General features: G+C 30.7%; 3 protein-coding genes across 5 annotated transcripts; 2 read left to right on the forward strand and 1 right to left on the reverse strand.

Annotated features, from left to right (window-relative positions):
* The first annotated feature begins 3,435 nt into the window (after window positions 1-3,435).
* On the forward strand, window positions 3,436-204,296 carry qua (villin like protein quail). Of its 2 annotated transcripts, none has more exons than XM_075357331.1 (15): window positions 3,436-3,501; window positions 152,753-152,866; window positions 157,259-157,372; window positions 159,358-159,554; window positions 161,467-161,692; window positions 166,497-166,781; window positions 169,092-169,329; window positions 172,643-172,893; window positions 175,272-175,514; window positions 176,128-176,293; window positions 190,381-190,515; window positions 194,255-194,410; window positions 197,039-197,145; window positions 200,711-200,893; window positions 204,077-204,296. In XM_075357331.1, exons 2-15 carry the CDS (start codon window positions 152,765-152,767, stop codon window positions 204,188-204,190), a joined length of 2,517 nt encoding a protein of 838 aa, XP_075213446.1. In that variant the 5' UTR covers window positions 3,436-3,501; window positions 152,753-152,764; the 3' UTR covers window positions 204,191-204,296. The 2 variants fall into 2 exon arrangements, with proteins under 2 accessions (XP_075213446.1, XP_075213444.1); XM_075357329.1 differs by lacking the exon at window positions 3,436-3,501 and adding an exon at window positions 88,557-88,682.
* Window positions 204,297-213,563: 9,267 nt separating this feature from the next.
* Window positions 213,564-214,789, reverse strand: Vps29 (vacuolar protein sorting 29). Its single transcript, XM_075357334.1, has one exon. It carries the CDS (start codon window positions 214,674-214,676, stop codon window positions 214,128-214,130), a length of 549 nt encoding a protein of 182 aa, XP_075213449.1. The 5' UTR covers window positions 214,677-214,789; the 3' UTR covers window positions 213,564-214,127.
* Window positions 214,790-214,890: 101 nt separating this feature from the next.
* Window positions 214,891-276,224, forward strand: EndoB (SH3 domain containing GRB2 like, endophilin-B). 2 transcript variants are annotated; one of them, XM_075357332.1, is made up of 8 exons: window positions 214,891-215,148; window positions 216,720-216,861; window positions 219,613-219,741; window positions 224,368-224,530; window positions 233,502-233,568; window positions 248,859-249,049; window positions 271,239-271,410; window positions 275,958-276,224. In XM_075357332.1, exons 1-8 carry the CDS (start codon window positions 215,077-215,079, stop codon window positions 276,060-276,062), a joined length of 1,041 nt encoding a protein of 346 aa, XP_075213447.1. In that variant the 5' UTR covers window positions 214,891-215,076; the 3' UTR covers window positions 276,063-276,224. The 2 variants fall into 2 exon arrangements, with proteins under 2 accessions (XP_075213447.1, XP_075213448.1); XM_075357333.1 differs by lacking the exons at window positions 271,239-271,410; window positions 275,958-276,224 and adding an exon at window positions 262,650-262,852.
* The last annotated feature ends 12,134 nt before the right edge of the window (window positions 276,225-288,358 follow it).

The raw sequence follows: 288,358 nt of genomic DNA on the forward strand, positions 1-288,358 counted from the left end.
TTAAAAAAATTTTCTATTTATGCACGACTAAAAAGAAAAGCATGGGGCACGCTCTCATATACAACTTTATAATTAGAGCGCATAAGTAATTTTCTTGAAAGCAATTTTTTTAAAGTAATTTTCTTTTTTAGAAAATATTTAAAAAAATTTTTTTTTTAGAAAGTTACTTTCCAATTTGTACAATTATACTTTACAATTCGTACAAAATTTATTACAAATTTTTTTTTGCTTTTATTATCTATTTTTTCTTTTTGAAGAAAAGCATGTTTTTAAAAATTAAAAAAAGTTTCCTTTATCTTTACATCGCAATCTAGCGAACAATTAGCACCCCCACCCCATAGCCACATAAAATAAGGATGTTTTATGTGATGTCTAAATGAGGTATAGTCTTGTATACTCTCAAGCTGATCATTCGTGAGACATGTGGTTAATTTAATCCCAAACACCAAAGTACACAGGTATCTTTGGTAAGATTCAAATACCTTTGACTTCATAAAACCAGCCCTGTGGGCGCATGTAATTTAAGCATGATAGTTTTTTACACTAGTACAGATCAGAAAGTCAAAAAAAGTTTTGAAACTTCTTTTGCATTAAGATTTACATAAATAAGAACATAAAATTTAGAAATACTAATGATGTTGAAGATGTTTCACGATAGATAGGACTAGAAAATAGCTGTATTTCAAAAAACTAAACAATTTTTGCAGAGACATCAGTAGTATGCCCTCTAAACGTCAACCAGAAAACACTGGCGTTTGATTGGAAATATCTACAATAAGTTTAAAACAGCTTCTAAAGGAAATAAAACTTAATTATTATCAGTCAAGATCACTTCATGCATTTAATGAGGATGATTTTGGCAGAAGGGTGGAATTTTGTGAACAATTTACTTTTCATTGTGAGACAGATCGTCATCCTCTAGTTAATGATGCAGTCTGACTAACCACGTTTCAAGATTGAATAGTTTGTATGTGAAAATCCTCGCATAATTATGTTGAAGGTACTTAATTTTTTACCTGGAGTTTTTGTTTATCGAAAATGTTTTGTTATCAAGGGACGGCTAGCGAAAAATTTCGTCTGGATTTCAGTTCCCTGGTGAAATAAGGTCATACTGAAATTTTTAAGGCATTACATTAATAGTTTACATCAATAGATGGTTCCTTATGTTTTTTGATCTGAAAAATCGAATAAACTAGGTCCCAGAACTGTATCTCCTGTAGTTTTCATGATATCCAACGTAAAAAAAATATTCGAGACTAAAAACGTTTTTTTTTAGGTTTTAAGTACAATAACTTTGTTAATGACTAATATATGCGTAAATTTTATTATCAAAACTTGTAGAAAATTTAATTCTGCGGAAATTCATATGGTAAAGATGAATTAACTTTTATTGTTAAAAATATATAGCACAAAACTTCAGAAAAATGTAATGAATTTGTAAAAATTAAAAACTACTGTTTTTAGTACAATAAATTTATAACATTAAAATTTAATTCTTTATTTATTTATTTGTATGTATTTATTTTATGTATTTTGTAAATTTTTTTAATAATCTTCGTGAGGTTACAGTTTCCAACGCTCATGTTTCACCTGAATATCAACTGGTACCTGATGAGAGGGGAAGTCATGTGGTGACCACATAAGATTTTATTATAAAAAATTGTGGAGAATTTAATACTAAAAATACATTCCATACGACTGCAGTTTTATCAATGGGTAAATAATAATTATCACATTCCGTTCATTCTATTTTCGGATGAAGCTGGTTTTACCCGTAATGACATAAACAACGCACGGAATTCGAACGGACGGTCTGAAGAAAGCTCACATTCTGTAGTTGAATCGCAACTGAACCAAATGCTACAGTTGAAATTTCCAGCAACGATTTTTGGTGAACATTTGGTGTGGTATGATCGACAACAAATTAATAGGCTCTTTCATACTAGAACAACGAGTTCGAAATAATTATCTGAAATTTTTAATCGATGAATTTCTTTCAGCGCTTGAAAATTTCTCATTGGCGAAACAAATTGAAATGAACTATCAACTTGATGGAGCACGTTTTACGAATGAATTACAATTGAATTACGACGAGTTGAAAAGAGAATCAGTGGTGGAATTTTCGAACATTTATTGTAAATGAATGCAGTATAAACCACATTGAATAATTTTTTAAAGTAAATTAAAAGAATTTTAATTTTTCAAAAATCTAAATTTATTGCACCAAAAACAACCCTTTAATTTTTTAAATTTTGTTCTGTTTTCAACAATAAAAGTTGTTGGAAATTAAAATTAAATTTCAGGATTAAAATTCTCTACAAATTACGATAAAAAAATCTGATGTGGACACCACATGACTTCCTTCTACGCCTATTAAATTACAATTACTCTTACAACACATTTTTATAAAATGAAAAGTACATAAAATTTTATTTAATTAATAACTTTTCATTTTTTTTTTTTTTATTGTCATTGAATTATTTATCGTAATTTTTTTTTTTAAATCGGAGGTTAATAAATTAATAAATGAATATATTTAAACTAAAAACAAAAAAAAAAATAAAAAAGTAATGGTGTCTGATTCGAACCAATGTTCGTTCCTCTTGTTACATCCAAATATTTCATTAATTAAAATTGAATTTGTCTATAACTCTGGAACCAATGAAAATAAGTACCACTTATGATATACCGTTAAAAAGCTCTAAATGAAGGCTTATTACTACAGTTAAGAAAAAATCCAAGTTTACTGCTAATATAAGACGTTAAAAATTTCAGTATGATCTCATTTCAACGGAGAAACTGAAATCGTGCGAAAGTTTTTGCTAGCTGTAATTCAATAACAAAGCATTTTCGCCATATAATTGTATGAACGTTTTTCTTACTTCAAGCTCTAGAATCAGTTCCCCATTGAAAATTATTCCCATTTCCTCCAGAATCTCTCAACGTATATTACTTGATTTTTAAACGATTTAAAAATTTTCTATTGGCTAATATCAAAGCAGGCCTATTAAGCATTACCTAGTATTTACCTACCACACCGGTTAACTACGTTCCTGAAGTCTCATCATTAAATCTTTGTGCGCAACCCAAAATGCCACGTCTAGAGCCGTATCATTAAAAAAAAATTTTTTACAATAAAAAAGTACCTTTTATCAAAATATTTCTGTTTAATTCTTAATTAAATATATCTAGAATTCAAATAAAAATAAATATTACTCAAAACAAATTGTAGTTTTAATTTTATTATGTTATAATAAAGGAAATGTTTAGTTTTTTTTTAAATTAATTATAAACAACAAAACCTTTAAAAAATAAATTGATGAATAACAGAAAAAATATCACGTGTATATTTCCCTAATGGGAATGTATGTACCTAAGACATAAGTGGGGGAAACAACTGAACTAATCCGTGGACTGCATATCAACAACCAGTCTAGCAAGTTGTGCCTGCGAACAAGTTCATAATAGCTTATAGCATCTTCTGAAGGTTATCAGAATAAGGTAATTTTTTTTTTTTACATAATAAATTCTTCTTCAATTTTTACTATTTTATAACATTTCTTAAAGTATATTTACTTTATCCATAAACTATATAATCCATATTATAAGTCCATAATATAATCCATATTATTCTATAATAATAGATGAAAATTAAAAATAACAGTTATTTGTTGGAAAACATCAATTTAATCATAACTTTATGACACGCATTATCTTAAATAAAACAATAATTAAGGTTATTTAATAACGTATAAGTATAAAATAATTTTTCCTATCTACCTTTTCCTTAACGCCAACCTCTGATTGCTTTATGAACGATGTAAAGAGTTAAAAAAGTATAATAGTAACATAAAATCTTTTTCGGTGAGTTTGAAAAGCTTAATAACTCTCTTCATAATAAAGGGAAATTTTTGAGAATACTATTAATTTATTCCACATTCATTTTTCTTCTTATCTATGCAATTTTATTCCAGTTTTATTTTTCCCTAACGTGTACGTTGCAATCTTTTAATTCAAATTCAAATTCTTTTATTTCTATCACTCTTACAAAATTAATAATTAATGGAGTAATCCTAATACTAATTATAATTGTACTTAACTTATTCATACTTAATTTAACATTGTTTTATAATACAATTTAATATTTATTACTTAACTTAACTTAATTATACTTAATTTATATTATTTGTAAAAGATGAAAGATAATTTATCTGTTCAACGAGATAATAATAAACAACCCCACTTCGGCTCAGTGTGACGAGGATGGTATGTATGTCATGTAAACGAGGTGTAGTCCTGTGCAGACTCAGGAGAGTGTATTTAAAAGAACCGCAATCACTAAAATACACTGGTATCCACTGTCTAGTATCCAAAGCTAGCTTTTACTAGGATTTAAACTTTAAAAACTTAGGGAAAATCTTTTAAACTTATTTTAACCGTTAACTGATATTATTTAGCAAATTAAAAATTTTTTGTAAATAAGAAAAAGTAATTTCGTGTAAGCAGCGACGATGTACACTATAACATCCGTTTTCTTCCATTTAACATCCATTTTATAAGTAGTTTCTATAGTCTATATTATTAGGTGATCATAACTGTATTAACTCTCCGTAGTAATTAACGCATTACTTACTTTAAAAAAATTTTTTTTACAAATCATTTCTTCGTGTTAAAATAATAGTCATTTTTAATTACTCCTCTTTCATTTTTTATTCAGCTTATTAAAACAAACATACACTTTTTACTTCCTTATACGAAGTAAACGAAGTATTCTGATCGCGAAAAATTTCGGGTTTCTGATTTCAACGGAAATATTTATTTTGACCATCTCTGGATCCACTTTGACTAATTTCGGCATTATGTATGTACCTCGTACGTAATTCATTACGCATTACGCATTACGTATGTAACTCAAAAACGATTAGCCGTAAGATGTTGAAATTTTGGATTTAGGACTGTTATATCATCTATCTAGGTGTGTACCTCCCCTTTTGATTTCAATCGATTGAACCAAAAGTGTCCAAAAAATCCCAAATTCCAAAACAATTTGGATTTTGGTCTTTTTCTTAACTGCAGTAAGTCTTCATTGACAGCTTTTCAACGATATATCATAAGCGGTACTTATTTTCATTGGTTCCAGAGTTATAGTGAAATAAAATCTTACAAGAGGAAAGCACATCGGTTGGAATCAGACTTCATCTCCTTTTTTTAACTTTTTTTTATTATATATATTGATTTATTAATAGTTATTAACTTCTGATTGTAAATAAAAATTTACGATAAATAATAATTCAATAACAATAAAAAAATATTTATATGTAAAAAATATCAGAAGTAATTAATGAAATAAAATTTCATGTACTTTTAAAAAAGTGATTATTAAATTTAATAAGCGTACAAGGAAGTTATGTGGCGTCCATTCTGATTTTTTTTTAATTTGAAAACAATTGAAGAGCACTCAGACTACGAGGCAAGGTCAATGAGAAAACCCAACGAGTCGGTCTAGTGGTGAACTCGTCATCGCAAATCAGCTGATTTCGAAGTCGAGAGTTTTAATGTTCAAATGCTAGTAAAGGCAGTTACTTTTATACGAATTTGACTGTATAAGACTACATTTCATTTACATTAATACATTATCCTCATTCATCCTCTGAAGTACCTTACGATGGTTCCGGAAGCTAAACAGAAAAAAGAGAGATCAATGAGGAATGCTTAGTTATTAGGTAATTAACAGTATGTATTTTTAAAATATTTTGTTCGTACGTATGTAAATTTAAGAAATCAAAAAAGAATATCTTTGATAAGTTTTCCTTTTTTTCGAGAAAAATTCCAGTTATGGTAATTTTTATTTTATGTATTAATAGAAAACTGAATGAGGTGATACAATCGACAAAGTTACTACTTATTTCGATTAATTTTTTTTTAACTCTATAATCGTCTTAAACATTTTAGTTGCAATATTTTAGTTAACATTTTAGTTTTAATATTTTAAAGAAGACTAATTTTTTTTTAAAAATACTTAACTTTTGAAAAAAAAATTGTTAACTCCTTTGAAGAGACTTTGAACAGTGACCAAAATGTACTGTCATCAAACAATAATTGAATCTTACTACGTAAAAAGGGGTGAAAAGAAACGTCGATAAAATATTTGTTTTGGGATATAATTTAAAAACCCAGATAGGGATGTTTTTTTTTATTAAGGGCTGAAGAGTTCACGAAAAAAGTAGTTTTTTTCGTGGATAAATCGCATTTAGTTTATATACTTTTTTCTAAAAACTATATCAGATTCCTGATAATACCTCTTTTGAGGAACTGCGTACGACCAAAACTTACCGCCCTTTAAAGTATTACACCTTCTCAATCCTTTCAAAAAAAAAATCACATTTTCCGGCTCACTTTTGAGAAATAATATTTTAGTTGTATAAAATAAAATTCCAGTTACCAACAGTTTTAAAAGTATATATCCGAGTACTTTCGGAGCCGTTACTCCATCGCCAAGGATTTCCCAAAAAATATTAATTCAAACTCAAATGTATAATTTTATTTAAATTAATTGTTACGTTCATAATAACCGGTCGTCAAGAAATAAAATTAAATTGTACGTCAATAAGACCGTAACGTCATGTTTGTACTTCTTCTGTATAATATCAACTAGAAAAAATTAATAAACATAACCTCAAAAATTTATTTTTTTTCGAAAAATTGTATTTTTACTTCCATACAAAGTAAAGGAAGTATTGTGATCTCGCGAACAATTTCGGTTTTCAGATTTCTACGTAAATATCCATTTTGACCGTCTCTGAATTCATTTTTCCTAATTTCGAGGATTTAGCACTGCAGTAACATCTAGTCGTGCACCTTCCCTTTTGATTGCAATCGACTGAACCAAAACTGTTCAAAAAAGCCCAAAATCAAAAAATATTTTGATTTTGTACTTTATCTTAACTGCAGTAATAAGCTCTAATTGAGAGTTTATCAACAATGTATCATAAGCGATACTTGTTTTTATTGGTTCCAGAGTTATAGCCAAATGAAATGTTAATTAATGAAATATTTGACTGTTATAAGGAGAAGGTACATCGGTTCCAATCAGACTTCATTCCCTTTTTTAACTTTTTTTTTAATTTATATATATTGATTTATTAATAATTATTAACCTCTGCAAAAAAACTTTTTACAATAAATAATAAATAAATAATGACAATGAAAAACAAAAATAAAAAAATATCAGAAGTTAATGAAATAAAATTTTATGTACTTTTCATTTTAAAAAAAAATGTTTATATGTAATTTAATAGGCATAGAAGGATGTCATGTGGTTTCACATGAGAGTTTTTTCAATATTTTTTTTTTTTAATTAATTTTATATATTTTTAATAATATTTATAATTAGTACATTTTTCAAAATGTGATTCCCAAAATGTAGAAAAAAACGTTATCACAAAAAATGTTTTATCCTTTATATATGTATAGACAAGCACTACAAATGGTATTTTTTTAATAATAATTTTTCAGTCAAATGGTTTCGCATAAAAAAATTCGCAGTAACATGTCCTTAATTAGTTTTTTATTAAAAGTTTATTTCTATAGTAGTAAAATTTGATATAATTGCATTAATACGGGTTTTCTTTTTTATTAATTACCTAAAATTAATCTTCTGATAATTAATTTTAAAACAATATGAAACAGTGTACATTTTTTAAATTTAAGTAAAAATGGCATAATTTATAGACCAATTATATTACCATATAAATTGCATTAAATTATCTGTTATTAACCAAATTACAGGGTAGTTTACATGTAGTTTCGCACGAGTCTTCTAAAAGAAGATATATGAATTCGGTAGTTTTTTTTTTAAGATATTAGTAAAAAACTTTCAAACGTCTATCAGAACGGCGAAGGGAATCGTAGAGAAAGAGAAGGGATTTATAAAATTTGACCTCTTGACAGTTTACATTTGATAACGTATCTTGTTTTTAGGTGTAAATAACTTTCAAAAAAGTATAGCAAAACGGATTTAAATTGTACGTCAATAAGACCGTAACGTCATGTTTGTACTTCTTCTGTATAATATCAACTAGAAAAAATTAATAAACATAACCTCAAAAACTTTCAATTTTTTTCGAAAAATTGTATTTTGACTTCCTTATACGAAGTAAAGGAAGTACTGTGATCGCGAAAAATTTCGGTTTTCAGATATTGTCTCAACAAATTATATTTCCAATTAAAATTTGGTGGTTCTATTGTTTTTGTCTGAATTCAATATTTTTATAAGTAAACTTATAAAGTAATCCAGGGAACTTTAAAGAACCATCAATAGAATCATTAAACGAATAAAGAATCAAAAGGAAAGAAGGAAATTCATTTTTTTAATTTGTAACATAAATGAAAATATTCTATTTGATATTTAACTACGTTTTAAAATATATTACCACCGGGTAAGAACTGCTTTAAAACCATTCAGTAAAAATCATGTTTCAACAAAAAAAAAAAAAACTTATTTGCTATTTTTGTAGCCTTGTAAATAAGATATTATATTTGACATAAGTTGCTCCAAAATACGGAAAAAAATAAAAAGTCTAAATAATTACGAAGAGGAAATTACGTTTTTGTGCAAAAAAGCGGTTTTTTCAAAACCATGTAGCTAATGAACGAAAAAATATAGAAATATGATTGTACTTTCATAAAAAAAACATTTATTTCTCTATTCGTTAGCGCTACCAAATGAATAATAGAACTAAATAAAATAAAACGGCGCATGCGCAGAGGTAAGTAAGAGTTGGGATAAAACCACGTTTTAAACCGATGTAGTAGAAGTGTGCTGATTTTATATTTTGAACACTGATCTCTATATAAATTTTCTACAACTCTCCGTAAATTTCTGCTTCTGTTGCGAAAATGACCGTTCTTTTGGTTTTCTGACTTTTTTATTTTTCCTGTTTAGCCTCTAGAAGTTACCGTTCAGGTATTACTTCAGAGAATGAATGAGGATGATATATATGAGTGTAAATGAAGTGTAGTCTTGTACAGTCACAAATCGACCATTCCTGAAATGTGTGGTTAATTGAAACCCAACCACCAAAGAACACCGGTATCCACGATCTAGTATTCAAATCCGTATAAAAGTAACTGCCTTTACTAGGTCTTGAACGCTGGAACTCTTGACTTCCAAATCAGCTGATTTGGGAAAACCTGTTCATCACTAGACCAACCCGTTGGGTCTTTGTTTTTTTTTTCTTTTCCTGTTTAGCCTCCGGTAACTACCGTTTAGATAATTCTTCAGAGGATGAATGAGGATGATATGTATGAGTGTAAATGAAGTGTAGTCTTGTAGATTCTCAGAGTTCGACCATTCCTGAGATGTGTGGTTAATTGAAACCCAACCACCAAAGAACACCGGTATCCACGATCTAGTATTCAAATCCATGTAAAAATAATTGGCTTTACTAGGACTTGAACGCTGTAACTCTCAACTTCCAAATCAGCTGATTTTGGAAGACGCGTTAACCACTAGACCAACCCGGTGGGTTGGGTCTTTGTTACCGGACTTTAGTAAATTAACATTTCTACCATCACGATTACAGTAGCACAATCGTATAATGGTTTTATTTAGTTCCCAGCATCTCATTCTGCGGCGCTGGAGTATGTTTCAATATTGAACACTTAATTGTATTTTCCGCCATAAGGATCCCCTATCCAGTTATATAGAGTTCAGTATTTGGATGTCATATAGTCATCAGTTGTACTGTTGTGTCGAATGCTCAATTCAGGCGGTTTTTTAATATTGGGAGCAATATATTACGAGTTATAGGTAAAGAAATGGTAGAAATGTCAAATTATTCAGAAAATCTAGCTCTATAATATGTTGCATGACCATTAACACATACGGTGTTCATAATTTTTTATAACGTACTGTTTAAAAAATATTATTTTTATTTATTTTTTTAATTTTTGCATGCAGCATATAAAAAGCAAAACAAATCTATGGCAAACAATGCTAAGGATCATAGATTATAATTTTCTTTTTAATTTGAAATTAATTTCAAAGCAATAGGGTTTGTTTCCGTTACAAATAACGGAAATATACAGTCCTCAGTAAAACTCAGTATTTTAACCCCCACCCCCTTTTTAAGGGATGCAATTTAAATTTGGTGAAAAGATTTATGAAAGTGTCTTACAAAATTGTACATAAAAAACTGAACTTTTAATTCAAAAGTGGTAGGAAATTATTTTTTGGGTATCTTCCCCCCATTTTTGGTATTGCAATTGTAGGATCTACCAGAGAGTTACGTTAATGAGCTGAACAATTTGTTTAACTTCTGTGTCTATTAAACAATTTAAAAAACGTCTTTCCTATGTTATATCTGTTAAGTTTTACAATAAAACAGATTCATATAACAGTTGTACATTTACGAGTATTAAGTTTTATGCTGGATTGACTTTTCTCTTTGCGGTTTAATGAATGGTGGTACTGATAGAATTCAAAGCGGATGAAAGTAAATATTGTTTTAGCTTCGATATTTACTTCGTGGTTCTGCGTCCTTACTTAATATTTCCAATTTCCAATATAATACTATACAATGAATAACTAGTACGGAATTATCAGCCCAAACAATTCCCACAGATAAATGATGACGTGGCATTTAAAAATTGAATTAACCGTAACTCCTTAACTGTACTTCCGATCGATGATTTTGAATTATATAATAATTATTTACGTTTTTTAAAATCCAGACTAGTTTTAATACTACAGATAATAAAACAAATTTTCTTATAGCTTACTAGCAGGTACTCTCTTTTCACTAATTGTATTGTTCTCAAGCGGGTAGTTTACATGCAGTTTCACACGCTCTTCTACAAAAAGACATATGAATTAGATAGTTTTTTGTTTTAATTTTCAGGCTATAGTTCTATTGCTGCTGCTAAGCACAGCTGTATAGAGAAAGTTCAGTCAAAACGAAAGAAAGATCAGCTAAAATCTTGTGTAAAGAGGGTTTTTCAAGGTTGACGTTTCAAGAACAGTCCAAAAAAGAGATAGAAAAACAGTTATAGAAATTTCCAGAAAATGCATGTACGTACATTTATTGGCATGTATTTTGATTAATATCTTCGAACTGGTTCAATATAAATTCTTTAAAAATGGCTCAAAAAATCTCTGTTATCGAGCAAACCGGAAAAGTTATTCAACCATTTTTGTTTTTACAAAATTAGCCGAAGAGTATTATAAAGTAAAAATTTATATATACAATTTTATTTGAATGCTATAAAGAAAATTGTTTATTAATTACAGAATAATAATATTAATAATATAATTAATCAAAAGTGAAATTGTAAGGGAAACTTTCAGAACCATTCGAAATTAAAACTGATGAAGATGAGATGGTCTGTCTTCGATCCACTGGACTCTTGAAAAAGTTATAAGAGAATGGGAGAAAGAACTTAAAAAGTTAAACTTGTACACGAAATCATAAAAATAGGCACAAAAACTAAATTCATAAATAACAAACATTCTGGTCTTCGCAGAATATGTTGCAATTTTTGCAAGAAATATATATGATGCTAAAATCAAAATTCAAAAAATAAGCGAATGTGCAAGCAAAATTGGTCTCCAAATTTCTTACGAAAAAACTAACTGGTTTTCTAATAACATAAAGAACAGTGCTGAAACCCTTAAAATTTCCGATAACACAAACACGTAAAGTCAAAAAATTAAAATGTTTGGGAGAAATCATAACACCGAATATAATTTTTAAAAATGGGATGAAGAATAGAGACGAAAAATGGAAACTGCCTAATAAAATATCCCTTTCATATGACACCAAATTGAGACACTGTAAAACTGTAATCCTACCAGAAGCACTGTATGGGGTAGAACACAACAAATAGCAAAAGTAGAAAAAGGATTTTAAGAAAAATTCATGTACCAAAATAATGATGAAATTTACAACGTGAAAAGTAAAATAAAAAATTACAAACATACAGGACTTAATCAGGAAAAGAAGATTACAGTTTTATGGATATTTAAGCAGAATGAACAACAAAAGATTGACAAAACAAATATTTAATTTCAGCATAAAGAGTCATAGAGCCACAGATCCAAAAAATTAAACATTTTTAAGGATCTGTCTAAAGACAGAGATAAATTTAGTAAAGCGATTCCAGAATCTAAGTTTCCAGAGAGAAATAAAAAGAAGGATATAAATCTGAATAGATGGGCGGAAGGAAAGGCAGGCGACAACAGAGAAAAAGAATGAAAATCTTTTGGGAAAAGAAAAAGAAGTCACAAAACTATGTATACGTGATCAGTAGTGGTCGGTCGGAACGAAATGAAATTTGTTGTGGACAACACATGACTTCCTTGTACGCCTATTAAATTACATTTACCAATTTTTTTTTTAATGAAAAGTACGTTTTTCATATTTTTTTCATATTTAATTTCTTTTATTGAATTATTATCTAATGTAAAACTCTTTTTACAATCAGAGATTAATAATTATTAATAAATCAATATATTTAAATTAAAAAAAAAAAGTTAAAAAAAAGGAGATGAAGTCTGATTCTAACCGATGTGCCTTCCCTTGTAAGATCCAAATATTTCATTAATTAAACTTTTATTTAGCTATAACTCTGGAACCATTGAAAATAAGTACCACTTATGATATATCGTTGAAAAGCTCTCAATAAGGACTTATTACTGTAGTTAAGAAAAAGACAAAAATCCAAATTGTTTTGGGATTTTTGGCTTTTTTGGACACTTTTGGTTCAGTCGATTGCAACCAAAATGGGAGGTACACAACTAGATGATATAACAGTCCTAAATTCAAAATTTCAACGTCCTACGGCTAATCGTTTTTTAGTTATGCGAGGTATATACGTACATACGTCACGCCGAAATTAGTTAAAATGAATTCAGAGATGGTCAAAATGGGTATTTCCGTTGAAATTTTTTAAAACCGAAATTTATCGCAATGACAATACTTCCTTTACTTCGTACAAGGAAGTAAAAAAATTATTAATCTAATAATGATTAGTATTCTTTTATTATATAAATCAGACTATTTTTTTTACACTGCCACTTTATTTATTTACCTTTAGGGATAACTTTAGACATTTATCTATATTAATAATGGTATATGTATGACCATTAAGACTTAAAAAAGAATCTGTCGTATTTTATCGCGTCATTTTTTATGTAATAGTATTAAGAGTCGCTGACAAAATTATCTTATTTAAGATTTATAGCTAAGTGGTTATCACCGATGAAATTAGAAAATAAACCGAATTCTATTTTTAAATTCATTTATACAAAACTTTTCACTTAATGCAAAAATAAACAAAAACTCCCATTTGTGATCATTACCTCGAATTGTGTATTTTTTGTATTACGCATGAAAGGTAAAAATCTTCTTGAAACTTATAACTTATTTTACCCAAATATAGTTCTTCGCTATATCTTCAGTTGAATTATTTAACAATGGACCTTTCCTTAATGAAAATACAGAGTGATTTTTTAATCCTATTACCAAATTTTAAATGTAATTTAAGAAAGGGAAATTTAGATGGAATAAAAAATGTATTTGTTACTACAAAAAAGATTTAATAAAAAGCTATTATTTACATAATTTTTAAATAATATGCTCGAAATGCCCACCCCTTGCGGTTACACTCGCACGGACTCTTTTCAGCATATTAGCAGAAACCTTTTTAAGAGCTGCATTAGAAATATTCGTGATTAAGTCCGTAATATTGACTTTAAGTTCATCAATAGTGTGAGGTTGTTTTTGAAGGCCTCGGACTTAATAGAGCCCCACAAAAAGTAGTCAGGAGATGTGAGGTCTGGGGACCTTGGAGTCCATAAGCCCTTGCTTATTATTCGATCATCAAAGAACTCTTTCAGAAAATCCACGGTTTCTCGAGACGTGTGGCATGTAGCGCCGTCTTGCTGAAACCAGCAATATCGTTCTTGAGATCCCAGGAGGGACACAAATTGGCGCACAATATTCCTGTATACTTCATTTACTGTCTATTCGAAGAATATGGGTTCAAATATACGATGACGAGATATCGCACACCACACACAATTTTTTTCAGGATGCAAAGATTTGTCTTGTAAAGCGTTAGGATTTTCAACCGCCCAAATTCGACAGTTTTGACTGTTCACTAAACCGTCGAGATGGATACAAGCTTCATCGCTAAAGAACACTGTGTTTAAAAATTCGATTCCGTTATCGTTTACGAGAGACCTTAACCGACGGCAATATTGCAATCGCTTGTTTAAATCTGGAGGCTGAAGCTTTTGGACTAATCGTTCACGATACGGGTACAATTTCAATTTTTTAGCCGCTTTCTGAACACTCTAATATGACAAACCGACTTGCATGGAAAGTTTTCGTAAACTTTTCCGTGGAGAATTGAACGATCTTGTTTTCACATTCTGTAAAACGTCATCTGTCAAGCGAGTTAGTCGACCGCTACGTTTTCTGTCGCAAATACTACCTGTCTCTCGAAATCGGTTTGCTAGCCTAGAAATTGACATTTTTTCTATTTGAAATGATTCTTTTACACTCGCGTACGATTTCGTAGCAAAATATTGTTCAAAAATGAAAACTAGTTGTTTAGTGGTAAAAGACATTCTGTTCGTTAACACGACCGGAAACGGCACAAAAGTTTACACAGCTCAAGAAGAATGAACTCACGCTGCCGTATCTATACCGGTTGAGTAGCGCTACCAAATTCGTGTCACAAAACAAAGTTTCCCTTACTTAGAAAAAAATTACTAGAAATTAACAATTGGGTAACAGGACTAAAAATTCCCCCGTAGATTTAGCATATATTCATATTTGTGTCATTTAATAAAGAGAATTAATTAGACAAAAACATTTAATTTGCTCTCGTTTTATATACTTCTAAAAATTAATATAATATACAGTTGTTAATAAAATAATACTATTTAAAACTTTCCTTGAACATTCATTCAAATTTGGAAGAAGAGTTCCACACTTCTTTTGACAACGATTTACTAGCTGAGCGTGAGACGCATTTCCAGCGATGAAAATTAAAGTAAAAAAAATTAAATCACTTTCATAGGAAATGGTAGAAAGTAGAAAGCTTTATATTATTTAATCGACGAGTATATATTTAAGTAATGCCGCTGTTGTAGATATTTGCAAGCTAGAAAAACCTGTCATTAGAAAAAATAATTTTCCATTTCCGCTTAATGTTTCTTCGTAACTTCAAGGTGTACAAGGCCTATTCCTACATAATTAATTCTCTTTCCAACGTTTCAGTGTCTTACCAGACTTTTTCGCCCGAATTTTTTATATGTTAAAAATTTGTTTCACAACGCGACTGCCATTCGTCCTTTCTAAGCGTTAATTCAATCTCTGTTTATTTGTATAAATTGTATCCTGAATTTTAATTGAATTTTAGTAATTTTCAAATCGACTCTTTTGTTTTAAAAATCAATTTTAATACACAATTTGACCGCTAAAAACCACATTTCTCTGCTATCTCTAATTTGGCACCTTCATTTCCTTATAACAGTGTAGTAACAACCATGACTACTATACAGTTTTAGTTGGGTTTATCCCCTGATTTTGTTCCTGTGAGTTGTTTTCGTTGTTCGATAAACGTTTTGAAATCTGCTCAGCTTCTTAAAATATCTGATACTCCATTTACACTGAATCTCAAATAATCAACCGTATTAAACTGTTTTTTATAATCATTCCATTCAACACAATCTTTGATCTGACAAAATATTTCCCCCAAGAAAGGTTGTACTTTTGTTTTACCTGCTGATGTTTTGTGTTTGTGTGTGTGTGTGTGTGTGTGTGTGTGCGACATACAATCTGAAGTTGATAAACAGAGATTTAAAAAGTCCACACTTCAATCATCTACAAATAAAACTGTCTTATAATATTTTTTCAATTTTTATTCCTTTTGTTGCCTTATTTTCCCAGTGTTTACGAATCCCAAGATATAAATTGAACGAACTCGTAAAAAAATACAGCCTTGTTCAACTTCCTCGATGAGTTTATTTTAATAATGATGGATTTAGATTATTTTATTTAAGATATCATAATAAACCTTTTACTTAGCTCGCAATAAATATTTAATTTACTTGCAAGTCTGATTTTTTAAAAAATTTAAATATGATGGCATTCAAGTGTTGCAGACCTAAGTGTACCCTTTATCTTAAGTAAAAAAATAGAATATATCTGATTATCAGACATATGTAATTCTTTTTGACTCATTTCAATGATTCTTTTAATTATGTACAAGAGGTTCCTCTGGTAGTCTCGTTATAAATACATAAATTACATTTCCCAGACTTTCTTTTCCCGAAGTTATTTAGAGATTTAAAAAAATTACATTACCTGGTAAGGCGATTCAAAGATATTCAAAAATTATTTTTTGAAGACATTATTGCTTAGAATTGGATTATTGTAGTTTCACATATAGCTTCAATTATTCATATCTTTATATTAATGTAATAAAGAATTTTTATGAGAAGAAATCCAAGAAAGTTTATACAAAAACTTACAATAGAATTCATACAATAATATGAATTCTTGCTGATGTTCAATGGTAATCATTTTATATCATTTCTGTGCATTCCTTTTACTTCCTTGTACGAAGTAAAGAAAAGTAAAAAGTAAAGAAAGTATTGTGATCGCGAAAAATTTCAGTTTTCATATTTCAACGGAAATATCCATGATGAATGACCATCCCTGAATCCATTTTCAACAAGTTTCGGCGTGACGTTTGTACGTACGTGATTCGCATTAACTCAAAAACGGTTAGCAGTAGAATTGTGTAAGGAACCGTCTGTATAAACTACTCTTCAGTGGACGAAGATTCACTTCAAACGATGAGGTCAAAGTTGAAAAATTCCGTTTATTTTGTAAAGGGGACAGATCTCATTACACCGTGGTGGGAGGGTATTAAAAAGTCGTTGGTCTTAATGTATCGAATTGCAAGGTGATTGACTACGTTGAAAAATAAATAAAAAATAATTTCTTAAACATCTTGGGTTCTTTATCGGGCCGAGAACTTTTTGAACATCCCTCGTATTTTAATTTTATATGAATTTACCGCTCGTGTGAAATGCACAAAAAAATTCAAAAATATTCTTTATAAACTGCCAACAACTATTTTTTTGTAATTTTCGAATTAATAAACTTTTGTTGTTTATCAAAAAATAACTTTCCAATTATTAATCTGCTTTCAAGAAGCTATTTTTAAAATCTATTTTAATCCTGAATCGTTATTTAAAAAAATTTTAAATACTGGTATGTTTGATTTATAAGCCAAGCGAGATAATATGAAAAATAATTAAAACCAACCGTTATCAAATACATATAAATTATATTTATAAATACGTAAAATAATTTGATTAAATATTTCACGCCATTACGGGCGCTGTATAGCAACTCGCACGAGAAAAATTAATAGTTGGAAAATTGTCTTATAAGTAGCGGTTTGTTGTGTGAGTAGTTATTACGTAATTACTTTCTCTGTCTCCAGTTCTGTTAGTGTAACAGTAATTTAAAAAAAAAAAGGTTTGTTATTTAGTTATAAGATCATTTCCGGTTATTTTTAGTAAATATATACTTTTTACTTTCCCGTCTTGGTAGCGCTGTAAGGGAAAGTATTGTAATCATTCCAAATTGGGCATATACGGTAATCACTGGATCTTGACGTTTTGACACCTAAGGAACACAAAAAAAAAACACAAAAACTGGATGGAAATTTTCCGGATGTTAATGTTCGTATCTACGGTGTGTGTGTGTGTGTGTGTGTGTGTGTGTGTGTGTGTGTGTGTGTGTGTGTGTGTGTGTGTGTTTTTGGTGTTGCCTCTAACTCATTTTATATCTCCAGAGCTACTGGGCCGATTTTGACCAAACTTTATCAGATTACATTCTATAATTGGGGCATTGATGCTATTATATTTCCAATTTAAAATATCAAGAGTGTGAGGCTGTAGAGCAAGTTAACCCCCCTTAGTACCTCGTGATTTCGCCTAATTAAGGTAATATATTTCTTAGGCTCACTTGTCAACAATTTAAAAATAACAATATTTGCCAAAAAAAATTTCACAAAATCGCAACCCCCCCCCCACAAAATTCTCTAAATTTTGAAGCTTTGTTGTGATCGCTATTATGATTGTTTTTCATTGTGGTTTCCTCTATTGTCGTCTAATTGCGCATATAAATTAATCTTTTCTGAATTAGAAGTCGCAAACCCCACCAAGAGGCAGGACCCGATCTGAAGTTATTCATTTTTTAAACATTTTTCTTTGGCATTCGCGCAAAAAAGTAACAAACATGACTTGTGCGGTATCAATTTATACATTCTCAAGAGCGCTGATAACGATTTTAATATTTAAAATTGTTCAAATAGAAGCCTTTTTTAGTAATACCAGATTTGAAATTTTCGATTTTAATCTCAAACCAATATTATTTACCTTGTAATTATAACGTGGGATTTTTTCAATACGTCATTAATATATTAATTATATTTCATTTATAAATAGCCGGGTAACGGGAATGTCATAAAACTGTGTTGTCAGGGTTTTTAAAATTAGCTTATCAAAACAAACGTATTAGTTTATTTCTTTTTCAATTTTAAAACTAAGCATTCATGATAAATAGCTATTATTTGGAAAATGCTATATAACTTTATATGTAAAAACATGTGAAAAAACTCACAAGTGAAAACAATGAGAAAATATTTACTATTTTAGGTAATTAACAGTATACACGTTCAAAATCAGAATATTATTGCGTAAATCATTTTTGTGAAAAGTGAAGTTAATTTAAAAATTAAGACAATTTTTTTCTTTAGTTTCCTTCATTTTTGAAGAAAATCATTAGTAACAAAATGAAATTGTATTACTTAACAGAAAACTAAGTGTAGTAAATTAAGATCTCCAGTATAATTTCATCTATTATGAAGCTAATTATTAAGCCTCAAACTAATCGATAAAGATATTCAGTTGTTGTTATTACAGTGTACATAAAATTTCACAAAATAACTTTTGTAATAATAAAATAATAATTTAACTGAAATGACTTCGGACCAAATGAAAATGAAATAACCGAACTGAATTATTAGTTGAATTGATTTCATGTTTCTTTGCAGAAAATTAAATAAAAATAGAAAGATCCTTTTTATTCCTTAAATAATTCCTCAAGTAATTTAATAATATAGTAATAGATTCCTGACCGACTTTATTGTAATCACTGTTGTGTTCTAAATAATATAATTTCAGTAAGAGCTACTTCGATCAAGTTCTATATGAAATGAAGTTAAGCTAAGTTACCAGTTATTACTGGATCGACTAAAAATAGTCGGACATTCAAATTAAACATAATCAAACTTGTTTGAAGTTAAAGTAAGGTCTCAAGATTAATATCTTTAATAATATTGAGTTTGATACAATTGTGTGAGGTTTGTAATGAAAAGTATGTTTCAAAATTACTTCATTGCATCAACTTATTGTTTCTTGGTTTAATTTGGTTGATTATTAAACAACCAAAACTTTCACGTCAAAGCTTGTGCTTCGTGAAACAATAAAATGGAAACTTTTTAGCGTACGAAAAATGCCTGACCAGGATGATTCGCATCTGATATCTTTCGAATGAAAGAGCTGAAATGTTACTTTCTGCTGACCTCCATGGTGGCGAAATGGTAGCAATAGTTTGTCGTTTCCTGTTAAATTGTTAACAGATTTTATGTGTGTTAAACCTAGTAATTTACGGATTTCTAGTTTTATTTTTTAATTCTTTATTGTATATATCAAATCCACTCAATTAATACTAAGATTTTACATTAAAATAAATAATCATATGAATATTTTTAAATACAAGTGATAATAAATTTAATTTTCTTTTTTAATTATATTAATACCAAAGTTGGATAAATAGCATAAATTACATTTTCAAAACGGAAAAATAAATTGTTAGCCAATTTCTTGCCTACGTGTTTAAGTGTTTACTAATAAACCTGCATTTGTAATAGGTATAAGAAGTAGATAGGATACAGAATGAAACAGATATAGGATGTCCCATATAAAACGCAACCCATCAATTACTCATTCATGAAATTTCAAAAGTCAAGCCTACTCCCCTACTCGTTACTGAAATGGACTCGTCCAACATCAGAACGTCGCTGCGACGCAGTAGAACACTACCGATAGTAACAACAATGCAATCATAACGTTCAGTGTATCGCAAGAGACAAGATGGTGTTTTCGCTAGACGAACGTGTTTTCATTGTCGAGTCGTACTTCAGTACGAAATCAGTGGTTGCAGTGCAAGGTTTGTTTCGCCATAAGTACCCAGATAAACCAGCTTCTAACAAAATATCAGTTTTAAGGTTGGTTGCAAAATTTAGAGAGACCGGTTAGGTTAATAACAAGGAACACAAAAGATCTGCATCAGTGTTGAATACAGATACAGTCACTGAAATCAAAGACCGATTTAATCGCCTCGCCAAATAAATCGATCAGACGTTTGTCTGCTGAAATTAATTTGTCTAAATCAACAGTTCATCGGGCGACCAAACAATTACAATTACGACCTTATCGCATTCAAACGGTTCACATCGACTTCTTGAGCCTGACAAAGAAAAACGGCTACAATATTGTCAACGGTTCCGTCGATTTCTGCGCGAGGAAATTAATGTTATGGATTCGTTATTTTTCACAGATGAAGCACGGTTTCATTTGGATGGCTACGTAAACAGCCAAAACAGTAGAATTTGGAGTGCTGAAAATCCCCACGTTTATCACGAAAAACAATTACACCCGCAGAAGTTGGGCGTGTGGTGCGCGATATCGCGGAAGAAAATAATACCAATATAAGGTTGGGTTGCGTTTTATATGGGACACCCTGTAGAATGTAACCTAGGGAGGGAAATTATTTTAATTTATTAAAATTAAAATAATTACCCTGTTTTAACATCGAATTTGGGAAAAATCCGTCAAATTTTATTTCAATATTAATACAGGTTACAGTCAAGTGTTCCATTTATTTATTTACGAGTTTTATCAACTACAAACTAATCACCCAATTACAGTTATAAATGAAAAATGAATTTTGTAGCGTATAAATATGCCAAGACTGATCGGGATTCAGAAGCAGAAATTTTCAGTTGATAGCTAGAGACATTAATAAAAGTGGCATTTTTTATTTACTCTTGCAGAAAACTGTATTAAAAAATATTTTTTTTAAAATTGTTTTTTATTTTTATTTTTTTTATTTCGATTTATTTATGCGCTTTTAGTATTACTAAATACAGTAGCGTGGAAATTAATCTGAATATAGGGAATTTTTTGTTTATTTCTATGTTGTGGCTACACTGCTTGAGCAAACCCATTCTTTAAGTTATCTGCATAATAAGAGGTTATTGTTCTTTGTTTAGTTAGCAATTTTCGTGTTGTAAATAGTATTATGTGAGTTTATTTCATTTTTTATTACAAAATCATATTTTTATATTTCTTGTTCTGAATTTGTAATAATGGATACATAACTCAAAGAAAGCGTTTAAAAATTGTTTCTCTATTTGAGTATAACAGTATGACACAGTGCTTCCGAGTGTTATGCTGGACTAGAGACAGTGAATGATGTTTTAAAACGGTTTAAAAAACCGATTCCTTTTCAGTGAAAAAAAGAACTACTCCAGCACAGGATCGGTTTTATTAGTAAGAAAAAGTAAACTTGATCAAAAATTGTCTGCCGTAGACTTAAATCGAGAAGTAGCAGCCAGTGGAATAGATTTACACGTGACAACTGTTAGACGTAAACTTCTTGCAGCTGGACTGAAAGTTCGTCGGGTACCGGACGCGTACCCAACAGTTAGTTAAAATCCCAAGAAAAAATGTTTTGGGGTTGTTTCAAATACGAAACCCCTTGGTTCATTACTTCCAGTAGATGGAGTATGTTGAAAAGTGATTGATATATCAAGATTCTGAAGGAAAGGGTTGTGACAACTTCAAAACAATTCCTACAAGGCAACGTTATGTTCAAACCAGATTTGGCCCTATGCCATACTGCCAAAAAAGTGGAAAATTGTTTTCGAAGAACGAAACAAAGTGCTATTGTGGGCAGACAACAATCCAGACTTAAACCACGACACCGGGTTGTTCTAGTGGTGAACTCGTTATCGCAAATTAACTGACTTCAAATTCGAAAGTTCTAAGGTTCAAATGATAGTAAAGACAGATACTTTTATATGGATTTGAATACTAGATAGTGGATACCGGTGTTTTTTGGTGGTTAGGTTTCAATAAACCTATACTTATCATAAACGGTCGACCTGAAACTGTAAAAGACTACACTTCATTTACATTCATAGATATCATTCTCGTTCATCCTCTGAAGTAATACCTTACGGTGGTTCCGGAGGCTGAACAGAAAAAGAAAAAAAGAGACTCAATTGAACATCTTGGGCTTTAGTTAAAAAAAGACTCTCAAAAATGAATTGTACCAAAAAATTGACCTCATTAAAGGAATAATAACGGTATCATTCTCATGATGAATAAATAAAAGGAAACGTGTAGTACACTTATTTAATCGATGCCAAATCACGTATGTGAAGTGATTAAGAATAAAGGAGGACTCATTAATTACTAGATATTCAGAATTGTAAAAGTGTGATTTTTTTTCTAAATAAAGTTACTTTTTATTAAATAACATCTGTGTTCGGATTAATTTGCACGATAAAAGAAGAGAGTTTTGTTAAACGATAGGTTATTACTGTACGAGTATTTTTAGATGCAATTTGTTACTTAACGTTTTGTAATCAGGAGACTGATTTAAACATCAACAAGTGAAATATATATTCTACTAAATGGACATGAATAAATTTTTATTTCAATGATCCTCTGTTTTTCAAACAGTAACTTATTTCTATGACAAAAAAATTGGAATATTGCAATCTTTTAATAATTAATATATTCCTTGTGTATTATGTAGAATAGCGATTAAATATTTATACAATATTTAGTTACTGCATTTAAAAGGTTAAAAAAAAAAAAATGGTTTTTATATACTTCTACCAGGGTTGGACAGTTTTTGAGAAAATTGATTTCATATCTTAATAAAATCATAAGCTTGGGGGTTATTATTTAGTATATCTTATGCCTACTTTTCCCTGTGGAACTGAAGCATTGTATAATAACGCATTTTTCATAACAGAAAGATGAATATATTAATCTGTTAATTTATACATCTGTCGCAGTCTTTCTTATGGTTGTGACGCAAGTAAAGCACCTGAAGTCCAAAAGGCCCAAATCAGAGTTCCTTTTTCTGATAGTAATGATGTTAACTATAGAGCAATTTCTTACAATGGTGGAGATATTTATAACAAGGCTGAAATGTCACAAACATTTGGATTAGTCTATATATACGATTCACAGAATACAACGGGAAATCACTTCACTTCTTATTACTTTGGCAAGAGTTGCTTATTATTCTTGAAAATGTCCTTATTACTGGTAATGATAAGGACATTATCAGCTGGTAGTTCCGGATATGACTCATGTCAGTTACTAACTACACTACGGTTATGGTATACATATATGTCTACGTATACTGTTACCCAGAACATAATTTTACTTTCCCGTTTAGTGCTATAGCTCCAGAAGCGAAAGTATTGTAATCAGTCCAGTTTGAGCATATGCGGTTTTACGTCTCGAAACCTAAGGAACCCAAAAAACCCGGATGGAAATTTTCCGGATGTTCGTATGTACACAAGTGTTTTGTCAGATTACTTCTATATATGGGGCATTGATGCCGTTAAATTTTCAACTTAAAAGGTCAAGGGGATGAGGCTATAGAGCAAGGTCACCCTCATTATCTCGAAATTTCACCTAATTAAGGTCATATTTTTCTTAGGTACAATTAAAAAATAATAATATTTGCAAAAAAAAATTGAAAAGTTGCACCCCCATCACAAAACATGATGCATACTGCATACTGATGCAGTATTCTAGTGAGCATACTGCATCAGTAGTACTCCTCACCACAAGGAGCGCTAGTGTAGCACTGACGTACAGTTGCTGCCGTCGCTTGTTATGTTTTTACGTCTCAGATGAGCGGTAACATAAATTAATATTATTTTAAGTGTAACAAAGTAACTCGTTTGGTTACATCTCGAACTCTATCGCTCGGTTGACTCTGTATCTGGAGTATTAGCCTTGCGGCTGCACCTGTCTGCCGATCGCACAAGCGAAATTTATTCTATGTAAGTTGTAAAGTTACATTAATTTAGTTAGGACCGACCGTCATCGCACAAAATTTTTACTGCCATACCCCCACAAAATTAAATACGGAAAGCGCGCGCGCTTTTGTAAGAATCGTTGAATTTAAATAAACGAAAAAAATATTATATTTATTTAAAATTATAAATATTCTAAATTAAGTCGTGTGTGTAAGCCGTGCATCAGAAACAACCCACATTGCATGATTTTTCCGAAAAACGGCTTTAGCCGCGTAATGGGGAAATCCTACAACTGTGTTAGCTTATTTTTAGGGTTTTTTTTAATTTCAACAAAAAAATGATAATAAAAATGGGCTGTCAGATCATGGTTATAAGCTAAACAGAAAAAAGAAAATTGAAATTATTAACTGTTAAAAATTTGAACTCTTCCATATTTGGAGTTTATGCTTTCTGTTTAAAAAGTTTTTCTTTTAAAGATTTTCTTTTTAATTTTGTCGCGAAGTTTTTAAATCATGTTCATTTGAAAATAAAATTATAAATTTTCTCCATTTCGTTTAATTGCATAATATTTACTTTAAACGAGTGCTCAATTAGCTTTTATTAACGCTTTCTTAATTGTTATTTTTTTTGTATTTAATTTATTTAACCTATACATATTTGCTTTACTATCTTATTTTAGTATCATTTCAAGCAGCGTATTTATTATTTTTAAGAAGTTGTATAGACTTTATCAACATAACAGTTTATTTTATGACTTTATTTTATGATTCCCTTGATCTGACCGATAAAATAAAGAGGCTATTAGTATTTTTAGCTGTAGGGTAGCAAATCTATGCATATCTGACGTAATCTATACTTTAGATACAAAAAATATTGTATAATATTTTTTGTCTTCATTCATTTAACTGGTTTGATGCAGCTCTCCAAGATTCCCTATCTATTGGCAGTCGTTTCATTTCGGTATACCTCCTACATCCTACAGCCCTCAAAATTTATTTTACATATTCCAAACTTCTTCTTTCTTTCCTGTTTAGCCTCCGGTAATTACCGTTCAGATAATACTTCAGAGGATGAATGAGGATGATATGTATGAGTGTAAATGAAGTGTAGTTTTGTACATTCTCAGTTCGACCAATCCTCATATGTGTGGTTAATTGAAACCCAACCACCAAAGAACACCGGTATCCACGATCTAGTATTCAAATCCGTGTAAAAATAACTGGCTTTACTAGGACTTGAACGCTGGAACTCTCGACTTCCAAATCAGCTGATTTGGGAAGAGGCGTTCACCACTAGACCAACCCGGTGGGTCTACATATTCCAAACTTAAAAGAAGAATAGCGCTGGCAAAATGAGCTTTCCGGGATAAAAAGAATATACTGACTGATAATCATTTGAGTATGCAAATAAGGAAACAGTTCGCTAAAATTTATGTCTGGACTGTTCTAACTTATGGGTGTGAATCATGTACGCTTAGGAAAGCAGAAAGAAGAAGACTGGAAGCAATGGAAATGTGGATTTGGAGGAGAATAACAAGAACAAGCTGGGTGGATAGGAAAAGAAATGATCAAGTGTTAGCAGAAGTGAGTGAGTGACAGGAGGTCCTTGCTAAAGGTTATACAAAGAAGAAGAGCGAAATTGATAGCATATAATAATACGACATGACCAGTTCTTGACGAATATATTTGAGGTTTTGGGTAAAAAACCTAGAAGTTTTGGTTGCGAGAGCAACCATCATCAATAAAGAAGAGATGGAGAACTTGGTTCATATAACGACTTGAAGAGAGAGGCGGGGATGAGAGTGACGTTACTAAATCGACAATGATGATTACAAACTTTGCCTGCCTGCACAATTTTTCCCGTCTACCTGTCCCTCCAGTATTACAGCAACTATTCCAGGATGCCTTAAGAAGTGGCCTATAAGTCTGTCTCTTCTTTTAACTATATTTTTCTAAATGTTTCTTTCTTTATCAATTTGCCGCAACACCTCTTCATTTGCCACTTTATCCACCCACTGATTTTTAAAATTCGCCTATAGCACCACATTTCAAAAGCTTCTAATCCTTTCTTCTCAGGCACTCCGATCGTCCAAGTTTCACTTCCAAATAAAGTTACGCTCCAAACATATACTTTCAAAAATCTTTTCCTGACATTTAAATTAATTTTTGATGTAAACAAATTATATTTCTTACTGAAGGCTCGTTTAGCTTGTGCTCTTCGGCATTTTATATCGCTCCTGCTTCGTCCATCTTTAGTAATTTTACTTTCTAAATAAAAAAAATCTTGTACCTACATAGTCTTTTCTCGTCCAATTTTTATACTCAGTGATCCATCTACCTTATTTCTACTGTATTTCATTACCTTCGTAATGAAAATGAACAAGAACAAACGAAGGTAATGAAATCTTGTTCATTTTTATGTGGTAGTTCTTGCGTAGGAGTTCATCCATGCCATTCATTGTATTCTTTAAATCTTTTTTACTGTGAGCTAGAATTACTATATCTTCAGCAAATCGTAGCATCTTTATCTTTGCACCTTGCACTTCTTACTTCGGTTCTAAACTGTTATTAACACATCATTAACTGCTAGTTCTTTGTGAAGATTAAAACGGGTATAGGGAGCATTCTTGTCTGACTCCTTTTTTTATTACTGTTTCTTTCTGCATAAGAAAGAAACAATGTATAATTATGTAACCTTTTAAATTATTTATTTATTTACTAATGCTTTATCTGGGTCTGGACTTGCTGTAACCTAATACTATGGGTTTTATAGTAGAATTTAGAAATTATAATTAATTTTTAAAATTGTGGGGAAAACTATACTTTGTTGTCAGTAACATATGAAAATGATTTTCATAATTATTTTTACTTAAAAAAAGAAAAATAATATGTACAGTTTTAATACTCTTACACATATTTTAATTTCAGTGATTTAAAAGATCATTAACAAATGCTTCCTTTACCGGATCAGGTGTTGCTGTTTGATTTCTCTAATTGAAATGCTAATTTCCTGTAAAAGGATGGATCAATTTAATTAATTTATTAAAACAATTTAATTCAGTATAAATATGTTCTTCACAACATTAACTACGCTGATTTATTGCTGCCACTACTTTCTATTTTCAATGCAACTCTCACCAAATATAAAATTGTACAGGAAAGAAAAATTTTAAGAAAGTACTGCTGAACAATACCGATAATAAAATTAATCGTTATAAACTTCCGTGAAATCTTCTTTCAATTTAATTATTTATTTCCTTTAATCTTTAACTGTCCAAAGTAAGTTTTTAGTCAATTATTGATAATTCTTATACAAACTGTACGTTAACTGTACGTTGTTAATATCAACAATAATTTAATAAAATTTTTTCTCTAATTCCCTAATTTTCAGATTAGTTTCATCCTGTAAACTCATTTCGGTAACTCAAATTTTACCCATTTGGGCATAAATTTGTATTAATTATTTTCATATAATTAATGTTTCAAAGAAACAAATTTTCTATATATATATATATATATATATATATATATATATATATAGAAAAAACATATAATAGTTATAAAATGAAACTCACTGTAAAGTCAAAATATTTAGGATTTCAGATAAACTGGCTGAAAGGAACATGCAACATCAAATGGTACAACAGAAAAGAGCTATAAATAAATTAAATTTCTTACTTTGATCTAAGAATATTCGTATAAATGTTTACAATTTATAAAATTATTTTCATGCCAATTGCTACATCATACAATACTGAATATTGGGGCTAATTAAGAATACTGGGGAAATCTTACTTCAGAGACTGATTTTGTAAGGCAATCTTAAGGTATTTTTAGGAGGGATGTGATTACAAGTAAATGGTGTAAATGACAAATTAAAATGGGCCAACTCACCGAGTATACATAAAGAATGCGTAACGACAAGAGAATACAAAAACCAAGCCCGGTGAATAGAAGGAAAAGAGGACGACAGTGTGTAACATGCAGTGGCGGCACGCGTATAGATACTTTGGAACTGCAGTTCCCCTCTCCTATTTCCACTTGATATTATCGATAGCATTTAATACAATGAGTCCTTTTTTCTTTAATTCTTTCTTTGTACTTGTACAATATATAATCCTTAAGCTTATAATGTCAGAAGCCAGCCCGAGGTTTATGAAAAAAATACAAAAATCTATGTACGAAACTGTGCGCTTCACAGTGTTTGGCTGTTGTGCGCATGCGCACATAGGAGGCTGCACGCGAGGCTGCAAGGGAGAGAGAGCACTGTCGCTCCCGTAATGCTAACCTTGGCTTGCTGGTGGAAGGAAGTTTTTTCTCCGCGTGTGTATAGAACGTTCCTTGTTCCTTCCCTTTTCTATTTTAGTCGGTGGAAGGAATATGAAAGCGGTTTAGTTGTTTTTTCAGTAGTGATCAGAAGATGGCGGAAAGCAAGGGTTCTCTGATTGCCAAATCTATGCAAAAACACGCTGGAAGGGCCAAAAAGAAAATAATTAGTAAATTACGTATTTGTTTCTGTGACAATAGAAATTTAAATTAAACACCATTGGACTATAGTGTTTTAAGCGGACATTTTATTAAGTTATTTTCTAATAATACTAAAAAATATTTTCTGTATTGACATTTATTATTTACTGGGTTAAACCGAATACGGTTTTTAAGCGTAATGTGCTTAAAAACCGTGTACCTTATTCTTGAATGTGATAAAGTGTAGAATTAGATTATTGTCCTGCTTCCAGCTATTCTGTTTTATTCATTTTTTTTTCGGTTTATTTTATTTTATTTTACAGAAAACTTTAACCACGGCCTTGAAAAGGCCCAGAAAAGAATTTGATGGAGCAGCACCTCCACTAATTTTAACTACGAGCCGCCACTCGTAACGTGAAAGCTAAGGATTGAAACTGGGCAGTTGCCAATTCTACATCTGCGACAGGGTTGCGTGATGCTGCTGTAGCTGTAAGAACCCCATTATAAAAAAAATTGAATTTTGTTCAAAATAAAATTAATCGGAAATCATATAATTCAAAAAACTTGAAAAGTTGGAAAACGAACTTCAAAAGTTTGATACTCTAATATTTGCTGTTTGCTAATTCTGTTTTTTATCCTCAAAAACGTTTTGGTTTAATTAAATTTTTCATATTTCATGATGATATTATTACGCTACCGAGAAGAACGTTGAAAGAGGAAAATACGATTTATAAAGATTAAATTTTACATTATTACAAACTAACATGGAAAATTCATAAAAATCTTTCTGAGACGGAACTAACGTATTATTTCTTTTAGGTTGTGAAACGTATGTTTCTATACGGTTAACAAAATGATCCACATCCTAGAACATACAGTATTCCATTATAAAAAAAAAATCTTCCTTCAATCGCAACAGTGACATAAATGTCTTAACAAATAAATACGATATTATTATTTTTAGTGCAATTGCTAGCTGGTATAACTAAGGTCTACGTTTTTATTCATATGAGAATGAACTAAAGAAAAATTTCCTTCATCTGTTTTTTCCGATAGAATGTAACCGAAATTCAAAAAATAAAAAAAATGTTTTCAAAGAAATTATTTAATTTAAAGTCATTTTATTCATCGAATGAACCTATTTGGAATAGGTTATTCCTATTTTAATAGGGTATAATAAATGAACGGTTTTGGAATATTTTATTCCTAGACTGCGATCTTGTAAAGATTAGATTATAAATCTAATCAAAATGTTTGTTATAAATTTATTTTGCCGATTAAATCCACTGGGGTTACTGCTGTTTCAAAGTGCCCGCCATATCAATTTTTGTGTTCAAAGGTACGGTGTAATATATCTTACTAGTTTTAATTTGCAATGGTTTTTTTTTAAAACGTCCTGATAAGTAATGCGAAATTTTTCAGTGAAGAAATTGTATACCAAGTGAAGGAATTGTATACAGTCTTTGAGAATTATTATATGCACAAATCAAACCGGTAAATAAAATAATGTTACCTTCGATTAATTTTGTCATTATGAGTCGGAAAGGAAATTAAACAGTACCACTCGAGAAAGTAATCCTTAACAGAACTAGTGCTGCTTCCTGGTCTGGATATTTAATAGTTATATGCTTACCGCCAAAATAATATTTTCATGGAAAAAATCTAAATCTAAAATGTCGGATGATAATTTTGTTATACGAACCTGGTTTTCTGTTGCTACCGTAACCAATAAAATCAAATTTATATTAAGATTTACTGACGTTACAAAACAATTATTAATAGCCGATCTGATATCTTGTTAACATTATAACGAAATATAATAATAACTATAACAATATATGTATTAATTGGGAGTCCGAGAATTATCTGAACAACTGGACTGGACATCATATGACTTCCTTGTACGCCTATTATATTACATATACATATATTTTTAAAATTATAAGTACATAAAATTTTATTTAATTAATAACTTATTATTGAATTATCATTTATAGTAGACATTTTTTTACAGAGGTTAATAATTATCAATAAATTAATATAAATAAAAAAAAAAGTTAATATTTCATTAATTAAAATTTCATTTGACTATAACTCTGGAACCATTGAAAATAAGTTCCACTTATGATCGTTAAAAAACTTTCAATGAGAGCTTATTACTGCAGTTAAGAAAAAGTCCAAAATCTAAGTATTTTGGGAAGTTTTAGACACTTTTGGTCGAGTCGATTGCAATAAAAAGGGGAGATGCATGTTACAATAGTCCTAAATCCAAAATTTCAATATCCTAAGGTTAATCGTTTTTAAATTATGCGAGGTACATACGTACTACAGACGTCACGCCGAAACTAGTCAAACTGGATTCAGGGATGGTCAAAATGGACATTTCCGTTGAAATCTGAAAACCGAAATTTTTCGCGATCACAATACATCCTTTACTTCGTACAAGCAAGTAAAAAGGAAAAGGTAGTTTAAACAGCCGGTCTGGAATCTGAACGAACGGCCGACCTTCTTAATGATAACGTCATAATTAAGTTACTTCGCTGGTTTTAATTATAAGAAAATAATGGAATTGTTGCTAATTATTATTTTTTAATTATTAATTAAAAAAATAAATAAATTTAAATAATGTTTCCGCTTAGTATGCCATTCAATAAAAGGATTGATACAGTTTAACTGAGTTACATTTCCTTACATTAAAAGTTTTGTTCAAGACAGTTTAAAAACAATATCAACTTATTTATATGAAAATTAGGGTAAATAAAAATAAAACTGAAATTGAATTAATTTACTTGTTCTGTTTTTATCTTAACACATATATTTTTTATGATCATCACCATGATAAGATGAATGATAAACATTCTTAACTTAACTGGAAATCGAACTCAGTACCAGCTGATTTAGTTCAGCGTATGAAATGTTAATTACATCAACTGATCGATTTGAAAACTTGACATTATTTAATCATTTATGATAGTAGTGATATTATTATAGTCTGTCGAAAAGTGTTATACCGTTGAAAGATAGGTTAATTAAAACTTTTTATAATTAAATATTATTATGTATTCTTTTTAAACATCTATATTTTACATTTTCATTTTTGAAAAGTTTTAATTTAAAATATACTGTCGTTTTTTACTTTCCCGTCTAGATAGTTCTAGAAGGGAAAGTATTGTAATCGGTCCAATTTGTGCATATTTGGTTTTCACCGGATCTTGGTGTTTTAACACCTAAGAAACCCCAAAAAACCAGATGGAAATTTTCCGAATATTAATGTTCGTATGTACATGTGTGTTCGGTGTAGGCTCCAAATCACCTTATATTTCCAAAACTACTGAACCGATTTTGACCAAACTTGGTCAGATATTACTTCTATATATGGGGCATTGATGCCATTAAATTTTCAACTTAAAAGGTCCAAGGGGTGAGGCTGTAGAGCAAGGTCACTCTCAGTATCTCGAGATTTCGTCTAATTAAGGTCATATTTTCCTGGGCACATTTTTTAACAAATAAAAAATAGTAATATTTGCGAAAAAAAGTTTTGCAGAATCGCACCCCCACCCCAAAAAATGCTGTTGTAGTCATCTGCTATATTGCGACATCACAGGTGAGTGGTAGAATTAAATAAATGAATAATATTTAAAGCGTAAAAAAGTAACTCTGTCTGGCTGGGTCTTGAACTCGATCGCCTGGTAACCGCAAAGACTGGTTAAAAAACCTCGCGGCTACACCAGTCTGCTGATCGAACTTGTGAAATTTTTCTGTGTAAGTTGTAAAATGACATTAGTTTAGTTAGTGCCGACCGTCGCCGCTAGTACCGCCACACGCGCACGAATTAAATACTGTATGCACGCGCGCTTTAGTTAGGATCATTGAATTAAGTAAACTAAAAAAAATATTATGTTTAAATAAAATTATAAATATTTTGTTTTAAGTTGTATGTGTATGTGTGAGTAAGTTGTGCATCAGGAAAAAACCGCAGTTCGTGTTTTTAAACAAAATAAAACACATATTTTAAACAAGTCCAACTCTGTTGTCAGCTTTTTTATCAGACTTTTAATTGAGGATGAGGTATATCGTTTGTAGCGTATACAAAGTGCGAGTCTTGCCTAGACCAAAAATTCATGGATTATTCAATAAGTCAATAACTCACTTCTACAGGAGCCTGATTCTTGTGCTAATATGTTAGGTAATTTTCGAACTTTCGAGAATCGAGGTAATGTAGACTTTGGCACTTATCTTCCCGCACCTAAGGTTGATTGCACACGACTTGTTCGAGCCAAATAGCGTTATATTTTAACGCTTTCTGTTGTAGGGTTGTAATAAATAAAAACTATGACTTGGTAATCCAGGAACAAGGAATATTGCTGTTTATTAAGCTAATAAACAATCAGTCAAACTTTTCAACTACAAAACAAGCAAAATAAGAACGCGGGAAATCCCAGACGGCACCCTAAATGCCCTCGGAAATCCTTTTCCAAAAGGCGAATAAAATTCGCAACTGTTATCCATTCGGCCTGGTTTCACCAGTTGACACGAAGATCCAGCGCCAACCCGATAATATCGAGCTGACAGATAGTCTCCGTGCGTATAAACTCATACTTTGAACAAAACAAATGTGTCAAACATGATGTATATATTGTCCAATTGTTCGCATTGCGGACACATTCCTGAGTTCACCAGGTCGAAACTCTGCAGCCTGAGCATGTCGCGGAAAGCGCCATGCTCTGAAAACTATTGCGTCACGTACTTATTTGGGTCTACCCAAGAGGCGCCCTGCTCTAAATGACATCAGGAAAGAGACCATGCGTATAATGTCCGCCCTCTGCATCATCCGATCTGGCCTGCCACAAAACATTACCGTGTTGTTCAATTTCCCAAATTTTGTCAGAAGTTAATTCACCTAACTTCTTGGCGACATAACGCTGTTGCCGCTCTAACCCGATCAAGTCTATCGGTTTCAAGCCTACAATCATCAAAATCGCCTCCCGTGAATTCATTACGGTAGCCACCCGCTACCATTAAAAGAATAAGTCGTTGAGCCCTCAACAATATGTCCCGATAGCTTTTAAAATTTAGCCTATCCGCCGAAACAGGCGCTGCAAATAGCATAATTGTGTCATTTATTAACTTCAGCCTCTTCCGTCCTCTTCTTTTTAAACTTTCCTCTTCTTTTTTCACCTTCAACGGAGCCTTTTTTTCCCTTTCTTTCCCTAATTATATGCCCAGTTTCCTTTCCTCTTTCTGATACTTTTATCTTCATTTAGTATTCTTAATATTTCTACGTTACATACTCTGTCCGCCCGTTTTATCTTCTGCATCCTCCTCCAGACCTACATCTTAAGAACCTCCATCTTATCTTTTACCCTTTTCCCCAATGTCCATTTTGTACTACCGTACAAAAGTATACACCAAACATAGCAATTTCCCAATCTCTTCATGGATCTGGTTTCAGATCCATGTTGCTGCAGATTACGTTTTTCTTTTCAAAAAAAGGTTCTTCCTTTGCCACTCCAGTTCTCGTCTTTACTCCTGCAGTCTTCAGTTAGTATTGTCCCGAGATATCTATTTCTCGGGACAGATATCTTCAATACATTTAATCATCCAAGTCGTGGCTAAGACTATAACAAAAAACATTGGATCAAATTTAGGATTTCCCCTTTGTTGATATATGAAAAAATATTTTTGTTTCTGTTTAGGATGAGGAAGAAGTCTCATATCATCTCACAGATACGGATTATCTATAATGAATCTCTCTATCTTCAGGTTCAAAGAAGATTTACACTGGTCCGCAAATTAAATATTATTAAAGTTTTAAATTTAATCAAGTCATTTATATGAGGGTTATTTTTTTTCAAGTTCCGATCGGTCACGAAATTAAAACCACAGTGAAAATAAAAAAAAATTATTTGTAACAAGTACTTACATAGTTAAGCTATTTCTCTACATAGTCGCCACTCCGATTTAGACATTTGTCGTAGCGTGGTACCAACTTTCCAATACCCTCGTCGGGATATTTAGAACGGAGCCGCTTGTGTTTTCACCCGTGTTTCTACGCTGGTCTTAAGATCGATGTCTGTGCCAAAATGATATCCTCCTAGCCAGCGTTTCATGTGAGCAAAGATGTGAAAATCAGATGGAGCTAAGTCCGGGCTGGATGATGGGTGATCAAACACTTCCCAACGAAAACACTGCAGGAGCTTCTTTGTTACAGCGAGTAGTCCAAGAGGACTACTCTTCCTCTTGGCAAACGTTTCTGCATGAGCAGTTTCATGGCAACACAGTATCTTTGATAGAAACATACTCACGAAATTTGTTATAAATAACAGTCCAGTCAGCTTGCCCCTTCGCATGAATAGTGTGTTTTACGCAAAGTCAAATGTAATCAGATGCGGTGAAGGACGGTAGACTACATGTGTCTTTAACAGTGTAATATGCTCGTTCATTACCTGGAATTCCGACGTGGCTAGGGATCTAGCAGAAACCTACGTGTGTGTTTCGGTGGTTCAACTCTGTGATTGCATTATAGATCTCAATAACGAGAGAATGTTTAGATATAAATCTTCTAAAGCTTGGAAAGAACTGCATGAGTCACTGCAGATAAGGATATGGCACTATTTTGAATTAACGATATTAAAAACCTTATTGATAGCTTACAGTTCAGCAGAAATACTTGATAATATTAGGTAATCCAAACTCATAGGATTTGCCATTAACAACAAATGCGCATCCAACGGTATCATTCAGTTTCGATACTTCTGTGTACACTATTGCGTCTGGGTTTATCTTAGAGAGAATATGAAAAAATATTTTCTGAAAGACGATAGGTCGTATTGATTCTTTATTGTGTATCCTAAGGTCAAACAAAAAATTCATGAGGTTGATTCTCCACGCAAAATGATGACACTCTTAATAATCTAGTTTAAACTTAAGCCGCATTGTCGCACAATGTAATCAAACAGAATGTTACTCATTATTGTATATCGGGTATCTAAGGAGCATATTGGAGCGTAAGGTACCCGTAAGTTAACCTTGTGCGCTTCAAATATAAACGACAAATGACAACATTTTCATGGCGACTATTTCACACTGTAAACTTCTACGACAGTAGACTGTCAACCAATCTATCTTCAGCCGACGTTTAACAAGAAGATATAGTCAGAGTGAATCCTCAGAAATCGGCTGGACCCAACCTTCGTTAGTGGCTAGATCAAGAATTCGTTCATCGCCTGGACCATGAAACCAGCAAACTCTGATACATGTATTACGGTGAGACTAACAAAAGATGGTATAAATTAATTGTCATGTATCAGCCATTAATAAAAAAATGCTCGCAACACAGTTGTGAGACTTTCCCGTCACGCGGCTATTTATAAATAAAATATAATTAATACGTATATTAATGATATGCTGAAAGAAATCCCACGTTGTAATTACAAGATAATAAATAATATTGCTTGACGTTACAACCGCAAATTTAAAATCTGGTATTACTAAAAAAAGTTTTTATTTCAGCAACTTTAAATGTTAAAATCGTTTTCAGCGCCCTTGAAAATGTATAAATTAACACCTCACACGACCGTATTTGTTACTTTTTGCGCGAACCCCAAAGTGGGAGTCAAAATTTAATTTTATAATTTTTTTTTTTTAAAGCAGTCCTGATTACAACAAAGAATGTGAAAGAAGAAAAATGTTTAAAAAATGCGTGACTTTTGGCCGGGTTCGGCCGCTTGGTGGGGTTTAGGGCTCCCAATTTAGTAACGATTAATTTTATAAGCGTAATTAGACGACAATAGAAGAAATCACAACGGAAAATATCATCATACTTTGTTGTGATGCTAATCACAGCATCACATCAAAGCTTCACAGTTTAGAGATTTTTTTGTGGTGGGGGTACGATTTTGCAAAAAAAATATTTTTGGCAAATATTGTTATTTTTTAATTTTTAACAAATGTATCTAACAAAAATATGGCCTTAATTAGACGAAATCTCGAGATATTGAGGACGACCTTGCTCTACAGCCTTCCCCCCTTCACCTTGATAATTTAATGGCATCAAAATTTCAGTTTAAATTTAAAGGCATCACTGACCCATATATATAGAAGTAATATGACAATCGGATCAGTAGTTCTAGAGATAAATGTGATTTAGAAGCCAACACCGAACACACTCACTCACATGCATACTAACATTAACATCCGGAAAAATTTCCATCTGGTTTTTTGGGTTCCTTAGGTGTCAAAATGTCAAGATCTGATGAAAACCGCATATGCCCAAATTGGACCGTTTACAATACTTTCCCTTCTACAGCTATAGCTTTACTATATCGCTATCTAGACGGGAAAGTAATGTTGCGAATCTAAATAAATAAAGTAGAGAATATAATTTTACGTTAAAATTACTATTTCAGTTTGAAAAATAATTATAATTTTTGCCGACCTTCAATGATAATTATTATATGGAAAATTTTTAATGAATTAAAAAATAAACCTAATGAAATTAGTAAATTAAATACGAGTAAAACTAGTTTATGATAATTAATAATTTTAGAATTATGTATTAACTACTTTGACCTGGGATAAAAACAGTTAAATAGATTTATATTAATGGAAATTTAGCAAGCAGGTAACCTCTCATCGTGACAGTTCCAAGTACACCAATGAATATACGTTAAAAAGGTATGTCACATAACGTATAAGAGTAATGAAAGTAATAATTTATCTCTTAAAAAATGTTATCTGAATCATAAGAGGATAATTTTTATTAACGCTCAATAAATTTAAACATTTCTTAAATTGCTGTGATTTGTTCAATTTTTTGTTTGTTTAGCTAATTGTATTCTGATATAAATGGCTTATAAATAGCTAAACCCCATAATTGCAGGTGAACGAATAAAAAAATTAACGTCATCATTAAAGTAATGATTTTTTACTTCCTTGTATGCAGCAAAGGAAGTATTGTGATCGCGAAAAATTTCGATTTTCAGATTTCAATGGAAATATCCATTTTGACCATCCCTGAATTCATTTTGACCAATTTCGGCGTGACGTCTATATGTACGTATGTATCTCGCATAAGTCAAAAACTATTATCCGTAGGATGTTGAGAAATTTTGGATTTAGATTGTTGTTACATCTAGTTTTGCACCTCCCCTTTTGATTGCAATCGATTTGACCAAAAATGTCCAAAAAGGCCCAAAATTCAAAACATTTGGATTTTGGACTTTTTCTTAACTGCAGTAGAAAGCCCTCATTGAGAGCTTCTCAACGATGTATCATAAGTGGTACTTATTTTCATTGGTTTCAGAGTTATAGCCAAATAAAATTTTAATTAATAAAATATTTGGATCTAACAAGGGGAAGGGGCACATCATTTCGAATTCGACTTAATTTCCTTTCTTTTTAACTCTTTTTTTAATTTAAATATATTGATTTATTAATAATTATTAAGCTGCGATTGTAAAAACAATTTTACAATAAATAATAATTCAATAATAAAAACAAACAAAAAAAAATCAGAAGTTATTAGTGAAATAAAATTTTACGTACTTTTAAAAATGTGTAATGTAATTTATTAAGGAAGTATTCTTTTTGTACAAGGAAGTCAGATGGTGTCCACATGAAATTTTCTTATTAAAGGCTGTTAACGATGAAGGTGTTTTTTTTTCTTTCATTAAATCGATTAGTTGTGCTAAAATTGTGTACTCGATATTGAATAATTGTGTAGTTATTAACAGAAAAAAGTATTTCCCTTCCATCACTATCATCTGGTATTCTGCCTGATGGCAGGTTCCTTACTCCACCTCTGTCTCCATCCATTTCTGTCCGAGGCCTTAACTTCGTTATTCTTCTTCCTCGCTTCCTTTTTTCTTCTATCGATCCTTCCGATGTAGTTGTCGAGATTCCACTTCCTCTACCCACATGTCCTAGTCGATTTCCTTACCGGTTTCCTTTTATTTTGTGTACTTCCCGCAAGAGTGCTCTTTCTTCTTTAATATGTCCATTACTTCTTCATTTTTCACTTTATCCGTCCATCTTACCTTCATCATTCTTCTCCTTCCAAACCCGCATCGCAAAAGCTTCAATCCAGTTCCTCTCCTTCTTCCTCATCGTCCGTGTTTCACTTCCGTGCCTAGCGTTTACCTAACCTCTCCCTTAACTCTTTGTCCAGACTTTTACTAAATACTAATCACCTCTTCTACTGAAGGCTTCCTTTGTCATCCTTCCTTTTATTTCCATTGCTCTGTCCAGTCCTCTGTCACTATAGTACCCAAATAACTGTAATTTTTTCCTCTTTCTATTCTTCCGTTACATGTCCTTACTAATAAATCCTTTTTGTTGTTTACTTCCGTTGATTTAATTTTTCCTTTATTTATTTTACTTTCTTACTTTTCAATCATTCCTCCAGGACTGTTAATCTTTGAAACGCGAGTGCCATCACCTAGAATTACCACTTCATCACAAACAATCTACATCTTATTTTCCGTCCTTCTATTCTTTCTTGTCTTTTTCCAGTCACGCCGAAAGTAGTCAAAATGGATTCAGGGATGGTCAAAATGGATATTTCCGTTGAGATTTGTTAACCAAAATTTTTCGCCATCACAATACTTCCTTTACTTCGTAAAAGGAAGTAAGAGAAAATCATAAAAATACTTTAAATATTGTGCTGAACAGTTTGGCAACGTTGCCCAAAAACAAATTGGTATTACCAAATTCAAAGAGAGCACAATAGAAGAAATATTTTTTCAAAAAAAACATCTAAACGTATTGACAATAAATATTCAAATATTTCATTGAGAGAGGAAGAGCTAAATCTCAGAAAAAAAACTACAATTAAAACACCAAGTGTATTTGTCGGGGGGGGGGGGGGGGGGAAATATAAAAAATTGTAATACTATCAGCTTGTATGTAGTTTATCCAAAGATAGTAAATTATAGTAATAATAATAAATAATATTATTAAACAGTGTAAATAATAGTGAAATAGAAGTAAAATAGTAAAAAATTGAGTTGAGAATAAATAAAAGTTGAGAAATCGGTACATCAACTGCATCAAAAACGGTTATTAGTACACCGGACAAATATATATTACTGTAATAATTGTTACTAATAAATATTTTTAAAATTTTACTAAATTAGGTAATGCAGTAGCCGAATTTACGTAATTCGGCTTCAGCTGTTGTAGTGCGTACTTCAAAATGTTAAAAACTTAAAAATGTGAAATCCATTCTTAGCTGACGACCAGTACAAAAAAAGGCGTGGCTGGCTTAATTTAGCTCGCGGGTTGTGGTTTGTCGATCCCTATCTAACATCGTGCATACCCTGTTACTCTGACGAATATCGGTTCGATACATAAAATTACAAGCAAGTGGTGTTTTATTGATGAATTAGAGTGAAATTAAATTTTTTCTATCAATTTTTTTAACAAAAGCAGCAAAATCATCCTTATTCAAAGTTATTCGACGCTTAGTATAATATAAAACAAACAGTAATAGAGAAATCCATCAAAACGGTCGACTAACCGATCAAAGATAAATAAAAATAAAAACTGCTTTACTACTCTAGACATATTTAAATAAATCTTAGATGTAAAATATTATTTTTTATATTTACGAAATGACTGTATTTTCTTTCTCTACGCCGATGCAGCATAAATTAAAATTTTTTTAAGTAGATTTTTGGTTTCATTAATTTTAATGTCTTCAAAAAAAAAACCGTTCAAATGAAATTTTAAATCTCTGTTATAAAAGTATTATATTAGTCATACAATTATTTCGATACAATAACTGGAGATGTAGATAACATTTTTTTTTTTTTTGCAAAAGTTCACATTGTCGACTAAGTAATCACCGAAATGGCTTGAAATTTCATGAAAGTAAAAGTAAATGAATATTTTATAACATATGTATTACCTATATATGTATATTAATTTATTGTCAAAAATTTTTTAACTTTTCTGACGTATTAGAAAAAATTTAGAAATTAAATTAATATGTATATGTATAGCTTTAAAAATAAAAATCTTTTAATAAATATAAAACAGGCTTTAATTTAGTTTATAGCTATTTTTCTTCTTTTTTACCATTATTTAAATAACACCTAAAACACATTTTCGTTAGTCAGGTTATATTTATTTTCGCATTATGTAAAAAAACAAATTAAGTGTTCCGAATTTAACATAAAATCAATAAAATTCTAGTACAGTGTAAATGAGCATATTTCTAGAGTTCTACATAAATATATATTTTTCATTAAATATAAAAATAAAAGAAATATTAATAGACATAATTCAGGTGAAAACCATTTTTTGTGTTTTACGGATCATATGAAATAAAATTAATATTTTACTATTTCCAAGTTTTTTTTTGGGACCTTACATTACTTCCTGCAAAACACTGGAAAACGGAAGTTAAAAAAAAAAACAGATAGTTTTTTAATCGCAAAAACATTAGAAAACAAGTTCACAGTTTCACATTCAAGTCAGTTATGTTTTTCTTTTACAGTTAAATAGAAAGTGATAACATTATTTGCGGTGTAACTTGAATAGGTGCATATTATTATTGGTGTTGGTGTGTCTGGAAAATACTAAAAACCAAGTATAATTTTTTTTTTGACGCGAGATTCTCAGTAATATATATCAGGAAGCAATAAAGGTTACGTAAAATATTTCACTGAATTTCAAATAATATCAGCTGATGTTAGATCGTCTAATAATAAACCAAAATTTCTTTCTTTTCTAACTAGTAAAATTAAACGCAATTATATAATAATGCGTTAAAATGTAAATTTTACTAAAAAATTTACTTTAAATATTAGATATTTTTCTTATAATTCATTATAAGAATAAACCATTCATTAGACCCACTGTACCAGATATTGTGTTTGATCTGCATCATTCAATATATAACGTGTATTACATTTAAAATAATGTTTAGTAAACCTAAAAAGAAATATGTCGGAGAAAGTTTAAACTCTCCTCGTGAATATGAAATCGTTAAAAAAACATTTTTTCATTACAGTAAAACCTATTGTTAGTATAAAAATAAATATCTTCAAAGAAACACATATATTTCTTTATCGCAAGAAATTTTCTAGCAAACTACATTACCGCAACAAGAGTACAAATTACTGAAACATTAAAAAATTATTTCTTAAAAGCATAATATTTTTCAAATTTAATTCTAACTGTAGTTTTTAAACACCAAATATAGTTGATTTTTTTTTTATTGGTAGGTTAATTTACTTTAAAACTTGTAATCTAATTTTTGATTTATTTATTTTTTTTTTTTTTGAAAAGTTAATCTTATTTCATTTTTTTTTTTAAATTTATAATATTTTTCTGCCACGTTTTATTGAAATTTTAACAAAATAAATTTACGCCTAACCAGCAATTTTTTATTATTTTTTTTTGTGATTTTTCAAGCATTTTCTAGAAAACTTTGTCAGGTCAAAAAAACAAAAAAAACAAACAAATTTTGCCCTATAATTTATATCCAAAAAATTTCAGTACAGCCTCATTTTACGGTTAGATGGGAATCAGAGCGAGATTTTTAGTCGTCCAAAACCAAATGTTATGAAATTGCTTAGTTCTTTTTATTTATCCTGACACTATTACGTTTTTTTATAATATACAACTTCAGACAGCATGTCTGATAAAGATTCTCTCATAATTCAATATTTTCTTTTTCATATCTATTTCACTAATTTCTAAGATATTAGTTTCTCATTCAAACTACCCATATTTCTTTTCTATTAATGCTGCAGAATCCCTCCCTAAAAATTGACAAATAGAATATGAAGATCATTATCAAGCTTCTAAAGATTTTCTGCAATTTTCTTTAAATATTCTACTAAGGTTCAAACCCTATTAAGACAGTTACTTTTATACGGATTTGAATACTAGATCGCGGATACCGGTGTTCTTTGGTGGTCGGGTTTCAATTAACCACACATCTCAGGAATAGTTGACCTGAGACTGTACAGGACTACATCATTTACATTCATACATACAATCTTCATTCATCCTCTAAAGTAATACCTTACGGTGGTTGAGAGGCTAAACAAGAAAACAGGAAAAAGGGTCGTTCGGAAGTTTTCGGTATGACACAAAGAGGGCGAAAGAATGACTAAGAGATATTTAAAATGGTATTATTAAATATAATCCTTGAGAAGTTTAATACTCGTGCGTTCAGTTGCTTGTTTTTGGCGATCAAGTTTTAATATTTTTTGAAAAATGGATAAAATTGACGTTAAGAGATATTATGAAGTACTTTGTTTTAAAATTTTAACCTCTATGAACATACGAAAATAGTTAGGTTCCACTTTAAAGAATCTTCCTCTTGTTTTTCCACCAAAAAGTATGGGTTGCTAAATTTGAACGTGGTCGTACAGCCATTTAAGATGATGAACACTAGGGACGTTCAAAAATCGCTACAACCGACTAAATCGTCACAAAAATCAATAATTCTATATTAAATCACAGATTCAAGTTACACGAGCTTGCTGTCATAGCAAATATTTCGGTAGAACGTGTCCACTAAATTTTTTACGATGTTTTGGGAATGAAAAAGCTTTTCGCTCGATGGGCGCCTCGTTTATTAACAATCAACCAAACCATATTCGACATTTTTCTAGGATGTTTATGTTTATTTAAACGCGACTCCACTGAGTATTTTTTTAAAAATAGATGAAACACGGATTCGCTATTATACGCCAGACCAAATAGTGAATGGAAGAAGGTGAAAGTTCTCCAAATAAAATGAAAACATTTCCATCTGCAGAATGGTCATGACTAAGATTTTTTTGAGATTCTCGTGGTATGGACCTGGTAAAAAAACATAATTTGTGGGGGGTTATTACGCCTCACTACTGGACAGATTGCTAATCGTCCACATTTTGTCAAAAAGAAAGTACTCTTTCACAACGATAATGCTTCTGCACACACATCTCGGGCTGTTACAACAAAATTCCATAACCTATGCTTCGGAGTACTTAAATTTGCATCGTATTAGCCGGATTTAAAAGTATTGGCCAGAAATTACTTCCTCTTCCCAAACTCGAAAGCTTGATGTAGATGGTGAAAGATTCACTTCAAATTATGAGTTGTTTTTTTTAATTTTCTGAGCGAAAAACGCTTTCGTGTTATCCGAACACCATATATTTGTTGTAAAAATTAAATATTAAAAAAAATGAAAAATTAATTAAACTAAAAACCCAGGAACGCAAAGATACATCTTCAAAGTAAAGAGTCTGTAACTCATGCTAAAAACAAAATAAAAACACTAAAAGATAAATCACATTATACAACTGAAAATAATAAAATTACACCTGCATAACGGCAAATGGCATGAATAGTTGAATCACATGCTGCAGTAGTTTATATATTTGAATATATACGGATGGCTCTTTGAAATCGTAAAATGTAAGATAACATTTCATTATCCCCTAGAATATTTCGCATGGTAGTCCCTAGTTTAAACTTGCGGCGCATTACCGCATAACAGATACAATCCATAAGGATGTTATGGACTGTTAGTTGACAGTCGCAGCGAGCACAAACTGTTGCATCTGTTTGAGTCATCAAATATCAATGAGTGGAGCTTAGTTTGCCCTATTCGCAAGCGGCAGATAACGACCCCTCCTTTTGACGGCTATTTCTGCACGAGGAGCTCCACAGTGACACAGTTTTTTTAACTGGGTGAAGTTTATTGTTAATAATAACATTCCATTACCTTTTTCACTCATTATGAACCACCCTCAGGAAATAGATTGTTAATAACAGCATTCCATTCAATTTGGCACTAATCATAAACCATCCTCTTCAGGAAACAGACAAATTCGTTCGAAGCGACGCGACTGGTGAAATAAGGCTGAAAACAAGCCTTCTTTGTCGCAGTATCAGCGCGATCATTGCATGAAATCATAATATTGCTGGGGATCCAGCAGAAGCGCATAGTTGTATTACGGTGTTTCATTTGAAAAATACACTGAATCTCACGGACAATACGAGTGTCTGGAGTACACGACACAATTGACTGTAAGGAACTTATGGAATCAGATTAAATTTCGAAATAATAGGCTAATTATATTTAAGATCATTTTAATAGCAAAGAGCTCGGCGGTGAAAATTCTGGCGATGCGGACAACCGCTTATTTTTAGAATTGGACAAATCGCGTTATACTAAGGGTGTTCAGAAGTAGGAAAATCGTTGGTCTAAATGTGTCAGATTGCAACATGACTATATTGAAAGATAAAAAGAAAACTTTCTGAAAAATATTGTATTTTCTTTGTCAGGCCGAGAAATTTCCGAACGACGCTCAAATTTAGGAGAAAATCAAAATCTTAGGAAATATTTATTACGCTATATCCAACTTAAAAGAAAGAGCAAAAATTTAGTATCATAAGTCAAGTGTTAAAATATGATGGTGTTATTCTCGTAAATAAATATTTTAACTGTTTCAAGAAGTAGTGTAATTAAAATGTAGGTGTTTCCCATGAAACACGAGCAATGGAATACCGCCCTGTTTTAAATTAAGAATAAAAAAGTAGAATTTTGGGTTTAGTGAAGAAGTGTAAATAATTAAATGGTCGGGTCCCCTTCCTTATCACCACTTACGAAAAAACCTTTTGTAGCTATAAAAATAAAACTCAGTCTCTAAGAAAATAAAATAAAATAGGATTTAATCCTAAAAAACAAATAATTAAATATACGAATTACCAATGACGGAGTATGAAACCCTACATATAAAAATAAAAAAAATTAAAGCATAACAGATTGCAAAAATATTTTAAGACAATTTTAAATATATGATCGATCACTTAATATTACGAAAATTCTTGTATTAATTTAAAACTATGACGCAATATGTAGCAAAACAAAAAAATAAAATAAAATTGAATGGTCCCACAGTTAATGCGATATTTATTTATGATTCTCCAGATGACATTAGGAATTAATACCTTAACCTATCAGACGCAGACGAAAGAGTAAAATGCCGGAAGTCACGTTAACGGGTTCCCGTATATCACGAATTTATTGTAATTTATTAGATACCGATGGGATTCTTCAGAGGCTAACAACCGTACCAAAATTATTGTTACTTAAACTAATAAAAAATAAATTAATTATTTTGATCACCTTTAAATAACAAAGAGAAGCGAGATAAAATTGTAATAATTAACAATCTGATTTATATTTTCACTGCATTGTTTTTTTTCTAAAATAAAAGAAGTTTGAGAATTTTTATGAAATCGATTCAGGCGTTCAGAAATATAGAGGTTAAGATAACAAAATCGCAAATAAACATTTAATGTATAATCACTATAGAGTACAGCAATCGATTAAAAAAAATCACATTTTTATTATTTTATTTTTAGTATACAGTTAGTAAAATAGATGATAAAATAAACTTACGATTATTATGAAAGAAGTTTTTTTTTTTTGGTAAAAATAACCTTTTCTTTGAAACTGAACTTGAACTGCTAACGGTATATATATTTAATATATTATAATAATATTTAAGCCTATTTAAATAATACTTCAAAATAACATAACTCAAAAACATAACGTCTATTGTAGGTCATCGTGTATTGCCAAAACTACAAAAAATTTATTTATTTTCAGTCTGTTAACATGTAATTTATATTTGTTACTTTTCTTTCCAGTGTAGATTTAATTGTAAAGAAATCAACTGTTTGAATGATATGAAAATAAAATAAATAAATAAATAATATTACCGTTTAAAGAAAAAAAAGAAGTCTAGTATAAAAAAGAAGAAATTAAATTGTTTTTATTATAATACAAATGAAATTACAGTAGTACGAATTTTACAACACATTTTATCACAAAAACACGATACATTTTAAAAATTGATAGTATAATTAAATAAAATATCATTTAATCACACAAAATAATCATGAAGAACATATCAAAATAATTTTAAATTAAAAAAATTTCATAAATTCTAATTAACAAAAATATAATGTCGAATTAAAAATTAACCTTTTTTCGTAAAAGAAAAATGTTTTCATAACAACAGTTGAATTAAAAAGGTAATTTACTTGAAGCGATACGAATGAATTTTTATTTAGTGTCGTTATAAGATCATCCTAATTTACGTTATGATCATTGAGGACTGCAATTTATCTTTTCAGGTAAAATCTTATAAAAGATCACACGACCGTATAAAATATAAGTAAATATAATATACAAATAAGTGTTATCAGGTGAAGTAAAACGATTTATTCGCTTTTCAGTCTGTTTAATGATCTATTGAATGCGTCACGGTGGCTTTGTGAGATTTCTTTTTACTATCGAGCTAATCGTGATGCCCAACTTGCAAAAATATCTTACAGTACTTGTTATTTGTCTTTTTACACTCATCATTCAATCTTAAGTTCCGTGTGAATATATTTAATTTTTAGGATTCTTTGTTACAAAATAAATCATTTTAGGCAAAAACTTAACTTTCGTCATAATATTGGTTTAATTATTTTTTTAAAATTATTCATTCCTACTTTTTCCGATATGTCTGTGTCTGAATTCTTAATATTAAGTAAAAATTAAAACGATATAAAATTATTTTTTGTAAACTTTTAATTCAAATTTTAATATGCCTAATTTTTTAGTAATCTCCCAACAAAATACATTTTATTAGGTAACCTAAAATGACGTAACCTTGTAATTAAGGTTTTTGAACGATTCTACTCCCTCTATTACCCTACGTGAGATTACGTCAGCTTTTATGAGATCCTTTCCCCCATATTTCTTGTCTAATATTTAGATAAGATTAAACATTAAATAACAAAGATTTTTTTGTAAAAGATTTGAATTTTTTTTAAATTTTCTATTTTCATTAATATTTTTTTTTTTTGTCTTCAGTCATTTGACTGGTTTGATGCAGCTCTCCAAGATTTCCTATCTAGTGCTAGTCGTTTCATTTCAGTATACCCTCTACATCCTACATCCCTAACAATTTGTTTTACATATTCCAAACGTGGCCTGCCTACACAATTTTTTCCTTCTACCTGTCCTTCCAATCATTAATATTTAAGTATTAAATAGCTATTACGATTCTATTAAAATTTTCTATAATTTAATTTTTTGTCAACTATTTATGAAAACAAAATGCATAATAAAATGTAATAAATAATTAAAATTTAAATAATCCTTAAGTAAAATTTAATAAAAAAATAAAATTTCTTTCTTCATTTAAATAAAGATAAAAAATATGCACAATAAAGTAATCTGGTCTTTTCTATTTCTCCACCATAACGGTTTTAACTCGCACAGATAAAAAACAAACATTTTTTTATTAGTGATGTACTCCTTTCTGTTCCGTAATAGTAATAGTTATTAATTTTCATTTCTCTCTCTCTTCCCAAAAGTCACTTGGAAATAACTAAAAATATCGGAAAACATTGATATACCCAGTTTGGAGAAATAACCCAATAAACCGACAACACACTAACATGGTGTTTTATACCGGCCATTTTAAACATTCCCCATATTAAAATGTTTTACATATCAAAAATATAAGCATTATTACTTATAATTATAAATTATAAATATAATCTAACCATACTAAACTTACACTTGCTTCGCTCGCTAACCTCGACTAATTAACAGTAATGTTCTGATTATTTAAATAATAATAATAAGTTTGGTTATATTATATTTATAAAATAAATAAATATTTTTATTTTTTTTATCTTCAGTCATTTGACTGTTTGATGAAGTTCTCCAAGATTCCCTATCTAGTGCCAGTCATTTCATTTCGGTGTAGCCCCTACATGCTACATCCCTATGAATTTGTTTTACATATTCTAAACGTTGCCTGCCTGCACAATTTTTCCCTTGTACCTGTCCCTCCAATATCAAAACGACTATTCCAGGATGCCTTAATATGTGGCCTATATGTATGTCTTCAACTATATTTTTCCAAATGCTTCTTTCTTCATCAATTTACCGCAACATCTCTTCATTTTTCACTTTATCCGACCATCTGATTTTTAACATTCTCCTATATCAAATCATTTCCTATATCATTCACCGCATTTCTAAAGTTTCTAATCTTTTCTTCTCAGGTACTCCGATCGTCCAACTTTCACTGCCGTATAAAGCTACGTTCCAAACATATACTAACTGCTATTTTGAGTTATTTTCAGGTGTAAAACTTGCAAACTTTTGGGGGGAGAAACGAAAAAGTACCCAATTTTCTATTAGTGCCGCACTCCTTTCTGTTCTGTAAATTATTGTTATTAATAAGTTGTATATAATCTGTATATTTAACGTTAATTTGACGAGGTTAGGCTATGTTTGGTTAGTTTATGTTGATATATGTGTGATTCGTCATTACACAGAATCAACATAATCTAATCAAACATAACCTACGCTCGCTTCGCTCGCTAACCTATATTACATTGCAGTTTAAATATGACCAATTAGTTTAAACATAAGCAATTTCTAATATTTACATATTTCTAATGACTGCATATTTACTTCTGTTAAAGAAGTGCATATGTCGTCTTTTATATAAATTTTATATACTTGGTAGAAGTTTATTATATACTTGGTTTTATTTATTTTTATATACGTGGCTTTTAAATAAATTTATGCTAATTTGAACCGTCTTATTCGAAGTCTGCAAGGCAACCCATGGAGGCAACACAAAAACGTCTGAATTGTGAAAATACTACTTTAAAAATTAGCTGTTAAAAATATTAATATGACAATATTAATTGATTAATATTGTCATTGCCTAACGTAATTTACCTCAAACTTTTGTTTTTCAAGGCCCTTTAAAATGATACATCACAACTCATTAAAATGTTTGAGTTGCCTTTTCCCCTCTGAATTCCCTTGGGAAGGCTTGAGATATTGTGGTCTCATACCCAAAAATGGTTTTGAAATTGGTTCATTTGCAAAAATTTATTTTTTTATGTTTACTGTTACCCAGTTTTTAAGGCTTATATATATTTATTACTTTCCTGGCATTATAGTTTTATGCTGCAGAAAGGAAAGTACGTAATCAGTCAAAAAATGAGTATGGTTTTTTAAAATTTTTCAACGTTTCATGAACCAAGGACCTTAAAAAATAAAAGAAAAGTAAGAGGTAATGTGTTCGTACGCACTTATGTACATGTGTTGACGTGTTTAAGGCTCAATAACGTTTTGTGTTGCCGTGGCACTTAATAACCTTATGGTACCCCTGAAAAGGGCTGTTTTTGTCGTCGATTGGATTCGACGGCTCGTAATTCATAACCTTGCTGTGGTCTTGAAAAGGGCCGTTTTTTGCGTTAGCTCTGAGAAGAGCTGTTGGGTCCGGAAGCTGGTCTTCGGCGAAATCGGGCAGTTGCGACTCGTCCATTGAAGTCAGACTGGGCTTCTCAGCAGCAGCAATTGGGTCCCCAATACAGCGTGTAGTAGTGGTGGCCCCGCAGTGTCGGGTCGGCGTCGGTCGAGGCGGTTCTCCCCAAGCGATCCCACGCCGGCCAGGGCGATTGAAGCCCGGCGAGCTGGAGCAGGAAGGTAGCCTCCGCGTCTAGCGGCTCCCTCGGGGGCCGGCCAGGCCTGCTGCTCCGACGGGAATGTTGGCATCCGCCGGGAAGTCCCTCATTGAGGCGGCCAGGGAGCTTCTTGTGTCTTCTTCCATCTTCTTCTTCTCCAGATGGTGGTCGACGATGAATTGAAAATTCATTCTCGTGCACGCTCTTTAATTGGAGCTTGAGAGTGGTGGGCCGCAGCACCGCTATGGTGGAAGAACTGCGCGGTCATCTGCGCGGCGGGAGTGATGCTGTACCAACGCGTACGTGTACTGTGCTTCAGCTCACATCTGAGTTGCTACCGTGTTCGTCCGCCGATATTAAATTAAGCATATATGTGGTAACAATGTATATACGGCAATTTGTTGGTAAAATTTTGGGTCAATATCTGTAAGGGAGTGGGGTAGATAATTTTTTGGAATCAATTTTCTCAAAATTTTGCAAACATAACCCCACTTTATATTAAGCTCAGTACATATTTGCATCTAACCATTTTACCATAAGTTTTAAAAAATTTACTCCAAAACTCTCTGTTCCCCAAAAAGCTATATTTTTATAAAATACTTGGAGGCAATATGTAAAGGAGCTGATTAAAGTTAAAAATACAAATTTTTAAAATTAAATTTTTTTTATTTATTTTCATAAATAATTATTTTTCCACTACATAAGATTAAATAACCAATGCCAGGAAGGTTTTATATGTATATTGTTGTTGCGTGTTAGCGATTCGACAAGCATATTGAGAGACTAACAAACGTAAAAATTTCTTATAGATACAATTTATTACACTAAAAATATATAAGATAAAATAAATAATAATAAATATAGATAACATACAAATTAGTAATTCAAATAGAGGAATTATAATTTAATGACAAATTAAATATGGTTCAATTTATGTTATAATTACTGATAAAACTAATATTGCATTATCAACAAGATAACAACAGAACAACAATCTAAAATTCATACAACTCAATTTTTGCAATTTACTGTTTTGTAAAACATTATAAAAGAACTACCCTACACTTTAATGAATGAATTTAATAGATTACTATCACTTGACTCCTAATTACAAATAACTTGCCTAACGGCTTACTGATCTCAATCACTCCATAAATGAAATATTCGTGACGCACTCTTTGGTCGTTGTTACCTCACGCTTAACTGTTATTGCTGTTGTCATAAGCTGCGCTGAACTCGGCCTTGCAAAACTAAAGACTCTGTCCACTGGTTCCAGGCAGTATTTATAACTCCTGGCCCGCAGAACCGAATTTGATTGTCCTTTTTATTGTTCAAGCGTAATAATTTTCATTGTTCATGCTCTTAACGAGGTATTGGAGAAGTGACATACCTTTTAATATGGTATTTCTATCAAAGCTATGATAATAAACCTTCTCTATACCATTCAAAACCTTACAGTACCAGTATTTAAATTTTTTTAAATATGGTTTTAATCTAAATTGTCTATGTATATATATATATATATACATATATACGTTCTGATGAAGAGATATTTGCGAAAGCTCTATCCGTAAAGGAAAAAAGAAATAATAAAAATGTATTTATGAATATTATATTCTGCTGCTATGAGGCAATTTGCTGGACTCTATTGTATTACACAGATGAATTTTTCCTTACATTACTTTGTTGTTTTATACAATCTACCTGTTATGGTTGTGTGATGCATTTAAATCACTTGAATTACAAATTTCACTTGTGTTAATTGCTTTCTCTTACAGTAATGATGTTTATTCCATAGCTAGTAATGTATAAAGTGTAGGTGTGACTTATACAGTTGAACTTTCCTTGAATTTCAGTGCATTTGGCTTGGCGATTTCATATTTATTTAATGAAAAAGTTAAGGAAGATCATTTTACTCCTCACTTTCCTTTGCAAGCCTGCCTCGCGTAGGACTTATTTTTTCAGAATAACCTTTACGAGTTTAGAAGTGATTTATATTTCATACTAAATCAACTACGTCGTTTATTTTACATGAAACGTAAAACTAATTTTAAGTTTTAACCATTCAGATTGTCCAGGCTAAAGATAGGCTATTCAAAAGTAACTGCTTATATAGAGAACAGTAAATATAATGTAATAATTTTTATTTTTAAAATACCTTAGTAAAGTTCAAAGTGTACAACTTATGTAGCTCGGCAGACGTCTAGATGATAATCGAATCCTTGCCAGATGTTTAGAAGCATCTGCGGCGTTATTAGACAACATCTTCGACAATTACTTTTTTAAATCGTCCAAATATCCTAAATTTCTTTGGTATTCACAACTTCTAATAAATTCCCAAGCAAAAATGTTCAAAGGAGTGATATCCAGAGATCTAGCTGGCCATGCCGTTGCACTTTCTCGTCCGATCCAACATTCGGAACAAAATGTTCTTCAAGAATATGGTAGGTAGCATCTCAATGAAAGTGTGGTGGAGCACCGTATTGTTAGAAAATTGGAGCCTGCAGGAATCTGAGGAACAGTAAAGTTCTCAAGCAGGTCAAGGTACGAGTGTTCTGTCACAGTGGGCTCCATGAAAAAAACGAACCAAAAACGGCGATTTTTGTTCATTCCTAACCAGGCTTTCGGTGAGTCCCTTTCATTTTCGATTATTGTATGATTGATTTCAGTACCACACATTTGACAATTTAACAGTGTCTGTTAACATTTTTACACATATAAAAGATTGCATCATCACTAAATAACAACGCGTCAAGATAATTAGGATTATTTTCGACACTGTGCATTACCTCTCCAGTAAATATATCGTAGGAGGCGTTCATTTGATTTAATGTGACTGAGTTGTATATTGTACGCTTGCAAATACAGCCGCTACGAACAATATCGTGTGAGCAGTGGAACGAGGAATTTTCAGTTCGTAACTAGTCCGCCTAATTAACTTTCCAGGACTTGCAGTGAATGCGTCATGTCCACAGTTCACAGTTTGTCACAGACTAAAACCTTTGATTACCAGATTGTGAAACCAATCTTCCACTCTCTCTTAAATTCGTATTCCACGAACAAATAGACTTTGATATAAAAGGATCGATATTCCATTCGGTTCGTATACGCCGTTGAACACGTGTAATCGATTGAAACTCCGCTAACCAAAGCACGCTCTGAACCTTTTGTTGTGGGATCCACGTCTCTATTAACTGCGCATGCGTATTCCGTTAACATTGAAAGTATATAGAACAAATTTTTAAAATATTTTCTGTCGATTGAGCCTACGTTTAAGAGATTACGACGACTGATTTTCTAAATATAGGTTCTTCTGGATACCTTTAGCCCAAAACCCACCGGTTGGTGTAGTGGTGAACTCGTCATCGCAAATTAGCTGATTTCGAAGTAGAGAGTTTTAAGGTTCAAATCCTAGTAAAGGCAGTTGTTACTTTTATACGGAGCTAGATTTTGGATATCTGTATTCTTTGGTGGTTGGATTTCAATTAACCGCACATCTCAGGAATGCTCGGCCTGAGGCTGTAAAAGACTACACTTCATTTAGTCATACGTATATCCTCCGAAGTAATCCTTTACGGTGGTTACGAAGACTAAAACAGTAAAAGAAAGAGGATACCTTTAGCCCTAAATTACGTCCGGGCGTATAGATATAGGCGTAACAGATAAAGATATTTATCATCCATTATTTTAAAAGTGAAATATTCTATAAATGTTTTATGTCGTTTTATTTTGATTCGATCTTTACCTACAAAACACAATCTAGGAATTGTCTTAATAATATACAGTATTACTATTAGCTTCAATTTTTGCATACATTCATTACTTAAGATTTACGATTATTTACATATAAATTTTGCACGGTTTTGTTTCATGACATGAAATTAGATTATTTTTCTTATTTACTAATAATTGTTTCAAAATTCTTTCAAGTAACAAGAATAGTAGTATGTGAAAAAATAACAGTAAACCCTTTTCCAAGATTGATAATAATTACTACATTAGTCGGACTATATCATTGCCAATAGTTTAAATCGTAAACTCGAGTCATAATTATGGTAAAAGAAATCATGAATAGCCTTATTTTATTCCGAAATCACTTTTCTGTTTACTGTTAACAATAATATCATTTCATTTGTGTAATTTATTTTTTTTTAAAACTAAAGAAAAATACATTTTATTGATTTATTTTTAATCTTAGCTGACTTGGTAGCCGTTTGAAATTCGAAAAAATAATTGTACACAGATGTCTTAATAACCAACTAATAAATAATACAACTCTAATCTCACATAATTTCTAGTACTCATTAATTTTCTATTTTTTTCCGTATTTGAAGGACGACCTCCTGTTGTTCGTATCTTTCTTTCTTTTTCCTGTTTAGCCTCCGGTAACTACCGTTTAGATAATTCTTCAGAGGATGAATGAGGATGATATGTATGAGTGTAGTCTTGTACATTCTCAGTTCGACCATTCCTGAGATGTGTGGTTAATTGAAACCCAACCACCAAAGAACACCGGTATCCACGATCTAGTATTCAAATCCATGTAAAAAATCTGTTGTACATACCAGGTATCCGAAAAATAACTCCGGGGATTCAAGAACGAATGTAGTTTTTATTTTACAATATTCAATAGTGCATTATGAGTAATCCTAAAGCGAAAATAATTAATTAAGCTTACACTTTCTCCGTCAGAAAGCAGCTGTTGCATAGCCCTGTTGCCCAGTTGCCCAGTTGTGTTACACTAGTCTGGGCTGTTGTAAGCTGTTAAAAGCTGGATTTCAGTATCATGGCGTCGTCACAAGAAAGCGTAAATTGCGTGTACTGGATCGTAGAAACAGAATTGGAGACCGACAAAGATATTATACAACGAGTCTATCGTACAAATCTCAAAGTGAAAAAAACATACTAAAGTAATGTGAACAGTTGTAATGTAAAACAGTAATGGAAACCAGAAGCGTTTTGAACCTACACTCACCAAGTAGACTTAAAACATTGAAAAATTTCGACTGTCTTTCAAACGAAGTCCAGACGTATTCATTTCGTAAAGTTAATTGTCGATTAAACAATATTTCCACGATATTCGCCGGCGATTGCACTTATAAACTGCAGCATAGCTTTGTGGCTTATCCGACGATAAGCCACAAAGAGTTTAATTTGTAACTTCCATGTTAACATACTTTCTGCTGATGAAAACTACTTGCAGCGCATTTTATTTACTGATGAATTAACATTTAATGTTCGTGGTGTCGTGAAACGCCATAATTATCTAGTATGGCTCAGAAAATTCACACTGATCGGTGGAATTCGTCCGAAATTATTTGAAAGTGAATGTTTAGCATGGTATCATACATAATCGAATTTTTCGGAAATTTTTTTTCCCACAACCGTAGCATTACAGGCATAGTGTACTCTGACATGTTAACAGAACTCTGCGTTTCCACAGTTTGAAGAAAATGGAGAGGCCTAATTTTCCAATAGGATGCAACTTTTCATATCCTACAGAAGTTGTGCGGACTTCGCTCAAACAGATAGGTTTCCCAGAAGGCCGATTAGGCAGAGATACTCGCATCGCTTAGCTATCTCAAAGTCCCGGATTTAAGTGCAATGGATTTCTTCTTTTAAAACACGAACCAGTTCCACATGTGCCAAAGAATAGCAGACGTGGAAACGATTCCTGAATATTCTCACCAGAGTGTGGAACGAGATTGATTATCGGTTTGACGACTGCAGAGCTGTAATTAGTGCTCATATTGGGTTACATCAAGAAGTAAAAAAAAATCTACTTTTTATTTTTATGTAAAAAAAAAACAAATTTATTTGTAATTCTACGAGTAAATTCTCGTAATTTAATAAAGTAAATTTAATTTAAATCCGCGGAATTCGTTTTCTGACACCCGGGTGTTTTAAGGTTTATTCTTGCTACCATTTTTCGGTTAGTCGAAAATGGATCTTGCAAATATCTCCTTTTTTTCCTGGTTTTGGTTTATTTTCCTTTTCTCCCAATATTCTTTCACTCTTTCCGCGTCTTATTCTTTCCCTTTTCTGACCATTTTACTTTGGTCTGATTTTTTCCTTTCTCACCGTTAAATATATTTTTGTCTGAATAGCTTTTTATCTTGCATTTCCTAATTTTGGATTCCTAGGTTTTGTATGCTTTCTTCGTTTGTTGTAGGTACCCATGATTGCTCTTTTATTCCCAGAGTTTAATGAATGTCTCTGTTTCAACATTCTGTAGGCCCAAGAGTTTGTCTCTTTCTTCTTATAGCTTTTTCCATATCTTCTATTTCTTCATAGAGTTCTCGGCTGGATTTTAGTTAGTGTTCTTCCATCGTTTACTTAGAGCCTAGGATCGTTTTCGTTGTTCTCTTTATTTTCTTTTACGGTTTCAGGTTGATCAGTTGTAAAGTTTTACTTCTGTATAGTACAGAGTGAGCAACATAAAACCGAACCCGTAACGTAACCGCTGCAGAGTCGGTAGGGTATGTTAGAATGAAATTTTATGAATGACACGGATAAATTAAATAATAAAAATGTAAAACGTAATTTAAATGTTGAATTGATTTACCTTAATGTTATAAAAGATTTCAAAATGACCACCCTGGGTATCTGTGCACTTTTGTGCCCGACTGATCATACTGAGAATCGTCTGACACAAAACGTTGTTGTCAATTGCGTTGATTTCTTGTTAAATGTTCACCTTCAATTCATCAATATTTTTTTTGGGGGGGGGGGTTAGATTCATAAACTCTCTCCTTTAAGTAGCCCCAGAAGAAAAAATCGCAAGTAAACAACTCCAGGGAATGTGGAGACCACCGTCCGCTGCTGACAGTTCATTCATTTGTGAAAGCTCCATGAACGCGATTCAGTGAAACATTTGATGTGTGACATGTTGCTCCGTCTTTTTGGAAGAAGCTGTACTCTTTTTCATTATCAGTTAATTGCGCATAGAATTAGTCAAAAATTGTGAGGTAATCTTTTGTATTGTCAGTCCGGTCAAAAAATATCGGTCCCACTATACGATTACCGGAAACTGTACACCGAACAACAATTTTCTAATCGTGAAGTAGACGCTTGAATATCTCGTGAGGATTCCTCGCCATCAAATTAAAATTTTATATTTATTTCTTTGTTTTTATTATTTGTTTCGTTTTAAATTTATTTCCCTTGTTATTATTCAGATTGTTTCTTGGTCAAGTTGTAAGTTTTTTGTGGTATTTTGTTTTAGTTATAATTTTTGGTTTTTGCTTTTAAATATTGTAGTTTTTTTTAAAATGTGTTTCAGCTTTTTAATGCGTTTTAATTTTTGTTATTTTAATGTTATTTTAGCTGTTTGTTTACTTTTTAATTTTTTTATCATGTAGTTTTTATCTGTTATTCCTTTTTATTTCCCTTATACTTATTGTACTCCGGGCGCTGATAAAGCGCAAGCATTTTTCGCCCAAAAAAAAGAAGAAATTATTCAGCTTATCAAACGATTGTTTTTAAAAAGGTTTGAAAAATTTTAAATTCTTAAATGAAATAAGTACTAACTCCAAATTGGCTAATAACTGATCTAAATTTGGTCGAAATTCGACCAAACCAGGCAAGAACAATGAGAAAATATTGAGTTAGGCTGTTAATTTCTTCTTACACACAAGGTTTAGGCTAATGCCTGTTGCGAACTCGCAATGACTCTTGCAATATCTCTCCATCTGCGTGGCCGATAATTTTATACTTGCATGTGAATCCTATTATCAGATATTCTCTCCAGGTGTTGTTTCCCATCGATTGCGGTAATCTAACATTCTTTATAAACTACAAATATAAAATTCGTTTCTGCAAATCATATAGTAATCCATTAAGTCTTTAGTTCCTATCAATTGCTTTTTTGTTTCTTAATCACCTTAATTAGTACGTCATTCTTGTCTGATAATCCGCCTACATTCAAAGTGGTGGCTAAATTTAAGAAATCTGTAATTCTAAATTTTTGTGATATCTTTGACTTTACGATTTTGTTGAATACCAATAAACTCGAAATAAACTTATTTCGTTAAAATAGGGGTAGGTGAACTCCGATTGTACGAGCTCATGTCAAACGTTACTGTCCACGTTTTACGGACACTATGTTTTCTCATTAGACTACAAGCTATTGCTAAATTTATCAAGACTTCCTTATGATTTTTCCTGAACTGCTTGAAAATACACATGTTTGAGGATTAGTGGGAGATTCTAGGTTTCTCTTTGTATTGATAAAAAAGACAGATTTTCAGAAAGTTTTATTTAAAAACATGTATAAATGTAACAACAGTGATATTGAGAAGATGATTTGAAAGTACAGGAGGGCGCTACATTACCCACATAAAATATTGTTACCTGCAAAAATTAAAATATACACAGTACTAAATTACGGCAGTTTAAATGCGTTCACTTCAAATTCACGCAATACGACAATGGTATCATACGTAAACAAGTTTCACACGTTTAACATACGGGAAACCTCTTCTTCTTACAATTCCAACAATATTTTGGTCATATCAAAAATCGTTTCAGTCCAAATTTTTAGATAATAGAGAACTAACGACCACTTATTCGATCGTATAATGGAACAATGATTTTTTCCCCATGAAACCACATTTTTTCCACCCCTTGGCTCTTACCCAAAGAATAGTAGGAACATTAAACGAATTCGATATTTTACTAAATAATTTATAGCGATATTTTTTTAGGCGTGTCATCCCTTGCCGTAAGGGTTAATCATACAAAAACATTGTTTCATTTAAAATTTTTAGGTAATGTTTACAGGACTAACGACCACTTTAAACCGATTCAGTAATGTGCCTATTAAGAGAGATATGGTATTTTTTGTCTACGAAACACATTTTTTCCATCCCGTGGCCAATGGTTGGCGATATCAAAAAAACTTTATTTAAGTTTTAGGCCCTTATTCAAAGAGTATTAGAAACTTTAAACAAATTTGATATTTTACTTAGTAAAAACCTTATAGCGAAATTATTTTTTTCAGAAGAGCCCTCCCCCCCCCCCCCATTACCACACCACAATTGTCCGATTTTCCCATTAACAAACTCGAGCGAGATTTTTGGTCGTTATACTTTATGTATAAATTTGAAAGTGATTAGCTCAAAATTACGGCAGTTGTTGTCCATAAGAATGTGAAATATATATATAAATTTAAATTAAAATAACGGTGGTTTTGGGGTCTGGGGGATGTGAAACGCTGAGATATGTCGAAATTTTCCGGAAGTAGGATCACGGTACCCATTACAACAGCTTTCTTAAGAAATATACCTAAAAGGGTACTTTTGAAGTCTTTCAATTTCGATGATGAGCTGAAATTGAAAAGTTGTACTGACTGGAAAATTAAAAAATGATTATTTGTGTTTGTTTCTACTAATTATAATCGATCTGTTATAAGCTAGAGGTTCAAACTCTACAGAAAATATGTAGTCCGATTAGTGCAATACTTTCACTTCCAAAATTACATAAAATTTAATAGCGAATGTGTAAATATAATATTTTATTTATTTTTAATTCATTATTTTTGTTTTTTTATCATTAACAATATAAATAATTTCAACGTACTGTTTTTAGATATATAAAATAAATTTCACGAAAAGGATCTATGGGTTGTTGAAAAGGTAATATGATTATAACTGACGCCCAAGAAGATATCTTAGTAATTTTCTTAACATTACTATTAAGCGCAATTCTCATTAGAAAGAAGCTGTTTACTAAATGTCTAGCAAACATCCGTTTTTATGCGATTTGCCTTCAAATGGTACGTTTTATATTTTCAATTTATTTTCACTTAGAATTATTAGAAAAACAATATTGTAGTTTTAAATATTTGGAATGAATTTTTTTTTGTAAACACTTGAAAGAAGTTGCTTAGTAAAATAAAAAAAAATAAAAATATTTTAAGCACGTATTAACGAAAATCTTCTGTGAAGCGTACGTTGTCGTGCGTGTGTAATCGATTTACAAAGCATTCGATTCAAGGAGGCATCTCAGAAAAAGTATTTGATTTTCGTATATTTCTGAAGGTTCATTAAAAATATATATATAAACTTTTCTGGTACCCCATCCAATTTTTCAATGTGGTGGCAAATATTAAATGTTAAAACTATTTTGTCATTTTTTAATAAAAAAATATTTTTTTAAAACCTAAATTTTTTTTAAACCTCGACTTTAAAGCTTTACAGACAATTAAAAAAAAATAGATGATATCTGCCATTTTGAAAATATAATTTAATTTAAATGCTTGTTTTTTTTTAATCTGATGTTTGGATAGAACAACCGTTTTAGAACTATTTTATTTTGTTTACTACGAATAAATTAAAATATTAAGACTTATTTATTAAGATAAAGCACATATTTCTTTACTCTATAAATGCTCTCTAAAATTCGTTTATTAGTAGATAAAAATAGTAGGAAGTATTCTCATCTTATTTTCATTCAAAAAACACTTTAAAAATGTTTAAATTGTTTTGCTTTAACTACAATTTTTTTTTACTTTTCCTGATTTAAGCTTTATTGCTGCTGCAGCAGCATAGCTATTTAAATAGAAAATACAGCAATCGGCCAAAATGTTGGTTATCGGGGATTTTTGCATTTATCAACGTCTCAAGACCCCTTCTATTTTAAAAAACTATAAAAATATTTACAAAAATTTTCGGAAGATGTATATTCGTATCTGTGTTGCGTATATTTTGATTAATATCTCCGGACTGGCTCAACATAAATTCTTAAAAAATGCTCAAAACATTCCGTATATAAGAGCATTCATGACATTAAAACCTTTGGTGTAGTAGTGAACACGTCATCGCAAATCAGCTAATTTCTAAGTCGAGATTTTTAAAGTTCAAATCCTAGTAAAGTTACTTTTATACGGGTTTGAATACTAGTTCGTAGATATCTGTGTTCTTCGGTGGTTGGGTTATAATTAACACATCTCAGGAACGGTCGACCGAAGACTGTACAAGACCGCACTTCATACATATTTACATATCATCCTCATTCATCCTCTGAAGTAATACCTTACGGTCGTTCCGGAGGCTAAACAGAAAAAGAGACCTTATCCACTGACATCAAAATTTGGACAAAATTAAAAAATAGGAAGAGGTGTAGAAATTAGATTTAATACGATAAAAGTAATTTTAAGTTATTTAAAATTCCAAAGTTTTTTAGTCAATCGGATTAAGAAGTGAGGAGGTACATTCAACTTTTGGTACATTCAATTTTTAAAAATGTTTGCCTTATATCGTGAAAAATTGTTGACGGAAAAATTTAATTTATATATATATATATATATATATATACACATACACACACACACATATATATATATTCAATAATAAATACAAATACGGTAGAGTAAAACAAGATAGAGAAAAATTGTAAAAATTTCTTTTTCTGCAAAAGTCGGTTATTTTGTTTTGTTTCCAACATTTCGTGTTGTAATACAGTGTTTGAAGATTCTCTCCTATATCAAAACACACTCATTGTTTCTTCATTCAGCAGTTTCTGTAAAATTGATAAACCGGAAACTGTTTTCATTGCCGCTAAACTTCTGGAAGATTTGGCTGGTTGATGTGTTCATCGTTGTCGCTATACCTACGTCCCCGTCTATCTTTGCTAGATATGAGGGCACTACATCATCATCATCTGTTACAGTTTCATACGTTTCTAAATCTTTGTCAACCTGTTTATAATCTTCAAGCAATGCATTTGACAACGATTGATTTTGCAGACTATTGCCCTATTCCGCTAAAGATTCCTCTTCGCAAGCTACATCAGTCAGTTCGCAAGCGCCAGACTGGGGTAGAAATCCTGCATGACGAAAGAATTTTTTTACAGTTTGTAGAGAAACCTCTTTCCACGATTAACATAATTATAGAATCCAGAATAGTTACAATGTGTTTCCTTTTTTTTTTTTATAAATCCTGTATCATTTGTAAAATTAGGTGTTGTTTGTATTGGACTTTTATCTACTTGATCTAAGGGTTGTAAGACTGCTGTTTTCGGTGGTAAGAACACTAACTTTATACAGTAAAGATTTTCAACGTGTGGATGGGCCGAACAGGTGTCAATGATCAAAAGTATTTTATCATTTTTAATCTTTATTCACGGTCCTATTTTTGTAACAAAGACGTAAAGATATCCTAAGGGTTCTTTCTGGCGTCAATTTAAAAAAAGACCGGATTCATCAGCGTTATAGATTTTTTGGTTTGAATAACCCTCTTTTAATTTTGGCTAAATGTCATTTTAATTGTCGTTTTTCTGACACACAGATGGAAGCTGCTGCGATCCCGCAGTTTATTCTCCCCGACACATCTTGACGCTGACGGAACCGCTGTACCCACCCCTGAAGTTATTTCACGTGGTTTGCAGAATTTTTCAGAAAAATCGTTCGCCTTAGTTTGCAATACAGAGTCGCTAATAGGGATATCACTAACCGTCTAGTATTTAAACCACTTTAACAGCGCTTAGTCTACACATTGTTATTAGACTAGGCCGTAATTTTTTTTTTATTTCATAGAATTTGTTTTCAAATATTTCTTAATTTTTTCAGGATTTTTTTCCATACCACAGATATTGTCGAATGACCTAAGCCTAATTCTTGGGCAATGTTCTTATTAGTTCTCTAACCGCCAGATAATGTGCACCTTTACTATTAAATGAATTTCACAGAATACTTAAAATAAAATGCTACACACGCGCGATATGATACGCTCCATGCAAATATTAATAACAACTGAATGCGGCTGCTTCAGTTTACAATAATCTGGTACAGGAAGAAGATAAAAACATGAACTATAGTGCAGGTAAAAAGTGCACTATATGCAGATAAAAAGGAAATTGTGACTCATTTAACCGTCAAAATATTTCTGTAGCTACCATGTAGAAGACGTTACTGACGAGTCACTTCCGGCATAACAGATATGTCACTACAACCGATAAACAATAATTAATGTAATTATAAACAATGTACATACTGTATTTGTTTTAAATCATACGAAATCAACAAAGACACAAGTTTTTGGTCACTATATCCGACATGTAATTTTATCCGATGTCACTATAAACGATACTTACTGTGTACATATATAAATATATCCCCGCCTTGACATGATTTTTGGCTCCACCGTACAAGGGGCAACACGATATCCATATTTTACTACGACTACTTTATTTATTTTTGAAGTTGTACTTTTATAAAAAATATTTTATGAAATAGGTATATAGGAAGGAAGTCAAATGGGACTCAAATGTTTCCCCCAAATATTTTTATATTTATTTTAGCAAGCAATTATGCTTAATAGTACATAATTTTTAAGGTGTCATTTTTAAGAGGAGGTCAAGTCGGACCCAAATGTGTTTTAATGGACATGTTGATGATATTGTTCGCAATTATATATTCTAAATATTGTAAATTACTCATTAACATTTTAAAACCCTTATGACTTGTTTAAAATAAAAATCTACCATGTGCAAAGCCGGGAAAGTTATTATTAAATTCTGTCAAAAACTAAAAATGTGTGGAATGTGTTAGTATGGTAAATTTAAAATCTTTACGTTGGATAGCTTGGATCCAATTTCGGAATAACAGATTGTTAAAAAACTTACGACTAATGTGTTTAGTACAAGATTACTAATTGCAGAAAATATGTTCTTTTTTATAAGATAACAAAAATAAATAATTCTCATATTACTTTATAAACATGACACCATCTCAATAAAAAAAGTAATCGATATTTACGTAAATTTAGTTGAAATATTCCGAAACGTTTTGTTATATATCGAATTAAGAAGTTGATCATTTCAATATAATAATTTTTTACTTTAGTTAAATTTTGTTAGTTTATTTGAAAATTTCTTAGTAATGCAAGCAACTGTTCCATTTTTTACGTTGTTGTAAATCATGATTTATTTTTCAACAATATTAAACCTTTTTGATTTTTGTTCTCTTTCTCTGCTATACTACCATTAGATGCATTCCACTTTTTTCCGTAGCGAGTGTTAGCGTTTCTGCCTTTAATCCAGAAGTTATCTTTTCGCAGTTGAATTTATTTATTTAATAATATAATATTATTGTTATTAAATGCTCTCCACGAAATTAAATGAGTACTTCATATGATATTACAAATGCCCCCAGGTACATAGTGCAACTTCTTGATGCGGGACCTGTAGGCAAGCTGTGTTCCTCGTTTATTTATGTAATTAGTGTGGCCTACGTCTTGTTGTATTCATAGCTATCATCAATGCAAAATGTGATTTCAATTAGAACCCACTACAGATTAGTAGCGATTAGTATCGAGGATCCGTTAATATTAAAATCCACCTAGTTCGGTCGGGCCACGAACTATCGGCATGGGAAATTTTTTAAGCTTCTATCATTTGCACCATTCAGATACACATCGCAGCTCTGAATGAATACATCTGCTCTCGGAGATACCTTATAACGAGATATATCCGATGATGGCAGAATTGGCAATGTTAGTGGTTATGGATGAAACTTAATTGTAAAATTTTTAAAAAACTTATAAACTTTCATATAAATTGTAATATACTTGGAATTGTAAATTTAGACATTAATAAACAGTTGGGAGATCGTTATTCCTGCACTTGATTACATACGTAATATATACATAATTCCCTATTTTTTTTAATTTTTATAATCGTTGGATTAAATGTTAGTTTTATAGTTTTTTTCTGAACGATTCATTTTAGACTTAATTGCACCAATTTTTTCCAGTTGTCGGTGTCCATTTATATTACTATTTTTTTCCTTCCGTCTGTCTATATGCTGATAATTAGGAATGTTATCAATTTAATTCTTGTTGAATATTATATTATGGCTTCACAGTAGGTCTGAAAAGTTTCCGAACTAAATTTCTGTAGTCGATACAAGTAGCGCCATCTCTTTGGACAACGAAGGAACTATGTAGTACGATGTCTGACGAATGTGTGTACAAAATGTTCATCACGTTTCGTCGCTTCAGTTATATTCGGTCGCGTACGTTGTGTTCATGTGATCGTGTGCGAGCTAGCGACATGGAACAGAGTAGGGCAATAAAATGTTGTGTTTGACTTCAAAAATCTTTCGTTGAAACTAATTCTATGATACAGCAAGCACTCGGTGATGAAGCTGCATCTCGTACTGCAACATACACGTGGTGGAAGCGGTATAAAGACGGTAAAGAGTCGTTGGATGAAGACAAACGAAGCGGGAGGCCGTCAACAGCTGTTCATGACGAAAACGTTGCGAAAGTGCAAGCGCTGCTGCTCGAATAACCTTATCTTACCCTTTGGGCCATAATAGAAGAGCTAAACATCGGTAATGATGCTCTGTATATCATTTTCAGGTTTTCTGCACAAAATTATCTCACTCTATTAACAAGTTTTTTTTTTAGGAGACAATAGCTTCGCTAGTTATTTCTTTCACGAAAAAAATTTGCTCGATAAAGATTCTATTATATTTCAGAGAATGATGTAAAGTTTTTCCAATAAATTTTAGACTTCCTTGGGCTAGATGGATTCAGATTATTTAAAAGGTTGTAATTTCTTCCTCCTCACTTTTTCTCATTTCTATATGAGATTCTCTCTCCCAATCTGGGATTGGCAGTATTTGAAATATTTTTTATATATTACAGTATATGTAAGATTATTATCAATATAATATCGGAACTTTTTCATTTTAATTTCTGGAAGTAAAAAAAAAAATCAGCTGAATGTTGATTTATTATATAGTATAAAAGTTATCTGAAACAGGCTCGGTTCATACTATTTCAGATAAATGAGGCTTTAATAAGGATTAATCTTCTAACTGCAGGCATATTCCTGATTGCAGCTACTTAATTAAGAAATTAATTTTTATCTAACTGAGATTAGAATCGAGAACCTTCTGGGTTAAAGGCAAAACCGCGACGACTCCGTTAGGAAATCGGCAGTTAAAATATATAACAATATTTCAAAGCTTATTAGAGTTATGTAGCCTTCGAAAGTAAATAAATGTCGGGTGTTCGAAAAAGAACTCCGGGGTCCCAAGAACGAATACAGTTTTTATTTTACAGCTCTCAATATGCGTAATCTTAAAGTGAAAACAATTAAGTTTTAGTTTAAGCATTCCCTGTTAGATAACAGCTGAGTTAAGACTGTGGCACAGACCAAGCTGTTGTGAGCTCGGGGTTCAATAATGTAGCTTTGCCAGAAGAAAAAGCACAGTGCACGCTCTTCCCAGAAACAAAATCAGTGACTATCGTACAAAGAAATTATGCGAGAATCTACCGAAGATAAGATTTCCGAGTGACAAAAACACCAGGTACGTGGTAAGAACAGTTCTTGGAAACCGGAAGCGTTTTGAAAGGATATTAACTAGGTAGACGTAAAGCAAGTGCCGAAAGTATAAAAAGAAATTAGACTCGGATTAACAATAAAGTCCAAAACGTTGTTTGAACTATTAGTCATTGATTAAATATTCCTAAAGATTTAGTCCATGATATTGTTCGCATGCGATTGAGACTTCTTCATAAGCTGCATGTATACCAATTTGTAACGATCATATTAAACTTTATATTTCTGCTGGCGAAAAGTACCTGCAACGTATTTTATTCACTGATGAAGCAATATTACATGTTCATGGTGTCGTTCATCGCCATAATTGCAGAGTATTAAGCTTAGAAAGTCCGTAAAAATCTGCAGAATTCGTTTCCAATTGTTTGAAAATGAATGTGTGGTGCCGCTATCATGTATAATCAATTTTTTGGGACATTTTTTTCCCAAAGAGCAGACTATTACAGACATATAATATACTCGAACATGTTAGAAAATTCTGTGTTTCCACAGATTGAAAATATGGGCGGCCTAATTTTCCAACCCAGAATTGAGACCTTTAACATCGTGCAGAAGTTGTGCGTACTGCGCTGAATCTAGATAGCTTTACAAAAGATGGAATAGGCAGAGCAGCTCCCATCTTTTCCCACCGCCAAGTTACAATTTGACTCGGATATATTTCGTCTTCTGGGTTAACGTAACACCAAGAAAAAAATTCAATCACTCGATCCCCTGCACCACGGAATTAACAGTCGTGGAAGCGAGTCCTGTTGACGTACTCACTAGAGTGTGGAATGAGATGGGTTATAGGTTTGATACAATCATTTGTAATTCTAAATGTAATAAAAGTAATTTTTTTAAGCTGGGGTTTTTTTTTCGGCCATAGTATGTAGTACAGTAGATTTAAAATACGAATTTTCAATAATAATCCTATAAAATTATAAATAATTAGAATATCATAAATATGGAAAAGAGAAGCTAAATAAAAAAAGGATTGTTAAAAGAAAGATGAAGCTGGTAGAAAGTTGAAATAATATCATTTAAAGAGAGTAAATTATCTCTTTCATCACTATTATTGGCAATTTATATAAATTATTTATAATTATTTTGATGAAAGAGTATTTTTCACGCAAAGAGTAGTTAAATTTAAGTTGTAGAAAAAGTGGAATATTATATACTGTTTCTCGTGTAATGTAAGAACTGTAGTTTTTGTTTTCTCTTGTAACTGTTCATTGGTCATTGTCCAGTTAAGAATTACAATAAAACACATTTAGTAAAAGGAAGTAACCAAGGCGTTGTCCGTATGCCTATTATCCACTTATGTAAAAAGAATCTTAAGTTTTTGTTTTTTTTTTATCTTCTGTTTATTTACTATGCTTATCTTAATATCAATGAATAGAATTAATTCAGACAACGATATGCACCAATTAATAATAAATAGTAATCTATTCAAAAGTAATATTGCAATCTTCGTTTCTTTATTCTTTTATTAAATGTGTTGTGCATTTTCACATACATCCATATCAAAGGACTTATTTAAATTAAAAGTCATTGAACCATAAGTATGGTAATTTCTCTGAAAAATTTAATTCATATCATTGTTTTGAAAAATTCCCTACAACTTTCATCTGATAAATGCAAATTAGAATGAATATTTTATTAGATTTTTATACGTATCTTTGTTCTTTGTTTCTTTGCTAGAAATTGTACTATTTTTTTTTTATCCAATTTCATTTTTTCTCATTATATTACCACTATTCATTTTCTCAATATCATCGTTCTTCCATTAAACTTTATAATATAGTAGCTTAATTTTTTTATGAAACGCGGAATATATTACTTTTTATTTTATAATAGTTCTATCTGATTTAATTTATTACCAGTAATTAAGATACGTGTTTTATTAAATTAAAAGGAATATTTTAGAGGAAAATAAGAAAATGAATGATTACAGTAGAAGTCCATTAGTCCGGCATCCAACAGTCCGGAATGCCCGATAGTCCGGCATCGCTCCGAAAAATTGTAAAAATTTTGGTTTTCTCCAAAAGTGTGTCTTTAAAGCAAATAAAAACGCTCGAGAGCTATTCGGAAGTTTTCGGGGTAGTTCGGGATCATCCGGAAGCGCTCGGTATTGTTCGGAAACAATTAGCGGCCGGATAGTCTCAGCTGTTACAACAAATTCAGGTGCAGTGCAGCTCCGTTAATCAATCACGAAGCGTCTTCGCCATTTTTTTGTGCGTTGTTGTTTTGTGTCCTTTCACATCGCAGTAAACGTAACTTTTGAAACCGTTTATAAAAAAAGTGATTTTCGTTCTAACTGTACAGTGACCGTGTTTTCAAAACCTAAGCCTTCGAGTTCAAAAGGAGAGAAACGAAAACACGTAACACTGACTCTCAATCAGAAACTAGAAATCATCAAACGGCTAGAAAAAGGCGAGAATAGAAATGTTTTAATGAATGAGTTTAATATTGGCTCATCGACTATTTATGACATTAAAAAACAAAAAGATGAACTAATGAAGTTTGCTTCTCGATCGGTAAAAACTGAAAAATTGGCTTCTAGACAAACATTAAAAAAATCAAAACTGGAACAGCTAGATAGTGTATTGTTCAAACGGTTTAGTGCAGTACGTTCTGAAGGAAAGCCGGTAACAGGGCCAATGATTGTTGAAAAGGCAAAGAAATTCGGCCAAGATTTAGAAAGTGACTCAGATGCCGAAACGGAAGAAAAGGAAAAAATCAGCTGGGCAGAAGCTGCAGAATCACTAAATAATTTTATCTCTTTTGTTGAGGCTAGTACTAGCTACAGTGCTTCAGAAATGATTGATTTCCATAGTCAAGAAAACAGAGACATTCGTGACTTTTTTAAATCTAAGTGAAATATGTTTTACAGTACGTGTACATACATTATATGAAATGTAAAATAAACTTTGTTGTATGTATTTGCATACTGTATTTGTAATTTAATTATTAACCTAATTGTTCTTATAATTACCGCCCGATAGACCGGAATTTTCGGTAGTCCGGCACCGAGCCGGTCCTGAACGTGCCGGATTATCGGACTTCTACTGTATTTACTAAATATCTTTCAAAAGCTACCCCATCCTGTACATATAAAAATACTTTATTTTTTGTTTAATTTTTATAAGCTGTTTCATTGCTATCAGAATTTAGTCATAAAATTTTATACCGAGTGAATTTTTTCATTCCCATCTCAATTACTTTTATTTTTTGTGTAGTTTTTATTTTTTCTACTTTTCCGTTTTACGCCTCCCACTTATTTCGCCATAAAAATTACTTAATATTAGCATGTTTTATAATAATTAATAAATAAAACATTACAGAAATACCATAATAACTCTATAACTCAAATATAAATAACCCAGTAATACATTAGAGAAAACACACTAAGATACTGTTAATTTAATACCGGTAATTTTAAACATTCTCCATATTATAACATATGTTACAAATATAAGCATTATTTCTTATTATTATAAATATAAACTAACCAAACATAACTTACGCTTGCTAATCTTAGCTAATTAACAATAACGTTTTAATTATTTAAATAATAAATAATTACTGAATTTACTATTTAAATAAATAATCAAAACTTTACTGTTAATTAATCAAGATTAGCGAGCGAAGCGATCGTAGATTAAGTTTCACTATATTTTATTTAAAATTTCTCTGCAAATACCTACAAATAGTCACTGACTGGAAGAATTCTGCCTCTATTTTCTTCTTGAAAATGAGGACACGTCTATTTCTACAGTCATTCTTGGACCAACCTAACTTTTTTAGGTTTTCTAATAAATTTTGAGCACATACACCTCTCTCAGGTACATTTTTCAATCCGTTATCGCTTCACTTTACATTAACCTACGCTTGTTTCACTCGGTAACCTTGACTAATATGTTAATATGACATATATGTTAAATGACATACTAATAATGACACTACTAACAAATAAATTAATTTGAATAACTAGAAGTTTTTTCATACTGTCTGCGCTAAATAATGGCTAATTAAACTTTCTGTAAATAAAATATTGTGGGAAACATTATTTACCTTAAAAAATGGCGGCCGTTTTATTTATTTAACAATTTATTTATTAACAACAAGTAAATAAATAAACGTACCATTTTATTTATAATACAATTATGTAATCGGTTTACACGATTCGCTCTTAACTGACTTGAGACTATTTATCATTAAAGATTATTTATCATTATAGAAAAAAAATATTATTTCATAAATTCCACGCGTTTATAATAATTACATAGATGTGCTGAATTCTCACGACATATATACTGATAGTTAATACGTCATTCTCTGGAAAGAGTTAGAAAAAATATAGATAAAACGTCTTTGCAGCAAAAGACGTTCACTGGTATCCATTCATAGATATCCGGTCTTTGCAAAAGTCTTTAAGAGTTTGCATTTCATAGTTGAAGTCTGTTAAAAAAATCATAACCTTTCAAGACGTACATAAAGACAACCGATTTAAATATAGAACGACGAAGGTCGGAATATGAGTATATAGTCTATCTAATTTGCCGATAGTTAAAAATGCTCTACTTCCCATAGTATACGTTCTGAGGAGAGAAACGTAATTACTACGTTTAAATCATAAAATCATATTTTTTTTAAATTTTATCATCTTGTATGGTTTTTAATCTATTTTATTCTTGAATTCCTTAAAGTTATTCCTCTAAGCTGTCTTGTCTACCACCAAACTCCTCCTCCTTCAATCTTTCCAATCTAACCTTCCCCAAATATTATTCCAGGCCGACCCTACCTTCTCCTATAAAATTATCTAATCATTCTGGTCACCATGTCAGCGACAGCTGCTTCATTTCTGTGCATCAAATCGGTTTTGATCAGTAGGTATTGGAGGCACATTCGCAAAATCCTTTATAAACCCAATCCATCGGTTGGGGGGAAAACGCAATATCTTGTTGCCAAATGCTTGTGTTCTCTAATTTTTCGACATTATCCAGTTGCTTTTTAAAGAAATTTCATTACATCTCTTCCATTTATTAATTCTTTCAGCTCTATTTGAACGTATCCATTTTCACAAGAAACAAATTCTCCTTAAAAAGTTTCTTTCAAAATCATTAAATATAGTTAGACGTCATCGATCAATCCTACAAACCATATGTAATAATTACCTTAATGCAAATCTTATAATGATTTTAACGTAATGAATCCCAAATAAATGAAAATGAGTGACTCAGTTTTTCCCTAAAAGTGTGTTCAACGTGAGCAACTTTTCATCATAGGTACACATCCAACCGATAGGAGAGTTCGTCCCATGTTTTAATCACCATGCTTAGAGTAAAGGAAAAGACAGCTACTTCATTTCTGTACTTCAAATCGGATTGATCAGTAGGTAGTGGAGGCTCATGCGGCAAAATCCTTTATAAAGTTTTAAAGGAAAAAATCATGGGTTCGGATCGAATGACCTTGGAGGCCACAGAATTCAAAGTTACCTCGGGTCCACGCAAACCAATCCATCGGTTGGGGAAAACGTCATATCTTGCTGTTAAATAAAATCCTTTCGCCCGTCTTGAAGAAAGAACCGTGTACACATCATACCCAAATAAGAAACTCCGGTTACTCTCGCTTCAGCGACAAGACAGACCGTAAACTTACAGTCGGGATATTTCGCAGAAAAAATTTAATTTTGGGGAGTTCCTATCGCATTATAAGAGTTCATGAGAATTTTTTGACCCCCAGGTACGGACATTATGATGCATGTTAACTTATGCACTAAGATGAAATGGTGTGACTCCTTTAATAAATATCAATACGATCAAGAACGTCGTCATCTTCATTCGCCAACATTTCGATCGCTAAGTCGGCACTCACAGCGTATTCTGCAGACTTCACGTCTGTAACAGTTGTAAACTGTATGAACGCATACGTAAGCGTTTCCCCAAATCATTACATATTGTCAATCATCAGCATCGCTAGTTCGCGGCTGGCCTTCCTAACAAATTTTTCAAGACTACGCAAAAAAGACTCCCTGAGTCAACATTTTGTTAAAATGCTCTCGGTCGTTCTGTACTATTCCCTTTACATACATAAGGTCGTTTCAAACTGATTATGCCATCGATGAATAATATTGTTACTTGGAGGATCACAATTAAACTTTCTATTGAACGCACGTTGAATAGTAACAACCGATTCAATTTAGCAAACTGCAAGACAGAAGATTTTCTGTCCAGAAGTTGCATCTTTGCTAGTGGTGGTGCCAAGTGGAAAGATATGGAATCAGTCTACGGCCATGTGCACAACTAAACTCTCCTTTGTGGTCTTTGATTCTAGCTTTGAATCTATCATCTCTTCCAAGAGATTTATAACAAATTAAAATCGCGTATTTTTTTTAATGAAATGTAGATTGGGGTTTAAAAACCTGAAGAAAAGGTGTCATATGAATCGGTGGAATTTAGAGAAGCTTGAGGAAGAGGAGGTAAAGAAGATTTTTGAGGAGGACATCGCAAGAGGTCTGAGTAAAAAAGATAAGGTAGAAAATGTAGAAGAAGAATGGGAGAATGTTAAAAAGGAAATTCTTAAATCAGCAGAAGCAAACTTAGGAGGAATAAAGAGAACTGGTAGAAAACCTTGAGTTTCAGACGATATATTGCAGCTGATGGATGAACGTAGAAAATATAAGAATGCTAGTGATGAAGAAAGTAAAAGGAACTATCGGCAATTAAGAAATGCTATAAACAGGAAGTGCAAACTGGTGAAAGAAGAGTGGATTAAAGAAAAGTGTTCAGAAGTGGAAAGAGAAATGAACATTGGTAAAATAGACGGAGCATACAGGAAAGTTAAGGAAAATTTTGGGGTACATAAATTAAAATGTAATAATGTGTTAAACAAAGATGGTACACCAATATATAATACGAAAGGTAAAGTCGATAGATGGGTGGAATATATTGAAGAGTTATACGGAGGAAATGAATTAGAAAATGGTGTTATAGAGGAAGAAGAGGAAGTTGAGGAGGATGAAATGGGAGAAACAATACTGAGATCTGAATTTAAGAGAGCATTAAAAGATTTAAATGGCAGAAAGGCTCCTGGAATAGACGGAATACCTGTAGAATTACTGCGCAGTGCAGGTGAGGAAGCGATTGATAGATTATACAAACTGGTGTGTAATACTTATGAAAATGGGGAATTTCCATCAGACTTCAAAAAAAGTGTTATAGTTATGATACCAAAGAAAGCAGGGGCAGATAAATGTGAAGAATACAGAACAATTAGTTTAACTAGTCATGCATCAAAAATCTTAACTAGAATTTTATACAGAAGAATTGAGAGGAGAATGGAAGAAGTGTTAGGAGAAGACCAATTTGGTTTCAGGAAAAGTATAGGGACAAGGGAAGCAATTTTAGGCCTCAGATTAATAGTAGAAGGAAGATTAAAGAAAAACAAACCGACATACTTGGCGTTTAGAGACGTAGAAAAGGCTTTCGATAACGTAGACTGGAATAAAATGTTCAGCATTTTAAAAAAATTAGGGTTCAAATACAGAGATAGAACAATTGCTAACATGTACAGGAACCAAACAGCAACAATAACAATTGAAGAACATAAGAAAGAAGCCCTAATAAGAAAGGGAGTCCGACAAGGATGTTCCCTATCGCCGTTACTTTTTAATCTTTACATGGAACTAGCAGTTAATGATGTTAAAGAACAATTTAGATTCGGAGTAACAGTACAAGGTGAAAAGATAAAGATGCTACGATTTGCTGATGATATAGTAATTCTAGCCGAGAGTAAAAAGGATTTAGAAGAAACAATGAACGGCATAGATGAAGTCCTACGCAAAAACTATCGCATGAAAATAAACAAGAACAAAACAAAAGTAATGAAATGTAGTAGAAATAACAAAGATGGACCGCTGAATGTGAAAATAGGAGGAGAAAAGATTATGGAGGTAGAAGAATTTTGTTATTTGGGAAGTAAAATTACTAAAGATGGACGAAGCAGGAGCGATATAAAATGCCGAATAGCACAAGCTAAACGAGCCTTCAGTAAGAAATATAATTTGTTTACATCAAAAATGAATTTAAATGTCAGGAAAAGATTTTTGAAAGTGTATGTTTGGAGTGTCGCTTTATATGGAAGTGAAACTTGGACAATCGGAGTATCTGAGAAGAAAAGATTAGAAGCTTTTGAAATGTGGTGCTATAGGAGAATGTTAAAAATCAGATGGGTGGATAAAGTGACAAATGAAGAGGTATTGCGGCAAATAGATGAAGAAAGTAGCATTTGGAAAAATATAGTTAAAAGAAGAAACAGACTTATAGGCCACATACTAAGGCATCCTGGAATAGTCGCTTTAATATTGGAAGGACAGGTAGAAGGGAAAAATTGTGTAGGCAGGCCACATTTGGAGTATGTAAAACAAATTGTTGGGGATGTAGGATGTAGAGGGTATACTGAAATGAAACGACTAGCACTAGATAGGGAATCTTGGAGAGCTGCATCAAACCAGTCAAATGACTGAAGACAAAAAAAAAAAAAATTTTTTTTACACCGGTATATTTTCATCCAAATTTACCTCTAATAAATTTGCAATTACTGCTAGTGCTCTTTGATCTTCACTATAAATATAGTATACAACCCAAAGTTCATATACTTTACTACCATATATTCTTTAGATTTCTTATATAAAAGTAATATTTCCTTAATTCCATTTCTTTAATTAACTCTTCTTATTTATGGACGATCCCATTATATCCCACAATGCTAATGTAAGAATATTTTTATCAAAAATTCCTGTCCTATCTGAGGTTAGTTCAAGTTTGCCAGTGACATGTAATCCCCAGCCGCGTTACAGATACTACACGCAGGTTTAGCGTAATGGTACAGCCGCTATCTTACTACCAAGTTTGCAGGATTTCTTTCAGAGTTTGCTTCGCTAAGCTAGCTCTTCCTTTCTCTCTATCGCTGGGAATTTCTTCCTCTTCAGCTTTAGAAATTGTTGACCAGTCCAGTTGTTACCCTCGGTAGGGTGCTACCATCTGTAACCAGATGGACCCAGGTGTTTTTATTGTGTTCTTACCCCCTCCTCTTCCAAACTTCATTGTAATTTTTAATGATGAAGGTGGTCCGAGCTTTGGACCACCTTAAGGTGGAGTTACGTGGTCCGATCAATCGATTGAGGGATGAAGCTAGCAACAGACCGTGCTTGAAGTAAAAAAATAATTTATTTTGATGTGGTACGGTAAGGAGTATATGTTGAACCGAGTACTAGGCAAGCGGAAAATCAAGTTGTAGGAAAGCCTTGTTACAACCTTATTACCTCGTAAAATTTCTATCACAGTATTAAAAAGCATAAGTACATGACTTAAAAAATCAAATGTGTACACCACATGACTTCCTTGTGCGCCTATTAAATTATATACACACATTTGTAAAAGTACGTAAAACTTATTTCACTATTAACTTTGGATTTTTTCATATTTTTTTTCATTTATTTTTAATCGTTATTATTGAATTATTTATTGTAAAAATTCTTTTACAATCACAGATTAATAATTATTAATAAATCAATTTATTTAATTGTTAAAAGTCGAATTCAAACCGATGTGCCCCAACCCCTTGTTAGATCAAAATATTTCATTAATTAAAATTTTATTTTGCTATAACTCTGGAACCAATGAAAATAAGTACCATTTACGAAATATCGTTGAAAGTCTCTCAATAAGAACTTATTATTGTAGTTAAGAAAAGGTCTAAAATCCAACAAATTTAGATTTTGAACTTTTTTGGTCACTTTGTTCCCGTTGATTGCAATCTAAAGGGGAGGTGCACAACTAGATGATACAACAGTCCTAAATCCAAAATTTCAACACCTTACAGCTAGTTACGCGAGATATACACGTAGGTACAGACGTCACGCCGAAATTGGTCAAAATGGATTCAGGGATGGTCAAAATTCCGTTGAAATCTGAAAACCGAAACTTTTCGCTATCACAGTACTTCCTTTACTTCGTACAAGGAAGTAAAAATGAAACGAATTTAATTTTAAGAAAAAATTTGTTTTTTTTCGAATTATAATCTTACCCTAGTACTCTTCTACAATAATATTACTGTCTAGGCTTTATTTAAATGAAGGATAAAAGTTTTTTTTTTGTTAGTTTCAAATTACGTTTAATTTTAGCAATTGCATAAATTGTTTGGAATTTCTTTAAAATACTTATAACATTTCATGTAAGACGTTAGATGAAATCATCTTACCGGATGATTACTGCAGATCCAATCGGTGGGATTTGAACATTCGTGGGGGGATCAAATAAGATATTAGCTCAAGAAACTTTAAGTTTTGTGATTGAATGAGACCAACTGCTAAAAATTATAATTGGACGTACATCTTGTAAAACAATATAATTTGGTTGGGGGGGGGGGGGATTTTTACTTTTATTAAAAAATTAAAATGATCACATGGTTGTGAACATATTTGTGTTTTAACAAATATTTGTAATTATTTTGTATGATAGTTTTTTGTTTATGTTTTTATTTATGTAATAAACTAATGCAGAAGATTAATCTCTTTAGTCCAGTAAGGATTACGATAATATAAAAAAATAAAATAATGTAAAATAATATAAAATAAAATAAAATAAAATAATCAATATAATATAAAATAAAATATAAACGATTCATTAATGAGACTGCTTTTCACAACTTCATTGCTTAATATTTATATATTAAAGAGAAAATAGAGTTGGTAACATTTAAAAAAAAAAAAGTACAATAAACCATATAATCATAATATAATAGCATTAAGATTTTGTTATTTTAATTTTTACCCTAGTTATCGAACATTACTCGTAAGTAGTCCTAGTTACGGAGTATAACTTTTTGCTGAAGTAATTTGTTGTTTTAGCTATATTACTGAAACAGTTATAATTATTAATATTATTGTTGTTGAAATTGAGTTTTACTTTCACATTATATTTAAGTTTCAACATTATTTTAAAAATTCATTTTTTCAAATTGGTTATTGCTGTATAAATATTTAATAATAAATAATAACGATGATGACTGCAATAAAAATAATTCATCAAAAGACTTTCGGAGAAAGTAATTTAACCCTAGAATCTCAAATGTGATTCAGAGAGATCACAAAGACTATCTCTAACGCGATTATATTTTTGTGAATGAATTTGGGGCATAATAACTCGTTCCATAATGAAAGGAAAACTAAGGAAAGTATCTTACTTTAGTCTTTTCTCTGTCAAAACTATACACTTTAATTTTCTAAAATCAATTTGTAAAATTTTTTATCTACTTTTTCATCTTACTATAATTCATTAAATCCGTGTGAAATGTGTAAAAAAAATTCGAAAGAAATTATATTTTATAACTAGTGGTGCAGTTATTTTTTTTTTTTGCTTGATGGTATCGCCAGATAATCTTAAAGCTTTTGCGTGGGATATATAGAAATGGAATTTTGTAAATTATTCATTTATTTACAACTGTTAGCACATAATAGTACATACACACACACACACACACACACACACACACACATATATATATATATATATATATGTATGCACATACACGCGCGCACGCGACTCGAATTAAATCATCTTCTAATTATAATAATAATTACTATAATATGAATGCTGACCTATGACCTGCTGATAATGTGGCTGTGTAGTAGCGTCAATACCTTTCAACGGGAGGTTCTGGGTTTGTACTCCAGTCAGTCATGGGAAAAATATTCATTTCATTATCGATCATTGACCGCTGTTACAGGGTGCTGTAACACACACCCACCGGGCTGGTCTAGTGGTTAACTCGTCATAGCAAATCAGCATTTAATATTTCGAAGGCGAGAATTATAAGGATTTCAGATCCTAGAAAACGGATTTGAATACTAGATCGTGGATACCGGTATTCTTAAGTGATTGGGTTTCAATTAACCGTTTCTAGGTCGAGTGGTCGACCTGGCTGTACAAGACTACTCTTCATTCATATTTGTACATATCATCCTCATTCATCCTCTGAAGTAATACCTTACGATAGTTCCGGAGGCTAAACAGAAAAAGAGAGAGCTGGTAGAGGGTGCTAGCCAGAATAAAAATGAAATATAATGGTCTTAATTACTGCCAGGATTTTTCCCCCAAGTCAATTATAAACGTACAGCACATTTGTTCCGAGGATGAAAATTTTGGATATTTATTGTATCGATGAAAAAATAAATAAACTTCCAAATTTTAACATTTTTTAAGTTTAAATAAAGTTTAACGCCCACTCTTTAATTTTAACTCATTATTAAAACGTGAATAATGATTATTTATTTATTTCTTCTGAAAAATCGACAGCTTTAGGCGTAAGATTAAATATAATACGGTTGCATTTAAGAAAAAACATATACTTTCTTAATATAAAAGATTATTTCTCATATAGCCGGTCGGGGCTCCGCCCCTTGTCCCAAGTCGGCGCAGGCGAGCCCTGGGACTCCCGGGTTCTCTCGTGGGGCTGACCCCACGGCCGCTAGTTCGCCATTCCAGTCCCGTCAAGGAGCTCGCTTCGCTCGCCATTCCCGTCTGTCTACGGGGCTCCTCCCCCCCGGATCCTCGCAGTGTTCGTTACTCTAATGGTTGTGAAAATAATACTGATGAATAACAATTAAAGTATTGAGGTTTTATAAAGACCTGAAAAAGAAATTTAAATTACCAAAGACAGAATAATTGTAACTAGAGTACACAGATCTTTGACGAGGAAAACTTAATAACTTATTTTTGTTGCCATGGTGACAGAAATTAATTAAATTTTTTTCTTCTTTAATAAATATCTTTGACAACTTTATCCTCAAGGGGGCCTACGGCCTCTAAGTTTATGACTTAAAACCTTCCTGGGATAATATGAATGGATCCTGCAATTTATAAGATATAACAATTTCTAAGTTTAAGCCGTGAATTTTAATAATTTCTAAAAGCAATTTAATAGCAAATTCTGAATGTTTTCTCTTTAAAGCAAAAGCAAAATTCATTCGACTTTTTTATTACAATTATTAATACAATAGTTACTCTTATAAAGCAATCTCTGACTTCAAATTTTCCGAATAAACTCAAGTTAAATCGACCAGAGTTCATAGATATAAATTGACCAGTACAATCGGTGTACACATTTTCTACTTAACGAATTAATAAATTTTTTTATTGTGAAGTTAGAAGTAACTAACAGTTCCATTAAAAAAAGAAGCAAAACTTATTTGTCTTAGATTTCTCTTTTCAGATAATATACAAAAGTAATTAATTATAAAAAATTAGAAGCAGCTAAAAAATTCAATAACTAACATACCTTTTATTTAAAACCTTGTAATTTTAAATTTACATTCTAGAAATTTAAAAATTAAAACACTTCTTTTTTGTTCAGCATCTGAATAATAAAAGAAGATACCTCTTATTTGATTTACATCATTTAAATATAAAATTTCCTTTAAATTTGTAAAAATCATACTTACGTAAATGTTTATTTTTTAATTGGAAATAGTATACGAGTAAGTTAAGAAAATATGATACAAATCCTTCCAACTCTAACGTTACTACAGTGTTATTACAGAATTTTAAAAAATCCTTGATTGTATACTATCATAACTGGTTGAAATAAAAATTTTCTCGTTGTCTACGCCAAGTTTGGGTTTTTCATACCGAAATTTATGGGCCAAATCATTGAAAATGATCAAATAACGGCTAGTTGTATCAAAAATTATGTAATAGATTTTTTGCCATAAAAGTAATTTGGACAAGTTGTCATAAATTTACTTTATATGGGTCCCTGGCCTTCTGTACGGAACGGCAACAGCTCATTAGCTTATAGCAGGTGACTGTTAATTTGGTATTTCAAACTAACTTTAGTTTATCTTTTAATAATTTGTTACTGCCTGTAATAAACTACAAAATTAAACGATAAAAAGTTTTTTTGAGCAATTAATTATATGTAACGAGTATATTTACAAGTATAAAGATGTCTATTCTTGATGTACAATTATGAAAATTAAGATGGTATATACTTCTGTGAATATTTTGACAATGAAAGTAAATCCATAGCACAACGAATTATTATACCGTATTTTAGTGTTATCACCCCCTGTCCACCAAAAAAGCGACTCAAACCAAAATAATCGTACAAAAAGTGTTAGATTTGTTGTTTTAGACTAATTTCATTAGTCTATAATATAGGTTACCAGAACAAACTGTGAACATTAGGAATGCATTTTATGGTAAGCGAGCGATAGATTTTGTAACCTGTACAACCGGTACGTAATAAACGTCTTATTTCACACTTTTACAAGAACTCGAAAAACTAGCTGGGACTAAATAAAATTAGGTAATTTATCTCATAATAATTTAAAAAGATTCTGATGTTAATTTATGTATTCTGAATTTAATTAAATTATCGATTCAATCTAATTGATTAAATCCAGAACCACTTTTTATTCTTGTTTTTTTCAATTGCACCAGGTGGGCACAGGACCCGTTTTTTTAAGCATAACTTAGTCTCACTCTGCAAAAGGTTTCACCTCTGCAACAAACTGCCACTCCGAATAATTTTCGGCCACACAGTGACAAATAACTGTTCAGTACAATTTTCATATACTGAACAATGATATGCTCCACACTTTTTCTACTTACTTGGAATAATATGAAGAACGAAAAGCAGAAACATTAAATCTGATGAAACCCAACACAAATATTATACACCCATTACGAACAAATTACTGTAGCACCCCAAGTGTACATCACACACACATATATATATATATTTTTTTTTTTTTATTGTAGCTCGATAAAACGAAGAACCACCGTACGAACACTCAACGCACGATACAAACACGCGCGAACATGTACGATACCACCGCCGAAACTCTAATTACTGTAGCACCAGAATTATGCATCAATTTTTATTTTTATTTTTTAACATAGCACGATAAAAAGAACACGCAGAACCATTAGATTACATAATACAACCAAAACCAAAAAAATGGGGGGAAAAAAAATTACAATCTGTCACGATTACACCGCCATTTGCACTAAAACAGAATTCACGAAGAAGAGGAAACAATAACTAGGTACCCGACACGAAAAACTTCAAACATGATTTACTGTTATACTATTAGTGCACTATATCCTTGCCGATGAGTTTGAAGCTTAATAATTCGCTTCGTAAAAAAAAGATAAAAACTTGAGGGTGGTCATATTTTAGATAAATTTCAATGAACCAACTTTTTTTTTTTTTTTTGTCTTCAGTCATTTGACTGGTTTGATGCAGCTCTCCAAGATTCCCTATCTAGTGCTAGTCGTTTCATTTCAGTATACCCTCTACATCCTACATCCCCAACAATTTGTTTTACATACTCCAAACGTGGCCTGCCTACACAATTTTTTCCTTCTACCTGTCCTTCCGATATTAAAGAGACTATTCCAGGATGCCTTAATATGTGGCCTATAAGTCTGTCTCTTCTTTTAACTATATTTTTCCAAATGCTTCTTTCTTCATCTATTTGCCGCAATACCTCTTTATTTGTCACTTTATCCGCCCGTCTGATTTTTAACATTCTCCTATAGCACCGCATTTCAAAAGCTTCTAATCTTTTCTTCTCAGATACTCCGATTGTCCAAGTTTCACTTCCATATAAAGCGACACTCCAAACATACACTTTCAAAAATCTTTTCCTGACATTTAAATTAATTTTTGATGTAAACAAATTATATTTCTTACTGAAGGCTCGTTTAGCTTGTGCTATTCGGCATTTTATATCGCTCCTGCTTCGTCCATCTTTAGTAATTTTACTTCCCAAATAACAAAATTCTTCTACCTCCGTAATCTTTTCTCCTCCTATTTTCACATTCAGCGGTCCATCTTTGTTATTTCTACTACATTTCATTACTTTTGTTTTGTTCTTGTTTATTTTCATGCGATAGTTCTTGCGTAGGACTTCATCTATGCCGTTCATTGTTTCTTCTAAATCCTTTTTACTCTCGGCTAGAATTACTATATCATCAGCAAATCGTAGCATCTTTATCTTTTCACCTTGTACTGTTACTCCGAATCTAAATTGTTCTTTAACATCATTAACTGCTAGTTCCATGTAAAGAATAAAAAGTAACGGAGATAGGGAACATCCTTGTCGGACTCCCTTTCTTATTAGGGCTTCTTTCTTATTGTTATTGTTAGGGCTTCAATTGTTATTGTTGCTATTTGGTTCCTGTACATGTTAGCAATTGTTCTTCTATCTCTGTATTTGAACCCTCATTTTTTTAAAATGCTGAACATTTTATTCCATTCTACGTTATCGAAAGCCTTTTCTAGGTCTATAAACGCCAAGTATGTTGGTTTGTTTTTCTTTAATCTTCCTTCTACTATTAATCTGAGGCCTAAAATTGCTTCCCTTATCCCTATACTTTTCCTGAACCAACTTAACTTCAATATATTACTAATAATTTAAATTCAAAACACTGAAGAAACTACTTAGTAATTTAACTCGAATTTACACAGATGAAAAAAAAACATAAATTTTAAAAATATACCCTTTTAACTATCCTTCAATATTAGTCGCTTACCTTATTAATGTCATTTAATTTGAGCGTAAAAATGTAGTGGACCAAAAATTCTTTCGAGAATTTTGTCAGTAACAGCTAATTCAATCAGGAATGGTCTTTTTTTTTAAAATTAAAAAAAAATATATATTGAAAGAGTCCATATATAGACAAAAAATTTAAAAAATGAAGTTAATACGATGGGGGACGTAATATAACAAAAAAATAATAACTTTTAAATAACCGAAGCAAAGAAAAAAAATAAGACATTAAGTAATAATATTTAAAGATTTATTTATTTTCAAAATATATGCTCAAAATTGCTCGTTCAAAAATACATGTAAAAACTCTATTTACCATGTTTGAGGCTACTTTGTGGAGCACGTATACTGATGTGTTAATTTTGTCATGTTCATGTTTATTTCCTACAGTATGTATGGCCTGTTTTTATAGACCTTTTCCTTTAAGATAATTCCACAGGAAGATATCTGGATACGTCAAACCGGGTGATCGTGGGGAACATAATCCTTTAAAGAAGATAAGCTCGCCAAAAATCTCGCGCAAGAAAGGATATGTAACATATGGCACTACTGTCCTGCTGGAACTAACAAATCATGTTCATCATCTTCAAGAGCGGTGTAATGTTGTCTTGGTACACAACCTTGTTCGCTGTAGTTTCAAAGAAAATGTAATCCACTATTCGACGACGTGATAAGCACACCGCACTCCCATTTTCTGAGAGTGTAAGGGGTTTTTATGTTACACATGTAGATTTTCAGTTGATCGAATTCTAGTCTTTTGACTGCGCAGACTGTTCACTTAGCCACTAAGGTAAAACCCCGCCTCGTCAGTGAAGAAAACTCTGTCAAGCTCTGCAATTTCGTGGTTAACAATTGACCGAAACCACATACAGTACACTACGCGCTTTCTTTATCCGGCTCCTTCATTTTTTGAATACTGCGAACATAATATGCACATAAGAGTAACAGATTCGTCGCTGAGAGTCCGCTGATAATCTCCTTAAGCTTTTTAAAGACGAACGCTGCATCGCATTCTTAACCTAGGCAGTTTAGCATCAGTCAGAATGGCCGATCTCCCGGTTCTCTTCTTGTCTGCAACTGATCCCCATTCTCTAAAACGGGCGATTAATCTCGTTATGGTCGAATTGTTTGGCACTCCCACATCTGGATGTTTTCCACGAAATCAGTCTACAACATAAGAATGACTGGAAAAATATTGTTCAACAATGAAAACTCGTTACTCTTGAGAAAACGACATGTTTACCAAGCAATAAACAAACCACTACTGCAAGCGTCGTGTGATCAATATACATCAAAATGGGTCTAGGTTTGTTGTTAATACCCATGATGCTATCTTGCGGTAGCTGACAGAACCTTTCCGATTGCTTTACTATTTATAGACGCTTTAATTTTGATATGCGTGACTTTTGGATCTCTCTGTATTATACCGAGTGGGCGGGAAATCCCTGTAATAAATCATCCAGCTTAAACCGCCTCTAGTGCTACAAATTCAACGCTGATATCGCTCACTGCTGCTGGAAAAGGTGGGGAGGATAAGCCGTGGTGGGAATCGTCCGGTATGTTTATTAACCTTAGTCGTACCAACCGGGTTGATCTAGCGGTCTTCGTCGCAAACGCGTCTTCGCAAAGCAGCTGATTTCAAAGTCGAGAGTTCCAACGTTACTTTTATACGGATTTGAATACTAGATCGTGGATACCGGTGTTCTTTGGTGGTTGTATTTCAATTAACCACACATCTCAGAAATGGTCGACCTAAGACTGTACAAGACTACACTTCATTTACACTCATATATATCATTCTCTGAAGTAATACCTGAACGGTGATTCCCGGTGGATAAACAGGAAAAAATCTTAGTCGTAGTCGAGTGTGGAAGGATGACTGATACGAGTGCGTCCCCTGTCGGAAGAACGTTTGTTAGATTGTATGTGCGTCCGTGAAACCCCCACACTGGTAAAACAAGAGATGAAACCTCTTTGTGTAGTTTTGGGAAATTGTCACCATCACGACAAACCTTATCGACATGGGAGAAGGCGTTTGAAAAAGCCTTCTTTTGAAATGCATGGTTATCAACAAAGAAGAAGTGTTCTTGATGCGCCACGCAGTGAGAGCCGAGTACTCAATCTGAGACGTGTGCTTCCGTTGGAGGCATTGATCGCCGATTAAATCAACACGCAAACGTTCTGCTAAGTTAGACATTCCAAGATCGACATGCGACCCCATATTTGGAAGGACTTAAAGATTAAATGTTTTCGTTCAGCCACAGTTAATGAGTTGACCAATGACCTTGATCGACGTGTTTATAAGGATCAATTATTGCTTGAACGCTTTCGGAGAGTAAACGATAAAAGAACCTCATGTTTTCAGACAACTGTATGATTGAAGCTCTCGTAATCGAATTGTTTTTTCTGTCCGAAAGACAATCCTCACTTTTTTGAGGAAATCCAACACCATCCGCCTCATGTTTTGATTTGAGCTGGGATGAACAACTTGGTCCTTATTTTCTCGATGCCGCAGTTAATCAAAACAGTTATCTGAGAACGATCGACACTCGTCAAGCGTTCATTTCTGGGAGCAACCACTCTGTTGCTTCCATAATTAACGGCAAAAGGGATCGCTGACATAATTACGTTTCAGCAACGCGGTGCTCCATCGCATTTTGCTTTGAATATCCGCAGACGCCACAAAGAAATTTTTCTGAATCGTTCGATTGGACGCGGGTCAAAACAGTTGGACCGGTTCAATTGCCCTGACCAGCAAGAAGCCCTGACCTCACCACACCTGGAATTTTGTAAAAGAAGAAATCCGAAAAAGTAGATACGTCACAACGAGCAGTTCCCAAGACGCTTTTCGGTCAGCACTTGAAATTTCATCCCTGATATGCTTTTGCGGATGAACAACCGGAAATGGAGTTGCACACAAATGTGTTTTGAACGTGGTGGAAACCGCGCATACGTTTTAGATCCATAGAAGGTAAGCTGCACCTATGCTAACAATTTCATTACTACCGTGAAGAGACTTCCCACCCACTCCGTACATTACCCGTAATGACGGAAAAATATTTAATCGTTTTTTTATTTTAAAAAAACCTCTTTATTCCAGTTGTAATTATATTTATTTTGTATAACTACCTGCATAATTTTTTTCAACTTATAAACAAGAATTTTTTATTTTTTTAAAAATAACATTGAAATTTCTATTTCTTGAAAAATTGCTAATTACTAAATCGGTAATATTTTGCTGACGTGAAAACGATCGAATCTGATGCGGACGTGAGAGAAATCTTTTGATATGAATTTTACAAAAATTAGTTGAAATTAGTTTAATATTAATCATACTTTTAGAATTTATCTTGTACAGTTCAAACAGGGTCGTAACTACTTAAACTTTAGTTTTTGAAGATAAATTTTAGTTATGAAATGAAATTTCATACGCTAATGGAAAAACAAATCGAAAATTTTGTTAAAGCAATCCTTGATTTTTTTTGCGAATGTTATGACTAAGATATAACACGAATATCATAGCGTAGACTAAGATTAGAATGAACGGTTCTCAAAATAAAAAAATGGTAATTATTGACACATTAATTAACCATATAATTTAATAAATAGAATTTATATTTTTCGGTGGAATGGTTGGACGGCCAGAAACGAGTGATAGATGTGACTGGTTGTTGACTACTAGAATATCAACAACCAGGTTGTTGACATTGGTAGGTTGTCAGGTTGGTAACCTGACTGAAGTTAGTTTACCCCTCCCACTGCAATCTATATTAAAAAAATATAGAAGTAGATGATTAAATTATTGTTTGACTTGCTTGATTATTTAAATATCGTGGTAACTTGAGATTGGCCAAATAATAAATTCCAAAACTAAATGTGCCAGAACAGTTCTTCCAACTTGATTTTTATAAAGTCCACAGTTAGCCGAGAGAAGCGAAATCCTGTTGTATTTGTAATTCGGTCTTTTGACACTTCACGCGTTTTCGTATTTTTACGAAATATTACAATCAGGGTCCTTGCTGTTAGTCATAATTAAAATGTATAATGATTTTTCATAAATTCCCGTTTCAAATAGCGGTTCCTATATTTCTTGTACAAGGTTAATGGAAAAGCGTAATAGGGAGAGAAGAATTTCTATCAAGAAACAACTATTAAGACAGAATCTGTGGTTTTCCACTCAACTCTGACAACAATCATTCCAGTCTTTTCTCGCCGGCTGTGCGTAAGATATTTTATTATTTCATGTTTTCCTGCATTTTTAATATTAATTTGTGTTTCTTATACTACTCTCCTATCATTTTAGAGTATCGTATTTTTCTAATTACAGTACTAAAATATTACTTTCTTTTCTATGAACATAATCTTTTGCTTCGGATATCTTATTTAAAAAAAAAATTAAGCATCGGAATTGCAGTGAAAATATCTACTCAATAGTCATCAATTAATGACGTACGATGCACTAGAAATATTCTTTACGATATTGATAATGCAACAATATTATTTTTATTAGATTAAACATTCTAAAATTTAAATTTAGTATTAAAATGAGCGACGGTATACTGTTCACAACATGTACCTCAAATGTATACTCGTATTGATTTATTTAGAAAAGATTTTACAGAACAGAGACAAATGTTGTAGGCGGCATGTGCACATTTATTTATTCTGAAAGGAATTATTAATATTAAATTAAATAAAAATTAGAAAAATCTGCTAAAAATTTCAATTAAATATTGAAATATCTGCTTAGCTGACACTGTATTATTTTTCCTGATTAAAAAAAATTTCTGAATTACAAAATATTCTATTTAGAGTGAATTATTTATAAATGCTGATAAAGCGAAATAAAATATACATTTATATTAATCGTATGAGAAATACTAAAAGAAATGAGAAGAACTTAGTGTTTACGATCATGCGTTACAGGTCAATGCCCTAATGCCCTTTATTGTTTACCCTGAATGTTGTAATTGGAATTGTACTACTAGTTGGTGTGGAAGGTATGATCATTTTAATAATACGCCTAAAACAGAGGAACGACTAAATTTTTTTTTACTTTTCTATCTTATCAATGAAATAAGTAATTCATAAATTTATTTTTTTTTAAATAGATAAATAAGATAAAATAATTATGTATGTTATTGTTCTACTTATAATTGATTTAATTAAAAAAAAAAAAATCGGGCGGATGGCGGAAATAGATTGTTTTACCGCTGTCATGGGAGAATTCACAATAGTTTTTATTCTGTATCGTCTGTATTTACCGGCTGGTAAAGAGAACGGCGTGGTCCTTTTGTCTACTTCGATGACCTTGTTCAGGTTCCGGCAAATCGCCACCGGAGGCGCTTGTTGTCGTACTCCCACCTGTGGATTCGGACGCTCTCACGAAGCAACTATCAGAAAACGTAACCAACAGTATAGCTAGAGAGCGTACTCCGTTAATCTTAGTGAGTGGTGTATCGCTCTAGTAGTGCGGTCTGCGTTGTGATTTTTTTTTTATGCCTAACGGGAGCATAACCCTTGAAATGGGAATGAGAGTATGTATTGAAATATTGTTAATTAAAATTATTTTATTTTAACTGATTGATAAGTAAAGTTTAAAAAATAAACTATCGACTTTTTATTTTTATAGTTTAACTAAGCGTGTATATGAAAAGAAGTGGATAACGGTTTTCTTGTATTAATCCGTTACGAAAAAGTCACTTGCGTGGGTACAAAATAAACTATAGTTAACTTAAGAATTAATTTTGGCGTTGATTTAACGTAAACCGCTGAATTGGAGTAAATGAAAATAACTCTGTTTATAATGTTTTGTGACTTCATTGTTTTGTTAATTCCATCTTTAATGTTTTCGGTTGATGAATGTTTAGATCGTCTTTAATGATACTTAATAATGATATATTTTATCGCATTAAATATATCGCATTTTAGTTCAGTTTTAAATTACCAGAATTTTAATTAACTTTGATAAATGTTCAAATAACCAAAATTTGAAAATATTAACAAAATTTTCTTCAGCTGTTTATCATTAGCGTGTTTAGGGTTCACGTTAACTCCCAAGGTATTCATGAGCTTTGTTTACAAATTTCCTATAATAACAATTAATAATTGAGAAAAACACTGTTAATTACTGGTGTTTTTTGCGGTTCTATCGGAACTATAAATAATAAATGATTGATATATATTGCTGAAAATATTTGTTTAAATGTAATGTTATTACGACAAAGTAATTAAAAAATTTTTAAATATAAGTTTTAATAAACGTAGGCTATAAATTTTGCTTTTGATAACACATAACACTAACTCTGAGGATTACATTGACAATAATGATACGAGTTATCTGTAATTTTATAATAAATTAATTTTTAACGTTTGTTTATATTTTTTAAACCATTTACGTTGTAAGTAGTTTAGTCTTTTCAATACTCCCTTATATCTTTATTGATAAGTTTAAGATTTAATAACTTGCTTCGTTAATATATTGTAATACATATTACAATATACAAAAAATCAATTTTGTATAATCATAGGAAAAAAATCGAAGATGTTATTTTAACAATCACTTTTATCTTTACGATTTAATCATTATTTTCATCAAAAAAAAAAACTATCCATATTTTGATTCTATCAACCTTTTGATTCTTATTAACCTAACCTTATTTTATGTCTGAAACAAGTAAACAAAATTCTAAAATTATGTTTTAACTGACTGGTAGATTCATATTTTTTGTCGACGTCCTCGCCGAATTTGGACGGTTTTTCTAATAACAATATTCCAGTTATAAAATATTTTTTAAGTAAACTATAATACAATCGGAAATAATTATTTTTAAAATAAAAAAAATCCCGATGTGGACTTCCTTGTACCCCTATTAAATTACATACATATTTTTTTTTAAATGAAGAGTACATAAAATTTGATTTCATTAATAACTTATGATTTTTTAAATTATTATTCATCGTAATTTTTTTTTTAAATGAGAGTATATTTAAACTAAAAAAAAAATAGTTAAAAAAAACAAGGAGATTCGAACCGATGTGCCTTCCCTAAGATCCAAATATTTCATTAATTAAACTTTGATGTGGCTGTAACTCTGTAACCAATGAAAATAAGTACCACTTAAGGATATATCTTTGAAAAGCTCTCAATGAGAGCTTATTGCTACAGTTCAGAAATTTGTTTGGATTTTGCAATCAAAAGGGGAAGTGCACAATTAGATGTTACAACAGTCCTAAATCCAAAATTTCAACATCCTACGGCTAATCGTTTTTGAGTTATACGAGATACATGCGTGCGTACAGACGTCACGCCAAAACTAGTCAAAATGGATATTTCCGTTGAAATCTGAAAACCGAAATTTTTTGCGATCACAATACTTCCTTTACTTCGTACAAGGAAGTAAAAACCAAAAATCTGCTACGCTTGTTTTGACACATAAGAAAATGTATATAACTAATTTACTACTACTGGGAAGAAGTGATATTTGCAAAAAAAATCATTTTTTTTTTAATGCCATATTAATTGTTAACTGAGAGAAAAACGATCAGTAACTATAATATAATAACATATACTAACCAGCCTACTATTTTAGACAGCAGCTTTTAAAATAACGATCCAACTAATAATTTTCTTAGAAGATTAACAGTAAATTATCCGTAGAAACTTTTCTTTTTACAAATATAAATTCATGGATAAAGACGTAATACTCTTCTTTACTTCCTTGTACAAAGTAAGGGAAGTATAATACGATCGCAAAAAATTCGATTTTCAGATTTTAACGGAAATTATACCGTTTTGACCATTCCTGAATCCATTAATGTATTTCGCATAACTCAAAAACGATTAGCCGAAATCTTAGATTATTAGTGAAATTTTGGATTTAGGACTGTTGTAACATCTAATTGTAGTACACCTCCCGTTTGATTACAATCGACTGGACGAAAAGTGTCCAAAAAGCAAAATCCAAAAACATTTGGATTTTGGGCTTTTTCTTAACTGCAGTAATAAGCCCTCATTGAGAGCTTTTCAACGATATATCATAAGTGGTATTTATTTTCATTGGTTCTATAGTTATAGCCAAATAAAAGTTAATTAATGAAATATTTGGATCTTACAAGGGGATGGAATATCGGTTCGAATCTGACTTCATTTACTTTTTTTAATTTAAGTATGTTGATTTATAAATAATTATTAACCTCTCATTATAAAACTAAAATTATAATAAATAATAATACAATAATAAAAAAAATTTTTACAAAAGTTATTAATGAAATAAAATTTTATGTACTTTTCATTAAAAAAAAAATGTGTACATGTAATTTAATAGGCGTACAACGAAGTCATTTGGTGTCCACATCAGGTTTTTTTTAAAAATATCTCTTGGAACTATATTACTTTAAAATCGATGATAACTAGAAAACCATTGGTAAATAAACTCAAGTTTAGTGAGGATAATGAGAAAATTATTTTAGTTACCAGTATTTGAAAAACATATTTCATAATTTTTATTTTTGTACCTGTCGAAGTAAGGTTGAAAATTAGTGAAAAGGGTCCTTTTTCTATTGTTTTTGTTACTCTTTTAAAAAAACATTACAGTAATTTAACTGAAATTGCATATATTAACAGAAATAAAATTGAAGAATTCAGCAACACTTGATTTTTTCCTCCCCGTTATTACTAAACGGGGTATATTTAAGTGTCAAACAGTTCGACAAATATATATTTTTCGAATATATTCGTATTTTGTCAAATATGTAAATATATTTTATTTTCTTAATGCATACGTTGTGCTAGTGAACAATAAGCAACCCACCAGGTTAGTCTAGTAGTGAACGAGGCAAACTCCCCACGGCCCAATGAGATGAAGATGATAGGCATGACATGTAAATGAGATATATCTTGTATAGACTCGGCTGAGCATTCCGGAATCGTGTAGTTGATTGAACCCCAACCACCAAAGTACACCGGTATTCACTGTTTAATATTCAAATCCGTATAAAAGCAACTAGCTTTTACTAGCCTTTTAATTTGGTTCAGTATTTTTTGAAACTCATTAAGTCGTTTAATATTCTCTACAAACGGCAAATTCAGTGCATATTAAATACTAAAAATTACATATAAAACATTTACAGCCTCTGTCTCTGTAAACTACTATGTCACTACCGATAAAAAAATGCTAGACAAAAAATTGCCACAAGTTTTAAATTATGAAACACTTTTTTTTTAACAGACCAATTCGGTCAGGCTGTTTTAGATAGATTTCATAAGAAAACTACCTTTAGTAATTAATACCATGATTCGACTTCCGGAAAATTTCAATATATCTTCGCGTTTCACATCTCCCAGACCCCAAAATCATCGTCAGTTCAAAAGTTTATATATATATATATATTTCACTTTGTTGTGGACATGGTAACTGCCGTAATTTTGCGCCAATCACTTTCAAATTGAACCATAAAATATAACGACCCAAAATCTCGGTAGAGTTCGTTAATGGACAAAATCGGACCATGGGGGTGGAAATTGGGGGGTTTTTTCGAAAAAAACAAATTATCGCTCTAATTTACTTAGTAAAATATCAAATTACTATTATAAATTACTATTCTTTGAATAAGGGCCTAAAACTTATCTAAGTAAAATTTTATGATATCACCAACCATTGGCCTAGGGAGTGAAAAAATTGGATATTAAAGAAAAAAATCATACCTCCCTTAATAGGCACAGTATCAAATCTGTTTAAAGTGGTCCTTTAGATATTACCTAGCCTTTAAACATTACCTAAAAATTTTCTGAAACAATTTTTGACATGACTAACCCTTACGCAAGGGATAATGAAAATGTTGCTGCAATTGTAAGAAGATGGGGGCTTGTCGTATGCTAAACATGTGAAACGTTTTTTCACATGCAACCATTGTCGTATTGAGTAAATTTGAAGTTTTTCTTAACTTTAAGATGAAAATCTTTTTTATCCCCTATCGGTGAAATCTACCTCCTCCTTCCGGTAAGCCGAAAGGGATTTTTTTTTGGTAGCATCCATTTTTGGACAGCATAAGTAGTTCCCAATGTTTATTTAGAGTTTACCTTAAACTGACTTCAGGCTGGAACTTACAGTAGCTTTCTAACTATAGTGGAACGTCTGAATTATGCAGCGTAAAAATTTCAACGTATAAAACTATGATATTCAGGCCTGGGTTAATTATGTAGGTCTATATTTTTATCATGTTGGTGGGACAGGGAAGAAAATAAATCAAATTGATAACAAGTTTTTTTTACAAACTATTTGGCATATCAAATTCTTGTTTTATCATATTTTTTTTTCAATTTAGCAGATAAGTGTGTTCACTAGTTTCTCTACCCGAGGCTGATTTTAGGAAAATGTGATATTCATATAACATCGCAGTTATAGATGTTTTAATAACAAAATCAGATCGTTATTATTTCAAATAATTAAATGTTTTAAGAGATATTCTTAATTAATTTTCTTTTTAAAATATAATTTTATGGTTTCTTGGCCTTTTAATTATTAAAATACAGAGATGATTATAAATATTAGTACAAAATATAAAATAAACTCTAAACCTGTCTAGTTTTAAGTCAACAGGTTAGTTAATTTTCGAGGTATTAATTAAAACTAATGAGCCGTTAAAATTATAATAATTAATTAAAATTTGCCGTTAAAAAAGTTGTCGAACTAATTTTAATTAGGATAGATTAAAATTTATTTAATTTCGATTAATTAATTTACGTAACAGTGAAAATTCTGTTTCTGAAAAAAGTCTTTATTATAAAAAAAACCATTTGCCCAATACTGCGCAAGAAGACAGACATTTCATTGTTTTATTTTGCTTCTTTCTGAAAAAGTATCAACTCATAATCTAAAATTTTAAACATGCACAACTTCAGATACATAATAGATTTTAATTAAAATGATTAAAATGGTTTTGGAGATTTTCGAAACACAAAATTTTATACATTAGACCAACAGTGTTTTTAAAAACAGTTTCAAGAATTCAGAGGATGGTCTCCCATATCAAAATAGGAAATAATAATTTCAATATTATTAGATTATTGTAATTTATTGCATGATAACACTAATAAAATTATTCCAGTTGAGATTATACAAAATTTCAGTTTAATACTATTAACCGTAACTGAGAAATAGATTTTTATGTTAAAATTACAAAATGGCAGATTGCCAGTAAATTCAGCGTTTCCGAAATATGTTGATTAAAGTTTTTTTTTTATTGATTTCAATAACGATTTTTATGAACATTGAAACGGTTTTTATAAACTTGTGTATATCACAGGTAAATGATAAAAACTGAGATTTGATGAAATCCCTTAACTGTTTTAGCGAAAAGAATGAATCGTTTAGATATTAAAAGTATTTATTTAGTAAACCGTGCATTATTAAATGTAGAGTAGGTAATACAACAATAGTCATTGAAACACAAATTATTTATTCGAAACTAATTAACAAAGAAATAGGTACTTAAGCTGATATTTTTAAAAACAAAAAGGATATTTTTAGTGAAATTTTAAACATTTTTAGTGAATTTAATTAATAAATGTGATTTGTGGCATCTCGAGTTAAAAAAAGTACTTAACTTTTTTTACAGGCACATCTTTGTTGTTTTACATTGTATTTTGGATTGTTCACAGGAACACTTTTTAAATCCTTGACCTCCAAATAAGGATAATTTTCTTGCAATCTCACGCAGACTTAGGTTAGTCCGTGGAACTGTTTCGGTAAAACAAGCTGTTTTAGCGGTTTAAAAGTTAAACTTAAGTTTAAAAATCTACTTGTTTATTTCATTTTTTCACTAAAACAGTTAAGGGATTTGATCAAATTACATACTTTCTTTAAGGAATCACCCCACAGATTTTAACATCTTCCGTGAATTCATCTTTTACCTTAGGGATTTGATCAAATTTCCGTTTTTATCATCTCCCTGCAACATATATATATATATATAAGGAAACCCCATTTTTTAAGTTAATGGTATTTTCGTATAACTCTACCACACAACGTAAATAAAATTCGTTTTCACCCTCCAATCCCACCATGTGACCGAAAGTAATGATGTACTTTTTTTTCTAAAAGTCTGTAATAAATCTGATAAATTTAATCAGTTTTTGTAATTGTACCACATTAACTAAATAATATTTTAAATTATCATTTATTTTTAAATATTTACTTGTAAAATAATACATAAAATAATTAACTAATTAATGTTAAAAAATATATTGATTGTTCGAAAAAAATATAATTTTATACGGAATTTTGTTACAATGAGTTCTATTTTTTTTTTTTTTTTTTGTCTTCAGTCATTTGACTGGTTTGATGCAGCTCTCCAAGATTCCCTATCTAGTGCTAGTCGTTTCATTCCAGTATACCCTCTACATCCTACATCCCTAACAATTGTTTTACATATTCCAAACGTGGCCTGCCTACACAATTTTTCCCTTCTACCTGTCCTTCCAATATTAAAGCGACTATTCCAGGATGCCTTAGTATGTGGCCTATAAGTCTGTCTCTTCTTTTAACTATATTTTTCCAAATGCTTCTTTCTTCATCTATTTGCCGCAATACCTCCTCATTTGTCACTTTCTCCACCCATCTGATTTTTAACATTCTCCTATAGCACCACATTTCAAAAGCTTCTAACCTTTTCTTCTCAGATACTCCGATTGTCCAAGTTTCACTTCCATATAAAGCGACACTCCAAACATACACTTTCAAAAATCTTTTCCTGACATTTAAATTAATTTTTGATGTAAACAACTTATATTTCTTACTGAAGGCTCGTTTCGCTTGTGCTATTCGGCATTTTATATCGCTCCTGCTTCGTCCATCTTTAGTAATTCTACTTCCCAAATAACAAAATTCTTCTACCTCCATAATCTTTTCTCCTCCTATTTTCACATTCAGCGGTCCATCTTTGTTATTTCTACTACATTTCATTACTTTTGTTTTGTTCTTGTTTATTTTCACGCGATAGTTCTTGCGTAGGACTTCATCTATGCCGTTCATTGTTTCTTCTAAATCCTTTTTATTCTCGGCTAGAATTACTATATCATCAGCAAATCGTAGCATCTTTATCTTTTCACCTTGTACTGTTACTCCGAATCTAAATTGTTAACATCATTAACTGCTAGTTCCATGTAAAGATTAAAAAGTAACGGAGATAGAGAACATCCTTGTCGGACTCCCTTTCTTATTATGGCTTCTTTCTTATGTTCTTCAATTGGTACTGTTGCTGTTTGGTTCCTGTACATGTTAGCAATTGTTCTTCTATCTCTGTATTTGAACCCTAATTTTTTTAAAATGCTGAACATTTTATTCCAGTCTACGTTATCGAATGCCTTTTCTAGGTCTATAAACGCCAAGTATGTTGGTTTGTTTTTCTTTAATCTTCCTTCTACTATTAATCTGAGGCCTAAAATTGCTTCCCTTGTCCCTATACTTTTCCTGAAACCAAATTGGACTTCTCCTAACACTTCCTCCACTCTCCTCTCAATTCTTCTGTATAGAATTCTAGTTAAGATTTTTGATGCATGACTAGTTAAACTAATTGTTCTGTATTCTTCACATTTATCTGCCCCTGATTTCTTTGGTATCATTACTATAACACTTTTTTTGAAGTCTGACGGAAATTCCCCTTTTTCATAAATATTACACACCAGTTTGTATAATCTATCAATCGCCTCCTCCCCTGCACTGCGCAGTAATTCTACAGGTATTCCGTCTATTCCAGGAGCCTTTCTGCCATTTAAATCTTTTAATGCTCTCTTAAATTCAGATCTCAGTATTGTTTCTCCCATTTCATCCTCCTCAACTTCCTCTTCTTCCTCTATAAAACCATTTTCTAATTCATTTCCTCCGTATAACTCTTCAATATATTCCACCCATCTATCGACTTTACCTTTCGTATTATATATAGGTGTACCATCTTTGTTTAACACATTATTACATTTTAATTTATGTAATGAATGAGTTCTAATTAATGAGTTCTATAGTTCGCCTTAAATGTTTGGTTTCATGTATACGTATCGTATAGTATTCGTATTAAAAGGAAACGACCTTTTTTAAAATATGCCGTAAAGCTACTGATATACACACAAACCTTTGGGTTACGCTAATATAAATTGCATATAACAATATGCATATTGTTTGCTATTTGTTATAAATATTTTATATTTTTATATTTATTTATAACAATATTTTTAGTCAATTTATTTTTAATTTGATACTTTACATCATATACATAGGTTTTTTTTTTCATTTCTGATAATAGTTTCGTTTGGTAATTTTTTCCGTATTAGTAAATTTTTAAACCCCCATCATAGTTTATTTATTTTTTACTTATGATCTCTTCAATCCCTTTTTCTGTATCTCCGTTTGTTGTATATCGTCATTTGAGAATCTTTTGTCTATTCTTTTCAGCTTTTCTAAAAAAAATTAAGTTTATATTTTTTCAAGGTGAAAAGATAAAGATGCTATGATTTGCTGATGATATAGTAATTCTAGCCGAGAGTAAAAAAGATTCAAAAGAAACAATGAACGGCATAGATGAAGTCCTACGCAAGAACTATCGCATGAAAATAAACAAGAACAAAACAAAAGTAATGAAACGTAGTAGAAATAATAAACATGGACCAATGAATATGAAAATAGGAGGAGAAAAGATTATGGAGGTAGAAGAATTTTGTTATTTGTGAAGTAGAATTACTAAAGATGGACGAAGCAGGAGCGATATAAAATGCCGAATAGCACAAGTTAAACGAGCCTTCAGTAAGAAATATGATTTGTTTACATCAAAAATTAATTTAAAAGATTTTTGAAAGTGTATGTTTAGAGTGTCGCTTTATATGGAAGTGAAACTTGGACGATCGGAGTATCTGAGAAGAAAATATTAGAAGCTTTTGAAATGCGGTGCTATAGGAGAATGTTACAAATCAGACGGGTGGATAAAGTGACAAATGAAGAGGTATTGCGGCAAATAGATGAAGAAAGAAGCATTTGGAAAAATATAGTTAAAAGAAGAGACAGACTTATAGGCCACATACTAAGGCATCCTGGAATAGTCGCTTTAATATTGGAAGGACAGGTAGAAGGGAAAAATTGTGTAGGCAGGCCACGTTTGGAATATGTAAAACAATTGTTAGGGATGTAGGATGTAGAGGGTATACTGGAATGAAACGACTAGCACTAGATAGGGAATCTTGGAGAGCTGCATCAAACCAGTCAAATGACTGAAGACAAAAAAAAAATTTTCTTATATTTTATCCTTATGGACATTTTCGTTTAAAAACGAATTTGGTGTATTCAGTCATTCAAATAGGGAAACTCAATATAAAAAGTAAAATATATATATACGTTTTTTTTCAACGTATTCTATCAAAATAATACTCTTAATATGCTTAGTAGTTCATAATAGTAACTTGATTTATGAATTATAATTTATTTATGAATATTTCATTTCAGTTCATTAGTGTAGTTAAAATGCATATGAATTGAAGGAGAAATTTCTTTCTTATTAAAAAAAGTGAAGAGAATCTCCATTCTATTATCAGTCCTAACAAAAGGAATAATTTACATAGGTTGTTGAAAGGAGGCAGACGTTATCAGTAAACATATTTTAATTTCTGTATTTTTTGTATATTAAGAAGACTTATTTTACTGTATAAGCACGCACGTTTTTCATTTTTTTTAAACCATTCCTCATAAATATAGATTGTTTATATGATTAAAAATAATTATTTCCTTTTTTTATTTATTTTTTTTTCACATGTAAAAATTCCTTAGAACTGTAAGATGTTTATAAATATATGTGATTTGTATTACATGATTATACGATTACTTATATGGTTGTTATATGGAGTTATTACTACAAGTAATATTATATATGTTAATTAATTGTACTTGAATTGAAAGGGAATTTAATCGATGAAAGATACTCTGAATGGTCGATGTATATAATTTTTTTTTATTAAAATTCAACCCGTAGTTAAAGACCCTCTTGCAATACTTTAATTAATTGACTTTATTTTCAATCAAATATACTTTATAGGTTATAGGAATGAATATTCATGAACGTATGCATGCCTTTCTCGCCTTATACATTACTATTTCTATCATCTTTCTGTGAATTTTTACACTTATGGCTTTGTGTCTATTCTCGAAGAAAATTTTTTGGATTTTTTGAAAGTAACATCTCATGGTGCAAAGCAGTTAATTTTATTATATCTAACCTCATAGATTTAAAATATCAGGGTTTATCGTACTTTATAGCAGCCTCATTTTAAGACACTAGGCAATTGCCTTTACATTTCTCATCCGCCTAATACGAGATTCAGATTCGCTAGTTTAGCTAGTTGGCTAGTTTGGATTCAGAGTAATATATCACGTGATATGTTGAGTTGAGCAAGACTTGCTGAAATGTATCCTGATTTTGTGAAAAAGGCACAGTCATCAATTGGGAAATTTCAAATTTTCAAAAAGTGAACTTTTAGCTTAAAAAAAGAATCATGTGAAAATATATCTGGGGAAGTAAGTTGTGAAACGTTGTTAGTTACCCAAATCTGAGAAGTAATTCTTTTTTTATACTCTTAAATTTTGTGTATATGTTTGTGTGCGCACACCATACACACATGCACTAATACGTTATGTGCGCAGCGCACACACGTGCTTCACAAAAGTCATCTCTTCTAATATTGAGTGAATTGACAACTATTTTTACTTAAAAAATTTAACTATCATTAGTATTTTGATACCAATTTTGCTTGATAAAGAAAATATGTCATACATGACATAAATGACTAATTAATTAGAAGTCTGTTTCATATATAATTCATCGAAATAAACTAACCTTTTTCTAAACAATAGAAAAAATAATAAAAATAGGTAAATTTTGTAGTAAAACAAACTTTATTTGTAAATTTTTATTTAACGGATTTTTCAGATGTCACTAATACAGTTGTTTTTATCTCCGGAATCAATTTTAAGTTGATTTAACTGAATTGGAGGCTATTCTTCTCCGACAAGATAATACTCCAGAAATTTAATACGAAAACAAGTTAGGCTCGCGAAGACGGGTGTGGATTTACACGCTTTACACTTAATAATTTTTATGGCTCATAAAAACTTGTAAACTTCCGTATTTATTGTAAATAGATATGATTGTCCTTTTTATATACGGAACGCCAATAACATAAACGCTTCTTTCATGTATCTACTGATACAAGCTCATGTAGATGGGTATGTTTTTAATCATAGATCATGCATATATCGTTTTAAGCGTGCTCTTCGATTGGGATGAAAAGGAAAGAAAAAGTCCCTTTACAACGTAATATATCTAGCTTAATTGGGTCTACGCTGCCAATTCTTACCGCTGATATCGCTTACTGCTGCTGGAAAAGGTGGGGAAGATAAGCCGTGGTAGGAATCGTCCTGTATGTTCATTCGTGGTGGGATGACCTTAGTTGTAGTCTTAATATGGAACGTTGACGGATACAAGTTCATTCACTGTCGAAGAGCGTCTGTTAGCTTGTATGTGGGCCCAGGAACGTCCACATAATGATAAAACATCGGAAAACATTATGAATAACTTCTTTGTTCGTTTTGGGAAATCGTCACCTTAACGTCAAACGTTACTGACATGGAAGAAGGCTGTTGTAACAAAATGTGTGTTCTTGATGCGCCACGCAGTGGGAGCCGAGCACTTGAAAGCTGAGACGTGTGCTGCTGTGGAGGCATTCATCTCGATTCAACGATCGCCGATTAAATCAAGACGCAAACGTTCTGCAGAGTTAGGGATTCCAAGATCAACAACACGATACCATATGCGAAGAACTTGAAAATTAAATTTTTTCGTCTAGCCACAGTTAACGAGTTGAGTGACGTGTTTATGCATGTCAGATATATCTTGAACGCTTTCCTTAGCAAACTATAAAAAGAAACGTCGTGTTCTCAGACGCGTGTGCGATTTATCGAAATTCTTATAACCGTAATGGGGTTTTCCGGGTGAAGACAGTCCTCACTTTTTTGAAGAAATCGAACACCTTTCTGCCTCGTTTTATGATTTGAGCTGGGATGACAGCTGAACATCTCCTTAGTCGTTAATCAGAACAGTTATCTGAGAACGATCGACGAGTGGTTACTTCCATCACCGGCAGAATTAACGGCAAAAGGAATCGCTGACATATTTACGTTTCAGCAAGACGATGTTCCAGCGCATTTTATTTGAATGTCTGCAGACGCTTCAATGAAATTTTTCCTAATCTCTGGATCGGATGTAGGCCAGAAGAGTTACCGGCTCCATTTTCTCGGCCAGCAAGAAGCCCTGACCTCACCACACCTTAAAATGCACTCTGGGGTTTTATAAAAAAAGAGATCCGAAAATGCAGATATGTGTCAATAAGGAGCAGCTCAAAGATGCTGTTGGTCAGCATTTGAAATGATCACCCCTGATATGTTGTTCATCCTCAACAGAGAATGAACAACCGGACAGCTGGCGCATGCAACTGTGTTTTGAACATGATGCAACCCACACAGACAGTTTAGATCAGTAGAAGGTAAGCTGCAACTGCAACTATCCCTAATAATTTCATAACTAGGGTAAAGGGACTTCCCGCCATCCGTAGAATCGCGTCTCTCCCATCTTACGAATATGTTGTATATGCAACCAAATTAATACATTTCAAGCCGCGAAGAAATCCTACGCGAATCTATGGAGATTCGCGTTGACGGATGAGTATGGTAAATAGTTTTACACTATGTGGGGGAACATAGAGTAGAAACAAGTAGAACCTCAAACATAGGCGATCACTTGTCAATTGAATGTAGATACTAAGTATGTTTTAGAAAGAAGGAGTGGACTTATCCCTTACAACAATATTAATTTGTGTTTTCCTTACAAATAACAATAATTATTTAAAGATAATAATTGCTTTAAATATTACTAATATAATAATTACTAATTCGCTAATTGCTTTAATAAAATTATTTTTTTAAATAAATATATTTACCTCTTCAGAATGAACAGTAATCTTAATGAATGAACTAAACAATTCTTAGGATTTTCATAAATAGAAAGACATTAACAAAACTGTTTCAAGATGCAGTTAAAAATTAATAAAAAAAAATAATAAATTTTGAACAGATTTGAATTTAGGAAAACATTAATTGCAACGGAGATTCCAGAAAAAAGTAGAGATATAGTAAATTTAGAGCAGCTCGCTCAAAGGATGAAACAATTTTGAAAGGGGAAAAAGTCTAAAGTTAATTAAGATGATCCTGAATAGGCCAGTACGAAAAAAATAAATGTACGATAAACGTAGCATAAAATTTCTTAATCCTCAAATTAATTAATTTCTTAATGATCTAATAATAAACTGAAAAACAAAGATTAATTTTTTCTGTCTAAATTTTTTTCATTTACTACTGAAAACAATCCACTCAAACATACGGTTACTTAAGGAATTCATTATCATGGAAAACTGTAGTATTATAATGCATATTACTGCCTCACTTGTTTAACCAAGCTTATATATTCGTTATACACCGTATGCGGGTAACTACCCGCATTCTAATGCAAATATGGGAGTAATTCCGTAATTCTATAGAATAGATTATAGTATTTAATTATAGGACATTTGTAAATAGGTATTGGTTGCACCAGTTGACATCAATGGCCTCACTGAGATTAACAGTCAGCTTTTCACTCTTTCTCTTTCTCTAGCCGAATTTCTACCTGTTGCAGTGGAATCTTTTTTTTGTAATTTATGAAAAACGCATATTTTTCATATTTAGAACACAAATAAATAAAATTATTACTTGTTATAATCCATAAGTGCCTTTGAAAGTATGACCTCTTATGCTGCGCCCGTTTGGTTGCGTAGATTGGATATGAATAGAGTACTTGTTCAAAATTTTAGGAGTGCCCAGCGCAAAGTCTTAAGTGTCCACTGGTGTTTTTAACACAACATCCTACGAGGCTACCACCGTATTGGGAAAGGCTCTTCCATTCGATTTAGTGTGAAACATCGGACAACCATGTGAAGATTGCGAAGAGGCCGGGAGGCCTCTGATCACAATGCACCGGATCTAAATTTCGTTCAATTATCCACTTCCCGCCTGCGGAAGAGGCTGCAGGGCCTCGCGATGGAAGCATGACAGCTGGAATGGACCACCACGACTAAGAAAAGATCCTTGTATAAGTTTATACAGGATTTTGGGGAATAATATGCCTCGAGCTCGTTTTTAAGGGCAACGGGTCCCCGGGTGCTCACCAACCACGCTAACTTGAACCAATATCCGTTTCGGATCCACCTGGCAGCTGATGAGCTGTGCGTCTGCGGGGAGGTCCAGTCAAATGAACACCTGATTTTTGCCTGCCCTGCTCTTGGGGGGGGCCAGCCTGGAACTTACAGGTCAAGGGGGCAAACTGGCCGCTCACAAGCAGCGAGTCAATCTGGCGAAAGCCGCATTGTCGGACCATGTGGGAGTTCCTAGATACGGTTACTTTGTTCAATCGGCATCCGTAGTTTGCTTAAGGGAAAGACTCTTACCGCATTTTCGTGGAAAGCTAACCCTGAGTATGGCTGACCACCAGCCAATTATGGCTGGTGGTCAGCCATACTATCAGCCAATATTAAGCGTTATAAAATGGTGGACAGGTAGGTACTTGGTGGCATTCAGCGACCTAGGCGTGGCAGCGAATTGCTGCCTAGACGAAATAAATATTTTTATGGATGTCATATATATTTTAAGTAGTTGACGGGTTGCTCCTATCCATTTTAGCAAATATAAGTGAGCGATTGGAACACGTAAGCCGATGGTGTATGGCACCATGATTAGTCCACTCAGGCTGTTAGGTAAGCTCTAGGAACTATGTTAGGATACTGAATGTGGTACAGACATTCGGTCTTATGCTTCAGGGCGTCCGAATGTGGTAGCGGGAGAAATTTGTTGAGGGGAAGTATACGTTAAAAGCTATTTATTTATACATTTTTTTAATACGTTTGACTTACGGTTACAATTTTTTGTCATAATTTTACAACTGTTATGACATAGATCAACAAGGAATTCTGAACAGTTGGAAAAATATAAATATAAATAAAAACATAAATCCAGGAATTCTGAACAGTTGGAAAAAAAATTATGTTTTTACGTTGTATAGAAACAAAAGATCAGTAGAAGGTAAGCTGCAACTATCCTAATAATTTCATAACTAGGGTAAAGGGACTTCCCGCCATCAGTAGAATCGCGTCTCTCCCATCTTACGAATATGTTGTATATGCAACCAAATTAATACATTTCACGCCGCGAAGAAATCCTACGCGAATCTCCATAGATTCGCGTAGGATTGATCTAGCAAATGAAAATATGGAAAAAATAAATTTACGGAAAACAACAAAATAAACAGTAATTAAACACTAAAACTCTTTAAATGTAACCTTTTCTCTCTTTGTTGGAATATATTTGACTGTATATTAGTGATTCACAGTTTTCTTCTCCTGTTCATTTTTCGTCCAACAGTACTGTATGAACGCCCTGTGGAAACCCCAGCTCTGTCTATCGCTGATAAAATTAATATATTTCAAAAATTTTACTGACCAGTACCTTCTGCTACAGCCGTCTCAACGATTTTTCGAGAAACACTCCATGTTTTGTTACATCTTCGCCATATTATTCAGCCTTTCATTAGCGTTTTGGGTCAGCCCTTTGGTGCATCTTGACAGCAGTCGGCTGTCTGTTGGTATTTCTTAGATAGAGGCAATATGCTGCAAAACAAACAAACTCATCGGTGTTTTCAATTTATCTTTGTTTCCTAGGAAGTTTACCATAGGCTTGCGCTTTATTATAAAAGCGCCAAGATTCCTCTCCGGTCTGGCATTTATGATGTAGTTTTACCATAAATTTTTTTCCATTTACTTATAAAGCTAACTTAGAAAAAATAACTATCAATTTTTTTCGGGAAATTTCTGAGAAAAAATTCAGAAAAAAGGTTTCTTATGAAAATGTTCTTTCTTTAGTATTTTTAACCGATATTCCCCCTTAAAATTAACAATACCATTTACTTGATTTATTATATCAATATCATATAATTGATTGGCGCTTAAAACTGATGATACAACTGATGTTAGCTATTTGTGGAGTTTCTAGAGCTTGTATCAGTAGTTAAAAACATAAAAATATTATTTATTCTCGCACAATAACTTATTTTTTTTTATCATAACGTGACGAAATAATCGATGTTACCCTGTGGAACGGTCACGGCTGAACAAGTAGGCCTGCAGGCCTATATCCTGATGTAAAAAAAAAATGTATATAGTGCATTAATGACATCGCTTCCTTAATGTATAAACAGTGTTAAATACTTAAATTTAATACATTTTTCGTCTAATATGAAACTTAAAAACTCCGTTTTATACTAACGTTAAAAAATCTGATGTGAACACCACATAACTTCCTTTTACGCCTATTAAATTACATTAATACATTTTTTTTAAATGAAAAATACATAAAATTATATTTCGTTAAAAACTATCAATTTTTTTTGTTAACTGAATTATTATTTATCGTAAAAATTTGTTTACAATGAGAGGTTAATAATTATTAATAAATCAATATATTTAAATTTTAAAAAAAGTTAAAAAAAAGAGATGAAGTCTGATTCGAATCGATGTGCTCCTTCCCCTTGTAAGATCCAAACATTTCATTAATTTAAATTTCATCTATAACTCTGGAATCAATAAAAATAAGTACCACTTATACTGTTGAAAAGCTCTCGATGAGGGCTTATTACTGCAGTTAAAAAGTCTAAAATTCAATTTTTTTTGTATTTTAGGCTTTTCTTTTGGACACTTTTGGTTCAGTCAATTATAATCAAAAGTGGAGTTGCACATTCTAGATGTTCACAACAGTCCTAAATCTAAAATTTCAACATCCTACGGCTAATAGTTTTTGAGAAAGAGCCAAAAAACACAAGTAGCCATATCTCTGGTGAGTAAAGTATCCTGCTTTTACCAAATCTGTGGTCTCTTGCGTCGAACAGCATTTCTTAGCCGACGAAAAAATTTATGTATTACTCTTTATAAGTAGTGGACCCGGGTAATGCTTCGCTATTGCCAGAATGTTTACCACAGTTCAAACCTCACTAATCTCACTACTATATAAATTATTAAAAAAAACGTATACATAAATTAACCTGAAACTTCTACTAAACTTCATTTCGTTATATATATCGAAAGTGTGTCGATCTCAAGATCGACTTCCTCAGACAGTTATTTTGTTATTAAATTATTATATTATTAAATATTATGGAACTAATAACAAGTAAACGCTGCGGGGACAAATAATAAAATTGAAATTTTCAGCAAAATCGTTTACGTAGTTTTAAGTTATTACGGCGCACACAAAATGAAGATTTTCTATTATTTATATAGATTTGCCCGTGGGAAGCACACTCGTGATGAATCATGCCTTGATGATAAAAAAAGATTGTCAGCATGACCTTGAAATTGCTTCGTGATCGTCTGGCTTTCTTTTTTCGTAGAAAATTTGGAGTTCTCCAATGTGGTGACTGTACCTTTCTCTCGGGACATAGTTACAGACTTGTGTTTCATCTCCGGTTATTAGTTTTTTCCATAAAATCAGGATTACTATTATTATATTCCAGCATATTTTACATAACTAGCAGTCTGTTTTCCTTTTGTTAAAGAGCGAAAAGTTTTGGGATAAATTTCTGCTGCTGCCGCATCCCGAGCGAGATCTTTCGTTAAAATCGATTCCACTGAGTCAAATGAAATTCTTACTTCATCTTCAAACTCTCTAATTATTATTCAGCGATCATTTGTCACCATCTGTCGAACTTGCTCGGTTTTCTTGCTGGTTAAAAGTCTGCCAAAGCGTTTGTTACGTTAGACTATGTTGGAAAAGGCGATATTACTCTTTAATTTGTGTAACATCCATAGCTTGATCAGCAAAACGTATTTGAATCTTTCTTATTTATTATCTTCGCTTGCGTGTAACCAAGTCTCTGACAAAATGTAATGGAAATTCTCTCTGCACAACCCGACAAATACTAACTATACTTTTCACGGCTCCTAAACAGAGACAGACTGCAATGGCAACAAAGTAATCACAAGCAACCAATAAGGAGTCAACGTCGTATTCCATCCCGCGCTACAATTAGTTATAGTAGTAACAAGAAATAAATAATTAAAAAACACGACCCCCAAAAAAAAAAACATTGCTGACAAATACTGCCCTTTAATATAGAATAATAAAAGAGCGTGCGGGTGACAATTTTGTATATAGTTTAATTTTTTATTTTAGATTCTTTAAATTTATTTAAACATATATATATATAAATAGTCTATGACTCTCCCGGTAACGTAAGGAGTGGGGTCCAATGCGGGGTCATATATCTAAATTGGTTCAGCCGTTGAGCTGCTACGGTGGAACAAACATACGTACACACAATACACCCTACCTACATACATTACACACTCCCTTTAGGCAGTCGTATAAAAAAGTCAGATACTGTAAGATGATACCTCGCGCGCGCGCGTGTGTAAACCTAAATGCTCTCCTAGGAATAAATACATACCATTCAGTTTTTCTTTTATTCATTTCTGATTACTGTTAAAAGTTTTTTTTTCTCTATGCGTAGTTATCCTTCATTTTCCCCCTTTAAATTCTGATCATTTATTGAGTAATTTTTCCATTTATCTGTCTATCTATACATGTTTCTGATCTTTTATTTATATTTTTTAAAGTTTTAAAAAAAAGGTAAATTTCAATCTAATTGAGGGATTTTAAATCGTCCAACGGATTTTATGGAAAAAATATTTACCCTCACAAATTAGTATCGGTTTGAATAGAGAAATATTCATTTCGTTATTTAGATATTAGAAAACATTAAAATAGTTGATGAAGCTTATTATGCAGGAATTCGTTTGTTACTGTTCGCTATTAAACTACACTATCTCTACTAGAATCTATATACTGTAAAAAATTGTATATTTCCTGTGTCAGTATTTAGCCGGTTGCTCTGAATAGTTTCTCCTGTTTTAGTAATTTTATAATAAATATTTACTAACTTTCACTCTGTTCATAAAAAGGAAAATGACAATTTATATGTTGAGCTAATCTGTTTATGTATTTTATTATTTATTTTCATAATCATGCCTGTTACTGTTATAATATATCTGTTACATAAAAACGAAAACAGAATTTTTAACTACTACAGATTGAAAATTGTCACGTTCAAATAATGTGTGAAAATTGTACTGATTAAATACAGTAGTTTATTCTTATATTTGTAAGTAAACCATACAAACTGTAAAAACCGTTCTGCACACTAGAAACATAAAAAATTATGAATGTTTATCTTTACCATTTTAACTGAATTCGCTCTAAGAAAGTGAATAATATTTTTGTATTTCAGAGAGATGTTGTTTCCTCTTTTACTACAAAATTCCGGATAGTTTACGGCTATGTAGCAAATCAAAATTTAAGAATTTTTTTTAATTTGAAACAGAAATATTTTTTTTATTCTTAAACCTTTAAACCTGCTGTGAAAAATAAATGTCTACCTGATAACGACATTTTTTTAGTTATTTTCCTTCAAATATACATTATATTAAAATATATATATATATATATATATATATGTAAATGATAATTCCACTCAAAAGTAAAAAATTTTTTTTCAATTCTTGTTTAAATTTCGATAGAAATTTATTAGCTCTTAATTTGTCGTTAAGTTCAAAAATATACGTAAGATAAATTTAAAAATTTGTTCTTTTTCAGACCTTTTAGTACAGTTTTCTAAGTTTCTTAATTCAAACATTTTATATAAATAAAAGTATTATATAAATTGAGAAAGAGTGTTATAGAAAAAGCACGATAAAGAATAATAAATAAATAAATAACATTATCTCTATAAATGAGGTAATATTCCTTTTATAACTTCCGCAACAGTAAAAATAAATAATTGTTTGTATAACTTTTTAAAATTACTAAAACATTTTTATTTAAGATACAGACGATTACGTTAACCAGTACAAGCGGCTACATAAAGAAAGTTAGTTGAACCAGCGTGTTCAAATAAAAACTGTACTTCAGTAGCAAACCGATCCAATTTGTACACGTAATTTTTATTTCCACATCTACGTTACACGTTTTCAACATGATAATCCTTTTCAGTGGCGGCTCGTAGCTAAAATTAGTGGGGGTGCCGCTCCAGAAAATTTTTTTCTGGGCCTTTTCAAGGTCCTTATTGAAGTTTTCTGTAAAATAAAACAACCGAAAAAATGAATCAAAAAGAATAGCTGGAAGCAGGAAAATAATGTAATTCTATCTTTCAAGAATATGGTACACGGTTTTTAGGCACACTGTGCTTAAAAAAAAATCGTATTCGGATTAACCGATTAAATAATAAAATGTTAATACAGATAATATATTTTAGAATTATTAATTAATATCTTAATTTAAATTTCTATGTACGCAAGAAACAAATACATAATTAAGTTTTACTAATTAACTTCTCTTTCGCCCTTCCAGCTTGTTTTTAGACAGATTTGGCAATCAAAGAGCCCTTGCTTTCCGCGATCTTCTGATCACCACTAAAAAAACAACTAAACCGCTTTCATAATCCTTCCACCAACTAAACTAGAAAAGGGAAGGAACAAGGAACGTTCCATACACACGCGGAGAAAAAAACTTCTTTCCACCAGCACGCCAGGGTCGGCACTGCGGGAGCGACAGTTTTTTCTCTCTCTCACAGCCTCGCATGCAGCTTCCTTTGTGCGCATGCGCACAACAGCCAAACATCACACCCCTGGAACTGTGAAGCGCACAGTTCCATACAAAGACTTTTGTATTTTTTATGATAAACTGCTGGGGGACGCGTACAAGTATAAGAAAGAATTAAAGAAAACAGGACTGTTTTCTTTAAAACAGAGTCCTAATATAATGACTCTGCTGCAGTTCTACAGTGCGTATACGTGAGCCGCCACCGTTCCTTTTATACGAACTAGATTAATATTACAACGAATATTCAATTGTGCCACTCTCCGTAAAATATTCATTAAAACATGTAATACATGTATAGGTTTACATGTTGTAACACATGATTTCTGTTCAGAAACAACATTACATAATGTAACACTGTATTTTGGATCTAGTTGTGCCACCTCTCTTTTTGATTGCAATAAAAATTAAAATTAAAATTTTAATTAATGAAATATTTGGATCTTAAACAGATCCTTCTCCTTTGTTTTAAAAAAATTTTTTTTTTTATTTATTTTTTTAACTTTTCTTTTTTTAATTTAGACATATTGATTTAATAAAGATTGTTAACCCGTGATTGTAAACACTTTTTTTTTAAATAATTCAATGATAAAAAAAAAAATGAAAAAAATTATTAGCGGAATAAAATTTTATGTACTTTTAAAAATGTGTAATGTAATTTAATAGGCATTACATATGTGTATATGTAATAGATTTGGTGAAACATCTGATTATTTAATATTAATTTAAAATTATAACTTAGAATCGTATTATTTTTTGGATTTTCGAGTTTAATTTCTGTTTAATTTTATTTAATTATTCTGGAATTTCTGTTAATTTTATCTATATTAAAGTTAACTACAGAGTGACTGAAAAATAGACACTCACAAGAACAACGTATTCACTGACGCATACATGTCCGATCATTAATAAATTGAAAAAAAACAATATTCTCCCTCATTATATCAACAATATCTTTTCAAAATTATATATCAATATCTTCTCAAAGTCGGAGTTGGTCATTATTTCGTTTGTTTTTTGTTGCCAATCATTTAATCGCTCTTTGATTTGGTATAATTCTTCTGATCTTAATTCGTGTACACGTTCACTAGGTTTCAAATTTTCTCTTTCTTTGTGTTCATCATCCTCTCTTAATTTTTTTCCTTGGTCTTAACGTTTTCTTTCTCTTTATATGTATCATCTTCTCTTAATCTTTTTATTCTTTCTTTGGTTTTAAAATTGTCTTCCTCTATATTTATCATCTTCTTCATTAAAAATATTATTTTCATTAATAATAATAATTTAAATGAAAACAAAATTAAAAAACACTGGAACTTCAGCAGGGTGAATACCGAGGGTTTCACCCCCGAGGGTAAATGCCCTCGATCAGCTTCTGCAGAAGCTGATATACCGAGGGTCTGCACAGCTTCTGCAGAAGCTACCTCTGCCAAATTCTAAGCCTAAAATTTATAATGGAAAACTACAAACTTGTTCCCAAGCAACTTTTTATTACCTTTATCGACTTTAACAAACGTTAGAAACACCCAATCCAAGTTGAAATTCCGAGGAGAAAGGTCTGATCCAATCACCATTAAAATTTGACGGACTATGAAAAAAAATCCCTTAGGCACGCCGGAAGGCAGAGGTAGATTTCACCGGTGCTAAGTAGGGGATAAAAAAGATTTCCACCTTAAAGTTAAGAAAAACTTCAAATTTATTCAATACAACAATGGCTGCATGTGACTTTTCACATGTTGAGTGAAACGTAGAGCTATCTGAAACTAAAACATGGTTGGCTACCATTTCGGATTGGACGATTAGAATTTAGTTTTAATTGCATAGTTTTTCTCGTCTCGTAGAGTTTTTTTTTTAAATCGTCTCGTCGATCCATTTGAAATTTTTGAGTTGTCCCCATCCCCCTGCTGGTAAAAATCAGAGTGAAATATACGATAATTGAAGTGGCCCTTCGAGTAAAGGAAGAATGACGCAAACCGCATTCAGTTATCTCGATTATAAAAAGAGAGGGGTGTAAGTTACTTTTCAACCACTCTGTAATATATATATACACTGATAGGCTTTGTGAGATTAGGTTATTATGTAGCCAAAGGACAAAGCAACCCCTTCCAACTAGATTACATAAAAATGCCCGGTTTAAACACGAGGAAGTTACACATGTTTGTATTCTTATTGTTATCGGCAAGTAGTCAGACTTCTGGAGTATTCGCAGTGCCAAGACAAATTCATCCGTCGGAAAGGAAAAAGCCTTCTCCAGGTAGCGGGAGTATCACGCCACAACCCGTCAGGAGCTTTGTTTCTTTGGACTCACGATTGTGCATTGAAAAATCATCAGTAATGGGTATTTTGATGTTAACAGGCAGTGTTTTCTGTCTCTTAAAACGTACGCGCTCTTTTAATTAGAATTCTTAGAGTTATGAGTCATAACAAAATTCAACAGTACAGTACCAGCTCGAATTATTTAGTTTTACTTTTAATTAAAATAAAAATAAAATTATTTCACTAAAATTAGCTTTTTAAACATTTTATTAATTTCTTTTAATTTGTCTTAAATTTTATATATTAAATATTTTATTTTTTATATTAATATTTATATGATTTTATTTACTTAAGAAAGATATATTACATCTATAATACTACTTAATTAAATATTGTGAATGCATAAATTAATCGACTGTAAGAATTCTACAAATAATCATTACCTAGTATTTTATCAAAAAGACAACCATTTTTTCGTGGCCAGGTAAAACAGTTAGATAGGAACTTTTGTCAGTGTATGCTATATTGCATTATACTAGTAAGATTTTAACGTTGTTGCAAGTAAAAGCCGGGACTAAATGGCGCGGTCAAACAGGATCGTTTTATTTTTTATGTGCTTAGAAACTCTGTCTGTTAATCGAATAAATTACTGTAATGTGCTGCAATCAAACATTATTTTTCTTCCATATTGATTAATCCATTTTTTGTTCGTTATTCTGGAAACTTCCGATAACGAGTGCAGCTATTTTGATTCTGTGGTCTCTTGGTCGTAACATACAGTATTACCGGGGTCGCTTGTTAAATCTTTGAATTATTAGCTAAAAAAGAGATATTAATAAGAAACAGACAACAGAGTAGAGACCAGCTGTATCGAGAAGGTGTTAAAATATAACTGCTTGACTTGATTTATCAACGTCATGGGAAAAAAGATTATCTTTTGTACCAATCCAGTAACAGTTTCCTCCCTAAATAAAAGAAGAGAGAACAGTTACATGTTCCTGAACGAACAACCTTAGCCAATCCTGGAATTGCATAGTATGTAATTATATCTACACCTGATAATGTGGGAATTCAGTCACATTTCAAGGTAAAATCTCTAAAAAAAACTGGTATAAGAATTTTAAGTATAAACTGAATTATAATAACCCCCATCGGGTTGGTCTAGTGGTGAACGCGTCTTTGCAAATCAGCTGATTTCGAAGTCGGGAGGTTCCAACGTTCAAATCCTAGTAAAGGCAGTTACTTTTATACGGATTTGAATACTTGATCGTGGAAACCGGTGTTCTTTGGTGGTCGGGTTTGAATTAATCACAATCTCAGAAATAGCCGACCTGAGACTGTACAAGACCACACTTGATTTACAGTCGTACATATAATTCTCATTCATCCTCTGAAGTAATACCTGACTGTGATTCCCGGAGACTAAAAAGGAAAAAACTTAATGATAATAGTGCTATTAGCTTAACAGTGATCATTACATTTTATTTATAATTTATTTAATTTGTGTTGGAACTACGTAAACAAACAGTTTCAACACAAGGTTGTGATAGGAGATAGTGGTGGGTAGACAGTGCGATACGAATCGTGTTTTTTCCGATAAGACCAGTAGTTTGTAGTAATAAAAAAAGCTAAAACATCCAACTTACAAATAAACAATTAAATACTATGTTATGTTAGTACAATAATAATAATAGTACTAAAAATATTTTAATTAAATATTATAATCAAATAATATCGAGTTTTGCTGCAGTAATGTTTTGCGATGTATTCAAGGACATAGTCCTCTAATATAACCGAGTGGAGTGTTTATTTACACCAATTCTAAGAGAACGTGGATTAGAATTTAATGATATTAGGCAGTCAAAACATGTCTTATTTCAAAAATAGATCATTGAACATAGAGTTATATCAATATATTATGTTAAGCTAAACTACTTATTTAACATTTTAACACATAAGATCTTGGGGGGGCTTTACTTTACGTTGTACAAAAATAGTATAATTTCATTAAGATATAAGTTATTTAGATATACAGTGTTAAAAAATTCCTTTAATCCCGTTAACGTTTTAACCGTCAAAGATAAAAAAATTTAATAACCGTATCACTTACATCATAACTACCTTTATCCAATCTCCACGGTTTTAGGTAATCTGCAGGGAGTTCAAAAACGTTAAATGTAAAGAAATGGCATGACAATTTTTGAAAGCTTATTTTTAAAAATAGGGTATACTGCAAATCAAAATATGATAATTTGCAGGTTTAAATTTCACTTTTCATATGCAAACAAAGAATAAAATCTAAAGAAACAAGTCCCATACGTTCCGGTCATTCAATACTTCTTAAAAATCTTCCTTCAAAGTTAGTATCCAAAAACTCTTTTAATAGGCAGATAATACGGGATCAGTCTACCCACAGGCTGATCCCTGACCTCCAGAAATGGCTGGACCGCAAGCACGGAGAATCGGGGTTACGAGTTGGCCCGCCCAGTATCTTAAAAGTAACGAGTGCTTTACAGCATACCTGTTCGCGCGAACATTGAGATAATCTGCAGAATGCGACTATTTCGGGGAGGGAACATCGCAGAACACACGGTGTTCCCTTAGCATAGGAAAACATGCTGGAGGGAATTCGACTTGCTTTCATCGGTTAATATCATCGGGATTATACTGTAGATCCAATGGACTCTTTGTAACGATGTCTATAAAGATTAGTACGAAGATGGTGGAAGAAGTGCAGGGGTGAATTATTCCCTCTGATGCTTCCTTTGGGATGTTTTCGTGTGAAATCAAGTCCGCTCCCAGTGGAGGTAAAAAGGAGAAAAGAAATAGGGAGGTAATAATGATCCATCTTGTTAAAAAATTGCCAGGTATTCTTCAGCTTTAGCTTAATTCTTGATCCTAATTTCTGGACTAATATTTTTCCTTTCCAAGCATTTTCCCTGTTTAATTCGTGTGCATACAATTAAAGATTGCGGATACTGCGTGTGGCTATGAAATCAGGGGGGGGTTTATACTTACATTGTTGAATAAGTGAATAAGAGCATAATAAAATTTACACTTATTCACACTTAAAATTCAGTTTAATTCACACTTAAAACAAATGCGTCTCAGATAACCATCGTAATTTTGATCACATTCCATTTAGCATAGTTACACAAAACTGTAGCCTTCTATTTGGATCATCTTTATGGAGTTGTTGAATTAATTACGTTTTATATAAATGAAACTTATTTGTTTTGAGTATTTTGTATCACCCGATAAATATACTGATTTCAACTGCAGTTTTATAAAAAAAAAAAATCGATGTGGATCTATTTTAACTTTTCCAAGAAGATAAATTTGGTAGATCTACCACTTCGAGAAACATCTTTAGCATTTTATACGAGTTTCCTGACTAATCAGTTACCAGTAAGTAACTGATGTTGGTTTTTATCTTGATATGCATATCATTGATCAAATAGGATGAATGAGAATAATTTCTAAGAAGCTGAAGGTGCAACAAGATAATTACTATTTATCACAGTGATTCATTTTTCTTTTTATAAGAAATTAATTGTACACCTTACTGTTTTAAGAGAGTAAGCTAAAATGAAAATTGCCAAGAAAATACAATGAATGAAAACAAAAACATTTAATACCAAGTCATAGATAAACAAAATATTAAAAAGTATTATTTGTTTTGTTAAATTTAAATTTAAAAAAATTAATTCTTAAGATTATTTCGTCGTTATTTCTCATTCAGTTATATTTTTATTTTTTCCTGAAACAAATAAGAAATTTAATTTAATTTATTGGGTTCTGTAATATCTGATTTTAGTTACTAAATTATTAAACAATTTCAAATATTTCAAGCAAATGTTGAAATGTTACTTAAAAATAATTTAATCGACCGTCATAATTTAATAGGTTAATCTGTCGATCTCTGGTTCAACGCCATTTTTGTAATAGCCTTTTAAAAAAAGTGCCACAAATCCCCTACCCCCCCCTCCCAACAATACTTCATAAAACATAGAGATTGGATTTTGGATAAAAGATAGTGATTATGACCTAGTAATTGCTACAAATATTTTGTTTATTCTCTAACTGTTATACTGCTAACGGAAGAGAGGAGGGTTAATGGCACTTTTTGAACACAGATATTTAACTCGCTTTATGTTCGATAGTAATAATGATATTCTCTTGGTGTATATTCTCTATATAATAATTTTTTTTACCTTATAACTTTCTATTGCTCTATTTTGTTACCTTTTTAAATGACTGTATGCCTAATTATTGTTCTATTTTTATTCTTTTTGTAATCATTTCCAAAACGGTACATTCGATCAGTCATCTTTTTTTGTATTCCTTTTTCTTCTTTCGTCATGTATCATTTATAAATCTATCACGGTTAGTTCATTTTGTTCACTAGAACTCAATAGCATACCGTCTTGATCAGTAATCCATTTCAAAGTTCCGTTATTTTTACATGGTACGGTTCATCCAGTCTTATAAAGAATATATAACGCTACTAAGTTTGTTTCGCGGCGTCATGGTTGTAATTAATTTTTTATTTATTATACGTTATACATATACATTTATAAATAATTAAATACGTAATTCTAGTGAAGTGTAAAAACTGAGTATGATAACTTTAACCTCCCTTTCTTTTTTATGATTATTCTGTTTTGGTTTGTAATGAGATACGTTAGTGAATTAGATCCATAATCCTAGCTAATTTAATTATATAATCAGGATTAAATCTGTGAATAATTAATTTTAAATTAGCCGATTAGGGCTCGCTTCTCTCGTCCTTCACGTCTACCTCCACCTCCTGCACGCCCCGCTAATGTTAGTTATTTTCATGATTGTGAGAATAATACTGATAAACAACAATTAAAGCCTGAAAAGTTCTTTCCTCTAACGTTTCCCCTCGTTCAGATAAGCTCCTGCTGTAAACGGAAGGTAAAGTTTGAGTCTGGGCGTAGCGCTCTCAGTCAGTAGCTAACCAAGAATCACCTACTTCAGCTGTTTCAGAGGACCGAGATACTTTTAGATTTTTTTTAGCAATTTTGAATTATAAGAAATGTTACTTTTTCTTCTTGAAGGCATATTTTTGTCATTTATAACAATCCAATATCGACAACCAAAATAAACAATCAAAAATCTATAAAAGTTCGCTAATAGTTCTAATTTAAAGTAAGTATAATACAAATTTAAAAAAATATTAAAGTATGAAATATTATACGGTTATTCATTAAAGAAAAAAATTAATCCTAGTAAAAGGAAGTAAAAAAATTAATATTTTTTCTTTAATGAATATCTTAACCGCTCATGAAAAATATCGTGATAATTCTGATGGAAATAATTGCTAACCTTCTAAGGAATAAATCTGCAAAGTTTTAATAAAATCTGTGTAGTAGTTTTTGCGTAATGCGGGTACAGTTATGGCCCTAGTTAATATATTTTATTGTATGTGTAGATAGAATAACCGTTAAAATTAAAACGTACTGAAAAAAATTGATTTTTAAGCGATGTTAATAACAGAAACAGAACTATTCTTTGGCTGCGTTCTTTTAACATGGTACTGGTTAGCGTAAACGATAAATAACATCAGTAAATTTGAATTTATTTAGTTACTGTAGTTTAAAAAACCAATCTAAAGAAAATGTTTGAAGTGCTTTGTTTACAGCTTTTCTAAAACTAACCAACTCCTCTTTGAGTTACCAAACAGCATTGTCATTGGATTTGTCCCTACGAATTATATCTCTCGTAAACTAAAACCTTTTACCGGAACAAGTATAAGTAGGAAATACAGGCCAACTTTAAGTTTTCGTCTGAAAGCAGGTTTGAACCTAAATTAGTTCTATCAGCATTTGTAATACCAAGACTAGATAACACCGGTAAGGCTTACTAAGCCTAATATAAATTATCAGTGAAGAGTTCTTTCACAACAGCGGTTAGAACAATCGAATTACAAAATTGAACAGCAAAAAACATCATGGCAAGCATGTTATCATGGCTTTTAAATAAAATTATTTTAAAATAATAAATAACGCAATTATTTTAGATAATAAAATAATCTTTTATTTTAAATTTGTCTTTTATTACTAAAATTTGTCATTAAAAGTCTACAGAAAAACTAAAATTGACTTTATGCTCGTATGAAACTGACAAAAAATTAAAATAATGGCCTAATAACCATGTTTATAAAATGATTATTTTTCATTATACTCGACAAATTTTTAGAGTTTTTGGTTTCTAGTAATATTATTACTGTAATTTTACAGTAATAACTATTACTCAGCCAGGTTTGGTTATTATTATATTCATACGAATAAGCTAAATAAGAAAGTATAAGATGTTGCAGATGAGGTTGCACGTCTTGTAAATCAGCTGATTTCGAAGTCGAGAGTTTTAAATCACAACCAAAGCAGAATACGTTTTAGAAAAGTTGATACAGTAATTTCGGATGTTGAGGTTGGCAGCACTACCTATTGTTGTTTATTATCGGACGATATAATTTTCTATTTTTTTTTTTTTTTTTGTGAACAGTTAGTTATTTTGGTTATCTTTTTTTTTATTAAGAAGAAATGAGTTTGAATACGAAGAAAGGATTTAAAAAAATAGATTTTTTGTTTCCTGTCAAGAAGCTTTTGAATTTCAGTTCCCGGGTAAGAATGTACCGATTAAAACTTCCAATTCAATCATCTGATGAAGAGATGTAGAGGGACTGATTCTGTCTGCAATCTGAGACATAAACGTTCAGTACTCGCCTAACAAATCATTACGAAAACTTGCGCAATAGTAATATAGTGCCTTTTTCTATATGGCGTCTTTTAAAGCTACCCGGTTACTTAAAGCCATACCGAATTCATGTATCGCTTTAATTATACCCGGTTGATTATGCTGCTAGGCTTCACTACTGTTGAATGTGAAGTGTTAGATAATGTATTTTTTACAGATGAGGTTTGGTTTAATTTGAGTGGTTACATTAATAGTCTGAATGATGGTTAGTGGAGCGTCAACAAACCACACATCCACGAAAATTGGTGTGTGGTGTGCAATTCCTGGTGAAGAGGAGTAATATGCCTCATATTCTTTGAAAACACTATTAATGCGCAGATCAAAAAACTGTAACGAAATTTATTGCGAATTTAAAATTAAAAAAGAGAGAGATTCGTGAATGGAGCCACATGTCACGCGGTAAGAGCAACAGTGGACTTTTGGGAAATTTCTTTGGTGAAGAATAATATCGACTGGCTTATAGCCAGCTAGGTCACTTGATCTTTCTCCTGCCGATTCTTTTCACTGGGGTTATCTAAAAGGTGTACGTATTACACACACACACACACACACACACGCGCGCGCGCACACGCACACATACACACATACACACACACACACATACACAGACACACATACACATATATATATACACACATACACACATACACATATATATACACACATACACACACACACATACACACACACACACACACACACACCATCGAAAAATCATCACTGAATATAAAAAACAGAGTAAAGGCTCGCATTTATAAAAATGGTTGACGCTTTCAAGATTTGTGATACAAAAAATTTGATCTCAATATTGTTTTGCACAAATAATTGATTAATTGCATTAGTGTAGCACATTTTTTTTTTTTAAATTGGGTTGCTCTTTTTGGTTGCGTTTTAAAACTAACACCTGTAGATCGTGGTTACTGGTATTCTTTGGCGGTTGGGTTTCAATTAACCAAACGTCTCAACAATGTTCTGCCTGAGGGTGTTCAAGACTACACATTTACAGGTACAGTTACATTACACTGAAAAGTCGCTTGTGGATGTGAACACCACATGATTTCCTTGTACGTCTATTAAATCACGTATATACTTTTTTTTTTGCTGCACTTCATTTAAACTTATTTCATTTGAAAGTGAGATACGATTCTCCAAGTCTTTTAATGAATTGGAAAGTTTTTTGTGGTATCCGTAACAGCAGTTTGTATTAGTTTATAATAAGTAGTGGTGGTGAGAACGTGTTGGATCCGTAACCACGCACACATCGGTTCGAATCTGACTTCATATACATATTTTTTTTTCCTTTTTTTTAAATTCAAATATATTGATTTATTAATAATTTTTATCTCACTAATAACTTTTTCATTCTTTTTTATTGTTTTTATTGAATTTTAATTGTAAAACTTTTTACAATTAGAGTTAATAATTATTAATAAATCAATATATTTAAATAAAAAAAAAAAAGGAGATAAGTCTGATTCGAAGCGATATGCCTTCCCTTTACATCCAAATATTACATTAATTAAAATTTTATTTGGCTTGGAACCAATGAAAATGAGTACCATTTATGATACATTATTGAAAAACTCTCAAGAGGGCTTATTACTGCAGTTAAGAAAAGGTACAAAATCCATTTTTTTTTTTTGGATTTGGGCTTTTTTGGACAGTTTCCGTTCAGTCGATTCCAATAAAAAAAGAAGATGCACAACTAGATGTTACAAAGTCCTAACTCCAAAATTTTAACATTCTACGGCTAACCGTTTTTGAGTTATGCCGTTTTATACATAACCGTTTTTATACATACGTACGTACAGATGTCACGCCGAAACTAGTCAAAATGGATTCAGGGATGGTCAAAATTGGTATTTCCGTTGAAATCTGAAAATCGAAATTTTTCGCGATCACAATAAAGGAAGTAAAAATATTAAAGAATAAAAAAAATCAAACATTTCGTGTATTTACCGCCCTTTTATTTTACTAATTTGCTGAATATTAAGATTCTTGAAATTCTAGATTATATCCGCGGCTGTAGTACTAAAAATGATGTTTCTTCAAAATTTCAAATTATAATCCGGAGTTCTGGAATACCAAAAATGATGTTCCTTTAAAAAATAATATTTTTGAGAAAATGATTCGCAGATGTCTTGCCTTCTGATTAGTAGTTCACAAAAGTAGCTGAATAATTAACGATACTTTCTCCAACAATATAACAGTATTTTTTTTTTTAATTACTCCTTCGTCCTCTTTTTAATAATGTTTATTCTTAATTATATTTTCTTATTCAATTTTTATCAAAATAGGCATTCATTTTTTATTCGATGATTTTCATTTAAAAGAAATATTCTTTGAATGAATAGCTACGATTTGAAAAAAATACCAAACTGGAAATTCCGTTTATACATGAATGCTTTCAAATACTGAAAGTACATAAGAAGACATATATTTATTATGCAGTTCTTAATAAGTGTAATTTTATTAATTCATTCAGTGTGTTTCAGATAGGTGTAAAAATTCATACTAGATCAAAATGTTGCCCCAAAGGTTAGATTAAATTTCATTCAATTTTTTTTTTAATTTTTGGTAATGAAATGAAATTTTTTAAAGTTAAAAAATTTAGAAAAGTTGATCGTCAATTTTTACCGTAATTATGAATTGATTATTGTAAATGGTAATAATGGTATAATTTATTACAATGGTAGTTAGATTTACGAAGTTAACATATTTAGTGAAAATGTGAAATATTTATTGATAAGATAAATTACTACGATTACATTCTATTTCTATTTATGGTTATGATAATTAAATTCTAGCGCGTAATATGTTAATAATTTATATTAATTACAGTATTTATTTGACCCTATTATTGATTTTTTTTAAACTTTTGTTTCATTGATTATTTGATTAAAAAGAAACACAAAAGTTATCCACTTCTTTAACACTATTTAATATCGCTTTGTTTAAACTAAACGTCATGCATTCAATTGTAACTGTACAGCACGCGCGCGTGTATGTACATTAATTTTACAAATTTCTACTGACTGGTTTTTCTTTTCATTTTTTTGTAATTTCCGTTGATTGTAATATTTATAGGAAGGTCATTTAATAATTGAAGAGCTAAATAATTGTAGAAAAATGATCATTTATTCTAGTAATAAAGAACTGTTCAATTCCGATGTCTGAACCAATTCTTGTACAGCATTCTTACAGAAACTGGTGTCACGTAAAAGTTGTTTTGGAAAACATAACAAAAAAAAAATCTGCTGAGGAGGAATTGTAAGGTGGATGTGGTGGCTGTACCTACTAATCACATAACAGCTTTCCATGTCTTTTGTGGGGGCAGGCTTTATCATACAGAAGAATCACGCCTTTTAAGAGAGAATCTCGAGGCGTTTCTTCTTCCTTATTTGCGGGCTTCACTTTACTTGGTAGCGTATCACGAAAGTGACATTGTACGTTGTTATTCAAAATAATAAGTTGGATCTGTGTATCTTCGAAAACACCGTTACCGTCACTGACTGATGCGTAGGTTTTGAATTTTTTTCTTGACGACGAAAGTCGAATATTTTCATTCCGTACTCTGACAACGGATCGAAATAAAAATTTCCTTCCGTCTATAAATGTCGTTTAATTTCATGTAAGTGTAAATTCGGGTGTCTGTGACCTTGAACATGTTTTGCGGTAATTCAATTTACCATCGATAATGGAAAGAACAGTACCTACAATAGCACTAAATATTTCAGCAATTTACCAAATTTGTATGCGTCTGTCTTTGCGAATAAAATTAATGCGATTTTGAAAAACGAGAAACTTTCATCGATCTTCCGTCAAGATGAAAATCTGACACTTGTTCTACTCGATCTAAAACTGATCGATCTACTTAAAAAATTTGCACGGTTTGTATACCGTTTTAATAGAAAATAATTTCGCCCGGTTTTACAGATTTAGAAAATAAAAATCTTATTACAGCACGTTTTTCTTCCACGCACGTTTCAAGAGGATCCGACATTTTGAAATTATAATAATGGAAATTCTTTGGGAACAGCTGATATTTCCTATGTCAGGGGTGTTTTTCAACGGTTTACATTTGTCTCATAATGAATGATCCTCATAATAAAGCAAATTAAATTGTGTTTGTCGAATAAAATTCTCAGAAAAATTTTAAACATTCAACATAAGAATGAAAAAACAGGGACGTAAAATAACCATTGTATTTATTGCATTAATACAATTTAAAAATCGAATTATCCTGACTAAAAATTAGATTATACATACCACACGTCTAATTTTGTGGGTATATAAGACATTCAAAGAAAATGTACAGGTTTGCAATACCTTACGTCAGTAGGTAGTTTTGATTTATTAACAGACTCACCAATGTGAAACCACGAATCTGTGAAAAACACTGGAAATCTAAAATGCTAATGTTCCCTCTAATAAAATTCTTGAACCGTTAACAGTGGTGAACTGTGAACTCTTTTAGCATAAGTAAGCTCATGCAAAACATTTCAGCATTCTTTTCATTGCAGTGTTGGCTGATCCTAGTGAAATATTCTTTTCCTGGTTGAGTCTCGGCAAAGATTTATGAGGAAATCTTATAACTGTCGCTTTAATGTCCTGTACGATCTGCGTCGTTAAAACTGGTCTTTGTGGGGCGCGTTTCTGGTCTAACACCGAATCTTTTTCACGAAGTTTTTTAACTAACTTCTGAATAACACTTTTCACTGGTGTTTCCTTTTCAATTCTCGCTGAACTTTCACCGACACGCAACATAGGATTTCGCGTCTAAAAATATTTCCATCACGAATACACGTTTTTCAAAAGATAACCGAATTTTAACAAACAACACCACACGATTACACAACCTTGTCCAAAAGCCAATGCTAGACACAGACTGACAATATTCAAATGTGCAGGCAATAAACAGGTTCTCTCCACTCCAGCTGTAGTCGTACCCCAACATCTTCCACATTATTTTACCCATCTCAGACCATTATACGCATTATATACTACTGAGTGTCAGGGCCTCTTTTAAGTTGAACGCTCTGTATTATAGAACATAAATACATATTTTCATCTATACAAAGCATGTCAGTTTTAGAAATCAGTAGTACCAAATTTTAATTTTCCTTACATTTGAAAAATACACTCATATTAAAAAATAGCAATCAGAATTTAATTAATGAATGAATATAGCTTTTAACGATGTGTTTAATTAAGCTTGTAAAAAAAATAATAATCTGTTAGAAACAGAAAAATTAATTCATTTTAATGAGTTGCTAAAAGTGGATTCATTTTAATTGTTTATGCTGCTAGGAAAGTGGTGTCTATGAAATCTAAATCTTCATAAATCAGTAATGCTTATTCTCATATTCGTTTGCTATAATATATAATATATCAGAGAAATGTGTTTGGAGAAATAGTTTCGCAATATCTCTCATATGAATGACAGTAGTTGTAAAATTCTGACTGTTAATTAGTATAAAATTTTATCTAAAATTTAATTTTTTATTCCCGTTAGTAATAAAGTTTTATGAAGTGGTCTTTAAAGTGTTTCCACTCATGTGTTTATTATTTGTGCCATATTTGCTCATTATTCACTGAACAGATCGGAAATCTTTATAGAATGTTAAAAACAAATTAAACCTAATTATTTAAATTTTAAAATTATTTTCTTGAAATCAGTAAATAGCAAAACAAAGAATTTTAATAAAAAAAAATTTACTTAGTAAAATAAGAAGAAGGTTTTAAATTCTCCCGAGTTCTTATCAAGGAGTAATTAAAGAAATTATAATTTTTACTTCCTTCAATTTCTAAAAGAATATTTTTAATTACAATTTCATGGGAACCAAAAATAATACCATTATGTTGTAAACAAATTAAGTATATTTTTTATTTATATAATCATTTATGTATTTACGTCAATGTATGAATTAAAATAATAATAATGTAATTAATCAATTTGTCCAGAATCACCTGTTTAGATGTTTTTTCTCAGGATTAACAGGAAAAAATGAGGGCAAACGTGATTTTCTATATTTGTTTTATACATCAAAATAGCAAAGTCTCGGCGTGATATCTTTTTCACCGTGGTTTCAGGTCAGAATTTCAAAAGTGTTTAGTAACTTTATAATACAGTCTCATACCTTTATATAACAAACCGCGATATTACTAAAACTTCGATTTTACAGATTTTTTTACTGCACCGTGACATTTAATTAAAACTACGTATGCCTCTGTATAACGAATTGGTGACATTACTGCATATTAACATAATACATTAAGTAGTAACATACAGCAATTTTTACGAAATTTTTTAAAATAATGACATTAAATTTAGTATTTTGGACATCTCTTCGAGTTACCTAAATTATATTCTTGATAAAAATACAATTTGACAAGCAAATGACAGGTTATTTTTATTTAACTGGTAAAGCGAAAATTCTGAACATTCTCGTTAACAATAAAATTCTAACAAAAGATTTGTTCTGCAGTTACTGTCTGCCTGTACATTAAAGTAGCAAAATTTCCCGAAATCTATTAACTAACACAGAGCGCTAAAGTTACCGAGCAAACTTTTATTCGTTTATCTAAACGAGACATTCATCGACAGTACCTTATTTTTTTTTCCTGTTTAGCCTCCGGTAACTACCGGATTAGATAATTCTTCAGAGGATGAATGAGGATGATATGTATGAGTGTAAATGAAGTGTAGTCTTGTACAGTCTCAGTTCGACCGTTCCTGAAATGTGTGGTTAATTGAAACCCAACCACCAAAGAACACCGGTATCCACGATCTAGTATTCAAATCCGTGTAAAAATATCTGGCTTTACTAGGACTTGAACGCTGTAACTCTCGACTTCCAAATCAGCTGATTTGGGAAGACGCGTTAACCACTAGACCGACCCGGTGGGTCTCATCGACAGTACCTAGACATAACAAACAGAATTCTTAGAAAGCATTTAACACATACTCCCTCTATTGTTCAGTGCATACTTAACAGTTCAGTAATAATTTTCCTGGGATTAATTCAGTCGGTCCATATCTTTTGATTACTTCACTCGCGTTATACAGTACTATACTATTTCTTTAGCGTACCATATACAAATGTCAAAACGGATGTGCCGTAGTGTTCCGGAAAAAATAGCGTAATACACTAAATTGACAAAGTTGAAAAAAGATATTGCGCAGAAATTTGGAATCCTACCGAGTTCATTGACATTTTTTCAATCTTAAAGAATATCTAGTGAGAAAAAATTAAAAGATAACACGTATGATGATATGGACGAAGCCATTTTAAAATGGATGATAGTGATGCGCGAAAAAAGCTTCCGTTATCCAGAACATTAATTAAAGAAAAAGCCCTGGAATTTGGAAAACTCAAACGATTTCTTCCCCGGGATTCTCAGTTTCGTTACATAGATTCGACTGTGTGTGTGTGTGTATGTATATATATATATATTTTGTTTTCTACAGCAGGTTTATCGTCAAAAAAATTACTCTTACGTGTATATCTTCACAACTTTTATTTTCACAAAAATTGTAATATTCTCATTATTACATAAAACATATTTATTTGTCCAAATTTCATACTTTAGTTACGATTTTAAATTATTTTCCGCACGAAATGATTAGGTACACTACTGTTCACTATGTCTGTTCCTTTTGTAATATTATTACTGGCCGTTTAATTGACACCTGTCTTTTAAACAGTTGAAAACGTTCACGATATGTAATGTATTTTTCTCTTGCCACCTCTTCACGGCTTTTTTAAGTGAACGACGATGAAAGAGTAAATGTTATTTCGCCGCCGAATCCATTGTCGTTATAACTTGAGCATTATTATTGTATTCAATAAATAATTTTTTTGCGGTTTGAATACCACCATGTCCTATAATAATATATCAGCCAATCGATGTGACAGTTCAAAAGAATTTTCCCTCGCTAATTTTGTAACTTGTTCGGCGCGTCTTGCCTACATCTATCTAGCATGTTCTCCATTCTGGTCCGATTGATCAGAATGCAGAACAATATTCTGCAATATTCAAGAAAAACATTATGCAACCGGTTGAATGTGGCCCTACGCTGTCCACTTCAATCGGTACTTGATTAGCGTCCATCAAATATCTGCTCAAATCGTCTCTAATTTTCCACACACACACACACACACATTTTTATTATCTAAGTATTTTTCATTCTTACGAGTCTTAAATCAAAATTCTACGGTCTCGTTTTATTTCTAGAAAGAAGCATTTGCTAAATTTTATTATTTAATATTTCATTATCAGGTTATTTAGGAAGTACTATGACTACTTTTGAAAAATTTCACTTAATTACACCAAAGTTTCTTTAGGTCCTATAAAATAAATATCTCATCCCGGCCTTATCACTTCATCTCAATACCAAATAATATTCATTTGCTAAATTTAATTTTTCTACACTGTCGAAAAGTTTTTATAACTGTCAAAAAGTTATTTAAAGGTTCCTTTATTTTATTAAAACCGCGCGCTCGTGTGTGTACATTAAAACAGCTTTTGCAGAATTTATTCGATAAAAACAGGAATATTTACTTCTTCTTTACGTTTTCATCTCGGAAAAGTAACAGATTTGCCCTAATCAGTTACATTACAGTTTATGGTTCACGAAAATCAATTTTTTTTCTTAAATTACTACTACCTTGTAAGGTTTTGTCACGTTGCTTTTAATTACTTCGGTATGCGACCCGAATATTTAGCGTTCAGAATTTGTGTTTTATAGGATATTGATGAAGCTAAAATAGACAAACTATTTGAATTTCTTAAAGCAATAAGGTTATTTTAATGTGTTTTTTATGTGTGATTTGTTTGTACTTAAATCAGATTTGAGGCCTATAAAGTAGCAGTCGAGTTTTATTAACAATCCCATTATGGATATAACTGCAGTTTCACAGGGCATTTTCACGTGCCACACAATTTCGGGAATATGCGAAGTTTTTTCTTCAGGATCCCTGAAAACATTTTTTGTGGTGTTATTCCTTGAGAAAAATAAAATTTTTATTACGGTTAAGCCGGTTACGCAAGACCCTTGTTCAATTATATGTTGTTCCCACCGATGTAAAAGTTCCTCGATTTCCATAGGATTTTTAGCGGGATACTGTCTGGAAGGGGGACCTTAAGCTTTTATTTGGGAGATGTTTGTATCGTACTGTAGTTCCTCCAAGAATCGAGATTCCTTCTCCAGTATCGATTCTCTGGGCGTGTAGAGATCTGCGAGTTATGTAAAGAGACCGTGCTTGATTCGTCATATCGATAATCTTGAAACCTGTAAAACGAGTGCATTTTAAATACTATTTGGAGGAGAAAACACCCTAATAGGATGAAAACACACATAGGGAAGACACCCTCTATGTGACGGCTTCGGTGGTCGGGGCACCCCCTCCGTACCTGGCCCTGACGGGTTTCACCGGAGGTCATCTTCAAAATCTCGGCAAGAGGCATCTCGCAGCCTTGTTCTTGCCTAATTCAGGATGCTACCGATGCGAAAGCTACAATGTGACATTCCTATCGGTGTACCTACTAGATAACTCTTTAAAAACAAAACACAAGAGGAACTGAAATCACAACTACCTACCGGAAATAGGAAAAAGTTAGTTCAACACGCAACATTAGTGCAAAACATAACACGAAAACAAAACATAAAACCAGAAATACCAACAAAAACATAAACCATAAGACAAGACAAAAAAAAACGTAGGATAAGGAAAGTCCAAGCGGAACCCTAAACTCCTTCGGCAATCCTTTCCCCTGCCAAATAAATGAAATTCTCAACGATCGCTCACTCGGCCCGGTTCAACAAATTTACACGAAGATCTAACGCCGACCCGATAATATCGAGCCGGCAAATAGTCCCCGTGCGCATTTGCTGGTACTTAGGGCATACGTAAGGAACATGATAGGCATCGTCCAACTGTCTATGTTGTGGATACATACCGGAGTCCACCAAGCTCCGAGTCTCTGCAATCTGTCTCATGCCCAGAAAGAAATTCCATCACGTACTCGTTAGGATGTACCCAAGAGGCGCCGCGCAAACCAACAACATCTGGAAAGAGATTATGCGGTTTTAACGCCCGCTCTCTGTTTCATCCCATCCCATCTGGCCTGCCACAAAGCATTGCCATGTTGTTTAATTTCCCGCACTTTCTGTGAAGTCAACTCACCGCTCTTCTTAGCAACATAACGCTATTGCTTTTTTTCAGACGCAATCAAATTTCTATCGGTTTCACGCTTGCAATCACCAAGATTGCCTCCCGTGAAATCGTACGGTACCAGTTACCGTTAACAATATAATATTTCATATTATTAGTTAACAATATACATCTATTTTTTTTTAAATCTACAGCTATTTTTCCTGTTTATAATAGTAGACTTTTTTACGTCTGTTTTTTTTTTCGAGTAGATTCTGAAGTATTTTGTTCAACTTTTTACGGTTTAATGGATTTTTTTATCTACTTTTTCATTTCGTTTTGTGGCAAACCAAGCATTAAATCCTTCGGAAAATTTTGTTATATATTTAGATATTAGTTTTTTCAATTTTAAGCAAAATTTTACTTTTATTCATTAAAAAAAATATATATATATATACATATATATATTTTTTACAAGTAAAATATATAAGTAACTTGTTTTATATTTATTAAATGATTAAATTTTAAAGAGCGTAGATTTTTTCAGAAAATGTTTTTAGTACGAGAACCAATGTGTGCAAAATTAACTCGTATTTATTATTAGTTGTATAACTTAATTTAGTAAGTCGAACAATAAATCTATTTATTTGTACAAATAAAAAAAATAAGTGACTTTTTAAATTAGACTTTTAAATTAGTCGGCACTAAATAAAAAAAACTATCAACAACTTAACCTTTAATTTAGGTTAGGATTGAATGGAAAAAATTAATAAAACAAATAATAAAAAAAATACAAAAAATAAATAAATATAAAAAATAAAATAAATAAATAAAAAATAAAAATTAATAAAAAAATAATAAGTGACTTTTTAAATTAGACTTTTAAATTAGTCGGCACCAAATAAAAAAACTATCAACAATTTATCCTTTAATTTAGGATTGAATGGAAAAAATTGGAAATTTAGAGAACTGAGGTTTTATTTTTCTGTTATTTAGTACGTTTTTGAAGTTTATTTTATTTTTTTGTAAATTTTACTTCACATTTTATTGTTTTATATCAGAAAGTTTTATATTTGTAAAAATAAAAAAAAGAGTTAAGAAATTTGTATTAAACGTGTGTTAATGGTCTCTTGAATATTAACGCACTGTTACTATGGAAGAAAATAATTGGGAAGATGCATTATTGGTTTTTTCATAAGATATTTTAAATATCTTATTTAAATATATATAAGGGTAATATATATATATATTACCGTTTACACCAATCGAAAAACATAACATGAATAACTAAAAGATGGATTTTTTGTTTATTCTTTTTAATTCTCTTACCAGAAGTTTTTTTTTTATTGGAGTCTGAAAACGTCGAGAAGAATCATTTGACCAATAGTAATTTCATTCTTTTATTAGCACTTCGATAATTTTTTCTAGAGATCCTTCAATAATTTCTTTTCTTCTTCACTTCTTCAATACATTCTTCGCGCTCTGTGTAATTTTTTTTACATCCCACGAATTACTACGGATACTATTGTTGACGTATTTTCTTACGTTCTTTATTATTACGTTTAAATCTTCATTTTTTAATCGACGCATCTAATTTTCATTTCTCTTCTATAAAAGCATATTAAATACCTCTATTCAGTATTTAACTTTCTGCTTTTATTATTTCATGTTTTACAGCCATTAATCCCTTTTTCCGCGTATGCGTTTCGAAGTTATAAACCCCATCCTCAGGTTAAATTATGAAAGTACATTAAAATAAATTAAAAAATTGTGTATTACTAATTTTAATTTATTTTTATGCGCATATTTTAAAACAATTTCCCATGATGATGGGGTTGTGACTTCAAAATGTTTTAAGAGGTTACAGGATAAAAAAAAACTTTTTTTAATACATAAATTAAAAATGCAACTTCAAGTAAAAATTACAAACATTGGAAAGCAAACCTAGGTTAAGTAAAAACGTTTTTCATAGTGTTATGTTTTCATAATTCCTAATATATTGTATTATTATTTTTGTGGAAGTTAAATGATAAAAAAAATTATGTAATTGTATTTTGTAATTTTATAAGAAATTTTATTACAATTTAGTAAAAAGCTGGTGTTCTTAAAATAACTGTTCTTGAAATAAAAATCCTTGTTTTTTAATTCAGTCTTACTATAAAATTGCATATTTTAAAAAATAAGTTATTTTTTATGGATATTAGTTTTTTAAATGTTTTACATATATAATGATCCATTCAACCGTTTAACTGAAACGCTAAATAAAATAACTTTAAATTAATGAAAGATCATTTTAAAAATTCAGAAATAATTTTGGTTTAGAATATTATTTTTCGTTGAAATTCCGATTGTAAAATGAATAATTTTTTAAACACGTTTAGCAACATTGTGATTAATTTTTAATACAAAAATCTATCCAGTAGATTTGTGAGAAGATCTCGGTTGCGAAAATTAGATAATCTTTTTAGTATTTTATAGCATTTATAATCTTTTCAGTAGTTTATAACATTTATAAAATTCTGTAATGTAATACTAGACATGGCTGTCAAACTAATATTTTTCTCGTGATAATTATAAAAAATTAATTGGAAAATTAATTTTTAATGCATTTTTATTATACAATAAGTCTTAACTCACACTCTGTCGTAGTCTCCCTTAATCATTTGGTCTATCTTATTTTACTTATTTTATTAAGAAGCATATTTCTCGCCTTTGCTTTTCTTTTTCGAACGGCATTTAATTTTATAGGTTGATTTGTACACTATATCATATTTTAAATAAAACTACAAATAAATATAGAATTAGAAAGACATGAAAAAAGAAAAGAAATGTTTTTCTCTCATCCTTTTAATGTACGGTCCGATGAGACACACGAACCAATGTAAAAGTCAGAGATACGTGAGCAGTGGTGACCCCCAACCTATCAAACCAAAATTACCCAAAATGAAATGGCGTCAATGAGCCATATTAAGAAAATGTATTAATCTATAAATATAAAGAAAAACAGTAATTGATTTTTTAAAAAAGAAGTCAACAAAGAAATTAGATTACTTATTCCCCATCCCTGAATGAAATAGCTCAAATATATAAAGCAACACTAATGTAAAATATAAACTAGTACAAGAATCTGACTCGAAACGACAAAAAAAAAAAGAAGTGTTTTGTCTTCACCCGTTTAGCAGAGTTTTGAAAAATACCAGACATCTTTGAAATTATATTAGCAATCTTAGGAGCATTAAATCATATAAAATTTATTCCCCCCCCCCCCTTAGGGAGAGGGATGTTAAAAATCTGGAGTTAAGCTGCTTCCCTCATCACCCCTAACGCATGGACAAAAGATCAATCGGTAGGTAAGGATTTTCAAATACAGCCTATTTTGATGACAGATTGCCTGTACTACTTGTCACTTGGTTAGTATAGTATGCTGTTTATAAACAATATAATACTGTATTTATGTATTAACAGCATACTAAACTAACCAAGTGACAATTCGCTTATAATGACGGACGGAAGTAACGTAGTATATCTACATTGTAGCTACAGAAATATTTTGACTGTTAAAATGAGTCGCCTTTTCCTTTTTACCTGCATATATACTTACAGTTCTTGTTTTTCTTATCTTCTTCCTGTACCAGATTATTGTAAACGACAGCAGCCACATTCAGTTGTTACTAATCTTCTGCTGTGAGCGTATCATATCGTGCGAGTACAGTACTTTATTTTACATATCCTGTGAAATTCATTTAATAGGAAAGGTGCACATTATCTGGCGGTTAGAGATTGGTGAAACTAATAAGAACATTGCCAAAGAATTAGGCGTAGGTCATTCGACAATCGGTGATACGGAAGAACCGTGAAAAAACGAAAAATTTTGAAAAAAATTCTATGAAATCAAAAAAATTACGGCATAGTCGACATAATTATGAACACCAAGCGCTGTTAAAATGGTTTAAATACCAGAGGACTAGTGATATCCCTATTAGCGGTTCTATATTGCATACTAAGGCGAACGATTTTTGTGAAAAATTCGGAAAAAACTTCAGCTTGGATACAACGGTTCGGTCAGCGCTACGATTTTGTGTCGGGGAGAATAAGCGGCGAGGCCGCAGCAGTTGAAACCGGTGTGTCAGAAAATGGCTAGAAACTGTATAGCTAAGGTAAAATTATAAAAAGGGCTATTCGGACGAAAACATCTATAATGCTGATGAATCCGGTCTTTTTTAAAATGACGCCAGAAAGAACCCTTCCTTCGGTTTAAAGGCGAAACGGGTTCGGGGGAAAATTATTATGAAAAGAAAGACTAACAGTACTAATTGCTACAAGTATGACTGGAACTGACAAAAAAAAAAGCATCTGGTCGGTAAAAGTGCTAAACCCCGATATTTCTAAAATTTGAAATCGCTTCCTGTTACGTACGAAATTAACAAGAAAGCGTGATATATTTACGTCTTGGTTACGAAAATGGGACCGTGAATTAAAGACTGAAAATGAAAATACACCTACTCATTGACAACTGTTCGGCTCATCCACACGTTGAAAATCTTTCGTGTAGAGTTCATACCACCGAAATCAACAGCCGTCTTACAGCCCTTAGATCAAGTCTGTAAAAGTCCTCTACAAACAACACCTAATTTTACAAATGATATAGGATGTAGATCAAAAAAGGAAATACAAATAACTATTCTGGATGCTATAATTATGTTAATCGTGGAATGAGGTTTCTCTACTGACTGTAAAAAATTTCTTTCGACAAGCAGAATTTTTACCACATTTAAAGAAGAATCTAGCGGAATGGGGCAACAGTCTGCAAAACCAATCGGTGTCAAACGCATTGTTTGAAAATTATCAAGAAGTTGACAAAGATTTAGAAAGCATGAAACTGTAACAGATGATGATGTAGTGGCTTCAGTTCTAGAAAAAGTAGACGGGGACGTAAGTATAGCGACAACGATGAAGACATCAACCTGCCAAATCTTCCAGAAATTTTAGCGGCAATGAAAACAGTTTGCCGGTTTCGCAGTTTTACAGAAATTGCTAATGAAGAAAAATGGAATGGAATGCAAAGTTGGCAGGAGTCTATTACTTAGTCTAGTTCTCCCTTTATCGCAGAACCTGGACAGAGTCCCTTGCTGCTGGATCTTTCTAATCGGGCTTGTTTTTAAAAGGGTTATTTTTTAATCTCGGATCTAATTTTTTCAAGTTTTGTCTATTATTATTTTAGTGAATTTAAGACGGATTTAATTGCATTCCAATCCGTTGTTAAACCAGCGTTATCGAACCCATTTCATGGGCCGACCGCGGAAGGCTAGGCTTATAAAGCCTGTCCTCCCGACGTAATTCCCCTTCAGACCGTCCACTGAAGTCCTTTCGGTGCTAACTCTTTAATAGGCTAGCAGGAATACGCCACAACGGGGCACTAGCTATAAGGAGGGAGCAATGTGTCCCCTTTTCCGGAGGAGTCGCAATTGCTGGGTTATTTTATCTTACTGTAAGTTTAACTTACAGATGGTGATACCTATTTGCGATCGCGGTTTTGGGGCGGCGATTTTCTGGAAAGAAGTAAACAGTAATTATTCTCTCCACGTAATTATTAACCTTCAGACACGCGTGTGTCTGAGAAGGGGTTGGGGGGACCGCGTGGCCGCAGTGAAGAAACCATTTGTTTTTGTGGTGGCTGTTGGCATCTGCAACAAAAGAAGCAGAACACACACACGAGAGAAAAAAAAAAAAAAAAAAAAAAAATTAATGTTTACTTTCCTGTCGACTGGCAGGATGAGACGGCACGACGCGTCGTTCCACATCCACGTTTCTCCCGTTTCTGAAACAAGAGAAACAGAACAAAACACACGCGAGGAAAAAAAAAAAAAAATTTCTTTTTCCCCTTTTTTTTCCCTTTTTAGACCGCGTTTTTGTTTTGTGCGCGACTTACCGTATTTGAAGTCTTCAAACTATATAACTCGCGAAAAAAACTATTCACTCGCGACCCCGGAAACGCGTCTGACACACTATTCCGTTTATGGCTCATGCGATATGGAGGCCCCTAAGCCTGGTTTGTCGATTTTCGGCTACCGCACCGCACCATCACGGTGGTTCGTCCAGTACGGCGTGAGGCCGCTTCCTTACAACTGTCGGAGTTGGGTCCTCTCTGCAGATGTCCCGAAGATGACTGTGTTCGGACACAGCCGCTCTCCCGAACAGTCTGCGCGCCTGCGCCACCCCCACCTCGGACACGGATTGAAATCTCGCATCAGATCGGAGAGTGGCGTTCCTGACGAACCACGGAGCTCCAAAGATCGTCCGCAACGCGATGTTTTGGACGGCCTCGATCTTCTTTTGAAGCGAGGAGCTCAACATTGCCCCCCATGCCGGGTAAGCATATGTTAGAATCGGCAGTACGTACAGCCGAAAAATGAGAAGCTTAGTTGCCAGTGGGTACGGGCTGGCACTGTTCAGCACTGGGTATAGTGAGGCTCTGGCGGCCTTAGCCCTCCGGGTCGCATAATTTACATGTTCGCCGAAGGTAAGCCGCCTGTCCAACACCACCCCCAGGTACTTAACTGTTTTCTCAAAAGGGATTTTCTCCCCTGAGATTTCCAGCTCTCTGGTCGGTTTTCGTGTCTTGCATGTGAACATCACGGCCACCGATTTTTCACCGTTGACCCTGATTCTCCACATGTCGAGCCACGGTTCCACTAAGTCCAGCTGCCTTTGGAGCCTCCGGACCGCGTAATCCACATTTGCGGATTCGTAGAAATATGCCGTGTCGTCTGCGTAAAGGGCCGTTTTGACCCCTTCCGACAGCGGCATATCGTTCACGTACAAAGTGTATAAGAACGGGGAAAGTACTGCTCCTTGGGGAACCCCAGCGGCTATTTCTCTGGTGGAGGAAATCGTTTCCCCTACGCGCACGACAAAATGTCGGTCTAGCAGATATGACCGCATCAGTCTGACATAGCGGTAGGGGATCGCCGATCGCGCTAGCTTATAAAGCAGCCCGCTATGCTAAAATGAAGAAAAAGAGAGATTGTTTTGATTTAGAAAAGAACCTTAAAAATTGTATAACATGAAATGTTCGAAACAAAACAAACTAACCGACTTTTTGCAGAAAAAGTAATTTTTACAATTTTTCTCTTATCTTGTTTTACTCTAACGTATTTGTATTTATTTATTGTTCCATATTTTTGTTTTTTTATAATATTTTATAACGGAAATAAATTATTATTTTTAATGATTACTATTTTACTGTATTACAATACCCGTCTAGATGGCATATTAAAGTAGTACCACTAAACTACCTAAAATGTCGGTTTCTTGGAGATCACTATAAACGATATTTATTGTAACTCATTTTGACTTTTTTTAATATAATGGTAATTATGGTTGTTGGGATTCGATTAACAACAGTAACCAAGGAATGTCAGTCGAATGAAAGCCTGAACAAGAAAATTTGTCGAATATTAATAATTTTATAACATGTTTTGTAACAGAGTAATCTAAAAGTAAAAGAATATAAAAACATTTAAGATGCGAAATTTTTTTTATGATTGCAAGTGAAGGGACAGTTTAAAATAATTTAATAATCGTTAATTTACTGTAGCGGCATTAATATTTAAGTGTAAAGAACTGAAAATAATAGATTAATTTATATTACTCGGTTCCTTATATTCGTAAAAAGGTTATACTTCTGTAGGAAGAGGTAGTTTATTAATTGAGAATAAAGATAAATAATTTTTTATCGTATTGGAACCAGCAGACTGTAAATTTAATACAGCTGTAATAAAATAAATATTTCAGTTTTAATAACACTATTAATAATAATTATTACGAATTTATCTCCAGAGTTTGTAATTATTTTAATACCAGTTATTGAGGAGATTAGTATAATAATTCCCTAATGGTTGCGTTAATGTTTTTTTTTTATCCGTGATTTAATGATATTGTCTGGTTTATAGATAAAAAATAATTTGATTTCTAGTTCACTTATATTAATAACATAAAGCTAAATTATTAAAGAAAGTAATCAAAATATAAGCGCTAAACGTGACGTTTTAAAAATAAATAGTCATCAGAAGAAAAATTTACCGACGGGTTTGAAGCGGTAAATTGGTTTTTACAGAAAAAAATCGAGGTTGATCTTATGTTATTCCCCAATTTATTCTTTCTTAACCTACACAGTTTCAGTTCATCATTAAATTTTATCTTAAAAAAAAAATCGTGAAAGAAAACTTACCTTTTTTATCGTTCAGTCATCTCGGCTTTACAGGTTTATGCTTGTATCTGTCAGTTTTTAATTCGGTTACCTGAAAATATTTTTTTTTTAAATAACGGGAAAGAGTTGCTTAAACTTCCCGACTTCGCAGGGAAAATTATGTATCTCTTGAATACCGAGGGCTTTATCCTCGATAGAGGATACTTAGGATTACTTAGGAGGAAAATTAAGTGAAAAATTAAATTGTGCGAGAAACAAAAAATTATATTAATTATTATACACTTTTGGAACCAAAATTAAATGCCATCATCGATTCAAATTCAGAATTACAAAATTTTATAAAAAAATCTGTTAATCCAGTCATAATATATCAAACAAGACGATAAATGACAATTAATTTTACTTTGTGGCATTTTTCATCCGGAAGTCCCAAGTTCGAATCCCGGTCGACTTCCTGCTAGACTTGATAATAGCAATCTTAGCAGCGTCTTGTACGGCGGGTACTCTAGATTTGTCGAGCTTCTTTGTACCCAGCCTCTCGACATAAACCGCGAACTTCCTGTCCGAACATCAAGCCAGGTATTCAACGACGAGACGAACACAAAGCCCGATCTTGTCGGTTGGGACTCCCGACATGAGACGTCGGCCGTGTCCGACATCTCCTGATTATGGGTAACGAACGTGCTGATTCCGCTGCTAAAGACTCAAGTCGCCAACCGTCTTTCACTACTCGTTTTACTAATATAGATTTTATTAATTCTATTAAGCATACTCTTCGAAGACGACGGCAAAGCGACTGGACTGCTACTGTGGATAATAAACTCCGACACATCAAAGATACTGTGTTACCTTAACACTCTTCATGTAGAAAAATTCGACGAGAGGAACTGGTCTGGTCCACTGCCGATTGCGATGAGGACATACTGGAGCTACGCACGGGTACCTGATGTCAACAGAAAACTCACCACTATGCGCACGATACGACTGCCACTTGACTGTGCGCCACATCCTTGTGTATTGCATACTTTATGCGGCCTTAGTCGTAAATTTAAATTATCGAGAACATTCGCCGCATCCTAGGCAATGATGAAAATGTATCAGACTAGATATTGTTACTTTTAAAACATATCAGTATACTTCATAAAATCCAATGTTAACCAACCATAAATTTTGATTTTTAAGTTATTCGTGTTTTATATTTTATCCTAATTGTAATGTTACTTTTATTATAATAGTTTTTTTTTTTTTTTTGTTAACGCAAAAGCGTTTTTTCATCCGAAGGATTTTGGAAATTTGCATCTGTACCTCCCTGACGGCCAGTTCCTCGCCCCCCTTGGAGTCTATAAAGACCACATAGATCTGATTGACAACACTGTAACCTCTACTGCTTCGCCTGCGAGGAACCCGACGGCGGGTCTGTCTACAAGGACCTGACCCGGTCCGAAACCGGGGGAACCTGATGACAGCCTTTTGCACGTAGATCCTACGTGCTGGTCGTCAGGTCGATGACAACTGTGTTCGTCTCGGGTTGTTGCAAAAGGACTGCTACACAAGCTCCGACTTATCGAAGCAATCCGCCGGGCAGCTCCATCTCCTGGCTCACATCTGCTATCCCCTGTGAAATAAGAGAACGTAGCTCGTTGCTCCCTTGCTTTCTTGTTGGCATGAGTATATTACATGATAGTTAACCATCTCCCCATATTTTCTCTCTGCAGCAGGAGTTTTTAATGTAGCAGATAATCAAAAATATATATATTTTTTAAATACCATTTTTATTACCCGCCGTTTAATGATAATACTTGTAATTAATGCACAATTTTTTCTTATTCAGTTTATCAAAACGACGTACGAATTTATTTAATTTTAAAAAGTAGATATGTCTGAATGAAACCGGAAACCGTTGTTAAAGTGATCAAAAATGGTAATGGTATTTTAATTTTTCTTCATTAAAAAAAAATATATATAAATTTAATGATTTTAATAGAAATGTAATTGGAAAATAAAATAAGACCATCCTCAATTAAGTATTGTTATTACTAAGTTTCAAACTCATTGGCAAAGATGTAGTGCGGACTATTAACTTGTCAAATTATTAATACATTAAGAAATAAATATTAATAACTAGCTGACAGTTTATAAATCAATCAGAATAATGTTAACATTAAATGTAATAATATAAATAAATAAAAAGACAAATATTTTAAAAGTTATCGAGAAAATAATTTTGTATTTTGTATTACGCTACAAAATGGAATTTTTATAGCGTATGAAAAATCCTGTGCCTGACCGAGATTCGAACCCGGGACCTCCTGATGAGTTGAATTTTTTTATTTTTGTAAATTATATTTACACACATAGATATTTAGTATTCTGTTGATATACAACTACTAAAACTATCTATTAACGAAGCCTGGAAGTAAATTATATGTTCGCCAATAATGTTTCTGGGTTACGTAAATTTCTCTTGAAAAGCAACGGAAATTTAACTTAATTAGCGGAAATTTTGTTGTATCTGACAAATAAAATACTACTAGTTAAATTCATAATTTGCATTTTCTTTCAGTACCGTTAAATGTGTAGTCTTGAAAAAATCCATAGAAATGAAACGACTAAGCACTAGATAGGGAATCTTGGAGAGCTGCATCAAACCAGTCAAATGACTGAAGACAAAAAAAAAAAGAAAAAATCCAAGCCGACCATTTTTGAAACGTATGGTTAATTGAAACCCAACCACCAAACAAACACCGGTATCCCACGATGTAGTATACAAATCCGAATAAAAGCAATTTTATTAGGATTAGCTACGCTACCTTTATTAGGATTTTAACCTGAGAACTCTCGACTTCGAAATCAGCTGATTAACGACAACGAATTACTTTCTTTTTCCTGTTTAGCCTCCGGTAACTACCGTTTAGCTAATACTTAAGAGGATGAATGAGGATGATATGTATGAGTGTAAATGAAGTGTAGTCTTGTACATTCTCAGTTCCAATCCAGATTAGTTTTATTTTACAGTTTTTATATAACATCAGTAATATTTTATTAATAATAGATCAATTAAATATAAATCAGACTTTTATTTTTAACATTTATTTGTACTGAATAAAAATACAAAACATTTTTATTGCTTTTCTTCAGTCTCCCTGCCGTTTTACTCATTTCTCCCAACGTATGAGAAGCTTGTGAATTCCTTCTTGATAAAAGTTTTAGGACATGTTACGAACAAATTGTCCACGAACTACTATAATTCGCTGTCGCTCTGGAACCGACGCCCTTCCAGTGCCTCCTTCAATGGCCCAACCAAAAAAAAACCGCCGTGAGATAAATTTTGGATGTACTGGGGATGTTCTAAAGTAAATTTTATGTAGTTTTATTCAGAGTTTTAACGGCTGAGCGAGGCCTGGCGTTTCGTGAAGAAGAATCACATATGTTATGTTCCCGGCGCCTTTTGTTCATGTAGAGACGGCTTTTACTTTGTCCAAGAGCTGGCAATAGTACGTAGCACTTACAATGCAACGTCCGTAATAAAAATCGACAAGCAATTCGCCTTTGTTGTGCCAAAAGCCACTTACGAGAATTTTTTCAGTTGAAGGACGAATTTTCGCCTTTACAGGACAAGCTCTTTCAATTCTACTACACGCTATACTCGACGATTTGGATTCGGGGGAGTATAGTGACGGATCCATGTCTCATCACATGTAATTGACTATTCGATGCAGTTATTACCCTCTCGTCGAAATCGATTCAGGAACCTGTGGTATACTTATTATCAGGCCTGTTTCTGATTTTGATTAAAAAATCTTTGAACCCACTTCACACAGATTTTGCGGAACCCATGATAGTTTATAATAATGGTATGGGTATTTCCACGGCTGATATTCACAACCGAAGCGTTTTCATCAACCACAAAATGCCGATCGTCTTCATTCAATCATGGATCAATCGAATATTGTCATCCGTCATACTTGTCGATAAACGCTTATTGTGATTCATTCTCTACAGCTTCACACCATCTTTTTAAATCCTGGCCCAGTGGTAGACTCGGATACGTGAGACTGTCATAACCCCGAACAGCACAAGCAGTCTAATAAAAATTTCGAAGACTTGACGCTCTCATTGATAAAATTCGCGAAACTACTTGTCTAACATGACGTCACTGATTAGAGAAATGGGAATGCAGAGGCGGCTGGAACGTCTAATCCTCCACCCCACGTTTCCACTGTCAATATCCTTCCGTGCCAATTCAATCATGTTTGTACGCGAGCTGTAAAGACAAAAGTCCAGTTAACGTTTGACTAAACCTTTTATGTAGTTCTCTGAATACCGTATAAATATAGATTTCGTAATTTATATTTTAAGTAAAAACTGTCACTGCGCCAAAACAATGCGGAACTTAAAAGATGAAAGGAGTGACATCCAATAAATACTTATCCACTAGTCCAACACTTTTTTTACTCTCGGCCAGAAGTCACGAGACTTTGTCAGAAGCCATTGTGCCTGGTTCGTAAAAATGTTTCTTTTCAATCTTCCTCGAAGTTTGAGCAACGAGTGAATCTATCGACCCATCGGCTAATTATTCTTCAAACTCCTCGAGAATTATTAGCGACTGGTAAGTGTACTGATAATTTCACCTTCCATTCTCATTGTGGTTCTTATAGACCTCGAGTGTATTTTTCTTTTCTTCATTCTTCTTTTTTTTATCTTTTTCCAACGTAGAGTTTATGAGCTATAAATCTTTTTTTATCCAATATTTTATAATTTAAAACTGAAAATATAATATTTGGAGTATAATTAAGAGTTATTAATTTACTTGAATAACAAATTGATTTTTGCCTATAATTTTTATCGGGCTTTCTTCTTATCTTAGCAAGTCGTCTGAGAACAGGTTATATTATTGTTAATTAGTTTCATTATAATTAAAAGTATGCTAAAAATAAAATTATGAATATTTTTATAACTGTTACCGGTGAATTAGTCACGCAACATTATATATAATGATCTATTTGCAGCAGCAGCTACAAACGTGAATATAACTACGTAATGCCGTCACTCTATATCTTTCCCTGTGTTTGAAGCTTAATGACTCACTCCATAATGACTTTAAAAAAACATCGAGGATATTCTTATTTTATTCTCAACTTACTTTTTACTGTTAAGCTATGTAATCTCATTTCATTAACAAATTTTCTGTTTAAAGAAAAATAAAAAAATAAATTTTATTTTTTAACTGAATCGACTGTACGCTTAAGTAAAACATGAAAAAAAATCCTATTTACATCTGTCCTCTGTGGAGGTATGTTAAGCATCTTGTCTTAATCGAAAGTTCCGATTTTGAATCCTGGACAGGAATAACGTTTTATATTGGGATCTTTTTGCGTGTTCCAAATGTGTATGATCCTTTCTGTTGATGTGTATGCGCAAATGGATTTGTATATTGCAATATGTTCAGCGTTTTAACAAAAAGCTACCTCAGATCCTAATGAGATGAGGATGACGTGTAAATTAGGTAAATATTTGTACAAAGTCAGGCCCACCATTCCTGAGATTTGGTTAATTGTATCCTATTAACCAAAGTACACCGGTATCCACTGTTTAGTATTCAGATCTGTATAAAGGTGACTTATCTTTACTAGGATTTAAACCTCAGAACCTTCGAAGAAAATTATCTGTTAAATACGTTATTAGTGGCGATGATTTTATCATTAGATCGACCCGGTGAGTTTATACTAACAAAATGTGTTTTTATCACATTCCCTGTAAAGAGGGTAGAGTCAAACAATAATTTATTTTATTTTTTTCGAAATAAGCATTGTTAATTTAATTCTGGAACTTAATTCTGTTTAAGTTCCGTATAAATATGAATTCGACTGTCTGTATAAATTTTGAATACGACTCTTTTGGAACCCACCATCAACACATTTTGCGATATATAATTCATCATGGATAACAGTGCAAATACTTAACACTACAAATTTCATCAATTTCACAAATTTTTATGCGTTTTTCTTTGCGAATAAAATTATTATTGCGACTTTGTAAAGCGTCAGTGAAAACTTCCACTGGTTTTCAACTGCGATGAAAATCGGTGATACTTATTATGCCCGATTTAAACTGTTTAATCCACTTTGCACGGTTAATTCACTTTTAATCATACTGTTTTAACATCCGAGATTGAATTTCGGTCTGATGTTACAACCAGAAAATAAAAATATCACAGCACGCTGTTGTTCTTCTTCTTCCATACTGAACGTTTCAATAGAAACGAAATTTCAAGCACTCGCGAACGAAAAATGTTTGATACAAGATGCCCAGCCATCCCATTTCCTAATCTAAGAAGAAGAAGATCGCCGAAGAACAGCGGAGATGGTAGAAGAAAAGCCCAGCAGCCACCCGACGGAAGAGAGGAGGGGCCGCTCTTTCCGGTCCACGGGACTATTCAAAGTTTACGGTTTGTAAATTATTTATAGCCGGTTTACGGAAAGGCAGGAAATAGAAGAACAGAAGAAAGAAGAATGAAAATCGGCCCACCAACACGAAGTGGAATTCCGGCCTTACTGAGCCCAGCAAGAAACGTAGCAACGAATACAGCCCGAGTGAAGGAAGACTACTAACTTCACCTCACCAATCAACCACCACCCACAATCCTCTTTACCTAATTCTTAACAATTATGACTCCAGCCGTCACATGCGACTCCCTCCGGAAAGGGGAGCGCATTGCTTCTTCCAAACATTAGGGCCCCCGGAAGGCGTATTCCTTTTAGGCCGAAAAACACTAGCATCGAAAGGACTTCAGAACTGAAGGGGAATCACCCCGGGAGAACGAAGTTCATATGCGCCTAGTCTCCCACGATCTCAGACTCTGTCAATTATTTTCTACTGGTCTAAAGAAACGAAACGCATATAACTCCGTCCATAAATAAAAAACGAAAATCTATAACCGCCACTAAATAAATGACCTGCCCGATAAACAGCAGCAAGAGATATTCGTCCAGGTTCTGCGATTAGTAGGGAGATAATAAACTCTCCCGCTATCCTTACGTTTCGTTCCGACATTTTGAAAAAAACAAAAGGTAATAATAATGAGAACAGCTGATATTTTATGTGTCAGATGCTGACGAACGTCAGAAAGTTTATTTTATTAAATAGCTGTTGTCATTTGTCTCATTAAAAAAGTAAAATTACAGTAAAATAAAACGAATGAGTAAATATCAACCGATTATTTTTTTTAAGCTTTTAACATTTATACTCGAAAAATAGTAGTATCATTCATGTGATCCCCACGGCTTTGCTTGAAGTAGCAAAGTCTATCAAAAATGTTTTGTGCATGACTCTTTCGAACGAATCGGCTTGAATTCTACTTGCAACGCGTCGAATATTTTCTTTCTAGGCACCAATCGTTGTTAGTTTGTGAATTAATATAATCCCAAAGAAAAAAGTCAAAAGATACGATCTTGGTGGCCAATTGACATTAGTATTTTGTGAAATTATCGAATCGCCAAACTTTTGACGCAATAACTGTATTTTTTAAGCAGCTGCGTAGTGAGTGCTTAAACCATATCTCATTCAAATAAAAATTTTCCAAATTTTCAAACAAAAATTACGAATCCGTAGGTGATAGCATCTCCTTGCTCATTTTCGAAAGACAAATGGTAAATGGTCCAATGGTCCCACACATCATAATCCACACCAAACTGTGTTTTTTTTTTTTCAATAATTATATTGTATACAAGACGTGGTGCCAGCTAATTATTATCTTTTGTGGAAGTTATAACTGTACATTTTGTGCACTAGTGCAAAATATTCAAATCAGACTTGTATATGAAATTGATAATTTCGTAAGTGATTACGCAGCTTGTGAAAGTGACTTAGGTGTTAATAGACATTTCAATCGTGAGAGATTAATTAAAAAATTCAGGATTAAAAACGGCGAATAACTGAAAACATGTTCGTTCATTCATTCATAAAACGCCTCAGATTTATCGCAGACTATGAGAAAATAAACAGGTTATATTTTTGGAATTTATTTTTTCTACGTTTCATACAAACATAAAGATCAAATTGAATTAAGTACTTTTTTGTTTTAAGAATTTTTTTTAGTAATTAAATTAATTTACGGAAATGAATAAAAAAATAATGGTGTAGTAAAATAAGACTGCGTTTTTTTTTTTAATCGTTATTTTAAAGCTATCAAATAGAGACATTTACTTATTTTATCTGGCAACTGCGAGTTTACATCCAGCTTACCTACCTGTTCTTTTTTTTATGTTGAGAAATAATTTTTTTTGCGTTTCAAAAATGCTATGTCTGACCTGGATTTGAACTCAAAAGAATCTTCCGGATGGGAAAGCAGAGTTGCTATCATTCCGTAATGTAAGATGGCAATTTAATACTTGTCTATTGATATTTTAATGAGTTTTTGAACCGAATTCTTAAAAATAAATTAAATAAATGTAAATAGGACGTAAGGATTATTTTTTTATGTTAATAATTTATTCTTAAAACTTCAACTTGGTTTAACCGTAAATGTTTTTGTTACTATCAACAAAACTACAATACGAGAGAGTTGTACTATGTTATAGTGGTGTAGGTAGTTATTAAATAATCCCTTTTCTTATCTGTAATATTAGTTAGCAGAAGATCAAATTACGAGTAATTTTATACAAAAGAAATGTAAAAGAATAAAAACGACTTCAAAAAATAATACTAAAAAGTTACAAAAAAGTAAAAGTATTCACAACAAATAAGTGGGTACCAGCCAACACAAATTAAACATAAAGTTACGTAAACTTAGTGGTAGCTCAACCGACCGCTAGACGGGATTCCCACATGAAAAATGGGATCTCAAGAGCATATAAGAGAGCAGACACTACTCAACTACAAGAATGTGTAGTAGATTCTCACAAATAAGAACGTACAACAATCGATTCTTACAGAATGAAAGTGTAGAGAGTCATGCTTATCGTGTCAGTTTAATACACAAATGTTTGTCAAACAAAATGCAAGAGCAACGTTCTCACCGCCTCTGCTTTATATAAGAGGAAGGAGAGTTACTGGAAGCTGTACTCATTAAATTTGATGACGAAACTGTTGGTCTTACAATGAAAGATCCTTGATGGTTGCCGTTTATAAAACTTCTGGTGGGATTATCGTTATATAGTAACTGATCATCCTCATTTATTTCCTTTATTATTGCCCCTGATAATGTTTTACTAAAATTCAATCACAGCGATATTTATTATTATTTAATTTTTAGAACCCATAATTTTAATTATGTATACAGTATATACATATAGCTACGAAAAAATATTTAAACCAAAGGGAGATGAAACCCTTACACAAGTGAGGGTTACTTTGAAAAAAATATATATATATTTTCTTTATATGCATTGTAGGTAATAAAATGAAATATTTTCTCTGAAATACCTCTGAAGAAAATCAAAATTGTTTTTTTTTGCGATAGCCCCCAACCCTTTAACTAATTTAAAAATTAATACGATCAGTGCCCCATATATAGAAGTATTTAAGCCAAATTTGAAGAAAATTGGTTCGGTCAATTCTGAGATATGTCAAAAAGCAGTGTGACACATAACGTACATAAATACTCGTACGCACATACATACGTTTTTTTTTTTGTCTAGATGAAGTCGTTGGCTATAAAACGTAAAACCGAATACCCCATTTTTGAGATGATTACAATACTTTCACCTTTAATATACACCTAGCTGTCGAGCTATAAAAAACTTAGTACTAAATTTTCTATTAAATCGCCTGTGTCTCTAAAACAGTTTTCGTAAATGAAATAATGAAAATAAAAGATAGCGTAGATCTTTCATTTTCTCAGCGACTCAAAAAGGTGTTATGCACGAAAAATAACGCTGTAAAATACGACACACTATGGTTAAATTTTATTTTTAACGAATAAATTTATTTTAATCTCGAAAAATTTACACCTAAAAATCATTTTCAAATTCATAAAAATATTGGAAAAAGAATCGGTTCTGATCAGTTCGAAGGTGCTTAATTTTTTAACAGTTGTACTTATAACATCCACACGGAGATTATTAAATATATTTTTAATTAATCTTCTTAAATCAAATTACTCCGTAACGGGTGGCCACAGAGTTCGCCATTCCGTGGTGGAGTGTCACTGTTTCAGCCTTTCCTTTTGTCCGGAATATCCCGGGTTTGAATCTCGTCAGGCATGGCATCTTTCATACACTACAAAATTTTGTATTCTTTATTTACCTCGTAGAATTTTCGAGCTTTATATGTGAATTACTTTTTTCCCATAAAATGAAAATTGAAGTCATTTTCGCTGAAATATTGATCTGTCACTTTGTTTAATAGATTTTGTTTTTTTTTTTTTTTAAATACTTATTTGCCGGAAAAAAATATTTTAAAAATATATCGAATTATGAAATAAATAAATTTTTCTTAATTATTATTTATTAGCCAAAAAGACTTCCTCCCACCTTGAGTTAGATCTGTACAGGGGCGGGTAACAGTAAAAAAAGTGCCTCCAGTAACATCATTGACGAAGGACGTACATTCAAAAAGATCTTTTGGAAGCATAATTTTAAGTCAATTTTTAATATTTTAAAAAGATTTAAAATAAAACTTTTCGTCACGCCAATCAAAAGATTTTTATAAACAGTAAACTCATTCCATTATTTTACAACAATTAAATGATATTTTAAAATAGAATATTCGATCGATTAAACTTTAAAATAATCACATAAAAATAGTGGTGGTAATTTCTGACGTTACAGAAAGTAAATTGTCCGTGATTGACGACAACATTGTTTTGTTTAGCTTCAGGATAAATAATCACTTAATCGCGATAGAAATATTTCAAATTAATCATAAATTAATCTGATTAAAAAAAGCCTTTCACTGTAATTAAACACTTCATTTAATAAAAAAAACTTTTATTTAAATTTCAAGTAGCTTATTGTGCAATATTAAATGTGTTATCTTTTATCATTTAAAAATATTACGCCTAGTTTATTAGATTCTTAATAGTACAAAAACAGAGATAAAATTTTACATAAATCGTATCAAAGGTTTGTTTGTAATTTATTGTAAAGGAATCTTTAGGTACTGTCGTATCTGAGTGAAAGTTTATTTTTTAATTTAAGTTTTCTTTCCTACATAACTAACAAAACATAGCCAATGTTTTCTACAAGTCCATTTTAAATTTAATGTAAAATTAGTTGAAATAGGCAAATTGTGATCCCACCGGGTTGTGGTCTATTGGTGAACGCGTTTCCCGAATCAGCTGACTTGGAAGTCGAGAAGTTCCAGCGTTCAAGTCCTAGTAGAGTCAGTTATTTTTACACGGATTTGAATACTAGATCGTGGATACCGGTGTTCTTCGGCGGTTGGGTTTCAATTAACCACACATTTCAGGAGTGGTCGAACTAATTGTAGAAGACTACACTTCATTCACACTCATACATATCATCCCCATTCATCCGCTGAAGTATTATCTGAATGGTAATTACCGGAGGCTAAACAAGAAAAATAAAGGCGGACTGTGATAGCTTGTATTAATATTTCATCGATAAATATAATTAAACTGTATGATTATAACCTGAAATTTGATTAAATTTATTCTATAATTCATTAAAAGACAAAGTAATTTTTCATTTGTAAAAAGAATCGTCTAAATGAAGAAAAAAAATTCCATGAAACTTAAAAGGAAGTGGGATTTTCTTAGTAAAAGTAACAAAGGGAATGCAAAAAAACAATGGATACTACTACTATACTTATGAATGTGATACTTATGAATGTGAGCTAAGTCTCTCATTAGAATGCCGGTTATAAGTTTGTATGAATTATTCAACCTCAGTTTCCAAACTACTTTTTCCCCACAAAATTAGTTTATGTGGTGGCATCAGACTATTTAACTCTATAATAATCATTCACAAAACACTAATAATAAAAAATATGTATACAGAGTGTTCAGGGACGTATTCCCCGAAAGAATTTCAGATACTGATTAGGACACCTCAATGATCAAAAAAGTTCTCAGATCTAGGTAAGCCCTATTTTGCTTTGTTTTCCTTCTGGACGCCAATTTGTGATTTTCAACAAAAAAATTATTTCTTAGGAACGGGTAACTTTAATTAAAAGTTGGTAGTGTATTCCACAAAATAAAAAAATTTAAAAAGGTCACCTTCAAAAATTTCGAAATGGTGGCAATCGTAATTTTTTAATCCTCAGTGTCTTTGTAATTATTTGTTGATCAAATTTTTACTTATTACAAACTTTATTAAGCATTTTATTTTGAACAAAATGTGATAATGTAAATGTAAAAAACCCATTGACAAACAATTGAGTTATTGCGACAGTTAAACTGGCAGTACACCATAATGCAAGCTGATAATTTTTAATTTACTATTATTATTTATTACTAATAATTATTACATTTAGTGGAAGAAATAGACAGGCAAAAATATTTATTAAAAAACGTGAGCTAAAATACCACTTAAAAAAAAATTTTATTAAAATCTAAAACCAGATGGCTACTGTTTTTTTAACAATTATTAATAGGTAAACACTGCAGAAATAAAATATTTAAAAAAAGGATTAAATAAATAAATGAAAAAATAGTAGTCATTATTATAAAACTAATATATTAATTTATTTTATATTATTTATTTTTATTTAAAATATGGAAACTTATAAAAAATTTAGTTGCCCATGTGATAAAAAAAAGATGCAAAAGAAAAGCAAAGGCACAAAACCTCTACCTGATAAAGAAAATATGATACGGTTGCAGAGAAATTGTGAGATTCAGCTGCATACCCTGAAGTAAGAATGTCTGGAATGTGAGAATGTAGGATTGCCGAATACTTTTTATCCTAACTTTTACAACTGTGATGGTTTCTGCCTTTGTATTGTTTTGCTAAATAATCCAATGATGGAAGCACAGTGTATGTTGACAATAATGAGGCCAAAATTAAAATTATCTTCAAAAATATTTATTTGTTAACATACAATGAATATGTAAAAAAGTATACTTAGTAGACCCCCCCCCCCCCCCATCAGAGTATTAAAAGTCAATGACTTGTGTTGGTTAAGACAATTTAGCAAATACAATCAAAACACATGAAATATGCATTAAAGATAAAATGCAGTATTTTTAATTCTTCATTAAATTTCAACTTAAAGTTAAGTACTATTAAAATCTAATATAAATTTTCAAATAACTATTAAAATTGTTCAATTCAACTTACTTAATTTGTTTTATATAAATAGATTAAAACCATTAATATGATGTGTAGACACTATAAATATGTAAAAAGCATCTTTTATATTATAATATAAATTTAACAAATATTATTGCATAAGAATAATATCCCTATTATTTCTGTTATTAACTAAGATATAATTTAAATAAAAAGCAGATCTTTCTTCAATTTATTAATATCAATAAATTCCCTAGCATTTTATTAGGGCATTTTATAAGAAGTTAGGGAATTTTAAAAGAAAAACCATAAGAAATGTTTTAAAAGTAAAAATCTGTACAATAAATCTATTTACAGGAATCCTTGGATTAAAATAGAGCAGAAAAGGTCAAATAAGAAATATTATGTATAAATAGTCTCTGGTAATTTTATAATGACAATTAAAGACAACAGTTCTGTCAGATGTTAGTATGAGATAGTATGTAACAAACCAAAACATCTCCATTAAAAGATTTAAACTTGTTAACTGGGGGTCTTAGATGTTCGAATCCTCTTTTACCCAGTAGGTGTTGTTGAAGAACAAACAGCTCCTCTGCTTTCATCCATCATCCACCAGCTGTTGTATATTATTAAACCCTCAACCCTCAAATTTCAATTCATCCAACGGCTCCCACTCCTTCCCATGTATACCGCATACATTCCACGTCTCAAAAAGTTTTAGATTTGATTCATTTCCATATTTAAGCCTGAATTCCAGACCAGTTCGTTCACTCTTTATTTTTGCTTTTAATAATTTTAATTTAGAGTTGTGCAAGTTATCTACCTACAGCACCCGATCATGATGGAGGGGCTACTTTCTTTAGGTAATCTTACTAACCATAAAAATAATATGAATATTCTGCTTTAGTAGTCAAATTTGCTACTTCCTGAGATGAGTATTGACCTCCATCAAGTTAGTGTTACACTGTAACACTAGGACTCCACAGCCACCAAAATAATCTGCTCACTGACACCTCCCTGCTGGGGCTGGATACCTAAACCTTCTCGTGAGTTGTTCAGCTTAATAACAGCACCATGTTTAGGTCATTTATTGGAGTTGGAGTCTGAGAGTTATGAGAATACTTTTGTCTAAATTCTTACATTGCACATTTTCACCCCATTCACCAGAATCGAAGCTCTCTCCAGGTAAACTCCTAGGTCCTCACATAGTATTACCTACCGTAGGTAATTATCTATCCAATAATCTGTTAATACATGTATAATTAACAATAAAGTAGACTTCACATATACATAGTTTATACACAGTTTATTAATGTAGAGATTAAATTTTAATCATCAAGCCAAAATTAAACTATTAATAAATTAAATTTTTACATTTGGAATCATGAATTTTTACCTATTCTTGTAATTGGTAAATTGTATTATAAAGTAAATAGCTTTAGCTTTGTTACAATTAAGAAATGTTACAATTACTGCTCCTGTATTTAATTTCATTACAGTATGGCCTTCACTAGCATTATGAATAGCCTCATTGTCAGTAGTCCTCTCAAAGATGAGGCAGGATCATCTGCAAAACAATAGATATATTATCCCTTATTCCATCCATCACATATTTTAACTTATAATGGTTAAAATACATGGTTACATGGTTCCGGTACCTTGTGAAATACAACACTAAATCAAAATAAAAAATTCCTAAAACCGCTAATACTCGTGGCTTGTATTTTGTTTGTCAGAGAAAAGGAAAGCAAATTTTTTAAGAATAATCTCTCTAATACCATATATGTAAATCTAATTTTTTATTAATTGTGAAATATCAAATCATTGATATAGAAAAGTTCTATAAATTCTGTCACTAACTTATAATTCTTATTCTGGGACCACCAAAGGGATCCTCTACAATTAAAATACAATCATCAAAATCAGTTCTTTGAAAGTTTTATTGGTAAGTATAAGATCTGCATTTAAAAAAAAAAAAAAAACTTTGTAAATCCAACTGAAATATATCCTTCTTGTAAATGTCAGCATATTTCTTCTGTACAGAATTCAGAAGAACTAAGACTAATATTAAATAATATTTAACATTCAACTGAGTATGTAATAAAGAAAAAGGTAAATTCTGTAAATTCATCAAAATTATTACTGCTAGTTCTTATAGAACATACTTATATACTTTTTCTTTTTCAGGATTTGAAAAGAATGCTAAAACGAGAAATGACAGATTCAATCACAGCACCTGTAGATCCAGCATTCAAATCAGTTAAAAAAAATTCAACTGCTTTTCTTATTTGGAGAATAGAGGTACTTTTTTTTTATTTTAAACATAAATTATTCTTTATTTTCTTATTACAGCATCAATAATTCTCAGAATAATTCTGTTAATTTATTTTATTAATTTTTAGGATTTTTGGTTCTAAGTACTCAATTATGTAGGAACATCTTTTAGAAAAAGAATCTTTTAACATATACTCTGTATTATTACTGAACTGTTGAGTAATTTAACATTTTGTGATTTAATATTATAGAAACTAATAAAAAAATCATATTAAGCATATGTTAGAAGAATTCTTCAGTTGCTCATAAAAATTGTCAACACAATAAAATCATTAGAAAAATTGCTATCATAAACATTAAAGCACACCTGTAAAGAAATTATGAGGACAGAGGTGGTTAAAAAAAAGGAATATTATATATGTTGAAATTTCATTCTGTAGAAATAACTGAAGTAGATACATTTCTGTACAAAGATTTGTAAAGCAGCTAAGGTTTATATAATCTTTGTAATACTTTGTAATCTGAAGGTTTGCAAGCAGCAAAGAATGGAAACTAAACTATTGATGGCAAGAAGATGGTAAAACTTGATGACCAAATTTTAAAATTTGAAGAAAGGAAATATGATTAAATATGATATTATTTTATCTAATAGATATTTAAACTTATTAAAATTTTAATAACTGTGGAAGTCACTTTAAAAAAATACCTTAAAGCAAACATTAGTTTGCTCACCATAAGAAGAGAACAGAAAGCTACATTGATACATTCTCTTGTTCACAATGAACTCAACGAATAGCTTCTTGCACTTCATCGCAGAACAGAACACTGTCAGACTAATACATAAATTTAAATGTGTTAATGAAGCACTCTTAGCTCATACACTCAACTGTTATCACAAGTTCTCTTTGAATGTTATCTCATAACATTCAAAGGGAAAAACCCACTTTCCCTAACTCACCAGCCCTCTGCAGAATTTATTCTCTCGGGCTTAAGCCTTATACTGATGAAACTGCAGCTGCTCCATCCTCCTTGTTCATTCAAGCATAATGGTTTCTAAATGTCTACTACCCATAACTTCTATACTATTCTAGTAATTTTTTCCATTGTTCCTCTTTGCTATTTCTGGATTTTTCTCTTTGTAAATTTATTGTCAGTTTACATTCTTAATTTTCCCTCTTTGAACTTCTTTATACATAACAATATACATATATATTGTTAGTGGATAAATTTTTGTACATCTTTTTAGAAATACTACTTTACAGTATGTAAGGTTAATTATTTTTATGAAAACATTTATTATATTCATAAGACCATTTGTTACCACTACATTTGATGTGTATATTCAAAGTAAAAGACCATTTTAAAAGTTTTGTATTAAATGATTAGGAGGCAGAGATGTTTTAAGCGAAGTCTGAAGAGCTTCTCAGTATCTCTAAAAACTCTAGATTTAATTTGCTAATAAATCTAATGAAGTGATTGTCACTTTATATAATCAAAAGATAACAGCTTCAGTGTATTTCCTCTCAACGTGTCAGAGAGGTAGACTCTGCAATAATAGTGTACTATTAATTCATTTGTCTTTCTTTTCTTATTTTACTATTTCTCTCAAAGGAATCATGATATAATATGAACAAACTGTTTTTTCAACCCGTTATTATTATTATAGTATTCATTGTAATTAGGCCAATTTCCTGTTTTGTGCAATAAAATTAATAAAAAAACTGTGTTAGTGAAACCCTCAAAAAAATGTTAAAACAAAGAATGAACTAACTTACTCAAAGGAAAGCTTTGTAGGGCTCTTAAGGATGGTGAGTCTTCCACACCGCCCATAATTCCTGTTCTGGGTGGAAGTAACACATTACTGATCAATGATTTTTATTGATAAACTCAAATATTTACTTAGATTAGAATAGTTTTATCACTAATTTAAATAATTAAATAACCACATACAAAAAGGCTCACACTTCCTTTAAAGGAAATCCTTGTCCTGAGTTAAGAGGTTATGGAATTATCCAAGTAAATTAATTAAACTAAATATTTTAAGAGAATTCCCAAGGTGTAAAAACTGCTTACACTGTTGAATTATTTTTTTTTTTTATATATATTAACAGCATGAAAACTTATTTGCATACATGTATGTGGTAAAACAAGTCTACTCAAGCTGATTAATTTTTGAGAAAAAAATGTTGAAAACTAGTATTCAAAAAATGTTGCATTAAATATTTTAAATTGCAGTTATTTTTAAAATTTGATAGTTTTTTAATTTTTATTTTAAATGCACTATTTAAAGATTACAAAAAATGATTATATCAAATTTGAATCTAATATATTTTGTAGATTAAAAGTTTTTTGTTTTTTTTTTTTTAAGATAATGATAGAAAGATAAAAAAGGAACTATCTTTGTTTTTTTGTTTTATGAACTATGTTCACTTAACATTTTTCCTTAAAAATACATATCATTTCAGTAGGTTTGACATGATCTTTTGTAAACAGATATGAAATTCATTCTTACTAATTCCATTTAATTGTTATAATATACAAGGTCCCAGGCTGAAGGTATCCAAAAGTTACAGCTTATGTTAGGACATAAGAACCAGTTAGGATATAATTTTTGTTAAACACACAAAGTTTTAAAGTTGAAGTTCACACATCAAGTTGAAGTTCATGTACCTTATCAAGTTCTTCTGTAAATATTTTTTTGCAGAAAAAGACATCTTAATGATAATTCAACTCTTGCCAGATTTTTCTTGACAGCTTCAACAATTCTGTCTTAAATCATCCAAATACTCAAAATTTTCTATGGTACATAAAACTTTTAATAAATCCCCAAGCAAAAATGTCCTAAAATGTCATGCATGACCTAGATGGCCATGCATTTGGACCTCCTCATTCGATCTAACATCCAGAAAATGTGTTGTTCAAGAACAGGTAACATGTTTTCTCGATGAAAGTGTGGTGAAGCACCATATTGTTGGAAATTGAACCCTATAGAAATGAAAGGAACAGCAGCAGTATGTCAAGGTAAATGTTTCGTATCACCAGTGGCCTCCATGAAAAACAACAGACCAAAAATGGCGATTTTTGTTCCATCTTAACCAGACATTGACTTTTGGTGTGTCCCTTTCATTTTTGATTACTGTAAGGGGGTTTTCAGTACCCCAAATTCGACAATTGGGTCTGTTTCACGCATGGAAAGGTTGCCTCATCACTAAATAATGTATCAAGATAATTAAAATTGTTTTCTACACTGTACAAGTATCTTTGCAGCAAATATGTCATAGGGGGCTATCATTTGGTTTAATGTCATGAAGGTGTTGTAACTTGTATGCTCGCAAATAGAACCGCTTATGAACAATGTCATGAACAGTGGAACTAGGAATTTGCAGTTCATAACTAGCCTGCCTAATTGACTTTAACATTTAAGATCAAGCCTACTTTTAAGAGATTGTGATGACTAGTTTTCTAAATATTGGCCATTACTATTGGATGCTTTATCCCAGACACCCTGTAATTTGCAGTATATTTATGTTTAATCTAAATTTTTTTTCTTGCAACATTTTTCATCCGTCTCATTCATTTTAGGAATTTAAATTCCTTTAAAAGTTCTTTGGTACTTCTAAGAAAAATTTTCCATTTCATAAATAAATATAAAACAAGCAAACTATTTTTTAATATACTGAATTACAGCTGTGAAAAATAGTGCATTTCATTATTTTTCAAGACACTGCAGCCAACTAACTTGATCTTCAACACTACTTGGCACTCATTACATATAAAATGCAAAACATAGTTTTCAGCAAACCACGTCTTGAATATTGTATTTAACATAACAACTTAGTGTGTCACCTATAGTCCTCAGATTACACCCACTTCATGCTTTCTAAATTTTTGATACTTTATAAAAGTTATCTCTTTTGAAATTTATGACCAAGCATTATAAGTATTTGGTAAAAATATCAATCATATAATCTCTTATAATTTTATCTACAGGTATAAAAATAAAATAAATTTTGATAAAAGGGGCAACATCTTGCTATATATATATATATATATATATATATATATATATATATATATATATATATATATATATATATATATATATTACATTTAAATTTAGACTACAAATTTACGTATGATACTTATGATTTTAGTACATCAGCAAAGCTTTTTACAAAAACTTATCACACATACAACTATAATTTGAGATATAGACTATAGAATCAATTATATATAGGCATACTACAAATAATAATGAAAAAATTAGTATTATAACACAAATGTTTTATAAAAATCATTCATGTTAATAGCAATTGTTTTAGATTGTAAAATTAATTTTGGATACAGAAAGTTGTTCATAAATGTAACAACTTGTAGTACATTATTTTTTTAATACCAAAATTATTTTTTTTGTCATAGAATCTGAATGTTGTACCTGTTCCTAAAGATCAATATGGAACATTTTATGAGGGTGACTCATATATCATTTATGCTGCATCAGAATATGGAAAGTATGTTGGACCGAAAATTAAGGTAAATAATTTTTAGAGGAAAGAAAAGAAAAGAAAGTGTGTGTGTGTGTGTGTGTGTGTGTGTGTGTGTGTGTGTGTTTCTAAAGATAAATTTGTTTTGAAAAAGTCATATAGCAGCACATTTACCTCTCATTTCATTCTTCAATAAATTTTCCTTTTCATAATTTGAAATAATAAGAATATAGACCACATGTATTGAATGAAATATAATAAATAATATAATAATAATAATAATTAATATAATAACAGTAAAAAAATTATTATTATTATTTTTTTAATAATTATTGAGTGAATGAGAATAAGAGAACATAGAGTTTAGAGGAGGAGAAGGGCCAATTAAAACATTGCTAGAAGGGTCAGTAGAAGATACAAAGAAGAAAGTATAAGAAAGAGTAAAATTATTATCTGAAAGGATATGGGTGCTATAAAATTTAGTTGGCAATATGAAAGAATGGGATGACATGGTATAAAGAACAATATGCCTCAGAGCAGTTAACCATTTGGGATGAAATTTTGATAAAAGTTAGTAACTAAAGTGTGATAGTTTTCATATTTATATCTTTCCCTGCTTATTTTGATATAGTAGAGGGGTAAAGCTTTCACTGAAATCTGAGAGTAATTCTCCAGATTCATACATTTTGAATGTGAATGGAAACAGCTTATTTAATATTATTTCTCACGGAGAACATTATTACTACAGCATATTGCTGTAACCTTTGTCTTATTTGTTTTTATTTTTTAACTTAAAAGCTCTGTCAGATTCAGTTCTTAATGTAAAGTCACCTGAAATCTTCAATTTCTTCCTCTTCTTATTAAATAGATATTCTGGTAGGAACATTTTGCTAATTTTTTTTTGTAATTTGTAGTAATCACCTGATATAATTATTATTCAGTTGTTGTTCATTTAATTTTATATATTTGTATTTAGAATAATAAACATTTAAGTACACAAAACCAGAAGGTTTATGCTTCATTGTTGGTAGAAAAAATAAGGTTACTGCTATACAGTAAGAAATCTCCAAAAAAGTCAATTAGAAAGGCTTCCATTAAGCTGAAAATACAAAGAATAAGTTTGCAAAAGATTCCCAAAGAATTGCTTTGTGCCAAGAATTGTTTTTGCCTGTCATCTTCATACACTTCATGAAGATGATTTTGACTAGGATTAGCTTTCATGAGAAATTTATAATGTGTTATGATGCAGTTCTTCATTTCTCTAACTCAGTGATATTATCTAATGAAGCATGCTTCAAATTGAACAGTCTATTAAACCATTATTAACCATGTTTATTGATCTCATGAAAATCATTGTGTAATTATGGTGAAGGAAATTAATGTATCTGAAGTTCATATTTTGGTGTAATCACAAAAAAAAAGTTGGGGCCTTATTTCTTCAATGGAATAGTAACAGAGTGTTCATATGTTGATATATTATCGCAAAAACAATCTGTATTCAACATTGCAGATCCCTGTGTTCAGTAGGAAGATGAGACACCTCCTCACTATGCTTTTCAAATTAACCATCTTGATCAAATTTTTAAAAAGTGATTTTTCATTCTAAGGAATTATCAAAGACATAATATTCTAAGTCAAATGATCTGAATGTCTTGAAGTTGTCTATTGAAAATTCAGTGGTTAGATGCCACCATAAATGTATAAGACAAAAAGACAATGATGATTTGAACACATCTTCTGATGTATATTAAGCATTTAATGACAAAAACCTTATTTTACTTTACCTTTTTTCTTTTTTAACTCTGTTCTTATTAACCACTGAGGAAACTGGATTGGATTTCAACCGCCCAGACAATTCCAGGATGTATAAGTAAAAAGTGATTAATTGTAAAACTCTATTAAAAAAAATTAAGTTAAGTTTCTTTTGTAGCTAAAATTATGTAGTATATAAGTACAGCAACTTATATTTGTTACCTTGCAAAAGATTTTTAAAAAATCATTAAAAGTTAAAAAAGAAGATATTGATTTCTGTAGTTTCAGGAAGTCAAAGGCCCGCTCGAGATGCACATTCATTTTTGGTTAGGAGCAGATACTAGTCAAGATGAATCTGCTATAGCTGCATATAAGACTGTTGAGCTTGATGATTATCTGTCTGGTAATCCTATACAACATCGTGAAGTTCAAGGAAGTGAATCGCCAAGATTTAAATCATATTTTAAAAATGGTTTAAGGTAAAATATTTTGTTTAAATTAATTTTTAATAGTATTTAAATAAAATTAGAAAATCTTTCAAGTTTCACATTGGAGACTAGTTTACGTTCAGATCATCATAAGGTTTTATACTGTTGTACCCAGTCCATCACTACTCTGTTGAAAATAGTAATATGAACTTATAAAATTCATTAAATTTATTTAATACCAGTAAAATTTATTTATATATTTGTTAAATTTTTTACTAATTATCCTTTCAAGTTAACTATTTACAGTATTTTATAGTGATCATTTTAGACACCATTTGATAATCATCCTTGTTAATAAAATTTTGAAATTTCACCTTTTGATACAATAGGTACTTGCTTTATAAATGAAGATTAGGTTAACAATTATTTTTATTATGGGTATGTTGGAGTTAATGTATCATTAATAATTTTTATTCTAATATTGCACCTAAATATTATTTTTATATTGTTTATATATTATATTATTTCCCTTAAAAAGGTTCATTAATTTATTGGTCTACATAATTTTGTCTTTTCTTATGATTGACTGGCATAAATATTGCTTTCATGAAAAATAATGTCAATTGTATTATGTGACAAATGCCTGTAGTGGCGAGCAAAGATGACCTGTAGGGTTGGATATCACCAGCATTTCAATGGCCTTGGCAAAATGATTTACAACAGTACATACATCTCTGTGAAGAAGACAATAGGAAACACCACTCACTACTGCTCATTTTGTCTAGTAAACCCGACATGGATCTTGTTATACTTGATAATCACTGTTTTCAAGAGTAACTGACATGTCATGTTAAATTACAACCACCAGTGGAATTGGTGGAATATTCATATAAAGGGAAGTATGGAAAAATGTTTTATCCCTCTTTCTGAATTAATGGTTTTGAAATATGATTACTAATTTCTTTTAAAGTTCCCACAGTTAAAATTTCACTGAAAGTAGAAATGTTTGGAATCAATAGTCATTTGAAAGGTTAGATGATATTCTCCATTCCTTTTCTATTCTGTCCATTAATCTTTTAATCTCAACATAATTATTACTTTGTATGACTTCAGTTTCAGTTTTAAATATTTAATCTTTTCTCTTCTACATTTCTTAACCCTCTGCAAATCTTGCCATTATGTTATTAACAAGACCTGGATGTATTATTATACAGAGTTCTAAGTTAATTATACAAAAGCAACCTTTAATATTGAAAAAAGTAAATAACTTACAGAATTATTTGATAAATCACTGAATACAGTAATGAGACCTTCAAGTCTCATTCCCACCTAACAAGGTCAGTTTCGACAGTGTGACAGACATTCATTCGTAGTCCAGGTAAATCAATGGGATGTGCCAGCTTAAAGTTCAATAATCTTTAAGTTACAGTAAGGAGGAGGGTATTGTGTCAATCAACTGTTATTTAAGCCCTACAAATTACAAACTGATAAATTACAATCATTGAGTGAAAGTGATATAGAAAACAAAACTGAGTTTTGTGTAAACATATTCAGTGTTGTATCAAACATAAAGGTTACTTTTGTATATTAATTTAAAAATGCCTTCTTTGGCCTGTCAACCTTAATTTATCTCTTTTCTAGATAGCACTATTTTACCCAAAATTCTATATTTTTAAGAAATTGTTGGCTCTGAAGAATTTAGTTGATGCAATTAAAAATTAAGGCAGTCGAATCATTTGACAATGATAACTAACATAAATACATTTTATTTCTTAATGTTGTAAAAAAGCCTACTCAATTTGTACTTTGAATTTTGTTTATAAGAAACAGAGTTATTATTTTTAATCATATTTTTATTAATTTCCTAATTTATTATCTGATATAATTTTGTTTAGTATATAAAAGGTAAAATTAGCAAATCTATATTAAATGATTGTTGAAAAAAATGGATTTAATGTTACAGATTACTAAGAGGAGGGGTTAGTTCTGGATTAAATCATGTAGCAGATAATTTTGAGCCAAGATTGTTTCGTGTTAAAGGAAGACGTATTCCAATTGTTCAACAAATGCCATCTATTTCATGGGAACATTTTAATAAACAAGATGTTTTTATTATTGATACCAATGATGTTATCTTTGTTTGGGTAGGAAGTGATGCTAACAATATAGAAAAACTTCAAGCCACTAAGGTATATTTGAAATGTTTAAAATATATTTAATACCTATTACTACCTATTTCCTTTAATTTATTTCTGTCAATAAAATTAATATATTGGTGCTAAATTAAGTTTTGGTACTAGATGGTCTTAATTCTAGCTGCATGTTATCCCAATTAGGAAATCTGCTAAGCAGCAATGTTTTCAATAAACAAATTTGGAGAATGTATTTTTTTGTTTCTTGTTTATTTTCATCAGCAATATTTTCTTAGGTATAGAAGGTGAAAGAAAACAAAGTATACACTAAATTTTCTTTTAAAATATGAAAAATCATAGCAGATGCTCACAAAATGGTAAAATAAGTATTTGATAATGCTTTAGGATGGTGTATGCAAATGTACAACTGGCTCAAGCAGTTAAAAATTACCAAACACTGTTAACAATACGAAAATTCAAATATGATATACTTTAACTTATCAGTACCAGAAATATTGATAAAATTAAAAATGATCCTCAAACATTTTGATGTAAGTGACAATTTGATATTGTTAACGGATAGAGAAAAATTAGTTTTAAAGCTCATAGCAATTGTCATAAGTTTTGGCTAAATTTAAAAATGAAAGAATCATATTTATTGAGTATTATGAATTCTCAAAAAGGAATACATTTAACCCTTATTCAGCCGTAATCAGAATTGATGTTTTAAATGACTTTCATTTGTCAAGAAACAGCTAATAGCTCATGAGCATCCAATTGTTACATCATAGAAATTAAAAAGAGAGCAATTTGTTATACTATGAAAGTGATTAATTTCTCTCAAGACACTGGCAGCTTTCTTCGATATTTTCCAAAGTTAATTAATTTGAACTAAAATGAATTAATTTCAGAATTGTTTTTCTTCAATTAAAATTAATTGTTGAAACTAAAGGTTACAGCATGTTTATTGTCAATCATGTAAGTGTTAGGCTTATGATTTAAAAACAACAATCATTGATTTGCTGATATTGAGATCAATGGCAACAAGTTATCAATGTCAAAAGTATTTTTCAATGAATATTTATTGGCCAAGAATACAACACTCAAGATAGTAGGTTATATAATTTTTAGCTAATTGTACCTATATAATCAAGAAATACTTGATGTAATCAATGACAGCGAATTGACTAAAACAGTATGAAATATAATAAAATGTTATCAAAAGTTTTCACAATTTGAAAAATGTATGAAACCTTAGTGATATGAAAGCATTTAATATGGAAAAATTAAATACAGTAATAGTCTACTATGATACAAACTGCATAGAATCGTGAAAAAGCTAAGTCCACTTCACCAGATTTAGTTAATGGACTTAAGGCAATTTCTTCATTTGTCACATGGTTGCATTAATGCAACCATTTACCAAAAAGGACTGAAAGGGTTTTAATGAAACACACTTTTGGATATGTACAAAATATAATTTACAAGGAAAACCATACCTCTTCTCTAATCAACCTCTAATAGCTATTCTGGTTTGATTTAGTAATTACAGTGACTTATGAAAGTAATGGCTGCATACTAATACCTAATATTATGAAAACATGGACAAATGGAACTACAAATTTTATTAGAAAACAATTTCAGTTTGAACTGGCTTTTGCAAACATCAGGACATGTTTCAGGGTATGACATTAGACAAAGCAGTTATTGACGTAAGAGAGAAAGAAATTCTTTGAGCTCAACTGTTGATGAGCATGTCCAGAATAAAATAAATTAGCCTTTTTAAATTTCTACACTTTCAGTAGATTGATAAGATAAGAAATTCTCCTTATGGGCCAAGAGCAATAAGAGGATAGAATGAGAAATTATGTGATGAAATTAATTAAATGTTAATATATAAATTTAAATGTTGATGTAAAAGAATAAAATGACAAATTAATTATATATAATCATTGTACTGTATGTGTGTATTTATATTAGTATTCCCTGTTAAAGGAAAATACATTGTTCTGTTTCAGTATAAACTACAAGAGATGATCAGAAAGTAAGTTACACCCCCTCTATGAAACAAATACATATTTGTAAGACAATTTTTTTTTTTATTGAACAAAAAACTAATATTTTTTATCTATTTTTCAACATAACCACCATGTTTTTCTAAACACTTTTAATACCTTGTGACAAGTTTTTCAATTCCACTCTCATAAAAATTTTGTCCAATTTCCTTCAACCATTTAAGGACTGCTTCTTTCAGTTCATCAACATTAGCGAGAACCAAACAGGTGGTAATCACAGGATGCTAGGTCAGGGTTGTAAGGCTGATGAGACCACACTTCCCACCTGAATTTTTGCAGTAACTCCTTTGTCACAGCTGAATGAGTAGCATTGTCGTGAAGAAAAATGACCCATCGCTCAATCTTCCAGATCTTTGATCTTTAATGGCATTACACAATTTTTTTTTAGTCTCACAGGTAAGATTCAGCATTATTTGTTGTTCCTTGGGGCATAAACTCACTGTAAACAACTCCCTCAGAAGTGAAAAAAAACTGTCTGCATAACCTTTCAAACATATGGGGATGTTTTCAATTTTTTTGTTGCGGTGAATTTTTGTGTCTCCATTCATGTGATGCTTATTTAGTCACAGGAGTGTAATGAAGCACCCAGCTCTCATCCCCTGTGATGATTCATTTCAGCCCTGAAATAAAGAAGTAAAGAAAGAGCAGATGCAAAATGTTGATGTTTGTGGTTTTCAGTCAATAGATGTGGCACCCATTGTGCACACATCTTACGGTAACAAAGCTGATAGTGAATAATTGCAAACACACCACCATAATTGATAAGTTCACTTGCTTTCTTTCTAATTTTCATGCGCCGGTTACTCAAAATCATTTCATTCACATGTTCTGCATTGCCCCTCGTGTTTGCAGTTGGACACCCAGCACGCAGTTAATCACTCACATTTGTTCTTCTGTTTCTGAAAATTTGGCACCATTTTGTGATCATGTGGCGTGACATTGCATTCTAACCATAAACCTCAACAATTTGGCTTTGAATTTCACAACAGTTGTAACTTATTGCCTGCAAAAATTGGACTACTGAACACATTTCCATGGTGGACAAAACTTCTAGAGAACACACTATACTGACTGACACTATACTGAATATCATACAGAATTGCTTGGGGGAGTGTGGGGGAGTGTGAAAACATCAACACAACCAGTGCTGCCACCATAAGACATTATATTCCTTTCAGTTCAAGAACACACCAAGGGTGTAACTTATTTTTTGATCCACCTCTCATACATACTTATTAAATTGTAGATTTTACAAGTATCTGCTAAAATAATAAATTAAGAAAAATATTTTTATTTTAAAGAAAACATTCTTTTCAATTTATTTCTGTTTTTAATATATTTTTACAAATCATAGGCTATGTCGATGGGCATTACTCCACATAAAAATAGATAAATAACTGGATAATAGATAAATATAGTCTATGATAACTGAGAGTGAGTTTATTCAAAACCCAACTTTTTGCTAGTATATTACTAGCAAAAGTATATTAGTATCTATTATAATTAATTACATAACTTCACTTGATGAAAGAATGTTGTCCTCAGATTTATTTTTGTGGCAACTTGTGTTCACATCTCCCACTGCCCAAAACAACCTTTTGATGTTACATGTTCCTGCTTGCTGTACATCATGTAGCTTCATGGAAGTTAATAGGAATTTACATTAGCTCAAAGAAAAGCACCACACCACATGCACATACACACACATATATATGCAATTGTTAATAAACACAAATTAAGCTTACAAATATCATAAAGAATATGAGTATTGCTAACAAAATGGTAGTAGAAGATTTATAAATACAAAATAAATTACAAAATATACAAATTAACAAAAGAAATTTAATTGAAAACCCCCAAAATTAAAAAACTGAATTAAACCTCGTAAATAAAAATTCAATAGAAATATTTGATATGATAAATTTGAATTTAGGTTGGATCTATAAAATTAATTGTAATAATTTCAATAATATTTATGAAAATCACCAGGTTGTTTATTCAGAAAAAGATTTTTAGAATACTTACACACACATTACAAAAATAGATAGTCATTTGTCCAATGTGATAGAACAATACATGACAATGTGAAAAACTGCTGTTGTACTTTTTTATATAATTGTTAATTTGATATACAATTAAAAATTGTGAGCTTACTATAAAGTGTTTCAGTATATAGCTAATACAATAAAGAAATGGGTAAAAATTATTTAACATAATGTGTGTACATTTAGATTAGCAGTATGATAACATATTACTTCTCTCTTTTATTTATTTATATTTTTTAAATATTATGAAAAGAATGATTACAATGTTATTTTGGATGTGATAATTGATTTCGTTGTGGTCTTTCCAGGAAGGTGCTTCGATTGGAGGTGAGCAAATAATTATAATATTTTAAATTATAAGAATTATAATTTATACCTCCAAATTAATTATAATGATTTTTAACCTCCAGACTGTTATAATTTAATGACATGAAACAATAAAATTTTCTATTTCTTTGTTCTAGCTACTATTATTATTACATGTCATTCATTTTGTGTTCCACTGGGTTCATGGTTGTTTTTTTTTTTTTTGTATATATATTTATATTAATCTATACAATTATAATCTTTCTTTTAGTTATTATTTTTCTCATGTTAGTTCTTTAGTAAGTAAAAGTGAAGATGTATTCTTTATTCCTGTAATTTGGTTCTAAAGAAACTTTTCATTTCTTGAAAATAAAAATTGTTTAATTTTTTAATTACAATAATTCTTATTTGGTTAATTTGGTTTTTGAAAAACAGATAGCTATGCAGTTAAAAGAAGAACATAGTGCAGTATCAATAGTATTTATGGATGATGGTAAGGAATCTAAGCTACCGGAATCAGAACGTTTACTTCTTGGTATATACCTGGATCTATCACCAGCTGCAAGACAAGCAATTAGAAAAACCTCTGAAGATGATCAAATGACTGAATATATGGAACGTAATGCACTTAAATTATATCAATGTTCTGATGACGATGGTACTTATAAAGTGACTGAAATAAAATCTGGACCATTGTTACAGTCTGATTTAAAATCTGATGTAAGATTTTTTTCTTTTAATTTATTTAATAATTAAACATTTAATATATGTTTTATTTTGAATTTCTTGTGATAGTTAATTATCACGATTTTTTTTTAATTTAGTCTCAATTATATTTACTAATAAACTAGTAAACTATCATCATCCATGTTTCTATGGTTTTCTTGTTCGATTTAGTTTGGGTAGAGTAATTATAAATTATTTTATTGCTGTCATTCAATTACATTTATTTTATGCATATTGTGAAGCAGTTACAGTATCTTTTAAATATTTTTTCTTAGCAAGTATTTTATTTTTATGTGTAAAGGGTTTAACATTAAGTTAAAACCACAAATTAGTTATTGCTTTTTTGTACTTTTTATATACCACTTGTTTAACCCCTCCACTATTAAAACTTTAATATTAAATAAATGCATTACTTAACCAAATTATTGTCATTGATACCAACTGGTATCACCAGCTTGTTTGACCCACAGACCTGAACACATTAACAATTATACCTTTAGACCAGTGTTTCTCAACCTGGGGGCCATGATGATGAAAGGGGGATTGTGAAATTAGCCTACAACTTTACACATAAACAATAATGAAATCATTTTATGAGAAAAAAATCATTTTAACATTTTACTTACATTTATAAGTACACATGCAAAAAAAATGAGTTGGTTGTATTTGTTTTTCGTTTAAAAGTTTCTCCATTTTCTCCAATTCCCGTATTTAGTTTTTAGCGTAACCATAGACTAAAAACCCTTTTCACAGAGGTAAGATATGGTAAAAGGGACTTACTTTCTATGCTTCTGCAACTAATTTCCATATTCACTTTGACGAGCAAGCCAAAATGTATTTAAACCTTAAGATGTGAATTGAAGTTGTAACTTTTATTTGCAGACATTTTGATTCACCATTTGTGAATCAAAATAACTTAGCAGCTGTAACAACATTATCACTAAATGGATTCAGTACCCATCTCTTCAAGAAATCATTTTTATCTTCCAGGAAATACTCCTTCAACTGAATTGTTAGCTCACGCAAATGCATCTTCATACTGTGAATAATAGTGAATAACTGTGGTGAATAATAGTGTCTTCATCTAAATTTTTCTTAATATAATCAGAATATTTTCTCAACATAAACAGAAAATTATTATATTATTTTTCTTATATAAGCTATAGAATTCAAAAATATATATAAAAAACACTTAAATAACAACAGTATTGACCCTTCAAATAGTTGTTTAAAAAACTGTAAAAAAGCAATAAAAATAACTTCTATGCAACAAAATAAATATAATACAAATATAACTGGAAAACCATATGGTTAAAAACAGAAAAGAAAAAACTGAAAAATGAATGATATCATAACAGCAATCATTCTAGTAATAACATTGTACTTTAAATTTTAAAGTACAATTTAATTTAAATGTTATTTTAAATAACATTTTACTTTTAATTTACTTTTGAGTGGGGAAACAGATCAAAACTTTTGCTTTGAAGGCAGTTAATCCAGTTACGCTTCTTCATGAAAGTATGAACTTTGCCTGTCACTAATAAAGTGTTTTTATCATATCCTTGTAAATTCACATTCAAGTTGTTAGATGCAAAAATATATGAGCCAAGTAAGCCAACAGCAATATACTTTTTATTCTCTAAAATCATTGAGAAATGTGTTTGTTTAAGCCTGGAAAGATACTGTTAATCCATCTTTCAATTTCAATAACCAGGTTAACACTTTTCCCCATGATATATCTGACTTCTGTATGGAAAAGTTGAGATTTTTTCTTTTCATCACATAGTTTAACAAACAACCTATTCTGTAACTATCGACTTTTAATATAATTAACCATTTTTACAACTTCGCAAAGAATTTGTTGAGATTATCCAGGATATTTTTTATGGCAAAAGCATGTCTGCGAAGAAGCAGTACATCCATTCTGCCCTTGGTATAAGATAATCTATTAATATTTTCAGAAATCCACTGTTCTTTCCTGTTATCACCTTTGTACTATCACTACATACTGTAATGTATGTAATACGTACATTGCGTGTGTATGTGTGTGTCCGTGCATGCGCACATACACACGGAGAGAGAGAGAGTGAGAGAGAGAGAAAATTAACATATTTCATTGATTTTAACAGAAATTTTTTTTTGTAATAAAAGTAATAATATTGAATAAGGGTAAATTAAAAAAATAGTTCCAATGCACGTCATCAATACACACTTTGTGCAAATAAGCATAATCAATTTGTTATTAAAGGTTTTTATTCTACTATTATCTAAAATATAAATTTGTTTTATTGTTAAAATATTTAGGATTCATATATAATTGACAATGGAGCTAAAGGTGTATGGGTGTGGATTGGAAAGAAAGCATCAATTAAAGAAAGAGTTGAAGCAATGAGAAATGCATATGGATTTGTAAAAAAGAAACTTTATCCTGCCAGTACACCTATCAATAGAGTTGTTGAATCGGGGGAGCCAATGGAATTTAAGGCACTTTTCCTTAACTGGGTCAATAAAGAGCCATTTAGTAATCATAAAAGAACATCAGGTAATATTTATTTTACTCTTAATTACATTTTGCAATGTAAAATCATTATTATTAATTTAGGTTCCAAGAATTTCAATTGGGTTTCATTTTTACCGTTAGAGCAGAAACCAGGTTGAAATTATAACTTGAAATGAAGCAATTCAGAACATTTTATTTGTTAATATGATTTAAATTTTTCAATGTTTCAAAGTTTATATGACTGTTTTACTTTTTATTTCTTTGCGAGACACCCACTACAGTATATGACTCACATTTATTAAAAGTAATTAAAAATATTATCATTTACTGCTTTTTCTCTTGCTTGTTTTTCTCAATTGAAAGTTTTCACAAAGATATCTCTATTTATAAAAAAACTTTTTTTATACAATAAATAGCATAATCAAATTTTAAGCCATAATTATATATATATATATATATATAAATATTAAGATTATATAAATCATTCTGCTGCTAAATGATTTGGCTAAATCTAAACAAAAAATTATTATTTATAAAATTAACCATTGAATAATACTAATATTTTGGAATACCTGTTTAATCAGATTAAAAGTTTAAATAATAAATTTTTAGTAATAATGTTACAATAAAATTTCATCATAATCCATCCTACCCCCTAAAAAGAATCTTTTTGAAAAAGAAACATTATTGTTGTAAAATTTTCAGTGGAACTTTTTAGTCTCTTCCATTTAAATATAGTAAACTTAAAAAAATCCAAAAATTTTCTTGGAAAGTGATTTTGGAGCGGAGGAGCAAAAACAGAAAAAATAAAATACTTTTTTTGGTTTATTTAGCATATAATAATACAATAAATAGCACATCATACAACTTAATTTAATCATACAATAAACTTCATCATAAATATTACCTCCATCCCAAAAAAGAAATCTTAATAACAATTTTCACTGTAATATTTTTCACTTATAATTATTTTTCTATTATATAAAAAGTTATAAAATTGTCATCAAATTATCACAACTTTGTTGTCAGTTTTTTAAATTATATTTATATGCTTGTCAAACATCCCTGACAGCATTTTTAAGTTTTCCTTTTTTCATTTATTTTTTTACAATTTTGTAAATACCTTCTTTGTTGTAAATGTTAAAAGATTATTTTTATTAATTACTTTTATCTTTTTTTTAAATGTAATTTTATACTTAATATGTGTTTATTATATGCATTGACATTGGAGTATAATTTTTTTTGTTTGAAATCAATAATGACAAATTTAAATTCCTCACCCTCAAAAAAATTACACAGCAACAAAAAATGTAATTAAAAGGATGATTAAAATTTTAACATGATTATTAGCTTAGGGAAATAATAAATTAAATTTTTCAAAACTTATAATTACATTTAAAAATATATTTAATTATAATGTTATTATCTGCTAATGGAATATATTTTGGTTTTTTATTGTCATAAAAAAATACTTTGGAAGAATACTTTGGTTCTACAAAACAACCCAAAAGTTATAAAAGAAAAACAGTGGTATATAAAGTTGTTTTATTAATGTTGGTAAATTAATGTATTCTGCTGCTGGGTTGCAGTTTGTAAAACTATTTGTTAACATGCTATAATTTTAGAAATTTAAGTTGATATTTTTTTAATAATTTTATACTCCAACAAATAAAATAATAAATATTTAGTAATTTTGTTTTAATTAAGCTCATAGGAGTTGGCTTTTCAAATACAGCAAAACAAATAAATCTAGATATAAAAATAAAGGGTAGAATTAAACTGATTGATGTAGAAAGCTATTGATGAATCTACCACTACTTATTTAATTTGTTTTACTTCATTTTATTTTTGTATTTTTACAAAGAATGATTTTAAGTACAACAAATTATCGATGAATGATACCACTCCACTACTTATTTAATTTCTATATCAGTCAGTTTAATCTTGGAATATGATTATTAAACCCTGGATAATAATGACAAAATTAGTTTGAATTATTATTTAAAAAAACAGGCTTCTAGATACAAAAGATAGTGATTTTTTTCTGAAACTTAGAAAATGTGATTAAAAAGCTACAAAATTAAACAATCATTATGTAAAACAGAAGTTAAAAAACAGAAATTTTTAAGCTATAAGTTACTAACAAAATTGCATAAAACAAATTAAAAATTAATAAAAGAAGCATTTGTACTTGTTATTAATTTATTTTTAAAATGCAATAATTGTTCTGATAAAGTAGCTACTGTTATGAAAGTGCTCATGAGCATGTATAAATAATTTAATATAGGATGCAACATTATAACATTTTTTAAATAATAATTTGAATGTTATTCTACTGTTAAGTTTACCGTTAATTATAAAAAGAAAAATTGGTAAAATATACCATTGGCATATAAAAGGAAAAACTAAATAAATATTTATAAATTCAAAAAATAAAAATTAAACATTAAATCTGACCACTGGATTATAAACAGTGAATCATGGAAACTTGCAATGAGACATAAGAATATACTATGAAATTTCTTACTAGTTATGAAAGTTCATTGATCTCGAAAATACATTGACAAAAAAAGTTTAAATCTGGCACAAATATCTGGCTACATACTTTATAATCCTGCTTTGGCCTGATTTTCAACCCCACTGGATATGGGGTGATCAATTTTTTTTTAGAAAACTATAATTTTTATTACCTTCGTTAAATAACATTGCACCAAATCAGACCAACTTATAATTACTCTTGAGTAAATAATTACTCAGTTAATTTAAGACTCAAAAACAAAGGCATTGAATGTGGTCCATATTTAAAGTATCTTTTTTTTACTTTAAATCTAACTATATAGTAATATTAATATAGATAACATAGGATTTTTAAAAATGGGGCTCCTGTGGGGCCTATCTAAAGATTTGTTTCAATTTTTGTAATCTCAGATATCTGTTTTCAAGTTATGGCTGTTTAAAAGATCAACATTTTTAATAAAAAAAAAAATTAATTTTTGGAATTATTCACTAAATACAGTATAATTTTGATGATAAAATATAAACAACGGTCAAAGAGATCAGCTAGGATCCAAAATGTTTTCCAGAGAATTTTTTTTAAAATTATACTTTAATATTGCATAATTTGTATCACTTTGATATTTTTCGCAATTGTACTGGAAATATTGAATAATTAAGTCATTATTATTTAAAAACCCTATGGCATAATAAAGAAAAATCTGTCAGGATAAAGTCAGGAAAGTTATGCAACATTTTTTTATAATAAAAATAACATACTTAGTGCTTAATAACCATTGTCAAGCCTGAAAAAATTTGTTGATTAAAAAATTTGTTATTATGTTTTTGTTTTTTGTGTTAGTTTTGCGGAAGGCTAAAACAGTTGTACCAAAATTGGATGCGGAGTCATTGCAAGCATCACCAAATCTTGCTGCAGAAACTCAGCTTGTGGATGATGGCAGCGGTTCAGTAACTGTATGGAGAGTTGATAAAACAGACCTGATTGAGTTACCTAAAGAATCATATGGAACTTTCTATAGTGGAGATTGTTATCTTGTACATTACGTATATTCAGCTTCCGGAAAAGAAAGACATATATTGTACTACTGGGTTGTAAGTTTTTTTATTACTAATAATTCAGGCTAAAAAGAAGGAACATATGTACTATTTAAAATTAATTTATTTTTAATATTCAAATAACTAATCTGATGAAAACAACTGTTATGAAAGTGATCATGAGCAGATGAAATATATTTTTTTTTTATTCCAAAAAAAATTTATGATACAAATACATTAAATGTCAGTTACTTATTTGTAAAGCATAATAAGTTACATTTTCTCATTCTCAGTTTAATTACTAATTTTGATATTAAAAAATCATATTTTTTTCTTCTAAATGCAAACTTTTACTCAAAGTAGTGTTCTCATACAAAAGAAAAATTTGAGATAGGAGCATTTGATAAATTTTATTTTTGAGTGTTTCAGCAGTTAACTTTAGAGGTAGTTGTCCTCTTTGGAAATTAACTGTGAAAAACATTGTATGGTCATAATTTTGGGGTTAGGATTGTTACAGCCTAAAGTTTTTTACATCAAAATTTTGGGTTTTTCATTGGCTTTCATAATAATGTCTCACAACTCCCACTCTGAGTCGCTGCCCCTTGGATGCTTGAGTTAATGGTGATCTTAAACCAAAAACTAGTTTTGAGATGATTTTAATTTATCATTTATTATTGACTATTATTAATAATTTGTTGCAGAAAAACAATTAGCAATGAATCTAAAAGAAAATAAATATAAAATTAATTTATAATTTTGTTTTTTACAAATTGCAGAAAATAGAATGTAATAGTTGTTTAAAAGAACAGTAGTTTTTAATTTTGCTGTAATACTTTCAATATATATGTATAAGGTATTCAATTTAAAATAGGTCTGACCATCACTTAGTTTTGTCTATAAATAGAAGTTGATTAGCAAACACTTGCACAATAATTTACACAAGGTATTGAAAATGATGTCCATCCACTTCCATGCACTTGCCAACATGTTTGACTATGTTCCTGGATACTCTTGTTAGCTATACCTTGTCTGTTTCCTTGATAGCATTGGTAATGTTTGTCTTCAGTTCCTGCTGAGTGTGTGGATTGCTCCTATAAACAATCTCTTTTAAGTAACCTCACAGATTAAAGTCTAGTCTAATCAGATCAGGGATCTTGTAGCACCAACTCTTTAGAAATTATACTTCCACTGTAAAATCCTGTAGAATCTTTATGGTAGAATGAGCTGTATGGCAAGTGGTGCTCTGTCCTGTTGTAACAGGATATGAGGAGATTTTGTAACTGCCACTTTCATGACCTGTATGATCTGCAATTAACCTGTGCACATTTCTGGTCTAACATCAAACCTGTTTCACAAAAATGTTTAACGAACCTTTGAATAACACTTAGTGGCACTTACTTTTCAAATACGTCCCTGAACTTTTGTCAATGCACAATATGAATTCTTCAACAGTTTACAAAAACAACCTTGTTCAAAAGCTAATGCTTGACACAGACTCAAATACTTAAATGTGCAGGCAATCTATGTGCAGTAGTACCATTATTTCAATCTATTATTTGTCTATTATTTCCGATCTACTGTTAAACAATGTTACACATTTTAGGTTCGGTAAGTTATCCTGAAATTATTGACAATTCATAAAAAATATGGTACTTATCAATAGCCAGATGATCTTTATCTGTTGCAGTTTGAGATTTGTAATTATTAATAATTACAAAGCTTTACTGTTATAGATATAACAGTAGGAGGAGAACTGAATAAAAGTTTTTATTCTTACATTTCATTGAGTAAAAAAATTCTTTATTTCTGAAAATCATTTCATAATACATAATACATTTTTAGAAAAGCTGTGCAAGAACCTACAGCAGTCAAACCAGTACATTACTCGTACAGATGCAGCTGTATTTCATTGGAAACCAACTTCCTCTTTAAATGCAGTTTTTATTTACACAATTCCTTCATTAGGTTTGTTTCTTTAACTTTTTTGTACTATTAGGCATTAGATACTATGAATGTAATTAGATGTCAAGAAGAGTTTTTTGGAAGGAATAAGACAATTTTTCTTCTCTGAATTACCATTTACCATTTCTTTGAAAAGAATTGATTGAAAGGTTCTTCGTAAAATTTAAAATTACATTACAACACTTAAAATGCCACATGTAATCACTTATGAGATTTAATAAATGCTAATTAGTATTTTTTACCTCAGAATCTGTACTTCATATTAGAATACACTCTTTTTTCTAATAATGTGATTTCAAATAACATTATATGCAGTAATTAAGATAAAACTAAATTTAGTTTTATCTTAAGAAGATTTATTGTAACTTAAGTCTTTTTTAAAATGTTAGGAAATTTTATATAAAACTGAACTGACTGAAAAAAATTACACAAACTTGGAAATAAAAATAGTTCTTTATGTTATTTCTTTTTAGGGACTCCAATCATCAGCTACTGAACAAACAGCTTTGGCATTTCATACAGTTGAAAAAGACAATCAGCTGAATAATGTAAATCTTGCACAAGTGAGATTGGTACAAGGCAAAGAATCTCCACATTTCCTCGCAATTTTTAAAGGAAAGATGATGACTTTCTCTGGGGAATATCAAAAGACAATGCCTTCAAAATTTCTTTTGCAAGTTATTGGAAATAGACCATACAATACTAGAGCGACCGAGGTATGTTTTTGATAACTTTGCAGTTGTTAATAATCTCTGTAATATAAAAGTAATGTATTAGCAATTTTTAATTTGAATAACATATCCTTCTTAAAAAAAAGTCAATGATTTGATACAATCATACCTTTACAGTGCATTATTGAAGCTTCTATTTCATAAGACGGTCATATGATTATATATGATGGTCAACTGATTTACTCAGATGAAGTACATAAAGAAAAGTCAAGAACTGTCACCATAAGGATCCTGCTATGTTCACAGAGTCAGTTAGTGCACTGGTTGATTTTTTGTAATGGTTTTTTAAGAAACTTATGAATTTATAATCCTGTGATTTGTGAATTCAAATTCATTCACAAGTTGCAGGATATTGGTGATTCATGAATCACTGAAAAGTAATCCAGTTTTCGAACAACAAAAACATTTGACCAGCTAAAATCCATTGTCAGCTTGTAGAAATTCATGGGCAAGGTGAAATGAAATTCTACATAAGTGGTGTCATTGGTTATTGTGAGATTAGTTTTAATTTTGATACCTGTGTTTTTTTTTTAATTATTTGTTATTAATATTGTATATCATTTTTAAATTGAAACAGCGCTATTTTTTTTATTTCTAGGTCAAATTTCAAGCCTCATCACTTAATTCAAATGATGTATTTGTACTATTTTTTAATGGAAGTTGTTTTGTTTGGTGTGGCAAAGGCTCTACTGGTGATGAAAGAGAAATGGCTAAAAGTATAGCTCAGTCAATAGATAATACTGATCATGTTGTTGTTTATGAAGGTATAATATATACATAGCATTAAATATGGTATTTTTAACATATATTCTATTTGAAATAAATGATCTAAGAACATTCACCTTTGCCATATGATGTAATACATTATTGCACATTTTATAGCCCTTCTAGGTAGTGTTGTCAGGAGTAAGTCTTTCATACTGTAAGTTTGATTCTTATACAATAAAACAATAATATCATGTTGGAATAACAATTCCAGCCAAATCTTTTAGAATAACAGTCTATAAAAGAATGTTTATATCATACTTATTATTCAGTTAATTATTGGTTCGCTACTACATAATATAAACTAAAAACATCAGAATAGAAATTGCACCACATATGTTCATTATGTTATTTTAAAAAATTTCAACTAAAAATAAATTTGATTAAAAAAATTACTCCAGTAAATGAAGCAATATTTGACAGTATTGTACTGAAAAATCTTTGTTTTGCTAAATGAAATAAGTGTTTTCTATATGAAATTTAAACATTGCCATCTTAAAACCCCAGTTGTCATTTTACACTTCCTACAACACTGTTCAGTTATGACACATAGGATCCCCTTAATATGAAATGGAGTCTGGTGGATCATTCTTATCAAAATCTAGTTTTTAAACTCCTGATCACTATTTTCATTATTTTGTTGTACTGGATACAAAATTAAAAACATCTCCTTGTATAACTTTGTACTTTGTATTTTAAATTAACATTAATATACTGCATGTATAAACATTGACAACATTTACCATAATTACACCAGAAATCATGTATCCTGTAAGAAACCCTGCTTTATGAAAATATATTCTTTTTAAATTATTGAAAAATGGTTTGATTTGTAACTGAATATGAAATCAGCTCTCTAAACTGAGCATATGCAACTAAATAAAAAAACATAAATTGCAACATGTATATATGATCATGGAAGTAAGTTGGGCCACAGACATTTACTTTAGAGGTAATAAGATGTATTGAATTAATGCAATCAGTAAATTAGGATATGATCATACGTAATGTTCAGCACAGGTGATAAAGAAAATACACAGTTGGTCCATTTAGTTGCCAACATTTGTATAGACAAAAAAGAAAAAACTATAAAATAAATGTAAAAAATCCCAAAAAGTTTAATCAAGCAGTTTTCAAAAGAATACAAGAAAAAATTGTTTTAATTTATTTTATTTATTAATCCAGATTTCTACGGCTGTCACGATCTCTCTACACCCAGTTTCCATCGAAGTCTCCTGGCAGTCCTCCATGTTCAAACCTCCTGCCACCTTGGTTATACCGTCCATCCATGTACGTCTTGGCTGTCCCCTTTTTCTTCTGTTATGTGGTAACTATTCCAAAATATACTTAGGGAGACACTCACACTCCTTTTCCTTTCTATTGACAGACCAAACCAACTGCCTTCTGCGAATATCTAAAATGTCCCCCTCCATTTTCATTCTTTATATCACAGAATTCCTCACTCTGTCCATTTTCATCTTTTGAATATTACACCTCATAAGATCCATTTCAATTGCTAACAATCAATTTCCATCTCTTTTCTTCACATCCCATTTGAGTCATGTAATATTACACTCTGCACCAATGATCTATATATCCTTAAATCTCATTCAAACTTCCATAAGTCGGTTCATTTTTATGTTTTAATTTATAAAAATGAATAATTTATAAAATGATTACCAAAATCAAACTTTTACTTTGAACTTTTTGCCAGGAATGAAACATCATTTGTATTTTCCTATCTTTGGATATATAGATTTGTATGACTTCTCACAATGGATTTACAGCAAGGAATTTACTTTTGATTGAGTTATTTACAATTTCTCTTTAAAAGATTATGGCAGACTGTAGTCCTGTCTTATCTATCTGTCACAATGGCCCTACCTACTCTCTTGGTCCAATCTTTATAATTGCATATGATAATACATACAATAAGCCATGTCAAACTTTTGCTGATACATTTTCTATCATTCAAAATGTTTGCTATTTAAATTATTTTATTAAGAATTACTATTTCATATAACAGAGATAGTAAAACTATTATTTTGAGTAATCCATAGGTGGGAGTTGTTTGTGAATAGAGATTTCATGATTTCACTACACATATTAATAAAAGATCCACTACATTTTGAGTACTACTTAAGAATCTTCAATTCAATCTTAGAGTTTTTATTACACATCTAATGCAAACATATATTATTACTGCAACAATAAAGTTTCAAAATCTTTGCAGAAAAAATTTACAAACAGAAAAATTTTTCTAATTCTATTTTTTATATTAAAAAATGTCAGTTCTCCAGGTGCATTTTTTACAATTTTGTTTAAAAAAACTTATTGATAAAGCTTCTTAATTATTCAACTTTAGCATTTTGTGTTGTTTGTCTTTCTTCTTACAGTTAAAGAATTGTTTGTAATTATTGAGTTGTTGATCTCCCTTGAAATATATATTTTGGTAGAATTTAATGTTCTGGGAAAACTACATTAGAGTAACAATTCCAACTTAAAATATCAATATATTTTTCAGAATGTGATGTTTTTTGAGTAGTGTATATTTTATATTTTGAAGGTGCAATAGTAAATATTACTTTAATTTGAGCTCATCTCAGATATTAGGCAGTAATTGAAGAGCTACATTCCACTTATTTTTTCAAGTAATTTTTTCAAATTGTTGGGAAACTGAAAAAAAATTTAAAAAAATTTGGGTAATAGTGAAAAATTTCAGCTGAAAATTTTGTAAATATTTTCTGTCCTAATAGAGAAAAATTACCTAATTTTTTCTAATTTTAGAGTTAATGTGTAGCTAGATTTTTCAAAATTAAAATGACAGTCACTTCCAAACCATCCTAAGTCACATGACTTAGGATACTTTGGAATGAACTAAGTAGTATTGTTTAACTAATGATATTACTTAAGACTAATGACAAGGAGAAAATAATGACCACTTACAGCTTTCCAATATAATAAATTTAATAAAAGAATTTACACAAGAAATATTTGTAGATGTAAGAGATTCTGGCGAAAAGGGAAAACAGAAGTAGGTATCAGCAATATAACATTTAAAACAAATTACAAAAATGATTAATTTTCTTCACTGATACATCCATAAACTACTGTATCATTTCCATTACACTCTGTTCCCAAAGCATTACCATAAAAATATTTTTCTTCATCGTTAAGGGATACATATTGCAAAAGTTTAAGAACAGGGGCTATTTTTTCTTCGCTTGTGTGGCTGACAAGCTGAATATTTGAAATGAGATACGTGGTTCATTTAGCTGCAATTTTTTATTCAATTCTTCATGTGTAACTGGACTGCTAAAGTAAACTTGTTTAGTTTGTGTATTTTGAGAACCGTTGCTAAAGTAAGTAATCTCTGATCAAGAAATTTGAATGGAAGTTTTTGTTTAATTACAGTTTTTCATATTTGTTTGTAGTCATACACTTGCCAGTCTTGACCGAGTACTTTCAAAATAGCATGATCATGGAACAAGTGGGTGATATTCATTAGGAAGCAGAATTTGTTTCCTTATTTCTTATAATCTTTTCAAAGCACCCGAATAATCTACCTTGGAGGCATAAAGCTACAACGTCGAATAGGGAAGACATGTTCTATTCTTTGAGAAAGATTACATAAATTAACATACCATAACAATAAACCCAAAACAATTAATTCTTGTTTTGGGAAGGACATGAATCTGAAAACTGGTTCATTTCTTCATGAACCATTATTGTTCATGAATATAAACCATATTTGGCATGTATAAAAAACGTGACAGATGTTTAGTTTTGGCAGAGGCTAATTGTGCTGCATATTCAACTTTTATTACATTAGTATCAACATGTCTTAAAATACTATAAAATATTTTTGAGCGTAATATATGTAAATTTGTACTTTGTTATAAAAATTTGTTTTTTAGCAGCAACATTTTCTTTTATTATTTGTGTTTTTTGTTAATTCGCAAAATGAACACAAATCAGATCATGAGTTCCCAAAACCCAGATTAAATTTAGTGCTGAAAATCTTAAAATATTTATTATATGATGCAGTGAGTTTGTTTTCTTAATTTCTAAAGCTTTTCCACAATCGCCAAAGTTTTTTAACACTTAAATGTGATTGCAAGTAACTCTGAATACTCTTTTTCCATCAATAATGGCTTTCTCTACATTTAAGGGAAAGTAAATGACTGACAATGGAAGCTGTGATATTATTGCCTATGCTTAGTATTAATTCGTGCTGCACCAGATAATTCACTCCTTGGGTTTCCATAAAGAAGGAAGTGTTACCATCTGAACTATTGACTCAAATGTTTTGCCACAGACTTTAACATTACTACTATCAATTTTTCGAATAAAATAATTAACAAATATCCTATCCCATGGTGTATCTTTCCTAGGACGTTTTGATTTTGTTTCACATGGAGCCATATATTTAATAAGAAAATTATCTTGATCTATTTTACTTTTTCTTTTATACAGCAGCGAAAAGAAATCTGAAAGCGGAAAATGCAAATGTATTAGCTCCCAGAACAATGGCAACGAATACATATATTGAAAATCTAGCTTCACAAGTAACAGAATCTTCCATCTACACTTTAAAATTTTGGTTGGCCGATATTTACAACAAAATGAAGTGAGGTTATGTAATTTTTTTGTATTTATCTTAAGCAATAAGAAATAACCTAACTTACTACTAAAAATTGGTACTTACTGTTTATATCTTCATCAGGCAGTTTATTAGCGACATATAGGTTTGTTTTTCCAGAATAATTACAAGAAACATTTGGTTTTCCTGCATGATACAACTCTGTTTCATGCATAATTTTTCTTATTTTTTGACCATTCTTTAACATTTTTTATACATCTCTTGCCACAATTACACTCTTGAATGTTATATGGAAATTCATCCATTCTGTTAAACCAAATAATTCGGTAAAACTAATAGTATAAACTTGTGTACTTATACAATCTTATTGCAGTTATTGGTTGTTGGTGCATTATAGTTAATATTGCAGCCTCTCAGTCAGCTGATTTGTTGACTTAGGGTTTTTTAGAAAACTTGTATAACTTAGGCCAGTTTGGAAAAAATTAAATATTTTATAAAAGTATTATATGAGAGATTGTGTCGTTTGAAAAAAAATAAAACAGAGCAGTATATTCCCATATGACGACTATAAAATAAACACTCACCTATTTTTGACAAAAAATGACTTAGGATGGTTTGGATGTAGCTCTTCAATTGTACTTCAAGCAAAAAATGTTTACAGGTACAGAAATCTCCCTACTTTTAGATTTGGCATATTAATAACTGGGCCCAATATTTATCTTATTGAAAGCTAGAAGACCTGAAGTATTCTATCAGAGAAAATAAATGTTTGTATATTACTTTTGTTCTCTTAAAACTACCGTCCTGTAAACATCTTCATAGAAGATGAGTATATACTACAGTCCCAAAAAATTTATTTGTATCATTATTGTTTTATGTGGCAGGCTATTATGCCTAGAGATTTTTCTTCTAATCTAATGTCTTGTAAAGACATAACTTTTTTTACCTTGCTACTTTAAAAACATTTTAAATTTTATTCTACATACACTCATTAACAAAGAATAAAAAGTCCTGTTGACTTTTTAAATGTGCTTGACTTTTACAAAATACAAGAGGTGGATCAAAAAATAAGTTACACCCTTGCCATGTTGTTGAACTGAAAGGGATACATTAATGTCTTATGGTGGCAGCACTGGTTGTATTGTCTTCACACACCCCCAGCAGAAATTCTATATAACATTCAGTACGTGTATAGTGTCGTCGTCAATATGGCGTGTCCTCTAGAGGTTTCGTCCAGCAAAGAAGTATGTTCAGTAGTCTGATTTTTGTGGGCAAAAAATTACAATTGTTGTGAAATTCTCTGCCAAATTGTTGAGTTTTATGGTGAGAATGCAATGTCACACCCCATGATCACAAAATTGCGCCAAATGTTCAGAAACAGAACAACAAATGTGAGTGCCAAACTGCATGCTGAGCGTCTTTCAACTGCAAACAAGATAGGTAACGTGGAACATGTGAATGAAATGATCTTGAGTAACCAGCGCATTAAAACTAGAGAGATTGCAAATGAACTTACAGTAGTGTTAGTGATTATTCACGATCACTTGGTTTAAGATGTTTGCATGATGGGTGCCACAGCTGTTGACCACAACCACAAATATCATCAGGATTTTGCATCTGCTCTTTCTTTTCTTCAACATTATTCCAGAATTGGTCCACAGTTTTTGAAACAGATCATCACAGAGGATGAGAGTTGGGTACTTCATTACACTCCTGAGACTAAACAAGCATCACATAAATGGAGACACAAAAATTCACTGCAGCCAAAAGTGAAAACATTCCCACACGTTCAAAAGGTTATGCTTTTCGATTCTGAAGGAGTTGTTTACAGTGAATTTATGCCCCAACGAACAACAGTCAATGCCAAATCTTAGTGTGTGACTTCAAAAAAATTGCATAAAGCCATTTAATATCAAAGACCGTTAAGATTGAGCGATGGGGCATTTTTCTTCATGATAACAGTACTCCTCATTCAGCTCGTGTGACGAAATTACTGCAGAAATTCAAGTGAGAAGTGTGGTCTTATCTGCCTTACATCCCTGACCTAGCACCCTGCGACTATGTTCGGTCTTCTCATTCAATAATGGTAATGAACTGAAGGAAGCAGTCCATAAAGGTTGAAGGAAATTGAATTAAATTTTTATGAGAGTGGAATTGCAAAACTTGTCACAAGGTATAAAAAGTGTTTAGAAAAACTTGGTGATTATGTTGAAAAATAGATAAAAATATAAAATTTTTAGTTCAATTAAAAAAAAAACTTATAAATATGTATTTTTTTCATAAAGGGGATGTAACTTTCTTTTTGATTGTCCCTTGTAAGAATCTTTAATGAGTAAATCTTTATAAAGCATGTTGAAGCTCATTTTCAACAACATTTAAAGTATAAATTAAAATCAACTGATTATTTACTAGGGTTGTTAATGTATTATTTTTTTGTTTTTATTGTGATCTAGTGAAAATTATAAGAATTCCTTTTTACACCTACAATCCCTTTGCCACTTCCATCCCCTTACATCATGATGTTTTTCTTCTATAACTGGAACATCTAAGAGAATAAGAATCTGGAAATTGAAAAGTACAAACATATATGCCAAACGCTAAACCCACATGTAATAAACTGGCTAACTGTAGATTACCTTCACTAATTTATTTAATACTAGCAAATGATTATAATAGTCAATGCTATTTGAAATATATTTAAAAAAAGAAAATTAAAGTTGTTTGTCTTCAGTCATTTCAGAATTGATAGATTGAATTCTAGAAAGTTGTTGATGGATGATCAGTATGGTTTTCGCCCAGGCAGGAGCATGGAAGATGCTACTCTTAAGGTTATGAACATTGTTTCTTCTAGTGAGTTTGAGTATGTCTTAGGTTTCTTTTTGGACATATCAGGAGTTTTTAATAATTTTGTTTTGGCCCTCTGCCCTAGTTCAGTTGCAGAATGACTGTACACAGAATGAGCTGAATGTGTTGTATAGTTATTTCGGCAATCAAGACGTCATTCTTCAAGATGACATCTCAAAAGTAGGAAAAATACACTATCTAAAGGTTGTCTGTAGGGTAGTATTTTAAGACCCCTGCTCTGGGTTGCTGAATTCAATTTGATGTGGTTGAGGCAGTGGATGCTGCATCATCGTGTATGTGGATGATGGGCCTTTGCTGGTTAAATGATATTTGAGAAATGAGATCGAAATCAGGGAACCCAGACTTGCAAGATACTCCTTTGTGGAGTTTGCAACATCAGATGTTGTTTTAACCCAAAGAAATCAACAGTGATGTTGCTCAAGGGTAGATTTCAAAGGCAGATAAGCTGTTACGTCCTTATTATTTCTAGTATTAAGCCCATTGATCTCCTTGCAACTGAGCACTAATTACGTTATGATGCCAAGAAGATCGGCCTGTTTACCTCTGGGCGCATAAAAGAAATAGACGACTAAGGTTTCCATTTATGGCAGTCAGGTTGACTGAACCATCTAATGGCCGTGGTATTTTCCCATGCATGGTATTTTCACTGACGTGAAAAGTGTGCAGGTAAGTTAGGTAGATTTCCACTAATCAGCATATTACAGAGTTTCTTTCTGAAAGTGATGCTTTTCAAGATAGGTTGGCCAGATTTGATTTGATTAATTCAGCTTGTGTCCAGATAGTAGAGTCTTATATCTCTGTAGAGTCTTATGAAGCTGAACCTGCCAAAGTAGCTAGAGAGCTTGCAAGGATCAATTCTGGTTTGATCTGCAAGTTAATTGGAAAATAGAAAGGGACTAGAACATAGTTGCTGGCTTCCTAAGATTCTTAGCCCTGTGGAGGATGGCTGAGGGGTCTGTTTCTCTTTTAGATATATAGATATAATAGTAACTTGGGCGGCTAAGGGCCTGCCTGGGTGCTTACTTCACAAAGATAGGCATTTTGCATCAAGCCCCGATTAGTCGAGATATTTGCTGTTAGGATGAGAATGGATGTGTGGAGAACTCTGTATGGAGCTACGGTGTGGGAGGGAGTAGCCATTGACCTCACTCCTAAAATCGGACCAGAGCAGAAAGAGATAGAATATGTTTTCATAAGAGGCTTATTAAATCTATGAATCTATTTCTTAATTTTTAAGTAAATCAAGAAGACTTTGAATCATTTCAGTATGAAGTAAATTATTTATTATATCTAATGTAAAAAAAGTCTATATACACTTATAATTAAAATTATATATCACTCCTTTTCAAATTATGGAAATTAATCTTCCAAAGAAGATATTTTGACTTGATTACAAACATCTTTCCCAGTGGATTTTATGGAAGAACTGTTGTTAAAAGCACCCCTATCTTAAAGATGTTACGAAATTCCTAAGTATGTAATAAAATAATATGTATGTTGCATTTGTAATATGTGGTATTTATTAAATTTAGTGTGTTTGTAAGTATCAAATTGTTAAAGTCTCTTGAGATCTTTGTTCTAAAGATAGCAATAAGTATTTATTAGTAAGACAAGTCAAATTTTCCACAGGAGGAAACATTGGTTTGAAATATTTTATGTACTTAGAAAATATAAAAGAGAAAAAGAACTTAAACAAACATATGTTTGTTATTATAAACTGAATAGCTATCAACCATCAAATACAATAAAATGCTTTAATTGGCAGATTAATCTGTTATCTAATCAGCAAAAACTTACCCTAAATGGTCATGGGTAAAAGTGAGTATCCAGCACCTTACAACTGTAACTTTTTGGCTAAGGAACTGAATCCCCAACAGAAAAACCCTGGTGGGGGTTTACTGTAGTGTCATCATGGAACAAGGCAATAGCCTTGGAAGAAGAAGATTTGTAGATAACTCTAAAAACATCTGATGCAGATATGACAGAGGAACCTGAAAGACTATTGTGGAAAAAACCAAAGCTCACAATGAGCTGTAGTACCAGTAAAAGAAGTTTATATTTTCATGTTGGTTTATATTCATGTCATACAAATCCAAAGCAGCACATTCTCTCACTTACCTCTTCATTCTTCCAAGCCCACAGTCCTTGAAACTGGTATTTTGTCAAAAGGGTTTACCCAAGTCCTAATTCATTTATTTAGTTCATCATAGTAAACGATCTTGTCATACTCCTGCTTACATGAGTTGCATCCATTCATTTGCCTTGCAATGGTTTTTTTTTTAATCTATTATAAGTTTGTTAGATGAGCTTTGTGGAATTGATACATATTTTCCTTGGAAAGTTGAAGGTTTCACTAACCATGATTTTATAATTCACTACTTAAGTAAAATTTTTTCCCATTGTATTACTTATTAATTAATCTATTAATATGTTTATAATGAATGTAAGTATATTTTTATTATTATGAATTTAAATTAAAACATAACATGATTTTGATATCTGAAAGCTATATTTGTTGTTAAAAATTAATTTTTCATCTTACAATTTTATTTTAACCAAACAAAAAAATAATAAAAATTGGTATTTGCTATTTTCTTACTGTTATTTACATCAAAAACTGCTTATTAACAACAGAATAAAATTTCCTTAAATTTATGGACTTTCTGTTTTAAATATAGTTAATTATGCTAAATATGATCTAATGCTACATTTTTCTTAGGAGTCATCAGTTTAAAGCCAGTTTCTATTCTTTTCTGTTTTGTACCATTCCCAACATATCTTAAAACATTAGATACCCTTACAGCCCTAATTTTTGTTTCAACCAAAAGAACTGTCATCAATGATTCTTTCTTAATATTTTCTCTCTTGTATTGTAATATCACTCTCAAAGTTGTTCTTCAGTTCCTAAATTGTTTCTTCTAAGTATAGTTGAAATGCCATAGGGGCAGACTACAGATTTACCTCACTTCTTTCTCAATCAGAACATTTTCTGTGAAACTCACTTATTGTAAATAAGTTTTCTTAGCTATATCTCTCTATTTTTCCTTAATATGTAAACATTTTATTCTTTTCTGCATTATCAAATGTCTTCTCCAGGTCTACTACTTGAGATACATTTTTTAAGTAAACGTCATTAACACCAGCAACATCATCCAAAATTCCACAGAATAAAAGATGATGATTGTAGCCCAAAAAAGATCTCCTGGAAGCATTCTTCCAGGTATTTAAAAAGTCATGATATTGACTTTTGTTATTGAAAATTTTGATATTGAAAATTGTTATTCTTCACTATTCTTTTTAATGCACGTCTACATTTAGATTGAAGGCAGTTTTACAATTTCTGTTTGAAATATCTGACATTTGTTTGGCTAATATTTCTTTATATATTGATATTAATCCAATCTAGTAAATTTATTAAGCCATAATTCTTTTAAGTAAAGGATTTGACTGGAAAAAAAGGAGAAAAATGGTTATTATAATTTCCTCAAATAAAGAATATTAAATATGGTAGTTAATACTACATTGATTCAACAGGTTGAAAAATATATCAAAATACAGCAATTTAAATTAGAAATGGAAAATATAATAAGGGAAAATGCAGAAATTTGATTTCATGCTGACACAATGTGCCACAATATGTTACCATAGCTTCACTATGAGAAGTAGTGGCAAAGGTCAACTAAAAAAATGGGTAGAGATAGAAGGAATTAATCACTATTAATTTCAACTGCAAATTAATCTTAAAACAATAAGCAAGGTAAATTCATTTCACAAAATTCTTTTACGAATTTTATGGCTTAATATCATGAGCACCGTACCATGAATATATTGGCTTTTTATTACCTAGTTCTATTTTTAATTCATGGGAAAAGACATAATTTGGATTCAAAATTTACAAATACAAAATCATAAGAACTTAATCAGAGATAGCAGCATAGCAAACATTATTAGGCATTTGACTTTCTACGAGAGTTTTTTTTTTCAAGGTCCGATCAGTCGTGAATTAGAAACCCGCGCAAAAATCAGATGAACCTTTACGCATATGTGTTGCACAGCATCTCTAGTATGGCCTTCAATCACATCTCATCACTTCGTTTAGTACGCTAGCACGTAAACATGTCTACAACAATAACATCTCCTGCCAAGTGTGAAGTGCGTGTGGTAATTCAATTTCTTCAGGCTGAGGGATATAATGCAGCTGAAATTCATCGATGAATAAGTAATGTGTATGGTGAAACTTTATTGAGTGACAGCAAAGTGCGACAATGGTGCAGGAACTTTAAAGCAGGACGTACAGAGGTTCATGATGCAGGCGGTCAGGGAAGGAAGCGAGTGTCAATTGATGATCTGGTTGAGCGAGTGGATGAGGCAATTCGAAAAAATCGTCAGTTCACAATTTCTGTATTGAGCGATTCGTTTCCTGAAATTTCAAGGTCAGCTCTCTACACCATTGTGAGTGAGAGACTTCAGTACCACAAACTGTGTGGTAGATGGGTTCCAAAGATGCTGTCCGACCATCACAAAACAATGAGAATGGACGACTTCCTAACGTTTCTGCAGCGCTATCACAATGAAGGAGAAGAGTTTTTGAACAAAATTGTCACAGGGGACAAGACATGGGTCCATTCTGAAAAGAAACAAAAGAACAATCCAAACAGTGGATGCATTCTCATTCTCCCAGTAAACCAAAGAAGTTCAAGCGAACCTTCTCCAACAAAAAGTGTATGGCTACTGTGTTCTGGGACCGGAATGAAGTTCTCTTGGTGGAGTTCATGGAACATGGGATGACCATCACTGCAGCCTCATACTGCAAGACTCAAAGGCAATACTACAAAGGCAATTCAGAATAAGCGGAGAGGAATTTTGTCATCAGGCATTGTTTTTCTCCATGACAATGCTCGTCCGCACACTGCAGCAGTAACAAAGAAGCTCCTGCAGCGTTTTTGTTGGGAAGTGTTTGTTCACCCACCAAACAACCAGGACTTGGCTCCATCTGATTTTCACCTCTTTGCTCACATGAAATGCTGGCTAGGAGGACAACATTTTAGCGCAGACATCGAGCTGCAGACCAGCGTAGAAACATGGCTGAAAACACAGTCGGCTCCATTCTATGACGAGGGTATTGGAAAGTTGGTACCACGCTACGAAAAATTTCTAAATTGGAGTGGTGACCATGTAGAGAAGTAGCATAACTATGCAAGTACTTGTTACAAATAAAATTTTTTTTATTTTCACTGTGGTTTTAATTTCGTGACCAATCAGACCTTGAAAAAAATAACCCTCGTATTTTATCATTTTCTACTCCCTATTAATTGCAACTTAGATTGTGTACAAAATTTCTTTACTGTAGAACTTCAGGATCACAGCAAAAATGTTGCATTAATTGGACTGCAGAGATTTATACATTTCAATTAACTATCAAACATCCATCTATGTTATTCAGTTTAATACTCGATAATATTTATTATTGTTCAGCTCTAAAAGGATAATTTCAGAATTCAAAGTTTTGGTGGATAGGAGTTCAGAACCCTTCAATTGCCCTTAACAAATTTAAACAATTTTTAAGGATCTGCCTTTCTTCTATATAACTCTAGAATATTTTGGCAAGATTTGTAAATTTTATTAATGTAACTGTTATTCTACCATCAGGCAGATCTGAAGGTTGTGCATTCACATAACTGTTTTTTTGACATCTTATTTGTTTATTGGTAATCAGGGTATAAAGATGAAAGCAAAGAGAACAAACACCCTAGCGTACTGAAAATACAAAAATTTTGCCTGCTAACAGTTTCCTTTCTCAAATATTGACCCAAAGGCTTGAGAATTAGCAATCAGAACTATTTCCAAAACAGGTACAAAAAACTAACAATTTGAAATAAGTACACTGTCGGCCACAATGCCAGATTGGTTATTCATGGAAATACTACAATTCAGTAAAGAATAGTCTCATCAACCTTACCTATTTCTGATATTCCAAATTAGAGAAAGGGATTGAATCATTACTGTTTTCTTTAGCTGTCGAAATTGGTTTGTTAAATGTTGACAAATCTTTGGTAAATGAGTTCGTTAGGATATAATTTTTTTTCATATTTAATGGTTGTGTTTTTAAATGTGGGTGCAGCTTCAATACAATTATAGTCTGATCCTCTCAGAAGTTATCGACTAGGGACTCTCCTAATTGAGATATTCTCCAATTTGCAAATGGGAATAGCAACACTGGGAACCTGAGCTCTTTGAAGGAAGACTGCAAACAGTCTTCCTTTTAAACATCTTTGATTTTTAAAAAGAGCAAGTCTGATACATCAGGTGATCAGTTTATGCAAATAACTAGAAGCCAATACCTTACTTCAACTGTTCTTAAATAATGCATATTGAAAATGTGTATTGCTGTTGAACATACTGTCACTACATAGTACCAAATTTTTCTACACTATGAATTTTTTCTCATTAAATGAGGTCCCATTAAAAAAAATTAATATCACAATAATAACGTTTTTTATTAATAAAGCTGAGTTTTACTCCTGTGGCCTGATTTGTGTTTTTTGATTATATTCTCCATATTATAACTTTTGCAGACAAATGTACGCAAGGGTTATAGATGTTACTATTGATTTTTAGGGCAAGAAAAATATGATTTCTGGGAAGCAGTTGGTGGGAAGGAACCGTATGCATTTGATAAAAGATTGGCAGAACCTGAAAATATTATACCAGCTAGATTGTTCCATTGTTCTAATGCTACAGGAGCATTTAAAGGTTAGTGATATTATAATTGCATCAGTAATTTAATAATAGCATTTTTTTAATTTAAGTTTTTAAAGTAATAAACAAAAGTTGTTTGAACTTATTTTATAATTGTATAAATTATAGCCATATAATTATAGATCTTTCATAAATTTTAGCAGAAGGTATTGTACTTTATGGTATTTTCATAATCTTGACAAAAATGTCATGAGAAGAAGAATTTTAAGAAAAATTGATATGTCCATTAACATTACTAATACACTAATGTATTTTATAATAATTTCTTTATTTCTTATTCATAAATATGTGATAACTTAAGTTATATGCAGTAAAGTCGAGAAATTACTGAATGAATTTGAAAGGAACTTTCAAGTTCTGAATAGAACCATATATTATTTATTAATAAATTATAAACATACCTCTTACAAGCGTAATATTCTGTTTAGTAATTTATAATGTAAAAATTATGCTGTGAGCATTATGATCTAATTATTTATTTATGCATATTGTAATTTTAATATCTATTACCTCCAAGGAATTATTTAGCATTTTTTCCAAAGTGTACCATTTTAATTTATGCATCAATAATAAAATCACTTTATAACAAAGGCATGGACTTAATATCATAACTAAAATACTGCCAAAATTCTTATTGAATTTGTTAATTGCGATAAAAAAAAAAAAGACTAATTCTAATTTAATTATTTGCAATTATCCTGTGTATTGAAGTTTCCCCAGGTAAACTTTCTGATTCATTGTTTTTAATTCAATGCATGCCACAGAACCTTGAATTTTATTACAGTGCCCTAGCTTAAGTGCAATTGATTCATTATTTTTGGCTGCTTATTGAATATGCTTATTAAAAATGTAGTTACATTTTTGTATCTAGCATTCTGCTTTATTTTGCTATAAAAGGCTTTAGTGTAATCATATTACACAGAAATAAAATTCTTAAAGTGATTTGTCTGGTACAAATTTTGATTTGTATCTGTCAATTATCTGAATAGGATCTACATCCTACATCTCTAAAAGATTTCTTAAAAAATCCTATAACAGCAAGATGCTTGTTTGGAACGGATTTGGAGGGAAGCAGATTTCAAGATCAACCAAAGAAAAAATGAATTTATTCAATGAGAGATCTACCTTGACAGCAAATGTTAGAGAAAACAAATGTTAGAGCAAATGTTAGAGGATAACCTCTAATTGCCAACAAATTGGCTAACCCCTCCTCTAATTGCTAACACTTTTATAGCTTCTTTTTTGGCTATGTATTATACTATATGACTATACAATATATGTGAAAGTATGTACTTTACACCAGTAAATAAAAAATTGTTTAATTTTTAAAAATAATATTGTTCTGCTGAGTTTTTAAATAATGCTCATTAGATATTTTTCATTTAAGTATTTCAAAACTTATTTTATTTTATTTATTAACATCATAAAATATGACAACAATAAAATTATTAAAATAAGGAATTATTTTAAATTATTAAACTGAAGAAGGTATAAGGTATTAGTTTATTTTTATTTTTTATTTTTTTTTTAAGTAAATGTTCAGTAATACGAAAGCAGTCATTTAACATTTATTAATTTTAAAGTGTTATTATTCTTCTTAAATATAAGAATGCTAGTGATGAAGAAAGTAAAAGGAACTATCGACAATTAAGAAATAGTATAAACAGGAAGTACAAACTAGCGAAAGTGAAATGGATGGTAAAATAGATGGAGCATACAGGAAAGTTAAGGAAAATTTTGGGGTACATAAATTAAAATCTGATGTGTTAAACAAAGATGGTACACCAATTTATAATATGAAAGGCAAAGTTAATAGGTGGGTGGAATATATTGGAAGAGTTATATGGAGGAAATGAATAAGAAAATGGTGTTATAGAGGAAGAAGAGAATGAAAAGGCAGAAACAATACTGAGATCTGAATTTAAGAGAGCATTAAAAGATTTGAGTGGCAGAAAGGCTCCTGGAATAGACGGAATACCTGTAGAATTACTGCGCAGTGGAGGTGAGGAAGCTATTGATATATTATACAAACTGGTGTGTAACATTTATGAAAAAGGGAAAGTTCCATCAGACATCAAAAAGAGACTTCATGATACCAAAGAAAGCAGGAGCAGATAAATGTGAAGAATACAGAACAATTAGCTTAACTAGCAATGCATCAAAAATCTTAACTAAAATTCTGTACAGAAGAATTGAGTGGAGAGTGGAAGAAGTGTTAGGAGAAGACCAATTTGGTTTCAGAAAAAGTATTGGGACAAGGGAAGCAATTTTAGGCCTCAGATTAATAAAATGTTCAGCATTTTTTTAGAGTTCAAATACAGAGATAGAACGATTGCTAACATTTACAGGAACCAAACAGCAACAGTAATAATTGTATCCAACAAGGATGTTCCCTATCCCTGTTCCTTTTTAATCTTTACATAGAACTAGCAGTTAATGATGTTAAAGAACAATTTAGATTCGGAGTAACAGTACAAGGTGAAAAGATAAAGATGCTACGATTTGCTGATGATATAGTAATTCTAGCTGAGAGTAAAAAGGATTTAGAAGAAACAATGAATGGCATGGATGAAGTCTACGCAAGAACTACCTCATGAAAATAAACAAGAACAAAATGAAAGTAATGAAATGTAGTAGAAATAACAAAGATGGACCACTGAATGTGAAATTAGGAGGAGAAAAGATTATGGAGGTAGAAGAATTTGTTATTTGGGAAGTAGAATTACTACAGATGGACGAAACAGGAGGGATATAAAATGCCAAATAGCACAAGCGAAACGAGTCTTCAGTCAGAAATATAATTTGTTTACATCAAAAATTAATTTAAATGTCAGGAAAATATTTGTGAAAGTATGGAGCGTCACTTTATATGGAAGTGAAACTTGGACGATCGGAGTATCTGAGAAGAAAAGATTAGAAGCTTTTGAAATGTGGTGCTATAGGAGAATGTTAAAAATCAGATGGGTGGATAAAGTGACAAATGAAGAGGTATTGCGGGAAATAGATGAAGAAAGAAGCATTTGGAAAAATATAGTTAAAAGAAGAGACAGACTTATAGGCCACATATTAAGGCATTCTGGAATAGTCGCTTTAATAAGGGGGACAGGTAGAAGGAAAAAATTATGCAGGCAAGCAACGTTTGGAATATGTAAAACAAATTGTTAGGGATGTAGGATGTAGGGGGTATACCAAAATGAAACGACTAGCACTAGATAGGGAATCTTGGAGAGCTGCATGAAACCAGTCAAATGACTAAATAAATTTATTATTTTCACAGCATCACCTTTATTCTGTTTCCCCCCCCCCCCCCACCAGTAATATGCAATGTTGACTGACAACTACTACTTTTTACTTATTAATTTTGTTGTATTGCTTTGATAAAAATTTTTCCATGGTTTTCCTTGATCCTTCCAAGTAAATGCTGAAGCAGGTTCCTTTTTGTTATTTGTTGAATAGCCTACCTACTATTGTTATTGTTAACATGATCAAACTTTTTTTTTAGGAAAACAGGTTCAAAAATTTGAAAGATAGTCATTTTAACCTCTATTAATTTTTAAGTGTTATTTTATTTTCTACCGGATTTATTATTGTAAATAATTCTGTATATAAAATATTTATAATTAATAAGGCTACATAGAGATAGTACAATTAGACACTTGATGTCTATTGTATGTCACTAGATTGTACATTCCATTTAAATTTTAAAAATGCAATCTGTTGTTTGTTTTACCAGTGGAAGAAATTATTAACTTTACTCAGACTGATTTAGTTGTAGAAGATGTAATGCTTCTTGACAGCAAAACTGCAGTTTTTCTATGGATTGGTTCTCAGTCAAATAAAGAAGAACGATCACAAGCTTTACAACTTGCTTATGATTACCTCAGAACAGGTGACCTTTTTTACTTTATCAAAAAAATTAAGAAAATTATACACATTCATTTATGTATTTGCTTACTGTATTGACTAAAAAATTGTAATCTATTATAAATAGAATGACATTCAAGTATTAATGTAGAGTTAAATCTTATCAGTATTTTTATGTTTAGTTTTACGTATACATTACAGTTTATCATTAAGATAAAGTGTACAATTTACTGTAAATATGAATGACAGTATTAAAAAAAATCTGATGTACACACCATATGACTTCCTTGTACAGCTATTAAATTGCAAATACCCATTTTTTGCTGCACTTCATTTAAACTTATTTCATTTGAAAGTGAGATATGATTGTAAAGTGGACAGTTACACAATTGCTGAAATATTAGTTTTTATTAATATCAAATATTTATACAATTATTAATTTAGTAACCTTACATGAAATATTAGGTTAGAGTAAAAGTCCTTTTATTACTTGTATTACTAGATCAGTATTATTCATACCTTCATGAGTTGCTGATTACTGAAGTTTCAGATTTCTGATGTGTTGTATAAATAAAAGTTAATAATAATTAAACTACTTCGTTTAGTGAACTCCTCTGTACTGGTTACAAATGTTAATTTCGACCCTGCAGTATAAAATATTCAGTTTTTATTATTGAATTATTTGGTGAATAATCAAAAATGAAAAAGTAACAGTCATACAGGAAAAAGAAAGATAACATGAAGAAATAAAAATATAATCTCAAAAAGACACAAGAAGATGAATATGAAGAATTTTCTTCTTAGAAAATGAAGAAAATCTAAGAATGTGATTCCAAATTATAATTTTCAATTAATATTAAATATGATTTCAAAGTCAAGAGTTCCAACATTTAAATCCTAGTAAAGGCAGTTACTTTTAAACAGATTTGAATATTAGGTCGTGGGTACCAGTGTTCTTTCGATTTCAATTAACCACACATCTCAGAAATGGTCGACCTGAGACTGTACAAGACTACACATCACTTACACTCATACAATATCACCCTCTGAAGTAATACCTGACTATGATTCCCAGAAGCTAAACAAGAAAAAAAAATTGAAATCAGATGTTTCACCAAATTTGTTACATACACACTTAAGTAATAATGCCTATTAAATTACATATACACATTTTTAAAAGTACATTTTTTTATTGTTATTGAGTAATTATTTAAAATTTTTTTAATATATATGTATATAATTATATGTAATCAAAAAAAATTAAAAAAAAAAGGAAATTAAGTCTGATTCGAATCGATGTGCCCCTTCCCTTGTAAGATCCAAGTATTTCATTAATTAAACTTATATTTGGCTCTAACTCTGGAACCAATGAAAATAAGTACCACTTATGATATGTCGAAAATCTTTCAATGAGGGTTTACAACTGCAGTTAAGAAAAAGTCCAAAATCCAATTTTTTTTTTTTATTTTGGGCATTTTTAGACACTTTCGGCTCAGTTGATTGTAATCAAAAGGGGAGGTGCACAACTAGATGTTTACAACAGTACTAAATCCAAAATTTCAACATCCTACAGCTAATTGTTTTTGAGTTACGTGTGAGATATGTACATGTGTACATACAGACATCACATTGAAACTAGTCAAAATGGATTCAGGGATGGTCAAAATTGATATTTCCGTTGAAATCTGAAAACCGACATTTTCACAATTACTTCCTTTATTTAAAAACAAGGAAGTAAAAAAAAAATGATTACTATAGTGCATCATTAAGATGAAGAGTGACATATTAATATTCAAGAAAATTTCTAAATTACTAACCAAATTAGCCATTTTCTTTTATTAGTGTACATTTTAATCAAAATAGTAATTTTTAGTTTGAATCTTTTCACTAGAAGTTCTTATTTCTCTGTAATAAAAAAATTATACTAATAGGATGTGGTATAAGCATCACAGATGTTAAAATAGAAAAAAAACTAAAACCTGTTCTATGTTATATCTCTTTATAGAATTATTCACCTAATTTGAAGATGATTTTTAATACTAGGATTCATTTTATGCAACTACCAGTGAAACAGATTTAATGTCTCCCACAAACAAATAATCTCAGAATTTGTAAAAGAAATTTAAACTATTGTTTTTTCTTTATCTGATTTTAGTTTCATAAAAAAAATTGCATTTTTTTAATTTTGTGATTATTTAACTTCTGATGACAGTAAAGATAAAAGTTATTATTTTAACAAAAAGAACTACAAAATTTTCTCTCAAATTATACAGCTCAGAAACTGCATATTTTTCTATAAATATAAATGAACATATTTCTAGTATTTTAAATAAGTTCTTAGTAAAATAATTGGAAATATAGCAGGTCATATTTCAGTATGTGTATACTATATTTGTTTATATAACTGTTAATTACGAAAATTATAAGAGATAACCTATCAATAGTCTTTTCACTAGCTATGTTGTACTCCACTAAGTATCATGTCCTTCTATTCACTGCGGTAATACATTTACACTAAAAAATGAGTATTTTATAAGTTATAAAATATGTATTAATGAGAATAATTGAATGATTAATTTGTAAATTTTACAAAATTATACTTTAATACATAATCATGTTAAGTATATGTGTTAAGTCAACTTCAAATTTTCAGATCCTGTTGGAAGAGATGTACATACTCCTATATACCAAATAAGAGAAGGCTATGAACCCCCAAATTTTACTGGGTTTTTTGGTGCTTGGAATCCACAACTTTGGAAGGTAAGTTTTATATTGTGATAAGGGCAATGACTATTTATATTAATTGTTAATATTTTGACAACAGGTATAATTGATTGTCATTATTAAAATCCTAGAGAAAAGTAAAGACTTGACATTTAAATATGAAAATGCAGAAAAATATTTTTTATGCGATAAATATTAACAACGGCCTTCAGTTTCTCAAACATTGATGAAATTAAACTAGTTTTAATTATTGTAATAGGATGCAAGTTCCTAAAAGCTTTCTTTAAAAAGACCCATTTACGTTTATTAGTTTAGATCCTTTCTAAAGGAGTGACAATATTTAGTCACTTGGTGATTAGTAAAGGAACCATAGTCTGTCAAAATATAATTATGATGCATATGATAATTTTATAATTGTTTTCCTACATTAGTTCTATATAAAGTAAAAAATTGCTCTGCATTAAATAATAAACTTAATCTCATCAAGTTTTGCATAAATAGTTACATTTAAAAACCCCTGTATCACATTACATTTAAAAAACTCACAAATGGACACATTTTTTTCTTACAGGCATAAAATAATAATTTTTATCACAGTTCAGGTTGTTTATGGGTAAAGAAAGCTCTTAATTTTGAGTTGTATAGGTTTTTAAAAAAATGGTGTGAGATTGTCAAATAAATTAAGTGTAATAAGTAAATTAGTGTAATAAATTAAGTTTTATCAAAAGAGTGGCCAGAAAGCCCTCCCCCCTTGCAATGGTAATAATATAGAGTACCATTAAATGTCATTAGGTAATTGATTGTAACACAAACACAAATGAAAACTTTGCAACATTAGAGATAGATTCATTCTCAGGGTTTGGTAAGGAAGTTCCATTCATTTCTTCCCACTCTGGAAATGGAGAAAAATGTCTTCTACACCAGGTCAATCGTTGATTTGAAATGATACTCTTGAATACTTGATTTGAATACTCTATATTTGAATATATTGTTAAGGAATCCTGTTTATAATTACCTGTTAAGTCAACCAGGAAAAGGTTATCAGAGGTAAATATTTCCAATTCAACACTTTAGAAAATAATGAAAAAAAAATAGCCTGCTCATGTTGTGAAAGAACTTTTCGACTGGGATATGGATTAAAGAAACTTGTTTCAAAGCTGTAAAATGTGTTTCCCCAACTTTCAGTCATGGGAACCAGTTTTTTCTTATGAGTTTGGCATTTCTTAGTAATAAATAGATCTTGGAAAGTGTATTTTTGGTGTAAAGAAATGTAGCAGTGATATCTGAAACACATCTGTTAGGAGCTTCCAGGATATTCAGTCCACACTGTAAGGATCACTTATGGGAAGGTTCACCTGAAGTCCAATGTCCATTAATTATTTACTCCATATTCCAGTTTCGTTCATCACAATCATGTACACTCCAAGTAATGTCCATTTACTGTATTGTCCACTAGAAGACCTTTAAATAAAGTCCATCGCATATTTGTCTAGTCCATTTACTGAGATAATTAAAAGAAAGAGAAATACAATTTTATTTATTTGTGTATGTATCCCAGAAATAATTGACATTTACCTTAATTATTTAATCCATATTTTAGTTTCATTCATCATACTTATGTCCACTCCAGGTAATGTTCATTTGCCGGCCTCTGTGACACATATGGTAGCAACTAGGTTTTTCATCCAGGGTCCCGGGCTCGAATCCTGGTCAGGCATGGCATTCTCACGCACTACATGTCATCCAGCTCATCCTCTTAAATTATGCCTAACTGTATTCCTGGAGGTTAAAAAAAAAGTAATGTCCATTTACCATATTGTGCAGTAGAAGACCCCTTTAAATAAAGTCCATCGCATATTTATCTAGTCAGTTTACTGAGATAAATAATAAAAAAAAGAGAAATATAATTTTTTAAATTATTTATTGTGTATGTATTCCAGATATACAAGCTATCAAAATTTTTCGTTAAAATATTACAACTAATAATCAGAAAAAATAAATTCATCAAAGATTCATAACAATTCCACACATTTATTAATAATACCCACACACCACAAATTAATTTCATTGGCTGTAATTTCATTATATAACAGCAATCAAAAGAATATAGTAATTGAAGCGAGAAATTAAATAAAAATGAAATCGAAGAATTATTCCAATATATATAGCTGAAATCAACTCTGCCTTAATTTTATAAAAATTTTCCAAAATGATATCACCTAGTAACATGGGCAAGCAATGTTTTAATTCCCAATAATTGTAAAAATGTCTCCCTTGATATTATAACTCACAGTGGACTGAGAACAGACCAAAATCTGTGTGGACTAAAAGAAAGTGGACCAAAACTGATGGACAAAAATACTAATGGACATTAAATAAAGCATACAAACAAAACAGTGGACATTGGACTTTTGTGGACCTCAGTGTAAGTGGGCCTTACTGTGTGGACCAAATGTCTGCTAATCGTGTTAGGACCAAACTTCTTTAAAGGAAGTGTTAACAGCGTTTCATAGTCCTTAACATACTTAAAAATTATTATATTACTCAGGTCCAATTTACTGATATGGGATTAACTGCCATTTTACAGCAAGATAGAGCTCCATCTCATTATGTTAAGTTGATAAGGAACTTGTTTAGTGAACATTTTGAAGAACAGTGGATTGGTAGGGACTCCCCAGTAGCTGTTTTGAAGTCCACACTTAATAACCTGTGACAACTCCCTTTTGGGCATAATAAAAAAACTTCCCAATTGGTAACTTAAGGAATGTTGATGACCTGGAAACAAATTGAAAAAACGTTTTAAAATGTTGATTTTTCTACATGAAAAAGAATATGATGGACTTTTTATGGACAGTGTTGGAATACATACAGATGTAATTTAAAGTTTTACGGGTAAAAATATTTAATAAACTAATGACAAATGATTTTGTTTATTTCTTTATATGAAATGGGGCTTTGTAGCCACTGTGTAGCCATTTGGAACGTTGGAATTTAGCACATTGGATGTGAGAAGGTAGGAAATGTTGAGTATTCTGTCAATCTATTTTTACAAAAACTATAAATTTCAAAATTAAGCTTATTTTATTTTTTTAATGAGTATAAAGTTTTTGTTTTCATTATTATTACTATCATCAATAATTGTCCATTATTCCTGTCTTTTGTGTAAACCATGATATATTTTTCATGGAAATCAATCTTGGAATAGATATACAGTAATTTTTTTTTTTATTTATAAAATTATATCTAGAAATGAATGAATTGCAAAGATTACTGGTTCATTGTTGAAAGATGGTAACTAGAAAAAGATCAATTATTTTTCACACAATGGTGACTATGTGTAAAAATGGCCACAGTAGCTATTTGCACAATATTATTCTTTATAATAAATATATCACATTTTTTAAATATATTTCTAAATTTAACTATTAAAAAAATAATGCTGTTAATTCTTATTGTTAAATCGTTTGGGGGTTTACTGTTTAAAAGAATTGACACCATTAAAATAAGATAATAGTGATAATTAATGATCTTTGTGGTAAATATTTTCAAAAAATTATATAATGTTACAATTACAATATATTTTACTTAAATTTTTCTTCAGTCGTATAAATCATTTCAAGAAATCCGCCATGAGTTAGAAAACTTAAAACCAGTCTTACAAGTGGAATTAAGGATGACAAATGGTACACAAGACTTTGATGACTGTGAGAAGCATCCAATAGACATCCTGTTACAACGAGATCCTGACAAACTTCCTTCAGGAGTTGATCCATTACATAAAGAGGTTTGTATAAAACATTTAATGGGTTTTTCATAATCATTTTTCTTTCATGATTGAAACTGCATAATTCATAAAGCACATCAGTATTACTAAGTAATTTGTGTATTTTTCATGTGCAATGAGGCAGAGATACTATACAAATATGATGTTCTTAGTTCTCTCTCTCAATTGATGACAAACAGACTTCGTCTATGTTGTATGCTCTGTTTTTTGCTAGCAGTATAGTACATCTGCCATGAAGTATTCCTCTTGATTTTGGGTTTGCAGATCTTATAGTTTTCATTAATTTTTTCTAAACAGCAAAATTTCCTATGCTTACCTCACCTTTTTACACTTGTAATGATTGAATAATAAAATAACTAAAAAATTTGATAATGTTTAGAAGTCTAACTTTGACTTCTAAACATTATCAATTTTTTTAAAGTTACATGCTGACATTTTATAACTAACTGTATTGAAAATATTTGCTTTTAATATCAGATACAGAGTTTAAAATTTACTGAAAGATAGTAACTATAAAAAAGCTTGTTATGTCTAAGTTCATTGCCTACTGCTAAAGGTTAGTGACTTATTTTGTAGCAGCATCATCATAAGATTATCTGCCCTGGGGCAGATCCCTTGCACTATGTCCATTTCCATTCTCTTTTCTTTCCATCTTAAAATGAGTTCTTGGTAGATTTCATTTCCTTTAGTTAGTATATAATCTTATCCAGCCTCTTTTCTTTGCCCTCTACTAATCCTCCTAGTACTGTCTCTCGACATGTATATTCCAATTAATTAATTAAAAGTTTCTATTCTCATTCAAATGTCATCACATTATTTTACACTCTATTCACCAATTTCCTGCATTCCCACATTTTAAATCATTAATTTTCCTTTTTTTTAGTATCTATGAATGTAAAACGGTTTTATTCAAAACTAATTGTTACTACTTGTGTTTTTATGATCACCTTTCATATTCTCCAAAATTTTATATGCATTGTTGCCTTTTGTTTTCTCTCCTTCAATACTTGTTAGCTTATTCCTCCTACTTCCTCTTTGCTGATTGTATTTTTTTCCGGATTTAATTTTTTAATTATTCAGTTTATTTATTTTAACTTTCTTCAATATTTTTATTTCTGCTAGCAAAATCATATGATCAGTATTTATGTTAACTCCTGGCAATTGATGTGGCTATTTAATTATATTTCTGAATTTTTCTTCTACAAAATTAATTCATCTATTTTCATCTTCTGGTGATTTTCCTGTAAAGAGTCTTGTTTTATGTTTAGTAAGTATTTATTAAGACATTTTTAATAAAAACTAAAATTCTATGAAAATAAGAATTTTCTCCATCAGTTCCATAGGAAATAACTTAAGTATGTTCTCCACGCTCAGAATGGTAGCACCTGCAGAACCAATGCAACATTAATATCTGGAAAGAAGGCTGCTTATGGATCAACTCAGGGGCTGTATTTTTTGCCTCTTGGCTGCACAACAAGCCTAACGGCTGAGGTATCAATTTTGGTGAAGTTGGACTTCTAATCTCTCATCAAATATATTGTGCTACTTATATGTAAACATTGTTTGTAGCTATACTACTCTCTAGTCAGTGTTAAAAATTGTTGTTACAAACATATGTATTTTGACATTGCAAGTCTTGAATTTGGATGTTAATGTATTAGAAATACTATCTTAAACTTTAGTTTAAGAAATGCCTCTTAGTTTCAGTGTTTAAGTATGAATCTTGAAATTTCTGTATTTTATGACAGTACAACCATACATTTTTAGTTATTACAATAATTAGAGTGTAAAGTAATACAAACAGAATGTGAAATTGAGTTATAAGTATTATAATATAAAATTCTTAAGTACATAGAATCGGATAAAATTATATAATCATAACTTTGTGTATGATGTTTTGCAGTATATTTAATTTTACTTAATGTAATCATGCCAATGGTTTTTAACATTGTTCAACTCATCAATATAAAATTACATTGTGTACACAAGTAAACCTGTTTTTTATTTTTTTATTTTGCTAGTAATAAACAGCATACTTAAAAACTTAAAACCATGTAGAAACCTTAGAAACTGCAGTTGCTACATCACTAATTGAATTGGGTAAACTTATATTCCATATATTTTAAAATTAAATTTTCAGTGTCTACATCTGTATTTTTCAATACGCATTTTTAACCTTAATACAATATTACAGTCAGTCCTTAAATACAATGCAATGTTGCAGTCATCTACATTTTTTCCAGCATTTCCTAACCACCTCGAACACAAATTCTGCAAATTCTTCTTTTTATTCTCCAAATTCTTTGTCAAATTCTGACAATAAGTTTGATGTTCTACATATACATAAAAAGTGCCACTTTTAACACTATTAGACATTATAAAATATACAAACAACATTCAAACACAATTCAAATCCAGCACATTTTCCAACCACATTTTAAATGTTTAATTAAAAACACCTTAATTAAAAAAATATATATATTTATGAAAATTCGTAATATCAGCTGTTGCCAGGTGAAAAACAACTTATTATTGATAACATGAAGAATAACTGAGAAGACATATTTCTTATGATTGTCTTAAGGATGTCTGAAAATATTTTTAAGTTATAAAAATGTATTATTTAGAAAATTTTGGTTCAGTTTTTCTAAAGTTTATTTATTTGTTTAAATATCATTCTATTATATGTATAATGTGTTGACAATATTAATCTGTAAATAATGCTGCCTGAATTTTTAGTTATTATTTAAAGTTTAATATAATGAAAGGTTTTTATTATTAAATTACAATAAACTAATGAAACTTATTGCTATTGCATCTAAGGCAATAATCCTTGTTTTTAATTTTATTATGGTATTTAGTTATTTACAAATTAAGATAAAATTCTATTATACAATTTTCTTATTTTTCATATTACATTTACATTTCTTTAATATTTAGAAAAACGTTTTTGTAACACATAGAATCTGTTAACAATGTTGTATTGTTTAGTTTTAAGAATCATGACATGCAAAGAATCTGTAACAGCAAGTAACTGGCAAGGTTCAACTAATAATGCTTAACAAAAATGTTCATTACTAATCTATTTTTTAAAGATAATGATCAAATGACTTGTATCTATTATTCATATAATTTAATGCCTGCTTTTCTGAAGTTGTATTACTATAAGTACTTTTGTTTCAGTTATATCTCTCGCATGATGATTTCATAAGTGCTTTTGGAATGAAATATTCAGATTTTTCTATACTACCAAAGTGGAGACAAGAGAATCTCAAAAAAGCAGCTGGGTTATTTTAAAATATCACTAAAGTAAAAAATAATTTTTTTATAGTTGAAAAGTATATAAACTGTTGTTATTGTACATATATTTTATTTACATATTATTAAAATATATTTTTTAAAAGATGAATATTTATATTTTATAATCATGTACATTTCAGTTCTATTTTACCCTTTTTTCCTAACTTTCTGCCAGAAGTGGCGACCAGAGATAATTTTCTTTTCTTTTATTTTAACATGGAAAAACCTCAGTTGGGAATTCTAAGAACAGGTATAAATTATTTAAAAGGAAAGTTATTACTATTTTTTATATGCAGATGGTTCATCAGCAGTACTAATTTTTCAAAATGGGATCTCCTAACCAATGTCTATACAATTATATAAAGAGGAAGGGGATTTTTTTGTTTGGGATAAACAAAAATCTACCTGATCTATCACTATTAAATTTTTACCCATGTTTCTTGGCATAACTGAAAAAGTTTTTAGATATATTTCATATCTAAGAATATATATAAGCTTACCGTATTTTATTGGGTCCAACCCAGGATATATTTTTAAAATTACTTAAAATGTCTTAACAGTTTAATTATTCATTCAGTTCTATATTTCACTAGAGATTTCTTCAGAGATGTTTGTTTTAATTACATCATAAATTAAACAAGATTATACGTAATACAAATACAAAAAGGAATACAACATGAAGTCACACCATTTCCCCATAAGCTCATGTAGCGTAGCTTAGTTTACATGTTGATAATGTCAGTACACTATGGCAATAAATGATCATGTGTATATCTAATGCAAAAAACCACACCACATATTATGACAGATAGAATAAAACAATGTTTTATTCATGTAACAGAATAAAAGAATGTTTGTACCTCTTTGTGCCATCATAAGATCTACAATTACACAGAGAATACAAGACACAACTGAAAATAATATCCATGATGGTTATATATTTTTGCATAAACTACAAAACCATTTCCCAAATTACACTTATTACCTACCCTAACAATTACATCCCCCTTTTCTGTTTAGCCTCTGTTAATTACCATTCAGATAATAATACTTCAGAGGATGATATGCATGAGTGTAGTCTTGTACAGTCTCAGTTCGACCTTCCTGAGATGTGTGATTAATTGAAACCCAACCACCAAAGAATACCAATATCCATGATCTAGTATTCAGATCCGTGTAAAAATAACTGACTTTACTAGGACTTGAATGCTGGAACTGTCGACTTTCAAATCAGCTGATTTGGGAAGACGCGTTCACCACTAGATCAACCCAGGGGGTTTAATAATTACATCCAATAGTATCGTACGTAACACTATTGTTGCTACTCTGTCCACCATCTTCCCAGCTCTTCCTTTGCCCACAGTATCCTTGTAGCCCACTCCACAAACTTCCTCTGGTGGCCTTCTCCACGAACCATGAAAGCTACGATATTATCTGGGGTCAGATCTTCCACCCCAAGCTCTCTTCTCAGCTGGTCCCATCTATTGCAGAAGAAGAGTGTGCTCCGGATGTGTGCTCCCATAGCCTGAACCTGCAGAGATAAGTGTCAGATGGTACCCCAGCTCCCCTTGCTTCCTTCGTATGTGCCATGTCCTTCTTCGTATCAGTCGCCAGGTCCACCTCCCGTTGTTCGAGGTATCCCAGAGGACCTGCCAATCAACCACCAAGCACTGTCATGATTGCCCAGGAACCTCTCCTCATCTTCTTGTTATCCTGTCATCGACCGGAAGGCTTACCGAAGGGAGACCCGCCAGCACTCTAACCACCTCCTTCGAGACCATCCTATATGCCACTGTCACCCGTAGTGCAGTTCGTCTCTGCACTGCCTGTAGTTGGTTTGCATCTCTCTTAACCCTCAGTGCATCTCCCCATGCAGGTGCCACATACAGGATGATCAACGCAGTCACCGATATAATCAGCCTCCTGATCAACATCCTAGGGTTCCCAACCCTTGGCATCAATCTCCCCAATGCATTTGCGGTCTTCTCTGCCTTCAGGCCAGCTTGGTGGATGTTCCCCAAAATTCCTCTTACTGTTGATCGATCCATACTCCAAGGTACTTGGCCACCCATCGAAATTGAGGATGATCCCCTTCAGCCTTCTTCCGGCCATCACCAGAACAGAGATCTTCTCTGGGGCCAGCCACAGTTCCCTAGTATTCAGCCACCTGCTTGACAGCAGCATTGCCTGTTTCCTCAAGTTTTCTTTTAGTGGCCCCAGAGCACCAGGTCATCCGCATAGAGCACAACCTTTGTGTCCCCAGGATATTCCAAGTGTAATACCCTGTTGAACACCACATTCCATAGGAAGGACCCCAGCATCCCGCCCACAATGAATGTAGAATTCACAGCCTATACTACCCTCTGCCTTCATAGAGACCTTTCTGTCATCCAGGTAGTCATTCACTAGCACTCTTAGGTACCTACTGACCCCCTCTGTTCCAGTTCTACCAAAACAGCTGATCATGGAATGCTGTTAAAGGCATTCTGGACATCTAACAGTACTACAACTGATATATGCCTCCTGCACCAAGTGCTTACCACCTTCTCCTTCACCCAGATGACCACCCTCTCCACGGCATCTAAAGTATTGAATACTAGAATTATAAAAATTTATGCTTAAGAATTTTTGTTCCTGAACATATTATTTTCCTTAGAGTGCATAGCAATTCTTTGGCAGAAGATGGTATAAATTTGTGGAGTTTTCTTTCCTGAAGCTGACAAATCAATTTAGAATACGTCTGAAATGCTTCTGTTGCTGTGATAGAATTAGCTTCCAATTTCTGAACTACATTATTAAATAACTGTAGAGTACCATATCAAAATTTCAAAAACAGTTCCCATTCAAGATTTTCAAAAATCACATGCTGTTTGTACTGAATTGTGTACAATGTGGGTTGAATAATCAATTCCTAAAATAGGTCTATCTAAATCACTTTGAACTTTTCTGAACACATTTCCATTCTCCTTTTTCTTTATACCACCAAAATTACTTTACTTTATCAGCAGTATAACAACCAACTTTTCTTCAAATTTTTATTTTTTCATACACTGCAAAAGATACACAGTCAAAATTTGAGCAGTTTCACCTGACACTTAATCAAAATTTAAAAGTGTAGCTTAAGTTCTCTTCTCCACACTAAAATATCTTACAACAATTGGCACAAGTTTTACTTCACTTCTGTTTGAGCTATCCATCGTTATTGCTACATAATTAATGTTTTCCAAAGAATGCAACACATTATCAAATATAAATGGCGAAATAACATTAACAATAATTGCCTTGGTTTTGGTTCTAGCAGATAATTTTGGATCATATAACTTTTTAACCAGTTTAGATGTGCAGTCTGATGCTTTGAAACTGAGTTTGTGTCTAGCAGTGTGGAATAAAAATGTAGCTTCTTTAGCAGCACACTCCAGATCACTGTTATTGTTATTCCCATCTTTGGCTTTAAAAAAATGTCTTATGTTTTTGAAGCAGTAGTATTAATAGCAATCCTATGTTTAGCTGTTTATACGTGGTCTTCAAAATCACCTTTTCCTTTATGTGCAACACAAAATTCTCCAGTACATTGTTACTGTGATTACACAATTTCAAAAATTTCTATTCCTGTTGCAGGTTAACATTAAACACATATTTTCTTTTGCCCATTGCTAAAGGATGAGACAAAAAACGAATACATATAAAATGATCAAAAACGTGTAGACGAGTTACTTCATACGAAAACAACATAGACACATCATTACCCCTGTTGTCTTGCCAAATGACTAAGTAAAAAGTTGTGGCGTGACCGGTAGCCACGCCTCCGTCAAAATCGACATCAGCTCTTGTTACAGATGCACGACTGTAAGAGAATGTTTAAAAACGCGATGTCGAACATAAAGGTCTAAAATTAAATAAATCCTGTCAGTTATAAAATTCTCAAACCCCGGACAGTACTAAAAAACCAGGACCGTCGCGGATTTGCCGGACGGTCCTGGTTTATGATAAGCCTACATATATAAGTCCTGGACGTATGATAAGCCTACCTACATATATATTTAGTAGTGAAAATTTGTTGATCGAAGCACATACTTTAATGAATTGTGAACTGTGAGTGTATCTCACTGTGTAAGCCGGGTTTGAACTGAATTGTGTAAATATCTAAAAAAACAATTTCTAGATATTTTGAAATTCCGAGTTTCAAGGGTTAAAATATATTTTTGAATTTTTTTTGAATACCTGTTTTTTAATTTCTCAGTAAAAATGAGATCAACCTGATTTTTGGTGAGTGTAATCTTACGTCAATAAACCAATTTCTAGATATTTAAAATTCGACCTTGAAGGGGATGAAGAAAGGTAAAAAGGATTTTGAACTATTATATAAATTTTCTCAATCCCGGCTTATAGTAAACGAGATATTCAGTAGATTTAGGCTTACAAATACTCTTCCGACAAATATTTAAAAACCATTTTCAGGTTTATTTTTAATTTCGGTTTTTTAAACAAATGTATGTGGCACTGTGGCTCAATCAACACAGCCACTGGCACCGTTACTGTGTGTGACTGGCTAATTTACGATTTTAGCTTAGAAGAAAGGATGTTGCACCGCTGTAATGATTTTTAAAAATATTACTTTTGGAGTTTTAGCTAGCTTTCACTGTTTTGTGTATTTCATGTCTTCATAACTATTAAAACTTTATTGATTTGTCCAACCTTTTTTTATTTCCTTTTCTACTTGTACAAATATCTTCAAGGCTTCTTCGTTTCTCGCTACCAGAACAACATCAATGTACAAGTTCGTTGTACTTGTATCATTCTGTTTATGACACTTCCTCTCATATCAATGTTCTCCACTACCGTTTGAAGCGCCAGGTCAAAAAGCATAGCCAAGAGCACACTCTCCTGCCTTCTGCTATGTCAAACACTCTACTTGTTCTTCCATTGCTTAATACTACACCTACACTATTTGAAATGGTCATTTTCACAAACGTTTAGCAAATACTGTAACTCTAGAGCATTTACTACTTTAAGTTTACTCAGCCTTCAAAGGCTTATCTAAAGTCAATAAATAACAAATGTAAAGTTATGTTGTGTTCATAAAACTTCTCCATGGTCTACCATAACACAAATATTTGATCTATGGTACCTCTACCAGGTCTCTATCCGCAGGTATTCTCAAACTATCACTTCCGCCAAAGTGCTTAGTCTATTTGTCAGGACTCTAGAGAAGACTTTGTTGGCTACACCTAACAGAGTAATTTTTTTATTAATTTACTGTAGTGAGGTAAATACAGAAAATTCAAAATCTGTCAAGGAATCTTTCAAACTGATCTTTATACTCATTAAATTTATTTGTAAACTGCTCACATAGTAGTCTGTCTATGAGAGCAGTTATATCACTAACAACCTTTCTTCAGTTAGCATCTTACAATGCACAAGAATTGGACAAATTTGAAAGGAAGTAATCATTTGAAGAGAAAAAATAAAAATATTAAGATTACCTGACTCTGTTCGTTTGCTAAAAACAAAAAAATTAATTAGTATTAGATGTGTGAATTTATTATTTAGGAAATTTTACTTTAAAAATAAGTAAGAATAAAACTGGCTAAGATTATGAATGGGAATACAATACTGTGGCAAAATTTTGTTACTTAGGTAAAAAAATTAAAAAGAATAAATGAAACAAAATATTAGCAGAGACATACTAAGGTTTACACATCAATGTTTACTAATAAAGAAGGTAGTAGGAAAACACATCATTTATTATTTTTCCTAATAAGGAAAACTGCACTTCATAAAGCAAGAAATGCTTTTTAACATTCTTAACAATATTTAAACCATTTTTGGTAGCAACTTGTTTCTTATGTCTGGTTGTTTACAACTCTGTACGGTTATGAGTGATGTATGCTTATAACCACCTTTTATTTTGATAATTTACATGCATTGAGTTTTTACATAACTTCAATCTTTTTTTTTTAACTCTCCGGATCCACTGTTAGGCATTCTTCAGAGGACGAGAGATCAATGATTTGTAGTGTGTGTGAAAATGCCATGCCTGACCGAAATTCGAACCCAGAACCTCTGGATGAAAGGCTGAGACGCTACCAAACCACAAAGACTGGTTGTGAACAACCTAACTGTATGTGGTGGTAGTTATTCTTTACTTTGTATTTCATATAAATACACTAATTTTGTATGCATGAATTTTTCCTTCTTTAAATCTGTATCTGTTGGAAAACTATTTTGCTTCACCTGTTCTTTATAATTTTATTACCTAAAACAAAACAGGTATTATATTCCCTAATTTTGATAATAATTCTTTTGATCATAGATCATTACCACCCACTCTTATTTATTTTTACATTAAGCTTCTCAAAAAAATAAATTTTTCATATTATTTAGAATTAATTTTTTTTCTAGCAAAAGAACAATTTCAGTTAGTCAAATATTTTTATTTTTTCTCATCAAATGGTTACTCCACTTTTAAATTTGTTCAATTCTCATGCATAATAAGATGCCAACTGAAGATAACTTTACATTTATTGGTAGTAAGGGGTGTGTATATTAAATCTAGAGTGGAAATCAGATATCTGATATAAAATATCTGCCACTAAGAATATAACCTTTTCCATTTTCAGTAAACCACATTAAGACAACAACATAAATACATCAAGTCATTTGGTGATGTTCCAATGTTCTTAGGTAACTGCTGCATATATATCACTGGACTGCGCATGGTTTGTAACAATTCATTAGATTCAAAATAGTAAAAAGAAGTTAATTATTTTAAGTGATAATACAGCCAAAATTTGATAACTTCTTAAATATTTTACGCAATTGTCTGAATTTTAATAAATCCCAGTTGCAGGTTTACTTTTTGGTGGCAGCCCCTAACAATTTTACTTAAGTTACTTACTGTATATATAAATATTTTGTTTTATTTTTATGCAAGTTTTATATGAGTGATGTCAGCATGTTAACACCTTTTACTTTGATAATTCAGTTCCTGTATTACTTCTTCCATACACAAGATATGATTTTGTTGTCTTTGAGACTGATTATCTTCTGCAAAATCCAACTGTAAATTCTTTAAAGTTTGTATACTCTTGACTTTACAAAAAAATATTTGACATGAAGGACAATGCCACTTTGTTACAAAAGTTAAAAAATTATGGTATAAGAGGAGACCTATAAAATTATTCTTACTTAACAGACATAACATAATTAGTTGTAATCTGATATAAGATTAATTTTTTGAACTTTGTAATTACATATCTTCTACAGCAATTTTGTTTAAACAATGAAATGTTTGGATTTTGTTAATGTTAAAAGTTCATATGATTAAAAATCTCATACATTTTTGTTAAAAGCACATTTCATGACAAAAACACTTAATTTGAATAAACTGTCATCAGATAATTATGTAAATATTTAAGTTTTTAGTTATAAATTTAAATTCTGCCATTAAATGGGACTCCAATTCGGCACAATATAAAAATTTGTAAATTGTAAATGTGACTGACTCTCATATGCCACTTATATAATATGTCAGTAACTAATTTTGAAGAATGTCACACAAATTAATGTTATTATTTCTTATGTCAGTATACTGTGATCATTTTTTATTGTTTTTTGAAATATGGATGCAAAAAATTATCATTTTGAAGAAATTATCATTTTCAAAGTGTAAAAATGTTATATTTTAAAATCTCAAGACACTACAAAATTTTAATTTCATCCTCTTTGTAAGAAAATATAAGCAATCATAAATAAAGATGCACATAAATATTACAAAAAAAGTGAACAGAATTCTCATAATGCACTGGAATACAATACTATTAAGATGCAATGTGCTGGTTATTCACACCTGCTGGCTGGGTATACATCTCATATCAAGCTCATAGTTTCATTAATATATCTAATGTCATAATTAGATCTTATATTAAACTGACATCTTATATACATTTGATAATTAACTGAAAACGTCAATTCAAATCTAAATCAAAATTATATTTTACAACATATTCTTACTACACTTAAGATGAATATTAATATTACATTTACGTATTATATTTTTCATTAGGATTCGATTTAAAAAATAACTAACTGATTATACAATTATGGTAACTTTAGATTATAAAATGATACTGTAATAACAGTTTTAAGTAGTTGTAATATAGTATATTATAGTGTAATAGATAATTAAAAAATATACTAGCAAGAAAGTGGACAATGGTTTTCTTTTATAATGCTAGTGACAAAATGACAATATGGGTCTCTTTGTAAATATCTAACCAAAAGCGATGGTAGGTTTAGTGTCATCCTAAAAGCTAAAAACATGAAGATTTGTCTCACTCCTTTTAAAATCAATGCTCACCTTTTTTGTCTTCATTTAAGGGTTTTTTGAGTCAAAATGTTCTCTTACAATATTACATACTCTTGCTGCTGAAACCGAACATTTATCCATTACATGTTTGTTTTACAATTTGATATTTTATGCTTGAGATAAAACACTAATAGAATAGCAGTTTTCATATTTAACTGCTCCTAATTTTTTTCTAGTATGATAAGTTATTTCATGTACCCTTCTATCATTTTATATTTTGTTTTAAGAGGTTGGCAAATAAATATGGACCATTATAGGCTTGGAGTTACAGATATAGCTTAAAAAAGTAATTAATAGATCCCTTGCTGTCATAAAACAGTTTCTACTAGATTAAAGAATGAGAAAAAATTATGGTAAATGTTTAGAAACCATTAATAATACCAATTAACAGCCACATTAATTATTTTCTTGGCTAATACCTAAAATAACTAACTGATAATTACAATGCTAATAATGTTTTTGTCACTAACACTGCTCATGAATAATAAACTGAATTTAAAAAATAATCCCAACCCTAAATAATAAAAAAAAAATTAAATCTTAAAAAAATGAATAAACTCAAAATACAATCAATTCATAAAAATTACAGACACATACAAATCACTAAGGCAAAATCACTCATATAAAACATGTAAAGAAATTAAAACACTCTGGGCAATATAAAATTGAATAACACAATTGCAAATTTAATAATATATTGAATAAACCAACACAACAAATTAAATATGCTATATGACTACCTAAGGCCAAGATGCATTTGTATCACATAGGCCAGCTTTATAAAGGGTCTCATGGTAAATACAGTAATACAGTAATCCACGGTAAACCCAATTTCTAGAACTGCTACCAAATATCATCATATAAGCTTCTGTTTGACAAGAAATAAGTATACATTTTAAATGTGGGCTACTGATATTCCTTTTTCCCAAATAACAAAGGCCATGGAAATTTAACATTCTAATACAGTTAGGATGAAAAACACTTCTGAAATCAGATATCGAACCCATTTGATAAAAAGAAACTTTATTTATTAATTCCAATAACCTAATCACTCAGAACATAAGTAAAAATATTAACACAATTTTACAAAAAAGAACCATTACTTTTAATATTTATCTTTTATTTTTAAAATATCCAATTCATAGCTGAAAATATAAGTTTTTTTTTTTTGATAAATTGAAACGTAAGTTCATATTCATGCATAAATATAATTATAACTTGCTTTTACATGATCTGAAAATTTTTTAATTAAAACATTATGATTAAATGAACACAGTTATAACATAGAAATAATGATTATACTCATAATATATACATATATTCAATAACGTTTAAAATATACCATTTTCACATTCATTCCAATACAGTTTTAATTACAATTTTCTCTTAACAGGCGTTTGTTATTCTGAGTTTAATGAGATTTTTCACTGCAATCCACAATCATTCTTTTAACTTTTAATAAAAATATGGAATGATAAAAAACTCATATTCTCTGTATTTTTAGTATCAAGATTTATCATTACAAAATGCAAATATACAATTTCACTTGATAGAAAACAACATTATTTAACTCTTCTTGTATTCTATTCTTTCAACTTTTACTTCTTCACCTACAAGCTGATATACGTATGTAACAACTGTTGAACTCTGAATGTCCATCAGAACAAAAGAAGGTATTACAGACGGGTCTAACGGATTGTAGGCTCCAGTAGCGGATCCGGGATTAATATAAAACTTGTTGTCGTGCTCATATGCTTCAAACTTGTGGGTATGTCCAGATATTAGAATATCGACATCAAGCTGCCTCTGTACTAATGCTAGAGATTCTGGATCCCCCCACGGCACGACTTGATGACCATGAGATAAACCAATTCGAAACTGGCCAACAGTAACTACTTTTTGTTCAGGATAATTTAAATTTTCATCAAAATCTCCCCTTACAACATGAACATCACTAGCAAGCGTTTTTAAATAGTCAAACGATTCCTTAGTACATAGGTTACCAGTGCAAAGAATGTGCTGTATTCGTCCTGGTACCAGAAGTTTCTTGAATTTTGACGGCAAACTGCTACAACGATGAGGAATATGTAGGTCTCCTAATACTAAGACGAGCATTATTACAGTAAATAGTCAATTAATGTTATTAAAATTACAAATTTTAATCATATAAATACTGTACAAGTAACCTATTCAACAGCTGTCGGGTGTTTCAGCTGATTGTGCGCGGTTTACTTGATTTAATCATTCTGTAGGAGTGGCATCGAATATTATGCACTGACAACTATTATTTTGAGCCTGCTGTGCTAAAGTATTAAAATAAAAAATTGTTAGTTTTATGTGATACCGCAGTTTTTATTCCTATTTAGAAGAATATCATTATACTTTTCAACTGATAAGTGAAAATACTCGTGAAGTGACAGATTCTTATGGTTGTGGCACACTTTCTGTAGCAGTTCGTGTTGTTTTAGTGATCGATAGAAATTTAACGATTGAATTGAGACGGTAGTGTAAAACTATGATGAATATGGATTTCAATGTAAAAAAGTTAATAAATGATGCTGGGACGGCTTTAAGTCGCGTTGTTCAGGTAACAACTATTGAATATCAATAAAAATATATAATTCATTTGAGCATTCTAACCTTGTGTACAGTAGTGCAAGAAAAGTAGCATGGTTTGGTTTTTAAAACTCGATTACGTAGTCTATTTTGAATTCATTCAGATGTAGTTTTTGGTAATTTCTTTTTCACTGTAAATAATCAGAAATTCTGTGTATCTGTACGGGGGGCGGTGTTAATGTAATGACACACTACTGGCGAAGTAAACACAAAGAACAAGTTCGTAACTGTCGTTGATAAGATTACCCAATTATTCCAATGGTTCGTGAGTAATCGTAGTAGTTCTCTGCTATGTTCTTGTAACATTATGAAAACTTTTTTTGTGAAAGTAGGCCTCGAAGTAATTCTAAATAAAATTTCTGTTGTTAATTTCACAGATACTATTATCCAAATATTTTGCTTCAGTTTATTTTTATTAACTCTGACCATATATAATTGTGTTGCAGTTAATTTATTTTTGTCATAATTTACAGCCGCTGCCAGTGATTATTTATGAATTTAAATTGTAGCAATTCAGTGAAATTGGAGTGGATTTAGTTTAATAACCCTGCTTAACTAATTATACGTTACTGATGATTTTTTTCCAAAACAGGACACTATGCTCCTTTAACACAATTTTGTACAATCTCAATATTTTCATCCATGAAATCCTAAGTTTTAATTCTTTTTCTTTTGTAATGAAGAAGACTTGTTATCAGTGGTATATAAAAGTATATGTATATTTTTTAACAAAAAATACATATTTACAACAAATATACATTAAAATTTTCTTAGACCAGTGACTAATTAAATTTTAGTTATTTCTTAAATGTAATTGGCCATTATATATTTATAACAGCCAGGAAAGGTCCAACACCATCAAGCAACAAGCATACCAAATTAAGTCAGCACAGTATATATTTTATGAGATTAATTATAAAATTACCTTTTTCAATAAAAAAATGTTAATCAAGAAATTTCACAACTTTAGTAATCTCCCAAGTTCCTTTTTTTAGCAGTTCTGATTCTTGCTGTGATCTTCAATGGCATAGAATTTGGCAGCAATAGCGACAGAAAACATAGATTTGTCATGGTTTGTTCTTCAAGATCTAAAATTGTCAACTACCTCCATGAACAAAGAAGATAGCAAATGTTTGTAGATATATTGGAAAATACTGGAGAAAAAAAGCAGATTGTCATCTATAAAAAATTTTCCTGACATAAATAAGCACCAAAAAATAATCCTGTCTATTGCAACTGATCATTTTGATCCAAAAAAAAAAGGAAACATGTATGAATGTAAAATGATGAATAACATGATCATTCTTCTGTCTTCTGACAGAAGAATGTAGAATGTAGAAGAATGATGTATCTGTCTTAAAATCAGAAAGTTAGGTTTGATACCAATCAGGGTTGACATTTTTACATGTTGCAAAATTTATCTTCAAAAATAAGAGTACAATTAATCAGCAGCCTAATGTTGCTTATGGAATATGTAAATAAATAATTAAAAAATAAGATGTTTTATAATCTCTGATTTTTTTATTTGTTCTTTGCATTTAGCTAACAGAAGAAAAACTTGGAACTTCAGAAAAAACCGAGTTAGATGCACATTTTGAAAATCTAGCAGAACGTTCTGACATTACTAAACAATGGACAGAAAAAATTCTTCGAGATACAGAAGCAGTTTTAACACCGAATCCTGGTAGTTATATAAATATTATTATGAATTTTAATTGTTTTGTTTTTAAAATATTTATGAAATTAACATTATAATTTATTAGAATACTTGAAATTAATGTTTGTTACATTTAATAATATTTATAAAGAATGAAATATTTTAGTCCTTTCCATATGAAATGAGCAGCAGGCAAAATAGCAAACTATATTATCTGGTTTGGCAGTTTTGTATTCTGGCAGAGTGATGGAGAACCTGTAATATAGATTTTTATATTTATCTGGATACTTCTGTTTCTAAATATTTGAGTCATCAAAGAAGAAATTTGTTGGGTCTTTATTGTTTTTTCTACTTTACATATTAGTAATTGTTCATGTTATATAATTGTAAACATAATCTAACCAAACTTAACCTATGCTTGCATCACTCGCTAACCTTGACTAGCGAGCATAGATCAAGTTTGTTTAAACCACCGGGTTGGTCTAGTGGTGAATGCATCTTAACAAATCAGCTGATTTCAAAGTCGAGAGTTTCAGCGTTCAAATCCTAGTTAAGGCAGTTACTTTTATACATATTTGAATACTGGTGTTCTTTGGTGGTTGGGTTTCAATTAACCACTCATCTCATGAATGGTTGACTTGAGACTGTACAAGACTACACTTCATTTACATTCATACACATCATCCTCATTCATTCACTGAAGTAATACCTAATTGGACTGTACAAGACTACATTTCATTTACATTCATACACATCATCCTCATTCATTCACTGAAGTAATACCTAATACCTTAAAAGAAAATTAAAATAATGGGTTACTTATATTAAAATAAATTTATTTCAGTCACTGATCATTTTACTAAAAGAATTGTAATTAATGGTTAACTTACTTAAAACTTATAATAAACTTTAACTTCTTCCTTATTTATTGACTTATATACTGAACAACCCTAATGATGATTTAATGGAAATTGTAAATACTCTTTTTTTTAAATTCTCTTAATGTATTGTTATATATAAAATCATTTGTTTCATTATTTTGGAATAAGAAAATAAATAAATTTTTTCCAACTATCTTGTGTTAACAGCTTATCATGATCAGTTGCTTATCTGGTGTAGCTACTTTGTTAGTTTTTTAAAAACTAATTTTTTTTTTTCAAATCAGCTTATCAATTAATATTGTAAAAAAATATTTATGGTATATATATATATAAAGTATTTATGTGTAAGGTATTCCAAGTAGTGCCTTGTTGGAAGAAGGAATTTTTAATGCAGTGAAACTCCACAAAACAGAACCTCATAAAAACTGAAATCTTTTCAAAACATAAAATTTCCCTAGTTCTGATTTATTTTAATAGAGATTAATCTCTTTAAGATGGAAAACAATGTAATGCAAAAACTGAAAAGAAACTTTTATTTTTAATTTTGCTTATTCAATTTGCTCCATAAGACAGCTGAATAGAAAAAACAGCCCCCAAAAAAACTGAATAGCCAGTAATAAAATAAAATAATTAAAAAACAGATTGTACACAGACCACAATTTGTAAAATAATATATGCAGTAAATGACTGATTGTTGTATAGCACAAGATATGCTTAAACTTCTAACCTATAAGCCTATGATATGGTTTCAACTTCCAGCCTATAAGCTTACGGTCATTAATAAAATACCATAGCTGGCGACAGCACAATCCATGCTGTATTTTGTTAAAAAGCTAATAGTTTTTTAGAATTTCTATACATATCAGTTCAGAATAATTTTATTCAGCGACTTGAATATCATGATTGGAAGCCATAACAGTTTTCATCTTCTCATGAACATTTATTGTTGTTTTAGTTTCGTGTTCTGATTGTTCAATATTCGTTTAGAGTTTAAATACAGTACTTGAATATTTAAAAAATTTTTTAGAGAATTATTTTAGTATCTGTGTTAGTTCATGTTATGTTTTATGCTGTATTTCTTATTTTTTAAGTGTAATTTTTAAATTAATATAACTTTCATGAAGATAGAAATAAGTGTTTTATGATTGTGAAGTATTTCTGATGAAAACAGTTCTCACTACCTACCACATTGGTAAGTCGAATTTTTTACAGTAAACAGTATTTATACATTCTCTAAAAATTACCTACTTCAGTTGTACAATTTTTTAAAAAGAGCGAATAATGTAGTGTATACACTCAACGTAAGTTTCCGGAATATTCTTAACATATATTTGTGTCTTAATTTCATTTTATATTCATATTGTTCAAAAACAGGACCTCACTATAAATTAGCTCGATTTTTTTTATAAAACTCTGCTAGACAGAAACCTCTTCAAAGTGGATTTGTTACTCAGCCCAGTCAGATTCTGTTTCAGGAAGGTTTTACTGTAAAAAGTCAAATGTATATGTCTTTTCTACTAACCCATTTTCTCAGATTTTTCTATGATTACACAGAAGGAATTTGTGAGATATTTACAACTGGATAGTCTTCTTGATTTCAATTTATAGAAGATATACATTTATATTTTTCTTAACACTCCAAATAAAGTAACATTATTTATTATATATTATTCTTGTGTTTTCAGTTTATATTTTGTCACATTTGATATAAATCTTATATTTCATTTATTTTTTTAACTGCTGGGAAATTATTTATGGAGGAGTGTCCAGTAGTAAAAAAAACTTGAAAATCTCTTTAGCCAGACCAGAAAAACTGGTAAGGTAGGCATTTAAAAGAAGACTACCTGAAATACTTTTTGTACGTTCTCATTATCGGTGTTTTTCATTTTTGTTTCAGGAAATCGAGTGGAAGATTATTTGTTTGAAAAAATAGAAAAAAAGAAACCCAATCGTTTAAGTAATTTAGAATACTTGGGACTTGATATGATAGAAGCTGGGAATGAATTTGGCCCTGGAACATCATATGGTAAAAAAAAAAATATAAAGTATTTATTTATATGTAAATATATTTTACTGTATTTTGAACAAGATGCTGTTTCATTTATTGTTTATTGTTCTTGTTTGTTATTAATTTTTTAATGTTTTTTTTTTTTGTAATTATACTTCTCATTTTTTAAACCTGGTTTATTACATGTTCATTGGTACTCATAAATCTTTGTCTTGGTCCTTGTTATCTTTCTCATTTAACATTTTTACGGAGTATATCTCCCATGCAAGAACTATCGCATGAAAATAAACAAGAACAAAACAAAAGTAATGAAATGTAGTAGAAATAACAAAGATGGACCACTGAATGTGTAAATAGGAGGAGAAAAGATTATGGAGGTAGAAGAATTTTGTTATTTAGGAAGTAGAATTACTAAAGATGGACGAAGCAGGAGCGATATAAAATGCCGAATAGCACATGCGAAACGAGCCTTCAGTAAGAAATATAATTTGTTTACATCAAAAATTAATTTAAATGTCAGGAAAAGATTTTTGAAAGTATATGTTTGGAGTGTCGCTTTATATGGAAGTGAAACTTGGACGATCGGAGTATCTGAGAAGAAAAGATTAGAAGCTTTTGAAATGCGGTATTATAGGATAATGTTAAAAATCAGATGGGTGGATAAAGTGACTGAAGAGGTATTGTGGCAAATAGATGAAGAAAGAAGCATTTGGAAAAATATAGTTAAAAGAAGAGACAGACTTATAGGCCACATACTAAGGCATCCTGGAGTAGTCGCTTTAATATTGGAGGGACAGGTAGAAGGAAAAAATTGTGTAGGCAGGCCACGTTTGGAATATGTAAAACAAATTGTTAGGGATGTAGGATGTAGAGGGTATACTGAAATGAAACGACTAGCACTAGATAGGGAATCTTGGAGAGCTGCATCAAACCAGTCAAATGACTGAAGACAAAAAAAAAACGGAGTATATTTTCTTTTTAATTCGTAATTGTTAGATAATATTTTTTTTTTTAAATTAAAGCTTTAAATGCATTTTGAGTTTTAGTATGTAAAAATGATGATGGAATTGTTAAAGCACAAGTGTATTTTAACTACAGACTACAGTTTTATAAAAATAAATTTGGTTCCAATAACTAACTCTACTTTTCCAAAGGTTTTATTCTTTATTCCAAACAAGATAGTATGTTTAATATTAAACTTAAATGTTTCCACATATAAAAAAAATTTAAACCTTTTTTGTTAAATGTTATTTAATTTAATGATTATTATTTAATACTTATTACTTACAATTAAGAAATTAGTTATACATCTTTTTGAATTTTTTCAAAAAGATGTATAACTAATGTGCCACTGTTTGAGATGTTTGTAATTTTTTTATCGAGTTGTTTATTAATCTGCTTGTATTAGAACTTAAATTTTCCAATTGATGTTTTATTCTATGGATGAGATTACCTTCTTAACTTGGTTTTGACTTTCTTCTTAGAAATGTAGTTCATTAGATGTATTCTGATGTCCTGGTTTAATACTGTCACATCCATCTTTATTCTCAAATTACAATCATTAGCTAGTTGCTTTATTAATTCCTCTGCTTTTTTTTCTGTGAGTTTAATTTATTTGTAATTATGGAGTTGCATGATGAACCAGTCTGATTTCTTGAAATCCCATCCCATTTACCTTTTGTTGTTGTTGGGTGGGAGGGGAGCCAATTTCCAGCTTTTGATCTATTATTCTGCAGCCTAAGTAGAGCATCCTGGCATAAATTTTTCAAGCAACATTTACAGTGGATGATTCTATTAATTTAATTGAATCATCCTTGTTAACTGAAATCTACTACATTGTAATTTTTCTTATACTTAAAACAAATTAAGTGTGGTAATTTTCTGTTACAAATAAACCTCCGAAACTCTGGTGCAAGTAATATATTTTGAAAGCAGATATATATATATATTGTTGGACAAGCAATGTTATGTTTTTTGGAAGAAATAAGCACATCTACATGTTTTAAAGATATATTTTTTTTCTTTTATATATATATAATTAAGTTAACCCATACTTAAAAATGGCCTTATTATCTTTATATGTTTATTGCTGAAAAAATACCATACCCTTACTGGGGATTGGACCATCCTGCGTGAATTTAGTGGAGATATATTTCAGTTTCAAATAATATTGGCTTCGATATTATTTGAATGTTAAGACCAGAACTTTTAGTATATTAGTTAGTTCCTCTACAATTGAGCTACTGAAATAATTCAAAATTTATACTTCCGGGTTCATTTTCAATTCTTACATGAAGATTACTTATCACTTATATTAAATTAATATTCACCTTAGAAAATCAAATACACAGTAACATTTTTATGTACCGTGAAATCATACCATGAATAGAATACATCTACAGAGAGATCCAAAAGTCATACACATCAAAATTAAAGTGTCTATAAATAGTAGTGTAGTTGAAAAAGTCTATTGGCTACTGCAAGATAGTACCATGAGTAACAACAACAAACCTAGATGCCATTGTGATGTGTATTGATCACACGACGCTTGTAGTAGTGCTTTGTTTATTGCTTGGTAAAATGACGTTTTCCCAAGTGCAATGAGTTTTCATTGTTAAACATTATTTTTCCAGTCATTCTTATGCACATGTAGATGAATTTCATTAGAAATATCCGGATGTGATAGTGCCTAACAATTTGACCATAACAAGACAGATTAATCACCCACTTTAGAGAATGCAGGTTAGTCACAGACAAGAAGAAACTTGGACACTGGCCATTTTGACTGATGCTAAACTGGCTGAGGTTAAGAATGTGATTTTTTGATCAGTAGAAGGCCAATGATGCATCATTGGCCTTCAAAAAGCTTGTGGAGACTATCAGCGCCTCTCAGAATTCATAAGGAAGTGCTCAGAGAGCGATGAAACGGTTACACTTTCACATATTATGTTCACAGTATTCAGGAATTTAAGGAACTGGATAAAGAAAAGTGCATAGCGTACTGTACATGGCTTCAGTCATTTGTTGACAACCATGGGATTACAGAGCTTGATCATGTTTTCTTCACTGATTAGGTGTAGTTTCACCTTAGTAGTTAACTGTACTTAACCTGTCAAAAAACTAGCATTTCAACTGAAAATCCACATGTTACATGAAAAACCCTTACGTTCTCAGAAAATGGATGTGTGATGTTCCATATTACATCATCAAATAGTGGGTTCCATTTTCTTTGAAACTACAGTGAACAGTGCTGTGTACCAAGATATTATTACACAGTTTATTGCGCTTCTTGATGATGAACGTGATTGTTGGTTCCAGCAGGACAGTTCTGGACACTTTCATGTTTAAACATGAGTTTGTGTGTATGAGTCATACTTTAAGAAAAAAAATATCTAGAATATAAGCTATCTCATTATAGACATAGTAGAATATTTTATATAGTAGGCCTACATTATTATCTGAAAAAATACATGCTGTGAATTTTTTGGATACATTGTTCACAGTTAGAAGGAATGGTGTTTTTAGTGATTTTGATGGCTTCATTACTCGTCAACCCCTTTGAGTAACAAATAAATTTTATATGGTTTTTAAAGTACATAAAAAGTACTTAGTGCTGTAAAAATTTCAGATTTTTTTCTACCTGTCCCATATGTGGTTTTTGGGCCCCAAAACGAGATATTTTCAAAATCTTAAGATTTGGCAGCCATTTTTTTTTAATGAAGGACACTACTAATGGTACCTAAGAGTTAAATGGTAAAAAATAGAACTATTACCCAAGTCCATTATTTATTTTGGGCCCAAAATTTGGAAAAAAACAACAATTTGTAAATGAAACTTCTGTAAACATTAAAAGATTTGGTTATATAACAAAATGAATTTGAGTACACTAAGATGAAGTTCCATCTTTACTCTTTTCAAGAAGCCCTGTTTTGACCCTCTGTACGATGTAGTATAAGAATGCTACAGCTCATGGAAAAAGTGTCGAAAATGGCTGTATTTACTTTTTGATGGGTTAGAAAATAGTCTATTACTCAAGAAAAATATTTTTTTAAATAAATGTAAATATTTTTTGGCCACTACGAGGTAGGTCGTTATCAAATAACAAATATCATCAAAATCAAAAATTGTGATGCACTGATCATTTGTTGTATAAAAATGGAATGCCCCTGAGGAGTTATCTTAAAGAAAAGGTCTATAAAAACAGGTCAAACACACTGGAGGAATTAAAGGACATAATGTTGATTGATAACATGAGTATAGATGTACTCCACATAGTGGCCTCAAACATGGTCAAAAGATTTTGAACATGGGTTACTGAACAGGACAGCCATTTAAGCATTTGTTTTGAAAATTAATAAATGTTTAAATATTATTACTTAATGTTTTTTTTTATTTATTTCATTGATGTACAGAACTTTTGGATCTCTCTGTATCATCCATATTTGTTTGAATAAAAATGTAGATTGTTCATGGTTTATAGTAGGCAGTCTGTGAGCTTTATCTCTTCAGTAAGTTTTCATACCATTCAAATTATTTTAATAAATATACAATAGTATATTTCTGAATCATAAATAAACATATAAAGAATATTTTTTTTATTTGCCAAATGTATAATATATTTGTTTGCATTTTTTTTTCCTGTAGGAAGTGCTTTAATAAAAGTGGGTCAGTGTGAACAAAAATTGGGACACATTGAGCGTGATTTTATTACAACTGCCAGTCATTGTTTTCTCACACCATTACGAAAGTTTCTTGAAGGAGAAATGAAAACAATATTAAAAGAGAGAGGCATTCTGGAAAGTAAAAGGTGAAATATTATTTAATTCCAGTAAAATGTATTTAAAATATATGTATTATAGTACATAATAAATAAATAATATGTGACATAAATTATAATAAACAATGGATCCATGCAAGTGTTTATCCTTTTATGTTGCAGAACATACAGCTGCAACAAATAACAGAATATGGAAAAATAAATATTAAATGAATGCATGCCTGGGTATTTTTCATTAAGAAGATACTAAGCACTTTTTTAATCATAATTTTACACTTATACTTGGGTTGGATTTTTTTAGATATGTAAATTCTACTGCAAAATTATACTTATGTTTAAAGAGTGGAGAGTTGATTGAATTTCTTTTCATTGTATAACTTTTCATTAATTATGTTTTATATATTGCTGCCACATGCTAATGCTTCATATTGGTGAGCACAACATTCATGATGATGTTAGAAGGAATTGTAATACACTTATGCACCTGCATAAGCACTCCTCCCACCAGCTGACCACCCAACATCCCACTCCCAGTGGCATGACCCCCACCATTCACTGGTCAGCAGGAACTAACCAATGTACCTGTCAGCAGAATGTAGCACGAGAGCAGGATCCTGACCACTGGGAATATTCGTCCCACCCAGCTGTCATATTACACTACCACATTGCTCCAGAAGCTGTTCACCCGAGAGCAGAAGAGACCTGGCAAGCAATCCATCAATGCAATGATTGGTAGGGCCTTACACAGGACATTCAATAGTACATCCAGCAGTGCTGCACAAGCGCCTGCTGGAAATGAGGGCCAGACCCTCCACCAGACAATCAGCAACCTCAGAAGGCTTACAACTTGTTAGAAGAACGTGGTAGTTGATTTAATGGGAATGTATCCAAAAATGGAATGATGCAACAGGTTCCTAGTGATGTCTACTGAGCTGTTTTCCTGTTGGGTAGAGGCAAGGTCCTACCCTGATAGGTAACAGGTCTGTGCTAACAAGCCTGAAGTGAAAGACATTATGCTGCCAGTGACATATTGCACTCTGGATACTACCTGTATACCACCCACAGACAAATCCCACAGAACGTTGTAATGAGGAGATGAAGAAGACACTGGGGATATACCTCGGGCAGGATGTCCAACATTAACCTAGGATAAGATTATGCTGTTATTGCTGTTTGCATTGAAAAATCAGGCCAATGCTGTGACCAGCAAGCCACCAAGCAAAGTAATCATTGGGAGACAATTAAAGAGACCCAGGGACTGGCAGCACCTGAAAGCAGCCTCAATCCATTGAGGAAAGAGAGGAGAAGGCTGCATCAGCATCAGGAGTTCTACTGTTAAAAGAATTTTGTAGACAACAGAGGCAGCTGGCTAAAAATACATGTCTTGAAGCCCAAACCTGCACACCACACCCTGACAACTGAACTACAAAAATCTATCAGATCGGGGCCTACATCCACTTGCCTAGGCAGGCAGAGTTGTTCCCACTTGTGACAACTCAATCAGATGTCAGCTGTAGTTACACCTACCAAGCCAGCTGACCGCCCAATAACATCCAACCATACTGGCTGGTTTTATAAGTAGGTATTCAGTACTGCAACAGCATTCTCTCACGGACCACCACAAGGAACAAACAAAAACAAAGAACAAGATGGAAGAAGTTCCCTGGTCATGGGACCTACATTTTTCTGTTTAGTCTCCGGGAATCACTGTCAGGTATTACTTCAGAGGATGAATGAGGATGATATGTATGGGTGTAAGTGAATTAGTCTTATACAGTCTCAGGTCAACCATTTCTGAGATGTGTGGTTAATTAAAACCAACCACCAAAGAACATCAGTATCCGCAATCTAGTATTCAAGTTCTTATAAAAGTAACTGCTTTTACTAGGATTTGAACATTGGAACTCTCAACTTTGAAATCAGCTGATTTGCAAAGACACATTCACCATTAGACCAACCCAGTGGATTGGTTGTGGGACCTACTGGCGGATGCCAACATCCCCACCAGAACTGGCCTGACAAACTCCCCGAGGTTCACTGGGCATGGACAGCACCACCTTCCCATTCCAGTATGTTGATCTTCAAGTACCCTGGCTGACAGCCCAAATGAGCTTATCAGCAGGAGCCAGCCCAAAGTGGGATCTTGAGAATCACCTTGGCCGTGCAGGCGGAAGATGACTGACCTGACACTGCAGATATCAGGGCCACCTTGCCTTAGTGGGGACCCAACTGTCGCTGAAGGGAAGATCAGTCTGATCCCAATGGACAAGGTACAACTCTCTGACTACAACCAAGCCGATATTGCCAGAAACAAATGATTAGAACCAACAACAGCCCTTCTCAAGGCTATCTCATCACTGACACAAACAGCCCTTTTCAGAGCTGCCATTTTAAAAACTCCAAACAGCCCTTTTCAGGGTGACCATAAGGTTCTAAGGTGGCTTGTGCCATTGGAGCAATTTGGTGAATGTATATATATATATATATATATATATATAAAACCCACCAAAAAAACAAGTTCATTATAAAAGATAGTGAATCCCCTTATCACCCCCAAAAAAAAATTTTAGTTGAAAAGAGGCTAAAAAAACAACTGTTTGTGCAGTTATTTTTATTATGTCTTGGGAAAGTGAAACAAGATAATTTAAATTAGTTTAGTAAATAAAAAATTTTTTTTTTAAATTTAAAAAGTTTTTGTTGATAATTCATATATATAAACTGTTTGCTCATATAAGCCTATCTATGCATTTTCATATGTTCAGACACTATTATTTACAAAGAATGAAAAGTGTAGTTGTGTGGTTTGAGTTGTAATAGCTTCTACTCTGTTGAGTACAGACAGTTCCAACTTTCTTCACTTAAAATGAATAATTAGTAATCAATCATTCACTACAAAGTGCGTGCAACATTATTAATATGTATAATTAAATAAAAAGCAATGATTTGTAATTGCCATTGAGAAAACTAATGTATGGTATTCAATTCTGACTGTAAGTATACAATTCCATACCTTCAACCAAAACTGATGTGGAGCTATTCATAATAAATTAAAACTACCGTTAGATTGTAATTGTCGATTTCCTTTCACTTTCCAGCAATGATCATCATTGTCTATCATCAATGACAAAACCATTGTCTTCAAAGGTGAAAGCATAACTTTCCCAGCACAGACACTTACTTCATTTTCTATCACACTACACTTATTACTACACACACTGCGGTTTACTTTAAATTCACTAATACAAAATTGCCACTATTTGAAATTTGAAAATGTGCTAAAACATGTGTAATTAGAGTGTGCTTTTTTCAGAGATTTTACTTTGTAGTAAATTGTTATGTAAAAAATGTAAATTAAAGTAGATAGATATAGAGAATATTACACAAAAAATTTACTGTAAATCTTTTAATTTTAAATGCATTTTATTTTGCTTAATCTGTCCGGTTTTAATATAGTTAATCGAAAAAAAATTATTTTGATTTATCCTAAATTTATTATTTCTGTTTAACTGGAAATTACTTTATCGTAGACTAGCTGATTGTAATTCAGCTGTAATTTGTAATCATTATAAATTTTGACTAAAATAAGCTCATAGGGCTTAATTAAGTTGGTTACTTTATTTGTATTATATACTTTTTATTTTATAAATTTTGTATTATGTCGACAGATGATTTTAAAATCCAGGTTAAATGAATTTATTCAGAGAAGAATGATTGTGGATAATCATGGCATAATTAAATAAGAATAAACTATTTTTTGATGATTCATTTCTTATTATGCATTCTTGCTAAAAATAAAATTTATCATAGTATGACATCATGCTCTCAATAGGAACAAACTTTTCCCACAGAAAGCATTACATTAGTATGCATACACGCACTCACATAGACTGAGTAATGCTCAGGAGTGGTGGTGGGGTTAGTTCTGGAGACCATTGAAAAGATGCAGTTTATGTTCAGATTTGTCGGTGTGAGCTTGAGTACAGTACTTAGTTCAGAAAACTGTTTAGGAGGTATGCAGTTTATGTTTTATTATGGATACAGGTGTGAGAGACTATTATTAAAGCCTCTCCACAAAAATACTTCAATGGATCCATTACAATATTACTAATCCGTCAACTATTTAATAAAGAACTATTAAAAATGTTACTTGTTATAATGATAAATTATGTTCAAAATTATAACTAGAATTAATTTCGGATTAGCCAATTCTGTATTATTATAACTATTAATAAGATGATTTGCAAAATTCTGATATGCAAATATCATTGTTCAAGTAAATAAATAATAAGCGTTCTACGAGTCAGAACATCCATTAAGCAAAAGAGTTTGTTTTATTTGTTCTTTTTATGTGTTTATTTGTTATTTTATATTTTTTTAATTTATAAATACTTTGTTTCATAACAAATAAATAATGTATAATTATTCATTGATGTTAGTAACATTTTTTGATGTGTTGAGTTACTGTAACTTGTTTTATGTTATCATAGGATATAAACTTATCAAGCAGCACAGTCTTAGTACATTGTTTCGCAAATCCCAACATTAGTAAGTTCATTTTTCTTTTTTTTAAACAAATTGTTTAAAAATTTTTACTTTTGTAAAAAATTTTAATTTGTTGTAGTATAGAAGCTTACAAATGGCACCCAAACAGGGACCTTTTTGGTTAGAAGCTTACAAAGTGGCACCCAAACTGGGACGCGAATAATCGAAATGGACTATGTTGTTTGACTTCTGCCTTGTGCGTACATGTAATTTTAAGAGAAAAGTAAATTGAGATTTTCTTTTTTGTTTTTCCAATAGGGAGTAAAGATTTAATAAAGATGGATTCAAAAGTAGATATTGACAAAGGTGAAAATAAAGAGGTTAGGTTAGACAAGACTGATGGTAATGAGATTTTAAATTTAAATGAATCTTTTTTGTGTTCATCCATGATTAAAGAAAATGAGAACTTATCATACAGTGGAATACAAGATAGTGATATGAGCAGTAATAGTATTACAGGAGAATGTAAAGCTGTAGATTTAGATATTAGGGATAGTAGAAATCAGGATTTGCGTTTAAAGAAAAATGACTGACGATTTTAAAATGTTTTTGATGTCTATGCAACAAAAAACTGTACAAAACTTTGATAGTCTGAATATTAAATTAAGAGCAAAATATGGCTAATTTAAATGAAAAGTTAGAGAAAACTAATAATAAAATTGAACAAGTGAAAGTAGAACTTACTGAAAATATAAATACCAAATTTGATTTTTTAAATTCTAAAATTGAGGAGACAAATAAAAAGTAGAGTGAATATACGTTAACTGCTGATAAAAAAGTACAAATTTTGGAAACTGAATGTCAACAAAATCATAAAACATTAAATGAATTTTTAGATAAACATAAAGAAGAAATTAGGCAGGGACAATTACATTTTAAGGTTAGGTTAGATGGAAAAGTTCAAAAAATTAAAGAGATAAATTAAAACCAATCTGATAAACTACTTAATAAGATTAATGGTATTGAGAAACAGGTAGTATAGAGAGGAGAAAAACCAAGATCATGATTAAAGAAAATAACAAAGAGTTCAACAAAAGGTTAGTTCAGTTAGATCAAGGCATAAATCAGATTAGTGAAAAGGTAGGCTTTTAAAAATGTCAAGGCTTTAAAAGATGAGAGTAAGGAAGTGAAGATTTTAAACATTTTAAAGAAGAAATTGAATTAAATTTATTTAAGAAAATTGTTATTAAGGAAGAACAGTTAGAATAGTACTGTTATTCTATAATGAGCCTAAGGAACCACACTCAAAAACATTTTTATATCATTTACAAATGAATTTTGAGGAAAAAAGATTAAAATGGGAGTTTAGAATTGCAAGTATGAGAAGATATTTTAAAGGTGAATCTGAACTTTAGTTTGAGGCGCATCATAAGGAATGGAAAGGGTTTGAAGAATTTAAGGTCTCATTTTTTAAATGTTTTTGGTCAGAAGAAAAGCAGGAAGAATTAAGAGGTAGGATAATGGGGCATTATGAAGATATTCATAGTTATGTTGTAAGGACATATAATAAATTACAATTTTTAGATCCGCCTATGCCAATAGCTACCTTTGTAAGAAGTATTGCGAGACAGTTACCAGAAAGTTTAAAACTAGTGTTATTAGCAGCACAGCCATAAAACTTAGATACATTATGGGATGGCAGGAAGAACAGAAATTTAATGATTGAAGTGAACGCAGAGATTTTAGACATGGTGGGGATCAAGGGTATGTGAGACAAGATAGTTATGACAGATGTGATAGTGACAGAGAAGGGCAAAGATGGACAAGATATGTAGACCATAATGGGCAGAATGATAATAGAAAGGAACAAAACAGTAATAGTAGGACAAATAACAACAATTATCAAGGTGCAAGAAGAAACAATGGAGAACAACAAAATAAGGGAAATGGGGTAAACAGCATTAAGATAGGCCTGTGTAATGTTGTCAGAAGTTTTCCGGCCAAAATGGCGCCCGAACAGGGACCAGAAGCTTACGAATTTTACTGCATTTACCCTTCATTGTAACACAAAAAATATAATTAACCTTTATTATTATTATTTTTGTTCATAATTAATTCTTCATTTCATTATTATTTTGTATTCATATTGTTTAATATGAATACAATTATAATATTTATATGTATAATTTATTAATACAATTTTTTGTAATTGTAATTAATACAATTAATTAATTGTTATTAGTACAATTTTTTTTTATTTTGATACATATCCTTGTATTTTCTGAATCCTGGTAGCTTAAAACATAATTGAAAAAAAGCGATTTCATTTTACTCGATGAGAAAAAGTAACATGCGATTGTAGTCTAATGAATAAGACAAAATATAATCTACCTACAGTCATCTTTAAATCTGATGAAACAGAGATTTAAAGATAAAAATTTCAAATAACACTGATGGCAAAAACAAAATGTTGGTTTATGTCCTTTTTTTTATTCTTGTTTGAATCCTACTAGATTTAATACAGAGTGTATTACTAAGTTCTCCCAGGACTTTAATTATTGTTCTACTTATGAAAAATTAAAAGAAATTCTACTTGTGAAAATTAATGGAAAATGTTCAAATAAACATGTATCCTAAAATGTTTCATTTGCAAGTTACGGCTAATGAAAAATTTCACTTGGATTTCAGCTGCCCTGATGAAATGAGGTCATACAGAATTTTTTACGGTGTTAATATATCGGGTAGGATTAGTGATTTCTTACGGGTTTTGAGTAGTGAGGATGCACACCATTGTTCTGGAAGAATACTTTGCGCCTTAGCACTGGAGGAACATCTTCAAGCAACTGTGGCAATTTTTCTTGAAGAAAGGATAAGTAGACCTCATTTAAATGGTCAGGTAATATGAATGGTCCAAACAACTAATTGTGAAGAAGGCCGCACTATACATTGACACTAAATTAGGATTGAAAATTGCCTTCCACTGTTTCATGAGGATTTACTTCTGCCCATGTATGCTCATTACATAAGTTGTTGATGTCATTTTGAGTGAAATTTGCCTCTTCGGTAAACAGAACATTCTTATAAAGTTGTCAATTTGTATTACACCAGTTACAGTACTCCAATTGAAGCAGCCTGTTTCCTGGGTGTAGATGTTGAACTGGCCGTTCATTATAAGGATAAAACTGTTTTGTTTATGTGTCCTCCAAACCATCTAATGTGAAATTCTGATCCACTTAGAAAGATATTGTATAATGACACTGAACTGCATGATAATAATTTAATCAATAACAGCATCGTGTTGGACAAATCATTCGTAGCTGGTATGAATAGTAGGTAGTGAACCTGTTTCCTGAAGATTGCGAAAAGCCACACTAATTGTTTTGGGATCTGGAATCCTGCAATTCAGAAAACATATTTTATTTTCTACTACAGCAGCTGTGTAACATTACCATTACACACCCAAAATAAATACATCAGGGTATTCCTATGTTGTAAATAGTATGGCATTATTTCAATAGTAAATTGATCATGTTCAAACTGAAATTCACAGGAAAACTTTCACACTGACGACAGCACAGTTCACAATCCCTGATATTCTTAATGTACCTTACAGAATGATTTAAGCACTGATATGGTATGTGCATTGTTGATCAGCTGATGTTATTTTATTGCTAACTTGAAATAATATTCCAAATAATTTATTGTATTTCTGTCATAATAAAAATAAAAAATAAAAATATTATATAAGTAAATTATATATTATATATATATATATATATATATATATATATATATATATATATATATATATATATATATATATATAAGTAATTTTTATATATTTATTTTTATTTTACAATTGTGTTATTTCCAGTTTTTTCTTAATACTTTAACAACAATTTTTAACAGTAAATTTGATTTTTACAAATTTTTCACATCATCAAAATGAATTTGGTTTTCGTTTACATTAAGTAAGTGCTTTTCGGACAAATGTAGTAATATACTGTTTCTAAATAAAATTTGAATTTTTGTAACTTTGTTTTATTCAACTTATCGAACACCATTTTTTTGAGAATTAAATTCTTTACAGGTTTTGTTTAAAAGTTTTTTGTGTTTATTACCCATTTAACAAAATTATTGTAACAAACATAAAAGGCAAGGTTTTTTATCCCAATCAGATTTCTCAAAAAATACTGCAGATATGGTTCTGAAACCTCTTTTATTCAATTTTTCAGGTCAAAACCCATAAAAAATCACTAATCTCTTTAATTAATTGCTAATAATTCCATACCGCTTTCACCGAGGTAGCTGAAATTCAAGTGAAATCTTTTACTAGCCATAACTTACAAACGAAGCACATTAGTACAAATGCGGCTTTTCCATTATTTTCAAGAAAAGAATATAAGTCCCAGGAGAACTTGTAAGACATACCCCATATTTATTTAATGTAAATGTAATGTGTTATGATTGGTTTTTTATTTGCTAATACAGTTCTGTTAAAATACTTTTTTTTATTTAGACTGGATCTTGATGCTTGTAAGAATCGTGTTCGTAAAGCAAGAACGATGTTGGGTCAACCGCCTAATGTAAGTTGTTTTTATCTAGTTAGCTACAGTTAGATATTTATATGATTATAATTATGGGTTGATATTAATAATATTTAGGGTTTATCAACGTATATGTACTTTTATTTTTTTTTTAATGGTAATGACATTTGGTGTGTTTAGTATTTCTACAATTTTTTACCCAAAAAGTTTGCATGATACATTGTTTACCTACATTAAGTGTGATATTAAATGGGTTAATCTAGTATTCAGAAGTAAAATGTGGTATTTGCTTTTTTATATTACAATATTGTTCACAACAGATTTTAATATCTTGACAGTTATTTAATATATAATGAACTGATTACTTGGATCTTATTTAGATTCATTCTGTATGTAGGATATAAGAGATTTCTATTACGTTTAATAATTTATTCTTTTTATAATTTTAGTTTTCTTATCTAGTTTTATAATTTACCATTTAGTTGTATATTTTTCTTAACTTTTTATCATTTTTAGTGAATTTCTTTTTTTCTGAATTTTCTGCAAACATCATTAATATGTAAGGTTTTTGCATTTTTATCTAGATAGTTGTTTTATGTCATAAAGTTTTTAACCTTTTAACCAAAATATTACTGTAATTCAGTATGTCTAATTGATGTATGTGCTTTTATAAACCTAAGTTTTATGAGTTGAATATAATTCTTCTACATACCCTACAGCTTTAATGGTAATCTTGGAATAATTTAAAATTTTTCAATTTCATTTCTTGGAAGTGTTGAAATCACTTTGGGGTGATATTTTAATTTTCATTTGTAATTATTTTTGCTATATTTAAATTTTTTTAAGTGGTATTAAACTGTAGCCATTAATAAATATAAATAATACATGAAACTGGACTGGGCCCTTATTAACTTTGTTGATAGGAAGAATTGAATAAAGATATTGACCGTTGGAATTTTTATCCTTTTTCAACTTTCCAGTTTCCAAAATAATTAAAATGACTAAATTAGATAAACTAATAGTAAAACTGTTGCAAAGAATATAACCAAATATTGTCTGCTGTTAACTGTATCATCAAATTAAATTAGTATATATCTTTTAAAATGTTAGAAGTTATTAGCCATACAACCAAATTGTGGTGGCTGTGCTGATTATAATAACTCTTAAAAATATTGGGTATAGTAATGGTTAAAATTAAATTGGTCATTGTGTGTTGCCTGTGTAGGCGGAGTAGACAGTTTTCAAAGATATTACACTGGGCATCAATGTAATGATGGTTATAACTAAACATTCACTTCAGTGCTGACAAGATATTCTGCTTTATTACCAGGAAAATTACATATAGTGGTTTTTTAACTTATTGTTCAGTGATATCACTTTTTATTTGATAATTAAAAAAACTTGAAATGTTTATTAGAGCTGTGATTTCATTTTACCATAACTAAAGAAAATAATGTATAACACTGTTTGTGATTAGTTCCTTTATCGTAACCTGCAGAAATGTGTGAATAAATCTATCAACTCCCATCAGCATTCTTTATTTTCAAATGTTCTCAAGTAGAATTCTTAACACGTTGAAGCCTAGCCATTGTAACCATGTTCAAACCTGGTGGCCTGGGGTTTTTAGAGTGTTTTTAAAATTTGTTTTAAAATAAATATTGGTTGAATGTAAGTACATTATATACCATTTTAAAGAGCAAATCATGCAGTTTATTTTACTGTATAAGTGAAAAAAAATTAAACTCACCATTTTTGCTACGATTCATTGAATATGTTGTTTAAAAAGTGAAAAAATAAAATTGGACTGTTAAATTCACTGTACTGCATGCTTTTTCACTAAGTTTACAAAATTGAAAAGTAAAATAAAGTCACTACCCTATCTCTAAATTATTTCAAATTAAAAAGCCTATAGTACTTGCCTAATTATAACAATAAATTTATACAAAAACCAAATGTGAAATTAGTCTAAGTGTACTTGGCTTTGTTGTGGTATAGTTTGAAACAGTTCGGAAGACACAGTGCTGTACCACAGTCGGAACATCACCAACCAGTTTCTTGTCTTCCTGCTTTTCCAGTAGATGCTTTATTCTTTTCAGAACACACTTGACAAACCCGTGTTTGCCGATCTTTTTTTCTATGGGAGGAATCCTGTCTGAAAAGTGACATCCAGTGAGTCTGAAGCAACTGATATAGGAATTGTTTCTTGAGCAAGAGATCCACCTTTATTGCCCAATTCTACTTCAAGTGACTTGATAAACTTTTCTAAATGTATTTTTTTCTCAAGTTTGGAGGTTGGGATTCACAATAAAGTAGAAATAAATTTGAAACGGGTATCTAAAAAAATGAAAGAAGAGTTTCTTTCATCATTTCATTTGTTTCCTCTTGAAAGGGTAATAGGCAATGATTTGGTCATTTCTATCAACACTGATTTTATTTTTATTATAGTTAACGATGACATCAGATTTGGATTTTGTAATCATACCCTCCTTTAAATGAATTTGAACATCTGTTCGAGTCATTTTGTGAGCTGATGACAATGCTAAAAAATCTCTTGTGTCTTTCCATTTTATGCATAGAAGATGCTCACGTCTCATGAAAATAGATTCAGATTTCTTCAATTTTTTTGATACTACATTTTGTTTAGGTAACTCTTTGTGATTCAGCATACAGATGCCAACAGCTTTTGTTTTTCTCTGCCATAAAAAATCAGTGTGAAGTGTAAAATCTGTCCATGAATACAGTATGTACCTTGTCAAAATACTGAGATAATGGTTTCAGGAATAGTGATATAACTGAATTATCATCCCTTTTACCGGTATAAACTTCAAGCTGAAGAGCACATCCGGTTGAAGAGTCACACACAATCTACAGCTTTATCCCATACTTGTCTGGTTTATTTTTAATACAAACCCAGAACTGAATCCTTTCTCGAAAATCACATATTCCTTCATCGATTTCTGCTGTTTTTCTTCAATTGATTTTTTCTTTTTAGCCTATCAGTAATAGATTTTAAATATCTGTTTGTTTCTGATTTTATTACTGCGACGAATGATTCCAAAAAAAAGTAAAAATACATCATAAGGGGTGGAAGTTTCATCAATCCCAGCAGTAATTCCAGTGTACTCATTGAACACCGGCAGTGATGGCAGATAATCAATAAATGACCCCCCCCCCCCATAAGTTTATTGCTTTGTTTGTTGACAACTCTCTTTCTTTTAGATGGCCTAACATTTCTCACACTACAGACTAATGGCATGGGGTTTTCAAGATCTGTATTATTTAGCATATCATTAGCTTGATGTAATCATTGTAATCACCACCATCATCATCATCAGAACTAATAGTCCTACCGGTTGGAGTAGATTATGTATAATCAAGATGTATAACTCCTCTTCAGACACAGAATCAAAAATAGGATCATCTAATTTTTCAAAAGCAATTTGAATATTTAAATCCATGTTTTCCTGGCCATAACTAAAAGAATTTTCTAAATCAGAATCAAATGATTCTGAATCAGATTCCATGAGGACTTCATTTATTAAGCTGATAGCAGTTTTTTTATCACGTATCTCATCCATTATAACAATATAAAACTAACAAAATTATATGACATCTGTCAATTTACACAAATACAAAATAATAACAGAAAAATTGACATACAGTAACAACGAGAAAGTGTACATGGGGAAGATCTACCAAACAAAAACATTCAGACGATCAGTTGTCAGTAATAAAACACAGAAGAAAATAAATAAAACATGCGTAATTACAAAACATTTGTTGTTACAAAATAAGAATTATCAATTTTGTAACCTTACCAAAAAACACAATAAACACCAACACTAAATAAATAACATCAATATCAAGAAAAACCTTACTGCAGTAAACTACAAAATATACACTCAAGAACAAAACTAGACTGTAAACAACACTTATAACCTCAATGTGCAAATAGTTAATGTTTCTTCTATAATTTCAAAAATCCTTGCCAGAGCACAGTGATAACAGTGTAACTTGAACTAAACTAATCAGAGAGTGGTTTACAAAACTCAAAGCACAAAAATAAGCCATGAAAGTTTTTATATAGAATTAAATTTGATGGCCTGAACATTGCAGGTGTAAGTGTTCGAAGCACGTTCTGCATTTCTTCCTGAATCTCCTCAATTGTGTTAAAACGACGGCCTTTCAATTGAAATTTTATTTTTGGAAAGGGAAAAAAGTCGAACGGGGCAAGGTCAGGCGAATAGGGTGGGTGGGAAATCATTACCGTCTTTTTGGAAGCCAAGAAATTCCGAATGGCTAGCAATGTGTGTGTGGGCACATTGTCATGGTGCAGAACCCCCAGCTGTTGTTACCCCACAGATCTGAACGTTTGCGTCTAATGCTTTCACGTAACCGCTTCAAAACTTTACAATAGAGCATCCCATTTACAGTTTGACCAAGAGGAACAAATTCCTTATGGAAAATGCCTTTGATGTCGAAAAAACAATCATCATGGACATCGTGAACTTGGCGACTTTCACTGCAACAACTGCTGGTTAGTTTCAGGGTCATACCCGTACACCCATGTCTCATCACCGGTTATGATGTTGGAGATGAAGTTAGGGTCATCTCATGCTGAATTTTTCAATTCACTGCAGACAGCTACACGATTTTGTTTCTGGTTGCTGTTCAACAGTCTCTGTACGAATTTTGTAGCAATGAGTCTCATGTTCAAATCGTCCGACAAGATGCGTTGCACAGACCCATGTGACATTTGTACGATTGCACAAACCTCATGGATTGTTTGTCTATGATCTGCAACAATAGCCTCTCGCACTTTCACGATGTTTTCCAGTGTTGCGCTTGTTGACGGTCTTCCTGATCGCTCATCATCATCGACTGTCGTTCGTCCTTCTTTAAATCGATTGTACCACAAAAAAGTTTTACTTTTACTCATAGCATTGTCACCAAATGCTTCTACAAGCATGTGATGGGTTTCTGCACCAGTTTTTTTAAGCATGAAGCAAAATTTGATGCAGGTTCTTTGTTCTTTAAAATCTGCCAATTAGAACTTCGCCGAAACAGTAAAACACAACGTTACACAACCGCACGAAAGTCAACAATGCAGATTCTCACCGTCACAGCTGTTTGAACACTGACTCACAAAGAGTACTGTTAGCCACATCTAGCGGCAGCAGGTCGTACCAGCAGTGGTTCGCGCTCGAAATTCAAATTTCCCGAACTTTCGGGTAGCACCTCGTATTCCATTCATACACTGCATATTGAAGCTCTTTCAATATAAATTTAAAGTTTTCATATGTTTCTTTCATACTAGCAGAGTGAGCCACAGGAACTGATGGGAATTTATTGCCATTATCCAGAAGCACAGCTTTTAAACTAACAAATCAACCAACAGGAATCAAGCATCATTCTGTTGGGTGATGTCCATTACAAAGTGTCTCCATAAGAGAAGAAATGTCATTACAAAAGACTAAGCCATTTTCTTCAGAAAAATGGTCTTTAAATTCAGAATGACAATTACAATAAGTATATATCTTTGTATTCTTTTGAAGAAAATTCCATCCTTTTAGCTGGAAAGCAAGCATTTCAGACTATTTTTGGATAACTTTAAATCTCATATGAGATCGTTAAGATTTTCTTGAATCAGTAAATGAGGCTCAGATGGACTGCTGTGTTCAAAAGTTGTATCACCAGAATCTGTTTCTTTTCTTCCTTACTTTTGTTAGACTCTGAACTCTCTTCATCTAATGTCACATGTTCTGGAGGCTTTGGTATGGGCAATTCTTCACATTGTGGAACTGGTCTCATTGCAGATTGCAGAGTGCACCACTGTATGTTTTGATTTTGACATATCCCTTTTAAAGTTTGTTAAGCAGAAATAAAGGTCAGAAGAGTGATCTTTGGTTCCCTCCAAATCATAGGGATAGCAAATGGCATGTGGCATGTTCCATGTGCCATTTTTCCATGCAGTGAGAAGCCTAGAACACAATAAACAACAGATATGTGGGGCCCAGGCCCTTATTTGGTCCCTGACTTTACACCCAAAATAAAGTTCATAACTCCTTTTTTACTAAGTGAGTAAGATTTCGCCTTTGGGACTTGAGCGACGTCACTTCACCACATACATAACAAAAATTGTTAGGAAAATTTAAACAAACTCTAGACATTTTGTAATTAATGACTAATTAAAAGAAATAAAGTTGTAAATATGTAATACACAATAATTCAGACACACAAAGCACTCACAATGATGTGTTTACTGGTTCACAACTGACGTCATTCTGATGAATGTGTGCTACACTAGATCACGTTTGTACATGTCTATACACGTTTGAACCTGCACAGCAATAGTAATGCTACCATTTGAGTTAGCTCATTTGGTTCCATCATATTTACAATGTTCCAGGAGCTTTTACTTGACAATGGACAAATGGATGAAAAAACATTTTAAAATATTTAAAAAAATTGAAATAACAAAGATACTGTGGGTGATTGAGAACATTTTTAAAAACAGGATAAAAGACTGCAGTAAGTACACCTATTTGTACTCATGAGACAAAAATCTTGTTGACCAGGGCTATTAGCCATTATAACTTAGGAGTTGTCAGTTAAAAAAATTCTGGAATTAATAAATTAATAAATTCATAAATTATTTGAAAGTGTTAACAATATTTTCTATTCTCTATAAATTATACATTAGTTATTTTCAGATTAAATTAAATTATAGAAATTAAAATATCATTACATCTTCTAGTTAAAAAAGTAATTTTTCTAATACTAAATTGTTGAATCTATTCCAGTTTAATTTTTCTTTAATACTTTCCATTAGAAAGTAAATTTTTAGTGAATTTTTAAGCACATGAAATGTAACCATTGAAAGCTTCATGTTTATTAATAAATATTTTCTGCTGTTTTTGTTTAATTTTGACTCAAGTTTTGTATCCAGAATTATGATTATAATTACTGATGTGAGTTGTTATAAAATGAGTGTTATTTAGTGGTGCCCACGTACTTGCACAAGCATGAGTACATACATATTAACTGTAAAACCTCTTAATATTTTATATGGGAGCAAAAAGAAAAAGTTTATTTATTTTATTCAGTCCTTAGTTTCCTGAAAATTATAATAAAAAAAGTAGGGAATTTTCAAAATTCCTATTTTTAATTTTATTTTTAATTTTTAATTTTTCTGCTTTTAGGAAGAGGGCATGAAATTATGTTCATGCCCTGTATTTGTTGTTTTTCATGTTTCAGTCAGTAGTTCCTGTAACTGCTATTAAACACCTGAACACCTAAAATTTAAATATTTTCAGCATTTACTTGACATTTAATTATGTGATATTTTGTAATTAGTTGTTTTTGTTGTAAAAGTCAAATTTTACAGAAAATTATTGTGACAGGTTTTCAGTTTTTTGTTGATGAATTTTCATAAATTAAAAAAAAAATTGTTTTTATTCATTCTAAAGTAAACCTTAAATTATTACATTAGCTACTATGAATTGCCTCCTGCTATAATATTTTAATCATCTTTAATTAATGTTGCTGGAACATATGTACCTTAAATATTATATAAATAAATCTGGAAGTTTAGCGAATCGATAAATAATCAGTTTCTCTTAAAAAGAATGTAAACTGCATACATACTAATAATAATGTTGTATATGCATTGATTGCATTTATTAGTGTATTCACATAATTAATGTCTTTTTAACACATTGGCTACAATATTTTTGATGCATGTAATTTTCATGTATGACAAGTCCATCGTCCAGTAGTTATGTTTCTACTGCATATATGTTACCCTTATATTGTAAGCTTCTGCCTCTTCTACATTATCCTTTAGTCATTGGTTGAACTATTTGTGAATTTTATATTCAATTGGTATATTCTTAGAATGAAGCCCATGTTATGCAATAACAATCTGAATTTGAAGCTTAGGCCAAGAATGCTCAAATTTGGCCTACTTGATGTACAGGTGTGAGGTTTGGACATTGAAAGTGATGACTATTATATGAGTGGAAGTGTTGGCCATATAAGAATGTTTTGCATCCCATGGATGGAATGGAAGTCTAATGAAGAACGTTTGAGAAGAGCCATGGTTGGGATGATAGTTCCTGACAACTATTAAGTACTGGAAACTGGCTTATTTGGGTCATGTTATAAGGGGCAACTTTTGAAATTGGTTCTTTGGAGAAGATTGAGGGGTGTAAAGAAGTTAGAAGGAAATAATCCTTCTGGTTGGACAACGTTAAGGATGGACTGGTATCTAAGGTGCAGAAGTGCTCTTAACAGAGAGAAATACACCAGATTGATAGCACTGATAGGAAAAAAAAAATTTGTTTCTCTAAGTGTGATAACATTTCTTGAATTGCTTTTTTGCGTACATTACAGATCTGTAAATATAATTTTTCTATCACCCCAGATTTAAATAAATTACATTTCAAAAAAATTAAGGAAAAATATAATTAAAATCTTTAAAATTTATAATTTTGCATGGCCATACCTGTGTTATATGATTTCCCTGATGCTTTTCTTTTATAAATAGCCTCAGGCACATCCTGAATTAATGTCCAACATTAATCGGCTAGCAGGTTAATATTCCATTTCCCTTTATAGCAGCTTTCTATCACCGAAATGTCTTGATGGAAACGTTCACCGTTTTTGTCACTTATGTCTCTGAGGTTTTCCAGGAAATAATCCACATGTGAGTGGAGGAAATGTATTTTCAAAGACATATTATATCCCATAGCTCTGTATGAAGTAAGAAGTTGAGTAACTTACATTCGGAAATTTCTGCCTGATGTACAAAAATCCTTCCTACGGAACTATCCTTCTTCATTGTTTTTAAAAAATTTTTAATTGGTCCTAGCTTGATATAGAAAGGGGTAAAAATATTTTTTTGGGTTCAACTAAGGTCTTATGAATAATATTTTTCCCATTTGAAGTTAAGTTGTCTCGTTTCTTCCACTTTTTGGTAACATAATTTTTATCCGTAGCTCAGTTGTCCCATTTGTAAAGAAAACACATGTACTTAGTATAGCCTAACTGCATGCCTAGCAAAATAGCTATAACTCTCAAATCATCACATATGTTCCACCTATGATTTTTATAATTTATTTTTTCAAGAATGTCTTTCATCACGTCGTATGTCTCTTTCAAATTAATACCATAAGCAATTGTTGTTGAAGGATATTTGTTACCGTTGTGTAATAGAGCTGCTTTTAAACTATACTTGGACAAATCTATGAAAAGGTGCCAGTCCTCAGGTTTATGAACTTGCCCGAAATGCAAAATAAGTTCATCAATATTTGTGCAAAAACCAAATTATTTTAAAGTACTGAGAAGGGTTCTTTTTGTTGGCTTTGAAGCCTGAAATTTTTTTGGAAGTAAATTCAACCTTGCAGTCTTGATTCTAACAGTTCAGCTTGATTTTTTTGATAAATTTAAATCCCTAACCAAGTCATTTAATTCACCTTGTGGTATAAGATGTGGCTTGTTGGAAGATAGTTCAAAATCAAAATCATTGTTTTCTTCTTCAATACTACCTGATTCTTCATTGTTGCTTTCGAAATACGTTCACAGGTAGCTCAGGAACTGGAATAATTTCACTGTGAGGTACAGGCCTGATTGCAGATTGCAATGAAGGATATTTTACATTGTGTTTAAATTTTTTAGAAATTCCAGACATAATTGTTAAAGTAACAATTCTTTACATGATCCTTTGGTTCATGCCAAACCAAAGTTACATCAAATGTAACTTTGTACTTCCATGTATCTTTTAGCTGTCCTGTTAAATGTATAGAACAATTAGTGCATAATATATGAGGAGCCCACATCTTATTCTGATCACCAATTTTACACTGAAAGTACAAATAATATTCTTTTTTTAATTAAAGGTGTAATGTTTTTTCTATTTGATTTTATGATAAACTCACCACATACATAACAAAAGGCATCCACATCATTTACCCAATTTCGAGGCATTGCTACACTGCACTGATAAAGACATAAGACAGCAATAAAACTGAACAAAATTAATTCATTCCTAAGTCCAGTGCTTAATACAAACAACACAGCTGTGTTTTCAGCTACATGTTTTGACCTGCACAGACATGAATAATCTTGTCCATGAAGTCTCACTCTTCAGTATTAGATATGATGTCATAATATGTGACTATGATATGATTTAATTCCTTATCTAGTATTGTTTATTTATAGCTAACAAATTATGTTAACAAAGTTAAACAATAAAAAATGAGCTAACAAAATACAATATAGGAGCTTAAAATACTAAGTGTACATTGAAAAATGAAAAAAATCCTTTAATTAAAATTAAAAAATTTTTCAAAAATGGTGGGTGATAGAAAGATTCTGAGTTTCAGCATCAAAAAGCAGATTAAAATCATGTATCTCATGTTAGGAAACAAAAATTATATTATCAGTGTTGTCAGCATCAGGAAGACTTGATATGACACTTTGATATGACACTTTAAGAAGAGAAGAAGAAGTGCCAGTCACTGAGGTCCAGTACGAATTTTATGCTTCTAATCAGAATTTAATTTTTATAATTACTCAGTATGACATAAAAATAGAAATGAGGAGTATAAATGAAAAATACACCTGTCACACAGAAGGTAAATCGAGAGGAGAATAGGACGACTCACCGTAAATGCTCATACAGCACATATGTAACTAGTGTCACAGCCAACAGGTTAAACAATAGTCATAATTGCTGTTGAAAATTGGCTGAACATTAAATAACTGATGCTTGCACGGAAATTTATTTTAACAGCTATAATAAACCTTGTTGTTCTTTTGTTATGATATATGATCATCAAGAAAGAGAAAAATAATTGTTTGTTTGGTATTAAAAATTGCATTGTAATATAATCTGTCATACATAAATGATTTTTTTTAATATTCTTCTTATTGGTTTTGAATTTAATAAACAAAGAATGTTATTATTCTGGAAATAAACCGAATTTAATCAAAACCATTGCATCTGGTAATGATATAAAATAGGTTTTTGTACAATAAAATTATACATTTTATAATCATTTTTCCCTGCTTTAGCTGGTTTGATCATTTTAATTATTATATAAATTATTATTTATTTATTCATATATTTTTTTTAAATATAATGAGTCAATGCAGACTGCTAAATAATAATTGATTTTTGTGGTTAAAAAAATAGGTTTTTGTACAATAAAATTATACATTTTATAATCATTTTTCCCTGCTTTAGCTGGTTTGATCATTTTAATTATTATATAAATTATTATTTATTTATTCATATATTTTTTTAAAATATAATGAGTCTCAATGCAGACTGCTAAATAATAATTGATTTTTGTGGTTAAAAACATATTTTTCATTTTAAAAAAAATATTTTTTTCACCAAAAGAAAAGATTCAAATTGATTTTATTATTGTTATGTACACGCAAACAGAAGGATGGTTTGAGTCCTGAATATTTACTTGATCAGGTAAATATATTTAGCATGGTGTTTCTTACTCTTTATTTCGCTGTATTAGTTCTCTGTTCATGTTCTTGAGTTTTTATTTTTTCTCCTATAAAAACACTGCATAGGAACCAGCATTTGCACATTGTAATCCTAATTATTGCCGTCATCATTCCTTTAATCTCTTTTTCGTTAATTTCTATAGAAACTTTATTTTTTCCATTCCGCTACCACTTTTAATTGTTGTTCCTCACATAAAAAATCCAAATTACCAGGTAATTTGTAGTTTTAAATTGTATTGTCAGTGATCTCTTTTATGTTTTTCTTTATTATAAAATCCTGTGTTATTTTATCCATTCACTGACCTGATTCATCTTTTTTCGTATATAGTTAGTTACCTTAAAATGCTGAAATTATGTCATCTGTAAAGTAAAAGTATCTGTATATTTTTCTCCATTGTATTTTTTGTTGCATGTTTATTGAACAGATTTGCCAATGAGAGTTCGCAGATCAGTTCAAATTTTTTCATGTAGTGTATTTTTTTTCTTATACCTGTTTTGTGTCTCGATAGTTTTAATCCTAATATTTTTCTATGTTCTAGTCTTTTAATTAGTTTCATTCTTGAACAGAAGAAATAGTTTTTTTATTCTTTAAAAAAGTTAGCGACTTGCTTTAACCAAATGCTTAAGAATAGCTATATTTTGTTTCTTGTTTTTTTTTTTAACACTTACCATGCCTACAGAATAGATCAGTTAGTTATGTAGTATTGCCAGAGCCATAACTGAACATCATTGCTTTTCCTGTATAATATAACTATATTATTACACCTCTTTTTTTTTATTTGTTTATTTGAATGTTTTTATTTTTTTTAATTGAATGCCAACACTAGTCATCATAACCTTTATGTATATTTTTATTTTCCAAACCATTATAGAATGTGGTGGAGGCAACTATTGTTTCCGTGTCGCAAAACAAAAACAATGAAGATATATATTTTTTCTGACTCAGAAACTTGAAATTTGGTAGAATAACTGTATGTATTATATGTAATCGTCATTGATTTATATTTTTAACTATGTCAGTAGGAGGTGATACAGATAGAAAGTGTCAAATCTCAATCAAAATATTTAAAGGATCGATTTTTTCTTTCTTTTTTATTCAATTATCCTTAGTAGTAATATTTGTGAAAAAGATTTCAATCGATGCTGATTTTTGGTAATTCTTTTGTGTTTTTATTGTTAATTGTCTATATAGATGATGCTTTAGGGATGCTTCAATTGTATTTTAAAGAATTTTTCAAAATTAATGTGAAGGATAATGAAATTTTGGCATCATTTCATAGATCAACTTCATTAATGTAATAAACATTTCCAGTATAGTTAATGAATGGCTTCTGTACACAGGATGCTGATGTTATTTTTTTTAAATTTGCTGAAAGGTTAGGAAGATCAAAAAAAGTTGTGGCATCAATCAAAATATTATTAGGACAAATTTTGTTTCCATTCTCTTGACCTCAAATTTTTATTGCTTCTTCAATACGAATAATATTTACAAAAAAGAATTTTCAGCAGACCATCCAGTTCCCTTAATAGTTCAAATATAATTCCAGTCGGTGCAAGTTTTCATTAATGCTATTCTAATTTAGTTGTTCATCGGCCTAAGATATAATTAATCTATGGATTCTAAAATCGTAATTTACTTGTAATGAATGGATTTTGCATAAACTTATGAACTTAGTTAACATAAAAAACTTTAGATTTAGTTACACGACTTCTGTATATGAAACATTGATGCCAATCAATTTTTAATTTAAAAATTATTTTTTTACGTTTTATGGGTTCAATTAATAGATTTATTCAGAAATTTATTTAAGAAAGTATAGACTGGAGTTGTTAAAAGTTGAAAAGATGATACTGTTAGAGTTCAATTTCGTTCATCTGACAGCTGTCTAAATTTATTTAAGGCACTAAGCTTTGCGTGCAGGTAGTTTTATTATGGTGTAACAAATTTTTATATTGATCTTTCATTTGTTGAGGTATCTACTCAGTCTTACTTTTGACATTTTGAAATAATTTAACAAAAAGTTTCAATCATTTCTGCAATAATGCAGACATATGAACTAACTTAAACTGACTTTTTTAACGCAGACATTAACTTTTTTTTTCAAACAAATCTTTTAATTTTTTTTTTTTAAGAAAGCAGGTAGTTTCATAAAAGTAAAAATGCATGGAAATTAGTAATTTTAATTTACTTAAAATTAATTTATATTAATCATAATTACTAACACAAAATGAGGATTTGACAAACTGTCTTTATATCCTGAAAATTCTTTTTTGCTTGTTCCAAGAAGTATTATTATGTTATAGATAGGTGTGTATGTAGACATAACACATATGTTTGATAATGAAATGATGACATGATTTTTGTTTTTGTGATGGGCTTCATTATTTTTATAATTGTATCTTTGCAAATTGTGTAACTATTTTAATGAGAGATTTTGAAAGGAAATTAATGATCGTCAATATAAATTAATATTATTTCAAGTTTTGTTTTGCTGTATCAGTAATAGTTCTAGCAGTATAAATTTATAAAATAGAACTTCATAGAACATACTTCTTTTAATTTTATTATTTTTTATATTTACAAATGTAATAAAAAAATTGAGACTAGGTTTATAAAAAAAAGTACTCGATTTAAATTTAGCGCCATTTCCTTTGAAGTAATTCTCTTACACAGGGATCCATAACTTCCAGCTCATCTCTTACTGAATGCTCTGAGAAAGTCCTAGTTTTGAAGAATTTCAACCAGATTCTACAGCTCACCCACAATCTTTGTGAAAAAAATGGTGGGTGACTCTTAAGCTTGGAGCTTCATCTTGAAGAAGAAGTTGCTGGAGATCTAATCTGCGTAGTAAAAGTGATGTGGAACAATAACCAAAAAAAGTATACAATTTATGAGCTGTAGAAACAGAAGCATTGTCATGATACTGTACCCAATTGTTCTTGTGCTAAAGTGCATTTGCACTTCATAACATTTCAGAACAGTAGAACTTGGTCTGACCTTTGGAACAAATTCACATCTTAGTCATGCTTCTAGCTTTTCTTACCTTCTGTAATCTTAGAGGATATGAGCTCTTTTACTGGTTAAAACTACCACTTTGTGTTTGGATCTTAGCAATACATTTTACTCCTGTAACTGAAGGTGTTTCTTGATAGAAGATCGTCTCACCTCGTCTTGCTGATTCTATTCCTGACAAATTTTTTATGTGCTCCTTATAGGGATAAACTTGGTAGTGTCACAGTGCTTATTTAAATGAAAGATGATTTATTGATGTTAGAAATCTTCCTGTATGGTGGTCTATGGTCCTAATGTACAAACTGCGTAATTATTTTACCATTTTTTAGATTTATGCGTGTGAATGGTCATTTTCACCTTTACAAAGTACATTCTCCCTCTCTTAAAGTACAAGTATCATTCAGAACATTTTGCCTGCCTCATTGTTTCAATGATAAAGACTAGTAAATCATTTTCAAGGTCATAACAAACTGAAGATACATGAACAGGAAATCAATATTCCTCTCTGGTCTTCCTTGGGATATAATCTACTTGTTTCATATATCTGTACATGGTAATAAAAATGTATGTACAGCCCCAACATATACAGAAAGTTGCAATATCGTAGTAACTTATTAAGGTCATTGTTACCATTATTGTGCCTATTTTTTTTTTTTTGTATTTTGGTTTGGTCTCAGAAGTTTTTGGTTGCACCTTGTTCATTTCTTTCATTTGTTAAAATTTATTTCTTTATAACTTATATTGTTCTGTTTTAATATTTATTTTATTTTGTTTTATACATTGTTAATAGGCAGAAAGAGATTTGAAAATAGCACAGTCAGAATATGATAGACAGGCCGAAATAACCAAATTACTGTTAGAAAGTGTCGGCAGCTCACATGCTAGTCATTTAAGATGTCTTCATGAATTTGTTGAATCTCAAGTTGCATACTATGCTCAATGTCATCAAGCTATGCAAGATCTGAAGAAGGAAATGGAAAGGTTTGTTTTGTTATATCTTTATTTCTTATACTGTAAAGTTAAATTATTTGTTTGTGCTACATGTTCTTGTATGTACATATTTGTTTGAATATATTTCATTTAATTTTTATTATTAATTTTTTTTTCAGATTTAAGTAAATTTAAAGAAACTAGTTTTGCTTTGCTTAGAAATTGTTTTTTTCAATTGCATGAGCAATTAAAGCATGTACCCTAAATAGATGTAGACTTTATATGTAAATTAATTTTCAAATACTATTTTAAATGTTATAATTTATCAAGTTTTAACCAAGAAATTTTTAAACAGTATATGCTTGTAAAATCAAAATTGACATTCCAACCGCATAGGGAAGACACCTGCCTAGTGACATTCCAGTCGCCACACCACCCCCACCCTCGTTCCTTGCCATGTTGGGCTTTAACGGGAGTTGTCTATCGCCCTTTGACTTTTTACATCTCATAGTAATAAACCTGGCCTCGTTGGGATGCCACTGATGCAAATGCCTCGGCAGACATTTGCATTGGTGATTTAATAACTCAGCTTATTGCCTTCGCTGTAGGCCTCGTCCGGACATCTTGAATGTCCTACAATAAAAATTGACAGCAAGAAAAATAATTTTTATTGTCTTCTTTCAGTATAATTTTTCTGTAGTTCAAAATTAAATATAAAAAATGAACTTATCTGTAAGCTGACAAAAAATGTTTAATTATCACATACTTTCATCTGAGAATATAAAAGGAATTCCTGTGCTATTTTTATTAACTTGAAGTCATATTTCATGAAGAAATTTATGGAGATAGGTTGAAACTGAAAGAAAAGATTTTAAAACATAAATCCTAACAAACTCATTAAGGGTTAATGTTGATTGTCATTGATGTCAAAAGTAAAGTCAGGCTAGGAAGTGAATACTTCACCCTTTTATGATCAGCACAGGAGTGAGGCAAGAGATTATAAAGGCATTTCCTTATACAATGTACGATTGGAAAATTTTAAGATAGATGCTGCCACTGTTCAGTAGGAGGAGCTTGTATGTTCCAGTAGGAAGAGGGGATAGACTTGCTTGCAGGTATGGAAGGGGAAGCTTGTTTTGTCTTGGAACTTCCTAAAAAGATCACTGCGATATCCTTGTTCAATAGAGAGTGATGTCTTGGTGAGTGAAGACATGTTTTGGATTATTGATTTTGCAAAATGGATGAAAAAACAGAACAATGAGTTTGTGTTATTTTGTTTGAAAACCGGAAAATCAGCTTCAGAGACTTCTTTCTTTTTCCTGTTTAGCTTCCGGTAACTACCATTTAGATAATTCTTCAGAGGATGAATGAGGATGATATGTATGAGTGTAAATGAAGTGTAGTCTTGTACATTCTCAGTTCGACCATTCCTGAGATGTGTGGTTAATTGAAACCCAACCACCAAAGAACACCGGTATCCACGATCTAGTATTCAAATCCATGTAAAAATAACTGGCTTTACTAAGACTTGAATGCTGTAATTCTTGATTTCCAAATCAGCTGATTTGGAACGACGCGTTAACCACTAGACCAACCCGGTGGGCAGCTTCAGAGACTTATGAACTCTTAAAAACAGCTCTCGGGGATAAATGTCTGAGTCGGTCAAATGTTTTTATCTGGTTCAACTGATTCAAAGATGGCTGCGAATCAGTTAAAGATTATCTCTGATCTGCCCAGCCTTCCACTTCAAGATCCAATGAATACATCGTGAAGGTTCACAGTTTAGTACACTGAGCGTAAACTTACAATTATGAAGATGGCTGATGATTTGAATTTAAGTATGTACATGGTTCAGTCAATTTTTACTAAAGATTTGAATATGCACTGAGTGTGCAAAATTCATTCTGAATTGTTGTCAAACCAACAGAAACAACAATTTGAAGCGTCTCAAGAACTGATTAATTGGGCCAAATCTGATGCAGATTTGTTAAATGGGTAATTAAAGGTGATGAATCATGGGTATATGGGAATGACCTAGAAAAAAGGCACAATCATTGTCGTGGAAGAGTGTAAGTTTGTCACAACTGAAAGAAGTGCAACATTGTTGGTTGTTCTCTCTGATTTGACAGGTATCATGCATCACGAATTTGCTCCTAGGGACAAATTACTACAATCAGGACTATAAAAATGTCCTTCATTGTTTGTGCAAAAATGTGTGGAAGGAAAGGCCTGCACTCTGGTGAGATAAAAAATCCGATCCTCTACCACAACAATGCACCAGCCCATCGTGCATTCTGTCGTAGAATTTTTGGCCTAATTTCAAATTCTTATGCTTTTGTAACCCCGTAATTGCCTGATTTAGCCCATACCAACTTCTACCTGTTTCCTAAATTGAAATTTTTTCAGAAAGGAGATTTGACTCAATTAAAGACATCCAGATAAATGTGGAGAGGGTTTTTAACACCTTTAAAAAATAAAATTTCTAGAAATGCTTCCAAAAGTAGAAACCGTTAACCGTTGGAGTTGCAATGGTCAGTCGGAAAGAGACTGCTTTGAAGTTGATCCCTAACAATAGCCTGTAAGTGCTGCCATTTTGAAATTGCCAGCCCAGACTTCAAACTTTCCAGTTACACCTCATATTTTAAAAAAAGCTCTGGAGGAAATCCTACAAAAAGAACATTAGAAAAAGGATTAAATACAGAATATACATAAACGTCTTTATTTTTGCCAATGATGTGGTTGTGTTGACTGAAAGGCTAGAAAACCTTTAAGGGGAATTAATAATATTCCTTAATAAAGCAGGTAAAGTTGTAGGTCAATAAGAAAAATGCCTAAGTAATACAATTTCTAGGAGAAGATCGTTTTAGTAGAGTACAAAGGTAAAAATAGAGTAATATTATTTTGAAATAGTGAAGGAGTCCAAATATTTCAATCAGAGTTAAAGAGATCAACATTTGTGATGAAAGTATAGATTTAAAGTAGACCAAGAATCCAAATAAATGGATGCATGCTTGAAACAAATTCTTGTCTCCCAAAATTCTTTGATCATCAACAAAACTTAGAATATATAATTATCATCGACCATCTAACATAAGCATCTGAAACAAAGTTCATTTGAAAAAAAAAACTTCTAGTTACATTTTAAAATAGATTTTTAAAAAAAATTTTCACTAACTACAAAGTAAATTTACGGTACAAAAAGAAAAAGCAGGGAAAATAAAGAACTGCACTAAGATCCTGACAAAGCTGCCACAATCAAAAGTAGGTCGGAGATGTTCTGTACAGAAATGAGAAAAGAATCAAGGGTATATGTTGGGCTGGGCCAGAAAAACCTAACACTGGTACTGTTATAATTTAGGTGGTTAAGAGATGAAAAAGGATCTTCAGTTGATGGTAGCAAAAAGTAAAAAATGGAAGAACCTAACTGTGAAGCTAAAAATGGAAGAAGTCAACTTTTCAGCTATCTGACAAGACAAAACAACTTCTTTCTTTTGGCCTAGCTGTTATGCATTCTTAAAATTATAAATTTGTAAAGTGAAATTCACTGCTAAATTGAATTGGAAAATGCCTAATTTATTCAGTTTAGATGAAACTGTGCAGTATGATTGATCCATGAAATTCATTTTTTTGTGATATTGTAAAAACAATATTATATTAGATGTAAAAACATTTTTTTAACTTTTCAATGCTCGTTATATAATCTGTAGTTGTTTATTTTTGTCCAATTTATTCAAATATGTTATATTTGATAAAATTGTGTAATATTTTAGTTGTGTACATTTGTTTGAAAAACCTTAAAAAATTTTTTCTTGGTCATAATGAAAAATTAAGATTTAAAAATATAAGAAATTATCTGTACGTAATAAACTTCTAGCTTATACAAACTATTATCTTGTTTTCAATTTGTACATTTTATAGAGAATTTGTTTTGAAAAACATTATTTTGTATGATTCTTATAGAAAAATGTAACATAAAAACTAAAGCAGATAAAAGTGGTGATTTTAAGATTAGAGTTGCATATAACATCACTGTCTTTCATTTCAGTCTCATTTCCATAAAAGTAAGCTCTTCAAGAATTATTAGTATTATTGCGTGAAAAGATTAAAAATTTTTCTATTTAAATCACAAAACTGAATTTATTTTGTTGGTGAAATCAACTATAGCACTTAAGGAAAGATAATATAAACAAACTAATGATTGTTTCGTAAAGAATGTAGTCCTTAAAATGAGGGTATATAATTTTAACCCCTATTTCACCCCTGAGGTGTAAGTAAGTTTTGCCTCAGGCCAAGCAGTATCTATTTGTCAAATAACACGTTTGAACACGTAGCTGAAATAATCTTTTAATATTCTATCATCGATTCATTATACATTCCTTTGAGTTTTTAGATGTATAATTTTCCAAGGATGAACACATTATTGTATATTTATTGTAGACACATATATTTATGTGTGGAAATCTTATAAATGTGTGAAAGATTATCAGTTGAAATTTCTAGTCGGCAGTTTCCGGTAAATCAGCAGTATCATATTTGATATGAAGTATAATGAAATGAAAGGTCTCAGCCTTATCATAACTAATAGCTTGGAAAATTCTTGAAGATGTGAAAGACCATGCGATTTGCTCACTCAGAAGTTATGTGAAAGCCTCATATTCCCATAAACAATTCATTGGTGTTGAGAGTGTAATCTCTTGCTGTCATGTAATAATCAATTTTTTTGTTATAAACCAGTTTATTGTAAAGTTAGAGGAAAACAAATGAAAATGTTAGTTTCAGCAAAATTATATTACCTTCTAATAAAGTGAAGATTGTGTAAGAAAATGTTTTGGTTACTGTTGAGTCTCAAATCACTTGTTCTTGCTTAAATCTCAAAATCTTTTATGATTTTTCATCACCGCATTTTTTCCTTTGTATATATTAAACATGTTAGTTTTTCAAAACAATTCTTATGCAAAAAATTGTTTCACAGAGGGAAAACTATCAAAAGTATGATTTCTAATATTAGTGAACAAACGTTAATAAGTGACTAAAATGTCTTGAATGGGTAACAGTGGGCACCCAAGTTAGAAAAAATCACTCTCAATATCTCTTGCAAAATTAATAAAACACCTTGTATTATGTGAGTATAATTGATCCCAACGAGATTCTCAGTTTCTTTTCAGTGTAGAGAAAATTTTTCCGGTTATATGATAGAAGATTATTTATATCTAAAAAAAATAATAATATTCGGTCACCTTAATTTTTATCTTTTAACTGCTATTATTTAGTTTGTCAGTTACTTTAACATTTTTGAAGAATACTAATCACCATTCTCAGAAGTCATAAAAATAAAATAAGATTCAGCCATGATTAGTCTTATTGCTATTTACTTAATTACTTATTTACTATTAATTTTATTGGTAAAGTTTACATAAGAATGTAGCAGCTATTTGAATTAGTTGATTGTTCTCAAAATTGTGTTGTTTATTTATCAGTTTTTTGGAAATTTTAACTTATGAACGTATAAATTAAAATTTTCTACTGTTTATGAATTTACAAGATAATTTAATTAACCAAAAAAAATATACACATATATAATAACAAGTTAACCATGAACCCAATAACAGAAAAAAATTAATATCAATAGTTGATGTCGCTGGATCCCATATCAACAGTCAATACACAATTTTATAATTACATCAAATAAACAATAAAAACGTAAAAATTAGAAAACATGAACACATTAATAACCATAAAATATGTTAAAAAATAACACAATTCCACTGCCATTACTCGAATGTTGTAAATTTAAAGCGTCATGACTTCATATGTTCATAATCATTGTCGTCAACCTGTACAATCCACCATGTCTTTAATTAAAACATCATTCTCAAATGATCTGGTGGCTCATACTTTCGTTTAAATTTATAAATACAATTTTCAAGTATATTCATTTTATTATCGTTAAACAGAATTAAACAAATAAAAATAAGATAATTTCATTTAAATGAAATTATAATTACGTAATTTTTATATAATTTCATTAAATTATATCATTCATTTTCATTTTTTGTAAGTTTGATGTAGTAATGATGATGTGGTCCACAATATAATCACAAACAACCCTCTAAACATACTAAATTCAGAAAATATATTTTAAAAAAATCTGGAAAAATATATTTTATAGACACATATATAACAAAGGATAGCTCAACAACTAACATTTATCCTAAAGAAATACAGCCAGTTATAATTATAAATTATATCATCTACATTAACAAAAAATGGTAACTTTTTGTAGTATGATACAGAGCATTTAATTACATCAGTAATGAAAAGTTATTAAATAATAAATCTAACATAAGATTAATTGAATAAAACACAAATTTTTTATATACAAATAAAGTTAAAAAATATAACTTTATCACACATATTAATAGTAGTGAACAGTCCCCCAAAATATTATCACTTTGACATATCCAATAAATTACAGATATAATTAAAAAATTATTTCACAGTAGCATAATGTAGATAATGAGCTACTAAAACAATGGTTCCACAACACAGTGGTAAATGTTTGTATAAGAAATAATATTTTTAAAAAACCTAAGGAATTTATATACACTGCAGTTCACAAAACTACAACACATTGATAGTTGCACAGCTATATTATAAAAAGTGATCATTCAATCCATTTGCATGAATATTATAATAAAAAAGAAAAAATGAAAGATGGTCGAGTAGACTGATTGGCTCTAAAATCAAGTATTTCAGGTAGTAATGTCTAATTTTAGCACTAAACTCTGCATGAAATCCTATGTGCATGGCAGCTCAGAGAACTATGATGAGGTTTTCCTCCTGGCTAGCTCTATCAAAGGGTCAGGCTGAACCTGCTTAGAAGGCTTTATTATATTCATTGTAATGAAAAGAATCAGACTGGATTTTAGGAAAAATAATAGAACATGGAAAAATGTATTAAACATCTTTTAGAATAAATAATATCACTTCTTTACAGGAAAGGAAGCAGAAATAATCTATAAAATGAAAAGATATAAAATTAGTTTTTTGGTTTGAGTGTAAGAACAAATAAGTGAAATGATATGATGGATGTGTGATTTGTGATGTGGTACAGTGAAATTGGGAGATATAAGAACTAAGGAAGAAATGAACAGTCATAATTGTGCTGTGGGAGTTGAGTAAAAGAATATATGTAAATGGGAAGCAGTTGAATTGAAAAATAGTGCCCTGTTATGTTTGAATTATTTACTTACTTCCATGGCCATGTATACCCATATTTGGCTCACCAACAAATTGCTTCCACCTTGTCTGATCCTAAGCATCCTCTTCAGTCACCCCTACTCGGTTCATGTCCTGCTCCACCTGGTCCCTCAGTCGTTTTTTGGGTCTTCCTGGGATAATTTCTAATACCTAGCAATAGCCTTTTCAGAATGAATATTTGGTCTTTTGTAGATCTGCCTTTCCAAAATCCAACCTGATGATCTTCTATGTTTCCTGTATAGATTTTAAGTCTTATTTAAATTATTCTTGACAAAATTTTATATATTGTGTTAAAAAATGATATCTCCAATAGTTGTTAGGATTCTGCTTGTCCCCTTTTTTGAGCAGAGTTATAATTATGTCCTCTTTCAATTCCTCTGTTAACCAAAACTGTAGTATCACCATTTGTATTTGTGATAACTCTTTCTCTCTAGCCTTCAAAATTTCTGCACTCCTCTCTCCTGGAGTCTTGTTATTTTTCATGTCTTTGATTGCTTCTTGTACTTCTACCAAACTTGGTTCTTCTACTTTTGGTTGAACATTCTGGTACACCTGAGCATCTTGTCCTGCTACATCAGTTTCTCCATTCAACAGCTGCCAAAAGTGATTTCTCCATACTTCCAGAACATAAGATTTCTGTGTAACAATTTGTCCAGTTCCTTTAACACCAAACATGCTAGATATGAAGCCCTTTCTAAACAATCTTGCACTTCTGTAGAACTCTGGTGTTCTGTATAGTCTGCTTCTGCTCTTTCTAGCAGACTATTTATATACTGCCTTCTTTCTTCCTGAGAATTTTGGTTACCTCTGCTCTGCCTGTTATATTGTTCTCCACTTGCTTCAGAATTTTCTTTCACAACTATCTTTCTTTTATCTTTTTTCACAATCTTCATCCAACCACAGCTTCCCCTGCATTTTTTTATTTTTGCCATAAACCTTCCGTGTCAACTCCAGTACTACTTTCTTTAACGAGTTTCATCTCTCATTTATGTTAAGTATTGCTTGGTTTATCTCTCCAACATTTAGCATCTGAAAACTATTTTTTAGTTCCAACCTAAATTGGTCTGTAAGTTTCTAACTTCTTGCATGTCTTTCCTGGGGTTTAATATTTTTTCTTTTCTTTACAGCTATCCTCTGTTAGACTTTCACTGGCACAAAGTCGTGGTCTGATTCACATTCTGCTCCTCTTAACGATTGTGTACATTCAGTATACTTGTTTTGTGTCTGTGTTCACCAACACATAATGTAGTTGGTTCTTAACTACAACACTTGATGCTACCTGTGTTTCTTCACGGATCTTCTTATGGGGAAACATTGTACTCATCATTTTCACACTTTCAATCTTGCAGATTCGCAAAAACCTAGCAGTATTGTTCCATTGTCATTTCCCAACATGTAGGGATTCTTTACCTGCTATCAATCTCCATATTTATTTTTTCTTTTGCATTTGCATTTGCATTTCCTATGATAATTCTTAACTCATACTTTAGTAACCTATCCACTAATTTTTCTGGAGATTCATAGAACCGACCTTGCAGTTCCTCTTCTGACTCCTCCATAGGGCTATATATAATAATTAATGAAATATTTCTGAATCTTCCCTTTATCTTAATACTGCACAATCGCATTATGTACCTTGAAGTTCATAAATGCTAAAACCCACCTTTTCCTCATAGCAAATCTCACTTTCCATAACACCTATTGCCTTTACAGCCACTATAATATATCACATCTCAGTGGTATTTATCTTACTGGCCCAAAGTAATCTGATTTCTATAAAGCCACTATATCCATGTTCCACTTTTCAAGTTCATCTGACAGGACATTTATTGTTCCATGTATTTCTAGACTTCAATTGTTCCATCCCAAATGCTTCTGACATATCAGATTAATTATTGTCTAAGTTTCCACCCCATTCCAAGTCATTTCATTAGTGGTACATAACATACTGAATTTTTACAAGTTGAGTTGTTGACCCAATGCTCAACCCCTAATCTGGGTATCTCTGTCTGGCCTATTACCCTCGACCTGCCTTGGTAGGCCTCTTCTACCATGATGTTAGAATTGAAGGAGAAAATTGCATTGACTAAATATATATGCTCCAACAGTTTTATAATATACGAGAAGAGATTGTTGAAAAGATTCACCAGAAAAAAGCGGTAGATAATTATGAAGGATGATTAGAATGCCAGAGTTAACAATGAGACATTAGAGAGTTGGAATCTAATGAAGATATGATACTGAAAACACTTCTAATGATAATGGAGCTAGAATAATTGAGTTTTGTGTAGGTAACAAAGTTTTTGTTTAGAAACAGTTTCTTCCTTCGTAAAAAGAATCAGATTACATTTACAGCTATATAACAAGATGTTCAGATTACAGTAATTTATTTTACATACACAGTCATATAAGATATTGTAGAGTACAGCATGTATTGGTGTATACAACTCAGTATACATCACAAAGTACTGTTCAAGAAAATTATTTTAACACCAAGAAAAATGAATACTGAGATATTAGCAAAACTTAAAATTGAGTCTGCCAGAAACCTGAACTTAACACAGATGGATGAGGAATTTCTACTGATTGGTGAATACAGTCTTTAATTTAAATGGAAAATGGGAGGCTCTAAAGTATACATAATTGCAGAAAAATGATTATAGAAGAGGTATGCAAGTAGAAGATAGTTAAAGCAAGGCTAGAGTAGTCACAATAGTAGAATGACAGCTTTAAGAATAAAGTAAAAGAAAAGAAACATGCTTAGATAAAATACATGAGAACAAAAGAGTTAGGAATTGGCATAAATATTTTGAAGGTCGGAATACAGCAAAAACAGAAGTAAGGTTCCCCCAGCTAAGTGAGACACATGGGAGGAATGGAAGATAAAACAGAAAGCAACTAAGAAGTATTAGATATCAAGCCATTGGTAGCAAAGTACAAGAAGTTCTGAAAGTATGGTAAATGCATTTTCAAAATTATTGTAAAAACATCAGTGCAAAGAAAAGAGAGAGAAGCAAATTCACAAGATAAAGAAGAGGAATGGAGTTGGGTGTCATTTTTATGGAAGAGGAGGAACTAGAGTTGGAAGATAAAAATTGGAAAATTGGCAATGTATTCAAGAGGTATTGAAAGTACATTACAATCACAAGTAAAGGAAGGATTGAAAGACGAACAAGAAGCTTTCTGGTCAAAGACAAACCTAAGATCACATCATCTCTCTATACATGATAATAAATAAGAGTATCAGAGAAGCCTTTGCTTTGCATTCCTGGATTTAAAAGTTACATTTGACATGGTTCCAAAGAAAGAAATACAGAAGGCATTACATTTCATGAGTCAATAGAAAGTTGACACATTAATAATTAAAAGCTTCAAATGAAAATTACTTTGCCTAAGTTAAAGTAAATGAACAAACCAGTGAATATTTTAGAACAGGCATGGATTGAAGCGGGATGATAGCTTCAATCCATTTTGTAGTATTTATGGACGATGTATTGAAATTCGGTAGAATCAGAACACAAATAGGCAATTGAAATTTGGGACCGGTTGTACTAAAAACTTCACTGTATGTTGACAATATTATCATAATGGGTAATACCAAAGAAACATTTCTGGCATGTTTGATGGTATGGGGAATACCTTGAAACACAGAGGAGTGATATTACACGTATCAAAAGAGTAAGGTTATGACAATAAACAAATCAAAAATAAAGGATTACTTAACATGGTGTAGAAGCTGAGAAATTGAAGGCGTGAACAATTTTGAATATCTCGGATTGTTTTGATTATGAAGGAAATATAAAAGACGGTAACCTCAGTATATTACCAAATAAGTAATTCTGTAGCAGAGAAAGAGAAGTGTGAATGAAACAAAAAGGGAGATATATAGTATCAATCTATGTTATAGTTAACAAATACAGATATATTTCTAAATTAGGAGTTTAAGTAGAACAATAAAGTGTGATTTTTCTTGTTATTGATTAAATAAAGTTTAAAAGAAAAATTAAAGAATATTTAAATAGACTCTGCATTTATTCGGTAATTTTTTTTCTCTTGGAATTAATTCACCAGAGAAGCTTGTACATAGAAATGGAATTTTTTTAGCGCAGGAAAAATGCCATGCCTGACCAGGATTTGAACCCAGGGGCACCAGATTATAATTAAATTTCTCTATTTTATTATTTGTTTATTCATATATCCATGTCTGAGTGAATTTTTGGTCGTTGGCACTTGGATAGATTAGAAAGAAAAGTAAAACCTATGGCTTTCTCCAGTAGGACTTGATTGCTAGTTTGGCTTTTCACATTAGCCCCCAAATAGAAAACAGAATTTTTGGACAGATTTACAGGCACACAAGATTCCATCCCAATAACTTCAATAAAGAAATGATTGCCCTGTAAACTACCAGAATGTTCCACCCAGCATTCTGTAGACTGCATTGGTAGAACTAGAGCGGTTTAATTAATTCCTATGTCGTTTGTCTGTGGTATAAGAAATAAAGGATAATAATGAAACTGGAGAGAGAAGAGTAAAGGGATAATAGTAATTCACAAAGGGATTGATATGCTGTGATCTGAGTAATTTACAGTCTTGCCCAGATCAGAGATTTTTGTTGGTACGCATAAATAAATTTAAAAAAACAACCAAAGGAACCCATTGTTTCTTGGGTCTTTTAGTTGATCATAATGCACAGGAAAGTGATTAGCATATGCTGAAAGTGAGAGTCAGTAATATTCACGCATGAAATTGTTTGTTCACTTTTAGATCAAAAATCAGTCTATATCTCTGGCCATGCTAGTATCCACATCCTATATAAACCATGAATCAGATTTTGTTAAAACTTTTTGATTGAGGCTACTGTTATTTAAACAAAATTTAATTTGAAAAATTTAATAGAAATATATCCAATCTGGGAATAAGACAACTAGGGTGAAATTGCCATAACACCTAATTATTTTAGATTTCTGGTATAGCAGTTATGTTCAAAATACCATATAGTGATTTTGCTTCTCTATATTGTAACTACAGAATATTGTTCAGGCCAAGTTTATTTTTATTCAATATTGCAAGAAAGCTTTTGCGTGCTTTTTGTGTTCTTATGTTATTTCCTAAATAAGAAGGCATATAAATAATACCTCGGAGAACCTGCAAATCCCATGTGTGTTAAATCTATATTTGATAGAAAGATGACCAGTTACACTCTTTATCACATTACTACTAATGGTTTACTTGATGCTGTAGCACTATAGCCAGTATTATTTTAAATTATGTATCATAACTATTCATCTGATTTTTTTAATAAAATTTTTCACATCTTTTATGATGAAAATATTATGAACATCTAGAATGTGAGAGTTTGAAAGTCAGTTCAATAACTGTAATAACTTAAATAATTTTAACTGTAATAACTTAGATAATTTTATTATAAAAATGATTAGTTATTGACCTGATGTCTGGTGTGTGTATGTGTGTGTGCACACGCACGTGTGGATGTGTGAAGGAAAATGTATCCTATCCATCATCATTCTCTTTTTTGTCATTCTGGATAGTTGAAATCCTTTCCAATAAATTGTTTACTTACACAGTCAGCATTATACAATATAATTTTAGCTCTTTTGAGAAATAAACACTAGAAAACTGTAGGAGCAATCTCATCTATTTTAATAGAGCTTTTTATACCTAAAATTAGTGCAAGATTTTATTATTGCATTTACACATTTCTCTTAACCATCTCATATTATTCACTAAAATCTCTTTTTTTAAGTTTTAATAATATTTTAAATTGTGCATAGAAAAGTATGTATATTTTAAAAAAATTGAATAATCACCAATTTATTAAAAATAAAAAGTTCTGAATTGTCTGTTACAGTCAGAAAGGTACTATAATTTATTCAGTTTTTTTTAATTAGGATGTTGGATAGGTGTATATGTAAACAATTAAATTCTAATTAATTTTGTAAATAGTAAATATGAGCGGGCCAGATTTATTTAATTTCTGTGTAAGAAAAAATAATATTAATTCGGTACCCTCATCGCAATGAAAGTATGAATGGAAGCTGTTTTTTTGTTTTTTTTTTCAGTAATTAGCAGTTTAGTAAAATTATTATTTGTTAATGTAAATATGAATATTTAATAATTGAAGTTTTCTTTTTTTATATTTCTAAATTAGTAGTTACTAATATTTTCTTTCTGTAATAAATTAATTTTTTTACGGTGTATCTTTCAAAGCAGCAGGGGCAGATTTTTTGTTTTTAAATTAAAGTTCATTTATTTTTCACCAAAATACAGTTCTGATAATTTATAGATCAGTTGTTACTTTTAAAAAGAGATTTTTGAAATTAAATTTATCATTAATAATATAACTTTGTTGCTAATTTATTCTATGTTCCAGTGATAGGAAACCGAGTCCTATACTACGAGTGAATAGTGAAGAACTTGATCTGTCTGCTCCTGCTCATATTCCAGTCTCAGAAACTGTCCATTCCCATGCATAAAACAATTTTTTTATTATACTACCTTTACTTTTGCTGACATAAATTTTATGCACTTCCTTTTTGTTATAATATCGTCTGCACTCCTGTATATGCTTATTTTTCATCATCTTTCATTTTACTAGTGATTAAAATATCTAAAATTTACCTGTGTGTTCTGTTAACTTATAACCAAATATTTAAATATTTTATTCATTAAAAAGTTATTTGCTTTTAATCTTTATTACAATTATTAAGAAGAAATTAAAACTATTTAGAGATTAAAGAAAACTATATAATTATTCTACCTTAATAATTTTTTTAATAAGTTATTGTTCACTTCTATAAAGATTATGTGGTAAGTGCAGTATGGGAATTTTGAATTAACAATTTTATTAAATGCAGTTTATATAAAAAATTGGAACTTTTTTCATACTGAGTGTATTGTTGAAAAAAAAAAACATTAGTACACTGTTTTTGTTTTTTTTTCTTTATTGTTATATACATATTATAAATGCATTTCTGTATTTATTTTTCCTGAATATTGAATAGTTTTAAAATTGTCAGAAATTTCCTCAAAAATTATCTTTACATTGACTGTCAAATGTGCAGTTGCATTGAACCTTCAGCAAATATTTATTGTTCTCTTATTTGTTGAAACTATGTTAAACAGAATAAGTATCTAAATATGCAGCTAATTATTAAAAAACAATAAATCTTTTACCATCCAATTAAAAACAAATAAAGGCTATTAAAATTATACCTATATTTCTCTCTTATAGGTGACATGGTTTAAAATAATTATTTACCGCATTTAAAACAGAAAACTAATTTTTATGCTACTAAAAAGAAACCATTTTATTCGTTATAACAGTATAAAATAAATAAAACCAGTGTAACTATGTAGAGTTGAGCATTTAGATAATGTTGTATTTCATAAGACATCACAAGGTGGTTTTTGTTAGAGATTAAGTACTGTTACAAGGTGTGATAAAAAAATACGGTGAATGAATTTTTATAGCGGCAACTGCTGACGCCACATCCATATGCTGTAATTTGTCCAATAGCGTGATCAACTGAGACAGGCAGTGACAAGTTGTAACACATTCGAGCTTGCCAGTCAGCTGCCAGAGCCGCTAGAGTGAGGGTGTGTTTATCGTGTCTGTCGCGCAACATGGATTTTGAACAACGCATTAACATTAAGTTTTGTTTTAAGTTGCAAAAGAGTGCCAAAGAAGCTCACAAAATGTTAGAATCGGTGTACGGCGATAATGTGGTAACTTTTAATACTGTGTACAAGTGGTATGACCGATTTAAAAACGGAAATGAGTCTGTTGAAGACGAGCAGCGTGCGGGACTTTAACCTCAAAAACAGTTGAAAATGTGCAAAAAGTGGAAACAATGGTTCGTTCAAACAGGCGAATGACTATTCGAGAGCTATCGGAAGACCTTAACATCTCGTACAGATCCGTTCAAAGCATTTTGCGAAACGACGTACGAAGAAAGCGACCAGAAAAATGGACCAATGGCTTCCTTCTTCACCATGACAACGCGCCGTGTCACACCTCGCTTCTCATTCGCGAGTTTTTGGCCGAAAAAAGTGTTCCTGTCTGTCCACATCTCCACCATACTCACCGGATTTAGCACCATGCGACTTTTGGCTCTTCCCAAAAATTAAAACTGTGCTTAAAGGAAAAGATTTTGACACCATTGCTGACATTGAGAGGGCCACGACCAAGCAGCTGAAAGCCCTTCTGAAAGATGCCTTCCAGAAATGCCTCCAGTCATGGAGTCAACGTTGGGATAAGTGCATTGCTAGCCAAGGACAGTACTTTGAATAAATCGAATTCTATGTAACCTTATTACTTTTTTTAATAAAAAATATTCACCGTATTTTTTGATCACACCTCGTATTCATGTTAATATAATGTTTTTTACGATTAAACTAAGGAATGTTATAAGGTTGAGTAAAGCAGCAAAAGGAAAAAACGGGCATATTTTTTGACCATCCGTTTTATCAATGTTTAGCCAATAATTGACAGTTTGAAAAATGTTTGAAATTAGAAATATTTTTACATATCTTGAAAATAACTTCATTATTTTGCGTGGATTCATGATTGACCTCACTGTCAAGTTCACACATAAAACATAAAATTTTATACAGTTCATAAAAGTGCTACTGTACTGTGTTCTCAATGTTAATAATTTTATTAACAATAAATTACAGAATCTGTGTTTAAGAGACTCAAAAAAATTCAACTTGCTCGTTCAATGTTATTTTTTTGGATTCCCTTTTAATGTATCAATTTCTGGATCAGCTGGAATTTATAAAAATTAAATAAAAATTAGCTTGATAAAAAATACACTTCCTATATTAAAAAATGTTAAATTACACATAAAACAAAATTAAAACAAATGTATATATTAAAATTGAAAAATGAATAAATAAAATTATGAAGTACTGTAAATTAATATAATAATAAAAAATTATAAATTTTTCTTTACTATTTTGATTTTTTTTCTTGTGGCAGTATTTTACCATTTTTTAAGTAAAAAACTTGGCTGGAGTTATTTCAAAAATTATTCCTGAATTAGAATTCCTTTTTCTTTTTGCTGGATGAATTAAAATAAAGGCAATTCATTTAATTGTTCATATTCACCGTTTCCTGTTAAGATTTTAATTGATTATAAGTTTTTGTCAAAAAAGACTTTATTTTTTTTAATTTCGCCAAATTTGAAACTGTAGAATTCATGTTTGGAAATATATACTAAAATTTTGGTTAAACTAATATTAAAATCCTATAATATTTAGAGCAAATTGTGCAAAATTTATCCCTGAACTCATTCACAAAATAAAATATAGCGATGATTCATTAATCATCTCTTTGGAAACTTATTCTGGTTAACAACTGCAGTAATAAGGATTACAGAAGAATTAAGGATTAGAATAGGTTTTTAGATCTTTTTGTTTTCTTAGATTTATTAGAAAGCTAGAAATGAATTTTAAACCATTTAGTTTTTCAATTAAAGGTGTTCGTGATAGCTCATTATTTATTCAGTTCAATTTAGATTTTAGGAATTACATAAATAAATAAAAATTACAAGTCTCCTTTCATTTTTTAATAGATCAAATTACTCCTGAAACTTTGTTGCTATGAAGCAAAAAAAATATTTAGAAATTTTAACAAATTCAGGAAATGATTTCAACCGAAAAAAGTATTTTGTAAGCTGTTAAAATATTATCTCTTTTTAATTTTTGAATATAAATTATTCAGTTAAATATGTTAAATTAATTTTTTATATGTCATAAATTTTGAAATCTTCCCATACGGTATCCATTCATTTATAATGATTAATTTAAAAAGAAGTTTCTAAAAATTTAGCTTACTTCAATTATTTAATGTTCATATTTTAGTCGACTATAATATAATAATATTAAAATAAAGTTAGTCATTTTTATTAAGTGTCAATAATCACAGTTAATTAGTGATAAGAAATAAAGATTAAATTGTAATTATTTTGGAAATATAGATTATGAAATGTTTGTTGTTATATTTTGTTATTATGTACTGCTTGTTATGTAGTAATATATATATTATTAATATTACTATTAGTTAAGTGATTAAGATTACCAGAAGTACTTCTTTATGAAATTTATTATATTGTTGCCTTAATATTAAGTAGAAAATGAATTAAGTGTTTGATTTAGATTACTTTTAAAAAATTTGTCCTTAGTAGTAGACATATTTCTTTAGGTTAAGCGACTTAAAAATGACTGTAAATAAAAGTTATATTTGTTTATACAAAATCTCTATAACTGATCTTGTATAAATTCATGTTATTTAATAATACTGAATTTTTTCTTATAATGAAAAGTACTAGTATATTGGTACATTTTGGCCTTTTATTTCATTATCTTAATTTTTTAAATTGTTTAATGAATTTATATCAAATATTTTAATAAAATCCCACCTGTGTTTTATTAAAAGATTGATCTCCTTAGTTTTCAAGTTCGTATAAAGTACTGTATCTTTATTAAAATTGCTGAAATAAATTGTTAAGACTAAAAATCAACAAAGTTGATTTTCTGTACCTGTTTCATATTTTTCAGTAAACTACATCTACTTATAGTCTATTTATATTTTTAAAAGCTGCTTGCTGTTTGTTTAAATTTTTGACAATACCTGAAAACGGTCTTTCATAACCGTCCTTATTTCACACCTCATTAATATTATGAGCATTTACGTTTTAAATTTAATTCTGATTAGGGACGTTTTTCTGTATATCCCATTTTTCTTGTTTTACCTATCATAATTTTACTTGGGTATTCACTTGCATTATTCCTGAAGGTCGAGAACAATTCAGTTCGTTCATTACCTCATTATGTTAGTACATTCTACGGTATGATTTGAATCAAGTGTTCATCATAATATTAATCCTTTTCAACCAACCTGCACATGGATTTGTCAGTCTGTGGCCATACACCTACACCGTTAATGTGTTCATGGGTTATTTTGTATTGTAGGTTTCTTAAATGCACATGCATACTTTTTTTTAAATTCGTTTCTTTATTTAACACTGTCTAAGGTTCTGTAACATTCTACCTTAGATGTAAATTGAATTTTTCTCCTTGTGCAATATGTCTTGACAAGATTGTAGGTATATAAATAAAGTAGTAAATAATTTGAAGTAGTACTAAATAAAGAAGTTTATAGTTAAATAATTTATTATATTTAAAAAAAGACCATCATGGTATAACATATATGACATTTGAATGGTGTTGTTCAGTTTACATTCCTATATTTTGTATACGTATCTTTGTTTTTTTCTTCTAAAAATAATATTATAATTATAACAGTTTCTAACTAAACAGGCTACTTCATATATTCTAACGCTGGCATGAGCAAAAATTCAAACATATACTTTTAATCATCTAATGAAATTTCAATAACATCAAATGATTCATTGAATTGTTTTCTGTATGCTTGTGTACATAAAAAGTTTCTAAGGAGAAGTTTACATGCTAAGATATACGGCAAGAAATGTTTGATTAAAAGTTTTTTCCAAACTTTCAGTAAAGCTGTTTTTGCTAAAAGAATTAACAATTCCCTCTGATTCTTTAGAAATTTCGTTATAAAATCTTTATAAATGCACTGTAATATTTTAATTAAAATACAGCGAAAGCACACATTTTTCATCAGTTTAATTACTTTTGCAATGTCTCATCAATTTTATTCCTTTTATGAACCTGCACTGTGATATTTTCTGTTTTATCAACCTTCGTGTAAAGGTTAGCTACTCGACAAATAAACTTTCCTACCTAAGATTTGCATCCTTATTATCTTCCATAATGTACAGTAGAAGTTGCTTATAACAGGGTTGTTTGTAAAACAAAAATTAAGAAAAGTGGGTTTCTTATAATATTAAATATAGTAAAATGTTTTTTTTTTTAACAAGCTAATAAAGTTAGAAGTCGGTTATAACAAGCAAATAACGTTCTTTTGAGTAATAGATTTGTACCCTAAGTAATTAAAAATGTGAGTGATTTTAAAATACAGGTACAGAAATTAAATATTTGTCATTAATATTATATGTTTGTAATTTGAATGTTATAACAACATTGTTCAGTTAGACTAGGGAGACTTGACCTCTTCACAATATGTGAAAGTGTAATAAACAACCCACATGCAGTGTTAAGCCACATACACTTTTGTAATGGCTATTTCTGGATTCTGGAAAATTCCATTCCTCCACTATTATGAAGATTATGCCAGTAGTATGGCGATGGGAAGGGTGTAATTTTAGTCAAGTTCAGGTTAAGCGGTTTTTTTGTACAGTACATTCATGTGTTTAACTCAGGCTGAAGCGAGTTAATTTTCTGTGACCGTGTGGTATTTTTGATAAAGTTTTACACCACATAAGTAATAGCAGGTATTAAAAAAAAATTCTTTCCATTTGTGGCAAATTGAAAAAAAATACTGAAAAATTAGGAAGCAGGAGTTATAATTCTGATATGTGTAAAACTTGGGCTTACTACGTCCACTGTCTCAATGATTTAGAAGAATGATAATTTGAGGATAACTTTTGAAAAAATTAGTCTGGTAAAAAAGATAAGATTATGTGAAAAAATGATTTGAATGAAGCTCTTATTATGCGATTATGAAGTGAAAAGGAGTAAAAACATCTTCATAAATGGATTTATTTTGAAAATTAAGGCAGAAAAATTGTTGACCGGTTAAGATACAAAAGTTTTGTTTGCAGTGACGATTTAAAAACAGACCTCAAATTGATTTTTTGTAAACATTTACAGTGAAGAAGGCAACATAGATAATTCTGACATTAGCAGTTGGCTGGGTGAAAAATTGCCACTAATAAAAATTGGGTATGAATGGGAAGACATATTTAGTATTGAAGAAACAGCCTTATTTTATAAATTAACTCCGGACAAAACATTTAAATTTAAAGGAGAAAAATGCATCATAGTGCATTCAAAAGTAATGCTTACTGCTCTGTGTTTGATATGACTGGAACTGAAAAAAGAGAACTGTTTGTGGTCACTGGAAAATCAAGAAACCTCTGTTGTTTTAAGAATATCAAAAAGGTTCCGGTTAAATACTTAGCTAATAAGAAGGCGTGAATGAATTCTACAGTTTTTGAGGCTGAAATCTATAATTGGGATTGTGAACAGAGAAAAATTTTACTGTTAAATGATAACTGTCACACACCTAGTACTGGAAAATCTCATCGACAAAAAATTATATTTTTGTCTCAAACGCTATTGTAAAACTGCAACCATTGCATCAAGGTGTTATACACTCTTTTAAAGTTCACTTCAGACCATTTACCAGTATTACAGTTACTTGACTGCTTAGAAGAAAAAGAAGAATTTAGTCCAAATATTTTGTACGCTGTCAGATTAATCAACAGAGGTTGGGATAACGTATCTTCAACTATAATTCAAAATTGTTTCAAAAAATTCAGTCTTGCTGCAGTTGCAACTAAAGAAGATTACAAGCCAGAAGACAAATTACCACTGTCGAGTGGATTTTGACCATCGATTCCAAAAATTTATTTAATGGATGATTGTATGAATGTTGAATGATTTTTTAATAATCAAAAGGCCAGCAAATAAACAAATAATTAATGAAGTGAAACACAGGCAGATTAGCGAAAATGAAGATGACACGATAACTGAGAATACACAGTTATTTCCATCCGTGTAGCTTAAGACAGTTTAGAATTTCTTATGAAATTTCGTGAAAACAAATAATGTCAGCAATGAGTTTATAAAATGATTAAATGTTTACGAAATTGTTTTGAAAATCTCAGGTATAAAACCAAAAAGCAAACAACTATAAACATTTTTTTTTTAAATTAGGTTAAAAGATTAAAATTTTATTGATTTAAGCCTACAGTATTAAAATGTAACTTATGTAAGCCGTGTTTGTTTTGAAGATAACCTCCTCACCAATTTTAGGTAAGTGTACAGGTTTTTTATGCAAGTATGGTGCTTACAGTTTATATGCAATATGATTTTAATTTTTGTCTTTAAGTTAAGGCAAATTTCTTATACAGTGTTGTATTCTTTAATGTTGAGCATCAGTTATTTACTTTGTGTTTAGAGGGGAAATCTTTTTTTCAGGTAAAATAGGTTCATTTATTTATAGCACATTCAGTTATAACAAATACGTACTGCCAGTCCCATGAATCTTGTTATAACCAACTTTCACTGTAATTCATTGATTGAATATTAGTAATCCATTATACTCTTGTTAATAACTTCCTTTTATTGCTGTAAAACTTTTTTTGTAGAGTTGGTAGTGTTTATCTGAATGTAGTCAAATTTTGTAGAATATACTTTTTTCAGTTTTTCTCGTGCAGTCTGTAGGTACTTGTACATTTAAATTTTTTTTAATTTATGACCACAAAATATTTTTATTCTTTTTTTTAAATTTAGATATCCAGGTGGATTCACATTGTATTTGTAAATTTTCATATTTTTAAGAAATATGTTTAAAAACAGCTGTATAACTTTTAACTAACAATAATAATTCGACGATTTTACTAACCAATCCAAGGTTACAAGTTTTTTTAAATTTTGCGTATCTTATACATGAGTTTTTAGGAACAAAGAATTCTAGAATTCAAGGCTGTATGAATTAATAATATTAGAATATTAATTTACAGTTGTTTCTTTTTTATGATCTGAATTAATTTTTTTCTTTATTTAAATTTCTATATGTAATATTCTTTTAATGGTATAAAAATATACCAATTGATTTTGTATCCGGTAGTAAAATTATTAACTTTTCTTATTTTTTAGCAACATTTTTTTTGTGTTATATATTTTGATTTTATAATTTTGCATCTAGCTCTCATCAGTAAAAAGGGATATAATTTATCAGTAGCTTCCTTTTTTTTGCATACCATCTTTGTTTCACAATTTAATTTTTTTTCAAATTACTCATTTTTTATTTAGTTAGTTATTTGGTTGGTTATGCTTGGTTTAGTTTATCAATGGCAATGCCTGGAGGAGTGTCCTTTAATGCTAGTAATCACCACCCCTCATCAAATTCATCAGTAGCAGCTGCATCTGATAAACCGACATCTGGTCAGCGAGCTCGAGTATTGTGCGATTATGATGCCAAAGATGTTACAGAACTCAGCCTTATGACAGATGAGGTAAATTTGATTTTAATAAAAATACTTTGTTTAGTTTTAGTATAAATAAAGCCATGTGTATCTGATCGTTACATATCAATTTTAGTGAATTGTGACGATACATTATTGTTTATTCAAAAGATATAGAATTGTCATAAGGGAAATATTTCATTATGCTGATTGATCTAATATGTTAAATAAGTAACGTCAATATACATTTATTATTTGTCATTAGCATCATCATCATTTCAGTAATATGTTATAGGTCATAGACATGTTCTAGTAGTCCACTGTTTCCTCTGTCATTCTCTTTTCCTTTTTCTTAAAGAAGCTTAGTTAATAGTCTGTTAGCGAATTCTTCAATCCTACATGTTCCTTCCATTGCTCTCCATTATTTATTATTATATAAATTATGGAAATAATATTAAGGTCTGTACTAAAGTCTCATTGGGTATTCTATCCCTTTTTGTTACACCTTTAAGATACTTTAAGAGATTCATTTTGCTGGCCTGTGTTGAGCTTAATTCATTTCTCCTTAAAACCTTAGCCTCATTGCCATATAATGGGAGTAGATGCCATATAACGGTATATAGTATTGCCATATAATGGTGTTGTACAATTTTAAATTAGTTCTTATACAGCATCTTTCCTTAAATTTTTGTTCATAATCTCACATACTTATTGCAAATCTCTTCATTATAACAAAGGAGATAATGCAACCCAAATAGTTTAGAATAGAATTTATCTGTTTAAGGGCAGAGGTGTTAAGTATAGTCTTCAATCTTAGGTTCTGCTCCTTTGAATTCCATAATTTTAGTCTTCCCAATAGATATTTCACAATTGTAATCACCAGCCAACTTGTAATTTAAAAATACTATACTGCAATTTATCTTCACTGTCACTTAAAATGAACATTACATCAAATAATAAATTATGTAAATAATAGTTGTCAGCAAAATGTATACCAAGTGATATTTGTCATTTCCATATAATAATTAAGTTTTCCAAATATAAATTAGACAAAACTGGTGATAATGAAAACCCTTGTTTTAAACCTAAATTAGTATATAAAATCTTATTCTCACTGGCATTCTAATGATAGTGCCATTATATAAGCGTTTAATTAGTAATCAAGTGTACTGAAACACCATAACTATATATTTGATATAGAAAATTAATTTTTATCCAGATTAATTTTCTATATCAAATATATAGCTCTACAAAGGCCAGAGCAAATCTCTTAACAAAAATTCTCTCAATTGTCTGCATTGCAAAAAGATTGTCCAAACATGACTGGCCTTGCAAAATCCACTTAGTTCCTCAAGTAATTTTGCCTGCAATATTCCTGTTAATCTACAAGTAATTATTTTTTACTATATTTTGTAACTAACATTAAACAAAGAAATTCTTCTATAATTTGATATTCATTCCTATTGCCTTTCTTAAGTATGAGTTGAACTAAAGCCAGCAATCACACCTGTAGGATTGTACTTTGCATCCAACACAAATTTAGGAGGTGTAACAATGTGTTTCAAAAGCAATCCGCCATATGTAAACAACTCTTTGTTGATCTTGACAAAACCACAAGCCTTCCTATTCTTTGTTGTGTCAACAACCACAGTGATATGATCAATACCCACTGCCTAATAAGTTTTGTCAGTCGTTTTATATTCTGATCCTCACACCACAAGTTACTGAAGTGATTCACCCAACCGTCTTCAAGGATGACATCTATGACATTTAATTATGTTTTTATAAAATATAATCACGGTTCATCTTTTAAGATACTTAAAATATTTATTTATCAGTGCACAAGTTATGAACTTGACACAGTCCTAACCATATTAAATTGAACAAGCTATAACATGTGTCAAATGTATGGTACTGCATGGTTGCTTTCTAAACTGGTTTCCTAACAGCCTAAATAACTACTGTCAAAACTTTGTCATCTGAAATGTCTTGATAAGATCTTCTCGAACCTTTATTCTCTGTATTTAGAAAGTGAAACATGATTTTTATCAATAAAGAGTAAATATAATTTTGTAATGCTGTTATTTGGGTTTATTTGTAGATAGTAATATTAAATAATTAACAAAAAGAAAGAAACAAAATACCATTTAGTCTCAAACTTTTGGGACTTTGTCTGCTTTTGTTTGTGATGTAGTTCTGGATAAAAACATTTTCTGATTTTCATAAGATTCTACATTTCAAATCTGCAGCCAGTGTTGCTATTGGAAAGAGTGCCAAATGAAAGCCCATACATTCTAAGACCACTGCCTGACTGGTTCTTTTTTTATATATACTACTTTGAAAATATTAATTTGTAGTGAATTTATTATATATATATATATATATATTGTAGTTATATCATCAATAATTGATGTCTGATGACAGTTCTTACTTTTTCCTATCGAGTAAAATTCTCAATTTAACTAAAAGTTTCACAGTCAATAGAACTTTTTCAAATTTATTAATTTTCAATATAATTTAATTTTGTTCTTTAATATGTTAAATTGAGTATAAAATAAGTGAAGTATGCTGTTCACCAAACTACTAGGTATAATGATTTATGTTAGATAAATAAAAGTATTTTTTATCCCTTAGCAGACTAATGTATTATTAAAACAAGTGTGTCAGCACATGAACACACTACAGAAGCAAGCTTAATTATTAATGGTGCAAAATAATGTATACTCAATATACTCGTACACAAATTATGAAATTTTTTATTAATAAGAAATATGAACTAACAATGAAAAACACATATAAAAAAGAGAGTACGCATGTATATGCATAAGCTATGTATAAGAGTGAGCGAGAGAGAGATTACTTACCAAACACGCGTGTTAATATCAATCAATATGCAGTTAGTATTGATATATAGCTAGCGTGACACTCGTTTTTTCTCAGTTGACACCCTATCCTGAAGCCTGCGTTAAGAAGCTTCACTTCAGAAGTTAAAGCTTGAAATTAATCCAGGCAGTGAAATAAATTTTGCATTTGTTTGCCGACTTAAAAAAAGAGTGGTTAAAGTTTTTTCTTTTAATCTATGTTTGTACCTTGCTTTCATCAAGAGGAATAATTTTGATGAGTTTTTTATTTTATTATGAAAGTTCTTCTGGATGTTCTATTATAGTTTTATGCAGTTAAATTAGATAAAAATTTATTTAATGAAAATTGTATATTTACACACACTGATTCATAGTCATAATTTTGACAGAGTGACTTAAAACATCATACCAATAATAAAATACATGACATTTTTATTATTGTTATTGAAATGACTAATAGGTACAATGTAAATTATGATAGTGAAACTGCTTATGGTGCTGAAAGAAGTTCAGTGTAAGATTAAAAGGCTGGAAATCAAAAACTGTACTAAGTCAAATATATTTGATTTCTGTGTTATTAGGAAATAAAATTTAATGCAACATTGTCAAACTGTTTTCACCAAGTCTGGGAAAAAAATTTTTCCCACCAACATAACATAATGATGGTGTTTGATAAATCTGTTGCAAAGTCAAGAAATGACACTCATAGTACATTGTTAGAATCATTCTTTAGTTTACTGCATTTTCATTAAGAACATACACCAAGTTTCAGTCAGTTATGTTTACAATTCTTTTGCAGTAGTTGGAGTCAAACAAGTATTGTGATTTGTGAAAAAAGAGAATTTCATGTGGTGGTCAAAAATTTCATGCGGTGTACTTTTAAAGGTAAAACTGTTAATAAAATTAAAACCAAGATGGGTAAATATTATGGTGAGTCAGTTTCATTAATTAGAACAATTTACAATCGGTTTGGTTAATTTCAGAGCAGTCATGTGAAATACAAATGATGCTAAATGTTCTATTGCCGGCTTCTGTGGCGTGAGTGGAAGCATCTCGGTCTTTCATCCGGAGAACCCAGATTTGAATCCCAGTCAGGCATGGCATTTTCACACACACTACAAATCATCTCATCCTCTAAAGCAGTACCTGCAGTGGCCCCAGAGATTAAACAAAAAAAAAAATGTTCTAGATGGCCTCTTGAAGTTACAACTGCAGAGAATATTGAAAAAAAGCTATGATGGACAGAAGCTTGGAAGTGCATGAGATTGCTAAGACAAATATGCTTCACAAATGAATGAGTACATCTTATTTAATATGAATAATCACATATGCAAAAACTGTTCAAAAAAGGGTGCCGCATATGGTTGCAGTTGATTAAAAACACGAAGGGGTAAACATTTTTAAGCACAGTCTGGGGTTTCAACATAATTAAGTGAGATTTATGCAAAATTATAAAATTGTTGCCAAAACATCTGCCTGTCTTAAAAACCTGGATAATCAAAACTATAAGATTGAGGTCAAAAAATGAAAAATTTTCTTTCACTTTTGGATTATGAAAATAAACCTTAGTAAAAAGGCTTTCCGCTTCTGTATTAGAAAGAATTCTGCTTTAATGAAAGCCTTATATATTGTGAAACGATCAGACTTGAAATTTTTTTGCTATATTTTACTTAATTGAAAGGGCACTTTATAAAATTTTATTGTTTTAAATCTGTTTTTATGTTTGTTTATTTATAGGTTATCGTAGTTCGTAAAATACCAGATTGTGAAGACTATTTGATGGGTGAACGAGGAAATCAACGAGGGAAATTTCCTGGTGTATTTGTTGAACTCCTCAATTAATAAAACAATGATATTAATAATAATGCCATTATTGTTATTCAAATGTATAAACACCGTTATACATACATTTATTCTTATATTATTATTGTTATTATGTTAATTATTTAGTAAAATCTTGATGTATCAAACTTTATGTATCATAATACTGTATGCATAATAATTAGTGTTAAATATTTCTGTATTAATATTATATATTAATACAATAATATATACTATATATATATATATATATATATATATATAGTTTATTTAATAGCTCTGGGTAGATATTTTTATTAATATGTATAATGATCATGACATATATATATATTTATTTATTTATAAATAAATAAGTCTTCCAGCAATTTATGGCATGTGGTCAAATTATTGCATTTACTTTCATTTTTTAAGTTAGAATTAAACAATTTTAATATCAAGTTTTTAATGAAGAAAATCATTTTCAAAATAATTATAATGTCTGTTGTGAAATAATGTAGATTTTCAGCTACAAGATTAATTAAATTTTGTAAAGCCCTTGTTAATTAAAACTTGTAAAGCTTTGCAGTTTAGGTAGATCATTGTTATTTTTATAGCTTTTTGTAATATATTAATGATTTTTAAGAAATACTGTTATTTAAGTTATTTTGTTACAGTTGTGTTTGGTATACTGAAGCAGATATAAAATAGATTTTTGATTTTTTTGTAGAATCTAGTTTTCCTTTATCTCATTTGTTTAATAGAAAACTTTTTTCTGCTGAAATAATATACAGCAGTAAACAGCATCATAATATATTTTGCTTGAGACAAGACAGCAGAATTTTGTCTTTGGCGTTAGCTTATTTCCTACGTGTAAACAATTCTTAGGTTCTTAAATAATCCTATTATTTCTTTAAATGTTTACCATTTAAAAAGAGCCTTCCCAGCAGATAACTATTTTCTGACAGCAGTTCAAGTGGCTTTTCATACTGTGTAACACCAAGTTTTTTAATTATTTATTTTTATTGTAAATAGGTTTAAGAATATAATTTAATATTACCTAATTGCCTTACTCTAACTGTGGGAATATTGTATCAAATTTTCTGGTTTTGTACCTGTCAATATACATATACTGAGTATTTAACTTTGCTTCTCTTCTTAATGTTTGATTTTTGTTGTTAGCCAATTTCATTTTGGTTCCATAAAACAAAATAGTATTTGCAAGTCAATGATAATTGTATTATTAAAACTATTGTGATGTTTAGTTTTATTTTATTTGATTGCAGTCGACAAGAATTCAAAATCACTTTTTCAAATTTTTATAGAAGTTTTGTATGTTATCAAATACATTTCTACCAACATTTTTTTTATTGTATGCAGCTAATTCTGATTAGAAAGTTTAAATGTACAGCACAGTTTTATAATAAATACACCAGTCAGTGACACTTTTCTGGGAAAAAATCTATTCCTGATCAAATAGAAATCCCGTCCTGGACACTGTTCTATTCAAATGCCATTTTTAAACGGATCATCCTGAAATAAAAGTTCTGCTAATCAAATTGCAGTTATTTCTCTGAAGATCACAGTAAATATTATTTCATTATAAGAGTTTTTTTTTATCAAGTTTTTGTTACCTAATCAAATTATTGAATGCTTATTAAATATGTAAGTGTGATTTAACATTAGATGAGGTTTAACTAAGAAATGAGGTTTAAGAAATGTTTGAAAAATTTGAAGGGCAAAATAAACACATAAACACACCAATGGTGATTAAAAAAATCTGTTAAACCTAAGTTCTAAAAATAAGCTTTGAGATTGGCTACATTTTAAAATTTGCTTGTTCCGCTGATGCAGTTTATTTTATTTGGTTTTTTATTTTTACATATGCAGTAAATGTAAGTGAACAGTTATTTAACATATTAATTTTATAGTTATAACTTAATCTTGAAACAGGATTTTGGGTAAAGATTTTTTAGGTTCTGAATTCTAATACTACTTTTACTTCTCACAACTCTAGTATATCTATTTTTCCAAAACATCTAATTCAATTTGATAATAAACAATGAATAACAGACTAATCATTTTATGAAAAACCTCAGAATCACTATTATAATAAAAATACTTAACTATTATTCCATAAAAATTTATATATTTTTGCAAGATTGATTTCTTGACAATATTACATATTTGCAAAGAAGAAAAACATTCAAAATTAGTAAAACTTCCTTTTAATGATAAATTTAGGTGATGTGATGCCTTTTGATGATTAGCAATAAGTATAAAAGAAATTAATGTTAATATTCAGTCTTAGCATATTACATTTACTTATTTAAATTATTGATTTTCCTAAAATCAGATTTTATAAATTCAGCTCAGAACAAGCAGAAAATGTTCATTAACCAAAATTATATGCCAAATTAATGGAGCTGCTAAAAATTCCACTAAAGATTATAATATATCTAGAAATACTATCTGTTTTTTGGGCTGACAACATTTAGTTTTATGTATTCGAAGATGGAATTTTTCCCACTTCAGGTAAGGCATTAATTGTTTTTTAGTGTTACATACTATTGAAATACAATGCATCTTTTATAAATGTACACAAACTAAGTTGAACATTAATAAAAAATAATGTCAGTAAAGTCATGTTATTAATTATTAAGAACATTATTAAAGTAACTTAGGCAGAGCAGTGCTGGTAAATATTGTAATTTATTTAACATTAGTGTTATGTAGTTGCTCTTTTAGCAGCAAATGGTTTGAGTAAAATATATATATATATTATTATTATTATTATTATTATTATTATTATTATCTAGTTTGAAGTAGTAAATAAATATAAGAATGTATATGAATTGCTTTTTTTTATATGATGATTTCTTATGACTGATGTTAATGTAAATTTTGTAAATATCGTGCAGCATACTTACTGTTTAAAAATAAGGGGAAAAAGCAGTTTAATAGTTTAAAGATATGTTATTTTTAATAATTAATACAAGGAATGGATTTTTAGGTACTAATAAAAATAAAACTTTTTATTTTAAGTTTCTGAAAATTATTTTTTCATATTGTACACTCACTAAACACACCTCATCATTTGCTTGAAAATTTTTTGGCATTGCTCTGTAAAAAAAACCACCATTTATAATTATGTTACAAATGTCTACTAATTGTCTCCTAGAATAAAGCCTGATAGCAAGAAAAGAACCAATCCACTCACAAAAAGTTAGTCTTGTATTAATAGTCTTGATTAATCACTAACATGAATGTTCTTAATGTCGCCAGATAAAAACTCATACATGTTTTGACTTTTTCTAAATAATATGACTGGTACAATAATTTAATCAATGGATAGAAAATGTATGCAATCCACGATGTTAGAAAATATGACTGAGAGTTAAGCAGTGCCACAAGCTTCAAAACAGTAAGCAAAAAATGCATATATAGAAGGCCATTATACATGAAATATCACATTAAACACTACATCGTGTCTTAGCAGCTCCAGAATTGATAGTGGTCATATTTTGATCAAGCTCTAGGTTTCTCTTATCTTAAGCAAATGTGTTAATCACGATTTCTTTTAATTAAAATTTTTATTTTCTTCTGTATGATTTATATAACTAAAGTGTTTTCATTGAATAAGTCGATTATTTATTTGAATAAAAATTGTAATTACTTAAAAATCCTTTCTCTAATTAATTATAAATGTATTTTTTTAGTAGAGATAAGATTATTTGTTTATTGTGTTTTTGAATCATTTTAAAAAAAATACAAATCAAACTATAAAGCAAATCTATCCTGTGAAACAGATTATCAAGAGTATCTATAAAAAGTAGATAAAGCACACTTAAAAAAATAGATCTTGCTATGTATAAATATGTAAGAGATGAAAATTTGAACACTGCTGCAAATTAATATTTTAATAATAAACCGTAAACTCGCTATGAAATTTGGAACTTATTCGATTATTTATCAGTGAGTATATTTTTTTTATTTGTATATATTGTACAATTAAGAAATGTGTATTTTTATAATCAATGGAGTTTTTTACATGCATAAATGATGAATCACAGCAAAAGTCAAATACATAATAAAAACTGACCTACCTCAAATGCAGAGTTTGTTATTACTATATTGGCCACATTTCATAATTTGTTGATGAATTATATATATATATTTACAGTTATTAATAATGATATCAGTTTTATTGTTATAAATGTTGACAGCAATATTTTCTATATATATTATTTTACTGAAATTAATCTTTTTAAGATTCATATTATTTCTCTATACTGTTAAATTATATTTAAATTCTATTAATTAAATCACCTACTGTACTTGATGGTTTATTTAATAAAATTTATAAATATATATATTAATAATTAAAAATAAGTCAATTCCTGATTAATTAGCATACAATTCTTATCAAATTTTATCATCTAACAGTTAGTTCAATTAATTGCATTACAAGCTTTATATAAAAAAGACAATGTATTTACAATATTTAATATTTTAATATTAATATATAGAAATTATCACTCACTTAAAAAATAAAAGTCGCTCAATTCACATTTATATGAAGGTGTTTAAATAAAAAGATAATTTTGTTAATTCACTTCTGTATCCATTTCATCAGAATTTGTTTTTTTAGTTATTTAATAATGCTTTAAATAATAGCTTTGTACTGTAGGAGAATTGTTATAAGCAACTATATATTTTTTAATTATTATTTTATGTTTATTATTTATTTTATTAATTTTTAGTTAAGAATGAGTAATTAGAATATTTAATTTCAACCAAAAATACTTGATATTACAATAACTCGGTTCATTTAGACAAGATCAGACCAGAATTAATCTGGATAAGTGAAAGTTCTCTTTTTGAGATCACCTAAGTATGAAATTCATAGACTTATTTTTTTATGTATGTATTAATAATAAATTAAAATTTTATATACAGATAGTTCAATTATGAAGAAAATAGTCAAGTAATTCAGCCACAGTTCTCTAAGCAAGGGATGAGCGAGTTCAATATGCTATTGCTTTTATAGCAGGTTAACTTAACCGTCTGTATGAACTCACACATCTGACTGATGGATGTGTTTCTAGTTGGACATCCAACTAGACCACACCAAAATTACAAAGGAACTGGAGTTCAGTGGTTTTATAAAAATTAAATTATAATTAATCATCTATATGTTTAAATATTTTGATACTGAATCTGCCTGGACAAACATGGAGGCTATACTCTGTGTGTGTGTGTGTGTGTGCACGTGCTCATTTTAATAAAATTACTTTTTTCTCTTAGTGTGCACTTATAGCAGATATTCTTTAATGTATAATAAATTTCAGTCTGAAGTATTACCGTTTCTTGAGATTTTTTTTTCTCTGAATATAATATTTAGTTGTAAAAAACAATATTCTAATATTAATATTTTTTTTAAGAGTAATTTTTTTTATAATGTATGTAATTGTTACAAGGAAAGAATTTAATAGCATTGCCTTTCTCCCTTTTATGAAATGCACCGTGTTTGAAATATGTGTATAGAGAATTATTTTTAGATTTTTGTAATTCATTTTATTTTTATTTTTATTTTTTTTATATTAACACTTTTTTTTGGTATTTTTTTTTAGGAAAATTTAGAATCTTAAGGAATTTACATTATTTTACTGTATAGTTTTTGAACGTTGAAAGAAATAATATAATAAAATGTTTTTCAGTAGAAACTGGATTCTGTCCATAAATCACTTCAGGTTATCTAGCATAAACGGAGCAGATTATTTTTATTTGTGGTTTTTAGCAATAATAGACTAACTATTAAATTATTTATAACATATACAATACATAATAACATTAAACTACTTGAAAAGTAATTTTATGTTATACATTAAAAAAAATCTTGCTACATATCACAAAAAGGTTGCAAAGCTGTAACATATAATGTTACTATTTTTTTTATGCCTTAATTTCTGTATAAATTAGAAACTGAAAGTGCCTGCAACTGTGTTTCCTTAGAATTGGCAGCTGTCACTGTATTTTGTGTGCATTTCAGTTTTTTATCAGAGATTATACTTTACTCAATTTTTGATAAGCAGCAATTGTTTCGAATGACCACAAATAAGGATTTTTTTTTGATTTTTTATAAATACTAGAATTAAATTCAAAATTGGTGTTGTCCATTATAATTATGTTTAAACAGTTTTTGTGCAGTGTACATAATAATGTAAAAAAAAAAAAGAGTTGAATATTTGTAAAAACAATGTTATATTACAAAAATGGTCTATTCTTAACAGATATTTTAAATTTTATTTAGTGATGCATGAATAGTGTGTTATTTATGATCTCTTCCTGAAAAGGTTATAATTTGAATAAAGTAAAACGATCATTTCACCTTCATCTTCATTTTTATCACTTAACCTTCATGATTGATGTCTACATCTAATGTTTCTATATATGCTTTACTACATATTTTATCGGTTATAGATGAATAAATTTTAAACTTGCAAAGTAAACTGAAGTAGTTTCCCCATCCTAAAGATAATTGATTGTTTAATAATAATTTGTTGATAGTTCTGTTATTAAAAAAAATTATGAACATTATTAAATTTCAGTCAAATTGAATTTACTATCCTGTGTATTATTTTTGAACACTTTGCTTGGGTTTTCTGGCAGCTGGCATTCTAAGAATGATACAGTTAGATTGCAACCAGTATAACTTCATTGTTTCACCTTTTCAACTCAAGAATCTTTTACTAGTCTCCTCAGCCTATGTGAGCATTTACCCATAATGCAACACAATTTTTCAATTTAACCCTAGAACTGGTCTTTAATTCAGAGGTGGTAGGCTCTTTTATTAAATCTTGCATGTATTAATTTAAAAAATTATTTTTTTAATTACTCCGTCATATTATACTTTAAGTTTTTTTTAATATTTGTAGAAAAGATGGTATACTCAAAAAAAAATTACTCATGTTTTTTGTGGTGGAACAGTTCTGAATTTTTTTATACATTATTGTTTTCAAATTAATTTGAAATAATTAAATGTTGTCTGAATGGGAAAAGAGGAATAAAGAAGAATAGAATGTATATCTTTTGCTGATGAACAGGTGAAGAAATTTCAGTACTTAGGAACTTTATAACTGATGTCCTGATTTGCACAATAGAAATTAAAACATATCAAAAAGGAAACAGACATTTAATAGGAAATGAAGACTATTACGTGGAAAGTTAAACTTAGCGTTAAGGAAGAGATTTTATTTGGAGTGTGACGCTCTATGGAGCTGAAACATGGATGATGAGAAAGGCAGACAGAAAATGAATTGAAGCTTTTGAGATGTGGGTGTGGGGCATAATGATAAATGTCAGAGGACAAGACCATGTAGAAAATGAAGAAGTATTAAGGAGAAATGGAGAGAACAAGAAAATGCTAAATGTGATTTAATACAGGAAAAGGGACTGGTAAGGATATTGTATGAGAAGGTGTTTATTAGTGGTGAATGGAATTGGCATGGGTAAATTTAAATTAATGAAAATAACACTAAAAATGAACTATAAAACTATCGTACCATATATTGTTAACGTGATAACAGAGTGAAATACTTTCTTTCACTGAACTGAATAATGTTGTGATGTGTTATAAATGATATATCATTATTAAACATCAATAACAGACTCAACACAATCTTTAATTGCTTATCACTGGTATGCCATGGTGCCAGATAAGTGACAGTCTACAGTACATTATTGTAAGCGTAAAGCAATAATTCCATTTGCACATGGGAATGATTCAGCCTAAACTAATGAGATATTATTCTTACATCCTGAATTCATATTTATATCTGCTCCATGGTTTTGTAAGACAAGGCTTAGAATTATGTTCAGGTAGTACATTTATATTTTACCAGTATAGGGTTCGTACATATCTATCATCAGAAATCATATAAATTAACGCCATATTTTCTTGGTTTTTCTTTCATAAAGGGCAGCACCTCTAAAAAGGCTCAACATCTTGTCTAAAGTAACATTTATTCCAAGAGTGTAAAATTTTAAGAAACTCATTTATTTTTTTTTAATTTCACAATTTTGAAAAAAATAATTGGGATTACTTCTTTCTGATTATTTTTAACTGTCAATAATTCTTGTAGTGTAGTATTACTCACAGGATATCAGATACACCAACCATTCACTGGGAACCACAGGTTATTAGCTCTTAATTGTGCCTTCGTTAGCATCTATAGTATTCAACAACCTTATGAATGCCTAGTTCAACTTTGTCTGATTATTTCTTTATTGATTATAAATTGTATGATATCTTCTAGAATAAATAACCGAAAAGCATGTGCAGGAGTTCTTATGCATCTTTTACACCAGGTTAACCTCTTATAATGTTAGCTAAATCTCTGGTACATATTTCTGCATTTTACTTACACATAATCTACAAGATTTTGTTAAATTTTACATATATAATAATAATGTACTTACAACAGTCCCCAACAGATTGAAACCTCCAAGGAGGAATTCTAAGAGCTTGTCTCCAGCTTTTATCTCATCATATATTTTCTTAAGTGTTTGAAAAACATTTTTGTTTTTGAGAGGTAGAAAGGATTAAATTCTAAAACAAAACAGTCCAGATACTAAAGAAAATATAATTTGCGTGCAGCTTAAACCCCCCTCTTGGTATCCAAGGGTTAAAGGAAGAAAATTCTGAATCTTGTGCAGTCAAAAAAGATTTTTAATTTTAACCAAGTCATAATCATGTTGCCCTCTAATGGACCATTGTTGTCCGATAAAAATTTTAAGCTTGTATTGCGGACTACACAAAAAATTAGATATCAAATTGAAGAAAGTGCAGGTTTTTTTTAGTAATTCTCAGACTAATTGCCTAAAAAGTTCAGACAGTACTGTAAACTCGCTGTTGTATGGTAACCAAGTGTTCAGTTTTCTCAGTTGTAAGCATTATTATTGCCATTAGAAAAATTAGTAAAATAATGCATTTAAAGGTCGTAAAACTATGTAATAAATATAAAATTCATGGACTACTAAAATTTTTCTGTGGACTCCAGTTGAGAAACAGTGCTCTAAACGCAGAAAAATTGTTAACAATAGTAAACTAATTCTTGACATAATTTTAATAACATTACACAGTAGCCAGCAATAAAGATATCAGATGAATTCCAGCAGTTGTGATGCCACTTATAACACTGGAGATAATTAAAACACCAGAAAACCAAAATGTAAGCTCTTAGTTTGTGGCACCAAAATTGAAATATTCAATAATATGGCTGTGTAACTTGTTTCGATCTCAGCCATTTAAGATAAAACTGCCACAAAACCAACTGAGCCAATTCTTGGGTTGAAATGCAGAAAAAATTACCTTTGAAATTTTCCTGGTCTGAATGTTTCATTGGTGATCACTTTTTTGAAGATTTTGAATCTTTTTTTCCATTTGTAGACTTATTATATTTATTTTTTCAATTGTATTTTTTATTTTATAATACAGCCTTCATGTAAATGCAATTTTAGTGTATATATACAATTCATAAAGTTAATTATTAGCAATATCTTATCCATAATCATATTTACACTTTGCTGAAGTTGTAGAAATATAAGTAAAACAACGAATGTTTCAGTTATTTTTAACTAAAATATTTATTATTGTAAGCTCTAAGAATTAAATTTAATTTTAAAGGGATTTTAAAATGCCTTCTTGTTAAAATAAAAGCAATTATTGTTATGTGAATATGAAATATATTATAAATATATATAAAAGATAATTATTCTTAAATATGACCAGTTATATTTGCAGTTATTTAAATTATATTTCACACAGTTTTGTTTTTATTTTTGATAACACTAATATGTAATGAATATGAAAAACTCAGAACAATTATAATTAAACATGTAAAGTAGATTGAATATATTATTCTTTTTGTTTAGTATATAAATTTTATATTTTATTATTTATTATTGAAGAAGCATTATAATTTTTCCATTTTTTATACATGAAATTTATTAAGGTTATTCTGTCTAATCTTGTTATTTTATAATTTATTGTAAGGTTTTTTTTATCATTAAAGTCATTAATTTTTTAAATAGTATTATTTTTTAATCTAAACAAAGCATCATTATTATATTCCAGATGTAAAAATAAATAAGATTTGTAAGTTGAAAAGGGGTACAAGTTATGTTTGTAGTATTACAAAAACATACTAGAGGATATCGATCACCTAAACCCCAAAGTACAGTAGATAGTGAAATAAATTGGTAATCATGTGTATGGTATACTTTGCTTTTTAAAAATATCTACTTTTCACGAGCTGTGATTATTGTGAGCTATTAATTTCCTAGAAAAGAGTTTGGAATTTCTATTGCCATGGTGAGATCACACTCTAAATTTTAGGAAGTTTAAAACGGTATGATCCTTTTTTTTGTGTGAAAGACCACCTATTAGTACACAAATTAACAAATAGTTGCTATCCTTTCCTTCTAACCTGACCTTTAAAATATAATTTTAACATTACTTTTCATGTGGTAGTCTCACCCCACATCTCTGATACCTCACCCTGGCCTCAAAGATAAAAGAGAATTCTGCACCCCAGAAGGCCAAAGTGAAACTACTGCTGAGAAAGCATCATAAGGATTCATGACACAAGTATCTCGCCTTGATATCTGACAGTGTACCTTTGTGTTCAACCTTAATAAAAGGGTAAATGAAGGGAATAAGCCTCACCACCCCATGCGTGGACAGAGAGGCCTTTTAGCTTATTTTGAGTGACTGGGCATTGGTTTTCGTAATGTCCTGAAGGACCAGTTCACTCCAACCACCACGCATGTAGAAGCCTTCCTCAATGACTTCTATGATTAGGTGGAGCACACCCCCACAAAAAAAACTGCATCCCTAAGGAAAAGGACCCCTACAATTATTAAGGCCACAAGCCCTGATAAAGCTCCAGGATAGATGGGATTAAAGTCTGAGCATACGTCCGGCTTTTTAAGCAACAATCATTACCTTATTTTCTTCAATCCTGTACTTATAGGGTATAGGGTATTCTCCAGCTTACTGGAAAATGGCTAAAGTCATTCATATGCTTGCAGAAACCAGGGAAAAAATTACTTTCCCCAGAACTATAGAAAATTTTGCTGCTTACAATTCTGTTGGAAGTTGTTTGTAAGGGTTTTTCTTGAGTGACTGAGAGATCCAGCCAAAACAATTCGGGTTTCAAGAGGGCCACTCAACAACTCTGCAGCTGGTGGAGAGCCTTGTTAGCAGTCTAAACAGGAAGGCGGTAATGACAGTTGTTATTCTGGATGTGGCCAAGGTCTTCGACAAAGTTTGGCTGACAGCCAACTATATCAATTACCTCATATGATAGTTCTCAGTCACCATATCAAATTGCTAAAGTCGTACCTTCTGGAGTAACAATTCACCATACACATAAGGGGATGGGTTTCCTCCACCCAAGCAATAACCACTAGAGTCCCCCACGGGTCATGCTTTTGCCCCTTCTGTATCAAGCCTACATGAAGCTTTGGTGTGTTAACAGGGGGTCAGTCAACGCAATCCTCTCTCCCAATGATACGGCATTCTATTATTAATCTCAAAACATGGATTACATGGTAGAGACTCCAATGGCAGCTTGATAGGTGGCGAATCAGGATCAATGGAGAGAAGTCTGTGGCCTTGTTGTTCACATACAAGCGGCATGGCCTGGCCAGGCAACTGGAAATATCAGGGAAGTCTTCCCTTTGGGATGAAAGTTAAGTACTGGGGAATAGTATGCGACAAATGGCTTATCTTGGACAAGCATTCGTATATGACCCAGAGGGCAAAACCCAGTCCTCTGGGTATGGGACCCAGCCAGGGTCCCTTATACCCAGTACATAACCATGCAAAGCCCCATTCCATTGATGATGAAAATACATATAACAGTTGTACATGTTACAGATGATATTTGAAGCACCATGGCTCATCAGAAACACCACATTACACTACAGTGCTGGTAAAAGGACAGCTTTCAAAGTAGGTGTGGTGCAGAATTTGGAATGCCATGTGCAAACACCAGCATCTCAGAGATATCTACCAAGGTAATCCTAATCCTTAGGATCCTCTCTGAGACATCTGCATGGAGGATCCTTACCACATTGGAAAAGGCTTCATGCTGTCCTTGACAAGTCGCCAAGATTGGTAGGACAAGAAATCTAATAATCGCATCCCATACCAGGCTGGAAGCCTCTCTTATCAGATATTCAGTGTCCCCTTTTTTGCTTATTTAGTTTAGGCACAAGCATGACACCAAACAAAAACATTACAAGATTTCAATAGTCTGAAGGTGAGATTGTCA

Source organism: Lycorma delicatula, chromosome 2 (assembly GCF_047948215.1).
Source record: "Lycorma delicatula isolate Av1 chromosome 2, ASM4794821v1, whole genome shotgun sequence".
Taxonomy (NCBI): Eukaryota; Metazoa; Arthropoda; class Insecta; order Hemiptera; family Fulgoridae; genus Lycorma; species Lycorma delicatula.

What these genes read in the sequence shown, in the direction of transcription:
- qua (XM_075357329.1), top strand. Translation starts at nt 88,644, where the DNA reads ATGCCTAACGGGAGCATAACCCTTGAAATGGGAATGAGA. An exon ending in TATTTTAAAAATGGTTTAAG is followed by an intron (nt 159,555 to 161,466) that starts GTAAAATATTTT and finishes TTAATGTTACAG; the next exon opens with ATTACTAAGAGGAGGGGTTA. An exon ending in TCATGTTGTTGTTTATGAAG is followed by an intron (nt 176,294 to 190,380) that starts GTATAATATATA and finishes ATTGATTTTTAG; the next exon opens with GGCAAGAAAAATATGATTTC.
- EndoB (XM_075357332.1), top strand. Translation starts at nt 215,077, where the DNA reads ATGATGAATATGGATTTCAATGTAAAAAAGTTAATAAATGATGCTGGG. An exon ending in TGGCCCTGGAACATCATATG is followed by an intron (nt 219,742 to 224,367) that starts GTAAAAAAAAAA and finishes TTTTTCCTGTAG; the next exon opens with GAAGTGCTTTAATAAAAGTG. An exon ending in TGTTGGGTCAACCGCCTAAT is followed by an intron (nt 233,569 to 248,858) that starts GTAAGTTGTTTT and finishes CATTGTTAATAG; the next exon opens with GCAGAAAGAGATTTGAAAAT.
- Vps29 (XM_075357334.1), bottom strand. Translation starts at nt 214,676, where the DNA reads ATGCTCGTCTTAGTATTAGGAGACCTACATATTCCTCATCGTTGTAGC.